The following is a 288358-nucleotide window of genomic DNA, read 5'->3' as shown; positions in this document are numbered from 1 at the left end:
CAACATGGAAAGCCAAATTTAAGTAGCAAACAAACAACCAGTTACAATTTCAACTGCAGAAACACATAACTCTTTATACACAGTCACTGCAAGAGCCTTGAGAAAGCAAAACAAACAAAACCCTCATACAACACAAGCCCAAAGATACTCCACAAAGTTGCAACATACACCTCTAAATCCACTCAAAACACAAACATGTATAAATTGGCCTATACCCAAATTAAACAATTAGAATGGGAGGCAAAGACAGGAATATCAAACATTTTTAGCAGCAGAACAGATATAACCTCACAATGGCCCTTAAAAAACATCCAAACCTATTTAACAAGTTTTCTTAAACTAGCATCCCCAAAACAAAACACAGACATTATAACCAGCAATAACCCAAACATTAACTCTGTTTCCATTGGACCCACTGAAATCACTCATTCTGTAGAACAGAGACTGCCTCTGTCAAAGAGGAAGTCAATTAACAGCAGATTTTTCCCAAAAGCAGCTTTACTGCAGCTGAACCCACAAGTGACCCAACAGGTAGCCCAAAATCAATAAAACAATGGCCTTTCCTTAAAACAGAGGTGATGCATTTACATACACTACCAGAAAACCATATAAACACAGCCTCACTATGTACAAAAACCCTTTCACTAATCTATTGATCTCTCAAACCTAAAAAAAAAAACCCAAAACAAAAAAAAACACACCACACACTGAGAAACATGCTATAAATACACAAAAAAGGGGGGGAAGAGAGAAGAGATATGGATCTAGTCCCTATGTGTGTAAATCTACATTAACATTTCTTTAAAACAGGGATAATCACAAAGAAGCAATAAATGATACAACAGAACCAAAAGAAACACATAAACAGTAACCAATACAAAACCAAAACTCCATGAGTCAAACACAATAAAGGGTTTAAGAATGCATGTGTAAGGAGAGAATGAAACTGTGGCCACCAGAGTATGAATGAGAAAGTTGAGTGGAGATATGTATGTGTGTGTGTGAAAGCAAATACACTTTATAGTAAGACATCTTAAACACTACTTCAAACAATACCACCTCAAACACAACATCTACAACCCAACACATTTCCCTTTTAAATAAAGATGATGCCATTACACAAAGTCACCCTCAGATAAAAGGTTATCCACACCTGGAAACCCTGGGAAATTTGAGATTGATTGAATATTGCATGAACCAATAAAGTTGTAAACTGTTCAATAAAGGCCTTGTGACGATAGGCTCTGTTTTTTATAATTAGTTGAAGTAAGATTGGTTATAATAAGAATGTTAAAAATGTATTGCTTCTCAACTTGTTAATAAAAAGAGGGGGGAGATGTGGCAGGAAGAATGTAACAAGGAACCATGGAAGTTGTAGTCTTCTGGGTTCTTACATATGCTCTGACAATACTTGATTGTCAGTGGTTGGAAGGTCATGTGACATGTTTAAGCGTTGTATTTAAACCTAAGCAGTTTGAAATAAACTGTAATTCTACTCTGGCACTCGTTTGTGTCTGAGTGGGGTTCGTGCCTTAATCAACACCCCAATCTAATATTAGTATTATTCCTTAAGAAGTAGGATGTTGTTCTTTTCCTGAATAGTTTAACTTTGCAATTTTTCAAGTCTTCCAAAGACTTAAAAAAGACTATAATCTGTGCTAAAACAATTGTAGATATTGTTTAACAGTAAGTAAGCTAAAAAGGAGAAAAAAAATGTATTAACATTATGAGACTATTATGACTGCATGTTGCAGACTAATGCTAATAATATCTGAGTTGACTCCTTTAATTCTGACAAAGGATCAGCAAGCCCTCTAAGTTCTTTTTCAGTCAAGACTGAGCCTCATCTATCAATTTCCTGCCCTCTCATTAAATTTCCTTTTCTCACTAAAACAAAGTCTCATCTGCCAAGAACTTCATATTCTTTTTTCACCTCAAGTGCTGAACTCTGTTCCTCTGAAATGTTAGCATTGACCAATAATTTCTATTTATCTGTACATTTTCTGGTAACCACCAGATCTGTCATCTCTAATACCTATAGTACAGATGGAAGTTGAAAAGACAGAAGAAAAGGGTTAGAGCAAATGAACTTAAAAGTATTCTGAGATGAGTACACTATAGACAATGTAATGGTGATGAAGGATGCTCAAAGATAGAAGGGAACAATTACCTGGATGAGGTGATTAGAAGAAAAAGAAACATGTAATTGAGCATTATTAACCTTTAAATTCTACCTAAAGATTGATTTTTATTCTTCAGTCCATTATAAAGAACTCTCCTCTTGGTTCAGAACCAAAAACAGCATATAATTGCAGTGCTGTGCCAGGCCTGCACTCTGGGATATGCTATGCAGTGGATGCATCTCTGTGTTTATGCTTTAATCATTACTGATAGGAAAAAAATATGCAGTGTATGCACTTTTACCAAGATCTTTAAAATCTCAGTGCTGTGAGAGCTCTGAGATACAAAGATACCATCACAAGTACCCTTTGAATCAAACTGTTAGATTCCTAATTACTTAAAGTAGCCCTTTTGTTGGTGTACATCTATGAGTAAAAGTTACCAGCATATTCCCATCCCCACTCCATGGTGATTACCACAGTGGGACTCTTCCCTCCTTTGGAATCAGAGTGTGGGCTCAGCCAGAAAATACCAATGTAGGCTCGAGTGCAGTTCTCTCTCATATTGCACTGAAAAATTCTGAGATGTCTGTAAAGAATCAGGGAGAAACAATGCTCAGGACCTCTCCACCCACCCTGTTTCTGTCCCAAACTCTGTACACAGGCAGCAAACTACACATACAGATGCTCAAGGCCCTGCTCCAAAAATCTTAGAACTTATAACAAATTCAGAAACCAGAAGGTAAAACCACCGTGCACAAGAGAGAGCACTCCCACGTACACAGCACTGCATCAGACAGAAACCCCTAAGTGCAGAACTATGAAAACCAGGTTTTCCTGCCTTGTCACAGACCTCTAGGTGGAGCTGCCTCTTTTGTTTTCAAACCACGTGAGAGCCACTGAAGTATTGCCATGAGGCAAGGCAACAGGAATATAAAGCTTAGGCATTTGCAATGGGAGAATGGGATGGGAGCATCATTTTGCATACACGTTGTGCTGTCATTACATATTGTAAGCTTTTCCATAATTCTTTGAGAAACCAGCTGTGTTGCCAATGCCCTTGTATTGCTTGCAGAAGTCACTCCTTCCAGAAGAGAATTTTTTGAGAGTGAAGAAACAGTCAGATTGGACCAGAGAGTGCTGAGATCTGAATGTAAAGAACATGGCTGGTCCCCAGCTGAGCAGATCAGCCAGATGAATTTATCTTAGTGGTGTAGCACTGACACACAGGAGCCTGAGAGCTGAGCTCAGTGCTGGACTAGGTCCTTATGAAGAGGGAAAAACTGCAAAAATTTGGACACTATAGAAGTCCTTTGTTTCCCATGATGTGGGGCTTCATTTCAGGAAGACCTACCCCTTCCATGGACAGAGGCAGCAATTTTACCAATAGGGCTGGCCAGGCTGAAGAAAACTGACAGCATGAGTGTCTTGCTCAGCCTGCATGATCCTGTAAGCCTGGAGAAGAAGCCTTGAGGCCATTGTACCACCCTGACCACACTTCAAATCCTGTTTTCAGTTTTGGGCCCCTCATTACAGGAAAGATGTTGAGGTGCTGGATCGTGTCCAGAGACTGGCAGCAGAGCTGGGAAACGGGCTGGAGCAGAAGTCTGATGAGGAGTGGCTGAGGGAGCTGGGGATGCTCAGTTTGGGGAAAAAGAGGCTAAACAGGGGGCCTTATGACTCTCTATAATTACCTGAAAGAAGGATGTAGGCAGGTGGGTGTTGGTCTCTTCCCCCAGGTAACAAGCAATAGGATGAGAGGAAATGGCCTCATATTGCACCAGAGAAGATCTAGATTGGGTATTAGGAAAATTTCTTCACCGAAAAGGTGGTCGAGCCTCCCAAAACAGTCTGACTGGAGAAGCAGTGGAATAACTGTCCCTAGAAGTGTTCAAAAAACTCTTAGATGTGGTGCTTAGGAACGTGGTTTAGTGGTGAGCTTGGGAGTGCTGGGATAATGGTTGGACTTGATGATGTTTTCCAGCCTACCTGATTCTCTGCCAGCACTATGGACAGGAGGAAATATGAACAGTGTTGTGTCCCTGTTTGTACTGCACCTTTCCCAGCAGCCCCGAGAACCTCAAAGCCCTGATTTTTGAAGGATTAAGGCAGCACATATCTCCCTTTAAACATGACACCTAAACCCACCAGCATCCTGTCTCCCTTGCACAGGGTAAAGTGCACAGGTGGACAGGGGCCAGACTCAGCATTTCATTTCCCCTGATTTCTCATTGACCTTAAAAAAGCCCCCAGGAAGACAGAGCATCCCTGTTTTTCACTGCTGCCAGTGCCTGTTCCTCTAGAGGGTACCCTCAGCCTGCAGGGAGCTCTACTGAGTGCTGCTCCTAATGAAACCTGAAGGCCAGGCCCAGGAAAGTAAAAATAAAACTTTACAGAAAAGCATGCTGTAATTTTATGATGCGCTTTAATTTGATTCTGGTTAGTTAGGGCAGCCCCCTGGGCAGGCTGGGACTGCACTGAGCAGCACACGGCTGTGCTTTCAACTAACAGCTCCAGCCTCTTCCAGGGATGTAAATGTTAAAGCCTCCTGTGCAATCAAAGCTGAAAATTACTCTGGGGTGTAAATGAAAAAAAACCAGGAGGCCTGCAAAGGACCACATTTAAAACACGTATTTAATCTTATTAAAAATATAAGAGCAAAAATGTTCAGATATCTAAAATTATTTGCACTGTAGTGGTGCCTTAGAGGAATTAAATAAGCACAGGACTACACTGTGCTAGGAACTGGATGAACATCTAGTAAGAAGCACACAGCTTGTCCCACAGAACTTGCAATCGAAACAGGCAATGCATAAGGGAAGAAGGAAAACAGGCCAAAGAGGGAAAAAGTGGTGGCCTGAGACCACCCTGCAGATGGAACAGAGCCAGGAGTAGGACCTAGCTCACCCAGTTCCTCTACCAGGGTCCTCCTCCTTGGCTCACACTGTCCCAGATGCTCTATGCTCACAGCATGCCCTGGTTTCCCTGTGGTTCGGATTTTTCTCGGCTAGGATACAAACATGGATGCACAGCTCCTCTGAAAGCCAGGTCCCCCACAGTCCTGCTTCAGCTAAACTAAAGCAGGTCATGGGAAATACCTACCACGAGTAAACATTAAGCTAAACTGTGAGCCAGGGAAAAGAACCAAATATTAGGAAATGCTACCTATTTTCTGTTGATGGAAAATACACCCAGCCCTTCAAGGTCTGCCTCTTCCAGTACCTCCCGTATCTCTGGAGACTGGTGGTTAAGCCTGCACCTGCCATGTTCTAAGGGAAACTCAGAAGGACTTTGTAAGCAGTTTGGCTCACATGCTAGCAGTCAGTTTTCCATCCAGATAAGGGATATCATCCTGGAATTCATATGACTCCATCTCACTTCTCTGGGAAGTGATAACTCTTGGCTACAGCGAGCAAACTCCTTGTTCCCATATTGCACCATATGGGTGCAAGACCTGGCTTTTGCTTTCTAATAAACTGGGATCTTTCAACAGCCTCAATCCAATGAAAATGGTGCTTTATGTGAATATCTGGAGTCGCTGCAGGGGTGTCACTGGTGTAATGGGATCAAATGAGGAAGGAAAGGTTAAGCTGTGTAACAGACTGAGGTCCCTCAGCAAACACAGTAGAAGAATCATTAACTAGTAGGGCAGAAGAGAACTATTGAACAAAATGGATTGAAACATTCCAGGGACACAATCCTCTGATGGGAAAGGTGCTGATTTCCACCCAGCTCCCAGAGGGAAAGCTGGCTCAGCCCAGGATGGGATTTTGGTCAGTGTCAGAGGAGGGTAAACAGACAAAGCATTCTCATAGGATGTGGCACACAAAGCTGCAAACCCCAAGTTTTCAAAAGGACACAAACTTGGTCTCCACCACCTCTAGGGATTGCCCTCACCACAGTGCTCTTTACTGTGTTGGTACCAGCTCTCTTACACAGTATTTTTGTATACTCGAAGGAGAAAAAAATTCCCCTGAGTTAATAGCAGAAAAAAACTCTCTTCAGAGGGCTGAAAAATTATTTATTTCCCCATACTGATTACTCAGCATTTACTTTACATGTGTGAAACTGTTCCTGATGTCTAGCAAGTTGGATGGAAATGATCTCTGTGAGCTGGACTTGATTTGAAAGCAAAGAAAACCTGTTTGCAGGTACTTCCATCTGTCCTTACTGCAGAAATTGTTTAATCCCCTTTGACATTTCTGGGGAACTTCCCTGTCTGAAAAAGGAATAGAAGGGGCTGTCCTGTGACATTATATGTGGCTGTTATAATACTTGTCCAGATAGAGTTGATGGTTAACTTTTCATTCAAACCTTTTTTGTCATTATTATTATTATATTATTATTATTGAGGGGGATGAGGGGAAGGGGAAATAAACCATGACAGATTTCTCACATAAAATTATATCATGTAGTTTTGACTCATATGAACATTTCTGATCTATGTGTCTATACAGCCCTGCCCATAAAACATTTTAGGAGCCTTGTGCACAAGATGTGTTCTGATAGAGGTCGATTACACATGAACAAATAGTGCAATGAATACATACACGCTCCCCAAACCCCCTGTGGGCTGGTAGATATCAAAACCAGAACCTGAAATTCCCTTCTGGGAGCCTTACATTACATGCTTGGAGCTTTCTCCCTGCATTCAATCACCTGATTTACAAAATGAATAGCAGATGAAGGGCTGTCATTTCCCTGCTAATTGTGACAGTGGCTGCACCCCTGTGGCAATCAATGTTCTTTTAATGGAAAACACCATGTATTTCAACTGGATTGCTTAGCTATAGTTTGGCATTCTGTTTATGGCAGAGAATTATTTGTTATTGAATCCTTAGTGGTCCATAGCATCAACTTCATTCTAATTACCAAGGCAGCCAAGTCTTATTTTTCTCCATTTACAGATATTTGTAGGACCATGACGAGAAAGCAAGCCACAAGTGACTCAGCCAGTAAACAGTGCAGTTTGCTGACTAGTGTTTGTTTTATAACCTTTGGCACATCTTGATATGTACATAATAATAGTTCTTAACCCATAAATAATATTTTAAAGAGGTCACACTATAGTTATTTAAGTTCAGGGGTTTATTTCCCAGAACACTAAGTAGCTGTGAATGAATTATGTTTAGTCTGATCTGCCACAGAAGGGTCATAAACTTATAAGTTGTAGCAAACCATGGAATATTACTCCTGTATGTCAGGCAAACTGTAAATGTAAAAGAATAATACTTGATAAGGGGGAAAGTCTTTTTATTTTGTTAAAGTAATATACGTTCCTAGGGAAAGACTGTAAAATTTCGTGTTAACTTAAGTGACAATTTGGGCAATCTCTCCACATACAGCTTGTGAATTTTGCTTGTTACAGGGGACTCTCTCTGCGTGTCTGAGGGGCTACAAAATCCACTCTGAGCAGGGAATCTTTTTCTTTCTTGGCTCCCTTTGGCTTACAGTATCCCAGAATCCACAAGGGGTGAGGAGAGAAACTTTTATGCTTTTGCATAGGGGTCATTAAATGTTGCTGACAGTCTGTTCCACTGCAACAGTCATGGACAAGGAGAAGGCTATAACCTCATTTCTTGAGTATGATGAACACCTAAGGGATAGGGAGGGAAGAGAACTAAGCTGCTGATATCAGATAGGAACTTTGATCATTTTGGAGTCTGCTTGAGGTCACCTGACAATTGAGGGAATAACAGCAGTGGCAGAGAATTGAAAAATGAAGAAGCCAAAGGGATTGTAGATTCTGGGAAAGATGCTGTGTGCAGGAAACAGGACATGGAAGCGTGCTTTAATCCAGAAGGATGTTGACTTCAAGACCAGCTGAGATAAAGAAATCCAACCAGTGAGGAGTGGAAAAGGCTTCCAAGTGCTAAAGAGAAAACATAGGTAGTAAGAGTGAGAAAGAGCCATACCTGCAGGAACTTTGCCTGGATCCCAAAGAGCACACAAAAACGAGGAAAGCAGGGAAGTGCATCTGAGTCCATATGTTTTTTGGTGTTGATTATAGTAATAACTTCAAAGCAATAACTGATTTTAGATCCTGCTGCAAAACCTAAGTTTCTGTGTGTTTCTCCAAAGCAGTGAACTGCATGGGTATAGCCCACAGAAAGGGCAGTTTTATGCAAAGAAGAAATAAAACACTGGTCCTGAGGCTGCTCAGCTGCTGTACGTGTAACCCCTATTTCAGGGAAGAGGTAAGATCCTGTGCTGAGGTTAAGACCAGGGCAGAGCCCCCACTGACAGGGTGTAGGAGAGCCAGCTCACTGCATATGGACCCACATTCCTGGCCCCAACAGCAGCTGGGACACCCTAGTCCATGTCACACTTCCCTTCCCTTCCCAGGCCTTCTCTGGGGAGATACAGCACTGTGCTGTCCCACCTCTTTGTTACCAGATGAAGTGGAGAAAGCTGGGGGCTCTTAAAATTCTGAAAAGTTCCACAGGTGACCTTTAAGAGATGCTGTACTGAGGCGGTGACACTTCCCAAAACAGAAACAAAGTATGAAACAAGAGGATCAATAATGAAGATCAGATCATTCTGGTTCTCCGAAATTTTCTGACTCCACCAACTACTTTGCTCCCACTGTCTTCAGGGGACCCTGCTGTGAAATTCTAGCTGGCCTGGAGACTTTTAGGAGAAGGAGATAAACAAGAATAAAGCAAAAAGTCACCAGCTGCATTTTTTTAAGTTTGCACTCCTAGTGCTGGATGCCTAAATCCAGGATTACCTCTGTTGTGAGAGGGCTGTGGCAGGGTGAGGCAGGACCCGGTTCACCACCCAGCTGAGCCCTCTGTTATTTGTGAGCTGTGTTAATGTCCTGGCTCTCCTTCTCTACAAAATCAGTCCTGCCTAAATGAATAGTTGCATACCGGTAGGGGAGATTTTTTAAAGAAAAAATATGACACTAAATTGTTGAGTCCCCATTGAAATCAGCAGGAGATGCATGCCTAACTTGTCCATTTGCCTTGGAAAACTCTAATAAATATTATTTTGAAATTCATTAAGTAAAAAGAAAATAAAATCTGGGTGATTTTTCTTGACTTTAAGAAATTAAAGAACAAATTATTTCTTCTGTGTGTAACCTTTGAGAGAACACATAAAAACAACCCTTTTAAACATTATAAAAACACTCAAGTTTCCTGACTGTACTGCAAGTATTCCAATTCATAGGTGCTCTTACAGTGATGAATTCAAATTGAATTGTAATTTCTGGGGATGGGGATTTAAACCAAAGGGTGAAAGCTGTGGCTGTGTCTCATGCTTGGATCAACCTGTGTCTAATATTACATGAACTCCAGCAGAGGCTTCTCCTCTTCTTGGAGTATTCAGTATGACTGTTTCTCATGTATTTCCCGTTTCTATTAATACAGCAGGAGCTGTGCTGCAGCCTTTCTCTCGGGGAGGGGGGCATTCATTTACATCTTTCATAGAATCATCACAGAATGGCTTGGATCAGAAGGGACCTTAAAGATCATCTTGATCCAATCCACAGGAAGGGCACCTTTCACTGGATGACGTTACTCAAACCCTGTCCAACCTGGCCTTGAACAATTCCAGGGATGGGGCATCTACAGCTTCTCTGGGCAACCTGTGCCAGGGCCTCACCACCCTCACAGTAAAGAATTTCTTCCTAACATCCAATCTAAATCACTCCTTGTTTAGTTTAAAAGAGTTTCCCCTTATCCTGTCACTACCTGCCTGTGTAAAAAGTCGCTCTCCCTCTATTCTTATAAGGTAGCTGTAAGTACCGAAAATGGTTTCCATTTTACACAGACATCTGATTCCATAAACCTGTAAGACTCTTCTGTGAATCCTTCCTTTGAATCTTCTTCCTGTTAGTCTGATTTGATTGTAATTCCCTAAAACATTCACAATTTTTCTTGGGTGAATAGAAGCCAAAAGTACAGGTGTGGAAAAATGCGATGCAGTACGCAATTTTGTTCATTTCCTTATACAAAACCATAAGGATGATTCCAGCTATGTTTTATCCTTGACTTTATTTATTGCAAAATTTCAATTCAAAATAATGGGAAAATAAAATAAATTGACTAACCATAGCATCTCCTATGCCCAGAGAGGTTCAAGGAACAGAGATCTTGGGCTCCCTGGTGATCCAAAAAAGTGACGTGTCAACAGGCTCCTGGCTGTTCTCTGTAGCCAGGCATTTCAGACATACTACCATGAGGTCATGTCGTATTTTTAATTATCTGTATTTTAATTGAAGCAGTTGAGATTACAGCAAATAACATCACTGTTATATAAAGCACAATAATTGCTCTGTCCTTTACTTGCCGCCCTCAGCTGCCAGACAACCGTGGGATGTAAAATGGTTCATAGATATTTTCTAGGTAGTGAAATCTCAGAAAACAACACAGTATAAAGACTACTAGTTTTCCAGGCCACTTTATACACACTTGCCATTGCTGGACTGGACAGAAGACACACAGAGATATTCCTGTATTATTAGGGTTTATATGGTGAATAGGACTATGATTTTAACCCATGAAGGTCTTGTGCCCAATGTCTGAGTGCAAAACATTCCGGTAAAGAATTTATTTATTTATAAAATAAGGTGTTTTAAAACCTGACACAATTGTCTGACCAGAACAAAACAAAACATCAGCTTATTAATTACTCAATACATGATATTTATTCATATTATTATGTTTAAATAAACAGATGATGCCCTCAAGGATGCTATTGCACCAAACAGTGTACAAGTAAAGGAATAAAAGTTGTTGTCTTCTCCCAAGAGGTCCCATGCCCATGTTCTGTTACACATATGCAAGTTCAGCATCTGGGCCTGCAGGTATATTTGAGACCATCAGTTCCTTGCTGCTTACACCTACCTGTTATAAAAACAACCATGCTGTGTGTTCACAGGAGATTTCACTTTAAGCAGCACTTTTCCAGGCCTGCACTTTCTGGTCAACTAAAAATCTAAACCAGTGTCACTGGAATTTCTGAGGGAAGCTTAATCAAGCAAACAAACTCAATTGGTTGGTTGCCTAAGTAAGGATGGAAGTATCCTTTTGAAAATCCTAACCCTGCAATTTTGGGCACCTCAGAAATAAAAAAATTAGAGTTCTTTTGTCGATATCACTAAATACAATATATGATAATTCATTTAATACTCTGTATTTATCTTTCCTAGACATGAGTCATTTCCTAGCACCACAAAACATCACTCAAGCACCATTCTTTGCTCCCTATAATTTACAGTGTAGTCAGCCTTGACTAATCATCCTAATTATGGCTGGTACTAAGGACTGAAGCACCTCTCCTCCCCCCTTCCCAAATACACACATACAAGATTAGCAATACTTCGAACAGATGATATTTTCTTCACAGCTTTTAAAAATGATATTTCTAAATTACTATGAGACCATTATTTATTAATTACAAGAGTACCTAAAAGTCCCAATTACCATTTTTCCACCAGGACACAGACAGAGACATGCAAAAGCCCCATAGATGAAAGACCCAGAGACAAAACCAAGTTACAGCAATTTAAATTACCACAGGTCAGCAAAACTATTTACTGAGCATGTGGATACCCTTAATCTGCTGCAGTAAGGCATAAAATGCATTAACTCAAACCTCTCTTACTGAGATGTGAGTGAATGTATTTTACTTTGCTTTGGTTTCATAGTCTCAGTGAAGAACTATTCCAGAGTTTAAGAGACATTTGGACAGTGGTCTCAGACACATGGTGTGATTTTTGGTGTTGTCTTGTGTGGGGTGTGGAGTTGTACTCAAAGATGTTTGTGGGTCCCTTTCAAATCAAGGAAGGGATTATCTGATGATCTATGATTATCTGTGGTGTTAAACCAGTGAAATTCATAGGGACACCTGAGCCCCACGGCATTCCCCAAATCGCCCAGCCAAGGGTTCCATCATCCCATGCAGACCATGGGTGTATGGGGTACCACAAAGCACAAGGCCAAACACATGTGCCTCCTACTGCCCTCTGCAAAAAAGGGCAGATTAATAGATAATTAACCTGTATTGGCTTGTCTTGTGGTACTTATAAAATGTGTTTTGCATTATGTTTTTGTAACAGTTGGCTAGCAAGACTTGACCTGCAAGGGTTAGGATGAATACCTGCACAGCTGGAGCCTTCAGTGGCCAATCCCAGTCCTGCTCTCATCATTTCCCCCTTTTATAAATGTAAATATTGGAGGTCTTGTTTAAACCTTCAGAACCTAAACATGTCATCACTATTAATAACATATGTTATAAGACACCACATGCTGGCAAAATAACCTGCAGTAAATGACACCAAAAATATTGAAAAGCTTAGCATAAAATTGAAACTCGTTAATGGTACACTGTGCAGTTTGGCATACAACTAGGGGCAAGAATTCCACACAATGGGACTGTGTGAGTGCTAACAGCAGGCTCCCACAAGATAAAATAAACTTGTTTTATGGACATGAGGAATTGATTTTTAATGAGATTCTGCTTGGCTGTAACATCATCCTGGGAGGGTGAGCTGGCTTTGTCCTTACCTCTGGTGCAAAATCATAGTTTGTAGAATAAAGATGCATTTAAATTAGGCCTATGGATTTCCACCTTCATCTTATTAAGTGAAAAGTAGGTGTTATCTCAAGTCTTGTTGTTAAAATGCCTACAAAGAAGATCTCCTCTTCCCCGCATTACCTATCTGTACATTCTGGGATCAGGGAGGTCAGCCCACAGGCAGAACACACACTCTTCGAGTTCTTTCAGGGATAAACTATCTTGCATGCTTATTTCCTGAGGGCAGAAGATTAGTAATAAAAGGGATAAATCTGTCTCTTTAGAGAAGCTGAGTAAAGGAATTTGAATTTATCTCTTCATGTCCAGCTCTCAAGTGCCTGTTAAGAAAATATTAAAATATAAAGAGGTTATCAAACTTGGGGTGTGATGTCAAATCACTGACACAGTCAGTCATTCTAAGAAAGGACTGTCCCTTTGCTGTCTATTCACATTTGATTATCTTTCTTATCCGTTCCATCAGGTAAAACCAATACTAAACGTTCTCTTTGAACCACAGAAACAAAACCATCGTCAAACAGTTGGGAAGTACCTTGTAACTAGGCAGCACTTGGGGAAAAACCAAATACAAAAGCAAGAACAACTATCAAACGTCTTCAGCTTTAAACTCAAAACATTTTCTTTGCAAAGAAATCACATTTTTGCTTCCCAAATCGATGTCACTTGGCCCCGAACAAGCTGAGCTGCACTGTGTTGTTGCTTTTCTTTCCTCTCTGCTGTTATGGTTTGCACTGTTTGTGTGCAATCATTGGCTTTTAATTGCCTTCTATTGCCTGTTTCATTTGTCAATAAATAGAAAGTGCAGACCTATCACCAAAGGCCTTACATCTGTTTCTCATACATCTTAGCCACCCATGGTGCCTTAAGCTAAAGCTGTCCCCTACTGCTAACCAGGCTACCAGTTTATTAGGGTTTTTTGCCTGCCCTTTTAAAAAGATGAAAGTCCCTAAAAGCTTTTTTTTGTGCAAGTGATGGTTGAAGTTAATGAAGTAAGCATCTGTTAGGTGAGAGAAGGTCACCCTGGGGTTGGGCACCTCCCAGTGGTGGGACCGGCATTCACCCAGCGATTAGTATGTGATGACAACACCTTAAAGATAATTAGTTGACAATGAGTTGAGAGCCTGTTAACCCCTTTAACACCTTATAGTTTATGATTATAATGAAACACTTTGGGACAAAACAAAATAGATCTAGTATTCCTTGAGTGATTTACCATTTTTTCGGTGTCTCACTTACCATTTTTTGTGACCTTCTGCCGAAGAACCAAACAGCTGCCAGCAGCACGTTTCTCTATCTTCATCAACCAGGGATGAAATGTGGCACCAGATTTCTGTCTGCTTTTTCCACTAGCTGTGAGCTTAAAGGCATTTTGGCCTGGGGTAGGAGCCATTGCTGGGGTAGATCCATGAGAACAGACAGATGTGAATTAATGACATTTCTCATGTGGCTGAAAAGTCAAGCTAAATATTTTTTGAGATGTCTTTTCACACTAATGTGGACTTACCCCTGCAATATTAATGGAAACCACTAGATTTGGCTCATCTGAGTATTACAGCTGGGCTCACTCAGGCTTCCCCCAGAAGCAAGAGAGAGCAGAGCAAGAGAGAGGCTTTTATAAAATAATCTGTAAGAAAGGCTGGATGAGGACACATCTCCATTTGAGTGAAGCAATCAGGAAACAGCATTGATCATGGGTGTTGGGAGACAACGAGGAGGAAGCAAATGGAGAACAACTGGCAGTCTGTTGTGATTTATATACACTGGCATTTCCCATCTTCATTCAGTCACTCAACGTGTTTAATCATGACATGAGAGCTCAAATGAATTATGACTGGCAGTAGCTCAAGAAATTTAGCAATAGCAAAGTAAAACAAATTTGTGCACAGCATTCAAGAAAAGCCTGTCTTGAGATTAAGAATAAAATTCCATTTCATTTAAAGAGATACGTATCTTGCACTTTCTACATATCCTTTGCACTCTCTAGTTCACTGTGGTAAAGGTAGTTTTGGTGAGAAAATTTTATGGGAACGTGTCCAGCACAGTTGGGTTTTTTTGACACAGACCCTGAACAAGGACTAGTCTTGCCTTCATGAGGCTTAGCACAGGACTTCTATTGATTTCAGCAGAAACAGGCTTTATGTTTGGTAAGTGCCCAAATACATGTCTATCTAAGCTATGCTGTAAACTTTCTGCCATGTGTCCACCATTAACAGTCACCAGGGTCCTGGGATGCACAATAGATCCACACAATTCTCATTTTTCCTGTGCCTCCCATTTCAGTCCTTTAAAGTGCTTTAAAAACATCAGTAAATTAAGTTCCACTGTGGCAAACTCTCCCTAGAGAGACTTTTATTCCCAGGTGACAGGCAAGGCAAGGCTTGCAAAGGATCCCCATAGGAGTTACAACCCAGACCTCCTGGCTCCCAGCCTTGTGCTGTACTGCTAATTAAATACATCTAGATTAATGCAGAAAATGTAGAGTTTTGTTATGCTTTTTAGGTTTAAAGGCAATATATGGATTCAGCACTGTATCAAATGTCCATAAACTCAAAAATAAAGTATTTTCAGCGACTTCTAAGTCCCTCATTAAGTAGCTTGTACTACTAGGTAGCACTGAGCTTAAGGAAAACTTATTATCATTTATCTTAATAGAATTTTAGGAATAAAAATACTGTCCTTTTTCAGAAGTCAAGATTATTATCCAAAACTGATCCATCTGTCTGATGTTATGACCATTCGTTCTTCTAGCAGTGTAAAGAACTCATAATAATTCCATCTGAAACACAGCCAGTAATTTGCTATTGTAGGTAGATGGGTCATAAAAATCAGAATTTCTGGAACATAATTGATTGCTTGAGTCTTGATTATTAAATGTGATTCAGGATTAATTCATCAATTCACTCCATAATACAACAGAAAAATATGCTAAAAATGCCATACAAAATCAGATTCTCTTTTCTCATGTGTATTACTCTCATATTGCTCTTTAGATTAACTGATCCCTCTTCCTGCAACCCTAAATGTGTGTTTAGTCACAATATTAAGTAAAGAATTATTTGTCTGGCTATGAATTTCAAAAAATATGGCTCATAATTAATGATGGAATTAAAAGAGCAAGTTTATGGGCTGAAACATCAGTACACCAGAGTATAAAAAGCCTCCACTGGCTTCAACAGAGCTACAGAAATTTATGCCAGCTGAGGATCTGTCCTCATCTTTACAAAATCTTTTTTTACCAGTTATTTCCTTTATCCATTTTAAACTACATTAGCTCTGGGGAGCCCATCTAAAATATCTGTTTGTAATGGGATTCTGTGTCGAGTTGCACAGTCCTGTTGGATTCAGCTCTTACCTGCCTTTCTTGTTATCTCATCAAAAATTATGAAAGCTCATCCTGATTTCAGCACACATGAGTTCAGAAAACACTCAGTTTGCACAGGTGTTTTGGAAAGTGGTGCTTTGCAAGAGACTTAAGAATAGTTAGACATGGAATAAGTGGAATTGTCAAGGACATCAAGGAACAGCGCTCTCTTTTTGTACATTTCACAATTTCTTTCAAAGATGTTTACAGCACTGTTGCCACCACCCTGCTCTGTTGTGGGCTGCTGCCTCCTCAGGGCAGGGGTCAGTCCAGCTCACTTTCCAGCTGGGTTTGCATTATTCCAGCAAAATGGGAACAGCTGGTTTGGTTTTGTTGATCATAAAGTATTTTCTTAAGAATTTTCAAGCCGTATAGTAAGGTCTCCGGGCATGTTCTCCTTTCAATGAGAACAATTTGTCAATATACAAGGATTTGTGTATTGGGTATTTCACCCCAACCTTCTAATCTCAAAAATAGGGGAAACCAAATAATATAGGTCCTGCAGATTAGGTATTTCGATGGAGCAACAGTATGTTTCACGTCTTATAACAAGGAAGGCACGAGCTGGACCTTTTGACAGACTCTGTTATTACTGCTTAGTTCCACAGTGCTGTTCTACAGAGGTGTGACCACAGACAAAATGCAAAGCCTTGCAGTGGCTGATCCTATGGGCAGGTTCTGTGACAGCATTCTTACTAACCAGCAAAGCTCTCCAGGCTGGAGAGAAGCAGGAACAGAATGGACATGCACGTCCTGTTCAATCACGAAACCCACCCGATCGCCTGCTCAGCAAAATGCTTGAGCAAAAGTCTTCCACTGGAGAGGTTACCAGCACTAAGCCATTTGAAAAAAAAAGAAGATCTCTGATGAGCAGCACTGCAGATGGAGAAACTTTCCATTGGTATAGAACTAAATAAATATTCCTCTCTCAATGTCAGCAAAATGCCTCCGCCAGCACAGCCAAGAAAAAGAAGGAAACCAGCGTGGGAGCCAGCACACAACCTTGTTTGGGGCTGCTTGAGGCAGGAATGGAGTCTGACATGTTGCCATTTTCCATGTACTGGCCATCACAGAAAAGTAGAAGTGACAGAAATAAACTTTGTGGGACTTCAAAAAGATGAACAAGATTTTCCAGACCCCCTATGATTCTACAGTGTTAAAAGATTTTCTGAATCAACCAGCAAATTTGCTGCCAAGCCCTTTTCCTGAAGTTGACAGAGATCCTACCTACAGAGCATGACAAGACCTAAATCCACTAAACCCAGGCAAATGTTGAGACTGTGTGAGTGTCTTTTCAGTAGCAGAGACTAGGAAAATGTTAGGATAATTATCAGTTTGCTTTGTCACCTTTATGTTTAGAGAAGTTCACAGGAGTTGCAAGCCTCCTATGTTAACTTTTTGCTTTCAGAAAATGCTAGAGACTTAAGCAAGCTTCCTTCTAGAAGGGCAAACAAATGTCTCCAAAGTTCACTTGCCCTTAGGTTTGTTTAATGGCAGCCTATGTCTGTCCCATCTCATTTTCTGTGTTTTCTGTGGCCTGTTTTTCAGGCCAGCAATGTCACTGCAGCCTCCTTAGTGCTGCTGCTGGTCTGCCCATGAATGCCAGCTTTGAGAGATTTCCCTGTTTATACAGCAGCTGGTACCTGCTCTGAAGGCCCTTCCAGTATCCACAGGCACACTCAGTAGCAAGTAACACCAATCCTGTCCTTGTCTCTGAACCAAGTTGCCTAATTTATTCTAAATTATAAAGGTAGGTGACTTAAGACCCATAATAAAGAGGCATCAAACCTTAACACTCCTCTTTTCATATGAAGGTTTTCATGGATAAAGACTCTACTTCTGCCCAGGTCAGACTTTTCATAGTTTGAATTTAAGGGCAGGAAGGGATTTAGGCAGCGTGTTTCTTCATGTGGGACCTTGGCCATGTGACAGGCCTGTCCAAGGGCCACCTGGCATGGGAGACTGGGAAGTATGAGATTAATCTCTCACCAGGCCTTTTAGGGAGGGATAGATGACTTCATTTACTAGAGGGGAAGACAATGAGATTAGAAGGAGCAAAGAACGTGTGAAAGGGGTGAGGAAATTTAAAAAAGTAAACACACAAGAAGTGTTTTGTTTTGTTTTTTTTAATCTGTATTTTAAATTTCTCTCAGAAGCCGATGTAGATTTGTACCATTAGTAATTAACAAAGTTAGAAAACTTTAATCCTCAACTGTCTGTGTTCCAGCTACTGCAAACATGACCTCTGAGACCAGAGAACACAGAATCTTGGAGCTCTGCAGAGGATATTTGTACAAGCTGGAGTGTCTCTGAGGCTTCGTGGAGGTTCAAGAGGATGATAAAGTCAATTTTTGCAAGAGAGAATGGAGAAAAGGCACCTTAGAAAGGATGCCACGTAGAAGAGGACTGGGGCATGTCATGTCAAATCCATACCAAGGGAAGATTAAGGATAAGCAGGCCTTGTGTGGTGGGGCTCACACGTAGGAGCCCGTTGCATGTCCAGCTGGTGAAACTCTACCAGGGCCATGTGACACACAATGTTCAGTTTTTGTTAACGTCTGTGTGGTCTAATTTTCTATTACTGTCAGCAAGTTATTTCTAGGAGTGCCAGGTTATTTTGTCCATAAACATTGTCCCCATCACACATTTCTAATTTTAACCCTATTTGTCTCCAGTTGATTTACATTTGGCCAGAAGCAAATTACCTATTGGAAGCATTTATTGAAAATTAATTAGGTGGCTAAAATACCTCCAGCAGATTCTGTTAACAGTGTCTGTTCCTTGTGGCTCTCCAGAATTCAGTATATTCCAGTTAAAACACCTAGCAATTAAAAAAAAAAATCATAAAATAAATGATATAATTAGTTCCAGAATGGAACTTGGTCTCTTTGAAATCAGATGCTTTCTTCTAAGGCTGCAGTGCCATACAATAGCAAGGGGTTTATAGTGCCAGGAGATTTTTGATAGAGGAGGGAGTAAGCACTTACAATAGGTAAGTCACTACATGAAGCAAAATGAAGGTTGTCCCTGAGTTTAAAATCAGCCAGCCAGGCAGGACAACTGTGCAAATACCAAAGTGGGGAACAGGAGGGAAGACAAGATGTATGAAGTGAGATTAAAATGAAAAATACAAGATTAAATCAGGGGTGATCACAGCACCCAAGAACATGGAAAAACACACTGAATCTCTCTAAAGAAAAGCCAGGATGTTAACATGATTTACTGCAAATAGTTCCACAACATTAAAATGAGTTTTTATTTTCTGTGTGTGCTGCTTCAAAGAACAACTCTGTGGGCTCATAAAAATGCAGAGAACAAATAGGGGCCTCTAAGACCAATTTATATGCCATGCCCACTGTGCACTGAGACACATATAATCTGTAAAATGTCAGCTTCAAAGTTCCACAGAGATTGGTGTTAACCCTGACCCCCGACCTTGCCGACTCTAGCTGGGCCCTCATGCTCTCTTAACCAGCTGTTTTAGATAAATGTGCTCCATTTTTAAAGAGATTGTCTCAGAGTTTTACGTGAATAGTAGTAATATTATTAACTCTCGCTGAAAAAACCACCTTAACCGAGAGTCTTTACAGATGGGCCAATCAAAGTCTTACCCCATGCAGAGGGTGGTGGGTTAATAAATATGTCATTGGACTGAAAATATTTAAACAACACCGAGAGAAAAGAGCAAGGCATACGACAAAAGGAAAGCATATTAGTACTGTTTCCTGTCAAAATACACAGAGGAAGCACTTTACTTTGACCATTTTCCTCATAAAGAGACACGGTAGGCCAAAACAAACAAAGCTAAGGAATCTGGCTTATCCCACTGTTGGATGCCGTGGACTATCAACTTAAATGAAGTAAGGTTGAGTGACCAAAGCCAGGTTCTCCTTGACAAGACTGTTAATTGAACATATCAGCAGAGGTAATCACACAAACTGTGGCCCCGTCGATCTCAATGCTTCTATTTCATAAGGCCTCGTATATGTTTTCCATATTTTGCTTTATGTATCACTCCAAAGGTAGGTGGGGGATTAGTCCCTCATGGTCTGTCGGAAGTCCAAAAGTATGATGTAGCCTGCTGGTTTGGCAAACCACAGACAAGTCTAAATCATCCTCTTGGAAGGAAGATGTCAAAGTTCAAGGGCACACAGTATATTTCAGACAACAAAGAAGCAGTTGGTGTCCACTCATAATAAATAAAAATAAGTTGGGGTCAGAATTACAAGTCAACTGACTCCCCATTCACTGAACATCGGCCAAAGACAACTGGAGTCACAGGGAAAGCTCACAATGATTTTGCAAGGTTTTGACTCAGACCCACTGTGAACCCAGCCCTGCTCTTCATGTGTCGATGGGATGAGCATTTCCATGGGACTTGGGTCTGGCTCTTCAGCACTGTATTCAGGAACCACCCTTTTTTTTTTTTTTGCTGGTGGTGTGTTCAAAAACTTTCTGAATAGACAAAAGAATAAAATGTAATTCCTTAGAAACCACAACAAACACAGAAATACAGCACGTAGGTTAAAATAAATAGAAAATTTAGAAATATTCCTGTTCTCTAAAAAATAAAGTATTTCAATTCAAACCACTGTTTAAAATACTGCAGCCAAATTTTTTCTACACTGTCTACTTTCAGGGACCACAGCACAAACCAATTTTATCACTATGCTTCAAAACTCTCATTATAGTCTTTCTGGGTTAGCAGACAACCATAACAACAAGAAATCAAACACACAACTGTCAGATCACGGAAAGTTAGACCTGAAAGCCCAAGTTTGGTTCTTCCCCTCATAAAAGAAAACCTCCTTATCGTTACAAGTTATTTGGTTGTCATTGTAATACAAACAAGAATCTTATTCACTCCCATTCACAGTATCCTGCTTGCAAAATTGACTCAGTTCTGAGCAACAAAAAGAGACTGACAAGAAAGAGGAGTTTGAAGAACAACTCAATCTTTCAAGCTTTGGCATATTTAAACATTTGCTTTCTCAGCTGTCTTGACCTTAAAGTTTGAAATTTTCCAAATTCTTTGACAATGCCAATAAATTAGGTCTGAAAGTTATTTTCCACATTATTGGATTCATGTTTTCTAAACAGAGCGTAACCTCCCACTAACACATGCACTGTTGTGAGAAGTTGACAGAGGCACAACAAATTAAAAGGGAGAGAAACAAACAGAAGCTTTAGTAGATATAATAAATACAAACAAAAATACAAATAAGTACAAGCAATAAAGATAACAAATACAAAGCTAAAATTAATGTGCATTATTGCATTTATATAATACATAATTTAATATTTCATGTCACATAAAAATCTAAACCACTTTCCGACAGAAGAAACCACAGAAAGTATGAGGGCAGGACATACAGAAATCCTTTCCATAAGACTGATCTGTGGCTGCTTTGCTTTCATCATCCCTCCTTAACACATAAACAGGCTCCCTACAAAATCTCTTTGGTTTTGAAATGTAATCTCCTTAAATAGCACGGGAGAGAACATGAGTTTAAATTACAGGCAAAACAAGTTTGTGAAGGTAAACATTTTGTTTTCTAAATACCCAAAATAGGTTGATAGTTTTGAGTTCTATGGGCTTTGGGAGGTTTGCCTTTCCCCACACGACATATTCCCTTCCTGTTCCCTTTTGTGTCCACAGAAATTCTGTTGACTAACAGAGAAGCAAAAAAGTGCATGAACACATGAACAATCTAAATAAGAAACATGTTTCTCCACGCTTGTTTATGGTAAAAATCCAATTACAGTTCCTCAGGATGTCTGAACCTTATGACAATCCCTCAGGAATTACAGGTCTTTCAAGGAATAAGATGATGTTCATCCATTTAAACTGACTCATTGTTTTAAACCCAAATATTGTTTCTACTAGAACCATGAACCCATCTTTGCTTCTCGTTTGGATGCTCTGAACTGTAGGCAGAGATACAATGGGATTTGCATCACAGAGCAGCAGTAACCCTCTTTGTAACTCCTCCTCTGGTTTGTAAATCTAACCTTTCATTTCTTTCTACATCACCTCTGTACTTCTCACATCCAGGGCTTTGTCTTCCCCTCTGCCACTTGGCACAGCTTCCTTGGTGGTAGCACTCCCATGTGCTGGTTCTCTTTAAAAGCTCTCTGTGGGGAAAGAAAGCTTCCCTTGCTCATCCTTAATCTGGTCTATCTTGTGTTAGTAGAAACATCACAGCCCTGTGGCGAAGGTACTGGTCTCATATTTGGCAAACTCAGCCTCACATTGTTTCTCTACCAAGGACCTCCTGTATGGCCTCGAGCGAACCACAAAAGGCTAAATCATGAAGCATCTTTTGGAGCTCAACTCACAAACACAGACCTTCAGCACCCTGGATGCAGGGCCATCTCTATATTAGCACCCTCACAGTCTCTGGTTGCAGGACATGTACCACCACTCCAACACTGAGCACACATACAGGAAACATTTACCAGATCCCACACAGAACAAAACATCAAGGAGAGAGATGTGTGGAGAGCTGTTGCTTTTATATCTACAGTATAGAGGAGGTGGGAATTTTCCCCACACATGTGCTAAGCTTCAACATTTTTTTCCTGCCCGATTCAAGCCTCACACCTTCCTAGAGATTTTCCTAATTCCTGTGCTATAGGATATTCAGAGGTAGGAAATTTTTAGTCTCTCCTGTTTGTACAAAATAATTAAATGCTTATAAAAGCAACTGCTTTTGCCTGAGTGATGGTGTTAACCACCAAGCTAGAATAATTCACCCTCCGACCCTTCACACATCGAAGTGTTTAGAAAAATTACTCCTTGGAATATTACAGAGCTGCAGTTTTCAACAGTTTTCAATTCACAAGCCTCCTATTTTTTTTTTCCAAAAGAGGTATGTATCCTTGTATAGGGAATTTAAACCCACTGACAATAGGCTTGCTTCTGTTAGCTGTTTTTCATGGACCTCTTGGAGCATTCTGCAGACTCCCAGAGGTACATAGACCACAGGCTGAAAAACACTGTTGCAAAGGGAAAAAAAGAGCACAAGTTTAATAACATTATCTCATTCTCCAGAGACCTTAAGACTGCTGCCTTCCTAATGCATGTTCTGCAGATCTTGGGCTCTGAGGAGATGGAATATGAGACACAATCTAGATGTTCACCTGCCAAGGGAGGAAAATCCTTTCCCTTCCCAATGAGACACAAGTATTGGCACAGGAGGTCACTAAAACCGAGTGTTTGCTGCTGTGGTGATGTGGGTTCTAAAAAGACAGATGTGTGTGAAACAAGATCCTTCATTCCATGAGACCCCACTGTACTATAAGAAAGTCATATGGGAACGCTGACACAAGTGGAGACTGTTCAGTTTTGAATTGCAAAAGACATGGTTTGCTCCCCTTTGCCCTCCCTGCAAAAAAAAAAAAAAGGAAGGGAAAGAGACGTGTCCCTACCTGGTGTTGATGGAAAGCACATTTCAGCTAATCTAGAGGCATTTCTGAGCTACAGCTTATGGTAATAATGTCACAGCTACAATACCTGATTGTTAGAATCCCCCTAAGATACTCATGAAGAGTAGAGCTCAGCCCGAGCGTGGTGAAAGAAATGCAATCAGTAAAGTTGCAGACTTTCAGACACTTTATTTCTGTAAGGACTTAGAATGGATTTTGCACTTAAAAGTCTGGTTTGTAACCACTTAATGCTTCCTTTAATCACTGGAGGGAATGAACTACATCACTTCCAGGTCTAGTTCATCTGAATTACTTCAGATGCCTTCTGTGAGATAAATCCTACACTCCATGTGCCTCTCCCTTCATGGACTACAAAGAAATGCAGAATATTAGCACGGAGCAGAGAACTACTCTGCAGGCACTTCCACCAGGACAAATGAAACCCACCCCTCATGTTTAACTAGCTCTGATTCAAACTTTTGGGTGGAATAGCAAAAATGCAATGTCTTCATCAAAGAAAACATCCAATTCTGTAATCAGCATTGCAGACACAGTTTTACTTTCCCCACAGATGAATCGCCAAAATAGGAGCTGCAGGCCAAGTACCTCAACCAAGGTCCTTTAGGTCACAATGCACAGATGGACTCTGATGGGCTGTGGCAGTTTTGGCAACTGGGAGAGAAAAATCCAGCTACTACTTATCTGGAGCTGGAACAAACTCCTGTATTCTGGGCTTGCATATGAAGGGGATTAGGATGAAAATGCTGAAGAACTCAAAGCCAGATGGCTGAGGAGCAGAGACTGAGCTTGTTCAAAATGAAAGCCTCCTGGAAGCAAGCAGGGAACTGAAGCAGCAAAAGAGTCTAGTGATTTTGTTATAATCAAAGAAAATCCTGCTTCAAATCAATTACTTAAGTATTTTGCCTCAGTCAAAAAAAAAGGCATTTTAATGAATTCCAGTGTATTTCTGCAGCACATAGACTACAGAAGAGTAAATAAGATAATAATTAAATTTTCAGTAAAAGGATAAAGCAGGAATACATGGAATAATGTAGGTAATGGTTGTCATTGCCATTGCTTTGGTTATGGCAGGTGTTTGCCACTAAGCAGAACAGTGGTCAGTTGTCAGATGATCACCAACCACGGCACTGTCATCTGAAAACCAAGAACTTTCCAGTAGTTAAAAAACAGGTCTCAAAAGCTCCATTTCAACAATAACTTGTTTTTTTCAGTAGTCCAAGCCCAGGCTACATAACAGATTTTTTTAGGCCATAAGGAGTCATTGTAATAATCAAATTAGATCTCCTGCATTACACAAGCACAGAACTTTTCCCTGACACTCCCACAGCCAGAACAATGACAAGTCATATAGATGTTGTATGGAATTTCAGTTTATGATATTTTGCCATTTTAAAAAATGAAAAGGGCACAAAAATCTAATGAAAAGCAAGCTGGACATATAGTAAAGCTGTTCAGCATTCATAGAAACACTACCTCCTCCATGGCACAGCATCCAATACCGACTTAAAGACTCCAAGCAACCCTAGGCAATGCTTTTGGTGTGATTATCTCCTCAGGGCTATTATATTCTTGCCATGACTTCCCCACTGCTATTTTTTACATGGTAATTTGAAATTTTTCTTAAAATTCTCATGCCTGGATCTGTATTTGGGAGATTGACATAGTTGCAAAATCTCTCTGCTCTGTCTTCCCCTTTCATAATTCTTGCAAAAAGAAGTACTTCTCTGTGTAAGTCAGAGCTGCTGGAAAAGCAAATTTTCATATTTTGGCCATCGGTTTCATATTTATTCTTCCTCTGCTAAGTATGAAACCCACCACTTTTTTTTTTTTTAATAGATAATTTTAGTTTTATTTTCTTAAGAAAGAAGAGTTGAGCTCTCATGGTGTCTGTGGCTGTAGTTTGGTGTGCATTTAAAGCAGGTGCTGCGAATGTAAAGACAAAATACTTGCATGCCCTCACCCCACTCCTCCTGGCCACCCACTTCTGCCTGCACAGGATGGGTTCATGCAGCCTTGCAGCAAAGCAGAGGAGGGAATGGTGCTGGCTGAAAAAAAGACAAACCATGATAACCCAAACCTAATACCCAGATCCAATCCTTCATACATTTTTAACTGTGATAAGTTCACCACCCAGCTGTGCCAAGAACAAACACCCAGAGGAACAACAGACAGCCTGCAGGGAGCAGAGAGGGAGAGGAGTGCTGAGTTTTCCAGTGGACAGCTTAAAGGGTCACCAAAGTACTCCATGTGTGCGTGTGTGTTCATCAGTCTTTGCTGTTGTCTCCCTGTATAGCTCTTAAATCTGTCTGGTCACCTCCACCAAACCTTACAGCAGGGCTGAGGACTCAAATACATCAAGTTCCTACTTCTCACTCCTGAGAAAAGGGGAGAGATCAAAGTCAGAGACTCCTCAGAGGAGAAAAACCACAGTGTGAGCTCAGCTCTTATCAGCCATCAGAGAATCCACATGTCCAGCCACTTTCAGAGACACTGGTGTTATTAGTCACCAAAGCATCCACACTGGAGGGACACAGGAAGCCTGGGTTCACAAGTTCCACTGCTCACTGAGCAACTTGTTTGATTTACTAGCTTTTATTCGACTGGTTTGGAGTCTCCAAAGAATCTGCAGTGCTGACTGTACAAGAACAGCTCTCTTTGGTGCTGGCAAGTGATTAGAAGGAAAAGAACCAGAACAGCCTTTAAAACAATCAAGGCAGCTTTTTGATCCAGGACCCTTAAAAAAAAAAAAAAAAGACTTATACTCAGTTTCAGCCTGTGGGAGGAGAAACACTTTCCAATCTGCCACACACACTCACCCTGTCACCTATCCCAGGTTTGGTCATAGGGGGCTTGGAAAAATGTTAATCCCCTTTTCAGTGTTAGGCTGCGTTTCACCACTGTGTAACTTTTCAAATTCATAGCAAAGTGTCCTAGGGCTCGACAGACACTTTGCAAGGAGCTTCTGATGCTGAGTGAAAGTAGTGGCAAGAGTTTATTACCCTTCACAACCATCCTGTGCATGAGTGGGAGCAAAGGAAACTCTCTTTGAGGAGGATTGGAGCTCACATAAAAATTTCACCTGCCCCTTTCTGTAAACACACACACGGAGTCTGACTTAAGAAAAGAGGGAAGAGGAAGGACTTTCTCCAAAAAATAGGAGAATACTTACTTTTTAGTGCTACTACTACAAGCCACAATTCCATTCAGCCTAATATTTCTTAGACCTGTCCCATTTTGTCCTGCAGAGGTCGGTCTTGCCTGCAACACACTGCAAACAGCAGGTCTGTTCCTCTCTCCTAAAACTGTTCAGGGATTAGGAGAATTATAATTTGGGAAGGTTTTGTCTGTCTCTCCCTGTGCGCCCCCCCCCCCCCCCCAAAAAAAACCCCAACCTTCCTTAAAGTTTCTCTCTAAAACAGAGATGCATCGTTTTTACAAGAGTTTATGTTCTGAAAAAATACAAGTGATGATGATCTGATGATCCTCCCAAATTATATCACCTATCCCAAGAAATGCAAAAAGCAAAGGATAAATCTTATTTAAAAAGAAAACCCCTCTGGTAACTGGAGAATAACCTAGCTTTGTTATAAATATGAATGAATTAAGGCTTTTTATTTTATTTTTCAGCCCAGCATTTGCACTTACACTAACCAAGGTCTCTGGGCATAAGATGTGAAATAGAGCAAGCCCCTAATGTAATCAGCTTTTCTTTCCCCCCCTTTTTTTTTTTTTTTCAAATTTGTAACACATTTTGCCCAAGTTGAGATATAGCCTTGCTCCTGAAGTGGTACCAGAACACAATCTTAGAGGCTACAACATACTTTAAATGCCCCTCCAACTCCACAATTCTCAAATGTATGACTGCAGACATCTTCTGACATTGCGAGCCTTGGGTCACCCTTCAGGAGGAGGAAAAAGAAATCTCAGCTCCATAGCAATGAAACACCGAGAGATTTTGCTTATTTACCCTAAACAACATCTGATGCATCGTGTGAAAAGCTCCTTGCATCTGCACTGCGAGGGGGGTTCTTATCTCCTCTGTGCCATGAAACATGAGCTGAGAGGCAGCTCCCTGCTAAGCTGGTTTCGAAGGCGATTTCACTTGCATTTTCCAAACCAGTTCAACTTTCCCACCGTCTCAGGACCAATCCCCAGCTAGAAGTATTTAGTGTGGCAGCTGCTTCCTGAGGCATTTGGCCTCCTGAATGCATTCCTTGGGGACCAGGAAAAGGATTTGGAGGAAGCCGGAGGTAGTTCACTTTTCAGCATTTTGTGGTCAGCCTCCTTTCCTCGTCTGCAGCCCTGTCAGGAGGGATCCTCAGATTAGAAGGAAAGAGAAATCCCTGTCAACTTCAGTAACCGGGAAAGAAGCAGAGGCTCAGATCAGAGATGAACCTTCAGCTCGCATTTGTGTGAGGGCAAATTAAGCCGGGGAATTTAAGACAGCAATTGCTGTCAGAGAGAGGACAACACCTTTGATTTTTAGCAGGAAGATTAAGAATTCATTAGTAGGAATGAAGGCAAAAGTTCACCTGAGGAAACGAGGGGTTTGCCTGGAAGGCAGCAGGGTCCTTTATTTAGACTTTTTCCTGCCTTGTGCATTCCTATCTATTGCTTCATATCATCATGTGCTGCTTTGGATGAGCAGTTAATAGCAGCTGGCCTGATTTAAACAACAGCTTGAGATTACCTTTAAACCAAGCAACAGAAATCTGTGCTACTGTAGATGTCGATGCAGACGACCTGACTCCTACCTATGCCTAGTAACAGGCAGGATTTCCTTATAATCTCTCAATACTTTCCAGGTGAAATCACTGAATCCCTGCTGGGGATTACATATAGGATGAATCACAGAGAAGTAGATTTTTGTCCATAGTTGTTATGTCTCATTATTCTTGTCTGGCAAATGTATACTCTCACCTTTATTTGTCACCTTTCCTGCTCTTACACTTGTAAATGCTCCCCACAAGTTAAAAATATTTCTGAAGTGACTAGTCAAATATATAAAACAGACGCACAATTGCATCTTGGGATGAATTAATTCTGTCTGTGTGTGAGCAAGAGTATAAATGTGTGGGTAGATCAGGGAATATATCGGATGAAGCACAGCAGCTGATTTTTAAATCTCCAGACCTTGATCACTGTTTCTTTGTGTCTGATTTTCTTCCCTCTTAGGTAGAGAGGGAATCATCAAGGACATTTTAAGAGGTAATCCCATGTCAAGTATTACATTTAAATTTGAATCAGACTTAAGATAAGGCCAAAATGTATCCAACACTTCCAATTTCTTTTTTATTTTCTGTTATTTGGAGTATAACATAAAAACAGCCAAATTGGCAGGAATTTTCCTCCAAACTAGCAAGGTAAGGAGCCAGCTCTGTAGGCCTTCTTACAGAGCAGTTCCTGTAACCTTCCCTGTCAGCAGGCAGTGCAAATACTGACTGGGGTTGGTGGGTGTAAATTAGGCTACCACGGCGGATGTTACATGGGGAGATGCAGGTTCCCTCGGTGTACTTTGAACAACTGTTCTTTGTCTGAGAGTTTGACAACCTGGCCCTATGTCTCAAGTGTCAGGGCTACAGTGAGTTTTATGGCAAGGCTCAGATCTTCTCAATTACATATATCATCCTGCACTGAGAGAGACAGTGGACATGGCTCCTTTGAGAAGGCAAGCAACACTTTTAACTAAACCCTCACCCCTGAAAACCTGCATTATGTATTCCCATCCTCCACAGGCAGTGCTTTGTGTTAGAAATACTAACTCAGTGACCAACAAAGCTGTAATTAATGGCAAAGGGTATGGCTGGTGAAGAAGGTTCTGCATAGCCATATTACCATCTAGGAATTTAGATGAGACATTTGGATCACTGAATATAGTTTGAGCTACCACATACAAACCTGTCATCAGTGTTTCCAAAAATTAAAAGTCACATGCTCAGGACAAGAGCCTCTGGATGTTTGACCATGGAGCATGAGGTGCTTCCACTTCACCTGCTTCATTACCTTCAGCAGGACAAGTGTTGAAATAAGTGATGTGCACAGGATTGGTTTGGCTCTCAAGAGAACTGGATCCATTTACCTGATACCTTCTTGCATAGCCTTGTCCATGGAAAGCCCAGATCCATCAGATGCAGTTAGTCAGTCCATTTAAGTCAATGGGAATTGTCACTGAACCTTGTTGAGACGTTTCAGGTTTTCAGTTTTAGGTGACTCAGTTTTCAGCCTGCAAAATTCCCTGTCTGTTTATTAACTCTTTCCTGGGAAGACTGTGAGGACGGATGCATGTTTGGACATAATTTATGTATGCATGATTTTTTTGCATATAACACTGATGAGGACAGGACAGACAAACATCTAGAAAAGTAAAAGTAATGTGCTGAACAGGCAAGATCTGGTCCTCTTGGTTTGTACTGTTTCTTCTGCATTCTGCGTTAGAAAGGAGATGTGACATGGCTGAATGTAGTTTATTTTCTCACATGCTTGTTATATAGTTGTGTGTAAATATCCAGGCTCATGCAATCTAAAATAATCCATTTAATGCCCTTGTAAAAATTCAGCTCTTCTACTTTTCTAAGGAGCCTGCTAAAAGAAACAGCTACAGAGTCAATCTCAGGTATAATAGATTTTTCTTTAGGCTTCAACAATAAAATAGTTGGTGGTCTCTAATGCTACTGCCTTTAAAACATTCCTGGGTTTTACTAGGATAACCCATAAGTCTGGAAAGTCCCACCCTAAGAGCAGCAGCAGCTTTTGTTCAGAAAAATACAAGTTTCTTCTTGTACGATGCTGGACTCAAGGGTGTCTGAACCATGAATGGGTGGCTAAGGGCATAATAGGCCACAGGTTTCAGACTTTTACGAGGAGGGGGGGCAAAGGCAGTCCTACATTGTGGTGCTAATGTATACCACTACCTGAAACATGAAAGGACTTCATCCAGCTCCTGTTAAACATGGGCAGGTCGACAGGTATAGCGTAGTTGAAGCTCTACTGACTTCCAGGGAGCTGTGATGATTTACTTTCCCAGATCTGGCCATATATCTACACACCATATGTTGTCTGTAAGCAATCATAGAGTGCACAAATTTCTTTAGCAAACTTTTCTATGAAACCATACGAAAATGAAAATACCTGTGCAGAGCTAAAAGACGATTTCTGAAATACACAGTCACTTGTCCCACTGCAAATGACCACGTTGCTCCTTTTCTTTCTAAAATGCCTGGAAAATAATGCTATGGGTCACTGTTTCTATGAAACTGCATTTCTTCTTGGTTTATTATTGCTGACTGACTTCATGAGCTAACTTTTCAGAGGAGCACATGTGAATTTATTTACATACGTGCCAATTATATTAATAGAAGTTGCAATGACTCATCACTGCACGTTGCTAAAAATCCTCCCTCATCTCATCTTCACAGAGAGATTTCTGCTCCATGTGAATTGCCTCAGCTTACCTTGCTAGAAGTTCACACATCCTTATTCTCTTGGGAAGAAAAGTTTGCTTTTCTTTCTGGGCTGGCAGATACTCAGCCTGCCATCCCAATGACCAGGCTGCAGCACCTTGACTTTGTTTCAAGGATCACTGTTAAACTATAATCCTGTTTGGGATTCAAATCCCAGCTATCTTCCTGGCAAAGAACACCTGCTCACTCTTCTCCCCCTGGGTCCTTGTTCAGTGATGCTTTAAAACCCCACATGTATACAAGCAATAAGAACATTGAATTCAAATTTACATTTTACATTACAGCAAAAGACTCCTTTGCTGTATCAGAACATTTGTATAAGATCCAGTTTATCTCATAATGCTGGAGGTAGCTGGACTTTTTTATACTCCATATAGATCATATTTATTAATTAATAGTTTTTCTCTATCCTCATTTTGCTCTCTCACATAGCTCTCACATCTTTGTTTTTTCCCAATATTCCCACCTCCCTCTTTCTCAATCCCACTTAAATTTTCTCCCTGATCTTTCTTCTCAGGGACTCACTTTTACAAAATACATACCCTGCCACTATCAAACTGAACCAGATCAGTTTACAGTGTTTGCATGCAGGCAAAATTAGGCAAAATGCTCAGTCTAATATTGAACACCCTCAGGTAAGAGGGCAGCATGACTCAGAACTTATGTAGGGCTTTAAAAAACTGCTCTGCAGTGACCCAGCACAGTTTCCAAAAGGGGCTTTTGAAATTCCCACTGCGAAGCTTTAAACTCCTGATCTAAAGTTCAGAAACAATTCCTAAATAATCCTGTGTTTCTTAAAAAGTGATGCTGGTGGTTTATAGTCCAGAAAGGAGGTTCCTGTCCATGAAGACCAAGAATTCACAGTTTAGAGGGTCAGTCTGTCCCAGTGAGACAAAAATAGAATAGCTGAGGTGTTTTGCATAAAACTGTTTTGACAGTTGTATTTTAGATATGCAGACGTGTGGACAGCTATTTCAGTGCCCTCTTTTAGTTCAGTATGTTCAGGTAAGCTTAGAGGTTTACCTGAACTCACTCTCAAGTGAGTTTTGGCAAGAACATCTTGATTAGAGCTCATAAATGCTAACTGTATGGTACAACATAATCAAGTTGTTGATGGCACTGCTTTTAGCAGAACACTTGAGACAATTTTACTTTCTTGTAGAAGTGAATCAAAGAAAAAAAGCACTCCCTGCCCTAAAGAACTTTTAGTCATGTCAGACCAAAGTAATGATCGTTTCCACTTCTGTAGTGATGAAAAGGGGCAGATAAGAGTGTGAATTTTTAGCCCAAAATTGAAGGAAATAAAGGGTGTAAGTGTTGCAACCCAGGACCCTAATGGAGCACAGCCATGGAGCCTGAGAGAGCATAAGCAGATTCCCCCAAGAACTCAGGGATCACATCACAGAGCTGAGCTCCCTGAGCTGAACCCAAGTCCCAGGGCAAAGCTTTATCCATCCTTCCACTTTAGGCAGTTTTACCCAGGTAGCCTCAGAGGTCCAGATTCTGCCCTGGGGTACGTGTTGGCCTCATTAACTTACTCTAAATAAGAGCTGCAAGAAGAACTTAGCCCACAGCAACCAAGATTTATGGACTGAAAATGCCACATACTTTGCTTTTTATTCAGGGAGGAAAAAAAGCTTGAAACAAGTTGAGCAAAGCAAATGGATCAAGACTGCATATTTTTCATTCTGAAAACAAGAAAATATATACACATGAACATAAAAAACACAGGTGCCCAAGCACTACAGTTGCCTCCTAAATCTGCTATAAAGCACCAACAGCTATGTTATACCTGTCTCCAGACAGATACATAAATTAATGGTCTGGGGTATTTTAGCAGGAAAAAGTCATCTTAAATAAACTTTTTTTTTTTTTCATCTTTTTCCCTAAGGCCTGGTGGCCCTTTTACTTGAATTAAGTGTGTATAGGTGCCATGCTCTTTGAACATAAAACTGCACAGCAGTTTATTCTCAACAGGGAAAGGAAAAGCTTTGGTTATGCTGCTTTCCTAATATTTTTTGCAGTTTATGGAAAACTCCCATAAACAGAGTACAACACAGTAAGCTTTCTCTTCTAATATGCTGTCTAGACTGCTTAAAATATGAGTTCTTGCCTACCGTGTATCATGGCTTAAACTTTTGACCTCATTTCTTTTCCCTTCGACCACTTCATAGGTTTTGACCCTTTACAAGTATTTAATACCCAAATGGCATGTCACCAGAGCTGCTGGGGCTATTAGAACTCTTAAAACCTCTCCTTTATTGTGCAGTTGAGAAAACTGACTGCAGTCCAACACAGAAAGTTAGAAAATATCTTCCCCCTTCATACAGCCCTCAACATACAGCATCTTCCCAGGCTGGGCAATGTTGATCCATGCTAGAAGTGACAGCAGGCTCTTCTGTAACACCATCACATACGTGCTAGAAGGGGCACAGGGTTCATCATGGAACCACACAAACACTGGGGCATTGTTAATGCATGCCTTTGATTTCTGTTTATGGCCCCCAAGTTGAGTGATCTGTCTTGTTGGCACCAACCTGACTATTTTTAAATGATGTAGCAGCTGGCTCAACACATACTTCAAAGATTTATGTTTGTGTCACAGAGCCCTCTCACTGAAAGGGAAACTCTGGAGTAGCTTCTACTCACTCCATGCACAGAGAGAGTTAACATACTTTATCCCAGGCCACCACAGCATGGATTTCAACTAAGAAAAAGCAGTGAGTTATAGAAGGGAAGGCAAATACAGAACAACAAAGGCAGTAGTGAAACATCTGAGGATTTCAACAAACCTTGAAGTTCTGGAAGTACAACTCTTAACTTCGGAGTTCTCACGCTGCAGAGTCAGGTAAACTCCTGATGGGCATCAAGTGCAGGAAACCAGCCCTTCCTATGAAATGAAATACAGAAATGGAGTTAATTCCTGCACTTCCAGAAGGACGTGGGTAGACACTCACCCACATGGACTTTGATGTGCTCATGTTTCAGTAACAGAGCAAAAGAGCCACTCTGGAGGTCACTGTGCTGACTATTATAACAAGGTATCAGTTTATGAGGGATATCTATAAACACCCATGCCTGATGCAGAACCACAGAACATTTCAGATAAGCTCTCACATGCTGGCACTAGCAATTACCAAAGACACTGTTTTGTACAGAGGCACTTACTTGGCCTACAATGCCTCTCCATTACAAATAGTCTGAGTGAAATCCTGTGGTTAGCAGTCATTCCAGAAGTGGCTGATCATCCTTGCCTTCACAGAGGTCCAGAAATCCAAAGATCCAGAAGGGAATATTTTTTACTACTGACTAGAAAAATATATGCAATTCCTGGCAGCATTTTCCTGGCTAACCCGAGGTGGACACTCTCACGAACTGAAGACCTGAAAATGCATCAGTGGTGTCCCTGTACAAACAGGGGAAGCCAACCCAGTACAATCTCTATATTTAGGCCTCTTGTGATGGGACAGGCACTTACTGAACAAGCTTGAGATGTGAATCCCATCATAACAGACCCGTGTTGATGGTGGGGAGTTGATGGTGTCCTACTGTTGTTAACAGTCACAAATCACCCTGAGTTTATTGCAGCTCTGACGCTACAAGGGAGGGCCTCCCTGCCCCAAAAACCTGAGAGAAGAGAAATAACAACCCCAGTTGACTTGTGTCTGGGTTAGCTGTGATTCCACTGTGTCTATTAAAAGCAATTTTTAACATAAGGTGACAAAACTGAGGTATCTTTATACGGAGAGTAAAAAACCCTACCCCTTCCTCCGTCCCTACACAGCTGAACTTGTAATGCTGACTTCAAGAAAGCTGCACAGACCATGATGCAAATCCCTGAGCCCAAGAGACTTTAGCCAAGACTGAAGTGAGATGTGCAGTCTCACATCTAACTTCTCAATCCTCCCCCCAGGAGAAGGCAACAGACTCTCTCCATCCAGTTTGCCTCTGTACGGATGGAGAGGGAGCTGGACAGGCCATCCTGAATTCAGAAGTTCCTTCTGTTGTGGAGGTAGCACTATAAATTCCTCTAATTTTGCTCCTTCAACTGCTCTCTAAGCTGTTTCCTGTGCTGTCTGGTTCACTGTCCTAGAACAAATGACTTTTAAAAGAGATATTTTGTTAAAATGTCCAAAATCAACCGGTGCTCAAATGCTTGGATTATGGAAAAATTTTAACAGTATAAAAAATTAAACCACAGGGAAGATACATTATAGGGGATTTTTCCTCCCTCTCTCAGTCTTATTGTGAGGTTGTTATTGGACCCGTTTGGACTTTGTGGTGAATTCCTCACCCAAGTCATCTCCAGGATTTCTCAGGTACCTTTACTGGTGATCACAGATCAGCATTACTGGGCAGTGTGCACCTGAAGGGCACTCAGACCCACCAGCATTCCCTTCCAGGTTCTTCCCCTGCTCCAAAAGCATGTTAGGTTTCTGTTAGCAGGACTGAGATTCCTCTATACATTATCTGAGCCTTCAGTCTGCCTGTCAGCCACAGCTCTCTCTCCTTCCTTAGTGACTAATTATTCTTGTCCACATCTGTTCAGGTCTCACTGTTTCAATGCCTAACCTTTAGCATCTAATCTTTGACAATATGAGAGAAAAAATCTTTAGTTTCTTCCCTTCCCTGGCCACAGTTCATGCCAGGCTTCCCCTGTGGCAGAAAGGGAAATCCAGCTCCTCTCCTTTCTCATGGAACATGTTTACCAGGCACTTTATACCCTTTTTTTTTTCCTTTTACAATTTAGGAGGTCCCACATCTGAGCAGCCAAAGTAGCCAGCAGTTCAGGCAGCTTTCCTCCTCTCTGCCTAAACAGGAATTTAGTTCCTTCTCAACAGCCTATGGGTCAGAAGCACACTTAGCCCAGTACCCTTCCTCTGGGCTGGCCACTTTTGAGGCTGGAGCAGGCTCCTCTCTGGCTTCAGAGCAAGAGAGTAATTCCATAAAACACATTTTAAATATGTGTATGTGTATATATATATATGCACACACACACACACGCATTTATCATCCATATGTCTGTGTCTCAGCTTTACTCAGGCTTAAGCAAAAATCCTTCCAGTCTGTATTAGGCACTGTAGCTGTCACCCGTGTGATATCTCAGTGCCTCACTGCCTCTAATGTTTTTTAGGTAATATTAGGAAATATTAGCCAAAAGCCTTTGAGAACAACAGGAATCTTTCTGTCAACTCCTTGTGTTTCAGATCAGGACCCAAATTCTTGGCCTAAGCCAAAAGCTGCACATTGTCCTCTCTCTTTTCACTCTGATTTTCCCATGTCTCCCACAATTCCCTGCCTTTCTTGCAACATCTGGTAGAGTTTTTTATGCATCTATATCTATGGGCTGAATTAAACACATGACTTTTAAATTGCTTAAAATACTTCGACATCTCCCAACCTACTCCTAAATCCTACAGATGGGTCAAATTATCTGCTAAGATCTGCCATTGGGTCTCACTCCAGTGTTTTCTTGTCCCTAAGTGTGCAAGACAATTACGTGAAATGGAAAAAAACCCTTAAATTATAATTAAATTATAATTAAAGCTTAAATTTGTGGTGCTGAGCCAAGGAGGTAAGTTTGGCTAAACATTTTGTCAGCACGTGGCAAACCAAATGTAATTGAGGAGTTGATATTCTCTGTACGTCTCCTTGGTATTCTTGTGTGCATTTTCACTCGTATATCTCAAGAGCCAACACCGTAGTGGTACAGATTTCAGGCTTGTACTGAATATGTGCACACCATAATATTGATACATTTATAATGGTCTTCATATGGAAAAATTCTAGCAAGTTCAAGTGATTCACTGAGATTTTGTTTAGGTATTCTTGTCTGAACCAGAAACTCTCCAGAGGGTCATTTGCTTGTTTGATAGATCAGAGAAGAACACATTTTTATACAAGTGTTTTAATACAGGAAATATGAGTCTAGTCAGCATCTTTCCAAATTCATGTGTCTGAGTGGTTTTTGATGCGAAATGCTGCTTAATGTCTTTTAAAGTACTATTTAAACAACTTCACATGAGCAACTACCAATCAATATGTCGCATATTTTCTAACACTGAAAGACCAGTGCTAAATAAATGTTTTTCAGAATCACATATAATGAATAACCCAAAAAGAAAGTGGAAGAGGAAGAAAACAACAACAAGGCATTATTTAGAATATGCATTACCTCAAAAATGTAAATGGTCACCTCTAGTTTAGCTCTCTAATGGAAAAGAAATAACATGAAATTGGGCAATTACAGACCTTTTCCTGAGGTATGACTCAGCCTGCTGCATTTTGTGAGGGCTGGCAGGAATGGCACTGGAAGGACTGAGAAGTGTCCACTCAGGCCAGAAGTGACTGATTTATGACAAAAAGAAGGGTGTAGCCAGAGAGTAACTTCTAACAAATGCATCTGAAAATGAGCTGTAAAGAAATGATGGATTGATAGAAAAGAGCAGGGCCCCCAGGAAGTGCTGAGGTTTGAAAGCTTCCATTTAACTCTGGTTTAATTTTGAATTGAGTGGAACCAGCAGAGGGAGAGGAGGCTTTTCACAGAAACCATATTTTTATATTGTAATCCACAGAGCAATTCAGACAAAGAGTCCCAAGCATCTCAACAGAGGAAATCGAAGACAAAGCTGCTTGCCAAACATCACAAACCACACTTGCAGGTCTTTCCTTTCAGAAAAATAAAGTCTAGGCCTTTTGAGCATGGCTTATCAGGAGGATTTCTGAACAAGCATCCATCTGTGGGGTGGGAGGTGTGGTCTATAATGCATTAAGCCACACGAATGGGAGTAGTCATTCTATGTGTTGGATGTTGATTCTTTTGTGCACCAAAAATGCTGATCAAAGTCTAGAGAAAATGATGGATGGACACTTTGACAGCTCTGACTGTTCTGCTCATCAAAAAGAAACAAACAGAAGACTGAAAAGTGATTTAATAGCAGTATATAAGTCTCTCCACCAAAATGACAGGTACCAATGGTTCTCTAACCCTTTTCAGGGTGAGAGAAAATGGCCTCAACTTGTGCCAGGGGAGGTTCAGGTTGAATATTAGGAAAAATTTCTTCACAGACAGGGTCGTCAGGCACTGGAACAGGCTTCCTAGGGAAATAATGGAGTTACCATCCCTGGAAGTGTTAAAAAAACCTGTGAATATGGCACTTGAGGACATGGTTTAGTGGTGAACATGATGGTGGGTGCTGGGTTGATGACTGGACTTGATCTCAGAGGTCATTTCCACGCTTAACAATCTTATGATTATGTGAAAAGGAATGGTGTCACAAAAACCCATAGGCAAAACAGAGTTTTAACTCTTGAAAGGAAATATTGAACAGATAATTGCAGGGACTCATCACCAAGGACAGCGAGAGGCTTTCTGCCACTTTATGTGCCTTTCTGGAAAAGAAATTCCAGCCAAACCCAATGTAGCCTTGTGCCAAACTCAAATTACTGGTCTCAGAAGACAGCTACCCTCAGTAAGTGGATTACTCTTTGCTAAACTAGACTACATAATCTAATGCTGCACTCTGACCCTAAATTATCTCAGTCTCGAAGTCTTTATCTTCCCACTTCAGTGACTGTGGATGCAAACAGTAACGTTAAATTAACATGCCTATTTGAGATTTATATTAGCATATTATTTCTGGGTTGGAAATGCCTCAATCTGGTTTAAAGGAGCACTTGAGTACACATTAAAGTTCCACTGAACCCACCAGGACCCACTCACATGCCCTAATGTGCATTCCTGAAGCACACTGCAGAAAATAAAGATATCCATGTAAAGTGAAATACATTAGCACTTGATAACACAGCATCCCTGTTTTTCCCTTTTCAAGTGTTCTTAATGTGTACACTTGTCACTTTAAAACGTCTCTCTTTCCAAGTACAGGTAGTTCCAAAATGAGGAAAATATGGCACAATGGCATTGCTGTTCATTGTGGTACATGTGGGACCAGTTGTGCTGCCTTTTATTGCAATTGCTCAGCATTTGACATTGCAATGTCCTAAATTTGATTGCTTATATTTTATGCAGATGCAACTGCAGAGATTTCTCACATATTTCAGAAGTCTCAGGTTGAATATTCGGGCCTTTTTAGAAGATTTGTTTACTCGAAACAAAGGAGTCGTCTCTTTCGAAAAAATAGGATTGGGAGAAACATCCTGATTCTTCTCTGTTAAACCAATTCTAGTGTCTTTTCAGTGAATGGCTGTTGTGCTTCTTACCTTCCGATTGGAGAACTCAAGAGCTGGTAAGTTGTTGGAAAGTGTTCAACCCACCAGCAAAGGTAGAGAGCAGCCTGATTCAAAAGCAGAGGGGATGAAACTGCTGTGGGCAAGGGCAGAGGAAACGAGATGCATGGGTTAATTTCTGGAAAAGGATATACTGGAGTAATTATCCTGTAAAGAACAATAGGGTCAGATTAAGATTGCACAACTACCCTGGTTTGGGCGGTTTCAGAGTTTTGTGGACCCCATTTTGCATCTATGATGTTGTTCCTCCACTTTGTTTTTATATGAGATGCCTCGGCACGACCAGTATGTATTAATGAACTGTCCTGAAGTGGTGACAATCTGCTGTTCTGCACATAAAGCTCTCCCTCCTCGGCAGACAAGCAGCAGAACTTACTTCCCTGACTATTCTTCCCTCTTGTTTTACTTTACTTTTTTTCCTCTCCAGCAATCTTGATGGTCCTCGTTCCCACCCGCCTGTACCTTTGTGACTTCCTCCCATTTTTCTTGACATCTTTGGTCTGTGTCCTTGTACCTTCCATGTGTATTTTACAACCATTCTTACACAGTTTGCAAGTGAGAGTAATCCCTTTCCAGATCCATTCTTCAGGCTCCCCGGTGCCTTTTCTCATTTCACTTGTCCTTTTCCTTTGTTATTGTCTAGATTTTTCTAATTGTTCACTTTGTTCTAATTTTTTCTGGGTTTTTCTTTTCTCTGGCAGTATTTTCTCTATGTCCTATCCACTGATTCCCTACCCTATTAGTCTCTTCTAAATTCTCATCCGTCCTCTTCTGAAACCACTAAAGTTCTTGCATCCATAACATCCTTTGGTAGGGATCCCACAGCTCTGTTACCATTGTGTGAAGAAAAACTTCCTGTTGTTTTTACCCTGGCTTTTACTAGCTCTGTGCCATGGCCACTAGTTTTTGTACTGCAAAAATCACAGAATGGTTTGGGTTGGAAGGGACTTCTAAGACCATAAGTTCCAACTCCACTGCCATGGGCAGGGACACCTTCTCTAGACCAGGTTGCTCCAAGCCCCGTCCAACCTGGCCTTGAACACTTCCAGGGAAAAGACAGTGAACAGTTGGTCCCTGGTGCTCCAGAGGTCTGTCATACCCCTACTCCTAATCTGTCCCTTTTCCAGATTCAATAATTTCTCATATGGAAATAATTCCAAGCCTTTGATCATCCTTTTTACCCTTTTTGAACCTTTTCTAGCTTACTATATCCTTTTTTTCAGGTGAGGGGGCAGAATAACACATGTTACTTGAGGTGTGGATGAACCATGGCTATAGAGAGTGATGAAATACTTTTTATTTTGCTTTCTATTCCTTTCCTAACTGTTCCTAACATTCAATTTACTTCCTTTTTTCTGGTGGCTTCTGAGCCCTGAGCTGATGTTTTCATTCAAAGTTCACTTTTTTAGTCATAAGAGTCAGCTCAGAGCCCATCATTTTATAATTAATCCAGGGTTGTTTTTCTCCACATGCATCACTTTCTGTTTATATACACCGAATTTCATCTGTCATTTTATTGCCCCGTCACTCAGCCTCATAAGGACCTTCTGCAACCCTTCACCCCTCACAATCCCCACTGTTAAAAGCCAACAGGAAGCCTGTGGCTCCTTTTGCTCAGGGAAGATTAGCAGGGTCCGAACAACGCAGGGAGACTCATCCTTGGAGGAAGTCAGCTGGATCAGCTGCCCTTAGACTTCCCTCAGGACAAACTGGGCACTCTCAGGGGATGCTGGGCAAGAGCCTTCAGGCGAACAAGAAGATTCCCTAGCACACCTCCATGGAATTCTCTGCGGCCTTCTCCTAAAGGGGGCCTGAAAGCATGGGGATATGAGGGTGGGGAGGAGCAAGGCAGGCTTACCCTGCACAGCTGCACATGGTGCTGGGGAGTTAGACTGGCTATGGTACAGCCACACGTCTGCTAATGTCAGCTCATAAAAGACAAAAAAAAAAAAGAAATCGCCTTTGGTTTAAAGTTTGCCCCCTCTGTGCCCCCCCTTTTTTTTCCCCCTCTCTGCTTCAAAAGAAAGACAGGTTTGAGTCTGACTCTGAAGCACCCTCTGCTACAGTATGTGCCATTTACTTTAGTAAGGCTGATTAAGTCATGCATTTACAAGTAGACCTTCCATCAGAGCTAATTTAAAGCAGATGTTCTGGGTTCCACAGCCAGGGAGGCATCAATCTGAGAATTGCAAGGGTCTCTGTAAGAGCACTGTTTTTACTGCACTTTATAGAGCACTGGGAGGAGGTTAATTGGTGTAAAAGTTTAATTTCAAATAAGGATCCCCTTTTAAAGTTGCATATATGCATATACTTTTTATGGAGCGTTATATTACAAAGTCAAAGTGGGGGAGAAAAATCATCCAAAAATATTTCAGGATCAAAGACACCCAACCTGTCAAATGCTAAGATATTTTTATGAGGAAATAGGACTCACATTTTCTCCAGAAGACGCAGAGAGAAGTAAGGAGTGGAAAAATATTTAACTAGATTCCATGGTATATTAGAAGAAGGAGAAGAAAAAACACCCATGCCAATATGCTGGTTTCAGAACCTTCTGGCTTGGCTTCCACTGCTGAAAATATTGGCAAGAAAACGCTTTGCGCTGGGAATATTTATTAGAAAAGCAATAGATTTGTACAGTTTAACAATAGAGGGAGGATTCAGAATCGTCCATTTGCTCCATGTTCTAACTTTCAACCACTTTTGTTTTTTATTTGCGAGCCAGAATAACTATACTTATCCCTTGAAATGATCGTCAGCACTGGCTTAGCATAATTGTATTATTTGATTAATTGTATTGCCTGTGGAGGGGTTAGGGCCTGTTTCTTACACTGAAAACTGCACAGACTATTCCCAAATGGAAGACCAGTCTTCTGATGAAGGTTAAGTCATTTAGATTTACACTTTATACTTATTAGAAGTTATCAGATTTTTGCCTTTAATAAAGGCAACAAAAGAGAATGGATTTACCTTGAACTCCAGTCTAGTTGTGTAGGTAATACAGCCTAGGCCAGTATTCAGCTCTAGAAAGGTTCTCTCTCCCTCCCTCCTTCCTGAGAAAGAATCTCACTAAATTTTGCTGCTCTTCCTGCCTTGTGCTACAGGAGCATCTACGAGCCTTGGCCAAATTTGCTTAGCACTTTCCAAACCATGGCCTTGACAAAGCACCTTAGAGTCTACCAGGAGAAGACAGATAAAGACAGGCCTATGAACCCTTCCTGCAAAGGAGAAACAAGTGATTTATTCCAGGCTGTAGGTAAACTGTGCCTGGAGACCTCATACACGCTTCTTGCATCCCAGTCTAGAACCGCAGTCACAGCAGGTTCAGGTTTTGTTCCTGACAAAGATTTCTAATCAAACAACAGCAAAACACAAGAGCAAAGCTCTTATTTGTTACTTCTTCTTTCCCGCCTGTTTGATGTACAGAGCCATTCCAGACTTGCATGACTGAGGGACATTTTGGGGGAGTTTAGTGGGGGGGGTCATTTCAGGCTTTCTGGGCTGCGACCCGCAGGCTGAGTCAGACAAGTCCTGTACACTGAGGGTAAGGCACACAGCCCTGGCCCTGTCTCGTGACCCTCTTCTCCTCCTTGGCAAGGACCATATCTCAGGCATCTGCAGTGTTGTGCTACAGCAAGACATCACCGTGGAGGTGATGTTTGAATCTGCTACATGAGATCCACATCACATCACCCAAAATTCCCACTGAGTTCCTCACCCCTGCCCGTCTCTCCACAGGTGGCACTGCCTGTTGATACAGGGAGGGCACTGTCTGAGCTCTGTGCAACCCAGGAACAAGGGATGTGTGGCACCTGGAAAGGCAAATGGAGGAGTTTACTTTGGTGGATTCCCACCAGGAGCTGGGGGTGCAGACATGCAGGATATTTCCCAGACAGCAGAACAGTGCAGGTGATGTAACCACACCAGTTAATGGGCACTTCTATCACTGGCAATGAGCTGAAGGGGTTTGGCAGGACTGTATTCCCCACATTAAGGGTAGCTGTGTAGAAGAACTCAATCCTCAGAGCTTTTATGACTGGGAAGAGCACACCAAGCCCGTCATTAAATACGTTCTTTCGAAGGGCAACTCAAAAAGGTATTGACATGATGAGTGAAGTTCCTGTGCAGGGTTTGCACCTACTCTTTATAGTCTAGTTTGGTGGAACACAGAGACCTGAGTGGGCTCTGTGCCCAAGGAAGAATATAATCCTTCAGGGGATATGGAACTAGCAATCTCATAATGTATTGCAGCTAAAACAGGCAGAGCACACTGGGCCAAATGCATCAGGACTGGAAATCCCGCAATTTGAGAAGGCTGCAACACACATGAATTAGACTCAATGCATTTTGAATTTAGAATAGATGCCAAGTAGTAACAGTTCCCATGTGAAAACTGCAAACATATCTCTTTGAGACCAGCATTTTCCAGTGGAGTGCATGAACTTCAGGATTTTTTTTTTCCTTTCCAGGTGAATTATGCAAAAATAAATGAAAAGCAAGAAAACTTGATAAGTGCTACAAGAAAGCCCATTCTACAAAATCATCAATCTCCATCTTGTCTGGCTCCCTTTTTCAACACCTTCTTCCTCATTAATCTCATTTTCAAAGTTCTGAAACAAATTGCTGCCAGGCCTGATTTTTTTGCCAAGCACAGTTTTTTACACTACAGTCATTTGGAACAGGTATTGCAGTTTTGTGAAAATACAGGGAGACTGCCCAAAAAGCAATTACTACCCACTTTATACAAAACAGCAGTGGCTTCAAGTTCCTTACTTTTGTTTTGTCTTCAAAATTCACCTCTGAAAAGATGGTTTCCAAATTCCATGCAGCAATTTTTTCAGTCGCCCAAATGCAAAATGTGAGGTCTTCCAGTTAGCAAATACTGAATCCTGGAGTCAGCTCTTCCAAAGGATCTTCTGGAGCACATCAGAGTCCTCCTGACTTAAAAGGCCCTTTTGCTTTAGCCTTTATTGACATCAGTAGGTCCCTAGTTACTTGGTATCCCTGCACATTTTAAGCCCCAAACTTGCAGTTCTCCAAAAATCTCTTCTCCCAGACAAAATATGAATACTTACAATACCTTTGAGAGACGTGGCAGTTGTATCTAAATCCAAAACTTCAGATCCCCAAGCTCCTGTTCATAAACTTTACATCCTGCAACTGTGTGGGATCAACTGTGTGGAAATGATTCAAAGCAGAGCCAGGAGAGGTTTAGACTGAATATTGGGGAGCATTTCTTTACCAAGAGAGTAGTCAGACACTGGAACAGACTTCCCAGAGAAGTGGTTCATGCCCCAAATCTGTCAGTGTTTAAGGGGCATTTGGACAAAGCCTTAACAATGTGCTTTAACTTTTGGTCAGCCTTGAAATGGGCAGACAGTTGGACCAGACAATCATTGTAGGTACCTTTCAACTGAAATTATTCTATTCTATTCTATTCTATTCTATTCTATTCTATTCTATTCTATTCTATTCTATTCTATTCTATCTTTCAAATATTAATATATTGTTGCTAAAGACCAAAGCATATTGTTTCTCTATTAAGGTATCTTTGATATGGAGTTATCCTGCAGAGGGTGTAGAGGAGGGTGAGCCAGTACTATGACTTTCCCAAGGGCATGGAAAACTAAAGATTGGTGTAAGCCAGATGTTCTCTTATTTATGCTGCAGTGAAGGCTCCAAGTTGCCAAGAGCTGGTCAAATCTGCCCAGATGGAAGATTTCTCCATCAGAGGTGAAAGATGATGTCCTGAGACAGTTTTCAGTCATGATATTCACTGCTCATTAGGGACAACTTGCATTTTATACTAATTTTCAGCTGCTCAAATGTCCACAGGGGACTGAAAACATCTGAACTGCTCATGTCTAAGCCAAAACTTGAATATCTGAACACCAGAGCCAGGCCGACCCTGTAGGTCTAACATGATCATTTCCATCAGCTACATCTTTTTCCTCTCTTTGTGTACCTATTACTTGTCTCTAACATCAGTGGGGAACTGCTTGCCTGGAAACATCAGCATGAGTAGGACTTCACAGACAGTGAGATGACTCAACCCACTCAATTTTGGTAGTGAAACATGCTAAATAATCAGAAATGCCACCATGCTACAGATGTATGCTTTCATCATTATTTTTCCTTCCTCCATTTCTAAACACACAGATCACTTTGATGTTCATAAAAACAGGAGACAAAATGCAAGACTCTGTCCTTGGATGCGTCTCCATGGATCCTGGGGTCTGGCTGCTGGTGCCAAATGGACTCTGTGCACAGCACCCCTTCTAGCTCTGCCAACACATTTCATGCTCCCCACTAATTTATGATGTCACTAGGAGTGAAACTCATCTCAGTATCTTACTTTTATGGTGGTAACTGTGTTGTGAAGCTGAAATAAAAGCAGCAGTACCCTGGCTTCTCAGCTGGTATCAAAAGGAGAGTTGCAGCAGTTTGTGCCAGCTGAGGATGTGGTTCAAGCTGTTTGTGGAGTTTGTTTTTCTTTTTCTCCTGCAAGCTGTTTGCCGTAATCTCAAGGACATTAGAAAAATGTTAACATCAGCCAGTTGGGGGCAGGAGGGAAAAATCCCTGAAAATTTAATATAGTTGCAGAGCACTTCTTGTTTTTTCCATTAGCTGATATTCTCAGGTTACCAGAAAGGAATTCATTGTACTTCTCCACATTCAGTACTATTGAAACAAGAGATTGAAAGATTTAAGAATAAATGGCCAGGCTGAAAACTAGCAGTGCTTGTGCTGGAGTTACCAATCCAGGGCTGATTAGCCATGTATTTCCCGATCCTCGGCAATAAGATTAGGAAGTGCAGGAAATTCATTGTCTTGAGCTTGCCACTGCTGTCTTACTCCAACAGCCATCTATCACACAAAGGACTGACAAGCTCAAACTGTCCATGTCAATCTGCAGCTGCCTTTAATCACATACAGATTTATGAGACGCCCCCTCCACCCCCTGTGGAGGTCTAGAAGCTGTGCTTTGTTTTGCCTTGACATACATTTTTCCATTTAAGATGAAGAAGTATGAGTCCTATTAGGCTGCACTGCAGCTAAGAAGCAGAAGGGGTAAAGCTCTGTCTGAAATGGAGGAAATGATGATGTAATTTTGAACCGTTAAGGACTGAAGGGATTATAAGATTTGGAGCAGGATTTGGAAAGTCTCTGGTGTTACGTACAGTAGGGTTATATCACCTGCCTCCCCATCTGGATGGAGAAGACCTTTTTCCTATTTCCTGGTTCAAGTGTTGTTGTTGTAGCTGTGCTGTTCATGAAGCACCGTGGCATTTAATACTCCATCATCATTTCCATCATAAACCCTCCTTTCCCTTGAGGGACTATAACGTCACAGTAAATATTTGCTGGAGGGTAAAGCTTACCCCTGAAGTCTGGTCTCAAGCCTAAGAGCAGCAGGGGCATGAGGCAGGATCAGGCTTGGAAGCTTTCCACCTTCTAGTAACATTACACTTACCTCATTTTCTAAAATGAACATTTCTAGCCATTATCAACAACCCTGGACCAAAGGCTGATGCTCCTTTTCCATGGGTTCAGACAGCTTGATGTCCAGTCTGTGCAAGGATTTATAACCTGGCTGGTGTGGTGGTGGGACACATGTCCTGGGTGATCCTGGCCAGGCACGCCTGCACGAGGGGGTCTGCAACACCTCAGCAGGCTCAGCAGTTCCTGGCTCACCTCGATTTGTTTGGTGCTCTCTGATGCACTGAGCAGGAGCTGTACACAGAGGGAAGAGGCTGGGTTTCCTCAGGATCCCCTTGGCCATTCTGCTCTTGCAAAAGAGGTCCAAGAGAACAGGGATGAAGTCATCACCAACTGCCCTGTTGCTCTCTGTCACTGAGGTCCTGTGGAGAGTCCTTTCAGTGCTGTCTTCCAGCAGTTCAGTGGTTTTTTGGGGATCTCACTGGCTGTTTCCACTAAGAGAAGAAATTAACTTCATTTTTTTTACCCCCATAATCAAAACTCTTTATGAACTCAAATCCTCTTTGTGAATCAAATCTAGTTTCTCTGAGCAGAGCAGGAATCAAATAACATATGGGGGCAACACCTGGTCTTATTGCAATCAACTGCTCACCCATATTCTCTGTGTTATTCTCTCTAAGCACATCTCTGGCAGCAGCTCAGGTCCCTTGGTTTCTTCTCTCTTTGCTGCCTTGCCCACTCTTGCTGCTCCTCTTATGTCCAAACTCATGATTACAACCAGAAGTGTAAACTGTCAGAAAAGCTTTTGTTAGGTTTATCATGAAATTTGATTAGTCAGTTACAGATATGTCCATATCAAGTACAAGACAAGGATTTCAAGGAAGAATAACTTAGCAAATGTCAAGAAATAAGTTACTTCTTAACCTCTAAGAGCAGAAGTGGTATTTTGACAAGTGTTCTTGCCAGGCTTTAAAGGATAATCAAACTCCCTGAATGCTCTAAACACATGGAAAATAAGTGTACATGCAAAGAAGTGGGCATATTCCCTAGTAAAAACCTGATTAAGAAAGTGCACTGCAAATATATTTTCAAAGCCTGTTCTGTAATTACTCTGCTATATGGAAACACAGCATGAAGTTGTGGTCTACTCCCATTAGTTTTAATCACAAAGCAAGCAAATAAAATCAGCTATTCAGGCATGCTGAAATAACATTAAGGCCCTGATAAATTTGCAAGTGCAATTGCAGTTGCAAATGAGAAGATATTTAAAATTCAAAGAGCATCAGTCCAATTCAAGAGGCTTCCAAAGATCTGCTTTCTAATCTGTCTCCAAAGTCAGAAAAATTAGAGTGTTATATGCTCTGATAACAACTTTCACTAGCTCCTTATCTGAATAGAAATAGCACAGGGACTGTCTCACTCAGGCAACTGTAAATCAAAACTGAAATGACAGTTTTAGTGGAACCTCTGGGATTTATATCAGCTGAAGACCTGGCCATGCCATTATGACATACAAGCTGGCCATAAAGACAGCGGTAAATGAATCTTAAAAATGTTAAAAGAGATCCAGTTTATGTTCAAAAGGGGTCAGTGATTTACAGGATTCATATTCCTGCATTATTTTTATTATTATTTTATGATAAGGTTCATCCGGGGTCAGTTGAGACTCCAGAGCTCTCTGTAGCTGAGCTGTGCCTTTTGCAGTGGCTAATACAGGACTGAATACTGAGAAAGGGAAGACATTTCTATCTATCCCATACCTGGGCATGCATTTAAGCTGGAGACTGGAGGACTGATCCATAGGGAACAGGACATGGCACTGTGCAGCAGCCAGGCAGGTCTGGGGATAATTTCTCTAAAGCACAGCAGACTTCAAGGTTCCCAACAGGAGCATTTTGAGGTTACCCAAAAAGAAGTGTTTTCAGCAGCATAAAACACTCTTGGCAGGTACATCCTGCTCGGTTCCTGAGATCCTACTCTGTGGTAACAGAGAACAATCCTATGTAAGTTAGAGGGCAGCTTGTGGATGTTGTCCCACATTTCTGCTTGGGTTAGTATGAATCTGGTGATCATCTTAATTAAAACAAGGATTGAGTGACACAAGTACACACATGGATATGGTATTCTTTTTTGGAAAGGCCAGAAAACCATAATTGCCCAGAAGAAAAATATTGAGCCGAGTCCAAAAGTCCCCTTCACTCAAAAATATTCCACAAAGACAAAGAGAGTGTCTGTCGAGGGATCACAATCTGTATCCCTTAGCAAAGCTGAAATAATGTGGCAAAGCAGTTAGGGAACAAATATACAACCAAACCAGTGTTGCTCACCAGTGGCCAAGACCCAGAGAAAATACAGTTTTGACTCATTTTCTCTTCTCTTTTTCTCTGTGTGCCATCTTCAGAACAATTACAGGTAGCCATCCAGCAGAAGATATCAATGCTCAGGCTCAGTTCTTTTTGTAGACCTCTCGTGTTCACTACAGGTACCAGAAGGAATGGTGGGAAAGTATCTCAAGATAATTTTGATACTTTGAGAAGTATCTCAAGACACCTTATAATAAGTGATGCTTTCACAATTATAAACAGCAATTGACTGGTAGGCTGAAAACTAGGCTGAAAACTACACTGTGGTTTCCCAAAATTTGTTTTCAATCCACAGGAGTCACCTGGGTAGGTGTACTGCACCATCAGTTAGTCCTTACACCTAGAAAGATTTTGGTCCCCCGTCCCTGAGCACTGATGGACACATGGACTTTTGCCATCAACCTGAAGGGAAACTCCCCTTCAAATCCAAATGCATGAAATCAAATCTGTAAGTTCTGGTCAGTATTGCCACTGCTGGCTTTCACAGAGTTGTTTAAAAGGGTTTTTTCCCATTGTTTTTCCAAGGACCTGCCCAAAAATGTTTCCATCCAAACCACCATCACGCAAGACTCCAGCAGAGGAAAGAAGAACAATAGCACACAAGGTTCCAAGTTCAATAGCAATTTCAAAGATTTCAGCTGTCACAGTTAATTAGTGGCAGTTTCTCCCAGGCCTCCTTTCCTTAACCCCTGAAGGACAAGGCTTGGAAAACTGCTGGTTGAGAGGGCAAGAGAGGTCAAAAGACTCGGTTTGTAATGACCACAAATTATTAAGAAAACAAAAATAAAAAATGAAGAGTGTTATGAATTGAAAATTTCAGATAAAGTGAGATTTAATTTCTATTTCCACTTTTGCTAAAGAAAGAGACATGAGCCTGAAGGGTGGGGTCAGAGTCTGGATTTTGGGCACAGTTATTTTAGAAAGCTGAATACAGTCCAACTGTTGTTCTAGGGCAAGCACTTCCCAACTTTAGGGCATTTTAAAAAAAAATCTGTATCCACAGATCCAACATCTGTGGCTTGAGCTTGTTTCTAAACATTTCCTTTTCTTGCAAAAAAGAAAAAGCATCATATGATGCCACTGCAGAAAAACCCTGGAGCTCTGCTTCCTTACAGAAAAATACTTTGGCATACCTTCCCTGCCAAAAGGGGTGGCTAGATAAAAGTTGGAAAGCCAGAAAAATGGGGAAATTTTGATGTTCCCGAACACTGATGGACAAATCACTTCTAAATGACACACCAAAGCATCTCCCAGCTCATCTGTGTGAAGATCTGACATCCTGAGCCAGCACCTCCTTGCAGACCATGTCAGAGGAAGCGTCTGGGTGCAGCTCCTTCCCTTGCAGCTCAGGGAAGCAATTCTTCCCAGCATTTGTGAACACACACCATGAGAACTGTTGGCCTCTGGTGCCCACCACCTCTGGAGTGATAAGGCCCAGCCCTCAGCAGGGCTCACAACAAGGGGCAATCCCCATCATGTGGACTCACACAGGTTGAGCATCCCCTGAGCCAGCCCAGGCCTCACCACAGAGCCCTTGGTTGGATCAGGTGGTCATGGGCATGGCCTTTGTTTCAGGTTTTATCACACAGTGCATGTGTAAGGATTAAAATTTGTCCCCTGACACAGCCAAGAGGGCTGTGAGAGCTTCCCTAGGTCAGAGCTCAGGAGAGGGTCCAAATGGAAGCCAATGTGACACAGGATTTCAACCTACAACATGAAGAAGCCCATCATTTCAGGGGAGGTTAGCACCCTGCTGCTGTGTACAGCCCTCTGAGCTGGTTGTTCCAAAGGATTAAACCTTTGGGACACAGGGAGCATGTTCTGCCACACTTTCCTACACCTCACCGGGGTCTTGTGGCCACCAGTGCCCCACCTTTGCTAACCCCATACAACAAAGCCCTCTGCTCTCTCTGCCTCCATTTCAATGCATTCATGTCCCAGGAGTGTGAATGGTGTCACAGCTGGGAACAGATCAAAATTAGGGGTTGTCCTGCAGGACACAGCAGAAATCAAGGGTCTATTCAGAATATCTGCACTTTGATGTTACCTGAGATACATCGTTTGTAATTGCTGGTGGTATTCCTAAGCATTCTGTCCAGCTTGGAAACACCAACAGCTGAAGGGTGAGTAAATCCTCCAGCACAATTCCGGAGAAAAAAAAGAGGAAAAAAAAAGAGGCCCTCACATTCAGGGAGAATGCTTGTCACAGTCCCTCCGTGACAGCTCAGCATTTGAAATGAATGAGGGAGGAAGCTGACAGCAAGTGGAGATCTTCAGGCTCATTACCTTGAATAATTCGCCTGCAGGTGCCGTGCAGGTGGTCTGAGCCCTTAGGCACTGACCTAGGAAAAGCCATGGGAAACCTGCATCCAACCCCATTCCCGTCTCAGCTGCAGCTCTGGGATGCTGAAAAAAAAAAATCTAGATACCACATTTTAATTCGCAGTTATCAGTTTAGAGTTGTTTTGAAACAGGAGGAAAATGTCTGATGCCATGGAAAAAGCGTAACTCTGATCATTTTAGCTCCTTGTCGCTTCGAAGTAAGCGGAAAACTTCCTTGCAGGCTAGAAGAGCATTCGGCAGCTAAACCAAGTAGGCTTTTAAAAACCAAACCAAAACACACATTCTTTCCTGAGGCTGGCCAGGCAGCCAGTGGGAGTCACACCCTCCTGAACAACTGCCCTCTGATGTTTTAAGATATTCTGGGGTTTTAGTTAGTTAGTGACAAACTCTCATGCAATGTGCTCCAATTCTTCTTCTCCAGACCACTGACTTGAGGGCTATTGTGACTGCATTAAGGTTTACAGCTCTTTAACAGCTCTTTAAGTGCAATTCTTAAGATGTATGAACCTTGAGAGTCACAGTGGAGTGGTTTTTAAGGTGAAGCAGTAATTTATACTAATGAGTGCTGGACTATTGTATTATCAGTAAAATCTGATTTCTGGGAACAAATAAAAAAGCTACCCTGCTATTCTGTGCTTTGACATTCAGGAATATGCTATTAAATAAGGTAACTGGTTTATACTACATGCTCTACTGGTTTCTAAAATCAGATACAGGTCTGTGATCAGCTTTAAGTTTTAGCACGCGTTTCTCAATGTTGCATGTGCAGTGCTTGGGGTTTATTCTAAAAAACAAGTATAATCCTTCCCACACCCTGGGAACATGTTGATCAAGACTCAGTATAGGCTGATCCCATATGAGGCTTCCCTCACATGCTCGGGGCCAAAGTTCTGGGTGGGGGTGCAAAAATACTTCCTGGGGAGTTCTCATTCAGTTTGCAGAAGATTCCCTTAAGCCAGGCATGGATTGAGGACATGAATTACCCTCTGTGAACTTTAGGGTAAAGAAATTTAAAGTATTCTGAGACCACTTCAAAATTAACTTTTTTACACAGAAGTTGTCCTCTGGTATCAAAAGGTGGAATGCAGCAAAGAGGTACAGAAAAGGATCAAAAGAAATGACTGTTCAAAGAAAGAGAGAGCAGGAATATTGAAACCAAAGGAATTCCAGGCTGTTTGGCATATCTGAAATTCATGTTCCTGCTTTACAACTGCAAAACTGTTGTACCATAAAAAACCTCATTGTTTTAGCACCCTTTTTGTGATGTAAGGGGCACCTTGTGCACACAAGAGGAGATGGATTTTTAAGTTCTTTGAAGAGGAGCTGAAAGCAAATGGGTTTTCTTTCGGTGCAGTTACAGGACAATTCTGTAGCATATAATTCTTTTTATAATAAACATGTGGAGAGCTGTAAGTGCCAGTGTAGGTACACGTGGGTGTCCTGCCACCTCCCTCGACCCGGATGGTTTCAGGGTGTTTCCACGAGGAGGATACATATGCTGAGCTGTACTCAGATGCCACTTCACTGCCATTCTGTTTATTTTTAGGAAATGCAAACTGATCCCCGTGTGCCAGGCCATGATGAGATCAAACAGCAGGAGGCTGCTTCTTTGCTCACCACCACGCTGCCCCAAACCTTTTGTTCTTTGTTCTTTTTCAGGATGTGCCTTATGTTTGCTTTATCCCTCGCTGTTCTTGCTGAGTCTGCTCTATCAAATAGCACCAGCCTCTTTAATATAGAAAATAAAACTGTCCTGGGAATGTCTCAATATCCCTCTAGCCTCATAACTTGCGTTTTAACCATTTGCCCTGTGTTCTGCTCTGGGCTTTTTTGTCTGCCATGAAATAAAGAAGCTGGAGAAGGGAAGACACCAGTGACACCACCACCGACCTGAGACCAAACACACTCTTTGGGAGGCTGTTTTCCAGGGGAACAGCATGCTCTTCCCATCTTCTCCTTCCTCTTTCTGGGTTCACATCAAGCAGAGAAAAGGACCATGAACAGGCTACAAATGGCACAACCATAATCAGGAGCCACTACTTTTTGTCATGATATTTTCATACCACAAGCTTGGTCTGAGCTTTCTCCTGTACAAACCTCCTGGGGGATTTTTAATCTTCCTGCTTATTTTTGCTCCATCTGTCTTTTCAAGAGTCCCTGAGGAATATTTATTCTTTCTTTGGAATCTGCTGTCTCTTTCATAAACTCTAACTTCTCCTATAAAAACATATCCAGGAGAGAACCCCTTCCAGTTTCCAATTTAATTTTATTCTTGGGCATTTTTTACCCAGTTGTTTCCATGCTGTGGTTATGCCTTAACTTGAGTAGCTCTCTTCCAACCCCTGGTGTTCTCCCCCACAATGTGTGAAAGGTAAATTATTTCTTTTCAGGGCTCCTCACATTTCTTTTTGTTTCAGATGGTCTGCCTTGAGCTTATCACAAACCACTTATAAATGGTTTATGAGTTCCCCTTCAAAGACTTTGGCATATGTCAGGATATTGGCAAGGTACAACACACTGGACAAATGACAAGTACCACACAGAGCCTCTTTAGTAGTCGATGGTGCATTTTCAAGCTGAAAGCCATCCCTTTAAATGAGTACAAGCCTTGTCTTGCTCTAAGGGCAGGGCTCTTACCTTCCTGCCTTTTGTATCCACCACTGTTTTTCTGGATCTAATAAGAAAAGCCCCTACAGTGTTCTGAAAACCACCTCTTTATGCAAGTAACAGCCATCTTTTAAAATGATTGAATTTAACTTTCCAGCATTCACTTGGAAATTGGTGCTTCTGTCTTACTTCATAGTAAGAACTGGGTGCAGGTCAGGGCTTGACTGACCATCATCCAAGGCGTCCCTGCCTGTGGCTGGGGTGTTGGAACCAGATGACCTTTAAGGTCCCTTCCAACCCAAACTATTCTATGACTGCAGGTTTAATTATGCTTAGTTAATTCATTTTCTCGATAGTCCATAAAGCTTCTCCTGCTGTTCCTAGTAAGTGGAGGAGTGGCTGCCCAATGAGCCTTTTTCTGCCAGTATCTGGATCACTTTTAACACCTGTACCTCTCTGAGATCTGGAAAACAGATCCTGATTCCTTTTCAGAAATTGCCTTACACTGTTGTTTTCCACCATTTAGAGGTGCTGCCCTGTGTCAGCAGAAGTCCAAGGGCGATTTTGAGAACTTACTTGTTTTTATTTCAGCTCTTTGCCCCACCAAACACACACACACCTCTGAAAGCCATGTTTTCCAGTCTTTCCCTTTTTTATAACCTCCTGCTATCTATCAGAAATGCTCAGCTGATGAGCAGGAATCCATATTGATCCACAGAAGTGCATACTCCCTCAACTTTCATGCAGGTCTCAACCATGTTGCACTTTTTCTCTCTTGGAAACCTATCACAGGAGGAAATTGTGATTGTTTCTGTCCCTGGGGGCAAAAGGAGTCACGCGAGGAAAATGAGGTGCAAGTACCTCTGCCCCCCAGCCCTGAGCCAATTCCTGTGAACACCTTTCCTCACTCAGATCTCCTGAAATTCAGAGTGCTCAGTAATGCCCTTGCTACTTTGACTAATCAGTCTTTGGGGTCACATCCCAGAGATTCAGGTTCTAATCCCTGTTTAAGGCCTTTTTGGAGAGATCCCTCCATCACCAACACCAAAGACTCACGTTGAATCCCTTGTTCTCTACCTGTTTTCACATGCCTATGTCCACTGCCTGTTCATGATCCCAACCCTTCCCAGAGTACCTCATCTCCTGCTCTGTGATTGCCAGGACCTAGACCTCCATGAGCTGAATCTTTACCTTCGTGCCACCTCCTCTAGCCCACGCTGGGGGAGAAGCTTGTACTGGGCACTTCTGGAATTCTGTTCTGGATATCTTGTGTGGTTAAAGGATTTTTTTCTGCATCCAGGCTGTTGTTTTTTTTTTAACTGCAAAGTGAAAGACTATAAGAGAACTATTTTTCCTCCTTTATTTACCAGTTCAATTTTTCTTGTTTTACAGGGATTGAACAATGCTTCCAGCCACTGGCCACCGAGTATCTCCTCTCAGCAGCACTGGTGCTCTACTTGCATATTCACATACTTGTACTACTGCTCTACTACTACTGTTATACTTGCATATTCCTCTGGAAAAGCCACTGCTGCTTCTAATGGACAGGGTGCAAAAACCAAGCATGTTCTGTAAACCCTTTCCACAGTCTCTTGGAGTGGCTTTTTTTCTTTTGCTGATACTGAATGTCAAAGCCCACTTGTGAATTTATAAGTAGATCTATTGTCAATTCATCCTGGAAAATCTCACTGTGCCAGGAACACACATTTCCTCCACTTCTCTTTTTTTTCCCCCCTAATCTGGCAGTAAATCTTGCAGCAGCATCAAAGCTGGGCTACTAAGGTCCATGGTTACAAACTCATCTCTGTTCATCCTTCCCAGTCAGCCTTTTAGATTGTTATGTTGAGCTAAGCAGAAAGATGAACCTTCCCCTTCCAGTGCAATTTTGCATTATTTGGGAAAAAAAAAAACCCTCTCTCATTCACACTTCTCTGAGTTACTGATGGGTACAGAAAAGTGCTATGTCTTTGTTTAGCCAAATTTTCTAGCTGGCCCAGTTCCCACATCAAGAAGACTGACTTCACTGTCCTCTGTGACCCATCTGTCACCTTAGTCAGGAAATCTTTCAGCTCCCAAAAGCAATTGCAGAATCAGGAATTAATTTGCTGCATCATCATCTTCTTCATCATCAAACACTATATAACTGAAGGAATATGAGAAAAGAGATCAGTCTTTTTTTAGACTGCATTTTTAGGCTTTTGCAGATTACATCAATCTATTTTTAGACTAAATAACTCATCTCTTCACTCACCTTCTGGTGGCCAGTCCTGACAGCAGGAGGACTGTTGGAAGAGATGGATGTAGTCTATGTTGAGAAGTCAGGGTACAGGGCAGTCTCTTGTCCTCCACCTACTCTTCGTGCCAAACTTATGCATGGGAAAAAGGTATAATGGGAAAAGTATATCTGGCTGTAGCGGGGGGGGAGAGGACCAGCAACCACCACATTTCCTTCAACATAAAGTAAAAAATGTGGCAGAGAGGTGAGCTTAAATTGTCCAGAAGGTCCACAGTGCTTCACGGGATGTATTAGTTCCCATTAATGCAGCATGATCTAAGATGAGGTTGAGTTTTGATTCAAAGTTTGAGTTTGTTTCGTGGAAAGAGAAGAACCCAACAAAACCCACTATGAAGATGTCAGTGATGCATATATATTTGTTGTATGATGTAAAATGTCTGAGCAGATGAAGCAGTGGATTTACTGGGCTTTACCATAGAAAATGCCATGCTGAGAAAGCAGGGACTGGACATGCAAGCCAAGCAAATCCACATGAGCAGCTCTGTACACATGTTTAGGTGAAGGTCCTTTATCATTAGGGCAATCCCTGGAGGGCACAGGTGGCTTGGTTTGTATCTTGTCACCTCTTCAGATGAAGGAATGGATCTTGGGTAGGTTTAGGGAACAGTTCTGTGTTAAGCAAATACCACATAACTTTTAGTCAAATGTAGGCTGTTTAACCCAGAAAGGAGGAAAAAAATTATATTTATCCTAGAATGTTTTGGGTTGGAAGGGTCTTTAAAGATCATAAAGTTCCAACACCCTGCCATGGGCAGGGACACCTTCCACTAGACCAGGTTGCTCAAAGCCCCATCCAACCTGGCCTTGAACATTCCCAGGGATGGGGCATCCACAGCTTCTCTGGGCAACCTGAGCCAGTGCCTCACCACCCTCACAGTAAAGAATTTCTTTCTAATATCCAATCTAACCCTGCTCTCTTTCAGTTTGAAGCCATTTCCCCTTGTTCTGTCCCTGCAGGCCCTTTTCTAAAGTCCCTCTCCAGCTCTCTTGTAGGGCCACTTCAGATACTGAAAGGCCTCAATAAGGTGAAGTAGATGTTGTAGAGGTGAAGAGGCTGGACTTCAGCCTCTCTGTTCATACAGAACTGAGGATTTTCTGGGTTAGAGCCAGTTTTTCCCATGGAGCACATTGCTTGAAAGTCTTTTAAATCTTTTCCTCCTTTGGGACACAACCCAAGCGCTGCTTACCTGAACTTGTCCACTTTGCTCTTTTTTTTTTTGGGAAACCTGACAAGGAACATATGACCCTGTAGAAGCACCGTGAGGTGTTGGGGCTCTCCCCATTCCTGCCACAGATGGCCTTTTACATACCACAAAAAACCCACAAAATCGGTGCAGAGGCAGATGAGCACTTTAGAATTAAGACCCCTTAAATAATTTTCCTGGCTCCATTTTGCAAGATCTGAGTCATCCTGGCTCAAGCTGGGAGGAATCAGTGTTCAAACCTGCAGAGATACTATCTGCCTTTGAAATACTTTGGAAAACTCACAGCCTTATTTGGAAAAGTGAAATCCGTCCTGATGCGCAAGACCTGGATTTACTGGGAGGAGAGAAGGGTCCTGAACACCTTGCACCCTACAGACTAACTCCTGCCATGCCTATGTGGCACTGTCTGGTGCTGCTGGTGCCTCAGACACTTCATATCTGATTCCAGACACCCCACAATGTCCCAGACCACTTCCCCAAGGGCTAAAACTCTCTTGCCCCTATTAAGGCAGGACCACGTGTTACATGGTCCTACATCAGTGACACCTGCAGGGATGCACAGCCCTTCTCCAGGCCTTCCCACTGGGACCAGGGCCACAGTGCTGGGCTCAGGCTGTGGGAGGGAGTCAGGAAATACAGATGTGGCAGCAGGAAAGCCAGCATGGGCAGCCAGGGTTGGGAGGTGGGAGCTGGATGTGCCCAGAAGTGCCACTGGTGTGCGAGTAATGGTTCTGCATCCAGAAGAACTGATAACATGTCACTCACATCCACAAAGTTACCAGTAACACAAGACCTGGGCAGCTCCTCAAAGATGAGCAGAGCTTTGGAAATCAAAGTTATTTTTAATTTCTGAGCATTTCCATCCTACTCACTGGGGGTCTTTGACTGCATTCTGCAAGAAGAATAAGGAAACCAGAAGTGGTGGAAAAGTGGCAGAACAAATCATCTTCCTCAGTTTGGCACAATTTTTTTACTGCTAGAAAATGGCTACAACCCCCTTAAAATGTGAGTTCTCTTCATTATAGAAATAGGGGGGTTTTTTCCTTTAAAAGCCAACAGAATGTGGACAATGAACAATTTCACATTTAGAAGCCAACTTTTCATCAGGGTTTATCCTTTTGATTTGGAAACTGGCTCATTTAAGCTGGAAAATTCTTTGAAATGTTGCAATAAAAGAGGCTCTATTTTTGCATTAGCAAAAATATGCACACACAGAAACCCAAGCGATACAAAAGCAAGCAAACAAAGAAGTGTCCAGCCCATAAGCTCTAAATTGCTTAAAATTTCTCATTGCATGTACAAAGGCCAGATAGATCCTTGCCATCTCTAATAATAATGCCTGCTGCCACCCAGCAGCACAACATTCCCACTAGGCAGTATATTTTTCCCTACGAAACATAACTTAGTGAATGTGGCTTCAGCTGCCTAAATGTCATCTCAGTCTGTTGCAATCTGCTGTAAACTTTCAAGATACGAGTCATATGTCATAAACTCACAACGGTCTCTGGATTTCCTTTAGGACTGAAATGTTCCTGGGCAAAAACAATTCACTAAGGAAGAAATTCTATCCTCTGTTTTTTAATGATTCCCTAGAAGTAGCTTCTCGCTGATTTTCCCCCTGTTTCTTGCCTACTTCTGTGCATGTCATTTTACTTTATAAATCAGATCCATCCCACTTCCAGTGGACAGAAATGGGAGTATCTTCATAGAATCACAGGATACTCTGAGTTGGAAGGGACCCACAGGGATTATTGAAGTCCAGCTCCTGAATCTTGCTTTTCTGTGTTGCAAAGTAGTGCAGCAATTGAACATTCTGTTTGAGGAAAGAAGAAAAAGAAAGGAAAATAAAAAGGAGAATCCAAATCCTGGATAAGCTTCTGGCCTTCTGGCCAAAGCAGCTCTGATTTTCCATCTCATTTGCAACTGAGACATGCAAGGCACAGGTTAGTATGGGGAGCAGCAGCCTCCAACAACAGAAGCCCTATTTCAGGCAATCTTCTTCCCAAAGTTTCTTCGTGTGACTCAATTTATGAGCTTTTTAGACCAAATACAGAAAAACTAGGTATTAGGAGGATACATTTAGACTGAATCAAAGTTTGAGGCAAGAGTAGTTTTTTTTAATATCCCATATATATTTGCTGGAAGGTATTTATAGAGCATGACTGTATGAACTCTGATCTACAGTCAAGAAGTGGGATGAGTTACATGAATCCAATGCTGCGAGTTCAACATAATTTCTTTTCAACACCATGGTCAAATTGTCTAGATTTTCACACCTGTAAAATGAGGATAATACTTATCCCTTTTATGGGCCATAATGTTATAAACATTGGTTTAATTATTTGGAGAAACACTAACTTTATGCTGTAAAATAACTTCACCTGTGTGAGCTGTGTTACACAGGAGGAGCTGAAATCTAACCCAGAAAAGTGAGGGAGAAAGGAAGCATAATTTCCTGTTGGTATGATGTTCTCTGACTAAGAATATAAAACTGAGGGACCTTAGGAGGAAAGGTTTTTGCAGCCTAGTTTTCCCCTTTTCACCAGGCTGTGCCCATGCAATGCCACAGCCCTCAGCAAAGACATTCCTCCTTTACCCAGGGAGCGAGGAGAACCCAGTCCTTTCAACTAAAATCGACTTTCCTTAGATTCCAGAGCAGCTATGGTGCTGTGTGCCAGCCACTCTCTCTTATCCTACATGCCAGTGCTGTGACCAATTGTCCCCTCTGGTTGCAGAATAAATTAGAGCAGCCACCATGGTAGAGCTGAGGAAGCAATGGAAAAACCAGCCAGCCAGGAAGTTTTTTCTTCTTGATTTCTGTGAAGTTCTTCACATTTGGCAAGCTTTGTAAACTCACTAGTGGGAACTGAAAAGGAAAAACCATCACGTACCATTTTTCTGTGGCTTGCAAAAGTGAAATAAATCAAGAGATAAAACAGCAAGACATCTGTGATACAAGATTTGGTTCATGAATGTTTAAAGCATTTAATCTCCATCCTTCTGGCTCCCAATCCTGGTTGCTGGAACTCTATTATTTTACCTATTTTATAAGGTATAATCACTTATATCTCAAGAACTTTCTGGCTGTGTTCCATATTCCCCTTTGCATGACTTGGATAAATCTCCAGAACGCTGTCCATCTGTCCCTCTTTCTGCCTTCTGGTTTATCATCTGGAAATCTTTCACAAGACACCAGTGAAGCCCCCGTTGTCACCAGTGGGACCAGCTGTGCTGCCTTGGTACCTCCACCCCTTTGCTGCTTCACCAGAGCTAGACCAGGTGTCTCTGAGCCACAGTCACTGCTCAGGCAGATGGGGACCCCCAAACTCCCCCATCCAAGGGGCAGATACGAGCTGAGCTTCCCATCACCACCATGGTCCTGTCCCTCCATCCACTGTGCCATAGGACATTCCCTTTTCTACCTCTTCACGTGGAATGATGACAAGTCTCATAGCTTAGGTTAACATGGGAGTCCTGAGGAGCCCCCACAGTCCCAGTGTGAAGCTGGGACTCCACCAACAACCCCTGGCCCTGGAGTCTGCACAGAGGAGACAGGGAAAGGGTGAAAGAGGGGTCAGCAAACAGCCCAGCAGGTGTTTTTAGATTGATGGAAGACCTGAAAATAGACCTTGCAGCCTCACTTTATTCAGTGAGGCTCTTTATTATGCCCTCCTCTGTCTCCAAATCTTGCTCATCCCAGGCATCTACAGGGACCCCCATCCCAGTAGGTCTCTGTTGTGCCTGTTGTTGGATCTTGGCTACAGCTGCTTAATTCTCATTAAAAAGCCAAGTTTCTTTTAGTCTCCTTCCAAAACAAGGAGCTTAAGACTTACAACAGCATCTCCTAGGAACTTTGAGCTCTCCTTTGGGGAGATATTTCTTTCTAGCGAAGGGAAAATTTCCCAATAACTCTCTTCTGCTGCCAGGCACCAAGACAAGGCAGCGCCGTGCCGCTCCCTCATCATTTCCTAAGGGACTCACACATCCCAGACTGTGCCTGCTGCTTGTATTTTCCCATCCCAAGCCTGTCTTCTTGAATTCATTCAAAGGTGTAAGGAAAAAAACCCTCTTGGGACAGTGTGTCCCACACTGCACCCACCGCTGTAAACCCCCGGCTGCCCTACTACTGGTTCTTATCAGCCATCACACCTTAAAGTACAGAAGGTGTGTCTAATATTAGCCAGGAAACGTCGTGGAGAAGACCTGGACTTTTTCAGCTAATCAGTATTAATAACTTCCTATGTTTGAAGACAGCCCATAGGAAATGCAGCCTGACTCATCTACCCTGTAATTAGATGAACTCCTCGAAAAAGTGCAGGTGGCTGCGCCGCAAACGCACATTAGCCAAGGTGCAGAATATGCTCCTGACCAAAGGGCAGATAACAGCAGCAATAATTTCCTCCACTGATATAATGTAAAAAAGCAGTATTTCTGACAGATTTGGCATGTGGCTGAGGTTGGAAAGTCAAGCAGTCGTTTTCTTTCTCTCTCTTACCTCACTCCAGGGAAATCTGTAATATGCGCAAAGCCTTGATTTATTTTTTGCACTCTGGCATATTACTGGAAAATAATTATGAAATAAAACTTAATGAAAAACAAAAGATATTTAGGCCTATTTTTTATATAAGTTATACCTAAACTGTGATTCTTACCAAAGATATTTGTTTCCTGTGTTTTTTCTCCTGCCAAGTTCAGCCATATATCACTTTTATGTATCTGAAGGCCATGGTGTAATGCAATATGAAGCTATGAATGGGATAAAGTTACATATTCTCCATTGATTTTCCATTGTATCCATTATCTTTAATGCTGGAATGCAGGTTAGTGCAAGTGCCGGAAGCCTCTGCACCTCGGCTGGCTGCTGGCTCATGAAATCCATCCCCAGGGGGCAGATAAAATCAGCTGCAAGTTGCAGAGAGGAGACAGGAGTTCCCCAAAGTGTCCAGCTTACCGGGGGAAGTGGGTAGGAAAGAGAAAGGGAGAAGGTAGACTCAGGGAGGGGGACATGAGAGGGGCTGGGAGGAAACCATAAAAGAGCTGGAAGTGAAGGCAGAGGAAGGAGAAGAGGGAGAGAAAGAGAGAAGGTCAGATCTGCCACATCAGTGAAAAATTGCTTTCTGCATGCTTAATGAAAGAGGAAGAGAAAGCTTTGTAGTCCATGATGCTGCTGCAAAGCCCCCCAGGCACCACCAGCATCTCTGCCCAGCAGAACAGCAGAGCGACAGCCAAGGGGGCTCAAATGCCATTGCTTCCCAATCCCAGTTCCTGCAGAAAGCAAGCTGAGAGCTCACTGCCATTGCTGCTTAGCCCCGTGGGTCCACATGGGTAAGGAGGGTGTTTCCAGGCACCACTGGAGCTGGCCACCATGGCAGATCAAACCAAAAGCTGAGTATCAGCCCTGGGATGTGAGGAAGATGAGTGGGACAGAAGGATGCAGCTGGATGGGGAAAGCAGGATGCTCGGGGAGGGTTGTCGCCCAGATGGGCCCAATTGCACTGGGACTAGATGTTAACACTAACTCTCTAACAAGCTTCTCAAATCACATTTTTTTAAGGCCATGTGTTAACAGAAAACAACTGTTCAAATTTAGCAAGTTCCAGCAGCACTTTCACCCTTGTTCCTTCTGGGCCACAGGAGTATGAAACGCCACCGCCACTTCATTTTTCATTCCTCTCACAAAGGGGTAGAGCTGTTAGTCATGCAAGTGGTTGCCTTGGACAATCCCATGCAAGCAATCCCAGCAGGATTTCCCCATGTGTGACTAACTGCTCCTCCTGGGAGGCCAGAGATTCCCACTGGGAAGGTAAAGGACCCCACATTTTAGGGGCGGAGCTGTCTGTAATCTTAACTCCACAGCCACCACTGCTGCCCCCACGATGTATTTTTAAGATCAAAATCCTTCTGCAGGACAGGTGACCTGCTCATCTCCCTCCAGCCTTTACTACTCTGGCTACTCCTGTTGACATCTGTGACAAATTTGTGATCGATGAAACCGAGCTGTGACCAACACAAAAAATCTTTAATAAAATCCTGCCAGGTTAACGGGCAGGCATTCCTTGGGAATGTTGCTCACCAAGAGCCAGCTCTGCATGACTTCATGGAATGACATTTCTGGAAGGAACATCTCATCCCAGCTTACCTTGAAGCACATCAGCCACGGACAAGACACCTTGTGTCACCTACAACCTTGGGGACAGAGCTTAGGGGCCTTCATGCAACTTTTCCTTCAGTCATTTGGCCTGGTGGTAGAGAAGGGGCTCAATCTGACAGAGAGCAAAATCTTTCCAGCTGGTTAAAGAGAAAACTGGTCCCTTGTTTTGGTCTTTTCACAGGGGGATAGCCCAAGCCAGGCTCTGTCCCGCCGGCCCCCCTGGCTGTATGTGTGTGTACGTGCATGTGCAGCACAGCAGGACCCCTTTTCTCATTTAAACAGCCAATTAAAGCCTACTTGGGCACTTAGCACATGACATCAACTTGCAGTACTTAAGCTGCCTAGCACAGTGTGAATTTAATTTGATAAAGGGGCAGCTAATAAAGATCTTGGAAGGCTGGTTAAAGTTCATTAAGTCTTTCCTTTCAAGGTACACTTCCCTCCAGTGCAAAGGCTTGTGTCTACTTTTTTTTTCTTTTTTAAAGCTGTGTTATATCCTGCCACCAGAAAAAGGTGCTTGTGTCACATCCCGACAGGGTATATTTAAAGTCTCACTGTCAAAGTCATGGCAGGCCTTGGTTCTTTGCCCAGGAATGTGCAGAAAGAAAAATAAAAGCCTTTTTCCCTGACTGCGGGGCGAGGAGTGCAGCGTGTGTTAGTGCAGGCAGGCTCCTGGGAGGGGAATGGGCTTCTGTCACACTGAGCTGCATTCATCCTCCTTCTCCTGAGCCATCCGTAATTCCAGATGGATTTCATAAACAGATGAGGAGGCTCCTCTGAGTTCACTGGTTTAATGAAGCCCGTATGGCTGACTCATGTAATAAGTATTTAATCATGTTGATGAAAATCATTTTAAAAACTTCCACCACACACAGTGCCTGTTCCCCACTCAGCCATGGAGCTGATAACACAACAGCACAGCCCAGGAACCTCTGTTTTCCAGAGCCTCTCCAGGTGCCTGCCTTGACTTTCATCACAGACTTACAGTTGCATGCACTGTGCAGTGCCACCTTCTAACAAGGACCCGTTCACCTTTGAAAATACTCTTCAAATCACCCACTGAAGTGCCACAAAAAGAATTTTTTTTTAAAGCCCCACATTTCTCATGCAGCTGTTTCAGAGGTCACTCAAGGGTTAACACTTTGGTGTTTATATCTTCTCATTAGTTTCTGTTTGTGCTCACAAATGCCCATGACTTAAAAATTTGCTGTGCTTAAGTGGTCTCCACTTGTAAACAGAGAAATGCCACAAAACATTGCAAATAGTGAGTCATCCTGGGTGGAAATTATTGCTCTTGTCAGCAGAAGTCATTATCAGTGACAAGAAGGACATGGGCCTCCATCATTCCCAGAGCATGGACCTAAATGAACACATGTAAGACCATCCACCCTGTGGCACGTGGTAGTCCACACAGTTTCAGTACATTTCAGGCTAGCTCCCAAAAGTCACTCCTCCTCTTCTCCAAAGAAAACCTGGAGTTGATGGTCCCTTCCAGAGCAGGCTCCATGCAGAGGGTGGGGGTGACACTCCCTGGGGGCCTTACACTTGTTCTCATGTGCTATTGTCACCCAAATAGTCCCATGTGGACTAGGAGACTCAATGTCAAGATTTGAACTTATTCCTTTGGGGAACAAGGTCCACAAATCAGTACTTGGAGGGTACGGAAGGGCTGGAAAAGTCAGTGAGGCCTGGGGGCAGGAGAGGCCACCTTGCGTGGGCTGTAGCACTGAGAAAGTTCAAGGTGCTCCGCCAGGCACTGAGTTTTTTCCCATGGAAGGCTGAAGAAATAAACATTAAGTTCAGGGCTGTATTCATTGTCGTGTTTGCCCTTACCTGTACAACTTTAAATCAGTGTCCAGCAGGTCCAGTCACTTCTTCTGAGACCTCTGGGAAAAGGAAGATGATGGATCCCATAGTGTCCTGCACAGGCTCCCAGCAACAGACAGAGAGAAGTATCCCTTGTTTTATCAACATGAAATTTTGTGGATCAGTCCAAATTTGTTGAATTAGATTTAATATTAAGTGTTGTGGGCAAGGCCATTTGAATACCTTTGATCTGTAAGATAATATTTTCCAAACTCTAGAAATGTTGAAAGCCGAAGGTGTGTTGGCAGTATGTTATCAGTTTCAAGGTTTCTTGTATCCTGACAAGGAAAAGGCTTATTTTATGACATGAGACCAGACAAAAATTCCACTTTGTGTCATTTACAGTTAATTTACTTTTATAAGCAATTTATTTTTCAAATCACTGAAACACAGCACAGTGTTCATGGCTTCAGAAACGGGGTTTGTTTTGATTTCCTTACTTCACTTTACAATAGCCATTTTTCACTTCTAAACATGCAGATATGTTGAAAAGATACCAGTACAGACTGAACAGAAAGCTGACTGTGATCCTGTTTCATCCACTTATAAAGAGTGTGCCCAGGAATTACCCCATGCTTTCTGATTGAGATGCCCTTCATGCACAGTAGCTGCTGCTATAGGTAGTTATGTTTTGGTGTTTAAGTCTTCAAGACTGGGAAGTTTTGAAGACTGGGAAATCTTCTGGTTAACTTCTTTGACTCATACTGCTCTAGCACCGAGATTTACACAGCTCCAAGTAAAGGGAGTGTTACGGTCCTTAGAGGCTTGATAACAAAATCCAGAGTTCACTTTACACAAACGCTTCATCCTCCTGTTTGTGAGCTTATGAATTTTGGAGCAGCAGGATCAGATTCTGCAAATGCAGGAATTCTGTACTCCTTCTAGTATCTCACTTCAGAGCACCTAATGAAGATGTCACCGTGACTTTTCAGGGGAGCACCTTAAACATAAAAACACTGGAACAGTGGAAAGGTCTCAATTTCCTTGGTTATGACTTCCAACTCCGGAGCTAAAGGACACCAAAGAGAGAGCTTAATGCCTATAAATCATGCAGTGTGAACTGATTCATGACTCAGACGAGGTGCCCAGGCCCCTAAAGAGTCAGGAGAACAACCCTTTAAAATACAGTTTGATACTATTGCTGGAAACTTTAACCCACTGGCTTCACACTCAGGAGGGTTTAAGCTGCAAATGGCAGGAGAGGATTTATGTGTTCCTTTAAAAAAAAAAATACGTCAGGGTAGGAAAACTTGACCCGACGGTTTTGAGACGTGCCTGCCATAAATAACCAGTTGATTGGCTGGCCTGTGAAGCCATTAGCAGGCGTGAGGTGCCTGTTGGGATTCAGACACCGCATAAAACGCTGGAGGTGCCAGCAAAATGGACACGGCAATTGGCTACGCAGTCGTCTTCCAGCAGAACTGCCCAGGAGGGCCCACGGAAAATGGAGCGGCTTTTATCCCACTCACTGGGCACTGAATCTCTGGAAGGGGATAGTGAGTGGGATCCAGTCTGTCGTGGGCACAGGGGGAGGAGAAGAGAGATAAAATGACCACGTTGTGCTTGGGCAGTAAATCATCTGAAAGAGCAGGAGTGTTTCAAATGAAGTTGGAGATCCTGCCCTGACAGGTTGCAGACGATGAATCTTTTCTGCTGTAAATCACCACAGCTGCCAAGTGGCACTGGTAGGTCTGAGCTAACGGGGCTTTCCACCCCCTGAAAAGTGGCAGCAGCAGTTACAGGAGAAGGGAATTTGATGACTCAGATCACAGGCTGTCAGGAGAGAGCGCCAGAGGTTGTTTTGGTTGGACTCAGTGATCCTTATGGGTCCCTTCCAACTCAGCATACTCTGTGGTTCTGTGATACTCTTTCAGAAGGGGTAATTTTTACCTTTTCCGTCCCAAAAACGCATGTGATGCTGCCATCTTCACTGACCCTGCTGCAGCCACACTTTCTGGACTTGGGTTGATCTTTTTGCACTGTCCCACCCCGATGGAAAGGGAAAAGGTAAGAGCAGTTGATGTCCCCTGGAGCAGTGCCTGACAGGTCTTCCATTCTGGAGAGGAACTGGTTGTAGGAAGCAGAGCAGACATGATGCTGGTCTACTCCAGACACTCATTTACACCTTTCTTAGACACCTGCACATTGCAAATGAGAGGAATCTGGTTGTAAATGGCCACATAAACAGCAGGGTAATGATGAACCAGAGTCAGTTCCTCAGGGAGGCTGCAGCTTTGGGCGTTACCCTCAAACAAGGAAAGACAGGACCTTGTTCCTGTATCAAACATGAGATGAGAAGTGATGAAAAAAGTGGGAAAAAAGAAATCAGTTAAATATTTCCTATCTTTGGAGTACGGAGAGAAGGGGGGATCACAGCTCAGATGGGGTGTCTCTGCTATCAGGATGAAAAGAGAAGAGAAAATCAAGGGAGAGGGATTTTGTATGTGGAAAACACAGAGGAAATGCTGACAAATACTTTGAATTTATTCTTTTTTTTTTTTTTTTGGTTGTTCCTCTTTTGAACTGAAATCCACCTTAGGCAAGGGATTGAAGGAAAAAACTGTTGGGATCTTGCTTCTGTTTTGCAGGCAGTAGCTCCTTAGACTTCATGGGTTTGTCATATAAATTAGGAAGATAAGAATGATCATCTTTAATAAGAACAGGAGCTCAGCATCTCACCTCTGACAGTAGTCAGTAATAAATGCTTTGGAAATGAGTATCAGAAAGGGAAGAGCAGTTGTCCCACACCCAGCAAGCTCCCAGCCCACAGTAGTTTAGAGTCTTCAGAAGACAGATGCTGTATTCATATGGCTTCTGCAGTGAACAGGTGCTGCTTGGGCTGTTTTCCATGAGTTTGGTTAATCCTATCCTTGGAAAGCTTTAGCCCCCACACCACCACTAGCAAGGTGTTCTGCAGTGCCATGAAGCCTGGTAGAAAAGAGAGTAGAGGGGCAGACACTGATCTCTTCTCCCTGGTGACCCGTGTCAGGACCTGAGGGAATGGCCTGAAGTCGTGTCAGGGGTGGTTTAGGTTGGATGTTAGGAAAAGGTTCTTCACCCAGAGGGTGGTTGGGCACTGGAACGGGCTGCCCAGGACAGTGGTCACAGCACCAAGGCTGCCAGAGTTGAAGAAGTGTTTGGACAATGCTCTCAGGCACATGGTGGGATTCTTGGGGATGGTGCTGTGCAGGGCCAGGAGTTGGACTTGATTATCCTTGTGGGTCCCTTCCAACTCAGGATATTCTATGATTTTATGATAATTTCTTTTGCTTCCTTTAACCTTGCTGTCTGGCAAGTGCTTTAGGCACCATCTAGTCCTGGTTTTATGGGATAAAGTGGATAATGGCTCCACGTTCACTTCATAAGTGCTGATGGCTCAGCCCATATCCCCTCCTTGCTCACTTCTTTCCAAGTGTCTTACCCTCTTTGAACTGCCCATTTTTTGGAAACCTAACACAACACTTTGGACAAATATTTTGCTACAGGAGAGAAAGTACTTGCTTTTGGAAGTGTCATTTTAATACACACAGCACAAATATTTATAAATACATACCTGAACACAGACAGGGCACTTGTCAAAACACATTCAAAGGATACCTAGGTTCTTTCATGTATTACATACTCAGAGTGAAAATAACCAGCTATATTTAACCCAGATCCAAGCCCAGACTAAATTATTTCAAAGGTCAATTAAAGAACAGAAAATATCACTTGCTAAGAGACAAAAAGCTCCCATTCATCTGCAGTTCCAAGAACTTTCACGGAACTAAAGCACAGGATGAGAAATCGTAATTAGGTACCATTTCATATAAAAATCATTGACAACTCCAAGTTCTGTACCTGCCAAGACCTGAATTCAGATGACTGCATTTGGCCTACAGCAGTTGATGGAAACTCCATCACTCACCACGCTGATGTAGTTGTTTGGAAACCAACGGCCCCTGGCAGGGAAAACACATTTCAGCTTCTGTTGAATGACTGCACATGTGAGGAGCAGGAGATGAGACAGACCAATAGCCAGTCCTCAAATTTGGATTATGTTTTGGCTGGTGCTTAAAGTTCAGGTCTGAGGCCAAGTGGAGGCTAGAATTCAGCCTGTAATGTAATCCTGAAATCACATGGGCTCTTCTCCTCAGGTATTGGACTTGGTGGCAGCGACCTGGGGGTATTTTCTCCCTTGAGGTTGTGAGTCCGTCGGTTTGGCTGTGCTCACTGCATTCCTGTTCTTTGGCCCTGTGTGAGACAGTTCTGGAAAACTCTTATTTGACCACAACTGGAAAAGAAAGAGAGAAAAAAACACCCCCAGCCAAAACCCACAGATCAAATTTGTAGGACGAGTTCGAACCGCAGAGCTCAGTCTTTCACCCTGACAGTCTGCATGATCTCAGCACAGAGATCCCACAAACAGCAGAGGGAAGTGCCTGGGGAGCTGAGCTCCTGCTTCCATCACCCAGCCCGAGCCAGCAGGCGATAGCAGTCTGACCAGGAGAGCAATGAACGCAGCAAGCCAAATCCCTGAAGGAACTATGGGATTTATTCACTTTGGCTGCTTGGAAAAGCTGTTTCCAGAACTTTACTCAACACCTTCCTTCAACCTCAGAACACCTCCTTGGGTAAACATAAACACCTTCCAGGCCTGGGCCTTACACAGAACGAGATCACTCCACACAGGGATGATATTTAGCGCAGGTCACGGTTTAAAACGCCATCAGAAATATCTGTAAGGTCATTCATGTTTCAGCTTTGCCACCAGCCCCGAGGTGAGGACACCCCAGCATGGATCTGTGATGCATACCAGAACATTCGTGCAAGAAGAAGGAACAATGGCCCAGCTCCATTTCTTGTGTAGTCTGCAACTTCCTAGCGCGTCTGACACGCTGGGAACCCACGCGCAACACGGTGATGGAAAACTTGGAGACCAAATGGAAGTGAAGAAAAGCCCTTGGTGTAATTTTACAGCGTGTGAAAGACTTAAAGCAAGAAACACAGCCAGATGCCACAAGGAAAGTACTTTCAATTAGTTCTGCTTTGTGTTATACCTACTGATGAAAAATAAAAACAAATTCATTCTGTCAACAGCTCTATCTATAGCATAATCCTTAAATGAACTCATCCGTCAAACCGGTCTCCTCTGGCAAAACATATTACAATCCCTGTTTCTCAGCTGTGGGAATCAATCATCTCTTTCCCAAACCCATTGGTCAACATCTAAAGAACCCAATATATTTTTATTGCGCTGAACAAGCCAGTCACAGGGCACTAACCTCACCACACCACCTATGTACCAAGGCCTCATGTATTAGCAGATTCGGTGATTCCAGAGGAGCTATTTCCCCGTAGAGGTTACATGGTAAATATGCCTGATCTGGAATAAATGCAAACCTCAGCCTTCTTGCCCCAGCAGCGTATGTGGGACGTGCTGCTGCTCACAGCTGGGCAAAGCAAGAGCACCGAGGAACAAACCAGATTTTTTCTGGGTGGACAGTTCAGGGAGTGATGTTTGAACCAGGAGACACAGAGACACAGGCTTGCACTTTTCAGCCAAAGCTGATGGCTCTGTTGAAGCTGTGACAGAACCACCCCACCGAAGTGCTGGCAGCATTCAGAAGCATTTGCAGTATTTCCGAGTGGCGAATGTTCCCCATCCTCCATGCAGGAGGACCTTGAAGGGGGGTGATCTCTTCCCAGTGCTCTGAAGCTTGCTACTGCTCAAGAGCATTCTCTCCTTCCAGCAAAGGGACCTTGTGAGAGGGAGACCTACTCTCACTGTGCTGTGAGAGTAGGTGTCAGTGGAATTGTACAGTTACAGCCATACTCCATCTTGGATGCACAAAGGGATGTAGGTGTGGGGGTTCCCAAGGGTTTTGGTGCCCAACCTCCCATGGGAGGCCAAGAGGCAGAATTGGCCAAGCTGAGATGATACAGCAGAGCAACTTTTTACATGGGCAGATAGTGACAGGACAAGGGGGAATGGTTTTAAAATAAAAGAGGTGAGATTTAGAATATTGGGAAGGAACTCTTCCCTGTGGAACACCGGCACAGGTTGCCCAGAGAAGCTGTGGATGCCCCATCTCTGTGAGAGTTCCAGGCCAGGTTGGATGGGGCTCTGAGCAAACTAGTCTAGTGGAAGGTGTCCCTGCCCATGGCAGGGGGTTGGAACAAGGTGATCTTTAATGCCCCTTCCAACCCAAACAATTCCAAGATATGAGGTGTGCTCTGCATGAGCCACATCAGGATAGAATGGTCAGAGAACAACCTTAGCTACAGCTACTAAAGGCTGAAATGTGCCTCAAAGTCATCCTTGAAATCCCATTTCCCAGCAAGACTCACTAGTGTTGTGAACAGACACGGTGCTTTTGGCCTCAGAATATTGGTTGATAGAAAAAAATCCATTAAAAGTGAAATGCAACCCCGGGTGTTTCTTGCAGATATATTGGCTTAGAAAGGTGAACTGCAGCAGTGGTTTTACCTGAGGCAACCTTATGAAAGCTTATTACTTAGCTATATTTTAACTAATGAAGTGGCAACTTTCATGAAATTTACTGGGAATCCCTCAAAATAATTTATGACACAGACACCAGTGCAGACATCTAAGGAATTTTGAGCAAAGCATATCAAGGACACCCCGGTCTTAATGTCCCAGCAACAGTACCAGCTACTCTTAGCATTGCAGGAGCAGTAATATCTGACTGATAATGTACTGCTTCAAGATAAACTTCCAGTCATCTCCCATGGATTTCAGTTCCCTGGGATATTTGAGGAATTTTTGCTTCTGGGTGTTAAAAGTTTTGATGCAAGTCTTGGCAAGAGGCCAAACCTTTCAGAAAGCTCTGGGTAACATTTCCCTGAATTCTTGGGTGCAAGCAAAATGGCAGACCCCACCACCAAACTGATATCACCAAGGTGTGTTATTGATGAGCTTGGATCAACAGGAAAACTGCACAGTGAAATAATTCAGGAAACACTGCAGGAAGGTGACTAAGTAATGAGGCTTAAAAAAAAAAAAAGAAAAAAAAAGAGAGAGAGAGAAAAAAAGAACATTTTACCCACATTTTTAACAATACCAGAGTTTATGGAAAGGCTACCAGCAGCTTGGAGAAGAGCAAGGTACGTCCAGTGTGGCAACCCACCTCTCTGGGGATAGAGACTGACCATGGCCAAACTCAAGAGAACTGTGTGCCCAATTTACCAGGTGCTACGTCTCCATTGCAGGGGAACACTGAAGTGTCCCTTTGGTGCATATAAATATCAATAAATTTCACTGCAGGAAGCAGAAAAGGCAACAGGACCCATCGCTTGGTGTGGATTTTGACAGCTCAGATGTATCTGCCCAGGCCTTCCGGACCCGGCCGGTCTCGGTGCTGGGCCTGGCAGCCTGAGGAGGAAGAAGGGAGGAATTTGAGCTGGAACCAAAGCCAGGCTTCCCTTAGGAACAAAGCCACAGCTCCTGGACATGTGTGCACAGGGGGAATCTTGGGGCAGACAGGTGCCTGGCCCATGTCCGTGCACAGGGACTGACAGGGATTTTGTCAGCAAAATGTCTCCTGTACCAATACTCTTGGGAGGAAACAAGAGTTGCCAGCAGAGCTGGCCAGAAAACAAAGCAAATGAGGCATGTATCACTGGAGAGTCAAATAATCCCTGTGCAGCAAACAAAGTCAAGCTCGAGGAATGAAACCTCCCGGCTGGCAGGCGGTGGCTGCTGAGGGCACACGTGCTGTGGGATCAGCCTCTGGAAAGTCATCTGCTGTTCATCTACCCTAAACCAACCCTCCCAAATCCCCTGGCATCACCATGGGGAAGCAGCCTTGGTATCTTTCCTTTATTGGAGGATACACACACACACACACACACACACACACACACACACACACACACACAGAGCTCCCTACAAGCAGCAGGACGGTGTGTTTAGCCCTGCCCAGGAGCTCACTCCCTTCCTTATGGAAGGACCTGCTGTAATTCCCTGCTCTGCACAGTCGGCTGAGGCCACCTGCTTCTCTTTTTCTCACTGGCTCATTGTTCGAAAGCTCATTTGTAAAAGGAGCTGAAAGACCTCACCAAATCCAAGTATCCAAGACCTTGATCCAGCCCCAAGCTCTGCTCCTGAGCTGGCGCTGAGCACCATGAGGTTTTTCACAGCAATGTATTGAGCATGCCTTGGCTGTGCTCTTGCGTGTCCCAGATATGTTTTACAATCACGGGAAGTAAAAGGATTTTTTCTTTTAAAAGATTAAATTCTGGCTGCTAGCATGGCCTCGGAGCCCTACAGCCTTTATATGATGATCAGGCATTGCTAATTCTTTAGTTCTTACTGCGGTGGTCAAAACTGGCAACATGGCACAGTTCTGCTGCTTACTCTGGGACTCCAGAGTCAGATTTTGGCACAGACCAATAAAAAAATAACAACTAAAACCATATCAGTGTCCAGCAGATACTTGAATTCTGAAGGAGATAGTCTGTTCTGTTCAAGGAAAGGTGACAAATACCCTAAATGTTTTCAGAAAGAAAAAAACAATTATTGAGACAAGGCAAGCACAGGAACTAACATCAAATCCAGACCCTGTTGGGATGAGCTGCCCCCCAACCCCAGGTGTTCTCTCCTGCTCTCCTCTAAACCCATTGACAGAGGGGCTGGGGGGCTCTTCCTGGTAAGAGACCACACTGTAGAACCCTTGCCCTCACTGTCAGTACATTTGTGTTCCCAAACCCTACATCATTCTGTCCTTGGGGAGCTGCCCTGAACACTTGTGCCCTTCACATCCCTGGGATGGCGATCACCAGCACTGAGACAAGCTATAAATATTCCTCCCAAGCTTCCCCCATCACTCAATCCTGTGGCACCCCGGCAGTGGCCACAGCCCTTGTGGAGCAGCCCACAGTGCCAGGCAGTGTGGGAGCACCACCTGCTTCCCTGTCCCAGCGGGATGCCCACGGATGCTCCAAGTCCCAGGGGTGACAGGGCATCCCGCAGGCTCTCCCAGAGGCACCGGCAGATTAGCAGCTCTATTTTTCAAGCTAATCCTCTCCCACCCCCTCCAACTTCATTCAACCTACAAGAATTTGAGAGAACTTGGCAGGCCAGGCAGGATCTATATATAAAACCCGGTGGCCATTTCGTCAAACAAACCCCGATGAGCAAATGGCCTCTGTACCTGGAATGCGGGTTCATGGAAGTGACAGGTCAGCAAAGCAGCTGCCTCTTTCCTCCCAGCACAATGGGGATACCAGAGATGCCATCAGCACGAGTTTTTTCCTACCCTGCTGTGCGCTAAAAAAAAATTATTCTAGGAACATTATGGAGCAGGGGGGTAAAAATAGACATGCAGGTTCAGCAAATGGCCCTCTCCGCTCCATGTGATTCCACCTTTTTTTGCTGAGAATAGAAAGAAAAACAGTTGTGCCACCCTGTTAAACTCTGCTAGCTCAGCAGCTCCTGACAATGACACTTGCTGCTTTCCAAGCATGTTTTAGAAATCCTTCTGGCAAACTGGTTGTTTGTGTGGTGTCAATTAAACCAGAAAAGATGAGCCTTTAACCAGACCAGCGTGGGTGGGACAGGTCAAAAAACTTGTTGCAATGGCCTCAGGTGAAGCTCAGTTTTGCTTATCACTACTGGCAGCAGCAAAGCTTAACCACGTGGTAAAGAAAGTTGGAAGTAAGGTTTGCTTTGTTCCAGGATCTCCTGCCTGGAAAGCCATCTCTGAGCCCCACACATGTCCCTGTACCAAGGCTGGGTGGGAGGCAGCTCCCACTGAAGTTTTTTTGTCTTGGTGAAGCTCAGAAGAGACCAAACCAGCTGGAGCTGCTGGGATTCATCACAAAGCTCTGTGACTGCTCTGCCCATGCAACCTGCCCATCACAGAGGGCTGAGAAGTGACAGTGGTTAAATAATCCCAGCATTAATGCTGGTGGGGTCATTTCAGTGGTGTGGCCTGGGAGGTCCCAGGCTGGCACTGGGAACATCCCCCACCCACTGAGCCACCCTCTGTGGCTTTTTTGGACCCTGTTTATGTCCAGCTCAGAAGGGGCTGGGTGACAGGCTTTGACCTCAGGCTCTCCTCTGGTTTCCTTGAAGGAGGAGGATGAGGATCCAAGATGGGTCACCACAATGGGACCATCGTGGGGGGTGAGGGCAAGCCAGGCAACCATCACAGGGAGGCACAGGCAGTGAGACACAGAGGGTGACAGAGCAGAGGGGCCGTGTCCCCCTCCCAACCCCACAGACCCCCCTGCACAGCAGGGATGGTGCCACATGCTTTTAAATGGACAGTCAGGTCAGCAAAACACCACAATTTCAAGAGACAACCCAACAAATCCTTCCTCACCTTGCTTCTTCCTCCCCTCCACTTTCCTCCTTCCCTGGGGGACAGAAGGGCTGGGGAATTTCTGTGCCGTGGTTCCTCTGCCGCTGGAGCAACCTACAACAGTTCTGTGGCTGCTCCAGAACCAGCCTGGTTGTGTCAGAGCCCAGCCTGGGCAGAAGGAGGCCCTCTTTAGGGGCTGGATCCTGAAGATACCAGCATCATTGAAAAGCTCTGGCATTTGGGCTCCTAAACACTTTCTGGGCCACGGGACGCCACCAGAAAAGGAGCCTGACCCTCAGGTGCCCATGTCACCTGCTTGTGCCCCTTATCATCACTCAAAGCCCCTGGGCTGGCACAGGACAACAAAGAGCTTTTAAATTCACCGAATCCCAGTGTTTTCCCAGGCAATGTCCATTGGACTCTCTTTTTTCAACCTTTTCAGTCAAGCACATTCCCTCTGTGGCACAGAAAGGGACTTCAATCCTCAGCTTCCCGAGAGGTCACTTAACAGCGAGCTGGAGGGACTGGAGGGACAACAAGGAATTTTAAGAGAAGGCAAATTAAGCACTTTATAAGTCACTTCCAAATAGATTTATGTGGCCAAGGCTGCTCAGCTACCCTTTCACAGTGGAAAGGTCCCTTAAGAAAACACCTTCAAAGGACCGCTCCAACTCTCCTTGAAGCCAGGAGAGGCAAATCATGCAAGTTAAAGCTTGGGCTAAAACGTGCTCAAAAACCTCAAACCCCTCAAAATCACCATTGCTTCCACAGTCTCCTGAATCCCAGATGCTGGAGCCTAATGCTGAGCTATCAAAGCATGAACGTACGTGGAGTTTCTTTATTCCCAGCATCACATTCTTTAAAGGAGTCCATTTCTCAGCATTAATGTTCATTTCAAAGCAAGGAATTTCACTCGGCCTCTCCTGGGACCCCTAAAGCCCCGGTGTTTGTATTCCACCCCTGCAGCAGGAGCAAGGGGTGGCAGGGAAGTGCTAAAGCCAAATGTTTCCCCCTTTGCAGGATGCTGGAGAATGTGCGGCGACACCTCCGCTCAAAGGGAACGGCCTTGTTTAGACAAGCCGTGGCAAAAACAAAGTGCTGGCCCTGGTGGAACAGCTTCAGGGGCTGGAAGAGTGTTGAATATTGACTTTCAGAACTTGAGGGGGGGTAAATCTGTCCGTGGTTTCCATGTAGTTCCAGCCTGAGGCTTTGCATCCCCCTGGAAAAATGTCATTCCTTGGCTTCTGACCCACCAAACTGAACTGTCGGATTAAGGAACGGAAAGGCAGATATCTTTGGCTAACACTTGGCAGCCAGGCCAAGACAATGTCTCTCCACCATCATTTGAGTAATCTCCCCTTGGAAAAGGACCAGACGAATGTTCCCGTTGCTCAGATGATTCCAGAAGAAACGGCTTGTAAACAGCAACAGAAACTGTGCCAGCAAATACCAAAAGGAAAACTGTACCATTTCAACTACAATTTTGGATCTGGCTCCAGTTGCAACACTCTGAGGAGCATTAAAAATTACCATGTCCATGCAGCTCCTGTCTCCCCACAGCTGCCAAGGAGCATCACAGACCTCACAGGGTCTTGTTGTGGGATGCTGTCCCTCAAGACATGGGCCTTCCTCCCTAATCCCATCTGGGATCACTTGTGCACGAGGTCTGGTTGCCCCGGTTGTGTAACAGCTGAGGCTGCTCTTGCTCATCCCCAGCTGGAGCCCTTTTTGATCCTTGGGAAGGGATGTGTCATGATAACAGCTGGTAACCCCAAAGTGCCAGAGGAATGGCTGTGTTTGCACTTCACTGGTCTCTGTGCCCACCAAATCCGAAGCAGCCCACTTTCCTGTGACAGGGTTAATTAATAAGTATCAAGTGATGCAAGAAAAGGGCTTTCAGCTCTTCACTCCACCTCTCCTTTCCACTAATGCCTGGCAAGCCGTTGCCTGTGAGCAGGACCTCACTGTGCTGCACTGCTCCTGAGAAGAGAACACATTCCAGAGAGGCAAAAGGATCAGCATTCTGCAGATGCAGCAATTTTAGGGCATCAACACCACGTACTGTCATCGAGATCCATGTGCATGGTGACCCTGTACTCAAACATGTCAACAACATCAAGAGGGCACAGACCTTCCATCTGCACCCCTCACCCACATGTGATTTCACCTATAGCTCCCTGCACCTCTGAACTTCAAGCACTGAAGGACTTGGTCTGCACCTGGTCAGTGAGCAACAGTACAAATGCCCCTGCACCCCTACCCAAAGCTCAAGGGTGAGGAGCCTCCTAGACCACCAATCAAAACAGACCAAGAGGAGAAGGTCAGTGTTATTCCAGAACTTTGCCCCGGTGCCAAACACACACCAGTCAGCAGGGAGCCTCCTTGGCACAGCTTCTGCCCAGGCTCTCTCTGTGCCCACATCTGGTACCCACCCACCAACATGCAGCTGGTTCTGCCTCACTGCTCAGGCTCTTCCAAAGCTTCACCCCAAAGGATCAAATACTGATTTTTATATTTGGAGAAAGACAAGTGGATTGTACAAGTGTGGATAAAACCCATCTGTTCACTCATCTATCCCTTTAACAAGGATGGAAGTTGTTCATCGAAGTCCCGAAGCAGAACACGTGCCAGGAGCCATCCCAGTACCAGACCTGTAGGATGCTATAAAACACACAGGCTCCTTAAACCCTTCCTACAGGAGATTCACAGCCATGAGCTGCACAAACCCAGCTGGGGAAATGCTGTGCTAAAGCCCCACTTCCGCCCAACGTGGTGGAACAGCAGAGTGTGACCGGAGGTGACAATAAAGCCTGAGATTTTCATGGCCCTCGACTCCAGCCTGACAGGTTCTGCCCCATCACAACCACATCCCAAATCTTCTCTCCATCCCTGAGTGTAAATCCCACTATCAAGTGGAGCTACCTGGGAGGCCGGGGAGAACGGGCTCCCAGGAACACCGTCTCACTTCTGTCTGTGGAGCGGCGAGACGGGCTCCCGAAAGGCAACAGACTGGAACAACCGCCCTGAGCTTCCAGGGCTCATTAACTCTCCTTGGCCAGATCCCTGATTTGCTACATGATGCATGGAGCAAGAATTTCCACCCTCAAGTCTCCAGAAAAGTAGTTCAGCATCCCGGGGCTGATCAGCCACCGCACCGGCCTCCCCGTCCATCGCAGATACCCAGCGCCTTCGATTACATCATGCCTGAAACCTGGAATGTAGCTCAGATGGTGAAGGCATTAATGGCAGCAATGTAAGGACTCAACAGTGCAAACCTTCCCAAGATGAACTGTCCTGACCTTCTCTGGGCTGACAATAAAAGTGTGACATCATGTGTAAACGAGTTTTAAATTCAAACCAGGTGCCGAGGGCTGCCTGGCGTCGGCGTCACTGCCGTGTGAGCAGTGCTGCTGCAGGCAGGAGAAAGGCTGAGCACAGACAGGACACACTTGACAACAACCCAGGTCTGGGCAGCTCGTGCAAACACAGGACAGAATTAGTTGGTGCTCTTTGGTGCCAGTTCCAGCTGGGGCAAACACCGTTAAGTACAACACAGAGCTGCTGGTATTCATTTCCATGTGTGTGAGCGGTCCTACAGCTCTGGAATCAAGCCAGCAGCACAATAATGAGGGGTTTTTTCCATGTTTCCTTATATTCAGGACTCCCTCAGACCTTGCAAAGTGCTCAGAGCTGTACTCACGGGACACAGCTATTGGAGAGCTCTGTGGTTTACAGCCAAAAAGCGCATCCATCCTTCAGAGCCCTTCTTGGCCAGCCATCATTCCTCTTGCTGCTATTCCCTAATGGAATGGTCTGTCCTCCCTGCCTGATTCTCACCTTGCTGAACAAAAATGCCCTTCCTCAAGGGCTCTCCATGAGCCGTTTTTCACCCTACTCTGCATTGCCAGACCAGCTGGTCACCCTCCTTCCACATCCGAGGCAGTGCCGGCACAGCACGGCCACAGCCTCTGGATCACTTTTGCTGCCTCGTGTTTATAGCAGGGAGCAGATCAGGAGAGGCAGGTTTGCTGCCCATGAACCAACACCTGGGAGGACAAAACCTGCAGTTCTCGCTGGACAAGCTATTTTTTTGCATCCATTTCAACCAGGAACGATTTTTAAGAAGGATGCCCTTCCCTGGTGAAAGCGATGCTACATCCCGAGCACCACCGTGGAGACAACGCTTGGTTGCGTCACCAAACGGGCACGTCACACACAAAGCACAGATGCCAATCATTAGTTACACAAGTACTGTTCTTTATTTTCTGTTTGGCTTTTCTGGGGACACGCCTTGGCTGTCCTGCAGCGAACCTGAGGCAAGGAGAACTCAAAAAGGAAAATCTGTTGTGCCACACAGAGGTTTGGCGTGAGCTGGGCAATTTTTACACACAGATCATTACATGAATTTCTTTCGAGAATTCCATTTCCACATGAAGCGTGCCTGGATGATCACAACTGAAATGCAAATACCAAAACCACCAGAACAAACTGCAGAAATTAGGCAGTGCTTTTATAACACTGAAAATTCTCTCCCACTGGCAGTAGCAGTAAACATATCCAAAGGTTTCTCTGAAGGCAGAGAAAATACAGTGATTGCTTTCAACATGAAAGTCAATTGTAAACCAACTATCTCAGGTAAAGTGTTAAAATAAATCTAACTGGGAAAGGAGTTCTACAACAATCAATGTTACTCGAGCTCCTGGACTGATGTGAACTTCAGTCTTTAATCAGAAGAGCACATTAGGAAGCCCACTACAGAAATATAAATTTCCATCTCCTTAAGTAGGGACATTTGGAAACAAGTCGACTAATCTCGAAGTATTTTAAGTGATCCACTGATAAATATGTCTATCTCTGTTTTTTATAGTAATATCAGTGTAACCTGATGCTAATGAAAGTGCTTCATATTCTTCACAAATAATCCTCAAAATTAATTTCAGGAATTCATTTTAAATGAGCTGGGCCATACTGGCAAAATATCCACAGAGGTCACTAACCCTGGTCTAAAGAGAAGAGGACAGGACAGTTTGACTGTGTCTCAATTTTCACTATACAATTTCAAACAAACTCCTGCCACAGAAATCAATATATTAAGATCCAAACTGCTAAGAAATATGGGAATAAAAGATGAGCATTTGCCACAATGCAAAGCCCAGTTTCAAGGGCTGTTGTTTGTCAGTCTCCTTCCTGCCATGTTGGTTACAAAAGACACTCTCCACACCCAGCTTGCCACAGCCCAGCTGAAATCTGAGCAGCCTTCAAATGGAGAAGGGATGGAAACAGGAGAAACAGAGAAAATAAATCAAAGGCAACCAATGAATTTTCATCTCTTACATTGTTCTTCCTGCTCAGCTGGGGAAAGGGAATCTTGCCAAGGGAGTTCACAAATGCTGCGGGTCCCTTTCATCCATTCCTGTCCAGTCTTCAGAAAAGGTTAGAAAATGCCAATGACATGTAATAAAGCAGAATCACTGAAATTTATAAATCTGGAAATTTGGAAGCAAAAAAAAATCCAGACACAAGAATAAAGAAGAAAATATTTCTCAGCATTTGAGTGAGCAGAGAGTTCCAGACTGGAGGCCTGTTTTCCTCAAAAAAATTCATGCAAGTACTCAGTTGTAGCAAAACACACACACAGGGCACAGAATGGCCATGGGAGATGTGGAAGATGAAAATAGTGCTCTTACTCTGCTTTTTCATTGTGGACAATGCTCATACCTACTCCTACATTTGGCAACAGAAGTTCCTTTTCTTTCTGCCCCTCTCCCTCCCTCCATATTTTAAGCATTATAGAAACTTAGAAGTAGCAGCATTTCTAACTCTTTTTTCAGATGAAGGGTAACAGACATCCTGTAACCCCCTGTGCTATCCTTTCTGCACCACGGCCAAAATGTAATAATAGAGCTCAGCAGAGCTGTGAATTGCTTCCATTCATCCTCACCAAGTATTAACTTCATACACTGGCATTCATCATTCCAAAGTCTACCTACCAGGACAGTCAGTGGATAGCCAGGCTAGTTAGGATAATACCCAGGGATTAAAAACAATACTGTAGTGATTTCTGCAGCCTGACGGGAATCCACTGTAAAATTAACACTGCATTTCAGGTATTTTCTCAGTCACATTTTTAAGAGGATGCACACAAACCCAACTGCCTGGGGGCAACAGAGCATGGCCAAGACTCAGTTTTTTCAGGGGGACGAGGAAAGAGCAAAAGGTTAGTAAAGCTTTGCCAACTTCCTGTCCCCTCACAGATCATCTAAGTATTCAGAGTTAAGCCTTGCTGGTTAGTTTAAAATAAAGTGACTGTAGTGATGTCCTACAGGTACACTCTACAGTATCTACAAGAGCAGATAATAAATGAGAAAGAATTTCCATAAAAATTTTAATAAATACACTACCTAAATTCTAGTGTCTGACAAAAATCCCTGAGTTCATTCTCATCAATGTAAGGTCTTCTGTTTTCCTATGAAGTTTTGGTTCAGTCACACAGAAAATCACTTGCTGATGTACAGCTGTCATTGCTTGCTGAAGGCACACTTTTGTAAGGTACATATTTAGCTTTTTACAGTACTGCCAGAGATTCCCTGAGTGTCTGAATCCCTGTAGTGCAATGAAGCCCATGAGACACAGCTATGAGAGGGCAGCTACACCTGGTTATCAAGAGTTAAACAAGTCAGGAGAACTACAACAATAAAGTGAAATTAATTTTTTTTGGCAGATAACATGTCACACCTCTCAGTCATGTTGGTTTTCTGCTGGTTAAACAAGCTGACAGGAGCCACTGCCAGTGCCACAGAACGAGTTGGAAACTCCTGGCCAAGAAGGGACATGCTGTTTCTGGTACTGCCAAACTAGATGGCTCACCTGGAATCATAAAACCTCTGCTAGAAACTTTATTATAAAAATAACTGCAGTATATTTTCCAGGGATTCTTTTCTTTGGTAACCTACCAAAACTTCTGAGTTAGTTCCCAGGCCTCACCACACATGTCTGTTTCTATATTAAACCCCTAAGTAGAAGGATATTTCCAAGCAAAAAGGATTCCTGAGGCAGTACCAAGCTGCACCACCCGGGTGCTTTCAGGCCATCCATCAAAAATGAAAAGTATCTTATGGATCCCAAGAAAGTCAAGTGATCTGTTGGCATGAGAAATCCTGGTTTTCAGGCTCAGGAATAGAGAAGGTGATTCCAACTCTACTCTTTGTTGTTCCTCCCTATTAGACAGGTGAGGATCAAGCACATTTAATCAGGCTTTGCTTCCTTGGGGCAGGAAGGCCCTGAAGAAATTAGGCCACTTTAGAGCCATGAGATGCCACCTGACAGAAACAAATGTTAAAAACCTTACCAGGATACCAGCCACTGCTCCCATTCTACCAACAGGAGGACCTTTTTTGGGGGCACTCAATACTGTATTCAACAAAGCCCAGCTGGTGTTGAAAATTGCATTCACGTTGCATTTAGGGGGAAAAAAAGGAATTATAAAGGACTACATGGAAGTTTATAGAGATCTGAGGTAAAGTCCCACAAATGTAAAATTTCCCTTTGTCTTCAACAGAGACAGATTTTCACCTTTCAAGCCCAAACCTTCTCTGACACACAACAGGACATAAAACATGGAAACACTCTAGTTCAAACCTGTAACACTTGTGAAAATGGGAATAAGAGAGAAAAAGAAGAAAGTCTTTTACTGGGAGAAATACTGAGGTATACTGAGTAGTATTCAAAAGCAGATACTAATTGAAAAATGTCTATTACTAACTGAAAAATGAAAATACTTCCTAATGCTACTAAAAGCTATTATGCTTGATGGGCAAAGCCTGCTAATTTAACAATTGTAACAGAATGATTTAAGTGTGCTGACACACAAAAACTATATTTCAAAAAGCAATTAACAAATATTATCATGACGTGCCCATTAAACTGGGCTAAGGCAGGTGGTTTCTGGATCCATCTTAGGATAAATTAAGGTAAACACTCAGAATCAGAAAGTTCTTACTATGAACTGGCTGAAATATTGGAAATTATTCAAGCAATGGAAGTCTTGCACAGTTTAGGATAACGTGCACTATCCCAACTGGAAGTATCATGATATGCACATAATGACTGATATAACATCTGTTCACCTCGTTGTCTTTAAAGGGGGAGTTATTCCAAAGTTCTACTTTTGTTCAGTATCTGCCCCATAACCATTTTTGCACCGCAGAAATTCTCAAGAGACCTTTTCACCTGTCATTGTTACATCATTAAAAACCAGTCTTTCAGAACGGCAAAAACTAATTAATTGTCCAGCAACTGAAGAGAGTGATTGCAGATTAAAGCAGGACCATCACAAATGTAGTTGAAAAGAGCATTATTTCTTCCACAGGCAGCTTTGGTTAGTGTTTCTTTAGGATGTCCAGCCTTCACTGCAGTAGTGTTGCCACGTCTCTGGTTCTTGCTGTGCTCCTGAAGCTCAGTTCAGACAGTGTCAATAGGCTGCTACTGATCAATCCAATTGTAAATTATCAGAACTAAACTCAGAAGGCCAACACAAATGCCAAAAATAACCAAGGCACACGCCTGTGAAGGAAGGGAAGCAAAAATTAATGTTTTGCTGGAGGAAGCATTTTATATGTTCAAGGTTTATGATCAATGATGATGAAAACCTGTAAGAACAGGTATAAATGGCATCTTTTAAAATAATCTTTATTATTTCAAATTACTCAGTCTTCAAACACAAGGTATCTGCTTAGGGGGACACTAAACTAAGCCTGGAGCAGTCTGGTTTGCCTGCTCACTCTATCCATCTGCACAAAACAAAAATTATTTTGCCCTTTGCAACTCTGAAGGAGTTAAGAAACTGCATTTGTATTTTACTCAAAATGCAATTAAAATTACAATGGATTCTCTACATTTTTTTAATAGCCAGATGATAATAAAATTACCATTCAAGAGATAAGGCCCCAAACTTGCTGGAACTACTCCTGACTTTAAATGGTCAGAGGGCATCATTATTAGAATTTCTTTCAGATTCCCTGTTTTGTCAATAGAAGAGCAGCCCTGTGATTTGTAAGAATGGCAGAAAGACTATACATAAACAGTTTGTCAGCATTTTGGTAACTGGCATGAAGTTGCTCTGCTGAGCAGTGGTTAAAATGAAGACAAGCAGTTACAGTGCAAAAAGCAGGCCTACTGCACAAATCCCAAACAGAACTTAACCTACTATTACCAAAAGAGAAACCACAAAGAGGAGAAAAAAAAAAAAGGAAGACAAAAAAAAAAAAAAAGATGCTTGCATAGAAAAGAAGCATAAAAACTGTTTCACATAAATGCAGTTTGGCTTTGTCCCAGCTGCCCAGACAACATCAGAGTAACATGTAAAAACTGAGGAGAAATTGGATTAGAAGTCAACATCTGAAAACTATAGGGAAAGGCACTTGCTCAGATCAATGGGCCAGCACATGGACACACTGCTTGTCAGAAATCCCTGGTGAAGAAGGAGTTTCAGAAAAACCAGAGCTACTACAAAGGATAAAACAAAATGCTCACAGATTTTGCGAGCTGCAACAAGAACTTTGTCCCTTGGATCGTGTGCTCTAGAGTGTATTAAGATGCATTTAAAATGAGCCTATTTAAATGTTATTGGTGCACAGGAGGGAAAAAAAAAAGCATACCCCAAGTTTCTGTGGTGATATGAAGTCCTCTCTGCTAAGTTTAAGATAAAATAGTCCAGGATATACAAAAAGCAAACACGTTGATGTGGTTGAACCTTTAAAAAAACAGAAAGTAAGAATTTCCTTAGAGAAGACTGAAGTGCATTACGGAATCATATACTGAATTTTTTTCAAGTTGAAATAAAAGCCAAGGAAACCAACCACCACGAGAACTTACCAACTACTCCAAACACATTCTTAATGTCTGGCACGTACATTGCAAACAAAACAACAATTGTATTCAGTGTTAAAGTGACAAGGATATGGCAAATCCACGACACGGGAAGATGAGAGAAAAATACCATCAACAGAGCTTTCCTTGCCTACACAACACAAAGAGAAACATTGTGTGGGTAAACATATAAATAAAAACATATACATACATTTTAATCTTACTTCACTTTCATTACATTAGGAATTATCCCATCCCAGATGTGAAAGAATATTTTAGGAGTCAAAATGCCAAAAATTTAGTAATAGTTTAATGCTTTCTGCAGCATAGAGTTTAATTTATTACTTTATTAAAGCAAGATCTATCACATGGATATTAGTCCTAAGGAATTACTCCTTTTTTGGAGGGACAAAAGAAGGCCTGGGTGATAGTGCTTTGTCTCTCTGAACATCCTTGGTAGTAAATGTCAGTATGTTGCCAACTGATACATAATCTATACAATATTTCTACACACGTAGTTTCTTTTAGTCATAACTGAATGAATTGTCAGTTCTACCATGGTATTGATAAATTAAAGTAGGGTGTTTTTTTGTGAAATAGGTCAATGTGTGTTTTTAATTTACAATTAAATTGAGTTTCAAGTATAAGTGTGTTTGTGGGGGGGGGGGTGCGTGGGTAGAAAGGAAAAACCAAGTCAGCAAAACTCAATTTAAGGGGGGAAAAAAAATCAAACTAAATAAACTTTAGAAGTTCTGAATTCTCTAAATTAAAAACAATGCTGTGGGCTAGTTTTAATCTGAAATCTGTCTCAAGAGCACAAATTAGCTTAGTGGTTAGTTGTTATTTTGGAGCTTTCATGGAACATATGCAAATATGTGGTCTTTGATCAATCACTTGACAAGTGAATAAGATACACAAGACTAGATGTGACTCAAATATTGCACTCTGCAAAGCATTAGCATTCCCAGTGCTCACTGCCAGCTCCAGAACACTCAGGAGTACTTACTGGGAAATGGATTAGAGGGACTGTCAAGAGCACAGCAAACAGGATGGCTACTTTAACAGTCATGATGACCACATCATGGGGCAGGTACCTGGAGTAACCTCGTAGCAATTCAGAGTCCACTTTGTCTGGAAACAAGAAAAATTAATTGCTTTATTAATCATTTTAGGACTAAGATAATTTACATAGCATATTAAGCTGGATCCATCTGTCTGTGACTAACATAGTGAGAAGGGGGATTCAGATACACAACACTCTGGCATCAGTGATACAGTAAAAGTACATAATCTTCAGAAAAATGAAAAAACTTCAGGAGGCAAGTCCAGGCAGAGCCTCTGCTGAAGCCAAAGCTGCCTAAAAAGAGCATAAAAATGTAAAGGAGACAGCATAAAAAAGAAAGATGATGCAACATGAACCCAAGTGTACAGTCAAACTTGTTGTGTGTCTCTGAAACGGTCAACATCAGAGTCTTCTGGCTGAACTAGAAGCCAGAAACAAATTAAATTTTGCTAAATTGACTGAATTGCATTTCCTTTTTTCCACAAGAAATGCAAGGTAAAATTTCAAGCTGCAATTCTAATTTAAAGGAAGGAAGAAACTCTGCTGGTGTTTGTGCCTTTACTGGCTGTGGGTAGCAATATATTGCTGGATGGCACAGAGAAGGAAAAACAACCTCAGTGGGCCAAAAAGGGATGAATCAGTGATGAATTCCTCACCTTTAACCACTGCCCTTTTAAGGTGAAAATTTTCCCTAACTTAACAGCAGAAGTCATAGAGCCATGAAAGCAGTCTGCTACCCTGACTTTTTTTTTTTGGTTTTGGCATTCCTGCTTGCTTTGGACTTCAGAATGGACCAAAATTTCCAAAGTCCAGTCACCCTGTGAGGTTTCAGATTCACAGAAAACAGAAGAAGCCATGTGAACCACAGAAAGAGGAAACATGTCTCATTTCAAAGAGGGAACTCTTCTTTTGTTTTCAATTTAAAATAAAATGTTTTACATTTTCTCAGGCTGGTGTTTCAGGACCAGGGAACAGATTCTCTCTATTTAAAGAAGTAAGTTAGTTAAAAAAGGCAACCAAAAAGTGAAAAGGAGAAGAAGTATGCAAGGGGAAACAAACAAACAAAACAACCCTGTTACAGACATCCACTGTTGATTCCAGCACTTCAGGCTCTCGAGTCTAAGAATTACTAAAAGAAATCAGGCTTCAGAAAACTAAAAATGTTCCCAGTGCAACAGAATAAAAGGTTACAGTCAAGACAGGGTCTTGTCCCAATCATGACAGTGAAGGTAACAAGAACTGGGATGGTTTCCAGGACTGTTCTTTTTTCCCATTTTTTTCCTCCCCTTCTTATTGAGATTTCACCTGGAGACAGATGGTTATCCTGCACTGCTGCTGAACCCCCCCGAGTTGCACTCATAATTTTCCAACAAACCACATGGAATCACTCAGGAAACAGTAATAGTGGCTGATACACTATTAGGGGCTTTAAGACTCCCCATATAATTATTCAAAGGTTTCTGAGTATCAAGGGAATATTTTCAGACATACACCTACACCTGTGGGATAAAGGTACAAAATTCCCTCAAAATCTGGAATTATTAGCTGCTGAAAGCCAATATTCTTGGTGCTTTTTCAGACACAATCCCATCCCTATGATCAAGAAATATAAAACACTCTGAAAGGAGAGGAAATCCTAATCAGAACACTTTTGTCTTACTGCTTTACTGTCTCCTATAGGAATTTTTATTCATTCCAATCAATAAAGATTAGCATGTGATCATCTCATAAAAAGGGTCAGCTTTCAGAAGACATCAGAAGAATCCTCACAGATGACTGTGACGCATTTATGTGACAGAATTCGTATGAAACTACTCCAGAATCAGCAGGTTGGAGCAAAGCACACAACTCAAATTTACACCAGGACACCACTGTGATGTTATGTGAACAGGACACAAACATTGCTATATAAAACAGACACTCACCCACTTGTGCCAAGGTTGGGATGGACCTTTAGAAAAAGGCCACTGTGTAGGTAAGGGGTCTGAAATCTCTCTGTGCACTCGGGAAATTTGGCCAAGAGTGTCACACAGACAAAGTCATCTATGTTCAAACTCAACTAAGAAACTGTAACAGAAGCATTTCTAAGTCCAAATGCAGAGTTATTACACTGGTACTGAAGCACACTGTCACCTAAACTCTACAGCAAATGAAAGGTGTCTGTAGAGTTTGGTAGGGCAAGTGTCATACCCCACCCACTCTTCTGATTGGTAATAAGAAGGTACATTTACTTCATCAAGCACTATGTCGACAACATCTCTAAGAAATGGGCACTTCTTGGTGCAGTTCATGTACCAAACAGACACATTTCTGGCTCAGGAACATGTAACACGAATTACTGACAACCAGAAGTATGTGCTGAAAAACCCAGCTCATAGTTTGTCCTTTTAAATTTTTAAAATCCTTCCCCAGTCTTTTGTCATTGCTCTTCACTGCATCCAAGTCACAGAAGTAGATGGGAAATCCTGTGATTCAGGCCTTCTCTGTCATTTTTTTTTTCTGGAGTTCTCTAGTTTGTCTTTACATTACACTTAGAAACTAAGTTATCACGAAGAAGGCACTTTTTGCAATCCTTTCAAATAAGGATTTCCATGGGGAAAACATGCTGCAGACCTCCATGCCTTCTCAGCACTAGGGCTGGCTTGCTGTGGGTCAAATTCCTCTCAGAAAAGGCAAGAGCCTCGATGCTACTTAGAGACTACAAATCACAGGGTCAGTAAGTGATAACTTGGTAGAAGGTAAAGCCTTGGAACAGACCTTTCAAACCTGTGGGACAAGCAGATTATTATCGGATCTCAAAATTTCTTACAGACCATGATAAATCTGTTCCCAGCTTTTAACTGGGAATTATGCAATTATACAATCCAAGATACAGTGGCAATCAGTTTGACTGCAGTGTTAGAGAGCATCAACAGACCAGGAGCTCCACTTTAGGGGCCAATATCTTGTCTGTGTATCATTTTAGGGCATAAGGCCTGGGAAGTTTAGCTATAGAAGTCAGTGAGACTGTAATACTTTGCAGTGTTGGGCATATTATTAACTCTTGACAGGAACGAGATTTCTGAGGATCCAAGTGCATCAATACCTGCAGCATTCCAGGCAGGAGACATTTATCAGTAACTTTCATCCTAAAGAATACTTGAAGAACACACTTACCATAAAATGTCAGGTACCCAAACAGAGCAGATATAAAGTAAATTAGGAAACTCAGACCAATTCCTGTGACAGTTACATTCTGCATTCTACTTTTGGATGGACTAAAATGGAAAAAAAAAAAAAAAAGGGATATCAGTGTTGCTCTTGATCTGTATTGAGGACAATTAAACACAGCACCATCTACAGAGCACCTTGACTTTCACAAGAAGTATTGTCTTAATTTATGGCCACTGAGTATTTGCTAAGTTCCGTGCTGTCACTAATATTTAGGGGGGTTAAAAGTATTTTCAGACTGGTAATTAAAGGGCACTTTTCAAGCAGACAACTAACACTGTACCCATCTTGTAGGGAATTTAGACATCCCAGTGTATCTTTTAAATCAAAATTTGATTTATCCAGGATGACATCTATTCAGAGCAAGGAACAGAATCTGAGTCAAAAAACCCCACTGCATCAGATATGGCTAAATACAGATTCAGTTACAGCAACAAAAATTTACTATTAAGGTACCTTAACAAATGACCTTTCCTGTCCTCGAGATTGTCCAGACCAGGACAATAAACTGACACTGATGAACCATATTTGCTACTTTACTCTCCTGTAAAAGTCAGTACAGACTAAAACTGTACATTTCCCAAAAACATGAAAGCTAGTTAGTTAGCATTGTTTGATGGCACTGACTTGAAAATAAAAATTATTGAAGATTAATTTAGAGAAAATATTACAAAAATGCTATAATTATATTTTAGTATTTCAAGTGTTTTCATACATTACCTTTGGAGCTCACAGTAGATGGGTAAGACTGAGGTATGGCAGAGAAAAGAGAAGGCCATGGTTGGTATTGCATAAGCACTCTAAAATAGAAGAAAAACATCTTGTAAGTTGTTTGTTATGACTGTTGGTTGGAAAAATATCTGGATGAACTCAGAATTCAGTTCAAGTGTTGGAAGTCAGAGGAAATCTTTCCACATTAATGGTTTCAGATAAATCTCCACAACACAAAAATCCCACAAAATTGGACCTTTTCAAGTCATATCACTTCAAGTGGTCATAGCTCACTATTTTATCACCAGGAGAAGTCATGCTGTCTATAGGCCAAAACCTGCAAGATTCTTTTTTGGCTGTACTGAAGCCAACTGCTTATGTAGAAAGAGTAGGATCTGCCCCAGAGTCATTCAATAAATTCAATAAATTCAATAAATTCTGTAAGAAGATTTCTAAATTCTAATATCCACAGCTACCTGTCAAACTGCTGATTCCTTCATCCCGACTTCATTGTTTTATCACTCCCTGACAAAAATTTGGATGCAGCATGAAATATAAATATTAACAGGAAATATAACATGCTTTGGCATCTGAAGGTTTAAGAGAGTTATGTAATTAAAGCTGCAACCATGCAATTAGTGGTTTATTACTCCAAAAACTTGTAATAAAAGAGATGAATCATCCAGTATGGCTTGCTGCAATTGCCAAGTGGAACAAACTGAACTACAGCACTCTTGTGCTGACATAATCAGGCCCATACTGGTAAGGATATGCCACTTTCTACTGATAAAGCCAATTTTAAAAAAGAACTAGAGGTGAGTTCCAAGATTCTTCAAAGCACAGAAGGCCAGACAAAAGGCCAGAATCTCACAGTAGATGTTTCTGGTCAAAGCACCATTTCTGCTTTGATCTACAGATAACATTTGTCTCATGAGTGCATTGCCCAAGGTTGTGGGGTTTTTTTGGTTTGTTTTTTTTTTTGTTTGTTTGTTTGTTTTTTTGGTTTTGGGGGTTTTTTGTGTGTTTTGGGGGTTTTTTGTTTGTTTTGTTTTTTTTTTTAATTTTCCCCTTCCCTTTTTCTTGGGAGGGTGGATTTTGTTTTTTTCAGATAAATGCAACCACGTCCTTCCTAAATCCCACTACAGGGCTATCCCAGGTTTAATCTTACCTGTTTCCCTTCCTCTTCACCCCACAGCAACTAGGGTTCTACGTGACACTTCCTCTCCTGCAAGCCTTGATGGGTGGTGACATGATTTAAATGCCACATTAATTAACAAATACCAGAGCTGGCACCCAATGAGATGTACAAAATTGCATGAGTCCTGAAGAATTAGCTTCAGGTATGGAAAAACTAAGGTTAGGTCCAGGTAGTGTCAAGAAACCTGTTCTGCCTTGCCAGGAACTGAGAGAGTACCTACAGCCAAGTATCACTGACTTCCAGCTGAGGGCACATCAAGCTGGCTTGATATGATTGCATCATGACCACTGCTGCATCTGTTAGACTTTATTCTTTGGTCATACTTGAAAAATATTTTCATAAATGTTAACTTGGACAGTCAGCCTTCATATATAAAAAAAGTGAGACTGGATAACACTTGGCAGCAGGTATAGGAAATACTTCAGCAGCCTATAACTGGTTTTACAGAAGGACAGCTTACCCTGGATAAGGCTTAAACCCCAATTTTTTAAAAACCACCACCCCCCTTTAAGTTTGTGTATTGTTAATAGAGATTACCTCTTTTGAAAGATGAAAGAGCTTTGCTTTACAATCCCCAGTAGAATTTGAAACCTGTAAAACATAAACACACAAAAAAAGGCATAATGAAAGAATAAGCCCAAGCCACAGACATGAAACTTTTCAGTTTCTGTGATGATTAATAAAAGAAGGAATTTAAATTGCAAGCCATTCTGAAAGTGTTAATGTAAAAAAAGCATTACAGTTTACTAGTAAAATTAGAACTTCAAAACAGAGGGCACTTTACCTGTAAAGCCTCTATGGCACTGCTCAGAGGTAGAGGACAAGGGATTGACCATTTTTTAATCATAACCTGCAAAGACAGCAGACATTTGATGTGTGAATGACAACCTAAAAATCAAGTTTTCAATTTAGATACACGTAGCTAAAATATCAGCCTGTTGGAACACACAGCAGGGAGCCACACCCACAGTAAATTACCAGGCCTGCCTGGCAGACAGGCCACCAGAAGGGAATTCTGACAGAAAAGCTTGTCAGTGCCATTCCATCCAGCTGCTCACTCTGCACAGCTGGCAGCCTTATGGTGTGGGGATCTGGAGGTGGGGCACTGCAATGGGCTCTGACATGAGCTGAAATACAACCAGCACAACCCATCCACTCTCCCTGGGCTCCACACCAAGGGCCTCCCGGACGGAGTAGCTGCTGTGCTGGCGATCCCAGGCTCGAGCCCTAAGTAGACGAGCCCTAAACAGAGATAGAGCAGAGCCCTAGGGCTAATCTTAAAAGGCAGAAACATATGGTTTGGACTAGAAAGCAAAGGAAAAACAATAAATGCAATTATTGTCCCAGAATGTCATTGGGCCTTTAGCTACACCCTGCTGGTTTAGGGACTGCCAAGTAACAGGGCTGAAAATCAAAGGGAAATTAAAATAAGAAATGCTACCTCCTTTTTCAGGAGCCCAGTTTAAAATGATAGTTGCATTGCTCTCCTCAACCCTAATTAATTTCCTATTGTAGTTGCCTGGCTTTAGAGGTTATAATTCTTTTGAAGCCTAGAGCAAATAATTAAAAACTTAATTAAAGACTCGGATTCACGAGAAGAATAACATGGAAGGGAGCGCCTCTCCTGGCTCAGAGAACCACATTTTGCTTGCTGCCAAGTGGTGTTTCCCAGAGGATTAGATGCTCTCCCTCTTGTCACCAGTGCCAGGAGAAGCAAACAAATGTTACCTCCGGACAAAATGTGGGGAAAGGGAACTGCGAGTGCATTGTGGCAATAACACAGGTCTGGGACTGCACAAGGAGAACAACTGACTCAAGGTATGGAGCTCAGTGGCAGCCTGAAAACGTTGTGAAAATGGATTATCAAGGGAAATCCTCCAGTCATGTTTCCTACAGTAAACTGGCACTGCTTTATGCCATTTACTGATTGTCTGAAGTGCCTCCCTCTGTGCCGTGGGAACGGCACCCTCACCTGAGGGAGGGTGTGAGAGGGGACAGGGACGTGCTGGGGGTACACCAAGAAATTCAACTGAAGAGCGAGAAGGGGAGAAGGATGAAAAGGCCAAACACTAAAATATAACTTGGGCCTCTCTGGTTTTTAAAGGCATCCAGATAGGGGAAATGCAGGAGAAGGCTCCAAAGTAGTTGGCTTTGTGGGAATGTCATCTAAAGCTGGGATAGGCTTCCTGAGCAGTGAAAAGGGCCATGGAGCTGAAGGGCAAGGTTTGGGGAAAGTAAAATGTGCCTGGCAGTGGTGAGGGCAAGGTTTCCTGCCAGCTAAAGAGCAAAGTTATATATAAACATTGCAGAGGGAGGACAAGCCAAGCCGAACCTAAAAGGCTGAACGAAGTTTTTCTAAAATAAATGTAATACAGATTAAGAAATGGAAACTAAAAAAAAAAGGACAAAATAAAATGCATTAGGTGTGTTTAAAATTTATATTTACATTTGCCCACCTGCTTAATTATTCAAATCTGTTTGGGTTTCCAACTGTAGTCTAATGAGGTCCCCCCAACAGGAAGAAATTTTTAAGCTGGCAGCACAGCCCAATTAACTTGAGTAGTCACACAGGCAGCACAACCTTCCTCTGGAACTTTAAGCCTATTTCACATAAACATTCTTTTGAGTATAACAAACATTTGGTTTTAAGTAAAAAAAAATAAAAAATAAAGAGAAAGTCTAGTGGAAATAAGGTATTTTAAATCCACACCAAAAACACTGCTAAAAAATCAAGTTAGAGGCTCAAAGTGTTCTAATATTCTCAGTGATGTTGCCTTTTCATATCCTGCAGAGGGAAAACAGGAACCTCTTTACTCCAGCAGTACTGACAGCACTCAGCAAAGAGTGCATAACATCATTCATTACATATGGCAGGTTCCTAATCTGCATCACATTTTGTTCTGGGAACATAAACAAGAGATGTAGAAAAATACCATCAGTAATCATTAACACCTCTGTTGAACAAGCTACCAATAATGCTGTCTACACACACACACACAAAATGTGTCTTTACTCTTCACCAGTATTCAACACAGCAAGAAGGGAGGCAGTAAAAAAGAAGTTTACCAATCATAATTTCTTTTCACTAAGGACTGAAGTCAGGGAAGTATTCAACAATCAGAAATGAACGTGCTCAGGACCTCACAGAATCTGGCTTTGATTAATATGTATTTGTTTATCTCCCAGATCAGCTCATCTCAGGGTTTGCAAATTTTCCCTAGTGAGGACTAGGACCAGTATGTTGGCTTTAAAGGAAAAGACACTGAAGATACTGAAGCTACTAAAGCACAGAGGGGAAATTTGTGAGCTGCCTAAGCCCCAGAGCAGAGCACAGAACAAAGAAGTCTCCAGCCCTTTGCTCAGTGCACTCACTGACCAGACTGACCAAGACCTCTCTTTTCTGCAGGCTGCAGTAAAAATGTGGCTTCCTGGCAAAAAGCTGAACAGATGGTGTGCACTTGAAAAGGCACAGAATTACTGTATATGCAAAATATAATTATATCACTTCCATATGACTAACACAGTTTTCTTCTGGAACAAATTAAAACATATCTGCCACACAGAAATTAACAGTGTGCAAACTAAAACACCATTTCAACAGCACATATCACCCACTTCAAAGCAATTAGATATGAAAACTAAACCACATTTAATGCCTTGGACTTTCAGTGCCTAAAGAAGTAGGAGAGATTATTCTGTGAAGAGTATTGGTTTTCTTTAAATATCTGTAACGGTTTTTAAAAATTTTGACCTCAATTAGATTTACTGTGGCTGCTCCTTTGTCATTTAACAACAAAGAGTAAGCACACAAACTGAACCATTTCCTAAGAAATCCAGTAGTCTGTGCTCCTTCATTAGTACTTTCTACCCATCTTTTTGATGGACAATCAAAAGTAAAATCTAGTTTAAATCATTCCAGCTTGACATGGCTGCACACAAGCCTTCCTTACACATTTGCTTTTTCAGGGGCCAAAATTGCTTTCAAATGCAGCCACCCATTACAACAGCTTTCCTCACACTCCCATCGAAATCCAGGAACTGAACTGGTTTTAAAACCCTTGCAATTAGCTTCAGTCAAAGGCCTATGTCAGCACTACAGTTAGTGCTTTTTCTACCCTTTTTTTTCTTTTTTTTTTTTCTCTTAAAGATAAATTTTAGGAGAGAGGTCAAAAGTTAAAGTAATTTATAAATATTACAAATTAATTTCCATTAGCTCTGGAGGGGCTGTGGCTGCTCCTCAATGTTCATCTTAAGAAGAATACTTCCCAAGGTCCTACAAACACTGCAGCTCTCCAGGGATACCCCAGGGAGATGTTTTGACAGCTTTGAAGTTTGGTTTTATCACATGGTTTAGTTCCTAATGGATTGCCTTGGTCTCCTGGATGGCATGTTTGTTCAACTTGCCTTCAACTCTGTTTATCCCTTTGTAAAACAGGTATTAAATGCAAGTCAATGCAAGCCAGAATGACAGGGGAGAGGGGGAACATTTTGCCAGGCTCCCAAAAAAGATTCCAAGAGATGACAGAGTGAGAGCTGCTCGGTTCTACGACATATTACACATGTGCATTAGCACACTTTTTCCCTGTAAAAAGAAAAATAGTGCAACTTAAAGGCACATTTTCCCTCTTAGATCTGCCTAGCAGGTCTCACTTTTGATATTTGGAAACATCTACCTCACAGGGGCCTTGAGAGGGTGAACATCAGGGTCAAAAGCCCCCATATGGCTCAGAGAAAAGAACTTTTCCTTTCAGCTGGAAAGAAGAATAAGGTCATTGACGTATTAATGAATCTTGTAAACTGCCTTAATGAAGTTCTAGTTTTCTTTGCCTTTTTTTGAACTCTGTCACTCCATTATACATGTAAATTTAATTTATTTGGAGTATATTAAATTTTCTTCTCCACTAGTTGCAGTAAGTAATAGTTAGAAGCTAAGAAAACAGAATTCCATTCCTCCGCTAGTAGGGAAACAAAAATATATGTGCCAGCTCCCTTTGCTGCACTGTCAGCAAAACAAAAATATTGTTACATTTACCAGCCCAAAATATAATTATTTTAAATCTTTTCACATGTTTGGAAGTTCATACACATTTCTAAGCCTCAGCAAAACAAATGTAATCTGTCTAAGCAAGCACATACTGAACTTAAGGAAAATTCTAAATTTCACATAAAAAGTTATGGGGGGAGGGGAAGACAATTAATTTCAAAACAGTGTTATGAAAACATTCAAACAATAAGGAAAAAAAAAAGAGATAAGCTGTGCAGAGATTTTTGACTTACCACAAGAGTAAAGTACACCGTAAAGAAAAATGATAAACTACTTGTGTAGCCAAGAAAGCCTGTAAAATAACAGTAAAAATAAAAGAGAATTTATAAGGAAAGTGATCCTAATGTACAGCTAAAGCTTTACATTTTAGGCATGTTTTCTATTACAGTGCTTGGTATCTGGGGCTTAGGACTCAGAATAACAACATTCCAACTGCCTGTCACAGATCATTTATGTAGTTTTGTAGGGCAGAATTAGAACTGGCTTACCACTAATGGCATGCTGTAAGTAAATGCAGCTCTTTAATGTTCTGCTGTAAAGATTTTATTTTAGTATTGCAGACAAAATACTACTGCAACCCAAGTAATAGGTTAACTAGGCAGGGCTGGAAGGCAGAACACACTACTACCACTTAAGCAGCCACCAGCACCACCAGCCCCGTGCAAGTTTAAATAAATAAATAACCCATTAAGGTTTTAAAGTCTTCAATGGTAATTGCTACTAAAGTAGAACAATATTCGCTTCTCTCCTTTAATTACTCACCAATTTTAGGAAGAAGGGCAAGAGGAAAAACAATGCAGACTGAAGTAATGAGCAGCAGCAGCCTCCCATCGAGGTACCAAGACCTGTTGGAAAATCTATTTAGGACTGATACAAAGCTCAAGAGTCCTATAAAATATGTTCTCATTTAGAACTGTGATCTTAGACAAAATAACCACTAGGACAAGAAAAAGAAATCATTTCCGGTCTCACAAACAATTTACATGAATTTGTATTCCTGGTTTCTATGCTGAGATATAAAACAGAGCTCCCAGACAATGAGGGGGCAGAGCATCATCCCAAACTAACCAGCACTGCAATGTTCCACAGGCAAGTGTCTGCATGGATCAGGGGTCTGATGTGTGTCAAGTTATTTCTCAGCAGCACAATATGCAAATCCCTGCCCTGATTCACAGCAGTGATCAGAGGGAAGGGGATTTCATACTCTACGGATTTTCAACAGAAGTACTTGCAGAGCACAACACTACATGTATTTTAAATTGGATTACAGTGAGGTGTGTATTTACACTGCTGGAAGAAACAGCAACATCAATTCCCACTCACTGCTGAGCTTCCCTTCCAGTTTATTACTTCTCCATGACCTTAGTTCCTTACCATTTCCAAGAGGTGTGAGACACAAATCTCAGCTATCCAACCGATTTGTTTGGAAACACAGTTACACTTTCTGAAGGTATCAACTTTCTCTTGTACCCAAGTTTCATTACAGCTATCACTGTAGTATTAGAGCAACAGAAGAAAACAACAAGGTAATAAACTTTCAGTTGCTTGGAAATTATGTTTCCTGTCCAGAGGTGGTATAAGAAAGTACAGCAGTGAAGAGGATGTTCTTCAATTCTGCACAAAGTGATCACTCATTCTTTGTATACATCCACACAAAAATTAAAGGACAAAAGAGACTGAAATTATGACAATGAAATCTGCTATAATATTGAACCATAAAACTATACATAATAAAAAAGCCCTGTAGAGGCACGTGAAGTCCTCGTGCATTTAAAATCTGTTCGAAGTATCAAAAAATCCCACCTCCAAACTGAGGAGAGCACAGATGGATAAGCTGTTAAGAAACAGAAACATCTTGAGAGTGGCTCCCCTGACTTGGCAATAACCATATCCTGTACTGATAAACATCTTGCACATCAGCCTCCAACTTTACTACCTATAAACACCCTGACCTTTGACCTTCCAGTTTATTTAGTCCAGGATATGGTTAGCACCTAATAAACAGGCAGCACCTCAAGTTATCATAGGGAAAGCACCATAACACCTGCCTTAAAGAAGAATTATCCTACAGGTATATTAACTGCTGTTGTACATTGTGGGTAGCCACTTGTGTTATAGAAGTGAACAGAGAGATTTCAAGGCTGAGGGTATCTTCACCAAATCGAAACCAAAATGACCATTAGGTGACAATGTCTATATTAAAAATTAGTTAAAATACATCACTCTCCAAAAAGTGTATCATTAGCCTAAGTCTCCTACTGCTACAGTGAAGAAGCAGCTTTGCCAAGATTAGCTCCCTGCTGTAGTATTTATTTTTCACGTTGTCATTTGGCATTCACATATTTTTACATTTTTTCTTTCTTTTTTTCCTTTCTTTTCAGTATGGTGGATGTTCAGATCAGGAGGAACAGCATCATGGCAGCAGACATAAGTATAATGCACTATGTGTGCATGTGGGACCTCTGTTTCAGTCTCCTCACAGCTGCTGTCAAGGTTCACCAGTTCAGCAGGACAGAGAGGAAATTATTTTGGTTACTTTACTGTGCGTGAAGGGGGGAAGAGAGAGAAGAATGGCAATGAGTTGATGGGAGGGAGAAAACACAATTTTGTAAACTCCTTAATTTTGGAATACCAATTCTTATACCGAAAAATGCCTCAAAAAAACTGAACAGGGGACAATTTCCTGGTTATCAAAAAATACACCCATTTTCTCCTCAAAGTACTGTTGTAAAAATACACTTATTTTCCAAAGGCAGAATAAATGTTTTGATATTGCCTCTAAAATCAATTTGATCTGCAAATTTAATCTCGTATGATAAAAGCATTCCAAATATGAAATACAGAATATAAATCCTCGACTCTACTGAAAATGCTTTGGCATGCAGATGTTTCTCCTCCCTCCTCCATATTTTAACTGAAAGCAGACATTTATAAATCGCTTTAATTTCATTCCTGAATTCAGCAGAACAAGATATTCACATGTTCTAAATTAGGATCTTACTCTCAGTCCATATCAATTATATAACACACAAGCAAGACAACTTAATTGCATCAATCACATCCTCTGACAGGGTCATTAAATGCTAGCAGAGGGCTCACAAATTACAACTTTTTAACACAACCCTCATTTGAAACTATGCTCATGTCATCAAAACTACGTGGAATTCTTGTTGTGCACACAGAAACATCTCCACCTGCAATCAACAAGTGTTCATATTGTGTGGGTTTGTTTTTAAAAAGGCACGAGGATGTGTTGGGCTGGCTCTGAGCCTTTCAAACACACACACACACCTGCCAACCTTTACCTATGAAAACAATTTAATGCACAAAACATTCTTTAAATGGTTTTCCCAAATGTACAGCTCAGGAGGGTTTATGCATACAGAACACTTTCACAGGTAGTTTAGCTGACACTTTTGATACATTCTAAGTACAGTTAAAGATAAATGCTGCACCAAATGGAAGTGTATCAGATGCTGTAATGACTTAAAAACAGAACAGTCGTGCAACCACATCTGGAAACAAGTTATCCAGGTAAAGAAGTTGATTTAAACTAGTCAATATTTATGCCCTTTGCATAAATAAGTTGTTGCTTAGGCTTGATATTTGATTACCTATTTTTGTTGAAACATTGCCTACAATTTAAAATGTCTGCTGGAAAAAACGTACACTTAACATCTGTGGGGAAATCCACAGAAACAAAAGATTGTGATCCACCATGGCCAGTAATATGGCAAAAGAAATAAAATATAGATGTGAGCATACAGAGAAGGTCAGCTGTGTGCATGTAGCTGGAACACTGCTTGACCACTGCACTTGAAAACTTTGCTTGGACAAGTATTAGGGGAGGGAAATCGTGTCAAATAAATATTGATCAGTGGAAGAACTCCCGTTAACAGAGGCAGGAACTGGATGAGACCTGGGCTGCCAATCACCACTGGAGCCGTGGTTAGGATTCCTATGGTCAATCTCAGCTCTTTCCAAATGCAAAGCTGAACTTCATTGCCACCTCAAACTGTAATTTCAGCGAAGGAAGAAGCGTGGGTGTTGGCAGTGCTGACAGTGCACTGAGGATTACACAGCCCAGGTGATCTGTAATAACCACTTCAGCACTGTAACCTGCCTGTGCCTTCACCAGTGTTCCCATCCAGAAGATCTGAGGTGCATTATCACACGGCCACCTCAATAAAGCAGTTTTTCATGCTGCCTTTTCCAGACAAAAAAAATCCTTTGAGCAACACGTGGGACCTCCGGGTTCTACCCACTACGAGTTTTCTTAAGCTGTTTGTTTTAAAGTGTGTCTTTGCTGGGAAAAGTCACTTTGCATGAACAGAGCTGACATAAAATTAAAACCAGTAGTAAGAGATTTAAAGATACTAAATTTGGAGACTGGAACACACATTCAGCACATACAGCAGCAGCTCAAGGGCAGCGTGTATGGAGAGTGGGGTTAATGTATGATCTTGAAGAAGGTTATAACACCCAACTGAAAAGCTGATGACTACCACAGCTGGAAGAGATACATTAGCAGTCTAAAAATTACATCCACACATAAAATATAATACTTTAAAAAAAAAAAGAAAAAAGAAAACCAACAGAAACCTTACCAAAACTGTAAGGGCCAAAAGGGCAGAAAGACAGAAAGCAAGATTACAACCACAGTTCGTTTCTCAAATTCATTATAAAATTTCTAAGTTGTAAGTGAAAAATTATAAAATTAACTAAGGTACCTTTTAACAAATTGATTTCACTTAAAATTCACCCACAACATTCAGGAATAATACAAGCATCGCACAGCCTTGAGACAATTTCAGCACATTTCAATCCAGAGAAAGTTCTGAGCTCAAAACATCTGAAAATAGCAATTTGGAAAAACAGCTGTAACCCCGTCCAAGATACACTGTTATGAATGACAGTGGACTGGAACAGCAGCACTGGAAGAACTCAAACAAGGTATTTCAGTGCTGAAGCTGCAGTGTTTGCCTTAGCACAGGCACAGATTCCTTGCGACGGTTCTGATGGAAACGTGAGGGACACACTCCTTACACACAGCTTTACAGCTCAACTGCAAAGAATCATTTCTTTACTGGGAGCCAAGTCAAGGAATTATAAACCAAGTCTGGAAACCTGGCATTTTTCCCATGACAAGTCCAATTACTAGAGCAAGACAACAAAATATTTAAATATAAATGCCTGCCGTTTTTTGTCCTGTGGTTTTGAAATATGTGAAGTGATAACATGACAGCAGTTTAAATGTTTCTCCTCCTTTCCATCCTGCTTCCCCTTTTAAATTTTTACAGAAGGGAGATTCTTGTAGATGGAGTTTTGCCACTGACTTTAAGGTCGTCTGATGGGAAATGGCTATGAGGAAAGAATCCCACTCTGTGTGCAGTAGAACACTTGCACTTGCCAAATACATTTTATATTCCAACAACCACTGTAAATAACTATTTTATTTTTTTTTTCAGATCAGAGGAAGTGTCAGCACCCACCTCCTTCAGCAGTCCTGATCTGCTTTTTCCTTCAGGACAAATACGGAGTGCACGACATGAAGCATTTTTCCTTACCCGCTCTCGGCTCCACTCAAGAATCCTGCAACAGCCCCAGGAAGCTCGGACTTCACAATTAACAGATAAGATGACATGGCTGCAAAGAGAAGCAGGACAGATTTAGCAGAGGAATACAATACCAACATCTCTGGCTGTGACAGCCAGCACGGCTGAACCGGCGTGGTTCAGGCTGGAACATCCCGGCTCTGCATTAGACACCACGGCACCAGAACCAGAATTTATTCTCACACACTTCCTTTAAAAATAGCTGCAAGTCCCCGAGTGTTGCACTGATGTCAGCTAATGCCTCCAAAGAGGCTGCTACAATGTGAGTCTTGGAATCCAAAGGACTAAAAGGCAAGATGATATAATACACAGGTCTGACCTTTTACCTGGCAATACAGACCTACGGGTGAGAGACGGACGACGAGGCTGCAGGACGACTCCTTCTTCTTCACAAGACATTATTAATGATGAGAGTAAAAAATATTTATTTCTATCAGCACAATAGGCTTCTTTAATGACTCTGGTTTTCGTGTTGTTCTACTGCTGTTGTACTAAATAATTATATGACAGAAATTTATATAAAAGAATAGGACTTCAAAGGGATTTTTATATACTGCAAAGTTTGGTCCTCAGAGCTAAGAGGGTTATCAGTGACAGACCCCTGATTCTCACGCTAAACCCACCAGCCAGAAGATCCCAGCAACAACATCAAGTGCAAAATATACAGGAACTGCCAATCAGAAGAGAAATTACTAGGTACTCCTACAAAAGCGTTGACTTGAAATTAAGTGCTTATAATTCTATTCAGCAGAAAGCAATGATACAAACACATAAATCCAAAAACTCCTTCACTGTGTCAGTTTTCTCCTTTACTACATAAAATGATCAAAGGCATAAATGGGAGGGTTATTAAATTACAACTTACACTAATCTGACACCTTCACACACTGTTCATGTCACTTTTTCATGTAAGCAGCAAGTGTTTAAATGAATTAAAAACTAGCAGAAAATTACTCAGAAAAATCAGCTTTACAAAGAGCTTCAACAAATATCAAAGCCTACATGAAACTAATTTCCATCCTTCAGCATCCAGTAATTTTAGTAACTTGCCAATAAAAGTTTAGTTGCATTTAATTCTTGACAAAAATTCTTCTGTTGTGTTCAAATTTTACTGTTCTGTACTCAGTAATTCTGTAGAATTTTACCATGCCATATTTATTAATGCTTTAAAATTAAAACATACATCTTGGAAAGGTAAATCAGCAAACTTCCATAAGCTGATATTTGGTTTGGGGTTTTTTTTAAGGAATGTTTTGAACCTTAAAAGAAAAGAAGTGTGGACTCAGACACTGGTGTCCTACAGCAGTTACTGTTACATTTTGAAGAAAGGTAATGTGGTCTCTATAAAGAAAGCAAATTCCATTAATACAAAGTGACATCTACCTACCACAAGGTTAAATTAAAACCAATTTGGTACATCACTATTTAAGGAAATATTCACTTCTTCATAATTAAAAGCACTTTTTTTTTCAATATTCAAGTGCATTTCCCTGTTGACACATAGCTGTTGATTGTGCCTGGTGAGCTATTTATCTGCTGTCCTGATTTATTCTCCTGTTTGCACACAACAGAATGTAGATCTAACCACAGAGAAGGCTGCAGCATGCATATTTCTAAATCACCAGAATTTGTAAGTAAATCAACACAGTTTCTCACACTAAGCTGCAGGCAGATGCAGATTTCACCCTAAATTTAAAAAAAAAATTAAGAGGGAGAGGAAAACTTTGTTAAATTGTAATTCAACTTTATTTATCCATTAGCCCTCTTTCTTGTATGACACAATACTTTATACACAAGCAAGTCAGAATTTGCACGTATTTATGTCCTTCAGGAAGATTTCAAAACCGGTTCTTTTGCAGTCCCCGCTGCAGAAAGCTTTGAATTAATTTCCAGATCAGATTTCCTCCTAATATGCAATCTGTCACTCTGCCCTTGCATTCCTATTAGCCTCTGGCTAATCATTTGATCACTTATCCTTTGTTGTGCACTTACTCTTTGTTTTTAGGAGGAGTCCTATTTCACTGAATTCCACTCCTAAGGAGGGAGCCAATCCTGCACCAAGAAACTTGCATTCTCCTTCCTTTCTCTGGGCATGTGGGAAACAATCTCCCATAGCAGGATTTTCTCCCCCCTCTTTATATTTTCTTATTTGTTCTACAAGATGAATAATTAATAATAAATAATTTTATTTCTATCCTGAAGCTTAAATAAGACCTGAATCTCATACATAAACCTGAGCAGGATGCCCACAGTAAATACAGTTTAAAAAGCCAAATCCTGCTTTTAGTTCACTTACAAACACAATTTTAATTCTCCTCAGAGAAGCAGCTCCTTGTAGCTTTACTCAGTGCCAAGTGAGACGCTAACCACTGTGTAACTCTGAGACACACTACAAAAGTGAGCAAAGAACATGGTTTGTTTGATGTTTTAAAGCTGAAACTAAACCAAGAAAAAAACCTAAAATAATACAACAGAATTTTGTCTGTCGTGTTCTATGCACTTTATTCCTTGAGTAGGAATAAATAAAGTAGGAATTCCTACTCTGGGAATAAAGTGCATAGAACATGACAGACAAAAAGTCCTGCATCCTTTGCTCCAAATAACAAATTGTACTTCACTTCCCTGACACCCACCACGAGCGAAGCCACGTCAAGTTACATTGTGCAAGTTAAATGTCAGCTCTGCTTGGCAGCCCTGATGTGGAACGGAAGGAAGAGATTACACAGCCACGAGACCGAACTGTGACACAAGTGAGCACAACAAAACCCCACCGTGGGCTCTGATTTATTCCACTCTGAAACACTGACATGAGGCATCTATTTTGGGACTGAACGAGACAGGTTTCCTGCAGAACAAACTGTGTGCAAGGGCACAGTCTGAGGCTCCAGCAATATGCAGATGCAGGAAGTCCTGAACTACAACTACGTGAGCAACCTTCGTGCAGTCACTTCCTAATTTTCAGGTCCCAAATTTGCACCTATTATGCTATTTTTAGATAATTTTCAGTAGGCACCAGGAGCTACTCGATGGAGAACTAAGCAGTTCTGAACATCTCAACAGGCCATAAACCAGTATTCAGCAGAAATCAAGATTATATTCATAGTTTATTATTCAACAGGCTCCTTGAAAGCAGCAAGAAACTACACTCTTAAAATACGTATCACTTCATAGTGTTCTGAAAACTTGGTATTAGCTCTCTGACAGAAAAAAGATGTTTGATAAATACAAAATATATTTGCTTTACACTTCCATTATTATAGCCTGCAGTGCCACCATGAGCTGTGACTCTCTAAAATATACATACCATGCATATATAACTCAGAATGCCCTTGCTGTGTTACAACATTGTTCAGCACTGAAGATATGTGCCCCTACCTGAAAAAACATTAGGTGCTGGAGAAAAGGGAAGCCAAGGTTATGTTTTTAAAACTGTCCCCAACCTAACTCTTCTGAGGTAGCCCAATCTTAAAATCAAATATGTGGATGGCTTTTTGGTTACTAGGAAAAAAAAAAAAAGTGTAACTTTTTCTTACTGTCCTATCCAAAACGAGACCAAATGCTGAAGTCCATAGCAATTACACCAGAGAATATATATATTAAATTTATTTGTGATAAATCCCTTCAAATCATTTAACTAAACAGGCTGACCAACTTTTCTGATCAGTTTTCCCTCATCTACTACTGATAATATTAGAGCTCTATAAAGATGTTAAGCACTGTGGAAAAATGGAAGCAAGCTCCCTTCCAGCCTTCCCACAAGAGAAGACAGAAGGCTGGGAAAAAACGAGACTGGATCAATAAAAACATGCAGGCTCCACAGTTCCTACTTCCAAAAATATTTGGGAGTCAAAAGTAGACAGAGCAACCTTGATTTTCAGCTGAGGGAATACCAGGTAAAACAGGGACTCCTCATAAATATCTATAAATAAAGGAGATAAATGAAAACGCTTTTAACTCTCACCCTCCAAAGAGTTCAGACAGGAAGATACCAAGTTTTCCCAAAATACTGAAAAAGATTAGAGGCTGAACAGCAGAAATAGCAGAATAAACACTCCCAGTCCCTGCACAGTCCAGCCCATCCAAGCTGGATCCTTCATATCAACTGCACGTGACAAATCCCTTTGGGCTCGTGCCTCCCTCTGCTGATACAGGGGTTGTTCAAAATTGAATCTGTCCTAATCCAAACAATGTGGCAAAGTTAAAAAGGAAAGCAGGGAAGGAGCTCAGGAAAGAAAGTGAAACTAGGGAGTATTTTGGGCAAGCTTCCATTCTTCCTGTTAAAGAATAAGAATGGAATAGGAAGTACTTCAGTGCTGCACTGAGTTTCTTATACGTATAATTCAAATTGTGGAAACATCAGGACTGATGGATGGATGCCACTGCAAAACATCAACCACTTCAGCCCTCACACCTTATGGCCTTAAAAGTCTGCCCTTTGTGTTCATTTTGCACTGAATCCCCCACATATTCAATTTTAAGAAGCCTCCCAACACCTTGATGGATTGTTTGTAATATTTCCTCTTAGTGGAAACTTAAAAAAAAAAATCTTGGGGTAAATTGTCTGCTTTAAAATACATATGTAGAACAGAGTGTGTGAAAGATGTTTGTTAACATGGAGATATTCCGAGAAGTGAAAAACATTGTCAACTTCCTTGCCAGTCTTCAGATTATGGACGCTCATCCCAATGAATTTCTGCTCCCCTGCTTCCTTTTCCTTCCACCTTTATCTTTTACCCTAATTTTTTTGGAACTTACCTATGGCAAGCTTAAAAAACAAAAAGTCCTTCTTATTCTATAGGGAACACTTGGGCAGCAGATTTATTTTGGTAAAACTTCATTAGTTTAATTACATGTGTACATTTATGTTAAAAAAAAAAAAGGAAAAGTTTCCTACATAGTTCATCACATATTCCATTCTGAAGTACAGCTGCAGGTTGGGATTTTGTTGGGGTTTTGTGTTGTTGTTGTTTTTTGGTTTTTTTTGTGTGTGTGTGTTTGGTTTTTTGGGGTTTTTTTTAAGTTTTTTTTCTTTTTCATTACTTAAAGCAGGCTTAATATTCTTTACAGTGTCAAAACTTCCAAGAACTATTCACTGCAACAGGAAAACACGGGAGCATGGGTTATCAATTGTTAAATTAGTACAGGAGCTGACAAACCTGCCCTTAATTAAGGCAGCTCTGCACTGGAAATCCTCACTTTGAATCAGTCAGGATAATTAGGCTTTCAGGTCAAAAGCAAACCGCGCTGTGAAAACAAACATTTGAGTTTGTTTGAAAACAGAATTAGATTTCCCATACTTTAAGGAAGCTCAGTAATTTCTTAAGGTATTAAGGATGCAGGTCTCAGCATGTAACAAGCTGTATTTTTTTTTCTTCCATAATTTGCACCATTCATTTATTTTCAAAGTTAGTTGAGTATTGTTTTCTCTGCTTACAAAAAGAAGGTTATTCTCACCCACCCCCTCATTCTGAAAAAAAAATTTGCTCTGTTTAAATTTGAAACAAATTTTGTAAATACTTTTAGAACTAAATTGCAGAATGAATGAACTCTGGGGAAAAAAAAAAAGGAAAAAACACAAAAGAAAATAATTTGCAATAGGAAATCGCCCAATTAACTTGATAAAACAAGGTCTTTAGTCTCTGCAAGCAGTGACTCACAGAAAGCACACATATATAAATTTGCATGGGGAGGAGGTAAGTTAAATATTTCATTGTTTACCCCGCAGAAAAACAAAGGGAAGGGGATGTGGAATAGAGCAGGAGAAGGCTGGAGGTTCCCGAGGCGCCGGGCTGCCGGCAGCTCTCCCGGGAAGGCGGCCCAGGGCGTGTGGGGCCGGGCCAGGCCAGCAGATGGTGGTGCTGCTGTTTTTAAGGATCTGCCTTTCCCCGTGGTTACGCCTCTCGATTCACTTCGGGACGCTTGAAAAATACGAACCACCCGAATGTAAATACATATTTAGGGTGTATTGCACTCACAGCGGGGTCTCTCTGTATTGTCTGTCACCCTGACTGTATTAAGAGGCCATAAAATGCAGCTACAGAACAGCATCGCCCATTGGAACTAATCCTGCAGCTCCCAGTTCCTGCCCACAGCGCTCAGGCAGCGCCGAGGATACAACAGCGCTCCAGGGACACGGAACAACCTTTTCTGCCTCATCACTTTTTCTTAGAAAGAAGAGAAACGTGTACCTACCGAGGACACGTGAAGTGCAGAATATGGAAGCAAAATCGGCAAGCACCAGTTGCAGAAATTATAGTGAATTAAACTGTATTTATGCTAGAATGCAAATAATTCTTTGTAAAATTAAGACAGCTGTCTGGAAAGCTTAGTTCCAAAGAATGACTACCTGGGCACAAGCCAAGGCAGGTGAGTTACTCACACTGACCCCCAGCACCCTGTGTATCTCAGCCTATCTGAAGCAATGGAAAAGAAATAAAACCCGTTGCAGAAACTCCTCACGTGGACCCACCCAAGCTACACGTCTGCACTGCAGGTTCTACTGGAGCACTTAATCCCGCTGCTAATAAATTTTAAATCATTAGACTCCTGCTCTCAGCAGTTTGGGCTGATGTCTGTGTGTATCCCAGCCAGCAGGCCCCATCTCCAGCAGCGGTGACCTTGAGCTGGTGGCAGCCCACAGCCCTGGGAAGCACGCTGGAAAACTCCGCATGCTTCCTGCTAGACCTCGGTGCTGGAGATTTGTTAGTGTTGGCAACGGGCTGCTCTTGTGCAATACTTCATTGTGTTTGCCTCCATTTTTCCACCAGCCTTGCTAAAATCAGCCCTTCTCTGTCTTTACTGCAAGATTCCTGAAGATTTTCTCTCGGGCACGTGGCCTCCTTTTCAGTCACATCCAGAGAGGATAATTCTAGAAGGAGAAACTACTGTCTGCCTTCCTCACCTTAGGAAAGCACCTAGGAAGCTCACAGAGCTTTCCTGGCAGGAGAGGGGGAAGGGCTTTGGCCCCCTGTGCCTCATCCCTCGCTTCCTAGAAACACAAAGCTATGAAAACAATAGCAGGGACTCCGTCCAACTCCAGTTGCTCCTGGGAAGGATGACACGGAGAGCCAGCAGAGCCGTGGAACTCAGTGTTTTCGATAGCAGCCTCCCTCCCTCCCCGTGTGCCTCCAGGGCTGCAACTTCCCCTCTCCTCTCTTCGAGGGCACCTGACAGGATCTGGAACCCTTCAAGATCCTCTTCTGCACAGCAGGCAAGAAATGGACATTGGGAAAATCACGCCAGGGAAAGATGTGGGTGGCAGGGAAGGGTCGGGAGGAGCGGATGGACAAACTGACAGCCCGGCAGGTGCAATGTGATGGTCCCCTCCCTCAGGTCCACTTTGCACCCCCACACACAACTAACCAGCCCTTTCCAGAACAGGGCAGTTCACATGTAACCAATCACTAGTTATTTACATTAAAGGGCTGCTGGATTGGGCCAAAATGCTGACAAACAGAGCAACATAAAAATTAGTAGCACTGGCCCTCCCATTCAACCTTTTGGCTTCCCTTTATTAACAATACCTACATTGCAAGAACAAGAACATACTGATTATGAGGAAAGCAAGGCAAATCTTCTCCAAGTTTAATCACTCTAAGCTGTACATATTCTATAAAGTCTTTAAGACACAGCACTAAAATTACCTTAATTTACATTTGGATATTGCATTATCCTGATGCATCCTTAGTTAATCCTTGGTACTTAAATGGATTTTGGTATTTAATTTGTGTTACTTGAATCAACATTACAAAGTGTTCCAAGGGATGATTAAAAATCTGCAGGAAAAATTGAACACTCTTGTTAGAGAGACATGTTAAAATTCCAAGCAGTGCACTTGAAGTAATTTTTTTTAACTTTTTAAATTCCAAATTTGACCAACCAGTGCTTTCCTGCAGCTGTACAAAATTTTTTATTTTTTTTTTAAGTTAGATATCCTGCCAGTAGAAAAAAAATCAATTCCCCTATCTACACAAATCCCTAAGTGCATGCAATTAGAACGTCACATTCAAATTTGCACATTAAGCTTTCTTTTTAAAAAAAAAAGCAAAGATGACAAATTGGAAAGCATAACTATTAAAATGAATACTAAAACGCTCTCTCCACCACAAATTAATGTAAATCATTTCTGCACTTAGATTATTTTTAGAAGGGATTAGACAAAACTGTAAAAAAAGCCCAGAGCAGATGCAGATAGTGACAGTAACCCTGGCAGAGTTGCTTATTTTAGCCCCAAGGCATCTTTCATTATCTTATGCTCTCCCATCATTTGTGAAATAAGACACTGTATGATGCAACGTGCCCAGGTCTGATGATGGAAGAGGTAACAGAAAACAATTTTATTTTTAGCCTTACTCTGACATCAAAGATGTTGACAGAGTCTGGATGTCTGCCCAACAGGCACCGTGCTGCTGGTCCCTTCACACAGAAAAACAAAGAGAAGGGAACATCTACCAAAAGGCACTGTGGGCAGAGCCCAAGTTTTAGACTTAATCCCAGCATGGATCCCATTCAAGGACAAACTATACTCCACAGTTTCACCACTCCCGTTTAAAATCTGCAGAAGGACCAGAAAGACAAGAAAAATTCCTTTCTTTCCATGCAGTCCTTCAAGAGTCAAGGCCCTGAGAAGTGAATTATTCGACCTTCCTTATTCTTTTTCAGCAGCCTGTCAGCCTGCAGTGCAGTCACCCTCAAAGCTGGTTCCTGACACAGGGCTGGCCTGGGCTGCAGCATCACAGGGCACTGCCAAAGGTGGTTGTTAAGGAGAGAAATAAGGCAGCTGGAGATCTGCTCCCAGACAGAGCTCTGCTAAAGAGAAGCCGTGACAGCTCCTTGCAGCGACAGAACAACACATCTGCTGGGTAGGAGAAGGTGCCAGAGGCCCAACTTGCCACCCAGGCTTCCACAGATCACCCACCCTCACAGCCTGGGGCACGTTTAGCACTACCAACACCAACAGACTCAAGGCAGGAAAGTCAGCTTTCTCTCTTCAGTGCATTTGAAAACAAGCCACCCTTGCAAGTGAACGTACTGGATACAGAAGCCATCTCAATGAAACCTGTTGCCCTTGGAACCAGAACCACCAAACCAGAATTTTTGAAACCTTCCATCAAAATGAGGTCACTCAAAATATTTGATAGAAGCATTTCAACTTGCAAACCCCTACTTTTTAATTAGTTTGATAGAAACCCATTGGTTGGCAAATCAGGCCCAACTTGCAGGCACAGAAAGCCACTGCAGAAGTTGGAATAAGGAGTTACTGAGCTGAATTTTATTAAAAATGACACAGAGAAGGTTATGAACTGCAATGAGAAAGAAATGAGAGTCATATTTCCTTTGACCACAGAGTCTTGTACATGATCCCAGAATCTCCAGAACCTGCACTGTGTATCCCTCCTCTAGTGCTGTATTTAGAGATCCACTCAAACGGGAAAGGAAATTAAAAGATTTGTTCATTGCTACAGAACATCCTCTAAAACCTGTATGAATAAGTAGTCCTTAATCTTGGAATTAATATGGTCACTCCTGCCTAAAATTAATGCTTGGATTTTTACAGCCATTTCAAATGGGCAGCTTTTATTATTGGAACTTTTAGCATACAGAAATGTTCTGAGTTTATCGTGAAAGCAGTTACTTGGTCTAGTTCTAGATGTCTACACAGTGACAAAACCCAGCAATCACTGCATTGTCTGGACTTGACAGGTAATCCTACAGGAAAGAACAGCACTGGAATGCTGTTTCCTTCTTTTGATGTACGTGAACACGTGTATCTTCTTGGTGGTAGGGGACAGAGGAGGGAGCTTTCTCATGATTCCCTCATTTAAAAGAAAATATCCAAAACATTTAGAGCCAAAAAAATCTAAAATTGTTCTGTTAAACACTGTCTACTTTCAGACAAATAATTTCTAAGGGCAATACTACCTAGTGACCGTCAGATATGCAAGCATCCCTGAGTAAGAGTTTAAATACAAAACCAGGTAGTGTAATTTTATTAAGCCACGCACCAAGGAAGACAAAATAAGTGTAAGAGGACAGCCCAGCATATGTCAGCATATCAGCCCACATGAACTAAGTTGGGAAGATAAACAACTCCTCCAAATAACAAGGTATTGAACTAACAGGGGAAAAAAAGGCTCCCATTAATGCAGAACATATGAAACATCAGAGCTAAGTAAACATTCAGTTGTTACACAAATCACTAAAATGCATAGGCAGGTTCCAACAGCAAAACCCAAAACACATGATCTGATAAAGTGCAGCTACCAGAAACAAATGTGCAGAACAGTGGAGCAGAGATGCTGCTTCCTCAGCCCCTTCCAACCAGCAGTGGCAGCTCTAATGGATGTGCTCCACATCCTGGGATGCAGCAACAGGCACACAACCCAACCCCTGTAACTGCCCCCATCTACCCCATGACTACAGCCCCTCTGCTTAGCAAGATCACATAAGCCTTTCCTTTAAGTTTTCTGTCCTCTTAAGAGCACTTTAATTTAATTATTGCCTTTGGTGTCTGTGGAGCTGTGCAGCCTGTAAGGTTATACTCCACACAGTTCATGTGCAGCATCTGAAGTTTCTTACCTCCAATATTCTGGATAATTATTGTAGTTGCAACCAGGACCTATAAAAAAAGAATTGATTTCTTTAGAAAGGGTAAGGGTAACTAAAATCGTATGTCCCCGGCAGCCATAAAACACATGTGTATCATCTTAACCAGACCAGATGTGGCAGCGATAACTAGTCCTGAGAGGAAGGGCATCTTCTCCTTGGTGAAGAGTTTAACACATGGAAACCAACACAAGCTAAAAATGAACACGAAAGCAAAAAAAGTCCTCCCTGAAAATCAGGCATTTTTATTCGGAGATGACAAAACAAGAATACTAACACAGATCTGCAGAAGATCAGGGGTTTAAATCACTGAAAACATGTAAGTGCATCCTAACTTATATCAGGTGAATACAAATGAAAGTGATCATTTAGCTCTGAAAAGACAGACAGTAGAGATTTGTCCAAGTTCAAGTGCACTTCCTCACTCCAAAAACTTGAGTGTTTTTAACCATCAGGGATGTCATTGTTCTTTAGAACTTGTAAACCAGACAGACTTTTCTTTAGCGTTTGTGATTGTTCATACGGGGCTGATATGGGAGCAAAAATGATCACAGGCTACTAAAATACTTGTCTGAATCCAAAAGAAAATTAACTTCTAACTGAAAAAAAGCTTAAAAGCGGCTATGAAGTTTTCCCACTGTTTTCTTCTCAGTTCAGTTCTAAAATCCCACGATCATCTGGTGCAGTTTTTTTTTTTACACACTGCTCTTCTTGATTTAGGAGCAGAACACTCCTAAATGAGTGCTACCATTAAGTCAACTTGAAAAAAAAATTAAGCCTGAGTAATGAAAAGACAAACAAATTTGTACTTTTGAATAAAATCTGAAAACAAAGTTGCCGTTTTTTTCAACTGATCAACTAGAAAATCATTTCAGACTTTAAAGGAATTCAAAGTCAGTTCAAAAGTCACCAAGGGAAGGAAAAAAACCCTAAAGTATGGTATCTTGCAGTTTGCCATACATGGAAACAAATACTTCACCCCTTTGGAAAGGGAGACTCAGCAATCTTCCAATGGCAGAAAATTTCCATCCTCACAAATCTCAGAAAAAATATGTTTGAAAGAAAATCACCATAAGGTTGAGTAATTGCTCTACTTCAAGAGTAATTAATCAGCCAGTAATTAGTCAGAGTAATTAGTCAGCCTAAGCTGTCAGTTCAAGCAAGATCCTACAGTGGTCTGACTGCATCATTCCCCCATGAGGGAGAAAAAAGCAAAAGAAAAAAAGTCTGTGCCTGACTGAAGTGAGAATTGTTCAGAGACAGATTAGAATTCAGAATGGTTGTGGTGAAACCAGAAAAGCCTAAAAATCAACCAGATCAGTTAAAAGCAAGGCATTCAGGAAGATCTCAAAAATATGATTTAGAGTTATTAGACTGCAAATAGAGAAAATAGTCTGAGATAACACAATCAGAAATAGCAAAGCCTGTTTTGCAGGCAAGTTTTAAGAAAGTTGTATAAATATCAAAGATGTTTCAAGATGGAAAGATAAGTGTTTGGGAAAAGTGTTCATCAGGAAAACTGGGTGCACTTTGGTTAATTATTTTAGGTAAACAGCTTCCCACACTAAAAATATTCCAGTGCTCTCTATGAACACTGAAAATAAAAGATAACTTTTAGCACAAATTATTTAAACTGAGAATTATGAATAAGTATACTCGGGAGAATTAAAAAAAATTACTAACATTGGCTATATAGTGAAGCTGTGAAATGTCTTCATTTAAGCTTTTAAATAACAGATTAGACAAACATCTGCCAAGACTGGTTTATGTATGTTCACCCTGGGTTCAGGGAAAAGGCAAACTAAGTCACATTTATTTTGTCTTTAAGATCTAAATTTCTGTGAGCTTCACAAGCAATGGCTTATGGTTAATGTGTGCAGAACAGCTCCAGTAAAAAATAACTGCATTTCATAGCTTGCTAATATCAAGGGTTATTATCTCTGGAGGTTGATCACTTCAGAACTTTGATCAATAAATATTGATCCTCAGACTACACTCATATCTGCTTATTCATGCTAATGGAAGTCTCACAAACACCTGATATCTCAGCTTTAATTCTCGGTTACATTAAGACATGAAAAAATCAGACTCCAGCCTGATGAGCAGAACTAATTAAAAAAAAATTTACATTGTTTCAGTAAAATATTAAAATCATACTTCTGTGTGGTAAAACCTGCTTTTAGTTACTGAAACACAGAGCATAGAATTCATAATAATAAGTGTGCAGTACTCACAGGCAATATTTCCTGTGCACCCAGTATTACTGGATAACATTGTCTGTTAGGAAAAACGGATCCAGTACACACCTAAAAAAACACAGCTAACATTTTGATTACTCTTATACCAGAAATGGTTAGTTTACTGGTGTTTTTGTTGGGTTTTTTGATTGTTTATTTGTTGGGTTTTGTTAGTTTTTTAATCCTAAAACAAGAAGTAAGAAACATTCACGTGAAGAGCTAATTAAATAAAACAAAAAAAATACCACGCAGGAAACGTACTCTTAGTTGTTCCTGTTGTGGAGATTGCATGAAAGACAATCCCTTACCTTGGATCCCTGTGAAATGCTGGAACACCAACAGTGGATCACTCACCTGTCCCTCAGCAGTTTCCAGCCAAGGCACGAGGTGACTGTAACAAACCTGAGCCCGAGTGCTGAGCCCGCCGGACAACAACGCCAGGGAGCACATTTGTGCTCACAGCTAAAAAGCTGGCATTTTAAGGAGGGTCTATTTTACATTTAACTGAAGTTTGGGCTTCCACAGTCCAGAAACATGTACTGAAACCTAGTGAAAAGCTTCAGGCTGTAACAGAATTTCCAGCACACTGAGGCATCAGTAATTATACAGCCTATTTCATCTGTGCCTTTTTACGACGCAAGGGACAGTTGCATATCAGAAGCATGAGACCAAGAAGGAAAAGAGAGGTAAAAATAAATACTCACCTTTCCAGCTGATCCAAAGGCAAACAGGCCAAGGTCTTCATAAGATGTGGCAGCTGTTAGTAAGGAAAAAAAAAAAAAAGCTAAAATATTTCTAACTTCAAAATCGCTTGGAAGCTCTATCTTTGCCTTCTTCCCCCTTTTTAAATGAATGTAATTCAGGTCAAAAGAGCATTCTATAGCATTTTTTATTTACAAAATAGCTTTTATATATGCCTGTACCCCTGCTATAAAATACAGCTCTGTGCTGAAACATTCAGAGACTCAACAGAAAATCAATTTAATATTTAAAGTGCTAATATTTAAAAAATAAGTCATACATTAATGACAAATTGCCTTCTTCCAAAGACTTTTTCCATAGGTGAAGAATTATGAAATTAGCCTCAAGAATTAGACATAAGATATTTCTATATTTTGTTTCTTAAAAGAGCACACTTTTTTTTCTAAATAAAGATGATAACAGAGGATAAATTTTCATCTTTCTACAAATACAAACATCACCATCTCCCCAGCTTTTAAAAGTCAGGCACTATTTGTTTTTAAGAGAGCTGAAGGTAAACACCTTCCTTAGTTGAAATCTATTATTAAAAAAAAAAAAACTAAACCAAAACAACAGCAAAGCAAAACCCAGAACAAAACAAAAATCCTGCACCCAACTTACATAATGACATTAAACCAGCCTGTGGTTTCTTGTATAATTTTGTTGGGTTTTAGCTGAAGCTCACTTCTAATATTGCTGGTAACTCAAAGCAATCCCTTCTCAGAGAGAAGGAAATCATATTAAAGCCTTTCATTGTTACTCTGTATTTTGTTATTAGAAACTCAAGTGATATCAAAAGGATGAAAGTTCCCTGAGAAAAACCACTCACTTTCTCGGGATATAATGAAATGGCCCCACAAGTTTTAACCCTTCAGAGGGCAAAAATTCCCCTCAAACCCATGTAATTTTACTGTCACAACGCTTGGTTTCTCTTCCTTGGTTCTGTTTGGTAAAATACTGCTCCTGCTCCTGTCACATCTTAATTTAGGGCCCAGCCCTGCAACCTGAGCTGCTGGGGCAGCCCTTCACACCTGAGTGAAGCCCCACTGCAGCAAATGACACGGGACATGGGAGACACAGAGATCAGATGACAGGACTGGAGCCTCAGACTCCCAACTGCCCAAGATGAGGTGGTTTTATTTCACTGAAGTCCTGCACGCATGCTCCAGGGGTGGAAAACAAAACAAAAATATACAATCGAAACCTAACAAAACTTCATTCATTTTCTCACTTGATTTTCTCAGTTTCACATGCTGCTCTACTACTGACACCAACACACTCCAAAAAAGTAAATGAAATAACAGATTAATTTTAAATAAAATTAAATGAGTCAGCTCTCAGCATAAACCTGGATTATCTCTTAAACCTCCGGTCACAGGAATATGAGTTATACACAAATATAATTAAACAAGAAATAGGTCTTACTAAATTTTATCCTGCATTTTTCTTCTTTTTATTAATAAAGTTGTTGATCACAAGAGAAAAAAAAAAAAGGGCATTTTAGGCAGCCAACTTCGATGGCATCAAAAAATAAAAATCAGCAAAATGTTAAACACATTTAAGAGTGAGTTGTTTGTACCACATGGCAACAAATACACAGCACACATGTATGAGGAGTTCTCAGCAAAAAGAACTGGCAGTTTTCCACACAATTCCAAAATAGCAATATGAAACCTTAGAATAATTTCTGTTTCTGCACTCAGGTTAGTTCTGTGAACACTGGGAACCCCTAACACTTAATTGCGTTACTTTTGAGACTTCAAGAATATATATGGATCAAAATATTAAGCACAATTTATATAAATAAGCTCTGCCTGACTGGTTTAATTTTTATCATGTCATTAACACTCGGTGGAAATTATCCCTTTAAACGTGAAGTGAAATAGGCAAATATAGCAGCAGCAATATTTGTGATTCACTCAGAAAACAAAGAAAGAAAAAAAAAAGCCACAAAACTTCAAAGTACATCCCATTTAAACTCCCAATTCCTCTGCTTTACAGAGCAAGCTTAGCCTTTATCAGCCCAAAACAACACAGGTCGTACTGAATTAACAGAAGGAGAAAACAGTGACTAAACTAATCCCAACACAACACTTGACACTTGGGAATATTTTTTTTTTGTTAAGCCTTTTGGTCTACACAAATCACTGGATTTTGCAAAGGTCCAGACCAACATAAAGAAGCGTCTTCAGTTATTCAGTTATTTTTAAACTGCAATTAAAATGCTAGTAAATCCTGGTCCCTGTTTAAAATGGAATTCGTTTTTAGAGCTTCCTTTTCAGAAGGTATTTTGTAAGTCAGCTCTTTCCTAATGAACGGTTTACAAACACTTTCAAAGGTTTTTCTTCAGCCCCCTTTAAGTTTTTCTAGCTTGTTTTTTTAATATAAAAATACTAAAATTTCTTTCTGATTTGTTGCCACAGACTAAGCTTGATACTATAACACTGTTCACAAATGAATGTGGATTTTTTTAAAGAAAAGCATTTAATTACCTACTTTGGAATCAAACATGTAGTTTGTCAAGGTACAACGGGTCATATTTCCCACTTTTTAAAGACAATGTTCAAAGGAAAAACTCAGAACTCTATCTAACATTTAATTACTTCAATAACTGACAGTAATTATAGGGAATATAATCTCGGATCTTATTTAAAAAAAAAATAAAATAAAATACAAAAGGTCATAAATCCAGCAAACTTATCCAGACATAGTACTGGTGCTGGTCCTACCTGTCAGCATTGGGTGATAATTAATAATTAACTGTAAAGTGCTTGTTTCAGACAAGAAATACTTCATCCTGTCACTTCAGTGGTGCTCCTTGCTTTCAGCTGTCTGCATCTTAAAATGTTTTCTTGAGGTGGACTGTTGCTTTGGACAACATTCTCACATATTAAGTGTCTAGGTTCATATCCAAACTCTTCTTACTTCAGACAAATTAAATCCTTAGTTTTCCCCTCTCACCATAATTTAGGTGCAAGCAACTCTATAATTATTACTATATTATTATTATTATTTAATTATTATTTTACCATTTACAACCTAATATCATTTAGTGCCTATGTAATACAGAATTTTTCAGCCTGAAAGAAGGGGCAAAAAAAGGCCATACAAAATTACCTCAAATCCACCCTTTTTTTTGCTTCTCATGTACATTTCTAACTACTTGTTTCAGGTTCTGATTCCTTTCTAATAAGCAGAGCTCCAGGAGGAGAAAAGCATTACCAAAGACTTAATCCCAAATAATTAAGCAGCCAAAAGTATCAACCATAAAAGCAACCCTACCTCTGAGGAGTGTTTTTTAAGGATGTGTGAAGAAGATCAGTGGACAGGTGAGGACGGGAGCAGCAGATCTAAGAAGAATCAGGAAGCAATCATCTGAGAGACCAAAGGCAGCTAAAGAAAACAAAGCCAAGGAGGAAAGAAGCGGGAGCTTTCTCCCACCACCTCTGAAAAGAGAGGAAAACAGATGAGAGGGAAACAATAACCAGGTGACTGGAAAAGACAGAGACTTCCTGCTGTAACGTGATCTTTGTGTACGAGAACTCAGGGAAGCAGTCGTTTCAGTTACAGCTAAAGGAAGCAAGAATTAAAACATCAGCAGATTTGTTTGCACTTGAGCATTCCCAAAGCAGGGCAGTTCCCAAGGACTGGAACGTGACTTCCCATTCAGCACAAAAAAATGCCATAAAAACCTGCATCTATAACACACCACGACAGTTATGGTGCTCCAACCTGATCACAAAAACTGAAAGGTATCCATTCCAAACCAGGAACAAAATACACACATTACAAGCAGAAGAATTAAAGGCTGCTATTTCATTGCTCCTAAGCCTACACTGAAAACAGCAGCACACACTGATGTCACATGGTCTGGCCAGCACCAAAATAATTTCGCTGCAGAAATACAGGATCTGTGTATCAGGAAAGATAAGAGAGGCTTTTTGAAAAAACAATTAAAACTGAAAATCTAGAAACCAGTCAGTTTGGCAGCGACAGCTCACAAGAAATCTCAAACTCAGATTTTTAAATGGCGAATAATAATCATTAAAATAGTTAAATAAATCAAGACCAGTGAGCCAGGCACAGCTACCTGTTAACGTGCTGTTAATTGCAATCATTACTCATCAATATCACATATTCTGTGATAGAGCTGAGGGAATACTTCGGAGCTCACTGTTAGATAAATCCTTTTCACTTACCAGTCTGAGTGCACATACTGAGCAGAAGAAACACAGAGTAAGAAGCAAGGCTGGCAACAGTCAGCAGCAAGACACTAAAAATCACAAAACAGTCACAATTAAAGCACTTTTACAGCACAATGCACTTTCTAGCTCTAAGAATGCTACTTTTGCAAGAATTAAGCTACCACAAGACAAGATTTCCTCATTTTGTGGCTGGTATCTGCTGACTATGGTTCATGGGGTCCTTGACATTCCCAATACTTGTGAAGTTCCCTGCTCCTTATATTGTTCACTAAAAATAACACACACTATACAGGGCAAAGGCCTGACATAGGGATTACAAAAAGGACATAAACATAGGAGTTCGTGTGTGTGCATACACACAGACAAACACACAGCTTCCAGTGAAGTGGAACCAACACTCAGAAAATGGTAAAAGTGACAACTGTGGTGACTTTGGCCCCATTATCCATAGGTCAGCAGGTACAACAATTGAGTGCAAACAAAAGCACAAGCTGATTCACAATTTTCAGACACATATCCATCCTGCTCCAGAAGGCCCATTGCTGGAACTACAGGAGATAACAGCTTTGAAAGGAAACTGCCAATCTATCAGGAGTAATGGCCAAGAAATTGCCACCATGTGGCAATTTAATGCAACGTCTGGGCAGGGCTTATGTCAGGCCTGATCTGAATGACTAAACCAAAGAGGGAAGATCTTATTCAACAATTCTGAATAGCACATGCTATTTTATTTCTTCCTCAGATTTGCACAGGAGCCTTAGTAATCAAGTTCTGTTCCACTTAAAACTACAAGCTGAGTTTAAAAACGAGGATATGTAAAAACTGAAAACTTACCTAAAGCCCATGATCCCTGTGTTGGCCATAGCATAGGATAAGCCAAGTATCCCACTGCCCATGATTGCATTCATTAGGTTGAACACCGAGAAAGCAAATGAGGAACCACGACTTGAAGAACTCTGTGAAAAGGTCCAGAAAAAGAAGTACAATTAGTGCTAGAGGTGTTTTGGTCTCTCACAGGAGGCAATTTAAGGGAGGGGGCCACAGTCAGCTTTTCCTTCCTTAATCTAAATCAAGAAAACCTCATTTCTCACTCTTAAGACCATGCAAACCCTTGCTGCGCACACAACAACAACACGATGTTGCCCCGCAGGCATCCCAAATGCCCACAACCTTTGAGTACAGTGATAGCAGAGCGCAAAAGATTTATGGCCCGGAGGAGGCTCTCCCTGCGCGGGCACATGGCAGCGCTTCCAAGCGCTCGGCACTCACAGAACCAAAGGGACCCGGAGCAGAACCAAAGGGACCAAGAGCGGCGGCTCAGCCCCCCCTTCCCCAGGTGTCAGCCCGGAGCCGCCCCGCACAGCCCCGTCCCGCCCGCCCGACCTTTGAGCCCGCGCTCCCCGAGCTCCCCCTCACACCGCACCCAGCGCGGCCGCGCAGCCCCCTCGGGGCTCTCCCTCCCCGCCGCCCCTCACACGCACGCTGCGCGCCGCCGGCGGCGGCGGCAGCAGCGGGGCGGACTCCCCGTCCTCCTCCTCATCCTCCTCGTCCTCCTGGTCCTGCAGGCGGGCGGACAGGTACCACCCGCGGGCGGGCAGGGGCCGGGCGCTGCGGGACCCCCAGGGCGGCGGCGCCATCGCCCCCCGCGTACCCGGCGCTCTGAGGGGCGCGCCAGGGGCGGGGCCAGTTTTGGGGGGCGTGACCATTTAAGGGGGCGTGGTCGCAGCGGCGGCCCCGTCCGCCCTATTTGGGGCGCGCGGGGGGCGTGGTCACGTGGGAGGGGCGCGGCCAATGCTCTGGCCCCGCCCTCCCCCGGCGCGGCGGCGATGACGCGCGCGCGCGGCGCGCGGGGCCCGGCATGAGGTGAGGGCAGGGGGTGGGGAGGAGGAGAAAGGAGGGGGAGAAGTTTCCCTGAGGGAAGAGCGGGATAAACCGGGATCGCGGCGGTGAGGGAGAGGCTGGTCTGCCCACCCGGGAAGGTGGTGCAGTGGCCTCCAGCCAGAATACAGCGCGGGGGCGGGGAGTTTATTTTGTAGGCTTATCTAGAAGCGACGGGGTGAGAGGACTTGGCCTTAAGCTGCGCCAGGGGAGATTCAGGTTGGACATCGGGAGGAATTGCTTCACAGAAGGGCTGATGAGGCATCGGAATGGGCTGTCCGGGGAGGTAGTGAGTCTCGGTCCCTGGAGGTGTTCAAGGAGAGACTGGACGTGGCGCTCGGTGCCGCGGTCTGGTTGACACGGTGCTGTTGGGGCACAGGTTGGACTCGGTGATCCCAGAGGTCTCTTCCAACCACAGTCGATTCTGTGATCCTGAAGTACTGATTCGATAGTTTCCGTCTAGGAAGAAGGCAAATGCCCCAGGAGGAGAAACACAGGGATGCTCAGGCCTCTGGATGAGGGATTTCTCCTGTGCAGCAGACGTGAGGAACGCAGTGTTTAATTTCTGAGTCAACAGGCGAAGGAGGCGTGCTTTGCCAAAAGCCCGGCTTAGGGAAATGGGCTGGTTGGGAGATGCAGGGAGGATGGGAGCAGGACCAGCTTTGCCGGGGTTTGGGCACAGCAGCTTTGGGAAGGAGAGACTGCACAGCCTGGAACCCTGGAGGAGGGCAGTGGCTGAGGGAGGCAGGAGAACCAGTTTCCTTTCAGAGCTGGTTTGCATCTTTCCTATCCACCCCTGATCTCAAAACAGGCTTCCCAAGAGGTCAGGAGAGATGCCAGCCTTGAGCACTGCCTAAACCATTGGTTCCTGCCTTGGAGCAGCAGACACAGTCAGAAAACTCTTTTGGACTATCTCTAGTGGAGGAAACCATTTAGAGGAGGGTAAAGCCGCTTTCAAAAGTTCCCCATCCCATGGATGAACTGTAGTATGGGGCTCAGTCACTGGAAGAGCCATGACTAATGCTCCCCTGGACCTTATAGGGAATACTGGATTTAATTAATGATCTTCCTGGCATGCAGCCCATGGAGCAAAGACACTGTGGAGTGTGTAACACCTTACACTGGGGTCTGGGAGGCAGAAATCACCAAAGAGTGATCATGACCACTAATGCTAAAAACTGTTTTCTAGCAACCACTGCTTGGTGATGAATTTTATCAGACACAGAATGGATCCAACAGTAGGATCGAGACAGTAGAAATCTTTCCATGTGGCTTACTGGGATTAATATCACATTTATTAGAACAAGGAGAGGTCATTGTTTTTTTGGCAGGAGGAGATTATCTTGCTGCTTGAAGTTAGTTGGTGTTTAAGCCTAAAAACACATTTGCAAAATAACAGACATTTGCAGTATATATTTTATAATAAAGAGCTTTACTAAACTATTGTGGATTGTTTGGTACAGATGGAAATTCTGGTTTAAGAGAACAGCAAATCCATGTGATTTGCAGCCTTTTTAATGGAATGATTACATAATGTCTATAAAATGAATAATTTCTCTTCTAGGACTTTGTGGAGATTTGGATACTCTGCCAGACTACTGAAAACTAATCATTTTAGGACAGCTGCATCAAATACATCATTTCCAGCAGTTTGGATGCTGTTGGCACAATATTCTGGCAGAATACCTGGGCCCTTTGTAGTAGTTAGAAAAAACGCTTTCTCCACAATGCCTGAAACTGTGGAGGATAAAGCTAATCCAGAACTGTATTCACCACATCCCGGAGTGCGTGGGATGACCCTGCTCAACAGAGAGGCTTTCAAAAGGACAGTTGTTGTTCCAGCTCTTAAAGTCAAGAAAGAAATTGTAAATAGTTTGCTGAAGTCCCTAAAACAATCGGTCCTGCAGCGTCCCGGTCTGAAGCGAGTGGTTGAGGATCCAGAAGATGAGGACAGTAGACTTGTTATCCTGGATCCTCATAAAATACCAGGATTCTCACTGGGAGAATCAGAGCAGCAGGTGCTGAGAGAGCTCAGTGTTGATCCTGAGGTGTCCAGGTATAACCTGGAGCTGACCTACGAGAACTTCAGGTCGGAGGAGATCCTGCGAGCGGTGCTTCCTGAGGGTCAGGAGGTCACCTCTGGGTTTAGCCGTGTTGGCCACATAGCACATCTGAATCTCAGGGATCACCAGCTGCCCTACAGACATTTGATTGGTAGGTAAAACTGCTCCTCTCAAAAAGGTAATTTGTATATTTTGTATATTTCCCAAAAGATATTTTATGAAGTGTCACTTGCACAAAGAAAACTTTCGATTGCTTTTTATTTTGGCTTTAAGTAGCCTTGTGCTGATGCTGTAGCTGTGCCCAGAGGGCACAGTTCTCTCCTCTCTCTGCACTGAGCACTGGCTCAGGGTGAAGTGTGTGCCTTAAAAAGGTGTCACAGCTGCAACCCTGAGTCAAGAGAGGGAGGTTGTTCCAACACACACTTACTTTTGTTATTTTTAACTGTTAACAGCAGGTTTGTTGTGGCTGTTGTAGAACATTAAAAGGTTGTGGTCCTGTAACCAGAGTACCTTTTGCCCTTTCTTTCAGGCCAGGTTATAATTGACAAGAATCCAGGAATCACCTGTGCAGTGAATAAAACCAATATTATTGACAGCACATACAGGAATTTTGAAATGGAAGTGCTCGCTGGAGAGAAGAACCTGGTAACCAAGGTATAGGCCTTTTCCCCCTGGTATTTTAATTTTAATATGCTAAAACCCAAGGGCATCTTCTGGAAAGAGATGATGCAGGGATGCTGTTGAGACCACTCCTTTGCACAGTGCCCTTCCTGACACCTGTCTGAGCATCAAGGTTGGCTGTTACTTCTGCATTCCTTTGTCCTGGTCTGCCAAGGGCAAACTCAGCCATAGGGATCATGAAGACACGTATTCTTTCAAGTACACAGCCTAGATTTAATGCTGTGTAAAAGCAGCTGCAGTAAAGGTTTCTTACAGAGATACTAATGACAAACTTGTACTGGGGGATGTTTCTCAAAGCCAAAATATTCAGTGGATTTGGTCTAAGAAAATGCAGATTTTTAGTGTCACCAAGCCTTGTACAGTGGCTGATATAGAACCTAAGAGTTTGTTTTCAATCTGATTGGCTTTGCAACTCAGGCAACATTTTGCCTTTGCCTTTTTCCTTTTCTGACAGCAGCAAGACAAACCTCCTCTCTCCTCTGTCCTGACATTTATCAGGTGCAATCACTGTGTGACTGCCACGCATCCTTCGCGTAGGGTTTCTTGTCTGTAGCTGGAAACTTGGCCACGGCTCCCACAAAAATATTTTCCCTATCTGTGAGCAGTTTTGTACTTTCAGAAGAGAAGACATTAGATTACCAAATAAAAAGGCTGAATATCTTGGTAGAACATCCTGTACACGCACAGAGAAGGCAATTGAATTGTCAAGGCAGCAGCGAGGATCAAATATTGTGCAGATGGTGTTACCGTACACCTGGCACACCGTGGAGCTGCACCCAGCACTGCAGATACACTTCAGGATGTTTCTTGCTGGCAAAGCAAACGATGGGCTGATTTGGATCTGAAGTTGCTGTACTTTGGAGTCACACAATTCCAGTGTGGTGGTGCAAAGAGAGTATTATCTTGCATCCCATTCTCATCTGAATAAATACTGTTTCTTTTCAGGTCTGTTCTTAAGATAGTGGTCATTCCAAAGTTTGGGTTTGGATCAGTTTCCAGACTCTGTCACCTTGAGAGATGAAATACAGTATTTTTCAAGCTGCAGAACTGGCTCCCAGTGGCTTTGACTTTGGCTGAGGATTCCTGTTCTTGTGCCGTATCATTCTCAGACGCTTATTTACTGTGTGGGCTCCTCTAAGGAGGGTTTGAGGCATCTTCCCAAAGTCTGCTTTCAATAAAGGAGTTGTCAGTCAGCCACAAAGCTGTTGAAAAGCCTCATTTTTTCTTATGGCCATTTTAAGTTGCTGCTTTGTTTCCACCTGGTGATTGAGACAGGCGTGAGCCAGTCATCGGGATTGACAGTGGGGGACATTCCTCATGGCAGTTTCTGATGAGCTGGATCTGGTTTTACAAGGTTCCTGTGTCCTACCAGTGGGACAAATGTTGATGTACCCGTTACCTTTCGACAAGGCACCTTGGTTTTTAGCTCTCTGAATTACTGATAATGCTTAAACCTGCCAGGCAATTAAACACAGAAAATGTTTTCGACTTTCAGGTCAAAGAAAACAATATTGTGTATGAATTGGACTTTTCCAAAGTGTACTGGAACCCACGCCTTTCCACGGAACACGGCCGTATCGTGGAGCTGTTGAAGCCTGGGGATGTCCTTTTCGATGTCTTTGCTGGGATCGGACCTTTTGCCATTCCAGCAGCAAAGAAGAAGTGCCGCGTGTTCGCCAACGACCTCAATCCCGAGTCCTACAACTGGCTCCTGCACAACTGCAGGCTAAACAAAGTAGACACCAAAGTGAAAGCGTTCAACATGGATGGCAGGGAATTCCTCCGGGGGCCGGTACGGGAGGAGCTGAGCAAAGAGCTCCCACTCATGAAGGAAGAGCAGAAAAACGCTTTCCACATAGTCATGAACTTGCCAGCACTGGCTGTTGAATTCCTGGATGTTTTCAGGCATCTCTTAGTTGGGGAGCCGTGCAGTGCTGCTGCCCTTCCCACTGTGCACTGCTACGGGTTCTCCAAGCACGAGGACCCAGCCAAGGACATTCAGGAGCGAGCGGAGGCGTCGCTGGGAACCTCCCTGGACGGGCGCTGTTCTACGTACCTGGTCAGGAACGTGGCGCCCAACAAGGAGATGCTGTGCATCAGCTTCCAGGTCCCAGCAGATGTGCTGTACAAGAGGCCCTGCCCTGATGAAGGTAAGGAACAACCCTCCCACGTGGCACTGGGATTTCAGGCTCCACCTTTTGCTGCCTTGGGCTGTTCCCACCCTGTGGGCCACTCTGGCCCGTGCGACAGCGACACTGGATTTGGGATGAGCGCGGAGGTGGCCGGCAGGGCCGAGTGCCTGCATGTGTGCAGCAGCTGCAGGGCTTCCTATGCTCCTGGAAACAGCAGCCTGCTCCTCTGATCCCAGCATGAGCCTCCCCAGAAACACGGGGGACTGGATAGGATCACCCCACAGGCCATAAAGCAGACCTTTATGCCTTGGGTTGTGTACTGGGGGAGGATGGGGACTCAGAGATCCTTGTGGGCCCTTCCAACGCAGGATATTCAGTGAGTCTGTGATCTAATGCCAAACACAGTTTTCTGTTAGCTCAGGACTTAAGAGCTGGAGCTGCATTTTCGCCCAGAAAATGCACTTCCAAGGGACTGGTCCCAGCTCTGACCTTCTCCCTCATGCTCACATGGACTCAGTGTAGGGCTGGAGCCACCACATCAGCAGAGTCAGGTTCTGTGCAATTTAACTGAGACAGGTAGAGAGCTTCAGTGCTGAATTTGGTTACTTTGTGTTTTGGGGGTTTTTTATACTTGGTCATTTGTTTCTTGCAGTACTTATAGAAACTGGTTGGTTTTCGTGCTCTTGGGCTTTGCAGCGCGTGACAAGGCTGCAGTTACATGAACTTAAGGAAAGGAGGGTTTTTTAAAGCTTTAATGCCGTGAAACTTATTTTTATGCTTTTGTTGGGTAGCACTGGGTAGGTCAAAATCTATTTCCATACAGGTTTTTTGAAAGTCCTTTCTGGCATTTAGTAAAGATCCCCCATTACCGCTGTAACAGTTTTCGTTTGTGACTGTTAATCCTGATTTTAACTCTCATCTCTTCCTGTTAAATCCCTTAAGTGTTCCAGGGCTTGTGGTTTAGCTCGGTCTGTTTACTGCACATTAAATAACTTACTTTTTCTAACCTTTTCCCAGCAAAACCAGCCTCAAAACGTCTGTGTACCAGCCAAGGTTTTTCTGAAGAGAAGTTACTGAGCTGAAGACTGGAGTTGTGGTGACTACCTTAGTTTGTGTAAAGGGTATTTAGGGTGCCTCTGGTTTACCTGTTGAGTTATTCACAGCATACCTGTGTTACCCATCGAGATGCACAGTGCATGTTGCAGCTTTCCTTTGGGAGCCCTGCTTCCTGCATTTACCTTTTTTTTTTTTAATTGTGGGATCGATAAGCAGATTGAAACTGTTGTTACTACAAAAAATTAAAACTTTGCTCTTTTGTAATAAATGTGCTTTAGTACTTCTCTGCTCTCTATTGTTTCACGCCCTGTGCTGATTCAGTGACACAGCCTGGGGTGGTTTTCTGCTGTGGCATTTTGATAATGTGCAGTTTGTGGGGAGAACAGAGTTTTATATTTTGCCGGTTCTAGGAAAGTGACTTATATAACCCCTGCCTTGGATTCTCTCTGACAAACATTTTGCTGTTTCAGAATATTGGATTACGGTGAGCAGATGCACAAGCAGCCCTTGTGTAAGGAAGATAACCCTTCAGAAACTTAACCTGAGATACAGACAGGGCCAAATAGCCACATATCCTGTGGGTTTGAGTAAAAAATGCTTTTGAACACTGAGATTTAGTTAGGGATTAGTTGACTCCTGACTTTGAGTTTGCCCACTGTTAGAGCAGGAAAGACTCTAATGCCTTTTGCACGTTTGCAGAATAAGTACATGTTTGTATTGAAGTGCCAGACTGAAACCAGCACCTGGAAAACAGTCCTCTCTTCCTGAAACTGTGTCCTCCCGTGGCTTTTGTGCCTCTGCCCTCTCCCAGCTCTCCCCCACCTCCGACTGCTTCCCTGCTGCAGTCCTGGGATGATCTCTGACTGGCTGCTTGTATTCTGCAGGGATTTGAAAAGCCTCTGCCTTTGATTTCCTTTTCTTACCCGTCCAAACTATTGTTGGGCAACATGAACCACAAACAGTTTACTTGGCCGGGGAACTCAGCTCGCCCTCTCAGTGTCAGATATTTCCCCTCAGTCCCCGCTCCCAGCTCACGCCCAGCAACTCCCTTACCAGATGCCCATCCCACTCCTGGCTCTGCTGCTGTGGCTCCATCCCCGAGCCTGCAGCCTGCAGGATGTTTGGTTCTCACCCAAGCACCGCTAAGGGCCGTGGGTTTGTTTTGCTCATGGCTCAGTGTGACAGCCTTTCTCTCCCTTGGCTCCACAGCCCGCGTTGGAGCACATTTATCAATCCAGAGGGAGAAGGCTGTCATGACTCACCCGTGCTGTCCTGAGTGCTGCCATGCAGATTCCTCCCTGGACCGCACTGCAGCCTGAGCCTTCCCCCTCTGGCCTTTGTGGTCTCAGCAGCTCCAGCTTGTGTGTCCTCCCAGGCACTGCTGCGCTGGGCTCTCACCCCCAGCCTGTGCTGCTGCTCTGCTGCTTTCCAGCTGCTGCCCTCTGCCTTTCCTATAAACATCTGACAGTGGCTCCTGTTCCCTGGAGTTCCCTCCACAACCGCTGCTGGAGTGACAAGGCCCTCGACCATTCTGGAAGGATGCAGTGAGCCTGTGAGCTCTGCTGCCACGCCTGACACAGACTGCAGGTCCCTGTGACTCTGCGTTGCTTCAGAGCCCAAATTCAGGGCTTCTTGGCACTACTGCACCAGCAGAGACCCGGCTTTGGTCACCACTTCTGGGTGGAGCAAGGCAAGTGCCTAACTGATTTCCAGCACGTGACTGAAACGTCCCAGGGCAGGGAAGGATTTGAGTCGGTAAAGGTTTTGTTCCCTTAAGGATTGAATGCCAGTGTTATTCCAGCAACATAACTTTGGTTTAGATGCAAGTCAGCAGATGATAGGTGGCTGTACTCATAACCAGGAGGTTTTCCAGATTCCTGTGCAGTTGCCACTTGTGTGTACAACCCTTCCACACGAAACACCAAATGAGGCAAGTTAATGAGTGTATTTAAATGATACATAATTAATATGTATATGCAATTCTGCTTTTGCTAGGGCATGAACTGAGCCTTTACAAACTGAATACAAACAGACCATTGGTGAGGTGCATCCTTACCAGTCTGGGTCAGCCTGGAAAAGGACAGACTCTCCTTAGTTGCTGCTACCCCCTCCCAGGGTCCCAGAGCTGAATCTCAAGAAGACTGCTGCCATCTTGTACCTGGCAACAGGATGTCAGGCACCTGTGACAGAAGGAAAAAAACTCCCAGGGACTGGAAAAACGGTGGGCATGTCAGCCCTCTCAGAGAGAGAGGAGAAGAGAGGAGAATCCCAGGTGGGAAGCAGTGCTCGTCTCAGGGATGGATTCCAACACAGGTGGCCTCTTGGCACTGCACCCCCAGTCCTACAGCACCCAGGCACAGGCTCTGTGTCCAAGGCCAGGCCCCCTGCCCCTTGCAGGGAGGTGCTCCACAGGCTGTGATCTTTTCACCTCTGCCTTGCACATAACATTCCCTGTCAGCAGCTGTTCTGCCACAACCGGCAGGATTTCAGGGAAAGGGCAAGGGAAATTTTGCCACCTCCGTCTACTTTCCTTAATAAAGAAAGCACCAAGTCTGGAATAGAGCTTGTTCTTCTCTTTATTACAGCATAGAAAAAACACATCCATTTAGTGCACCCCTCAGAGCAGGATTCAACAGCTATTAATGGATGGCCCATGAAACGTGGTCCAAGCTCCCTGTCCTGAGCAGTTTCCCATCTCCTGCAGTTTATACCCACTCATGGCAAAGTCCAGTTCTCCCATGGGAAGCCCAGCTCTGCTGCCATTAGTCAACATTCCACTACAAGGAGAGGGGAAGGAATACATGAAAGCAGCAAATCAAGTGGCAAGGGTTATCCCAAAAGCCAGGCAAAGGGATGTTCCCGCCAAAAGAAGCTCCTGAGTGCACGACAGAAAACTTGCAAATGGAGCTAAACAGGAGAAAACAAACAAACAAAACCAAAACAAATAAACCCCCCAAAAAATAACCCCACAATTTTAACTGCTTCAATGACTCAGTCTTGTTTCTCAGACTGCTTCTAGAGGAACTCAGAAGAAAGACTTTCAGCTAAATATTGGTTTTCCAGGCAAAGGTAAGAACCAAGTGTCACCCAGAAGGAGTTGTGTCAGCATAGTTACAGGGTTTCTCATCTCATCCAGCTGGCAGGAGGAAAAACCCACTTGTCTAAACTTGGGGAAACTAGTTTTATGGGAAGAAAACGTAGGCTTGAATATTGACACTAAATGTTATAATCAAAATGGCATTTAAATGCTTGTGCAAATAAAACCCTGCAATAAGAGTAAAACCACAAACTTTAATAAAAAAGTCTGGCTTTATTTAAAAAAAAAATTTACAAGTGTATTTCTTTAAGCCTCAAACATACACAGCTGAGTTATTCACATCTCCCATTAGATGTGGCTTATTGCTTCAGCCTCCCTCAGCAAAGTGCCACATGACTAACGAGTTTCCCCCTCCACAAAAATGTATCTCACCATTTTACAAAGCTCTCGTGCAGACGGGCTTTGTTTTCTTCCCTTCAACACTCGAACACAGCTGGTTTTGCACAGAAAAGTGCACAAGAAAGCCATGGCAGCACGGCCATCACAGAGGGCAGCGATTCTGCCCCAACCTTTGCTGGCTTGATCAGCTTCTTGCCCTGTTGGCTGTCCCTTGGTGTCAGGCCAGTGGTCCCTGGCTAACTGGGGTGCCAGAAGAGCCCACTGAAAGCATCCTGCAGGGCTCGGTGACAAGCCAGGGAAGACGTGTATCCCCCGGCGAGATCCTGCGGAGAGGCGGCTCGTACGTGGGTGAGGTACCTGCAGCAGAGAGCAGCGTCATTTTAGAGCAGGAATGAACACATCAAACACCTGTGTAGTGCACGGTATGGGGAGGTGGAGGCTGCTTCTGGGAGAAAGCAAAGAGATGGGGCTGCCCACTGCCAGCCACCCATGAACACAGCAGGATAAAGCTTCCGTGAGTTAAAACCAGGACGCACCTTCAGCCAGGCTGCCCCAGCCAACACACTTGGACAGCTCAGTGCCACAGGGCTAAGGACATTCACAGGTTTGTGTTCTCTGCTTGCTCTGGGGGAGGGTTCATTTCCACCCTTCTGTAGTTCTTTCTAAGACAAGGACAACTCATAAGCTCTCGGTGCTCCCATGGGAACAGGAGGGCTTCAGTTCTGTCAGTTAATGCTGGTTCCTCTGACAACCTCAGGGCTGAGCTTTGTGCTCTCAGGCCTATCTGTGTCTGGAGCCTGCTGACACCTGGGGATCAGATCGTCAACATTTTGGCTAAAGAAGCCTCTAAACTTCCCCATGAATTAAGCATCACCATCCATTTGCAGAGCCATCTAATGCTCCCCCAGACCTGCCAGCCTGACGACTTGACATGGAAACACTGCCTGTGCTGGCACACCAACACACTCTTGGCTCCCCTTGGCTCCTTCCAAGGGCTCCAACCCAGCCACACACGCCAAGAGCTCCCATTAAAGGTGTCTGCTCAGGGGGGCCTGGATGGCCTTTTTCCACGGTGTAACCCTACGTGAGACAGGTACAAGACCAGATTCTCTACTAGTTTTGCACCAAAACCCCATCATATACACAGAGGGATCCACAGCCCAGCACGACAATCACCTCAAACCCTGACCCCCAGATACACCACCAGGAACAAGAAGTGCCTCTCCCAGTGGCCATCTGAGCTGCCCCACTTCAGCCGGCTGTTTTGATTCCTCACTTGGTACATGTTGCTCCTGGGAAGGTTGAGTCATTCCACCTCTGGCTTGGCAATTCAAGCATAAACTTGCAAAATGCACACAGCCTTTTATAATGTTATCCCGAGAAACCTAAAACAGCTGCACTTTTGGCAGGAAAATACAGGACCACCAGTAAAATATCCAAAACAGTTGCATCTTTTAATTTATGACTGTACACTGTTTCCATAAAGAGTATATAAAACAGGTCAGATTTTATAGGTAAGACATAATAAACAGTCATACCCATTGATGCCATAAATTTGCAGAAAAAGAGGTTACTGAGAAATGATTAAATACAGTTTTAAAAACTGTATTTCTTGCACCTAATAACTGCAAGGCACAGACATGAGCAAAGTTTCTAAGTGATTCTTGATGAGATGCTGAAGCTGAGACACCTAATTTGTCTCCTGTGGCTGAGCTGAGCTCTGCTGCTTTAGACCAGCTCGTGATGGAGCCCAACCCTCGCTGCTGGACATTGGTTCCCATTAGGCAGGAGGGCACAAACCCTTTTAATAGTGCTCAGTCCAAAGGGAATCTACAAACACAGCAGCAAACCTGGTCCCATCTCTTAACTTTCAAGGGGAAAGCTCCTGGTTTGTGGCAGAACACATTTTATGGTTTTAATTTTATTTTTTTTTTAACATTCTTGTTACTTGTTCCTTAATATTTCAGGAGGAAGATCTCATCCTTCCCAAAGGACTTTTACAACTGCTGTGGGAAAGAGGAGCTCCTTTCCCCAGCCAGGAACAATGGATACTGACAACAACAAATAATTTCCTTCGAAACACTAGTGTGAAACTACCTCCACCCTCCAAACTGGAGAGTCTTACAAAAATCAATTTCCATCTTGGATTCCACTTCTATCATATTTACTTCATTACACAAACTTCATTTTCCCCTCATGCATGAAACATGGGATTATTTTACATTTCAATATTAACAAAGGTTGGTTGTGTCTTTCTCATCTTTTCTTACTTACCTATCACTGAAAGGAGAAAAGCAGAGTCTATTGTTTCCCTTTTTCTAGGACATCTGAAACTGGAGCATTAGTTTCATAAGACAACCTGATTTACAGCCATTACAGCATTTGTAGTTAATTGGTGGGTGATCTCTGAAGCAACACAAAATCATTGCCAAAAAGGCTCAGATTGACTTTCACTGCACAACCTGCATTAATTCTCCTTACTCCTGTGAAATGAGCACGACCCGCTGCTGGCTGTCAAGTGAGGTCTTTATTTTCTTGTTAAGTATCTGAACTTACTGCTCTTGACCCATTTAATTACTGTGGTACACCAGGCAATTGCAAAGAATCTGCCACGCTGAAGCCACACAATGAGAAGCGAATGTTTCGCCGGCTTTTCCACACCGATCCCCATCTGTGCTGCCCCAATCCAGCCATCCCCTCCACAGGAGAATCTCTCTGAACTGGATTCCTGGGGTTTCTGGCAGAGGTCAGCACATCTTTTCATGTGCACCTTTACAACAGCAGCAGGAAGAAGCGCTTGCCAAGTTTTATTTCCAAAAAGCCAAGCTCCGTTAGGTCTTGGGACCTGGAGGTAATTGCTCTCACTAGTTAGCAAATTCCAGCACACTGGGTCTGTTTTTCATAGGTTTATTTTAAGTACCTGTAAATCTTATAAGCAGAAACCAGGAAAATGAGGTTTGCTTTTTCTGGTGCACGGTTTTTTAATGTAACTTGTTTTTACGGAGGGCAGACTAAACTCTGAAGTTAAAAAAAAGGTCTGCACTATTATTTTTGAGCAGGGCTAAAGGGCTGTGTGTTCCCTGCCCCACAGTTTCACACTTCCCATTCCCTGTAATGCTGAATCTTCGCTTCAGGCTCTGCCCAAACAAGCCCCCTTTCCTTACTGCAGCCTTTGGATGTTGATCTTCCCCATTAACCTTTCACATCAGTTAAAACACGTCGTATTTTGTTCTTCATGAGCCTTCGGGGGGCTCATTCCTGACCTTCAGTTTCTCATCACTGTGGAGTGGAGGGAGGGGGGGCAGAAAAATAAGCCTCCTGTTTTTAAGGAAAGAGGTGCAATTCACACTCGGTGTGAAGGCTCAGAATCAAGCTGGTCATTCCTGGGAGCAGGTTTTCTCTGTGTTTTCTCTTTTCCAAAAGCTGTGTCACCATCACTTCATTGGGAAGGACTGGGACAGCTGGAGAACTATGTAGTGGTGCTCAGCATGGCAGGGGATGTAATTCCCTGTGCCTTTCCAGCCTGGCCCAGGCAGCCTCAGCACCCCTTGGTGCTGCTGCTTTCAAGAGCCAGAGAATCCAAGGGCAGCTCAGTAACACGTGAGACCACTGGCAAACGTCCCCCCACTGCTCAACAGGGTGGTCTTGTTTCAGAGAAGCTCAGGAAGGACTTCAGAAACCATCAGAGAGGATGGAGAAAGGACACGATCAAACCCGGCTAAAAAAACAACCAACCAAAACCCAAACAAACTTAAAAACCCCCCACCTAAACAAACAAACAAAAAGAACCAAGATGCCAAAAACTGCCCATAGCACTTCCCTTCACCCACCCAACTGAAAGTATCAGTGCTAGGAATTATTTCACACCATCTGCCCCGTCTACAGAAGGTAAATACACTCCCACTGGCATTTCTGCAGATGCACCGCTGGAGGTACATGTGGAATAACTTGTATTTGGCACACAGATTTTTTTTTTTCATCTATTAGGTATTTTATGGGGGTGAAGAAAAGAAAAATCATTCACAAGTTGTTTGACAGGGGGAAAAAAAAAAAAAGATAATGTAATTCTATTCCACAGAATAGATTTACTGCTCATCTGATTATCTGCAGTATCCAAGACAGAAAGTAAAGGGGCAGACATTAGATCTGGGAAATTTTCCAGATTTGTCATTTAAATAATAAATAGTGGTTGCAGGAAAGCGAGCAAAATACTCCAGTCTGGAGAACTGTGTGAAGCATTAGCAAGGCAGTAGCATAGGCTGCTGCATTCCTCAACCTTTCTGGAGACACTCTTTTCATTAGATTTACCAAGGCCCTGGGATGAGCTATCACTGCATTACTCAGAGCAAGCCTGGAGAGACTGGGTCTCATCAGACAACAGAGGCACAAAGAAACTGGATTGTGTCTGGCCTGGTTTTTGTTCAGGAATGTGCAGTCTGGGTTACTCTATAGTCCCTGAGCAGGTACAAACTGAGCTCCTCTGCTCAGCTCTGTTTTTGTTTGAACCAGTCAGGCTCTACCACAGTCAGTCCATGCAGCCAAACAGGATTTGTTTATAAAATGAGCTGAGTTCGTTGCTGTTCTCCGTTAAATAGCCCCGGGAAATTCATTTGGGAACAGGCCTTTGCTGGGTGTTATTCAAATATGGTGTGGTTCTCCCCGTCTTGGACACTGCAATGTCTAAGGCAGGGCAAAAACACAAGACACAAAGCTGGTACTCAAAGAAATCCAGAACAGCAATTCATCCTTCCATGGAGTAGCTACAAGCTTGATCCCAGGTCCTCAAAAATAAAAAAAAAATAGTCTTCAATGTATTTTAGCAGACACTATTTGGGCACTATTATTGAATTTAGATCTTAACAAACCCATTAGCTATTACTGGTGTCAGAAATTTCTGCTGAACACCAGCCAACACAGCCTGTTCCAACTTGGAATGCAACTTTAACACAGCCATAAACTCAGCAAGGGCTCCTCCTGAGTCCAGCTCAATCCCTCTTTGCACCGTGCCCGAGGTCACAGTGCCAGCCCTGATGGCACTGAGGCACCTGCCCTCAGCCACTCCTCTCCTCCACCCTCCAGACAACAAGAATAAAATGGGAAAAAAAATCTATTTAATAGCTGCAATCACGGGGGGGTGTGTGGTGGGGGGTGGTGTTCTATTATTTGTTTTGGGTTTTTTTCCCCAGTGCCTCTGAGTATTCAATTGCAGCAACCAGTGTGAATGTCTAAACAATGCTAAGCATGATGAGGTCCAAATACAACAGACCCCAAGGCAGAGAGAAAAAGAATATATTTTTACCCAGATTATGGCACCTTATAGACCCAACACAACCCATAATGCAGGGGTAAGGAAAAGTCACTCTAAATACCACAATACAGTTTTGGCTGCTGAAAAATCCTACCAAGGACAAGTGAGCCACCACAGACACCCCTGCAGCCCCAGCAATCCCACCTGCAGACAGCAGTGGTGTGCAGACAGCTTGGTAAACCAGTCTGTTTTGTTATTATTACTAACACTGCTTAGCTGTGCTAGTTTCTGAGGGCTTAAAGAGCAGAAAATGCTCACCAGGGTGTCAGATGAGTGCCAGACCCTTTTCCATTTGCCACAAACCTGCTCAGCCTATTTCACTTCCCCATGCCCCAAGAACCTCCTGCAGAACCATCTTAATTTCAGTTTCCAACACGGAAAAGTTAGTGCCTTCATCTTGCAATAAACTCTTAAACAGCAGATGCCTTCTGACTCTAATGGATCTCTATTTGCTTTAGTTATGGATTACAAAAACCTCCTAATTGAGAGTTTGAATTCATGGCTCCTAGAACTCTTATTTCTCTCTTTTAGGTCGTCTAAGGGAAGAATTCTTTTCTACCAGAAATAAAATTTCCCAGTAGAAAAGCCAGGAACCCCCCCAACCCACCAAATCAATACAAGAAATGCAGGACCTCTAGTGATTCTTTTTAGCCTCCTCCATCTGCTTTTTCTAAATAGCAATTTGTTTCAAATGCTGTCAGACTATGTCAGGGAAGGAGTGTGTGGTGAAACAAAGTACTTCAAAATTAAAACACACCTCAGTTAAGATGGAACAGCATAGAGCTCTGCTACTAGACACTGAAAGAGGAAAAAAAAAAGCCTAGAAAAGTAATATTAGCCATGAAACAGCTGTCACTGATAAAGCCAGTTCTGACTCCAAGGGTGAAAATCAGTGATGAGTTATTCCTCCCTCTTTTTGCTCATAAGAAAGGGCAAACATTTCTGATCCTGGGAGCCCAAAGCCACACGTGTCCTGCTGCAACAGTGACCCAGAAGCAGCTCTGGGCTCAGTGTTCCTGCTCCAAAAGGAGCAGCTTTGCTCCTTCCCAGTCTTTCCACAGCTACTGCAGTGACCAGTAAAAGAATTTTCAGACTGTTTAACGTCAAAGCCAAGGCACTTTTACGTGATGTTTTACATTAACTGTTTTCTTTTTTAATGGTGAAAGTCATACATAACCTGTAAGATGTATCTAACGACCCATCTCAGAGTTTATTACAAATTACCTGTGGCACTGGTGAGTGAGGTTGTGAACCCTGGAGTAGAAAAACCTTTAAATGCAAAGACACAAAGTCCTCGGTGGGGGAACAGAACAGAATCAGATTTTCCCATACTACTTTCCTTGAAAACTTCCTCTTTTTGTGATGAAATCCAGACTCCAGAGACCAAACATTTCCACTGAAAAGCTACTGGGGGATGGAACAGAGGGAAATTTCCTTGTGACAGCTACCTCAAAATACATCTTCAGTACTCCTAAGTGAATGTGTCATAAAAAAACCCAACTCCTCTACTGGTAAAAAAAGAAGTTTAAAGGAAGAAAAGTTTTAGAGAGCACCTGGTTCTCCAGCATTTTCCTAGCACTCCACTGCAATTCCACTGCTGCTCCAGTTTTTAAACAGACATGAGACCAGACTCAGGTACTCACATGTATTTAACACACAAACATGGGCTTTTGGAGTAACTGAGAAGCCAGTGCTATTGCCTAGAGGTAAGATGAAAAAGCACGGAGGAACTGAGATCAAAGGACAAGGAGAAATGCCTTCTGCCCCACAGAAACTGTCTGATACAATTTTAAAAGAAGTGGATGTTTTAAAGTGTAAAGACAGGAAACTAACGATGAAAAAGGTTTTATAGAATAAAGGAAGCTTTGTACTCCTCTGACCTGATCTGCATTTTGCACATTTTCTCTGCTGCAGGCTGGATGCAGCCCTGGGACAGGATCTCCAGGCACTGCCATAACAATGAGTTTTGGACAACTCCAGTCCCACTGCAGGGTCTTGCCCAAGCAGGCACCACCTTGATACAACTATTTCTTGTGGGTAAGACTATAAACTCCAAGTACTATGGACTACAGAACTTGAGACTATCAACTTAAAGCATTGTAGACTATACGGACTACAGATTTTGAAATAAGACATAAATCCCATAAATGGTGCAAGTTCACCTATTCCCATCCTCAAAAGGAACTGCAAATCCAGTTGTACATGGAGATGTTAGAAATGTTAACAAGTTATGTAAACCACCTCTTTTTACTGAGGAATTATGCAAGCTAGAGATGTACATTAGACAAAAATTCCTGTGTGTAAATCCAGTGCATGTTTGAGAAACACATTTGGCCCCTCACGTGAGCCCAGCATTCACAGTAGGTGTCTGCATATTCTTTTTGATAATAATAAAATGCTACATTTACTCAGGTTCTCTTAGCATTTGACCAGGCAGCACCACTTCAGATGAGGTGTTACAGTTCCAGCCTCAGGAAATGTAAATACCAGTGCAAGAGAGCAGCCACTGCTGTCTTTGCAGCACTTGACGATCTGAGCTAATGCGGGAAATCTTGAACACAGTTTCAAAAGTTAAAGGGGTGACAGAGATCATCTTGTTTTGTTGGTTTGTTTTTTTTTAGTTAAAAACAGCCCTGAAGCTGCTAGAATACACCATAACCCCACCAGGCAAGCTTCAGAGAGAGGAGGCACATCCTCAGCTGTCTAAGGCAAGATGGGTTATAGTTTTCTGTGCTGTTGCAGGGCAGATTCAAAGCAACGATTATCTGAAAGTTCTCCTCACTTTAGCAGGCGACTGCCTGCTTTAAAATAAAAACAGGAAATGGAAAGCAGAACCTGCAGATACATGAATCCTTTGCAAGCAAAGGAAAACTAGAGGCTACACAATTTCTTTTTATTCACGTGCTTCAACCCTGTAAAGAATATTTTATACAAGTTCTGCACAGACTTTTCTTTCTTCAATTGACGGGGTGCTTCCCTGTGTCCCAGTAAAATACTTAGTTGCTTTAATGGCTCCACACATGTCAGAAAAGAGCCATCAGTCTGTGAAGACTGTTTCTTGTTGCTCATCACATATCTCTGCCCCACACATTCCTCCCGACCTTCCCAGCTCCAAAGTATGCAAAAACCACTGCGATTCGGCCGAACTCGTTTTTTCTTTTCCTTTAAGCTGAAAGGATTTCTGCTTCAACTCTTTCCCAAAGAGCTGCTTGAACTCATTACCCCCCCGCCCGTAGCTGGCAACAAGAGGTTAATGTTTATTTCTAGAAGCCTCGCTCACAGGAAGCCTTCCTCCAGCGCAAGTGATTTCCGTAACTCCAGAGGGGTTGGGAGCGCCCTTGGATGAGCGGGGGCACCTGGTGCCCCATTTGTCATCTTCCTGAGGTCACCCGCCAGCTGTCTGTCCTCTCAACACCCGGGCTCACCACGGCGGCGAAGGCATTCTCCCGCGCTCGGGTTTCCAGGTCTGAACTTCCAGATACAGTAAATCAATCAGCCATCACAGAAAGGGCTCAAACAACTGCAAGTTAAGCGTTTTAACACCCTTGAGCAGCCTCGCTGCGCAACAAGGACACTGCAGTCCCCGCTGGAATCCGGCAGGGAACTCGCCCTGCAGGACTAGTATGGATTACACTCGGGAGCACTGCAGAACTGCAGCTACATTTAGGCTATGACTAAATCAGCCTCCACTCGTACTTGACCCCGAGAAGAATGTCATTGAACACAAGGGCCTTTTCTCAGCTATGATTTTGTATTTTTTTTTTCTTTTCAATGGCTAAAAAGACCATTAAGCCACCACTCTGTAACTGCAAAGCAGCCCTCTTCGTAACATGTTGTGGAAAAGTTTTGGCAGGGATTGATCCCCAAATTCCTTATTTTTCCCCCTGCCTTCCAGTTCTTCAGGTTTAGGACACAGGTCACCAGAAGAACATGGATATGTTTAAAGAATTATTATTACTCTGAGGAAATTAACCATTGTTTCCTATCTTACTACCTGAGACAGGATTATTTTCTTTTAGGCTTATCTCTTTTTTTTAAGGATAGGGCAAGTTCAGTCTTAAAGACACCACTGTGCCTTTCCCCGGGGCTCAGGGAACACTTCTCTGTGCTTGACTCTGGGAATACAGCATCACTTCTGCAGGCAAAAAGAGAGAACACAACTTTTATTCTGAAAGACAGTTCTTTTGGACACACGAATTTATTTCAGGATAAAAATTCCCTACTGTTCCTCACACTGCCTTTTTCTTCGTCTTCCGCACACCCCACCGCGTGCCACAAATCCCCCAGCGCAGGGCAACCACTCCATATTGATGAACTGGGGCTTTGAGAGAGCTACATGAAAGAGATTCCTCCAGGACCAGCTTCCATGTAAATTATGCAGCTGCGAAGCAAACAGAGCACTTTCTGAACAGAGCACTCAGTCAGGAACACCTACAGACAGAGGATGGAGATGCAGAGACATTTCCCCACCACCACCACCACCTTTTCAGTACATTTTGCTTGATGCACAGTTCTGTGGCAACAGACCACAGGCACGGTCATGGTTGTATTATAGAATCACAGAATGGTTTGGGTTGGAAGGGACATTAAAGACCATCTTGTTCCAACCACCTTGCCATGGGCAGGGATGCCACCCACTAGCTCAGGACCACAACTGCAGAGTCCAGGACGGCTGCCAGCTGAGAGGAGATATTTCTGCCCCAGGAGCTCTGGTAAGAACCTTAACTTTAGGCCCAAGTCTGGAAAATGGACAGTTTTAGAGGTTCTTGCACTAGAGGACTGTGCTTTAGTCCCAGCAGGGGAGGACACAGCCCCGGAGTGACTCATGTATCAGGCACAGCCACAGGCTTTGCCCCCAAATCACTGCTGATGGATAAAACATCATCCCAACACAGAAAAATCTGGTTACAACCTCAGCTTGAAAATATGGTCTCCGCAGGTCAGACGGTCTGTTCTGTTTTCACTGTGAGACAGCATCCTCTGTTCTGACTGGGTAGCAATGAATTCATGTCATATGGTAATTCCAGCTTAATATGACTCAAACAAAATAGCACAAGATGCACAAGAAATTTTAGAGCATTGATACTGATCAGATAAGTAAAGCTGCCAAACCCAATAATTATCTCAAATGAATACCCACAAGTACAGAGCAAATCTACTCTGTGCTCACAATTGTTCATTTTAGACAAGAAGAACCCAAAGCTATTTTCTTTAGGCAGTATGTGAAAAGTACAATTGCTGAAAGCAAAGAGACTGCAGTTTGGATGGTGGTATTTAAGGATGAGACTGCTCAGGTCAAAAGAAGGTGAGAACAGGTCGCCTGGTATTGCAGCTGCTTAGTGCTCTAATGCATCAGACCCTCCGCTGCCACCACAGGTTCTGATTGCTGCTGATCAGGTCAGCATTTAAGGCTGATGCTGAGGATCAAGTTTACAGCTCTCAGCCATGCTGGCATCTGCTCCTCAGGAAGGCCTGGAAGAGGTGGGAGGGAGAAAGGAGAGGAGGGCAGGAGCTCGGAGTGAGGCTTCTCCTCAAAGCCACGGCTGGGCGAAGGATTAGAAGCATCTGCCCCAGCCCTGTGCAGCCTTTGGGCTGAGCTCTCACACACCGACCTGCAAAGGAGCCACTCAGCCCTACTCTGTGTCACAGGGCACTCAGACAGCTCACAAAGGTGGGGGGATGAGGAGGGGGAAAGAGTTGCTCTGTTGTCCTGAAAATATTTTTTTACAGGGGAATGAAGGGAAAAAACCCACCCCTTCAATCCTAGGCAGTTTCCTCCTATCTGTCAGCATATGGTAGGAGCTATTACTATTTGGCTTAAATCTAAAGCATCATTATGCCTATTTTTCTATTTTAACAGTTTGACAATTCTATTGTGAAATCTGGGTGTAATTCTCTGGATTTTATTGTCCTTCTCCATTGTGCCCTGGTGGAATTTGTAGGGGGGAAATGGCAGTGATGATAGGAGAACTTCATTTTACTCTCCTAAAAAGACAAAGAGTTAAGTGTCTAAATGGACTTGTTCTTTAATTTATATAATTTCTGTTGAATTAATTTTTATTCTCTTCTGCTTTCAATCTAACCCAATATCCTGAACCAGCAGCAGCACAGATACCAAAGCAGGAGTGTGCTGAGTTAGGCAGAGTCCTTTAGTTTCATCTGAGGGAGAAAAGTGCTAACAGAGTTGTTATGGAGCAGTGACTTCCACAATTGCTGAAATTCTCCACAGATTATTTGTTAACAACTCGACCTAACTTGAAAAATGCACCCTCAAACGCTGTCTCTAAAGAAGTTGTGCCTACTGATTGAACTGATTCTGCAACCCTCTGGTCAGAAAATGCCTTTTAAGAATTCACAGAGCGTGCCCAGCAATTGAGGGGATTGCTAATAAATAATGACATTTAATAAATTATCTGGTGATTCCCTGATGAGGAGAGCTCCCAGTAACACTAGGTGGCAGAAGGCTCTGTCACATTGAAGACACCTGCAGACATATACTGAGACCTAGACTTGAGCTTGATTTTAGAAAAGCTAAGGGGAAAACAGTTAAAACAGCTCCAAAATCCCATTTTCCATCCACTCTTCCAGTTTTAATTCTGCCCTAGTATCCTTAGTCCACATTGTTTCACCATTTAAAAGATCACTGGCTATCCCTGAATGTGAATATACCTTCTAGATCTGAACCCTGAATTGCCTCTTATTCAATTCAGGTGAAATTCTGTATGTGACAGGTGATTCTATTGAGCTTTTATTCAAGTAAAAGAGGAATTTGCAGTTGAAAGAAATAAATGACCGTTGGGGAGAGTACACAATAAAAACATACGCTGTGAGTTACCCTGAAACATTCTTGAAACCCAGCCTAGAGTGCTACAGCAAACACACTCCTGCAGCTAAAAGAAAAACAACAACCTACAAGCAAACTCATTCAAAACTGCTCAAGATTTACCGTGGAGAAGGTCTGCTAAAAATGGCATCTGCTCCTTCATGGAGATGCATTTTCAGGAGGTACTTTTGTAATTACATGTAAAATTCTTCAGTATCAGCTGGTTGCTTCTAGTTTTACATATTTAACCCTTTAAAAAACATTTATGCTCCATTTTCCTTTATTCTGGCCATTTTCTTTTCAACTACTCTAAGTTTTTCTCTCATCCAGTATAACTCAAATGTATAAGGAAATAAAGAGGTGTCCTTGCCTGTGGTGGGGGTGGGGGACAGGACTAGATGACTTTCAAGGTTCATTCCAAACCCTGACCATCCTATGATTTCCAGCAAAAGACAGGTGAAGAACTATCACACTCAAAGGCAGTATAAGAAGAACAATCTGCTGCATGGGCTGTAACAGAAAAAGAAACAGAAAAGAAAGCAAAAGCAACGCAAGGAGGAAGCCGTAAACATGGAGGGAAAGTGGAAGACAAGCAATGTCTGGATGTTGCAAAACAAAAGGCGGTGGGAGGAGAATGACACTCTATTTCCTTAGTCATGTAAGTCTGAGTTGACAGCAAAGATTTCTTCTAGGAGCCCATGGCTGCACTGCTTTTGCACTTGCTAACCAGTAACACCCCAAATTTACAGCACTTGAGGGGTGGGTTCCCCGAGTGAAGCTGCTGCTCAGTGCACTGAGGTGGGCTCTTCTGCACCTCTAGCCATAGAGGCTCTTTGTGTTTAAATACAGTACATATATTTTATCATTCCCAGTTGTCAGCAGTGGAAATTGTCATCTAAGCAGGAAAAGATGCTGTTGAAGAAACAGGAGGGGTTGGCTAGAAAGTAAAAATTATTTTGGCCATGACAGCTCATCTCACTGCCCGTTTTGAGGGTATGGGATCACGCCACCCATTGCAAATTGCTGCCTGAGAGGCAGAAAAATCAATAGTAGGTAGGAAGGCCGACTTGCCAAGGCCACAGCCACTGCCAGTGGATTATTAATGCATCTGTCTGCATTCTTTAATGTTTCCTAAGAAGCAACTATGTTAACTGAAAAGGTGTGACGTGTCACCAGCCCTTCTCTTCTCTCCTCTTCATTTTCTCTCTATATTAAAACCTTGGCTACCAAAGAAAACAATCACATTTCACCTCATCTTTTCCCAGCTTTTCTGAGGTTCAGTTCCTGCTCTAGAGCAATATATACAGTCTAAGTACTACCCCTGACAAGCTGTTTGACAGCCCTAAGCTGCACATCTATTTTACCCCCAGAGCTTTGGAGTTGGTAGGGCTTAGATGGGAAATGGAGGCCAATTAAAATAAACACAGACAATATCAATGAATTCTTCAGAAAGGCACACGACAAGCAAAATGAAACACTACTGGCTTTTGCCCACAGTCAGAATTCAGCCCATCTCACAGGCTGAATGCTCTGGCTGAGGTCCAGAAAGACACTTAAGCACATGTCTTATTTTAAGCATGTGAGCAGCCTCATTGATTTTTCACTCAGGCCAGTAAGAATATTCAATGCGCTTAAAGTTAAGCACATTGTTAAGTGCCTCCCTGGAACAAGGCCAGGCTATTTAGCCCTTGCAAGAGTTACTCTACAGAATATTTACCATTATTTTAACTTCTCAAGACTATCTCTGAGATAAAGTTTTATGGTGTATGGAAATATTTCATTCATACGAGCAGTGACTGTTTTACAGCAACCTTCAGGGACCAAGTATCCTTCCTCTTCCCACATCTTCTAAAGCAGTAACTGGAAGGGTTATCAAGACACATAAGCAAACACACCAATAAAGAAAATCAGTTTTGAAAGGGAAGCCAGCAGTCTTACTGATCTGGAGAGCAAAACAAGCCCCATAGTGAAAAGCTGACAGATATATTACTTTTCAGTGAAAACCAATAAAGTCATTTGCCAATATCCCATTCCAATACCAAGTCCTGTGCAGGGACTTTGAAAAGCAAGCTAATTGTAAGCTGAAATTAATTATCACAATAAGTACACATTCAATTTCATTTTTCCTTCTTGCCTTTACACGGAGTTAAAAACAAAACTCAAGGAAAGGCCGGTTAGTGCTTCCTCAAGATGATCTCACCACATCAGAGCACTTTAGAGATCAAAGGCACAACAAACACACTATTGCTTTTTGCTACAAAGAATCAGTGCCATTTGCTCTGCTACAGATAATTGGATTATTATCTGGTTGGCATTATCCAAGTTCAGTATCATACCCTGAACAAGAGCTGGAGAAAGATGTTTTAAGCTAAGGAAAGCTGCACTGGGTCAGACTCAGGCTTCCCCCACCACAGCCATCCCTCTCCAGGAGCAGAAAAGGAGTGCTTGGAAGCCCGACCATTCCACTGGGACCAGAGGGACACTGTGACAATTCGCTCCTCTTTTATGAGCAGATGTGGCTTTTTCTTTCAGTACTTGTTTCTTTTAGAAAATTTGAAACTCAGTGGTGAAAGTACAGATCTGACAGCAAGATATATGAACAGAAAGCCAGTTTAACACTAGGTCACCTCAAGTCTGGGGGTGACTCACAGCTGTACCACTCATCATGTCTTACACCAATGCAGCTCCACTGATTTCATGTTACCAATCCCACACCTGATGGCAATTCATGCCTCAGCATCACACACAACACTTTAGAAACTGGAGGACCACCCTCATGGGCAACCTCTGAGACCTCTGCAAAAAGAAACTAAGAAGACAAAGGCAGCCTGAATACTTTCTAATGGATTCTAGTTTAGAAGTCCTCAACTTGAAAGAAATAATATCTTTTTTAATATCTAGAGTTACTTCACACATCTTGTTCCTAGATTATTTGATGGCATTTTCTCACCTTGCCATGCAGAGTCTGAGCAGACAGACACAAAGATGGTTAACACCAAGAAAATTTTGAGGCTGGAAGGCACACAGGGAGACAAGGTATTATTATTATCACACACAGAATATTCTGAGTTGGAGGGGACCCACAAGGATCATCAAGTCCAACTTTTAAGGGAACGGCCCATTGTGCTCAGCCTCCCTGTGCAGCAGGGTCAGCTCAAACAGGTCATTCAGGGCTGTGGCCAGTCAAGTTTTGGCATTTCCAAGAAGGAACACTTCACAAACTCTCTAGTCAACTTGTTCCAGCTTTTGACCTCCCTTGCAGTAAATGCATTCTAATGGAATTCCCTGTGTTTCAATTAGTGTCTGCAGCATCTTGCCCTCTCACTGGGAATCACTGAGAAGAGTCTGGCTCTGTCCCTTTCGACTCCATGCCTGCCATCAGGTATTTACTCACATTGACAAGATCCTTCCAAACCTTCCCTTCTCTAGATTAAACAGTTCCAGCTCCCTCAGTCTCACTTTACATGACAGATACTCCTACCCCTCCTATCCTTACTCACACCAGTGTGTCCATGTCTCTTGCACCAGGGAGCCTAGGACAGGACCCAGCATTCTGGATGTGTCCCTCACTGGTGCTGAGCAGAGGGGAGAGAACACCACATCCCTCAACCTGCTGGTAACACTCTGCCTAATGCAGCTCTGGAGACTGGTGGCCTTTCTTTCCCACTAGGACACACTGCTGGCTCGTGGCCACCATGGTGTGCTCCAGGTCATTCTCCATGGAGCTGTTTTCCATCAGGTCGGCCCCCAGCCTGTACTGGCACATGGGGTTGTTCCTCCCCAGGTGCAGGACTCTGCATTTCTCTTTGCTGAACTCACAAGCGTCCCCCTGAAGGGCAGCACAACCATCTGGTGCACGAGCTGCTCCTCTGGACTTTGTATCTCCTGCAAACGTGCTGAGGGTGCACTCCTTCCCACAGTCAGCTGGGAAAGAAGAGAACAGGGAGCACTGGTCCCAGTATTGACCCCTGGGGTGTATCACTGTGTCCTGCTCTGCTTTGAAACCCAAAAATTAACAGGTGTGTTAACAACACTGGATTGCATTGATTTAACCAGTTCCCATTTGTAAATTGAGAGAGCACAATATTTTAGTATATGCAAGAATCAAGTGGTTTTGAACAGTACTTGCTGGCTCAACTCATCCTTAAAAGTGAATTTCCTTTAAGAAAACTTCAAAAATAATTTATGACTTGAGAGGAAAAGAGAGACTTTTCTTTTTGAGCTGCTTTAGTATGTAACTAACCCAAATGGCGGATTTTCTTAAGGAATCGTTTCTGCGGACAAAATTACCCCTTCACTTGAAGAATCAAGAGCAACAAGAAAGCTGTATTCCAGAACTGGGATTACAGCCAGTTTATGATGGATAAACATTGAATGCTTATGGCATAATTATAATGTCACAGCATTTGCTGCCAGAATTAGAAAAAAATATTCTTAAAATTATGCCCTAAATAGAATGGTGTTTAGTTTAGCTAAACTGAAAGCACACTCCAAGAAATGTGAAAAAACAAACTTACCATGACTCCAGATCTCAATTATGCATACTAAGGGCTTGTTTTAATAAAAGTACATTTAGTAGCTGAATAAAGTTTCTCAAAAAATAATTTAAAAGATAATTAATTCCCAATGTCCAAAAGAGCGTCACATGCAATTTCATCACTGACTCATGTAAACTAACCTCAGATTTAACCAAATGCAACTGTGATCAATATTTTGTCAATCTGAAACTATCTGGGGTTTAAGGCAACAAAACCAGATGCAAGGATGAGTAAAAAGTTGGAACCCACAAACAGAATGGAGTTCTTGGCTACTGAAAGGTCTGGAACAGTTATACTGACAGGGAGAAGCCATAAGAATGAAAAATTTTGATAGTACTGCCACGCTGAGCAGGAAGAGAGTCAAGTGCAGAAGAAATGAACATGACAGTTTGTTTCTGCTGCATTTTACTTATTTTTTTTCTCTTTTATAAATGGCATCCTCCACTCCTAGGCAGACTGTTCTCCACACCTCTAAATTGGTGTACAGTCTCTAGCATGATGGACTCACAATTATGTTCCTAGGCATTTTCCTAAGGCAAAAACCAGCAATAAACAACCAAAGAGACCAACCACATGAAATATAAACACTGTCAGATTTACCAATGTAAGCTCTTGAAAAGGTTGTAAGAGTTACTGAACAGTGAGACACAAAAAGGTTGGTTATACATAGTAGAGCTGGGCCACAAAAGAACATTGGAAACAGATTCTACCCTCACTGTGAAAAAAACCTGAATACAGGGTTGTTCTTTTTTACCCCCCCAAAAATGCTGATCACCTTGCAGCCTTAATTAGGGGCGACCATCCTCAGTCCTGGTTACCTAAAGGGCTCAGCCAGTGAGAAGCAAACCCATCCAGTGGACAGAAACCTCATGTTTGTCAGCCAGGCAGGACTTCCCAGCCTGTAAAAATCACCTCCTGCAGCAGTTTTATCTTTATGCTGCTGCAGCATGTGACTACCTGTAACACTCACTGGAGAGAGGGAATGCTGTCTGGTTACCCAGTCTCACTGGAGATGAAGTTCCATGTATCTCAGAGACACAGACCCCTTTAATTGCAGCACAGGCATCCTGCTTTGTGTGTTTGTGTAACATGTGCACGCACAAACACGTGTGCACAACCTGCCCACCACTGCTCTGACACCCATCCCAACCTCAGGAGGAGGTGATAGGGAATAAAAAGCTGCCTACATCGATCACTTTTTATTATTTATTTTACTTATCATCTCTTGGCAATAACACTTATCGTGAGTTGCAGTGGAAAAACCCACAAACTAAAAAAAAAAGAACAGGGCTGAGGGAGGAGAAGGTGTCAGAGTGGAGAAAATGGAGTTCCACTCCTCAAAACAATAACCCCTACCATGACAGCCTCGCTGGCTCCTTCTCCACTGACAGGAAATTTCTGTAAAAGAATCATGTGGTGCTGGAACACAGAACTGCAGAGGTTTATATATGAGACAGGCTATAGCCTTGACCAGGGATTAACGAACAGAGTCAAAAGCCCAGTCCTCTCCTCTGCCTTCCAAATACTAAAAACTTAGAATGTGACAGAAACCTGTTGACTTTGACAGAGTTTAAATTATACCAATCTGAAGCCAAAGAAGCAGAACACCTAACACTGGCAGAAAAATAAGTCTGAGGCTTCATTGCTTCACAGTCTCCTGAAAGTTTTCATCTTCACAAAACCAGGCAGAAAATCCTAGAGTACCACAGAAGGGCAGTGGATTTATGAGGTCTGAGAATCCTAAAACAAAGAGGCAGTTGAGCTAGTTGATTTTATTATTTTATCCTTGAAAGCTTAAATAATAAAAAAAAAGGTAAAAATAAAAATAAAGCACAGCAAGCACCTACTAGAAAAGCACAGTGTCAGTATTGTCCTTCAGGCATGTTTCCCTCCCCACCTCTGGAAAGTTGTCTGGCATTTGAAATAATTGAGAGGAAGAATTTTCTCCCCTGGCAAAGTCAATTAACTTCACCATATTTGTATCATCTGTCAGAGTTGACTCTGCTCTCTTCTTCATGTCTGACACAAGCTTCTACACCTACTTGACAGATCAAACAGGCTTTAAAGAAATTATTGTGCTTTAAAGGGAAGTTCTGTGGTTACATCAAGTCAGAAGCTGCAAGACAAAAGGTGAGTGATTATTCTATTAGTACCTGATACGCTCCCCTTGAATATTAAAATGCAGTGTAACTTTGTACTGAAGTTTAACCTCTTCTATGCAATTTGCTGTTTCATTATGAAACTCCTTTAGTCTTCAATCATCATAAACATCTGTAGAAAATTAAAGTAGGTCTTTTTCTTGCTCTGTGTTCTTGAACTGCTTAATTTCTCAAATTATTAAGATATAAGAGCTCCTTGCTATAACAAGAGATTTAAGAAACAGTGTGGGCCACTGCTTTAACATACAGCCATAAACAGGTATATGCACGTTTATGCACTGAATGTTATAACCAAGTGTTTTATCTTATTTTAAGACTACATAAAATATTAGTGGTTTATGCAACACCGTACACAGTGACGTCACCAGATTACATGTCATGCCACTCTTTGGCCTCATAAACCAAGTGCCAGATCTCATCACATTTTGTGGTCACTACAACTGAGGCCCAAACCCATTTCCCATTAGCCCCAGTTTAACATTTGCTGTACACCAGTGTATAAACCTCCTGATTAAAGGCAGCAGAGAAAGATAACACTCACAATGTGCTTATTAATGCAGCTCTCCAGTTAAAACATAAATGAACCTATAGCAGCATGGTGGGTAATGCAGTTGTTGAAAAAACTTTGCTGTCGAAATGCATCTCCTTGTAATCCACTGTTTAAAGCAACTAGACCAGTACTGCAGCTCTCCCAGATGGCAGCCAGGAACTGGGAGCACTCACTGGATTCATAACTGGGAAACAACATCAGGGTCTCTGCGTACCCTTTGCAGATCTGAAGTCCATGAGCAGCACTGAAGGGCAAATCACAGAAGGAAAAGTCACTTTTATTTGGGCATGGCCCTATTCTGTAGTAAAAAGCTGTGTTCTACTCACCAAAGGCACTCAGACATTCTGACAACAAAGGGGGTTTGGCCCAATAAAATCTCCTTGCTAAGAGAATAAAGCCAATAGTTTCTATTGAGTTGGTGGAGCGTGGGGCATCACGTCTGACAGGCAGCTGATGGGATTGAAGGGAAGAGAGCACAGCCCTGTATTGATCCCTCAGCAGCAGGGTGAGCACTCCTGTAAGTTCACTTTAAAGCAGCCCCACACAAGTATTGCATTATCTGCCACACGAGTGCTACGGAGGTTTTCAAAGGCTTAAATTATATCAAAGGCTTATATTATGGCACATAAATCTACTGAGGGCTAATGGGATGCCCTCTGTGACTGGGAACTTCTTCTACTACAAAGGCTTTATCAGCTGGAGCCACAGAAGAGCAAAAATCACAGGAGGAGCAGAGCTGGCTCTTCCCAGACCACCTGCACTGCTCCAGCACAGGCTGGAGCCCACGGGAGTCCAAACTGCCCTAAAAGCCAACTCAAAGGTAGCCCCCACACTTTACCACGAGTTTTACACAATTTTCCTGTAACTCTTTGTGGAGGTTAAAGCTGCAGCAATGTAAATTCCCTGCTTTTTGTGTAAAAAGCATTCAATTTCTTCAAGAAAAAAAAAGTTGGTACTATTTCCATGGGAATCTTATGGGTCTTCTTTCTGAGTTAGCTATCCTTCTGCATCAGAATTATTATCCCTTAATCTCACTGCAGTACAAAAGCTCTCACTGTATGCTCTGTCCATTTAATGCACTGCAGCTGAATATATTCTATGCTGATCTGTGGATTAGTTTAACCAATACTGATCTTAAGTGTCTTTACTCCAAGAACTAAAACTTCTTCACCCCAAGAACTAACACATCTGCTGCCAGTGAGACACCCCAATAAAAAGCTTAAGCTTGCCTTTAGGTTTACAACAAAAGCAGGGAGTATTTTTTTTTCTTAAAGTACCACATGCAAATTAGTTTCATAGGTGATGCACCAAAAAATATTTAAGCACAATTCACACTGATAGATCTCCAGAAATAAGTGTAAATGGGGATTCATCATCCAAAGAGGTATTTTCCCCACAGGGATCTCATTTTATCCCGGTGCTACTCAACAACTTTCATCTATGATATGAAAGAAAATATAAAAGTCACTCTTTATAAAATATACATCTGTCAAAAAATCTGAGGGGGCTGGGAAAACAGATAAATGATTCAGGCTAATCTGCAGCACTTACTCACATGGACGTTTTCCAACCAAAGACAGCTCAGTTGCAAAGGACATGCAGTGAGGAGCAAAGAATGGGACACACAGACACAGCACCACAAATTAATACTGAAAACAACAAAGTTAATGGTGGCCAACTCACAAAACCTGAGTTCTGGTTACTTCTGGAGGTAAGGAGGTGAGTACAGACACAAGGTAATATCAAGCAGGGCAATGGGGGGGACCAAAAAAAAAAAAGGATTTACATGTGGACTGAAGCCAAACTCCAAAGGTGTTCTGGTGCTTAACTGCCTTTAGGGATTACAGTCTATCTGATGTAACAAAGGCTACAGAGGAATCTTTGACAGGATGAGATCTGATTCATCCCTGCACAGTCAGTCTCTTCCTCTGCAGCTCTGCACCTTTCCAAGCAGCACATGCTGCCCCACTCGCTGATATGTCCCCTTACACCAACACCTTTCCTTCTCTACTCTGATTATCCTAAGCTAGTTTGTGTTTTCAATCAATTCTGAGCCTACAGTTCATGAAAACTAGCCAAACAGATTCTTCTATTAGTTGCTCCACAAAATGTTCCCTTTATCTATTCAGAGCTCACCCTGGTTTTCTGCAGTAAGTTCTCTGAGTGCTACTTTCTCTCTTCTGGGGCAAAAAACCTTCAGCTGCGCTTTGCTGAAACAATCCCTGCCTTGACATGCCTACAAAACACCTAATAACACAACAGCAATAACAACAAGGAGTTATCACACTGTAAATGGAAAATGCTCCATAACAATCTCTGCATGCACACATATGCACACACAAACATATAAACCAATAAAATAATTCCAGTAGAAACAACAGCTTGCCTGGGTTTCCTGCATGATCAGCACAGATCATGCCCTCAAAGCAGCTGTTCTTGATGCCCTAACTCCTAATCTCTACTTGGAAGAATTAACAGTACCACTGTAGGATCTTCATCAGGAAGTTTCTTCTTCATCTTTGCCAGGAAGCAGAGAGTTTTGGGGAGCTCTTGTCCTCCCCTACATTTACCCTCACCACGTGGCAGACATTCTTCTGGGAGCATCCAAGCTTTTTACATGAGTAAAAGCAAAATTTTTGGAAACAGCTCATCAAGAGAGAATGTAAGCAATGAGTTTATGCATGGGCTGGAGAAAAGGGGGAGAAAAAGAAGGTGAAGGGAATCCAGGAACACACAATGCTTATTTAGATGTCACTTTCCTATTACTTCAAGAAATTCTGCTAAATTTAGCATGTCTTCTGAATATTTTTTATTTTTATTTTTTTACGTCAGAAGTATTTTAAAGCCTCTCCTTTATTTGCATTTCTTGCTTTTCATATTGTTTTTGCTTTCTTAAGGAAAGTGGCAGCTGAAATGGTGTTCTAAAAACAAGTCACAAACATTTAGCAGTGTTGCCATTTCAAACACCAGGCTCAGCTGAAACTGCCGTGTGGTAAGATGATGCTGTTTCAGCTGCTGGAGCCCTCAAAGGACAAAAAAAAAATGCTGAATAAAACCAAAATATAAGTCATGAGTCAACAAAAACTCTGGGATTTGTTGCAAATAACATCCTTCAAAGCAGCCCAAAATAGAGGATGCACTACTCTTTGCAAACAACAGCAGCCTGTATTATCACCTCCACCCAGCCAGTCCAGCTCATGTGGTTCTCTCTGCTGGAAGTAACAAGTATTTCCCAGAATCTAATGCTGATATTTCAAACCAGATATTCCCATTTTCAGATAATGAAACAAAGCACCAGTGGGGGAAAGGAGAAAAAAAAAAAAGGAAAAAAGGAGAGGTTCAAAAGGAGCTTAGATGTAAAACTACCATAGATTTCAGCAATTTAACCTTACTATGGAAACATGACATGTACACGTGAGTGAGGAAGGCATGAAATGGACCTACACATGAGCACTGAAATATCCTGTATTTGCTAGCCCCACTCACAAAGTATTTTTCTAAGAGGATAAAAATAGCATTAAAAGAAAATACATTGATTTTCTGTTCCTTTCTGATCTCGAATTCCCAGGGCAGAGAGCCTGTAAAACCTACTGCTGCAGTACATATAGGCAGCTGATCTGAGCAGAGAGCTCCAGGCAGGTTCTCAGCATTTGCCTCCAAATACAGGAAAATCAACTAGCAGCCAACAGCTCCCAGAAAAGCCAAACACCTACAACCTTGAGGATGAACAGCCTGCAGCGCCAGCACATGGCCTCACTGCCCACTCTGTCCTACAGGTAGCTACATTCCTGAGCTCCATCTGCAAACATCCCTGAGCCATGTGAGCACACTGCTCAAATATATGGAAGTGCCTGGGAGCACACACAGTTCATCCACTGTGTTGCAAAAGAAAGTAGTATCCTCCCAGGCTGCCCAAGGGTAGGAACATTAAAGGCACTTCTGTAAGGCCTGATCCTGTTCCCACTGAAGCCACTACAAATCCCTCTGCCAGGGCTGAGAGCAGAACTGCACCTATCTTCAGCTCTTATTTTTAAACCTACAACCCTCAGCACCCAACCAAGCTCAACGGGAATTTTTCAAAACAGTGGTTTGACACAAGAGCCAAAAACAAGTCAGGGAACATGTGAACTTCTTACAGCCCTTGGGAGAAGCCAGGGAAGGAGTCTGGAGGTGTTAACTGAGAGAACTGTGAAAATGCTGAGGAGGGCAGTTGCACTAAGTTATCACTGCTGTCATCTCCATGGTCTGATACTCCACTATTGATGGCTCAGATGTTTGTAGAACTGGATGATACCAGTTTTGTATGTTCCTCTGCTAGTCCATGCTTTTCCAAGCACATTTAAGACCTGGATAAATTGATCAAATACAGCAGATCTAAAAAAATCTGTAGATCACAGAATCGTACAATCAACCACTTCTGGGTGAGCAAAAAAGAGAGAGAAGTAATAAATACAAAATACAAAACTAGCAACTTCAGTGACTGCTCTTAGACAGAAGCCAAAAGATCAAGAAGATCCTACAGCATGGACTGCTCAAGGCAAGGGACTGCTCAGCCCTAGCAGAGTCCTGAAGGTGAACTCCTCATTGTACTCACACCTTCACAACAATATTTGCCTCTCTTCTGGCTAGAAAAAGAGCAGGATGTACCTACATCATGGAATGAGGAAAAAAATAAAAAAGGAAGATAAGGTTTCCATATTTCAGATTATATGGAGACTCTGTATCTGTGGGACTTTTCATTCCAAAGTTAACTGTGTGCTGAAGAGAGTCTGGAACAGCAGAGCCTTTGTGCTTCCAAGTTTTGAGGTGGCCTCAGAGTGCAGATCTGCTCTTCTCTCTTGTTTCTGGAATACTTTTTGACAATTAGCAGAATCAATGACCACAGAGCAAGAAGTCTGCCCAATCCATCAAGGCCCAAATGTGAAAAGAGGAGGACGAGAGAGAGAACCTTCTAATGACAGGAAGGGGAGAAGAGGTGTAGATATTTTTTGGCTGCATTCAGGAGCATTTCCTCATGAATTCTGGAAGAGGGTCAGAAAATAAAGATAGCAGCCAGCACTCACCTCCTGCATCCTTTTAAGGGAGAACTAGACAAATGCAGCAGTAGCAAATAAAGGAAACCATAAGTAACTTTCTCTGTGCAAGGCAGACACTACTCCAGTACACACAGCTGGCACAAACCCAAGGTATAAAGTCTGCTTGGTAAAATTCTCAATACATATTAAAAACTCAAGTATGCTGATCTCTGCATTTTTTCCCCAAAGTTGGTGGGAAAATTAAAGCATGGGTTGATGCTGCTGAGAACAGAGGAGTCAGTGAGATTCCCATGTTTAGGGAAAAGAACAAAGAGATGGAGAAACTATTATCTTGAATCTCAATTAGTGTCAATAGACTCTGGAGAGAAGAAAACCTGCACTGGAACCAAGACCACAGCACCTTTTCCATCCTTCCAGAAAGGCTCACCCAGCTTCTAGACATGAGAGAGCAGAGGTGCTTGGAATCTTGTCTAGTGGAATAATGCCAGCAAAACATGGGACCTCTTCTTTCTACAGGTTTCATTCTTTTCTCATCACAAGCATATTTGTTGTTCCTATCGAGTCTACAAGGACAGAGGAGAAGGAAAGAAAAGAGAGTACTTCACAGAAGGTAATCCTCATGTTCTGTGGTTATTTATTTATTTGTCTATTATTTTTATATGTGTATATATTCCTTTGCAGAGGAATAGTGGAGACCAAGAGCACAACCACCACCTGATATCAGCAGGAAGTCAAGAGCATGGAAAATGTGCTCACCTTAGGTGAAACACCACCAGGTCAGCAGCTGACTGGATCCCTAAGCAAAAAAAAAACCCCTATCCCTGCAACAAATCAGGATTGATGGGTCATTAAAACAGTGACTAAATTACTTTTTGTGTAGAAATATTTAAAATACAGAATAACACAACCACTTCCAGTACAAAAGTAACCAAGCATGTAGCAAGTGTATTACATCAACTTCAATAATAAATCTAACCTGCTAATATTTTCAACACTATATTTGTTCTCGCACACTTTCGAATTACTCCAGCACTATTTTAAACAAATCCTTTCACTGAAGAAAACATCAATATATCAAAACTGTTTTTTAAACTAATGAGTTTCCCTTTTTGCAAAGCAATTACTCTAAGTACTGAAAAGGTTTCCGTGGCACCCTCCACTTCCAACTGACAAATATCAGCAATAGCTGGATATAAAACAAACAAACTGAAAACCCCAAATCAGCAGCGTTTGACTTGAGGAAAAACATTAAATGTTTTCAAGCAGAAGCACTGAAAAACTTATTCCTACTGAAAGAAAAAAGTATGTATGCACACCTGCTGCTCTATCAATCTAAGCAGGAAACCATTTTGCTGCTGCATCATAAGTAGAAGAAAAGTGCTTATTAAAACATTAATCACAGTCCATTATATTCTGACTCCGAGCCAGAAGTTCCCATTACATCACTGAAAATATCTATTAACCAAAACCTGATTCTGACAAGTTACAGAAGTGTAGTGTTTAGGATTTAGTAATGTAAAAGTCAGTTTTAGAAGAACAGTTACACAATTGATTTTGCAGTGGCAAGCAACTATAATTAATTGTTTTTGTGACATTTATTACTGCAATGGGGTTGATTTAACTGGTGTTTCTACTGTAAAATTATTAAAAAATTATTTCAAACTTCATCTACTTTTATTAAACACATTTATTGTGAAGGCATTTAATACCTAGGACTGGCTAAACAATTTTAAAATGTGCTGGATATACCAGTACATGTAAAACTGTATTGTCTTGTGTAAATATGGGCCTTGTTTAGAACCACGTCTCACAGGAAATTATGCCAAATGAAAACCATCTCCCCTTCTCCTCTCCCACTGAAAAGGATTTATGTTTTTACATTTAATACCAGTTAAAGAAACAAAACCACGGTGGCGTTACCTTCAAGCCTGAGCAATAGTTCAGCTGTGCAGTTCAATTATGCTCAAACCCCTGTTTTGTTATTAGAAATGTGGCCTAACTCAAATGCTTCAATTTGGAAGAGGGAGAAGTGAACAACTCAATTCTTTCTGGAAGCCTGGCACTACGTGGCTTGTTAACCAAGAACAGTTTTCAGCTAACTATCAGCAAGCCAAAGCCATGAAAATCAGTTCCTAGATGTGTGCATATATAATTTCCAGCCAACCATTTTAATTGTAGGTACTTTCCTCAACCCCCTGGTAGGCAGCACCACTAAAAAAAGAATTTAAAAAACAGCTATAGAGCATGATAGGAAACACATATTACTTTTTTTTGCGATTCCACCAAGTCCAACTGCAATCAGGGAACAGATGCACAAACTGCTGGACTGGAAGGAGCTAAAAACTCCAATTCTTATTGGTGTGCAATACTCAGATTTTTTTTTTTTTTAATAGGAAACTAGGAAAAATAAAGAAGAGAACACACATGTGATGGGATAACATCAAATCTTAAGAAAGGTTCTCCGGTTCCACTTTTTCGAAAAGTTCCTCCAGTGTGATATAATCTGAGGGACCACAGGGTCATTATCAAAATAAGAAAAGAGAGACTACCAGCTCTTTAAAATCTCATCATCCACCCAGATCAGTTACGTACACAGGATCAAATTTATCAGTAGAATTACTGACTTTGGCCATTGGCATGCTCCTCTGGGAAGAGATCCCTCACTCCCACCACTTCTTCAGAGGAGCTTTAAACATAATTGACTCCTGCAACAGAGTTATCTGAAGGGGGTTAAAGAATTACTAGCAACTGCTTGAAAAGCTGCAGAAAACTTCAAGAAAGAAACTCCTGCACTTCCCTCTGACATTTCAGAACTTGTAATTCACCTTTGCAGCCACTGATATCTGAACAATTTTCATTCAGGAGGCTGCTCTACAACTACATTTACCAGTGTCAGAGTCAAGATTTTACTCCTCACAACTAAGGTGTTCCTGCCTCTGTAGTCCAACACTGAGTTTAAAGAAAGCATTTGGGGCTCTGTCCCAGGAAGAACTACAAAAGTTGGAGGACACTGAGGGCCCTGCTGTTGCTGAAGTGAGAGATAAGCAGGAAAGATCACTCCTGCATGTGCAAAACGTATTGTTTTTCCTTGTGGCAACTACACAATTCCCAATGCAATTATCCATCTGGCTGAGGAGTCAGAGAAAGACTTGAAAAGGGCAACATGATGGAGCGCAGGAGAAGTGAGAAGGAAAAAAGTAAAGAAAAAGAAAATACTGAGCACAAAAACTACTGACCTCAAATTTACCACAAACTTTCAGAGAAGCAACAGAAGATCTAAAATTTACCTTCTACAAAAACACACTTTTTCTAAGCAGATGGAGGACAGTCTGTGGACATAAAAAGTCACAGGAGAACCAGACATCAATAGCAATATCAATGCAGGAGATGAAGGGAAGGATGAAATCAAAGAAGGGCTTTCAATAACAGATAAGAACTGTCACAGACAATCAGATACTTTTAAATGGCTGGTGGTAACAAGGGTTTAATTTGGTGAGACACAAAGAGTGCAGAAAATAGGGCACTTGGCCCACACAATTGCTGGATGCCTCCTGCCACATTATAACCCATCAGCAGGCACCTTTGCATGAGTGGGCACCATTCATGTGCCCACTCAACAGCACTGCCCCTACACCTGCAGAGACAACTCAGGGCGGGCTTGCTTCCTACCAATTCACAATAATAAAGCCAATATTACCATCCTGATCTTCTGAAACAATTTTAAATATTTACTGATTCATCCTCTAGTACAGTTTGCAGACAAATCCCCATTCCTTACTTTAAGGCTCTGAAAGATTTTTTCCTCTTCACATTATTAGTATTTTAATAAATGTATGATTTAGTATTCAGCAAGGCCACACTACAGAGAGACTATTCTAGAATAAATGGTATAATTACATTTCCTACAGCGACCTTGTAATCTCTCGAGTATTTATTCTAGACTAAACAGCCTTACTCAGCTGCCCTGTGTCTGATTGCCGATGAAAGAAGCTTGTTTGACAACTGCTTCGAGCAGAAACATATTTTTTCCATGATTGCATGAAAAAGTAAAAAAACATTACCAGAGCAGCATTCTGAGCACAGAGACTCGTGTTAGATCGATGAGTTAATTTGGAAGCCAAACGCCAACAAAAACAATCACTATGGACATTCTGCTGTCATGGCCAGCTTTTGAGGCTAATTTAGTGGTACATATACAACTACAGCCAACTTTACATATAAGAAACTACATGGTGTATTCAGGCTTCCTTCTTTGTTTCTTTATATATTTTCCATATTCTCTGCTTTTATAACCCCCCCGAGACCTTTTACAGTTACAGAACCCACACCATACCCACAGGTGGGCGGGCAGGAAGCAAAACTCTCCGTTTCATAAGCAGGCCACTTTTAATATATTCAATTGCTAATGACCTTGACAGAAGAGCTCCATGCAAAACACCATATTCTACGGGGTGTCGTTTGAAATGTTCACGGACGTTTCTGCCAGAAAGCTGATTTCTTAAACAGTAAGATTTCAGACTTACTAAAGGCTGCGCTCCTCGATTTCCATTCGGCTGGAAAAATTGGTGCTAATCTACCTCCCCCATATTGAATTTGCATCCTTAGAAATCTTAGGATTTCTAAGATGAGACTTGTAGGATTTCTGTGGTGCTCTAAAGCAATATCAGACAGTTTCTCCATCGAACCAAATTAGGATGGTTTACACACAGTTGTTGCCTTGGTCCATCCTCTCTTGAAAGAGACAGCACACTATTCCAAGAAAGCTTATCCACACAGTACTGGTACTGTCATTCACAGGCTTTTATTCAAATATTCATAATAAAATGAACAAAAAAAGGCTGTATGCAAATGTATCTGTGTCTTTAAGGCAATAATCACTCCTTACTGGCCAATTCTCATTCGTTGGGTGCCTGATTCAAAATTCACTGCAGCTGAGAGAGATCTCTCTACTGAGGATCAGGCCCTGCAACAGGAGACTCTGGGAAATTCAGACCATATGCCTTGGTAGCCAAGAGAATTCCTGCAAAGAGTGCAGTCCTCTACTTGCCCTCCAAAGCAAGACAAGCTCTCCTTGCTCTCACTCAATCTTTTGACTCTGACTACTGAGCTTATTGAGAAACTAGATTCCATTAAAAGGAGCAGAATGAATTCAGTGTTCAAAATCAATGGGCCAAAGCAGATCAAATCAGCCCTTCGTTTGCGGCTTTTCCCCTTTTCCAAGATTCAAGAAATATCTGCATACCCCAGTGACAGAGCAGATGTGAAAAATCACCTGCTATGACTTTTAAAGCCCAGCGCTCCTGTCACCCATTCCAAATCAATTCTCAGTTATTTCACTGCCTTGAACCCGACACAGACACTGACAGGATTTTAGCAAAAACTAATCCAGCCAAAGACCAGCTCAGCTATGCTTTAAGAATAGTTTGGAGAGCATCCTTCTATTGCCTCACTTCAAAAAAAAAAAAAAAACCACAATGATTGACAGCAAAGAAGTTACACGAGTCATTTCTACATTAAGTGCCAGAACTCTACATGTGTTTTAAATTACACGACAACACTGTACAACAAAGAAATATGCAGAAATTTTCCACTTGAAGTGAAGGTTAAAAATTAAACACTAACAAAGCTCTAGCAGATATGAAATCCAACCTCACCTTAATGCAAAATTTAAAATGACTGAGCTGTCCTGCACAAGGAAAAGAGGAATTAATCAATCCAGTTGTTCAAAATAAAAAGAACGGTGGGTTAAAACATGGTCATTATATGTACAGATTTTCACAGCACTCCCACTCTGCTTCAGTACTTACCCTCATCTCTTAAAATGACATTTTGCTTAGATTTAACTTTTAATTTTTCAAAATATATTACCTATCCTCATTACTTCAGTGGTCACTCTTGAACTTCATTTTCTTCATCTTATTTAAACAAACTGCAGTGCTCCTAATAATGTGGTTATACGTGAAAACAAGTCAACAGATCAATGGAAATTCACATTTTTCCCTAGAGAAAAGACGATATTTTTGGAGCAAACCTGATTTTTATATACACATGTATATATTCAGGTTATATGTCTCCAAAGTTAAGTAGGCAAACACAATTTTATTTTAAGCAGCCCAAGCTTGACTTGATTACAAGGTCTGCACAGAAGTTCTGCCTTAACATAAAGAATTCAAGCGCAATGCAAATAGAAATTTTTAATCTTACTTGTAAACTTCCTCTATTTTATGAGAACACTGAGGATAGGACTGGCACTGTGTTATGAGCATGATCCACTTTGGATTACAAGAGGCAGTTTCTAAACTTCGAGACATGAAGTTCGTGTATCTTTACCCAAAATGTTAATCACATAAGCAGATTTTTGATTTACAGTCAGTTTTTAAGTAGCTTGTGTACGGCTCTTCTCAGCTGTAAATAGTTGGGGTGAGAACGCTGTGTGGCCGCTCCTGCTTGACATACATACTTACAATTACTGCCAGGAATGTCTTTACATTTTTCAAGACCTCAAACAAACATCATTTTGATCCTCAGGGTTTCTTTTTCTGTTTTGTGTTTTTTTTTTTCTTTAAAATCAAAACTACATATCAAACACACAGTTTTAAAATAACACAATAATTTCCATCCCGAGTTATTCTTTCGCTACTTGGCATGTCAGCTTGTTATATTTTTCATTTCTTTTGTTTTGCAGTAAGAAAAATGCAGACCTCCAACCACACATATTCAGCCTACTCAGCTAAAACATTAGAAAGAAAGAAAAAGAGACAGGCCTTTTTTGCCCCTCTAAGAAAACCTCCAAGTAAAGAAAGGGCAGTGAGTGCCTGAGCATCCAGGTGCTCCTCATGTTCTCTCTCCCAGCCACCTATCTCCACACCCTGAAAGCCATGGTAGGTCACACAGCCTTGCAATGACTTTGGCAATTGAACAGATCTGGACCAATTCAAGAGACAAGGCTCTCAAAACATGACTCCCATCAGCAGGTTGCCTTCAACTCCACACAGAAGCCAACAATTTCCCAACACGTGTCTCTAAACACTTCAGTAACTCAGAGCAGTGACCAAGTCACACAGACCCAGGGCTATTAGAGCCCTGGAAGGACAGGCAGCTGCAGAGCCTGCACCCAGGATGGGAATGTTATAGTGATCCAAGACCACACTTTTCTCCAAGGGCAGCACCACAGGTTTGGGAGATGCTCTCACACGTGTCTTCTCCCCTTCTCCAAGTCACGTTTCCTTTTGACAGCTGAGACAGGCATGAGCTGGTCCTCACAGCCTGAACAACCAAAGTGACCTTTACCAGGGGACTGAAGGACACAAAACCCTACACATTAAACCAATCATTTGTGTTGGAGGGGGGGGAAAAAAAAAATCTATTTCTTCATTATTCTCAGACTTCCAAGACACTAACAAAAAATGCATCACGAGTATGTTAACGCTATTCTGCAGTACTTAACAAAATAAAAGAAAATTTACATGTCCAGGGGAAACTGAAAACAAATTTCTAAAAACAATTTGAACATAAATTTCCTCTTTTGCAAAATATGCAAAGTCCACACAGAGGAGTAGTGGGAGGATGCAGAATCAAGTTTATTGGTCTGCTCACAAAGTTCTTTGGAAAGTCTAATAAGCAAATAACACAAGTCATCTTAAAAAGCAATTTTTTTTAAAATAATGAAAGATCCCTAACAAATGTTCTAAGTGACCCCTTAAGGATTAACCCTTTTTCTTGCTCTTTGCTAGACCTCCTTGCCAGCTGTCCTACATTACAGCAGTTTACTAAGAAATAAACTCAACACTGATACTGAAAACTTAAAGCAAGTCTTGCAAAAGGTAAGAGGTTAAGACGTGAATATTCAAAAAGCCCATTCTACTGAGCGTTTTGAAGAGAATAAATTGTACCTTAACAAAGAAAGAAGTCAATAAATTATGCTACCAGAAGAGAATTCGAAGTCTCCAGGTTGGCAGTGTCTTTGCAATAATTCTGGCTCCAGAAACTCAGATAACAGCCTGCACATTTGAGGGAACTATTTAGCAGCAATAAATAGCCAGACTGCAAAATTATTAATAGGAAAATGAAAAGAGGGAGAAACTAAAAAAACTCCTAAAATTAAACACATTTAGAATCATAGAATGGTTTGGGTTGGAAGGGACCTTAAAGACCATCTTGTTCCAACCCCCTGCCACGGGTAGGGATGCCACCCACTAGGCCAGGTGCCTCAAAGCCCCGTCTGGCCTTTTATGAGTGTAAATGAACAGGAAACTAAAAATCTTTAGCAGGAGTGGATATCATTGTGCCCAGCTCTTCTGCCTCACCCAGGCAGCTGTATGCAGCTGCCTGAAAACCCCCAAAGCAGGGACAGAGGCACATTAGTTAAGCATTCATCATCAACAGGAAATGCGCATGAGTTCACATAAACACAGAAACACAAATACATAAACCAACAGCCTTGCACAGTTTAAGGTATTTCAGACACCCCATGGAATAGGGTTGGAGCTGTACCGGCTGGGAACCCACAGCTTCGATGTATTTGTTTTGGAATGGCAAACAGCCTCAGGACTCAGCAGAGCTCTTCTGGTGGGCACCACCAACCAACCAACCCACCCACGAGCCGCCCCTTGCTGCCGCAGCCACCCGGCACCCCTGTGCTCTTAACTCCTTCATCTCCTCCAGAGCCAAGCCCAGCAACCCTGGCTGTTCGTGCTCCCACGAGTAGAATGACACATTCCAAAGTGTTCCCAAGAAAAGACTGTGGTGCTGTTTGCAAACTCTACTCTGGATACACTCGCGCACGGATGCTGCGACGCAACCGCAGGATTTAAAGGATTCTCTTTTGCAACCTGTTGTGCTGCCTCTGAACCACTGTCACAGGCAATGAAACGGGATGCACACGGATCACACAGGGTTCCTGGTGGATTTGGACACCAGCACTCACCTTACACAGGCAAAAGGACAGGGAGTGGGAATCCTCCCTGCACAAGTCCTCTTTTTTCGTTTGTGATGGGGCTGAGGGCTGGGAGGGCCTCAGAGCTCCCCTCGCACTGGAGGTCCCTCACAGCTGTGCTCCATCCAAACAGGTGGTGAAGGCTGAACCAGGCTCTGCCCAAGTTTAAACTGCTAATTAATATTTGGTCTCGGAAGCTTGGTATCAGAAAATAAAAAATTACAGCCATCAGGAGGACATAAAAACAGTAAAAACAGAGACACCCTCAATTCCAGACAGCCTTGAGTTCTCTAAAGCACCATTAGGTTGCTTATTTACTTAGAAAAGTCTATCTACCTCTGTCACTTTCTGGATGAGATACAATTTCTCCCATGCCAGTGAACTAGATGGGATTCCTGTTTGGATTTCAGTGGTCTCCAAAACTGCACACTAAATTGTCTCAACTTTGCTTAGTACTCTGTGGCTTCAGTTTTCCCATATTGCACAGTCAAATGTAAACTGTTATCTTTTAAACTCTTTCTTGCCTTGCCAGTCTGCACATTTGTTCTGCCATGTAGTTTTTTCAGGCACTGAAAGTGCTGTTGACCTTGAAAGTTAGGCCACGATGAGTTGGGTGACCGTATCCCAGTAGCTACACATTTTCAGCTGGCATTTCAGCTACAAACACATCTCTAGAGAGCACACTTTTGGACTTCCTATCCTCCATTAGCCAGGCACAGCAGGCTTCCAAACCCCCTTCCAAACATGGCTGCACACCGTGATGCCTCCAGGCTGCTGCTGGACCAGCCCTGCATTATATTTTTTGACATAAGTTAAGCTCTGTGCTTCATTTCTCACAAACGCAGTTTGACTGTAGACAGCAGCCGACAAGTAAATCTACCCCTTTCCATGGCAAACAGCCCAACTTTAATATTTTTACTGGCTTACAGCTGGGTAAATTAAGCCCCAGATTTTTATTTATTTATTTTTTAATACCGTGCAACTGAAAATGAACAGCTACTTCACCACGACTGCCAAGGACAACCTTAAAAACACTAATGCAATCCAGTCCAGCTCTCAATAGATCTATAAAGGCTAGAGGACCAAAAATTTCAGCTTATCCACCCAAACAAAATGTTGGTTGGGCAGGAAGTCTAATATTTCATTAAGAAGCTTTAAAAAAAAAAAAGAAAGAAAGGAAAGAAAAAAATCCCTGGCAATCTGAAGATGGTAACAGTCCCAGCTATAATGCCATGAAATGGGAATTAAAATGTGTTACTTACCCCAGCCTTCCCAGCATTTCAAGCTCTGGAACTTGTGGTCCATATGTCTCCACTTGCAGGGGCTGATACTCATACAAAGTTTCCTCTAGCTTTTGGATAGGAGCTAGTGAAATATGCTGACCCTGTTAAAAGGAAAAAAAAGAAAGAGATTGCTGTATACCAAGTCAAGGTTTTGTTTTGACTTTATTTAAATGCAATGCTAGAACAAGTTGATACCATTAACCTGGTCCAGATAAAGACCATCCCATTGAGAACATTTTGTCCACTATATCACTTAGTTCTTCATGATTTAAATTTTTTACTGGGAGCTACAGATTGGAAGTGATGTTTCATTAGCTATAGCTGTTTGGACAAGGTAGGAGGAAGGGGGCAAGTTTTATTGAAGGTGAGTTTACCATTAGAGAGCACAGCTGCTTCCAGTGTCACTAGTAAAATTATTATTAGGTTAAAATTTTGTTTATCAGAAGTACTATCAAACAAATGTCTCTGAGAAAACCACTTAATTCTGTAATCAATGATTTCCTGAAAGCCCTCATTAGAAAGGGAAGCCGCTTTCCTTTCTCTCTGCAGGCTTTGCAAGCTCCCATATATAATGGCTCTCAAGGTAGACTTTTACAGAGCAATACAATTAATTCATTCAGCAAATTCCCATTTGTTTCGTAGCTAAAAATACAGAAACACACAAACACTAAACTTTCATTCCAGATGGCACTTTTGCAAGCCCTTCAGACCACTGAGAAATAGTGAGATTTCCACCTCCCACCTCCCCCTCTCCAAGTCCCTATCACTCCAAGCTCTCACAAAACAGGAGACTTGTGGCTGGAAAGGAGGGGTCAGGAGGATATGAGATAGAGCCAAAGTTAACAGATGTTGCTGCGTGACATTCTACACTGATTTGTTGATCTTTCACACAGTTTCAATTTTCTACTGTATTCTATGGTGCTCACAAAAATTAGCAGCAGCAGCAAAAAGACAGAGCACTATGAGGTCTCCCAAAACAGCCTGGCTTTCCCTGTAGAAACTGAGCTTCCCATCTGCAAAATGCAAGAATTTAGCAAAGTAGTAGTATTGTTTTTGTAGACATTTTGTCTGCAACAGGAGATGGGAAGCTTTCCATGGTGTAATGCCATGTATAACCCTGGCTCCTGCTGGTGATCACTTACTGAGCTGAGCTTCCCTGGGGCCACTCATGTGAGCATCTACTCCCTCAAGTGGAAACTACAGGCTCCCAGTGTGGGACAGTGGGTTAAAATTAACTAAAGACAGGGGGGAAAAAAAGGTCGGTAGAAGGGGAATGCTGTTAATTAAATTTGTGGTTGAGGACAGTGACCTTTCTGAATTTGGAGCAGAGATATTTTTGTTTAGAGAGTTGCAGAAAATAGCTAAGAAAATTGAAGACGCAAGTCCTTGAGAAATGCTGTCATGGATCTAAGCTGATCTCTATGGAAATATCAGCAGCTCAGGTTTTCCACTGAAATGGCTCTACATGTGTGATGAGAACAGACAGTTTTAGCCTTTTTCTGCAGTGCCTGGGGACCTGGAGAGGCCTCTGCCAGCACCATTGTGGTGACTGTCCTGGAGGTGAAACGTGGTGAAGGAAGTTCTCCACTGAGCCACAGATCACTCCAACTCTCATGGTCAGCACACTTATTTCTGTGCCACAAACTATTGCTGCAACATTAAAAGCAGGCTGCCACACATTTAAAAAAAAAAAAAGGTTGGAAAAGAAAGGTTAAAAACTCAGCTCTATTCCACTTTATGACATCTTAAGACACAAATGTGGGGTCTTCTATATTGCTAGAAGTTGTCAATTTACAATCTATTCAAGTTCATGAAAATATTGTACTTTGTAACTACATCCATTGTAAGAGATTAATGCTTAAATAAGACTTTTAGATTTCCATTTTTAGCAATATCTTTGACTCTAACCAAACCAGAGGTAAAGACATTTTACATGTGTACAGCCTCATCTGGCGAGTGAAAAGTCTCACTCCTTCCAAACCCAAATTTTGTTCAAGCCATAGAAAAGAAAATTCAGTTTCGGGTAACCCTGGTAAATATTTTGGGAAACTCCTTGTGTGTGGGAAAAGGGAGCAGCTCAGATTGCAGGAGCCACATCTCTGGAGGGCACCACCAGAACAGCTGCTCACTGTTAGTGGAGTTGCCACTGGTGCATTCCCAACACTTTTAACAAGAGCAACTTCAGCTGACATTGGCCAAGAGACAGGGGAAGGCTCCTGACATGTGGACTGGGCTCATCACTGGCCTCTCTTTCCACCACCATTTATGCTGCTACAGATGCCCACCCCTGGGAACTGCTAGGAGGACAGGATGAATGTTTTCCATTTGTCTTCCTCTCTTTGTGGGGTTCCCAAGGTCAGAAGGGATCACAGTGGTCATGAACTCCCAGATGACCAACCAGTAACTGAGGGAGCTCCTCTGACCAGTGGGGAGGGTGACTGGTCAGCACACCAGTGGTATGGGGGACACCAGGGTATGGGTAGTGGGGAAGCCACTGAGCCATGCCAGAACCTCTCTGTGAGGTGGGGAATTGCATCACCAACACACTGTGGTGGCCTCGAGAGCAGCAGAACATCAGAAGAGGAACTGTCCACCCTCGGGCTGGTCTGACCTCATGCCCAGCACAGGCCAGGACATTTTGTGTTCCTGTACAAAGCTCAAGGACTGGCAGTTCAGCCAAAACACCTCCTTCTGAAAGGTGTCCCATCTAGGCTGGATCTCCCTCACAGATCATAAAGGTTCAGGCACATCCCCCAGGTAAGTTGTTGCAATAGTTAATTATCTTCACCATTAAATATTGGCAAGTGATTTTTTGTTCATCGGTTTCCAAGCAGTGACTCTCTCCTACGTCTTTCTCACCCACATCCTGGGCCAAGGTGCAAGTGTTAGGAACCAGGATGTACTTTTGCATGGCAAAACAACTGTAGTGCTTTGTGTCCAGCCAGCAGATCTGCACCTCAAGGAGATTATGCAGCTGTATGAGACAGCTCATTTGTTTTCATTTCCCAAAATCACAACTTTAGCTGATGGGCTTTGGCAACATGGATTACATTCCACTTAGCAATGGGTAAAAAAACCCCACGACCAGCTGTTGTTCCTGCCCTATAGCTGTCTGGCCTTTAGGCTCCTGAGCTCAGGGGCTTCCAGCTTGTTCAGCCCTGCACAGGTTAGTGTGGTCCCAAGCAGTGGGTATGGCACAGAGCAGTGCAAAAGGCTGGGATGCAAACTAAAAGCATTGCCTTCCCTATTTCCACTGATGTTGGGACAAGACAATCCACAAAAAAAAAACCCTGTTGAGGTTAAAAGGCTCAATTTGACCACTGTTAGCTAAAAGATGTTTTACCAGCAGCACCCCAGTTTTGTCTCTCTGTCCCAAGTGGTCCCTAACAGCTTCATAACACACTGGTATAATAGGGATACTGCTGTGTAACTTTAAAGACAATAACTGTTATTTAGGACTTACACAGCACTTTTACAGATCCAAAACCCATTTCAAATCTGTGAGGTAAGACTTTTAAATTCCCTGTATTCCACCTAGACAGTCGGCCTTACCTCTTTCCAGCATTAAGAGGCATTTATCAGCATGCTAAAACCAAAATGAAAGCAGTGGGGCCAAGATCCTACTTCTGCATTGCTTTCTCCTGACAAACCTAAAATCTGATGTTGTGGTCATGGGTAAGTATTTCTAATTCCCCTTGGATGCTGTAATGTTTGTGTAAAAGAAGCTGACAGTATCCAAACGGAGATAGAAAAGGCTTCCAAGAACAGAGACAACACATTTTCCTGCCTCCTCTCCCTCCCACCCCTATCTTCACGACATACGGGTGTTTTCTCTGGGATTATTTTAGGCACTGGAGCTGCCTATTACATATTGGAATGTATGGAACCACAAAACATGCTGCTAATTAGAAGGAAGGCATTTGCTTATCCTTAGGACTTTGTTTATGTAAAAGCCTGCACAGCAATGGATTTGTGAGCAACTGACTTCCCATTCATGTACTGTGTGGTTTCAGAGGAGAGAAATACAGGATTAAATTGGGAGAGGGGGGGTTAAATAATGTCTTTGCATTAGAAATAAAACTGACCCACTGTTTTACTTTTCATTATCCAAATATACTGTTTGAGACATCTCTCAGTTGAAATAATAAGAAACAACAGCCGTGGCCAATTTTGGTTTCAGACTGTGATACAACATGGCATTAATAAAAGAAAAGTCATGGATTATACATGGAGAAGAGCTGCCCTGGCAGTGACAAGGAGCTTATTTTAAACAAAAACAATGCTCTTTTAGGAAGAATCATGGCTACTAGAACATCAAAATTATAGAGTATCAGTGCACCTTTCACACAGGCTTGGGAGACTCTTGGCAAATGTCAGGTATATCAGTATTTGCCTGCTGGCAGAAGAGGTTATTTTAGCTAACAGAGTCCAGAAATATCTGCTCAAGGTGCAGCGTTCACAATTCTTCCCATCCTGTCCTCTCTCCCTTTCCCTGCCTTCCTTCACCTCCTTCCCTCTGCAGCAAAAAGAAACAACTGACAGTCTCCTCAGAAATCTTTCAAGTGCTGAGGAGGAGAAAGGAGACTGACACCAAAAATGCACTAGTAGGGGAAAGAGGAGGAACAGCTATGCCACAAAAACATCCCCAGGCAAGAGACAGAAGCCAGAGACTGGGGTCAGTAAAACTTGTCCAGACAAGGCATGTTTCTGTACTAGCAGCAGCTGGATGAGTTGTTGCAGCCAATCTTTTTGCTTTTTTAATTTCTCTCTGCTTAGGACCTTACTCAGCTCTGCTATCACCACATTTCCAGAGCACAGCACACGTCAGATAACAGAAATAGCAGTATTCGTGCTATGTCTCATTAAGTCAGTTTGCAGCAATGTTATTTTTATTTAACCCTTTTCACTGTCAGGTCACCTTCCCCAGCCTGGTGTAAGGAGCATAAAAGGAACCAAGGTCTGTGGGATGCCAGGGCATGACACTGCTAAAACATCCCCTTGATTGTACGTGGCACAACAGAGAAGTTAACAAAGGCCCTTTTTGACACACCATCATCTGAGTCTATAATTATCCAAATGCTTTCAAGAGAACATTAAAACAAAAATACAAATTCCTTGAATTTTTCAGTATAAGGAGTCTTAGGAAACTATTTTACTGTTAAGCTCGTAACAGAATTCAGGTTTTGGAAAGGTTTCATGTTAGCACTATTTCTTACAGATATTAATGCAAATATCTTTGGCAATGTGGTCTGAGCCAAAAGTTGGGTTGTTGTGGGGTTTTTTTTCCCCCTCCAGTTTCCAGCCTCCCAATTCACTATTGAAAAATATTTGTTAGCAATGCTAATGTGGCTTTCTGATTCTGATTAACTACTTTGACTACAGTAATACTCAGGAAAAGGAGAATGAAACTGATAGATTTGGAGGGCTCAGTTAATATTATTTTAACCTTTACCCTCTCTGTCTTCCACAGCCTTTTTAAATAAACACAAGGAATGTCAAACTAAAATGTATAATTCCATTCTTTAGCCTAAAATTCCTAAGCCAGTGAGGCTTTTCCAAAGACGTGAATTTCTGAAATCAACTTCTCTTTCTTCTGCTCTTGAAAAATCAACAATAAATCTAATTTCTTTACTTGATTATGAGAAGTGGTATTGAGATATCCCAGCAGCAAAACTGAAAGAGAACAAATGATCTGACAGAAAGCAACAGAATCAACATTAGATTTCCTGTTGATCACAAAAACAAAATCTGATCACATATGGCAGGACTAGAGATACAAGACTGTCACCCTCCCTTCTCCCTGAGGTAGGTGATTTCAGATGCCTAATAAATCTGACTAAACTACTAAATTTAGACTTTTATTTTCCCCCTCCACAGTAACTTAATTTGATTTTCAAATGGCAAAACAGATTTAAAAGATGTGCTTTCTTTAGGAATGGCAGAACTAAACCAGGAGATCAACAGCACTGAAGAAGCTATTAACAAAGACAGTCAGATATACGTGATTTGTTATACAGAAACAGGTACCTGGGTGATTAACCACAGAGTGACATGGGTTAAATCACACCATCAGTTCTACTTGCCTCCAAAATTTTCCTTTACAACTTTCTGACATAAGTAATTACCTGACCAGACTTATCTTCAAGCTCCTGCCAAAAAGCCCCATTTCTGTAATCTCTCAGAATAAAGCCCGTGTCCATCTAACATGCCCAAATACAATTCTGCTGGGTCTGTGCCAGCAGCAGATTTAGTGCCTGCTCCCTTCACAGAAAAGCCTGGTGCCCTTTCCTCATGCCCATGGATTGCAGCCCCTGCTTGGGACTGTCCTCTCCAGCACTGCCTGCTGAAGCCCAGGCAGGATTCAGGGGATAGTCGGGATGTTTGCTGCAACGAGTCACTCGCTTGTTTTCAGCGGAGACTCCAGAGCTCCTGCAGGAAACTGCCAAGCTTTCCTCAAAATCTCCAGCACTGTTCAAAGGACAGCCCACTACAGAAGACAGAATCATTTTTGGAAATAAAGAATTAAAACACAACAGCATTTTCATGTCACTAGTAAGCCCACAGGTCACCCTCTGAGTTTTCAGCACTGGTTTCTCAATCTGGCTCCCAGTTCTGTCTCAGCTCCTAAGCACTCACTTCTGTGCAACCCAGTGTATGCAGCTCAGCTGCTTCTGCTCCTTTTGCTCTGGTCCCAGGACCTTTACCCTGCACACAAGACCTGTTTGGCCACTTTCAGCTACACTGCAGAGTCATGCCACTGGCTACTGTGTGGTATCCCGATGCCCTGGGAATGCCAATTGCATTTACAAACCTCGCTATCAGCTCACACATTCTTTTTCCTACCACGGCTTTCACCAACACAGCCCTTCTCAGGGTACAACTGCAGGCTCTTCCCATTTTTCAGATAAATGTTTCACTGCAGGTGACTCCCAGTCCCTGCTCTGTTCACTTTGTTATGTCAATCCTCAGTGTGCCATGTTGGTAATACAACATTAGGCAGAATTAAGCAAACTTTTGTTGCGTCTCTGCCATCAGACGTCTGGAGCCCTGCTCATTTTGATTTGGCTATCAACAGAGCACAGTATCAACTATCAACAGTAGCCAGGCTAATTACAGGATTTAGGGCTTTAACACAACACTGTTTTAAATACACACATTAAGGGCCTAATTTTTCAAGGGACCTGAAGTAGAAATCAATTTGGCAAATGCCACTTTGTACATCACGAGGAATAACACTGAGAGAGGGACAGACAGGGCAGGGGAGGTCAGAGCACAGCCCATCACTCGCTGACCAGTGACACCTGTTTGAGTCTCCCCACAGGTGAATCTCCTGGTGTTCCTATTTTGTTGCAGTAAAGCTGTGTGTCATGCTGATATAATCCCTCTATTGTGCAAGATAATTATTTAGGATTTCCTGGAGAACAGTGGAACCTGCGAAAATCAGCTGCTGTATTAGAACAGCAGCTCATGAAGAGCCATACATCACTGCACTATGTGCTCTTTCCTGGGATTCTCTAAAGCAGCTTCCCCCCATCCGAACAGCCACAGCTCCACAATATTGTTTTTGAGGAATGCAAAGTCTGATAGATGATTTAAAATGAAAGACTGCTTAAAATAACAAAACCAAACAGAAAGTTGACCTCGGCCTGCAGAAGATGAGAAACTCTGTGTGTGAAAGTAAGATACATATTCCCTGTTTTACTGAGCATCCAGCCTAGACCCAGATAAACGTTGATAAACATGCAGAACATCATATTCAGCATGGCTTATGTCTGCCTGATAAAGGGAAGAAATAAAGGGAGATTCCTTGAATAGTTAGATTTTAAGGAGGGACTGCTAAGGGTTGATAATTGTCTGGCAAAAGAAAGCAAGGAAGTTTTTATAGCAACAGGAACAAAAAAAGGAATAAAATATGAAGAAAAGGACAATAAAGGCAGATGAAAGGAAAAGCACGAATAAAATAGAAAAACAGGAAGAGTGAATTATTAGAAACAGGCAAAAAGATAAAAAGGAGGAATTTAGAAAAACTGAAGTCTAAAGTTAAAAAACTAAGAAAGTGTCAGATGTTAGCAGTACGAGACATTTTCATATTTGTGGATTGTATTTACTAAAAAATTTTAAATGAAAACTGAAACCTGCTGGTAACGTATTTGAAAATTGCTACTTAAAGTGGAAGTACTATTCCTAGCATTTTTCCTCATTTGCATGCAGAGTGCCCAAGTAAATATGAACCAATTATTCTGGGACAGGAAGGGACATACTGCAAACGTAACACACACTTCACAGCACTGCTTTGAAAACACGTAGTAATTTTCCCAAACTAAACAAAAAACTTCCCCGGGGCAGAAGCAACTGCATTTTAATATGCACAAAACACACTCCTTTGTCCTTCCAGAGAGGATTAGTTTCTTTCCATGCAAGTTTCCCTCTATGTTTTAAGTGGATGTATCAAAATGATGCTTCAGTCTGAACCACAGACACAGGACAGCTTTTCATGTTGTCTGTACTTACTTTCAATGGTATCTGAATTTTACCAGTCCCCTGGACAGGGTTCACCAAACTCCACAGGAGCCTATTTGTAAACCTTGTCTGATCCTGAGAGTGATGCAGAAAGTCCCTCCATGAGCTACCACGGTCTACTGCATTGCTCTGGTTTCAGTGGCTACAGCCTCGTTACTCCTTGAAGCACAATAACCAGAAATATCTAAGGCACCCTTAACACAAAGGAAAAGGAAAGGTTCCTGCCATGAAAAATCTACAGTCTCAGACAAAACAGAAGCTGGCAGCAAAAGCACCGATAAAATCATATGGCAACTTCACTTAGTCCCAGAAAAATCCTATTTATCTGTTTGTAAAATAAAAAGATGCCTCATCTGTTTTATCTTGTTAACTGGCTCCTTTGTGAACCCTTTTGCTAAAACACTTGTTTTCAAATAAAAAAAATGGCAAGTGTTGCAACAGACTCTGAAAGAGGAGACTGCCCTGAAAGCAACTGCAGCACAAACACCGCATTTCGAGCAAGTTAGAGAGGCTGCCTGAGTATTTCCTGCCATGGGCTTACAACAGAGAGTTTTGCCTTAAAAACAACACTTCCATTGTGGAAAGGAAGATTCCTGTATGCTCTGACATAAGTACTGGATGGACCCACACCAGCAGAATGCTCTGACATTTAATAATACCCAACACAAGGAAGGGAATTGCTCAAACACAGCATGATGGAGATCAGGGCTTGCACTGACATCCCATGCCATGGCTACTGGCTGCTGCTTGGGAAACAACACAAACAAGCTGGAATCCCAGAGAAAGGAAGCCCTGAGAAGAAGTATTAAGAACATTTGTTAATCAAAGGACTAAACATATAGGAAGTTTTTCATTTCTCTTTCATATATTATATCCGTTCAGTAAAATATGTACCAGGCTCTCCACAGATGATGCAAATGTCTTACCCCGGCTCACGGAAGCTGCTGCTCTGAGAAAAAAAACCAAAATGAGCTGATCATTTGAATTCCCTTAAAACTCTTAATACTGGACCAAATAAAGCACAGTAGAACTTATTACACAGTTTAACAAGCCATGTCTAACATCTCTGTGCACTTAAAAACTCTAATTTAATTAACTTTACCTGTAAGCTTAGGGGGGAGGGGTGAGTGAGGGGGGAAAAAAAGAAAATAAAATACAAACTCCTTTTCTCCTCAACTCTGAAAATAGTTCAGCGTCCAAATCCCTATACAAGAAGTAATAAAAATAGTTCAGTTTCTGGTAGCAATAACAAAAACGAGGGCAAGATTAATTCTTACACTTTTATGGCAAACAATCTAAAGCAGATGTTTGAGAATAAAAGCGAGATGTCAAAGTAGTTAAAAAGTGCTTTCCAAACCCAAACACAACAAGACAACTTACAGCTTTATGTGCTTATATAAAACTCTAAATCATCTCAGTCAGCTTCCACCCTTAGCCCTTCACTGGTATATGAGGCTTCACAATTTCCAAAAATGTTTTATTCAGAGCTAAACCACCACAGATCGGTGTCTCCTGAACAAAAGCACATGAGAGTGAGCTTTGCTGATGAGAGATCAGCTCCTGAATCTTGGGCCTTATGAACAGAAATAGGTTTCCATGGTTTGAATATCCAGAATCTCTGGAATAAAGTCCCTGTCTTTAAGAGACACGGCACACTTTAAAGGTATTTAGAAATAGTTCAGACTGTATTTACATTTCCGCTACAATACTGCAGTTTTAAGACAGAGATCAAACTTCACATTTTAAGGTCAAAATCCCCATAAGCATTCCTCAGAATCAGACTTCAAATGGATATTTGAAGTTATGCACACTGTCTTGTTTGCGAGTTCAAAGAATTGCTGATCATAAAGCAAACTTGAAGATATCAAATCTTCTAAGTACAAATTTCACAAAAGACACTGTGTGCATACAGGTGAGTTGAGTCCTTCCACGTTTAATATGGCAAAAGCCTGTGGAAGGTAACTGTAAGCACATCCTTTCCAATGAAACTCCTCTTTATTGTGAACACGAGAGACACTGTGTTAACTTAAAACAGCGTCCCCTTAGATGTGCTTTCCAAAAGGCCTCAGGCGGGACGAGACTGATTTAAATAAAGAAAATTAGGCAAGTTTTTGCACTCGAGCTTCCCACACAACTAGGATTTGCCAAGCCTTTTGAGTCTAATCAGAACTACAATCACCAGCTTTACAAAGAGACTGACTCAGCGCGCGCGCACTTCCAGACTCACCAGCAAGGGCTGATTTTTTGGCTGACCACAGCAAACTGCCTCCTGAGCCGGTCAGCCCAAGAGTCCATCTACCTGGAAGCCATCCATCCAGCAACACTGGGCTACTGTGCATCTGCATCACTGTTTCACTTCATCACATGAAACACAAACCCATCGCTACAGGCATCGCAGTAACTGATACCGCACCGCTCAACTCAATGGGAGCAAATCAGAAACTCTATAGAGTACATATGAATAATAATAGGCTTTTTTGTTTCCTTTCCCAAGTGCTGACAGTTTGGAGGGGTATTTTTCCCACCACCACCACTGCTGGACTAGAACCACATTAATTTCAGCGTGCCAAGGCAAGCTGTTTGAGAAGCTTTCACGGCACATTTGGCTTAATAATCCAGGGTGGGGTTTTGGGGTTTTGTTTTGAATTGTCCAGGATTTGACAAGAAAATGAAAATGAAGGTTAAGATGTATAACTCTTAGGAAAATTATATTTTCAGCAAAAGATGGCAAGGCCACATCTAAAAGCTTTAACGAAAAATTCAAATCACCCTTTAAATCACCAGCAGCCTAAATAACTTCGCCCTGGCTCTGGATGTAAACTTTTATCAATTGGTAGTATACTGAGAAAACCACGTTTTCTCCTTCAGTTTCACATTAATCTTGGGTCACAGTTAAAACACAACCCTGCATCAACTTTTTTCTCCCCCCATTCCCTATTCATAGCCATTGCTGTGTTGGCTGAAACATTTATGGCCAGGACTGAGGAGCATTGACCAAGAGACCTACAAGGAACAAAAGCCTGCCAAGAGCCCAAAAGCAGCTCACCTTACAAAATCATCTAATCCCCAGCTCAGCTACTCCAGCAGCTCTACCAGCCATTCCAGGGCATTAGCAAAAGTAGTGATTGTTTGCTACCAAGTCAACGAAATTCAGAATTTGTTTAACCTTTCCTGTCTCAGATTTAGACCAGTATAAGAGGCAGCCCTCAAGTGCTACCAAGAGCATTCTATAATTCATACAATAGTTGAGTCACAGCAAACCAGCAGCCTGGCCAGGATAATGCACTGCTGAATGTACCTATATTTGCTTCTGCAAAGGGCTACAGTTTCCTTTTAACTATTCATAATGCTCTGCAACGTACTTGGATGTGTATACTGTACATACACATAGCAGATTTATTTGAGAAAATAACCACATCTCAGTAATTAGCTGATTGCAGTGCCTAAATGCTGCAGTTTTTAATGAGATGCTTTTTATGTGCATGGAGGTTTCTATTCTGTGTGTACACACAGATACACCCAGACACAAATAAACAAGGGCATGAGCTAAACAGTTTTAAACCAATACTGTCATAGAATGTTTGCACAACCCTGTAATTCCCCAATCATGTGCACATCTACACACAGGATTTATTTAGAGGCACGTCAAGCTAACAAATTTATTTGCTATCAGAAAATTTTATCATACACTTACCTGGGGCTTAGACCCAGATTCAGCAACAATGATTCAGCTTAGAAAACTACACAGCTCTGAGCAAACAAAGAGCCTCCCAAAGTCAAAGGAGCCGTGGCATTCCGATTACTTTGTCTGGATCGTGGCCTACAAGTCCAGTCCAACAAAGCCAAGCAAGCCTAAACCTGATGGCGTAAACTGAGCCCATCCGCTTCGCTGCAATTACCTGTGGCAATAAACACCACGGTCTAGGAAGCAGAGGCTTGCAGAAACAGGCCTCCAGAGAAACAACCAGCACCCTGAGGACTCCAGGCTCCGCTCCTCGTCCTTCCGTGGACTGTTCCAAGGAAGCCGAGCGGCTCACAACCAGGTATTGGACACCAATGTGTGCCGTGGCCTGGGCCACAGATCCACCAGGAGACCTGGATGGGCCCTGGGGAGTGAACTGCAATGAGGGCAAAGTCACAGAACTGAGGGTTAAGCCAACAGGAGTACATGCTTCCTTCATTTTAAAGCATATGTTTAACGGTTTCCTGGGTTAAAGCCAGGATGATCCATATCTTAGGAGATCAAGCACCTCCACCAGTCTTAGATCAAAAATTTATATGGCCGTGTCAGTGATACCATCAGCCTACAAGGACACATTTTAGCTCAGGATACAGGTAGTCTGATGGATTTTACCAGTCTAGTCAAGATGCACAAGCCATTTCCAAAGCAAAAACCCACTGGTTTTGGAGTGTTTTCTTACCAATTTAAATGGTAAGAAGGCCATCCCTCTCTACCTGAAGGTGGACATTAGGAGACTAATAAAACATTATTAAATAGATTTTAAGAAGTATATTGGGCTTCCAAGTAATGTCTCAAGAATAGTTATTTATTATATAAATCATCTTAATTTTATTATCTGGGCCCCAATCCCATGGTCTAAACAAACTGAAAAAGCAGTCTCACTAGACTCTATACATAATAGGGTCCATTACTCATACCAAACTGACTAAGCATCTTAGAAAGCCAATTTACAGAGAAAGTTTCCAAATTTCTCTAATCATGTATTTAAAAACTTAACAGAAAGACAGCAAGCAATTATAAATCATGTAGACATACTCAGAAATTTGTATCATTTTAAAAAGCAGACCAGAGTTCTAAGGAACAGCTTACTGCAACAGCCACTGAATTGATCACATTCCCTTCAGCATCTTTTTTGAATAATACCCATCTTAGCATTTGACATTTGTCTTCCTAGTAAAAAAAATTGCAAAATGCACTGCAGACAGACCACAATCCCCTGTAAACTGATGTTCAGGGACATCACTTTATCGATGGGGCGCACCTCAGCTTATCAAAACAACCCAAGAAAACCTGCTTCCTTTTCAAGTGCACATCAGATTTCCCTGATCTGTGCATTTACCAAACTGCATAAACACAGAATTGGTGGTTTGATGCAATCAGCACAGTGCCATTTAAAGCACAGCACATCACAGCACCCTTTAAGTCTTTTTGGAAATACCTCTGGCTGTTGAGCAGCACCAGCTTTCCACCAGTTGCTGCCCCACATGCTATTGCCAATCAGCTGCATTTGCTGTAGCGCATTCCAAAGTTTACTAATTAATCTCTGCACTAAACCTCACCGATGGCCGGTTGCCATTTGAAATGATCATCATCTTTTATTTAAAGACATAGAGACCCTGTGGTCAAACTCGGACCTTATTAGTAAAAAAAAGAAAAAAAAAAAAAAAAAAAGATGTGCCAAATTTCAGGTAATTAAATCCAGTATCAACTAGGGTTTTTTTAAAACTGGACAGAGGTAATTAGTAACAGTTTGAGGGCATTTATATCAGACACAGTCAGTTATTTCAATGTTAATTGTCAGGAATAGGGTGCACTCTTGCTTTTTGAGTTTGGAGCTACATTCAGCAGAGAGTATGAGATGCAAACTACTGGAAAAGAGAACATTTATTTCTTGCAAAACAGCCTGGATGCTTTGAAGTCGTGTGTTTTAACGATTCCAGCTCATTGCTACATTTCAGATGAGGTTTTAAACACGGATTTCAGGCAGCCCAACCTCTCACACCATTGTTCCAGGCTGCTCCCATTCAGCCCTGAGTACTGGCTCCCTGACCTTCACAATGACCTCTACAAAAGCAGTTGTGCATTTTACTGTGGTGTAAATCCTCACAGACAAGTCGAACCTGTTCTTTTTGGCATCCAGCCCTTTAGATGAATACTCTGCAGAGATTTATTATGAAAGGGGAATGAAGGGGCATTATTGCACAACAGTCATCCCTCACATACAGCTAAGTTCCATCTCTTACAACTTCTGAAGACTTTTAAATAAACAGATCATCTTAATTGCACAAATTCTTCTTGTTTCTCACCAATTTTCTGCAATTAAAATTTGCTGTTGTTTACAAAAAGGTAGACATGCCCAGAAAAAGGCATGTGTGCAAAGGTGTTTTCTATTATTATTAATAAGTAATATTCATATTTCCTGCTACTATACACAAGGGATTAGTGTTTCCTAAGCACACCATTCACTTACTACACTGAAGTATTATTCCACATTGTAGCAACACACATTGCCCTAAAAGGGTCCATTAATTATTTTTGTAATGCCATGAAGCTGCTGCAGGATATTAGATTGTCTCCATAAGAAATACACTCCTACGGTAAAATGATGAATGACGAAGTTTGCAGGTTTTTAATTAAATTTCAGAGCAGTAAGAATTCACAGAGTTGTTTTCCATGGCTTTAACTTAATACTTTGTGTGACCTTATGCAAATAATTAAAACAAAATTCAAGATTCCATTAATCAAACAAAATAAAGGCATAAAAAACTGTGAAAAGAGAAGATTTTATAAATTCAATGAATCTGTCTAAGTGGTCAGAGTAGTAACCCTGTCACTCACATCATCAACGTGCTTTCAGGTTTTCCAAATGATCCTTCAGCAAAACGTGCTCTCCTAGGGAAGGTGGGGAAACCAACATAAAAAAACCACCCAACCAAAGCTGCATTGATACTTCAATCCAAAAATCGTGTTCAAACTAGCTTTAGTCACTTGGTATTAACTACAACAGAAGCATTTTGACTGAAGCACATATTCCCTGATCTAAATCTCTGAATTCCCCTCAAAAGCTCCCTTCCCCCAACATCAGCTGTCACAGACAATTGACAATGCACACACACACATACCTCCCACTGCCAAAATAAGGACCTGCTGTGTGTGTCTCTCCCTGTCACCCACAGGCGATGTCAGGTAGGGGTTCTCTCTCCCCTTCCTAAAAGCCTCAGATGGCCATTCCTCAACTCTCCTGCTCCTCCTTTTGTGCCAGCAAAACCAAAGACAACAGAATGCACAACAGCAAAAACCTCCCCATGCAAAAGAATAAGAAAATACACTCTCTTCCCACCTCTTCCAGCTCCAGACTGCACTTTCACAGCTCCAGAGCTGCAGGCAGAGGTTTTCCCAAACAGAATATGCAGCAGTGGTTTTTACCCTCTAAATTCAGTTCCCACCTGCAGGTCCAACTCTGCCACCTCCAGCACAGCCCACTCCTTCATTTCTTAGCCTGAGGCTACCAGTGAGGCAGAACAGAGATGGGCTAAAGATAATAAAAGGTGAACCAGCATGGTCATACAGTGCTGTACTTAACAACAAAGATAAAGTATCCCCACTTCTAAAGGGAGGCTTCTTCCTACAGAAGCAATTCAACACTTTGAAAAGCTGCAGTTGCTACATAGTTTGCCTCTTCATAAATACACTAAATAAGAATTAAAGAGCAGCTACACTTATACTTCGGTCTTCATGACAAACAGAATAATCCTGATACCACCAATATTTTATTCAGGGTCCTTTTTAAAAAAAAATCCAAAGGTTTTTCAAACAGGTGATAGAGAGACTTAATGCCAAAGTTATACCTGGCAACTCAGCTACAGTTTAAGTTGGTTACACAAAGTCTAAAAGCAACTAATGGCTAAATGGGTACAACACTCTTCAAGAGTATTTCTTTAAATAGTATTACTTTCTTTAAAAGTATTACTTTAAAAGTAATTTATTTAAAGTATTAAAATTATTTAAATTTAAATATTAAAGTATTTATTTATTATTTATATTTAAATATTAAAGTATTAATATTATTTAAAGTATTTTAATTTCTTTAAAAGTATTACTTTAAAAGTGACACATCTGTTTAATTTTTGTATTTCAAATTCACTTAACTGACCAGACACAAAATAGGTTGAAAAGTAGCACAAAGCAAATGCTGTACATAACACTATCAATGAAACTGAACTGATGCAAAATCAAGCTTTAGTGTAAACTGCACCTTAAGGGAACTGTACTGTTTTGGGCTTTTTACCCCATGTTCCAAACAGATTTTAGAAGTGCCTGATATGAGATAAATTCTTGGCCTATCGCTAACTAGGCTTCAGATTCTACCTAAATTACCACGGGAATTCGATGTGGCATCATCCCATGAAGGGGCAGATTAAGGTGCCTCAGTGACACTGAACAGGTGAGGACAAAGGAAGGTTGAAGCTCCCATTGCAATCCCCTCTACATCCTCCCATCAGCTCTCAAGCCAAGCCCTCTTCCTCTCCCCCCCCCAAGAAAAGGAAACCCTTATCATGTTTTCTTGTAAACAAGGACGATGGGGAATCCTCAGCATGCAGGATAGTGCCACCCTTCTGGAAAGGCAGAAAATTCTTCAAATATTTACTAATTGATTATTCAAACGTTGCTGGTCTGAACCCAAAAGGCCTGTCACGGGGAAGCATTACAAGCTGGCCATCTTTACATACACTCTGGGATATATGTGATGTATGTGGCTTTTTTTTTTTAATGCTAGCCATGTACACGTGTCCACAGGTACCCAAGCACAGGCAGCCCCAAGTCCTGGTGCCAAGGAGTGCTCAAGGATGGTGAGGATCAGGTGCCTACACGGATCCCCTTTGGATCTGTCAGCACATCTACGCAGCCCAGCCCAGCAGCTCCTGGTTCCTGGAGCACTGCCTCCAACTGCAGACAATCATGTTTCTGTGATTCTCTCTCTATGCTTTGGAGAAGAGAGCAATGCTCTATTTATTTCTGCCTCTCTTTCAAGAGATGAAACAGGAGAATGGACCTCAGACTTAAAAATACATGCTGCTTTCCTCCTCTGCACAGCCCTCACTTTTAACTTGTTCCTCCCTCCAAACTTACCTTTCCACCATCTTCCTTGAGAGGTACATCTGTCTCCTGCAGGATCTACCTCACTGGCCCAGAATAATACAAGAACCATTATTCTTACACAAAATCATCGTTTTGTTTTCTATGAATCACGGCAAATGTTGCAAGTTCCAGTCTCCTGGCCCCCATCCAGCTAATTTAGATAGATGGTTCCACATGTGCTCTCTGTCCTTCCATTTCCTGCCCATACTGCTGCACACATTTGTCTAAGTGAGTCAAAGCAGGTTTCTCTGTAGTTACAATATTCTTTAGTACTTTATATTCTAGAAAAGAAGTCTGCATAAAACACAGCCTATTACCATGCTATTATCGACTTGGCAAGAGGCAGAGGATTTTACTGCTCTGCCACATGTACCACTGAACTGTAACACATCTCACAAACTACGCCTGAGCCTCACACTTTCCCAAAATACAAGAGTTACCGGTGTAGCAACTATTTTCAGATGCAGCAAAACAACAAACTAAACGAGTCAATTGTCCACTTTAATATATGCTCTTATTGGGGGTTTTCTCCTTTAAAATAAAAGCCTCAACAAACCCAAAACATTTAAGAGGAACAAAGATAAGCCAAACTTTCAAAGACCAAGGTGCTTCTTCACAAGGATAATTTCTCTTTCATTATTAGCCAATGCTGTCAATATTCCTTTCCAGAGACACCTTGACTGACACTCTGAGTTCACACTAGGTATATATGGGGACATTTACTTTTTGATGTACAATGCTGACTGCCTAAAACAAGATTCCTTTCTCCCACCCTCTGCACCTGAACAAACATTTTTAAGGAAAACCACTTTTGAAGTCTCCTTAGTACAGAACGTTGTCTCTTTGATCCAAATATATTTTGCTGCAAGTACCCTAGCACGATATGGGTGCACCTTGGATGGTAATAATGACTATTTAAAACTAGGGCTCACAACAGCTCATTTGAAATACAGCTTCACTGTTAAATGTATTTTTAATTCACAAATGTGCTGTTTTAAAGCTCAAAAGTCAACTCCACTGAGACCCTGTAGCAAACATTCATTTATTTGCTGTGTTCACTTGGGCAGGAGTTGAGGTGCAGAAATGTGGTACATGCACATGCAGCACAGCCTCAACCTACACACTGATGATTTTTTCTTTGTAGGAAATTAATATACTAGTAAGGCTGATGTACCTTGGAACAGAGATTAACACAAAACAGAAGATGCTGTGGGGAAACACAAGCCCTGAATCCTACACCCCTGCCTACAACCAGAATACTTGGTTAACCAGGTGTGGAGATGGCACATTTGAAACCCCTGCAGTCCTCAAAGACCAGACTTCTTACAGAGGAACTGAGCCAGACAGATGAGTACCAGAACCAAATCCTTCTGTCCTAGAGCTCCCCTATAATTCCCAATCTCATGCAGAAATCCCTCAGCCCTTCTCCCTAGACTCTCATCCCATGCACTCCCACCTGTCCTAAGTCTCCCCACTCAGAGTGATGGCACCATGTCTCCCCATGTTCCCCCCATCCCTCTGATCAGCTGCCCGTGCTTCCCCATCCCCCCAGCCCTGATCCCATGCTCTACCATGGCACCACTGCTGCTGCTGCCAGCACTTGGTACTGATTTCCCTGCCACGTTCTTCCAACCACTACCTCCTGCTACGACCACCCCTCTGTCCTTCTCTTGGCTCTCCTTGCATGACCCTTGAAGTCTGGCAAGAATTTCAGAAAAGCCAGATGTAGGCTGTGCTTACCCAAAATTTGTCTGAAGGTGGCCCTGAGAATAAGCATGGACACAACACAGGCATTTGGGAGATCTTTCATCTGTGCTGCGAGAACAACGTCCTCCACGCTGGAAAACAGACTCCCTTCATTGAGAAATGGAATAACCAGGAATAAAACCAGTCTGTGAGATAAGTCTGCACACACATGCCTGTCTTGCTCTCAAAGCAAGACAAACAGACACAGCCCAACTGGCCACTGCCTCAGAGGAATCTGTGAAGATGTTATCCCAGCTCTGCCATTCCAGGTCACCAGCACTCCTCCAGGTAAACAACGGAGAAGACGAAGGAATGACACAGAACTGCTTTGATCAGCAGCAACAGAAGAAAGGATTAGAAGAAAACATGTAATGTTCTCACAAATGCAGGCAAATGCTAGGAATAAAAGAATCATGGCAAAAAGGTCACACACTTTTCTATGCACATATACAAATTTACTACTTTAGCTTCCCTAAATGGATTCAAATCCTTCATTGAACTTATAACAATTCTTTAAATGTTCTTAATGCTCTCTTTAAAAGAATTTTCCTCTCTAAAAAGTCATCAGCTGATGAATGTCATTTCACATCTAGTCTGTAGAGTGGAGACAGTCTACCAAACATTTGCAGAAGAAATTTATGTTTTTATTGTTAAATGACAATTAAGGCACCTGAACTACTTTTTTTAATATCTAAATTCTAAAATATTTAGTTATGTGAAGTCCTCTTTAAAGAGTCATCTTCAGATAGTCATCTTCAAGTACATAATAACCTCCTACAAAAAAGCAAAGAACAACCTGCTCTTGGCACCTACCTAGGCAGAAAATGAACTTGCATCAGGTCAAGGAAACACACAGTTACTGAATTTCCCCCAAAATGTAAAAGCAAGGGCAGTAAGTGCTACCAGAGGCTGCCTGGGAGGCTGCAAAGCCTCCATCTCTCTGGAGGTCTTTAAGAACAGGTCAGACCAGTACCTGGCATGAAGTACCCCTGGCTCTGCCTCACAGTGGGGGGAAGGATCCCACGACCTCTCAAGACACCCTCCCAGAACTATGATTATACAATTTCACAAGTATCCATTGTAATTTTGGCACCAATGCTTCTCACTTTATTCATTTTGCTTCCGTGACTTAAAATTCCACACTCGCAGAGGAACTTTCCGCTCCCATTTTTTAATATCATCTCTACCAAGACACAGGAGACTCCTTATACTCACACTTTTGGACAAGTTATTTCTTTCTGTTTCACCCCAGCACTTCTTTCTGGTATGTTTACTTTTAAACAGTGCATCGAGCAGAGCCATTTAACAACTTTTTGCATCAAAAGTGTGGTTCAACAACTTTGCACCGCTCATTTAGCACGAACTCTTAAGATTTAACATTTATGATGCTTGCAACTCTTGGCCAAAGTATAGCATCAAAAGAGCATGTATGCACTGAATTGTATCTTGTTAAAAAGAACAGCAGCACTGAAAAAAGTTATATTGGAACAATCTATAAATGTGTTTACATTATATGAATGATTTGCTGTTCCTTCACAAGGCATGTAGGAAGTCAGCACTTCTCAAATGTGTAAAGTATTTCCATGTGCTTAAAGCATGATCTTTCCAAAACAAACAATGATTGAGAAATTTTTTATTATTCTTTATTTCCCTGCCAGCTGTTTTGTTGGACTCTCCTCTCAGCCACCTTCTTTCTTTCAGTCAGATCTCTCCTTACTGCTCATAGTAACACCTACTCAAGCAATGGTATATTCAGAGCTATAAGACTCAGAAATAGGAGGATCTCAGGCTGATTTAAATGGCATTTTCCTTAGAACACTCTACAAAGTGTCTTTGTGCTATTGTAGCTAGTGGCAGGTCTGGCTGTTGCTTGGGATGGAATTTGGGAGTCCTACATCAGGGCCTGAAGCCCAGTTCCTGATGCTCTATCCCAGTGCCTGCTCCCACACAAGCAAAGGAAGCAGTTGACAACCTGGCTGAACCCCTCCAGCAGCCTTCTCCCTACAAGCCTTTTCATGGGACCAAAACACGCTGCATGAACAGAGATGCACCTCTGCAAACAGATGTAAAGAGCTGGGCAAGCAAGTAAGCTTTTGGGGAACTCCATAAACCAAACAGATCACTTTAAAACCCAAAAAAACAACCAAAAAAACCTCGAAAAACCCCAAACCCCAAGAACAGTTCAATTCCAAAAAGTAACAGCTAAAGCTTAGACCTGCTCCACTGCTGGCTACAGCCACCCTAACAAGTACATCAGTTGTGCTGTTCACTCCTGTACAATTAACACTGTTGGCACTATTTCATTTACTAAATTCCAATCATTACAGCTGTGCAAACTTATGGGCCTGATTTGTATTTATACTAATATGTGTATATAAACATGTGCTGCTTTAGCCACGTAAAGGAGCCTTAAAGCAAATGAACAAATATTTATTTTAACAGAGCAGTATAAGAGAGACCAACCATAAAACAGAATCAGGTCAAGAAGTTCTGATTATGTCTGTCCACCAAACAGCTTAATTTCTGCTATGGCATCTTTCCTAAGGCATTCCAAACAGAAATCCTGCAGAGAGATATGGGGAGACATAGAACTGCATTTTCAAAATCCAGCCTCCTGTTCCAAGGCCCTCACTGTGTAAATGAGGTGAGGGGAATAACAAACACTATCATTTACTTTCGTCCTTTTTTCTCCAGAAATACTTCTTACCTACATTAGGAAAAAAAAAATCATTAAGTCAACATAATGTGCTGAATGTTTACGTACTTTGATATAACAGTAATTATTTAGTAAGGCCAGAACCCAATTAATGTTTTGGATTTCAGTCCGTGGGCTGGAGTGCAAAGGAAGCGTTCCGATGACAGATCACTTAAATAAAGTTTATCTGGCATACACTTCAAAACCAGAGTTCAAAAACTTAAAGCACAATTCTGCATGTATGTGTTTGACTCTTAACAAAACATCTTTCTTTAAACAGAGGGCTAGGGACTTAGTATGACAAATGTATTTACTATTGCTAATCATTCTCCAACGTGCCACTCGGAAGTTGCAATCATATTGTATATACAAGCCTATGAGATTTAAGTGAGCAGTATGGGGATCACAGGGCTGTGGATCATTTTTTAAATCCAGCGTGTTAGTCCTAACCTGAATTATATCATCCAGCATTTTTGGTGTCCCTCAGTTCATCTGTTTGAATTCTCTACCCACGTATTGTCAAAGACAGTGGAGATCCAGCAGCCACAGTTTCTTTTTCCTTTTTTCTTTTCAGAAATAGTATCCTTCTCAGCAGATCAATGCAGTGCTCATTGTTAAAAACAAGGCATTGTTATTGATGACAACAATCCAAAGCTAAAGCAATACACAATATATACTTTTATGAGGAATCAGGAAATGGTGCTTAGCAACTGCAGAATCCCACTTGTCACGGGGCAAGAATGCACAACCCCAAGAATCTCCACTCCAGGGAAGCTGTCTGGCAGGAATGCTCGTTCCCTGAGCACCTTCATTCAGAGACCTGCTGGAACACACTGTAACTGCCCTCTGCCTGGGACATCTGGCTTTCCTCTGCAAAGGAACTCAGCTTCATGGCACTGACAGCCAGCCCAGAGTGTCAGAGCACTGAGCTGGGACACAGTCACCACACACAGGCACCAAGACTGCGAGGGCAACGCAGCAGCCTCGTGGTACAGACCCACCTAATGCTCAGTGCCACTGGAAATTTTACCTTTACATGCATGCTCTCTAAACAAATACATCTATTCCGAAAAGATCAATACACCCAAACACACTAGCTCCTCTTGAAAGTAAGTGTTGTGATTTTGCTGTGATTCTAAACTACCAAGAGCTGTGAAAAGGAAAATATTCCACCCAGCTGTAAAAGAGAAATGTGTGCAGTGTGAGCCAAACGAAGATTAAAAACAAAACACCAATTAAACTCAAAATGGCATAGATCTCAAAGAAATCAATTCCATCTGAAGAGTTCCAGTCTGAAGACAGACCAGCTGAGCTAACAGTGGAGGGCTTGATTGACTGATTTATTTTTTTAACTTGAGGCAAAAACTAAAAGCACTTAAAAAAAAAAAAATGAAACAAACCACCACAACCCACACACCAAAACACACTACACGAAAACCGACAAACCAACCAACCAAACCAGAGCAGCAAGAGTTAGCAAAGCAAGGCTGAAAGGCTGAAACAGTCCCTAGACACACAGACAGGGTGGCAAAGCCCCCGTGGGAGCTGCAGAAAAGTTGTAGTCTAAACCACAGTGTGACACGCACCTCACTTACCTCAGAGTACCTGGCATATGTCTAAGCAACTTTGAAGGAGCACAACTGATTAAAAAGATATTTTGACAGACTTTTTTTGCATTTGGAACAGGATTTTGGATAATTGCTCCACGAGCTATAAAAGAAACAGACTGAAAAACAGGAGCAGCCGCTCAGGAGTTGTTTGCACAGGAAGCAATATTGCAGGAAAAGGCAATAATAAAGAACAGTTAATTTGACCTGAGCTGATGAGGTCAATGTTTTAAAAGAAATAGCTCCACATAACATAAAATAAGAATATTATTTCCCATCAGAATAATACTGCAAGTGTAACGCTGCATGAAATCTATTCCCTGACACTTGTTATGTGCAGCTTAGTGGTAACACGCATTCCTGAGGTGTCCTAGACATCCTGTGTCTGACACAAATCCATTCCTCTGAAACACTGATTCTGTGACTGCTCCCTCCTGCAAGCTCTGGCTGCCCTAGACTGCACACTGCTCTCCCCAGCATTCAGCTGCTAATAAGCCAAAACTACAAGAACTGGAATAAATCTGGGCAACGTTCAGACCCACAAAGTTATATTTAACATCGTTGCTGTGATTTGGGCAAGGGAAGCAGTAGCTGGAGCAGATATTTCACTCTTAATTTGCTGCCATTCAGGGGTGCTGTTGACAGGAGATGGAGCCCGGCTCAGCGGAAGAGCCACGGGGTTAGGAATTCAGTAGGGCTGGATCCTATTCCTTCTTCCTCCGCTGCTCTGCCGTTTAATCCTGGGCGAGAACATCCCCTCCGGGCATGTGGTTCCCCTCCCTCCCTGACACATCTATTTACACTGCAGATTCAGAGGGGCAGAGACCATCTTGGTAATGACGAAGCATGTACAGCACTCTTCACTAATATTTCTATTAATAAATATTCCCACTGCTATTAAGTAATAAAACAAAAATGATGGCAGAAAATGAAAGGTCAATGATGCGTTACATTAATTCTGAGGCATCCAGGGACAAAATGCAAAAAGGCAAACTCTCCCAAGTGGTAGCAGGCAAGAGGACACCTATGTTGTTTTCTTGAGTGTTTTGGCAATCCAATTAGAGGTAATTGGGTTTTTAACTACATGAGATTACTTCAGAAATACCATCACTAGAGGCGAAGTGTCCTGGGAGGCTGGGGGAAGGGAGAACAGGAACATTATACAACTGGAAGGAACAGAAAAGGGACAGCCTGAAACATGCTGGAGAGAGCATAAGCCTAAGGCACTCATTTTTTACAAATATGGAACTGGCTGGGCCACAGACTCAAAAGGTTCCATGTTCCCACACTAGTGAATTAAAGAGGAGCTAAATACGTCCACAATTCTATGCGTTTTTAACCACAACAGCAACGTAAAGCACAGATCTACAAGCACCAAAAGGTTCCTACAGTAAATGCCAGAGACATAAGAAGAAAACTGAATTCCTGTAACAAAATTAATTCCTGTTGCACTTGCAAACTGCCATTTTGTGTGTAATACATATGAGCACCTCTTTTACACCTCAAAATGAGCTTCACATTAAAGCTACCTCCCAACCAGAAATGGTCACTCCATTCACCAAGAAACAGAGGAACGATTCTCTTGCCAGACTTAGATTTGTTTTGCACCCCTGATAAGCCCTAGAAACATCATTCATTCCTAACAACCTTTGCTCTTTTTGACAGCTACTAAAATCTGAAGTACCAGAATTGACAGGAAATAGCATTTTTAGCACTACTGCAATGATTGCTACTTTTGTGGCTTTACACAGATTTGAGATTAAATAAGACTGTTTTAAATATTCAGATATGCTTAAAGTGTATTTCTTAATATGATGACCATGATAAGGAGAAAGCTCCAAAGCACTTCCATCCCCCCACTCACAGGGGTAAATCAAACTGATTGATTTGGAAGGTAAACTTGGTGCACAGAAGATAAAATTTACTGAAAAAGTTAAACAGCAGACTAGAGAGACAAACCCTGCTTCCACTTGAAAGGAGAAAAAAAAGAAGGAATTAAACAAAAGGAAAAGTGAAGGAGACCCTGTCCCCATGAACTAATTGTCTGTCTCGTGCTATAGGGGATGCTCTTGCTTAGCTTACAAGTGAAAGACATTCCCTCCTCCCCCTGCAAGCAGAGGAACTCACAGCACTAATATGACACCTTAAATGAGCCAACTTCCTTGAGCATTGCCCAGGAGACTAGAATGGACATGCCTCCTAATTCAGACACCGAGAAACATGTCCAATTAGCAGCCAGGCAGAAGAGCATCTCTGATCAAGGCCTTCCCAGGAAAAACACTCATGTTCAAGCCAGAAAAAAAACCAAACCCGTGGATTGCCACAACTGGCACACTTTTATAGCCTTTGTGTAAACACCAGCTTTGGATTAGCCAGCATCTCAGCTAGCTCTATCTGGATTCCTTTCTTTGGAAACAAAATTAAGGAAAACACCCACCAGAAAAGGTCAGTGACCAAACTACAAGGAAAAACTAAAAGCACGGGAGAAGAATGTACACAGTGATTCATTAAATGTGCGCTGCTGAAACTCTGACAGTGAGACAAGGCTTTTCCCAGAAATATACCGAATGAGCAGAACTGCTGAGCCAAACAGAGCACTAAGCTCTGCCAGGAGAGGTTTAGGTTGGATATTAGGAAGAAATTTTTTACAGACATTGGAATGGGCTGCCCAGGGAGGTGGTGGAGTCACCGTCCCTGGATGTTTTTTAGATAAGACTGGATGTGGCATCAGTGCCATGGTCTGGTAACCACGGCGGTGGTGGATCAAGGGTTGGACTTGATGATCTCAGAGGTCTTTTGCAACCCAGTAGATTTTATGATTCTATGATTAATTAGAACTATATTTCTTAAGAAATTCCCAGTACTCCCCTAGAGCTGCCCCTACCAATACAGGTAGTGTGAACCCCAATGGCTTAGAGAGGAGCAAACCCAAAGCAACTATAAAGAGCACAAAAAAAGCTCCACCTACTCCACGTGTACACCTACACAAAACTAATGAACTGAGCATCTCGGGTTCTTAGAAAAATACTCAGTTTGGAAAATACACTTATCAATAAGGTGAGTATCCAGGTGTGGATTCACCTCACACTGTCACCAGAATACACCATCAGGGATCATCAACCCCACCAAATCACGGGCAGTATTGCTTGTTACAAAACTAACTCTGCTCTGCACCCAGTAACTTGCGTTTGACTACAATAACTTTCCAAGACACACCCCAATCCTAATCTGAAAACATCAAGAATCAGAGATTTCGTTGCATTCCAGACTCAGCTTTAACAGTGAGGCCAATTAACCGGTGGAGCATTGTGAACTTTAGGTCTTACTCGTTCCTTCAGTTCCTATTTAGATCCAGTTTGTTTAACTGAGGTGACTGGATCTCGCTGCATTTAGGGCTGCACTGCTCAGATTTGGCATGTTCTGTGTGAAGGAGGTACTTACTGTAAATTGAGTCATACCTTAACCTTCTTCCAAACCAGAGGCAGATCACAGTAGAAAGCAGATCTTTCTGCCTTTGAATGGACTTTTGTCCATTTTGTGTTCTGATTTTTGCACTCAAAATGAAGTCAGTAGAACTCTCCAATCCGTGGCTCTTCCCAACACTGCACTCAGAAGGACAAGTCCTTTCCTATTTATTGCTGGGTTATTCACATACCCAAGGTCCACCCAGCACATGCTGTGACGAAGGGTCAAACTGCTTTACTTGCTTAGCTAAACTTCCAAATCCTCTTCACAATGCCTGTTATTTACCCTCCTATTTATAATTTTGTATTTAGCCATATTAGAACACATTCATTCAAATGAGGCCAGTTTGTCAAAGCAGCCCCTTAAACTGCCAATCTGCATATCATCCACAGCAATTCAACATCTGCTTCCAAGCACTGAGCTGTGTCCTAGCAGAACACCCACAGAACATTCTCATGCTGGGGAACCAACTACTTTAAAAATTACAATTAAGCCACTTAATATATTTATTGTCCAGAATCTCAATATTATTATTATTATTGTGTAATATAATCTCTATATACTTCTAAAAATTAAGTGTGATGTAATACCTAAATCAAGCCTCCTGTACAGAAAATATGCACACATTCACCTTTCTCAACAAAACCTCTAATTTTATCAGTGTAAAACTTTTGTTTGATGCAATCCATTTTCCATAAATAGCGGTCACCAACTTCAAATACTCCTATCCTTAACTTTATTGCTAAAAACATTAGTAGAAATAAATACAGTTAAATTGTTCGTTTTTAATTTAGGACTAAGCTCAATCAGGGTGAGGCATTTTTTTGTTTTCTGGGATTGAACAAATTAAATTATCTATTCACATTGGTATAGTAACAATTAGTTATCTGATGTATCCTCTATTATTCCAAATGCTAAGATTTAAATGTCGTGCTGCTAGAGATCTCTTCATCCAAGTCTTTAACCATTCCCAGATAAAGTGTACTTAGGGCTGCAGATCTCAAAATGTCCACTACCATATACAGCATTTAATATTAATTTATAAATGCATTAGAAAATACTTCCACTGTCCTGATCATGTAACATAAGGTTATCTTCCTTTTCCCAGGAGAAAGGCCACAGCAAGAAGAAGTACAGGCACTCAATTGGAGTATTTTTAAACAGAACAACAAACATTTTCTATCCACTGGCTTTCCTACACAAACAGAAAATATCTCACAAACCATATCAATCTCCCCCAGATTCTTAGACTTTAAAAGAAATTGGAAGAAGATCAATTTATAGAACAGGAAAACAAGAAAACAATCTACACAGCTTTGCAAAAGCTGGCACCACTTTTGGAAAAATGAGCTGCAAATGCTTCTACACTGCGAATACTTTGGCAGATAATGAACACAGTATAAATACTCCTGGCAAAAATAAATTGACTGCTGATAGGAAACTAATTTGATGCAAAGGTTTTTGCTTTGCTGCCTTGGGTATTGAGAAGGGTGGAGAGTGCTGGTTATTTTTAAGACATCGTTTACCATTATCAAAGTCTAAAATATGCAGGGATTTAAAAGAATACAAAACAGAAGACCAGTAAGGTGCAGAAAAGATCAGTAACTCATGCTCCCACCTCCAACTTTACATTTACACACAGAGGCTGACATGTATGTGCACCAAGTGGTGGTACAGAACAGGAATGCTGACAGTACTTCAGCTGCCACCAGAGTAGTGACACATTTGCAAGAGTATTTGTTGCTTTCTAGAGCCAAATAACAATGAAAATAATGTCCTTAACCTTGGCATAATTATCTAGATTGTCACCTTCATACTCACAGATTGCTCCAGTGCTTAAGTAAATCTGAAAAGAGTGAAGCCTATTCTTGAACTTCCAAAATTTCAACTTCCAGAATTGGTACAGAAACAAGAAAAACAATTCAAAGACACCACGATTTTGCAGGGAGAGAGGTATAGCTTGTTTTTTGACAACTATGCAATGAAAATGTTTCATATATTTGTGATGAGTGGGTCGTCTCAGTATTCCAATAATGAAATTCTTCGATTAATTCCTAATTACTTATTTAATTGGAAGAGAACAGGGTATTTAACATAATATGCAACTCAGGTTTAAATAACCTCTGAATTTCTTATGAGGAAACCCTTGGTCTTTTGAAAGGGCGTTAAAAGAAGAAACAAGCAAGTCTTACCATTTTGATGCCAGTGGAAAACGTGACTGGTTTGACAGGTTTGGGTTTTTCCAGTTGCATTTCTAGCTGAGTAGATCTGTCCTTATGCTGAGCTAAAAGCAGTGAAGCAGGAAGATCAGAGCTCTCCTGTAAACATACGAGGAACAAATCTGAATGCTAAACCAAAACAAATATTAATCAACACTACATAATCTTCAAAACTGCAAGCTGTGTCTGCAAGGCCATCACTAGGAGAGCAGGGTAATGCCAAGAATCCTTTAAGAAACAGTTTGCAGAAAAAGATCATTTTCAGTAATAAGAAAAAGCTGCAGCAACCCCATAAATCAGAGCAACCTGCAAACAACCATTTTTATAGAATCCACATTAAAGACAATATAACAGGCTCCTTATTCCAAGTGGCCAATGCAACTATATTTATTAAAATTAAAAAAAAAATTAGAACTTAATCAGAGAAGGAATAATACCAAGTAGTATAACTTGGATCAGATGTTTATCTAAGACACATTCTTTCTACCAATGAACTCAGACCAGTTTGAAATTGTTTCCCATTAGATTTCACCTGAGGCCGTTTGGAAATGATCCTTGCTCTGCTCTGCACAATGGCACTATTGTAAGTGCAACCAACAGCATATTTATTTTCTCCTTCAGCAACTTATTTTTAGGGAAGCCAGCCAATTTTTTTTTTTTTAAAAAATATATATAAAGTAGTAAAATGAATAGTTAAGCAAATGAACTACTTAAACTCTCAGGACAAAATGATTATTAACATACATATATGTAACTGCATTCCTGAGAGGGTCAGGAAATTATTGGCTAAGTAATTTTCTAAGAGGCTAATGCAACTATCCACACACACAGAGAAATCCTTGAGAATTCCTGGCTAGAACTGCCATAAAGTTGAGAGCAGGGAAGAAGTTCAGATGGATTCTTCCTGAGCTGCTCTAGTGCAGTATTTTATTCCTAAGGCCCTCAAATATCACATACACTTCTGTTTCAAAAACCAAGTAAACACTGAACTATGAAACCATATTTGTTACTCACAAAACTTCATTAACTGGACTGTGATTTTTTTTACTTAGTTCAAGGCAAGAAGTTGGATGTTTTTAATGCCATGACATGTTTTGCTGTTTTCATGGTATCCAAGAAAAATCTTCTGAAGTGATCACGAAGAACAGTCACATTATACACTGACTTTTCACATCACTTACCGGTCCTTTTTCCTCTCTATTTTTTGTTACACTCCCTTTATCTAACAAGCAGATTGCAAGTTAAAAGTAGAAAAACCTCACATGGCAAAATCTGCTCCAGAATTACAAATAGAACAACTAACACACATGATCCTACTCACATTTCTGTGATTAACTGGGAGGAGGAGAGGGCAGATGCTAAAAACCTAAACTGCAGTAAGTGACAGTAAGAGACATCTAATTTCTTTAGAACTTGAAGAAAACTTGGACCACGAATGCAACAGTTTACAGTCTGCTTCTTCCAAGAGTTGTACATCTCTAAACACCACACAGCAGCATATGCTGCCAGCTGCCAGAGGTTAAGGATGCTGAATTCTTTTAATCATCAGATCTAACATGTTGGGGGAGAAGGGAAGAGTGGGAAGAGATCTCTGGTTCATTTTGTCCTCTCGTATTCCTCAAACACTCACTGCATTTCTAACAAAATAAGTCAAGGAAGCCAATTTCGCACCAGCTTCTCGAGAGTTCTCACAATGCCCAGTAACCAGATTACACAACTGTGGGAAACCCACACCGTGCCAGCAAGGCACCACATCCTGATTGTTTGTCCTTCTGAGTGCACACAGAGCCCTTCTGTTAACTATTAACACACGTGAAAGTTCCAATGCTGTGAGCGTTTACCCACAGCAGCAATTTTCTGTATGGGAAAACAAACTGCTGGTTGTAGGCAACAACGGCTGAAAGATCGGTCTCAAAACCCACAAGGTTCTGGTAAAAGTGTGGATATGATGTCTTTAAGGCACCTTGCTCTTTGCTTGGCTCCAAGTTATGCCACAGCCCAGGGAAAACCTGCCTCTGCCATGTGCTGCAATCTCATTTTGCTTGTGGCTGGGAAGTGTCCTCTTGAAGAAGAGAGTGCAAGTCCCACAACACACAAGACATCTAAGAGCAGATGGAGAATCCTCTCTATATATGTGAGAGTGTTTATACAGCAAATAAAGAAAATGCCTTCAATCTTCCAATAACATATAAAATGCATTTGAGACTACAAGTCTAAATTACGACAAGGAGCTGTGCTTTTAAAGTGAGAGGTTTTATTGTAAAAGACGTCACTTAAAGTGAAGATACTACAGCATCTAATTTAGTACTGGAGAGCAAAACAAGTACAGGACCAAACTGCTCTTCCAGTGGCCTGCAAAACTTGAGCCTCCACAATGCCTTGGTCACCTCTCCACCAAGTGACACCAGCTTTCCCCTCCCTGTTCCCAGCCAAGGATGGGTTCATGGAGCCTTGGCCCCAGGTCCAGTCCTTTCTGCAAGAGCTGCTGCACTCCCCAGGCTGACCAAAAACCAGAGCCTGCTGCACAACACTTTAAATGCCAAACACTTCTGTGCCTTTTTCCCTGCCTCTGGACTACCTAAATTACAGGCTCTTTGAAAGTGGCACAACATTCTCAAGCACTTTTGCAAACAACTGAGACCTTTACTCCATACAAAACCACCACAAATAACACATATGGACCACCAAGATGATTAGAGGGAAGGAGCACCTCTCCTATGAGAAAAGGCTGAGAGAATGGGGATAGTTCAGCCTGGAAAAGAGAAGGCTTTGTGGTGACCTAATTGCAGCCTTACAGTACCTGAAGGGAGCCTACAAGAAAGATGAAGACTATTTACAAGGGCCCAGAGTGACAAGACAGGGGAAATGGCTTTAAACTGAGAGAAAGTAGGTTTAGATTAGATATTGGAATAAATTCTTTACTGTGAGGGTGGTAAAACACTGGCACAGGTTGCCCACAGAAGCTGTGGATGCCCCATCCCTGTAAGTGTTCAAGGTCAGGTTGGATGGAGCTCTGAGCAATCTGGGATAGTGGAATGTTCCCTGCCCATGGCAGGGGGGGTTGGAACGAGATGGTCTTCAAGGACCCTTCCAATACAAGCACTTCTATGATTCTATGAGATTCACAGCTTCTTAGGATTTCAGCACCAAAGGAAGAAGAGGAAAGACCCAGTAACTCAACCTGCACCACACACAAAAAATTTGTCTTAAATTTTCTCTTGCTGTCCAGTGGCAAGGACAATCCCGGAAAAAAATTCCCAAGACCCAGGAGATCTGGGTTGTAGGTTGCCCAGACCAGGAGATCTATCCAAAAGAGAAGATTCAAAACCAACAGGTGAAATGTCAACTTCCCACCTTCCTCTGCACTCACAATCCTGCTCAGTCAGTGCTTTTGCCACTGGTATCTCTGTAGCCAGAAATTAATCTTTGTTGGTTTAGCAAAGAACCAGCGACCTTAGATACAAGATTATTTTTTTACACCTGATTCTTTACACTATTAATGCTTATGCTTGGCTTTTGCTGCATTTCTTAATTAAGTTTTACTCATGATCAGCTTCATTTTCAGATTTGCAGCACAGCATTAGAGGGACTTCAGAGACCATAGGAAATGTTTATTTGTTTAACAACCACTGGTTTTCCAGAGACTTTATAAGTCATTATACAAACACTTCAGTGCTGGTTTTATAAAGCTTTAGTATTACAAAACAAGTTTTGGCTCAAATTTAAGTTGACAGTGCCCCTTCAGAAACAGACACACAACTTGAAACTGCTCAGTTTCCTTTCTCAGCCTTTAAAAATCACCTTTATGTTGTTTTTAGAATATTAAGATATGTTTTAATAGCAATACATATGCAATCACAGTTAAAACTACCTATTTTAGTCATGTTTTAAGGATTATTTATAACCATTCTTTCTGAAAGCCATCTGGTGAAGGTTTCCAGTAAAACCTACTACTGTGTTAAAAAAAATAATAATAAAATAACCAAACACACATCACCACTGGTTTCTAGTTAGTTAAGAGTGTGTTTTAGAACAGGATTTAAGTAAGTCAGAAACCAGTTCAGAACCACATTCTGAGAAATTAAATTCAAATTCATAGTGGAGTTTTTATTAATTGATCCACTATTCCTAATTGTGTGAACTGTAAGCCCATTTACCTTTAAAGTGAAAATAGATTGCTGGATGTAAAGTTACAGACTTTGGGAATTTTCAAAGAACCTTTCTGCTCATCTCTGGTTTTGTCTAACAAAAATGAAACACCAGCTCCTTTCAGGAAAACCAATGACAGGTTGCCAGAACCCCTGGCTTGGAAAAAGGCAACTCTTCAAGAGGCCCTAAAACTTCTAAATTACAGTTCTATCCTCTCTCCTCATGTCACTGCCTTCTGCACTGGCTCAGAGAGGAACTCTTGTTTTTTCAGGAAAAGTAGAAAAGCATCTGTATCTTCAGTATAAACTGAGAATACAAAGCAGGAATTAACACTTTATTAGTGTGAGATGCATTGAAACAAGACAGAAATTCTGATTTATCTGATTTAAACATACCAAACAGCTTTAAACCACACTGAGTAGCTGAACACGTGTGTGTATGGATACATACTTCTTTTTTCTGCATTCCTTCAAGGAAATGTGTTACTACACACAGAGACTGTCCTCACAGGTGTTAGAGGACATGATTCTCTATGTGTGCACACATACTTGCACTGAAAATACTGCTTAAATAACACATTATTGAGCTTCTCTATGGTCACACTTCATTGCATTTTAGATGTAGAATCAGTAGTATTAACAGAGTTTAGTATTACAGAGTACTAACAGAGTTTCCAGGAGTAGCTTGAGTTTTTCTCCATTTGTCTGTACACCCCTCAAATGAACTCAAGCTTCGTTCACTTCAAAAGGAGCAACTCATACATGAGAAGTTGGAGTAAGAGAACACGACACACTCAAGGCAAGAATCTTTTCCTTTTATTAGTTTTTGAATACGAAGAGACCACTTATCATTTAGGTGCCCTGACCCATAAAGGGCTGACCAATGCTCAAATAACTCCTGAGGTTACTGCCCTCTGCTCTCCATCTCCATTGCAGAGGTGGCTGAGCTCATAAAGTAGCTCCTAATGACCATTTTGCTTCAACACACCAGACTATCAACCAGTATTCAGAACTGCTTAACAAGTCAACAGTGGGAGAGTCCAACTGAGCTTACAAATCCCAGATGCATTGTTCATCCAGCCCTTAGCTTAACAAAACCAGAGTTGTTTCCAACATTGAAATGAATAACACAAAACATGTAAGACAGAGAAACAGGGGCAGTTGGTTAACGGTGGGGAATTAACACGTGATAGAGATGAATGTCAGTGTACTGCTACTGAGCATCCAAAGCCTCTGGTTTTGTTACTCACCAGATCATCCAGGAGTGCCTGTTTATTCTTCCTTTTTATCATCTGCTGTAGCTGTTCTTCCTTCTGTATGAACAGTCTCCTTTGTTCGCTTTCCTGTCGCTCTACCTCCAGAGCCTCCTCCAGCTCTTCCTGCTCCCGTGTCTGAAAGGGAAATCAGAAATGGGCTCACAGCAAGTCCAGAGTTCCATTGCCTGCCAAAGGACCCAGGGCAGGCCACACAAGAGGAAGGCAGCCAAATTGTACCTTTTAAAGTAAAATTTTAGGTAGAATTTTAAGATGATTACGGCTGATTATTCTACCTCCTCTTATTGTCCAGTGTGGAGTTAGATTTTTAACTTACTGCTCTCTGCAGTTTGGATCCAACTCTTTAAAAGTTAGAGAATGACAACGGCATTTCCTTATATCTTCACCCTAAAAAGAACCCTTCTGTATTCCCACACATCTTACAACCCAAGTGATATAAGTAGGGTGACCAAAAATATAATCCCACAATACTGTTCCTGATCGTCCCCTCCATCAGTTGCATCTTCTGTGCAAAGCACACTCTGTGCTTATCAGTGGTGCAGAAGAAAAATAAGAAATTACACATAGGTGAATACTAATAGAGAAGCCTGTAAGTTAAAACATTTAAGCATGAACTGTAAAAAATGTCACAGTCTCAGAAAACTAGGAATTTTTCCTATAACCTGGATTGCAGCCATGTGACATGAGACAAAACAAAAGATTATTGGTAAAAAATTACTAGTTTTTGTTACAGATCTGTTTCTTGACAAGTCTTTTTTTAACCTGTAAACTATTAAGTTATTTGTATTTGAAAATCACAGTGAAATTAAAAACCAGAAGAGGGCTTAGTGACAGGGGAAAACAAAAAGGATTTTATAAAGAAGAGGGAATCAAAAGAACATCAGTTTTGTTGCAAGAAGGTAAAAACATATAGGAAACATTTTCCAAAACTTCCCATCCAAAAAGACTAAAGCAAAGGGAGATGCAGTAAAAACACCAAGATAATTAAAATTTTATAAAACTTAAATGGACGATTTATTGATGGAACCAGTTTCAGGAAAAGATCATTGCAGCCAAGAGCTCAGTAAAGTTTGTTCCAATCATAAAGTTCTCTCATAAAGCACAGCAATCTGATATTGGCCACAATATGCTGAAAAACATCCCTTTACCAGGTAGATCAAGCCAAGGGTCCCAGCAAGGCCCAGTATCTCCTGGATGCAAGAGCTGACAGATCTCATCACCTGCCACCAAGCCAACAGGAGCTGCTTCCATTCCATTATGAGCAGTGACACTGGTAAAATGCTGGTCACCAACCAGTGACCATCTGGAACTGGGTTCTCTTTGCATTGAATGGAAGGAAAAAACCAAAGCAAGAAAATCCCCAAGTTGCAAACTGAGGTGGTTTCTGAGAATTAAGGGATTTAGTTTGTTCGGTCAAAAGAACTGAAGAGCTCAGGGATGTCTTTAAGACATTCCAAGGCTCTTCCACGTTTATGTTTAAAGACTGCCTGGGATTTGCACTGAAACAGAAGAAAACTTGTAGGGAAGTGGTGACAGACCCAGACTGAAGAATCAGCCCAGAAAAATTATGGTCAGAAATAAGTAAACTGATATACAAATCTAAACCAGACTACACTACAGGAAAATGGAAGAATTATCATATGTCAGATCAAATTCTTTCTGAAAGGAAGACCAAGCAGAACAGTAAAACAGAAGAGAGACAAGTTCAATAGGCAGCAAGGGTTGTGTCCAGCCTAAAGATAATCTAAACACAGTCCTGATATCTGAAGAAAAAGGTGACAGTGAAGCCTGGAGTAAACTCAAGAAGACAAGTGGAAGAAGTAAATAAAAAGTGTAATAATGTTCCATCACATTCAGGAAAGGACAATCAAGAAAACATGCACATTCACATCACAGAACTTAGACAAAACTATTTCAAGACTGCACAAAGCAGCAAGTGAAATTAAATATCTAGTCACAAAGTAGGAAGTAACAGGTTACCCTGTGACTGGAGAACTGCAGGTATTTAAGGAAGAAGGCATGTTTGGAAAAGCTGTAGTTCATTCCAAGTGCAAGGCTTTTTAAAAATAACTAGTGCACATAAATATCTCTATATAAAAATCAATTTATAATGACAAGAACTTAGATAGTTCTCCACATTTTTCTTTTCCTAACCTGTCTACTTAAAGTTTCCTTGCATGGTCCTGCATCAAACTTACACATCTAATAGACGGGTTAGTACAAAAGTAGCAAAGTCATTAGGAACTGGCTACAAAGATGACAAATATGGCCTGTACTGACAGGAGAACAAACAGTTATTCAAATCCTGAGGTGACCTATTCAGTAACTTAATATTTTGGTTAATATTTCATAAGAATGACAAGCTCACAAAGACAAAAGTAGCAAAAGTGAGATCAAAATAACTTAAAAGGCCACAGATTTGGGGACATTAATTTGCGAGTTAGAAACCAAAGAGATGCACTGCTTGACAACTACTGACTGTGAACCTTCCTCATGACAGTGCTACAAGAGCACAGTTTTAGGATCATGTCAATGTATTTCCAACAGAGGTGGAAAACAGGCGTTTCTTTACAAGAGGCATTAAGATCTCAGCTGCAATACTGCACTCAACTCTGGTCCCTTCTGCTTACCAAACACAAATTCAAACTGGAACAGGTAAAGGGTAAGAAAAACACCATGAGAGACAGAAAATATCTATATTCCTCAGAAGCGAGCTATTACAATGGACAGAAAAATTTACATCAGCCCAAGAATGAAGGGACAATGACTGGCCAGGAGAGGTTTAGGAAAAAAATATTTGGACACCTTTTACCAGGTATGGAGCTAAGACATTCCAAAACCTGCCAAGAAGAGCTAGAGAGGGAAAGCAACCCTTCAGCTTTTGGGAGAGGGTTAAATTTATGGGCAACATCATGCAGTTTTTGTAATAGCTGCTGTGTCAAGTCTATTATTATATTTCAATTGTCGAAAAAGAAACGTTGAATGTTTCAAACGATGAAAAAGAAATAAAAGAGAAACGTCTCCAGATCTCCAGTGAGTCTGGATTCACACAGGTTTGCCCAGCTGCCACCAGCCAGCCTCCAGCACAGCAGAACTGTACAGTACAGAACACAGGAGGCCCTGGGGGGCTTGGTGGGCACAGGGTGTTATGGTGCTGCTTGACAGGGTCACACAGCTCCCGCACGGGCTGTCTGAGAGTCACCTCCACGAGGGGAAGGTGGGCTGCAGGCAAAGCACACTGCTAACAGAGTGACCCTCGAGGCTGCAGCTACATTGTAAAATAAGATGTGAAGCCAAAGCTTTGGCAGGTCTCTTCAAGCTCTGAAGCATAGGATATTGCACAGTGTCAGAGACAGGATAACAGATCAGAGATGGACCCCTAGGGAAATTTCCTTGCCTTTAAAAGGAAGAGGTTCAAACAAACATTTTTCAGATTCCAATCTCCTCCTGTGAAATCCTAGAGCTAAAGAAATCACTCAGAGTTTTGCCACAGACTTCAGGGGAGTGAGGATTTCACCCCTACTGATTTGAAAGCAAATCCTTAGTGCAACTGTAATACAAACACAGAACCTTGTTATGTCACACTCTGGGCAGACATTTTTGCTTCAAGAACCGATAACAGTGTGTATTTTTATACTGAAAAAATATTTAGCAGATTAAACTTGTCTTACAGGAATAAATGCCTGCAAGTTTATTTTAAAGAGCCAAAAGATATCTGAGCCATATTTTAATGAATGAATCTTCAACGAACCATGTGTTTTGCATACAGATCATATATACAATATTCCTGACGTTACTGTTATCAGCTCTTGAACAAGAGTTCTAATGTTTGTTTCAACATCTTTCATTCTGAATTTTGCATAAACCAGACCTGTGCTTTCCCTCAGTTTTATAACCCTCTCCTGGGAGCTTCCTAATGTCTGCGTCTGGATTCCTTTTTTCCGTCGGATGAGAAAGGAACGATTGTCCCGGTATAGGAATGAACTTCATCTCTCCTGGATATTGTCCAACGACACTGCCAGCACACATGCAGTGGTGATGTATTAGACACAGGCTTTACTGCCTTTCCCTCCTTTCAAGCTCTTCCCAAAGTGAAGCATAACTACATTTCAGCTATCAAACTAAATATTGAAATAGAAATCTGCATAGTGCTTTTAGCTTTGTTTTTAAGACACCACAGAAAGTACTTCACAAATCCTTTAATTCTTCAACTAATGAATAAAAATTGCAGAGGAGAAAAGTTAACTAACCAGTTTTAACTTATTCTTCTGAATGACTTCTTTGTTATCCTTTTGGTACAGCTCCATTTTCTTTTTGGTGTTCTCCAAGTCCACATTGTTGGTCAAGTTAAACACTACATAAAGAGAGAAAGCAAAAGTATTTAGGTCAGCATGCATGACTATGACAAAGAAATACTACTCTTATGTTCTCTATCCCTTCTAGCACCAGATATAAACATTGCAGCAGCAGAATTTACTTAAATGTGCTCAGTATAGACGGACACAATCTGCTAAGTCACTGCAAACTTCAAGAGAAGCCAGCAGAGTTCCTTCAGGTTTACGCATTTGTAGGAGAATAAAATCTGAGTCTTGCATCCTCTTTTGTGATACTGATCATGTTATTCAATAACATTGACCTTTTCAAGTAGCAGTTACAGCTAAGAACACAGTGATTCCTGTAAAATTAAATTACACCAAACACATACATATTAAGACAAAGTTAGAAATTAAGTCATTCTATTTCATAAAATTATCTAATGCACAAAGACTAGTCAGAGATTGTTTGAATTTTCAGGTATACACAAAAAATTCACATTGCTTGATAACTTAAAAGGCACCAATGTACAATTATCTTTCTTAGGAGGAATCTACAGATGCTTCCAGATTAATAGGTTAACTGACATTCTTTTGATGTCTCCCAATGGTGACAGAGTATATCTCATGTCATCATGAGCAAGGGGGGTTGGCCAGCAAGTTCCACAGTTTAGCACAACATTCCCAATTATCTACACATGGCACAGAAGATATCTCAAGAAATTGAACAGTGTCTATAATCTACAGTTTGAAAGATGCAGATGGTTTGGATGATTAGTAATTTGATACAATTCCTGAGCCTTTCACCTCTAGGTCACTGGTTCAGTTGAGGGTCAAGTGAATTCCAACTGAGAGCCGCTATCACTGGGAAGTTGCTTGGTGATCACCATCCAGAGTGGATGCTGGGCTCATGCCCATGGCCTTAGAGCTACTGAACACTCACAACACACAGCACTCAAAGCCTCCAAGAGCTTTGTCAAGAGCGGCGAAGAACTTTGCAGTGCTGTTGATAAATCCTTCACAAGCAAACAACCGCGTAGTGACTGCGCTCAGTCAGACCCTGAGCAAGGGAAGGAGGTTCTTGTGAACACACCAGCACAGGACTTGGAAGATTTTAGTCCAGTTCTCTCTTCCTAGGCTTTCAGGCAACCAGGGCCAAATGATCCCTGGGCACTTGCACCACTGCCAAGTCATTTGTACCAGTAAGGCTGCTAGAGAGGAACAGAAGGAAGCAGCATGAAGTCTGTTGTTACTCATCAGGATAGCTCACATCTCAGTTTGGGAAAGATTATATCCCTTCTTTCATCCTCTCCACAGTTAACATGGTAGAAATGTGCATTAGGAGGGTTCTAGGCAAACCAAACCATGAACAGCCTCGACTGGCAAACCAGCTGAGAGCAGCAAAGGAAACATCAAGAATTCAAAGGCAGGGAATAAATGGGGACGGGGGAAAAAGCAAGGAAATGCTCCAGTTGTAGGATACAGCTCAGTTCTACAAACCCAGCTGTACAGCCAAAAGGGGTACTCCTGCTCCTAGGTGCCTCCTCCCAGGCACAGGCTTCACTCTTTCCCCTGCTCTGACTCCAGAACACCCCTGGATGCTTTGCAGTGTCAACAGAAACAAAGGGGTCAGGCAAGAGCCAAAGATGGTACCACAGAAGTAATAAAAGTGTACAGATGGGAATAGGAATATTCTCTTTCCAGAAGTATTGGAGCACCACATCATTTTACAGTTATCAAAAGTATTTCCATTTGCCCTAACAGCAACAAAAAGGACTCAGTAAGATACAGCTGAAGGAATTCCTAACCTTAAGCAAAAAAATCCCTAAAACACTGTATCTATTTCCCCTCTCTTTTCCAAATAATAAACAGTATCAAGAGGACTGACATTTCAATTCAGCCTGGCTCATAAATCAGCTAAACTCCCCCAACCTCACCCCAGCATCTTCACTTCAGAAGGAAGATCTGAGATGGAGGCTGAGTTTGTGGTTCAAGAATTTCAGAATCAACACCTGAGTTCAATTTTTGAACTTTGCTACTGTTGCAGATCACTAAGCCTCTATACTAGAGGTCTCCCACTGGCAAGAACCAGGAAAAGGAGAATAAAGCTTCCTTTCTCCTATATATCACCTGCTGTATCTCCATACTATAGCTAAATGCAGCACTTATCCCTGTGGTCTTGATCTCATCTCAAGTGGAACCTCTGGGCACTGCCATAACCCAAACAAGCCATTCAAAGTCCAGCTCCTTGGTTTTTGGAAGCAAGTTACCCATTCCAAATGTTTGAGGGGTTTTTTTTATCTCCAAAAGGCATAACATTTTCCTATTTCATATCATGACAAACATACACTTTCAGGTTGTAGCAACCTCTCCTTAGTAAAACACATTACTTCAGTCTAAATTTTTTGTATTTTAATGGAGATTTGGCCTCCAAATTTCCAGCCTACAGTTCCCAACTGACAAGCACTTTTAATATTTGAGTATTAGGGCAGAGAAGAATTGTCATGTGAAAATGCTGGCACACAATCAGCCCAGGGCTCAGCAATGACAGCAGTTGCATGGGAATGTCAGCACTTCCTACAACTTAAATCCACACACCAGCTCTCTAAACTCTTCAATGACGACACAAGAAAGAAATAGCATATGAGACATGCTGTGCTAGCAGGATGCCCAGATGCCACCTTCAGGTGCAAGAGGAGGAGCAAGATGAGATGTCAAATTGCCTTTAGGCTCCTGAACATCTTGAGTATTTCTCTAAAAATAAATCCAGCAATAAGTTGATGATCCCTGTTTTGCAACTATTGCTGCTTGAAACATTCAGGCTTTGGTTTTTTACCCCTTTCTCAGTTATCTTTAATAGGTTCAACCAGTCACAATTCGGTCTGTAAAACCAAAAGCTTAAGACTTAAAACTCATACAAGGAGAGCAGGTAAGTTTTAAACATGTGCAAATGCCTACTTACAAAAGTGAGTGCATTTTCCAGTATTTATTGAGTATTTTGGTACCTGATAGGAAGTAACATTTCCATGTAAGGAATCTATTTCTTCATCAATGTTTGAGAAATCTTCAGCAGCCACCTGTACAGCCACCTTAAAAGCCCATTGCTCTGCTCACAGCAAGGTGAAAGACTTTATTTCCCCTTCTGTTTTTCTGCTGTGGTTGGAACCAAACCACAGATACAACTCTCCCAACAGTCAGATCTGCTCATACCCTCTCTGCTCAGTCCATCTGATTCTGCTCTGTCACTCAAGGATATTGTAGGACATCAGCAATCAGAAAGATTCAAACTTCCAGCATCCTCAAAAGGCCAGAGAAGATTTGTCCCAGTGAACATTGATGTACAGCGACTGATGAGGAACATTATCTTGGTCCTAAGCATCTGCTCCTCAACACTAGCTTGCCCACATTTCAAGAGTGAAAATACTGAAGAGGTACATTTTGTTGAAACAGTTGTAAAAAAGAGTGTAAAAAACCAATTTTTGAAACAGTGTAAAAAAGTGTAAAAAAAAAAAGTAGAACAGTGAAAAGTGTAGCAGTGTAACCTGGATGTCTCTGCATCAACATCAGTGTCAACAGCTGCCCTTTGATACAGGACAAAAGCATCTTCCCTCCTACAATAAGTACTCAGCAGCAAAGCAAACTCTGCCCTTTGACACTGCGTGGTTACCAGAGGCCAACCAGCCACCAAAACATCTTTCAACATATTTTCTAATAAATTTTTCATGAGCTTCAAATGTCTTTTCATCAATATTCACAGAATACAAGTTCTTGCCATTGTACCCTTGCAATTACAGCTGACAAGTCTATTTTGCAAGGGGCACTAGGCTACAAGAAAATAATTAAGAGATTATTTCTTTCTTTCTCTTGTCACCTCTTCCCTCAACGAGTTCCTTGACATCTAAAAACCAACAAATATCAAACCAAAGAACACAGTTGGTAATACTTGACATCTTACCTTTTAAATAGCTAGGACTAAGCAGCACTTTTTTATTTGGTCTGCTTTGAGTTTTGCCAGAAACTTATTTTAAATATAATTCTTCCTTTTTTCAAAAGCCCAACAACAACAACAACAACAACACAAAAAAAAAAAAAATATAAAACTAGAAGAACCAGAAAGGGTTAAAAATCCCTAACTCGTAAGCCACACCTACCCTGAAAAAATATTGGTGTAGATCTGAATATGAGTGGCAAAGCAGATGGCTGGTTTGAAAAGGTTTCAAAGAGAAGACAGACTTATTTTTGTCCATGTTGAAATATAGCATAAGCCGATATAAGAGGCCTGAAACCCTTCAGGGAAAAGAAACAGAAGCTGTTTTGTATGCAACAATTATTTATCTACTTATCCATCTCACATTGGTTGGTTTATAAAATGACTTGCCTTGAGACATCTGTTGAAGTGTAACAGGAAGACTATTGTGTTTTTCTGAAACATTTCATTCTATTTAGGTAAAACTCCCAACTTCTGAAATTCAGCCTCTACAGAGAGACTTTCACTGCTTTTCAAAATAACAACATTCATTATGGAATTCTACAATAAATGGAAAAATATTTTCCTAGCTATAAAAAAAGAAAATGAGAAACATTTTAATTATATGGCACAATCATTTGTCCAGAGACGTAGCAGTATGAATGAATATGACTCCACTACAGGACTCTAAGCCCATCAAAATCTCCATTTTAATCTCAGACTAAACATTATTAGCATTAGTTTGATATAAACAATATTCCTCCCATCCCACTACAAAAAACTCCTTAATAATCAGCTTCATAAAACCCCAGCTAGAGGTTGGGAATGGTAGAAGAGCAACTGCTTTGGGCAGAGGGAGACACAACCACACAGCCACACCCTCAGTCTGCCCAAGGAGTCCCAGGCTACTTTGGCACCTTCTCTTGGTGCTTTTGATGCCTGGTCCCTGTACTTTCAAGAGGGGTAGGAGAGGGGTGAGGTGGAAAACAGATGAAATAGATCATAACAGGTCCCTTCCAAACCACCAGTTCTGTGATTATAACAAAATAATTATCAAAAACAAAAGAAAACCCACAGATAAGCCAGAAAAGTCTAGTTAGGTATTAATAATTATTTCTGTTCATCCTCAGTTGTCTTCTACTGGGTCAATAATTTTCCAGAAAATTACCTTAGCATAGTCATAAATGATTGAATTCACTCAGCCCCATCAGTCTAAGAGAGACCATTTTGTCTGGAGCAGTGTGAAATCTTTGCTCAGATGAAATGACTGAAATGGTTCTTTGATAAAGCCACCCAGTTTCCAGTTGGGAAATTGCCTCTGTCAGGACCAGCAACACCATCCTCGAGAACACACACACACAGAAGGAAAAAAACAAACCACAAAACAATAAACAACACAACCCACAAGTGATCACAGATACCAAAACCCTTCCTATCCGAGGATCACTCGGGAGATAAATGTTCTGAGTAAGACAAGTCTTGAGGCAGCCGGTATTGCACAAAGTCTTGGGGGAGTAAGGAGATACAGGAATCCGAAGGACACAAATACAGCAGCCTCCTTCCAAGCTGAACTTACTGAATGTTTTTAAAAAGCAATAATTACTGCTAACAATTGTGTTGTGGGAATGCCTGCGGGCCTCACTCAGGTACCAGGAGAAGGGTGCCAGGCACATGCTGGGAGGCAGGTCCTGCTGGGAGAGCTTACACACAGGGTTTAAAAAAAACTGGGCACAGATATACTCTGGGGAAGAAGAAAACCTTTGGGGAAAGAAGAAAACCTTATAGAAATAACAAGCAAAGTTTGCATTATGTCCAGAAACTGCAACTTGTAGCATTACTCTAAGGTTTAACTTTGTCACTCTCATCATATGGGCACAGACCTGACTCATTCAGATGGATGTTGTCCACACCTTTCCCAAAGGCAGGTTTTAACCCTTTCACTTTATTTTTATTCCTAGTGTTAATGACAACAAACTGTGTTTACAGTGTTCTCAAATTGTCCAACTGATTTTTCTTCTGGCGAAAACTTGCTTTAAAATGTGGTTTTTATTTAAAGCCTTGTAACAACACATTTTAGCCCAAAGCATTATTTAGTGGCTACATTCTAAACCACTTCAAAAATGTGTTTTTTATAACAGAAATCTTAAAAGGTGACTACCCCAATGTTTGTTTGACCTTCCCACACACACGCTTCTGCTGTACCACCCAACTTTTCTATTTAAATAGGAAAAGTCTGTAAGTATAACACGGTTGATAAAAAAGGGGGAAAATGTGTTTCCAGTGAGGTCGTGTATCACATCAATGGAATAAGACAGTGCAATTGCTGCAAATATTTGGAAAAACTATCTGAATTGTGCCAGGGTCATATGAAGGTTACAAGTGATGCTTACACCTTGCCTCTGCTAAGCAATTATTTTATTTGAACTCCCACAACAACTCAAGAAACAAAACTTCCCAGTAAAGAGAAAACAAGGTAAAGCCACACTTTGACCCTCCTGCAGAAAAACTGAAAGTTTGGGGCAGGGGGAAAGAGGGGAAATCCAGTTCTCTGCCTCCCTACATTCCCAACCTGGCAGCTTGAACAACCACCACCAGCTACTCTCAACCTGCTGTACGTTGGCTCCACGAGGCAAAACTGCCCTGCACAACCAAATCCTTTCCTTCCCTTCTTGCAGCCCAGTCTCTCATGTGCACAAACCAGCAGGGAATTCACACACACACAAAAATGAAATAACTACTCTCTGCAGTATAATGTGAAGTGACCATACAGAGTCAAAGATACCCCCTTAACACATTATTCAGTCATGCCATTCTCCACATGCATTGGAAGAATCCACCAGACAACTTCCAGGTGCAGAAATCTGCCCAGGAGCACAGCAGGGAAGGGCTTGGGAGAGCAATATGTGTGCAGTGTGCTTTGTCACCAGGGAGAGAGAATAGGGCTTGAACTCTTGCCTAAAGTAGTGTTGTTGAGTCAAACTTGTCCTCTGGGATCTGTCTGGAGTTAGTAGATCACAAATGAACCCTTTGAAAGTGAAAACTAAGAGCCTTCTGACTGCACCCCTTTTTTCCTCTCATCACCCTGGCTGCTACATGAAGGAACTAAGAGGTAATCAGACTTCCTATTCCTTTAGTATTTTAGGTGTCCCTCTCAGGCAACTAACTCCAATTCCTAATGACTCTATCAAGCTTCTTCATTATGCATTTGCAGGGTCAACACAGTTATTGGCAAACTCACTCTTTTTCACAAGGTTACCAAGACCAGCTGGATTCCTGCTGCTTCTAAACCAAGTTCCCAGTGCAGACTTTGGAACCATTTGAAATGTAACCACCTAATCCCAAGAGCTGAAGAGTCATAACGTCCTGCACAAATTCATGAGATTCAGGCAATTTCAGGCAAGACTTCAAATCCCTTGCTGCAGATGCTGGAAACTGCAACAGCAGTAAGTGGGGCAACTGCATTTAATGCTACATAAATAAGAAGCTCTTTTCCCTTCCATAAGCACACAGATTCTTCCAGGATCCTCTGGCCAAGATGCAACCATTCTTTCTGCTCATTCCCTCCTTCCCCCATACCATTCAAAAAAATATACAAACAGAACTACACCCACATCATCTCCTCCAGATATTTGGACCCGTGTAAGTGTGGCTGGTGTTTCCCAGCCACACGATTTGGCTCTCCAGCCTCGGCCTTCTGATGCCAACAAAAACACGATACATTACTCACGGCAGTAAGTGTATTGGATACATTTCTACAAAACACCACAGTGCAAAGAGGAGCAAGGGCTCCTTTGAGAAACTGAAGGGGAGTGGCATCTCCATGTTTTCCTTCAAATCACATTCACTGCCCTTCCTGCATGCTCTAAGTCACCTCTTCTTCCTCCAGGTCAAAAAAAAAAGAAAAGCCTCAGAAGCTCATAAAAATCAAGAAACAAACCATTTAGGAGTCACTCCTTTGAACACATCCTTGTTTTTCTAAGCAAAATCCATCAGTCCACCATAAATCACAAGTCACCCTAACTAAGAAGAAAATAAACTCTGTTGATAACATTGTCCCTTCCCCAAAGGGCAAAGTTCTGCTTCAGCTAATCCAAAGAGAAAGAAGTCAACGTCTGTTCCTAAACCTCCTCCTTCTGCACAGCAACATAAAATGCTACCACAGTGGTATGTAAGGTCATCAGCTTCAAAGCAGCTTCAACTACTGTACTTGCAGAAGCAGAAATGATGAAAGACACCATATGGCTTCTGTCATGGTAGATAAAGCTAATGGAAGCATATAATGAAAATTTCAATTTCTCCTCTCTTTGTTTAATCTTTGCCAGTGTAGCACTGACAGTACCCTGCAAGCCTTTCTTTTCCAGCTATAAAGCACTGCTTCCTCTTTGGATTGTGTTCTTCCTCTGGTAGATAAAAAGTTTTACTCAACGATGCCCTACAGTTCAGCAAATATGATTAAAAGTGTGCAGAAAAAAGTAATTAGATAAAAATGTGATACTATGATAAATCCTATTACAGAAACTCAACTTAGACATTCTCATAGGCAGCTGAGTCAGAATAAAAAAGCCTATGGTCTCATGAGCACAGCACATCAAAAATGCAAGCATTAAGACTTACCAATTTCTTCTATTTCTTCCAGGAAATCATTATATTCATCTAAACTGGGAAAGTCTTCCTCTCTTTTATTGTATCTTTGAGAGAAGAGAAACAAGTATTTATACAACACACAAAGATGCAATTTCCATTCAACAAGGCTCTTGCTGCAAGCTGATTAAGTATTGATCTAGTTTTATCAACTATGTACTTTGTGGCTCCCAAACTGACCAACATACAGAGTCTTTCATGGGAAACAGAAGTGCTTGTTCCAAAGGAAAGGAGCCAGCCTGGAATAAATCAGTGCTATCTTTGCCTACTGTTTGCCAACTCCTTTTCCAGGGTTACAGGTAAACACGAGCAGAGAGGCCAAGACAGAGTCATTCCCAGTCAACCTCTTAACAAAGGCAGAGACAACAGTAACACCCACAGGAAAAAAAAAGAGGAAAAATAAGCTTTTCTAGAAGTATCGGAACAGGGAGTTTGGCTTTGTGCCAACAACAGAAAGCACATGTCAGCAGCAAACTGAAAATGCTATGCAATTATCTCATTTCATATCAATAGACCATTCCAGGACTCATATTCACCTCTTCATAGCTGGAAAAAGTAAAAAGATGAAGAGACAGCTGGCTAGAACATGGACAGCCTCTGAAAGTCAAGATGTGCAGGTTTTCTTCCCAAGAAAATACAAAGCTGAGATTCTGCCTGCTCCATGGACCACAACACCCAGGAGTATAAAAATCTAATCCCAAGCACTCAGGCAAAATTCCAATTTGGAGGCATTTTTCCTGCCTCCCAAAAAATAATCCAGTAAAACAAAGTGGGCCAAGCATTTTCCAGTGTTTTCTCTTCTAACTAAACTTCATTCCATGTTTAGTCAACTCAGTTGACTTCGTTCCAGTTTGACTTCTGTTAACTTTAGCAGACTTTAAAATCCAACAGCAAAATTATTATTGCTTTCCACATCAGCATCTTGGTATTCAGCAACACAGTTTCTCCACATCATCACCATGATTTATTTAGTATTGTACTAAATCGCAAATAAAAGGCTGCCAAGCTTACAATTTACCTGCACTTTCGTTTTTGCACACACAACTCTCTCTGGGTTTGTTACATTTCACCAGACCCTCTTCTATCAAACACCAACTGGCTCCCTTATTTTCGTTATAAAATGCTGTTTCTTGGCCACAAGGAGGGAGATGCAATTTCAGACCTCATCTATCTCAATTCCAAGAGCTTTCAAATCTGCATGACAGGTTAGTAACACCAGGCTTGTAGGGAACCATTTCCATTAACAATTGCTGTGTGAAGTTTAAAAACAATGTGAACTCTATTTTGTCCATTTTGATTTTTAAGGGAACCAGCCTTCAACTCTGAGAACAGGTCCCCAGGGAACAAAACAATCAAGGTCCTGTTTCTTGCCCTACTCCCATGTTGACCCCCTCAAAGGGAAAGCAGCTGTACTCCTCAACATCTAATCATCTCCATTTAGGAGGCAAGTCTTTGCCAAAGGAGGCCACATAGAAACACTCGTTTTCTAATGCTAAGCAGGAATCCCTCAAGGCTTAACTGAGAATTAAGTCCTCAGTCGTTGCATAAAATCAGATTCTTTGAAATCCCTCCATGATAAATGGAGTCAAGTTTTATTGTTTGTCACTTTAAAAAAAAAAATCTCCTCTGTACTACTGGAAAAGTCGATTTCTTAAAATTGTGATCCATGAAACACTTCCACCTTCTGTTCTTTAAACTGGTGACACTCACATTTTCAGCACTTTCTTCCGAATTTCCACTTCCTTGTCGACAGCAGGATCCTCGAAGAGCTGCACCCTGAAGTTACTCTTCCTCAGGGGGGTGTCACACTCGTGGCAGTTCCCAGCCCCTCTCACAAACAGCAGCTCCACGCAGCTCTCACACCTGCAGGGGAAAGGAAGGGGTGTGAGGGCAGACAGGTGTTCAACAAGGACTGACACACAGGACTGCCCCCCTTGTTTGCTGTTTGCACCCTACATCTCCCCCGGATTTCACCCCCAAGTGCAGCAGGAGGCCAGGGCTCTGCTCCACCGCTGAACGGAAACAATCTCGGCAGCACAAACACATTTATTCTCCCTGCCCAAACAACTCGGTCCCTTTGCTGGGACCCAAAGTTAATCCAAACAACGACGGGGTCTGTGTTGAGGGGAAGTTTGTTTACTGACACCATCAAACCCGTTTTGAACGGGCCATGCTGCAACATCCTCACTGGCTCTAAGCACCACCTTGCTGCACAAAAAGCCCTGATTATTTCCTGGTGTCACAGTGCAAGGGACAATTCAGTACAAGCACAGACACAAACCCTGCCCACAGCCTTCCAAGCATCTACCAGTCCTACCATAGAAGAACTGCTATAACAAACCTCAGCTAAACTTCAGGCAGGCAAAGCCAAAAGGACCAAAAAACCATTTCAGGCAGCAACCCAGCATTATGCAGCTTTCCTGTGCCTTCTGGTAATACTTTTAAAATTGCACATAAAATAAACTTTACACAGAGGCTGTACAGAAGTAAAGCAAAAATACCTTTCTGCTTTTATTTCTTTTGTCTTAACGAAGATTTCCTATTTTAATGTGACGCCTGCTGACCAGTCAGTTGGCATTTAATAAAGGAAGAACAAACGACAAAAAGGCCAATTTTAAAAAAATTACTTGGGTAGTAATAGTGTGCAAATATCTAGCAGAGGACAACACCTGCTGCAGTCATTTCCTACTGCTGGGGAGGCAAAGGAGTGCCTATTTATAGCTTTGCTATATTGAAGCCAAAACAGTTGTACATTAAGGGCTAAGTTGTGTTGCACCTTCATAAACCCAGCACAAAAGCTAAACAAGTCAAGAGAAACAACACTGACACAGTTGCGAAGGATCTTAAACAAAACTTTCACTCTGCTGACCTACCCCCAGCTAAACTGGTTCCAGTCCTTGCAAAGGCAGAGTCGAGGAGAGCCAACCAGTTTTACCCAGCTTCTGTTTTCAAGATTAGAAAGTGCAAAACAAACACAATTGTATCTCAGAATCAAAAAAAAAAAAAAAGAGGATTTTTTTTGTTGTTGTTAACACAAGGAGAACTTTCATTTTCAGCTTTGAAATGCATCTTGCACAGCAGCTGCCAATGTCAAAGAGCAGACCTTGAATTTAGTTGGGCATTTTCCTGCTCCAGAATTCCTTTAGTTAGAAAATGAAGTGTATTTATAAACACGAGTTATCTGGGAAAGGAAAGATCAAACTTTTTTAGCACACTAGGCCTGAAATTCACACGTTTCTGGGACACAGGCTCAAGAAAATAATGAAAAATTAGTATAATGAATATAAAGAAAACAATTTAGGTTCCCACTACAGAAGAAGCACTACTAAAGCAGGCAAGGCAGGGAAAGGGTTTTCTCCTTCCTCCCCCAACCTGTCCATGCATGCAAGGGCCCAACATAAGGACAGTTTCACTGTCCCCTTCATTTTGGCAGCTCGTGCTATTTATGTGTCTCTCTCAGTGCAGCAGCCACTGCACAGAAAAACCCTGTCTCTTCTTTCCTAAGTTATAGAAAAAGGAGTGTAAAGCTACAGAACTCAGCAGGTGCATCCAAGTGCAGGTGTCTGTATTGGTTTTTTGTCAAGGTATTGCCTAAGGACCAACAGAACAGGGGCTCCATGTGCAGGATATTATACACTGACAGTAGCACCTGAAATTACTTCACTCCCCCCTTCTCTAAATCAATATTTCAAGTTTACACAGGACTTGACTATGGAGAAAAATCCCTTCTTGGAAAAGCACTTCGTACAAGGGCTTCGATGCCTTCCCAAACTGAAACCACTGTTTCTAGGGCTGGAAAATAGCTTTCCATACATGAAAAGATGAGTCAACACCTCACTATGGGAATCCCACATCAGGTGATCACATTCCCGCTCACTCACGCACATCCACCCTTATATTTATCTGTAGATAATTCCTTCTCAACTCAAAGGGGGCTATGTGGGACAAGTCGAGGGCAGACCTGGACTCTGTCCACATCCTGCCTGCTCTCCATCTCCGGAGAGGTTTGATACACAGTTAGATCCCAAGCTTCCTTCCGGGCTCGTTCATTCTTGCCCCCACAAACCACAACCACTCTGCCAGCGACGGTGACGTTTGGTCCCACATTCCCATCTGATCCTTGAGGAAGGAAAAAAGCCATTTCCCAAATCCCACTCAGAGTTCCTTCTGGTTTCACTGCAGGCGGCAAAAGGCAGAGCACAGGCCAACATCAGGAAGGCAGACTTCTATAAAGACAGGTTTAATGAATTATTTCTTGTCTTGAAATAAAGATTTCAAAATGTGACTTGAAAAAAATTTACCTTGCACTGTAAAATTTAAAAATATAGCATGATTTTTTTTTTTGTCTGTGGTTTATTTATTTATTCAAGATATGTAGCAATTTCTGTGACTTCACCAAAGGTACCCAACTCAAACAAGTCAGACATCCTGGGCAGCAGAGGGACAGCCCAACACCACAACTGGTATTACAGAGCTGCTCATGGCACACAGACCATAGAATTTGGGAGGTCCTTCCATTTCTTTGCAAGTCCAACTCTTCCTGATAGGTCTTAGTGTAAAGACAGTTGACTGTGGAAGCAGGACATCATCCAGCGCATCTTTCATTACCCAACACATGCTTTCCCCAAATGAGCAAAGCACTAAAACACTTAATTCACCTTCAAATCAGGGCCAAAACAGATGGCCATAAGTTTTTTCAAATTAGAAGCCTTAAATTGGCAATTTTTTGTGTGCATGACAAATGTTCATGCTTAAAAATCAGGTCTATATATATTGGTTCAATACTGAGTATGCCTGAAGACAAGAGCTTCACATGAGACCTAAAACACTCAATGTGTGATACTGCTGATTCTCCTCTTCACACCAAGGTTTCACAGCCCCTGCAATCTGTATTCTATTTCACACACTAAGACATTTCATTACCTTTTGGATTTGAGTTTGCATCCTGAAGAATTGGTAATCAGGATGAAGATACCAGTAGAAAACGTCCAAGAAGTTACACACGCACAGAGACAGGGAAGCTACTTTTACAATTAGTAATGCCATCAACAGAAGCCATCACAGCACCTCCAGGAACAATAAAGTCAGTATGCTCATTCTCATTTCCATGGACACTGGCTTGATCTGTCTTGTTCTTCTCTTTCATCTCATGAAATATTAAACAAAAGGCTGGGTCTCTAAGCAGTCTAGAACAACACCACATTTTTGAGGAAAGCAAACAGTACAGTATCTAGATGGTTTGGCACCATCTGTGCACAAACAGCACTACATGCCCTCATGTCAATGTTCATGGACTTCAGGACCAGGATTGTACTAAAAATGCTTTTGGTAAACAAGCAGAGGTTCCTCTCCAGAAAACTGTTAAGATATTTATCAACTAAATTACACTTACTGGAACTAAGTGTTTGTTTTGGACAGAGTGTCTTCAAAGGTTACAAGATTTGTGCCCAATCCTGCATTCCCCACACATTCCCTTCGTGAAGGGATGATGGTAGATAAGGAATCAAGCCTCTGGGACGGTGAGCAGATTAAAATGGCTCACAAAATTAGCATAGCTCGATAGTGCTGCTCACTTTTCTAGCTTGGCTGGCAAGGGAGCAAGCAAAACAGAAGAGAGGAAGAGCTATTTTCACAAGTAGCAGAGTACAATATATTCTCTTATAAAACTGCAGATTCTGCTGAGCATTACAAAAATTTGCAGGGCTTTAGATATGCAGCCATTAATCATTTCAGGGGAAAAAAAAATCTTTCTGGTTTTTGCTGTTGACTAGGGATATTACAGAATGAGTTACTACCCTTCTTTACAAAGCCTGTTTTTAGTAGATACACTCATTAAACAGTATCAAATATTTAGAATCTCTAAGCCCCTCTTTCTTCAGCTTTTATAACCAAGATGTTTCTGTTAAGTAACTCACAAAACAAATAATCCTCTCCACTATGGAAAAACCAGTTTAGATTAAAAAATAATAATAGTCTTCAATACATAGCCAAGACCTGAACCACAGACAAGTGGAGTGGAAAGAATCAGCAAAAACGATGTGTTTTCACTTGTTCCTCAATTCTGATGTCAGAGGGAAATCTACTTACAGAAATGGAATGACTTGATTTATGGCAAGGGAACATTAAAAACCAACAGAAAACACACACATGAGAAAGCTTACAGAATGACATCTCGATTTTTTAAATCAAAGATGCTTCTAGAAACATCCCCAGGCTTTTTGCTTAGCTTGGGTTAGACAATTTCATGTTCTCCTACAGAGATACTTGAACTGAGACAAGAACGGCCCCCTTTGGAGGGAGCAGCTGCCAAACCTGTTTATTTCTCAACCTTCAGTACATTTAACAAATCCTCATAACCCACAGTGGTTCCTGCTACGTAGCCAAGAGCTCATCAACTATCTGCAGTTGGCCAGTGTAGGTTTATTTTCTGGGCTGATGGACTAAGAGGCACAGCCTAGAAGGCAGGTTCTTCCCAGAGTCTGTGGCAATGATGATGTCTGTGATTCAAAAAATCCAGAAGAAATGAGCAAAAGCAATTATCTCCCATGTTACAGCTTAGGGATCAAAAGCAGAGGGAAGAGAAAGAAGAGTGACTGCAATGAAATCAAGCACTTCCAAGAGCATCAGAATAAAGGAGCTTATGAGATCAGGAGCTCCCACATGAATAGGGAGTTAGGGACAAAAGTCTTTTCCCTTTCACACCTCAGCTTCAGCAATTCATAAATCCTTATTCAAGCACTTGCAGAAACTGCTGGCTCTGTGTTTTGGGCCATCTCTTCTCTGACTGCCAAATACAAGAGGGAGTTAGGAGGTAATACCAATTACTCTTTCCCTGGTCCCTGTTCAGATTCTGTGAAATCCCACCCATGGGGATTTTGCTGTTCTCACCTTGTAAGGAGACACCTCCAGAATGCTCTCAAAACCTTACCTGGCCAAAAAACCCACAATTGGTCTTGTCTTCAATTAATAAACCAACAGGTCTCACAAGCAGCCCATGAGCTACATAGAGACTACAGCTCATTATGGCAACAAGACACATCTCAGCTTTCCGGCAGAAATCAAAACTATCAATCAGTAGATATGAATTTTTGGGTTTTAAACACTGTTGATAAGCTACCTGCAGCTGTCTGCAGCTCCCTTCTCTTCAGCCCACAGTCACACTGCAACACGAAATCTCACAGATTACTTCACTAACATTTCATTTTTTTTCAGAAATATCAAGAGCTGATCTGAACCCCCTCCTTTAAGCAACAAAGCAAAACCAAACAGAGACTCCAATACTCTCCCTATATCTGTGTTATATCAATTCCCAGCATCATCTGCCACGCTGCTAAACACACAATCCTCCTTTTAGACTATTTATATCTTTTGGGAAAAGGATGCACGCACACACTTCTGTTTCATTTTTGTTCTGTCAGACAAGTTCTGCTCCGTATTGCAGAAAGGAGGAGGTTAAACGAGCCCAGACATCTCAAAAATGTAGGACACAGCCACAGTTAACCCTATTTTCCAAACACTCATGTACATACACTGCTATACAGACCCGTTCATCTCAGTTGCACTCACCAGAAAGAAAGCAGACCAGGTAGTGGTTGAACTACAGCCTTGACTGACTGGCATTTTAAGGAAAAAAAAATACATACTGATTCAATTAATAATAAACAGAAACATTTCCACCACCCATTGTGTTTCAACATCTCACTACAAAACCATTTCAAGTGGCTTGGACCTGACAAAAGAGTTTGCAGCAAGCTGAAACTTAACTCACATTTATCCAGTACAGATGAGCCTTTTGTTTTAATTCCAAAAAAAAAAAATTTAAACCTTTTATGGTATTAACTCTGGACAGTATAGAGAAAACATTTCTATAGGTATTTAAACAGAAGTACTTATTTATGAGATACTACTGCCTAGTCAATTAAGGACACAATCATAAAAACATGTCTTACAGCACCATTATGTCACTTTGGTCAAACAACAGGCCAGTACTTGACACTTCAAGAGCAGCTGTGTGGCATTGAGAAATAAGTGCTTTCACAATGATTAGGCACACCAAAACCGACCCAGAATTTACCCAATGTACCAGAACAACTACTCCAAATCCATTATGTTCTACTGGGCAAACACATGCACTAAAATAATAATTCAACTGTGTCAATAACCCTTCTATTATGCTTTATTCTCCTTGAATGAGAACTCTGCAAGTTCTCAGCAAACACCAAATTGGGTAGCTCTGAGGATCAGCAGCTGCCCACAGCACACCTGACCTTAAGGCACAATTACGAAATTTCCCGTCTGTCTAAGTTGCAGAAACTGCACTTTTTGAGACATGATCCAGCTCAACGTTGCCCATTGTCTCAAGACAAACATACTTATGGTTAACAAGTTTGAGATCCCACACAGAACTCCATCAAAGACACGTTGCTCCCTTCTCCTTCTGTATCCATGTGTTACCCCGTGAGAAAGCCCTGCACCAGGGCTGACAGGGCTGACTGCTGAAGTGCTCTAAGCATTCACTGACTCAGTTGTACCAAACACCTGCACACACAAGAAATCACACTGGGAAAAAAAATAAAACAGGGACAACAGAAAATAAACGCTCTGGGGACCCAAAATAGTCACGAAAAGAGTTTTACTTGATCCAAAACAAGGCTTTCACCTTCTGTCCTGTACTCTCAATGTATTTAGAGCGGGAACAGCATGTGGGAACAAGACAAGGAAATGCAGCTATATGGTAAAAGGGGAAAAACACTAAAAGGTATTTGTGGCATGATGGGATATCATGACCACATTACTGAGGGCTTGTCACAAGACACTCCCATATTTCATTCCTAATCTCAGAAAGTAAGAAGATAAAGTTGATAAGACACATCTGTAAGAGAACCAGGCATATGACCAAGGTTTTCCATAAAAACAACAGTGGTTTGGGGTCCCTATGGGACACATGTAAAGGTTTAAAACTCTCAAAAATCAAAATCTTGACCTGTCTCTTGCAAACATACCTGTTGAATGATCTGCATATGTTGGCTCATCTCTCGTGGCTTTTGGGAGGAACCAAGCCAAATTCCTGCCAAGAGCAGAGGCTTGTGTTTCACTGAAAGCATAAAAAGTACACAGTCCAGTTTCCTTAAGCTATTCAAACACAGACACAGTGTGGGTGTATTGTACACACAATTAAAAACGACTGAAAGAAACAGCCTATTGGGGCAGTAAGTGCATTGTCCATGTCCTGGACAGCTCTGAACCCCCTGTCAGTGCTAAAAAAGTCAAGTGATGTCCTCTCTATCACTGAACTTGCTCAGCTTGAAAAGACTGAAAGAACAAGTTTGCCATGACAAAGTGGGAGCTCCCGCATAAATCTTGGCTTATGATACAATAAAATCAACTGGTTTTACCTAATTTGTCAGAAATGGGTGATGGAACTCAAAGGTTAAGACACCAGCTCCCATTCTGAGGAGCAGCAAAAGTCCCAACAACCTTGAGTTTATATATGCAGCCCAGGAACACCAAAACTCTATCCCTACGTGTTACGTCAGCACCAATGCCAGAGAAGCTGCTGTAACCTGTCTTTGCACTGCTGTGCACTGTCCTTGCCCTGCTGTCCTCTCCAGCAGGCCAGAACAGCTTTTGTGCAGCCACATGGTTATTCTTTGGGTTACTTTTTGGGTTATTTTTCAGCCACACAAGCTTTCCCTTTGGGTTCACCACACAGGCAGGTCACAGTCTGAACAAGATCCTTGAACTAAGATCCAAGGGAAAGCCACTGGGTGGGAGGGCATAAAAATCTGCTTGTTCCTCTTCCCAATCTGAGTCAACAGCATCCTATGCTGTTTATTAACATTTCTCCTTCCCTTCCCTCTTACAAAGCTTTTGTGACATACTGAGCTAGTTTAGCTTGATCCAAAAGTATAAGGAGAAAGAATACAACCCATGAAGTGTTGATCATTATTCCAGGGTAACCTACAAGTTGCTTGATCAATATACCTCTAAAAAGGTGAGTGGAAGCCCAGTTAGAACACAACGAATGCAACAACACCTGGGATAGTAGACAGAGGATTAGTAGTATTTTTCAGGATTGCTAAAAATAAGAGAATCAAAAGAACAGGACAAATTATTTCAGAATACTTTAAACAAAGCACACAAGATTATTTTACAGTCAAGTCCTTCCACAATAGAAACAGAAGGCAACACAACTGAATGAAAATTCAAGCACTTGAAACAAGTCACAAAGTCACTGTGGGAGCTCATCATTTAAAGAGCACTACACAGAGGAAGAGACACCTCTATACCAATTAAATAGCACCTCGTGGTCCCTCTGCCATGAGGTGCAGTCATGAAAAGGGAACCCAAGGACACATCAGAAAAGCTGCTGTTGTCAGAAGGAGTTACCAGCAGGATGTGAGATTTCACCTGAAGTGATGTTTGCAGTTCTGGTCACTCACTCTCAAAACAGATGAGCTCATCCTATAAATGCACAAAAGGGCAACTAGATGATCACAAGATTTGGAAGACTGGCTTTTCAAGAGAAACAGCAGAAAAAGCTATTTAAACTAACACAAGTCCAACCAATAAAGTAAAAATTCATACTGGAAACTGTATTTCTCATCAGTCACCGTAGTGGGAGTCTGGAATCATAACCAACAGAAGTAACAGAACAAAAATTAGTTTAAAAAAAAAATTTACAATAATTAGTTTTTAAAAGTTCTCTAAGCTCCCAGGGAGGATCTGATGACCTGATTGTCTTCAGCAGGTAACTAGATTTGATAACAAAGAAGGTGCCTGCAGCGTTAGCCATCGTTGGTCCTGGTTACCTGCTCTAATGACTGAAACCCCGAGACAACGAGAGCTTAGGAAGAAAAATAAAGAAGGAGAAAAAAAAGCTACTATTACATGCATCTTTGATTACTGAAAAAGAAATTTTAAAGGATGACAAGCACAGCACAGATGTTCTAGCATCTGCTCCTTCTGCTCATAACAGAAACCACTCTGCCATCAGTCTAAAGCAGTCTCCACAAACTACACAGATTCATAATCTTTTATCAAACCCCAATTAATTTATCTTATCTGGCACACACCATAAAACATATAGGTCTGAGATCCAAATTTGATTCACTTGGATCCATTTTTTTCACGTTGTGGAAAAAGAAAGTAAGATCACACCATTCTGGTTGTCTCTAATAGCTGAAACAACAGCACAGAAGAAAACTACAGAATAAACATCCTCAGCTTGTCTTGTTTCAGATAAAACACGCAATTTAATATGGAGATGTATTCTACCAGCATGTAAAAAGTCTTTTCTGCAGCAAAGGGCGGTGATCATGACTCAACAAATCATCATTCCCGCCTCTTCATCAGTCCAACACAGCCTTAGGGAACAAACTGCTGCCTTTTCAATGAGACAGACCAAAAGCACCAGTAGCCTTTGAATAATAAGGACTCAGTAGCATTTTTGTTGTTGAGAGCACACTGGTTTCCCAGACTAATGTAGGTAATTTTACATCATATCCCAATTCCCAGCTGGAATTTCAATTGATTGGGGCATTATTTATTTCCTGCCCTAAAGCACCATTTAGAGTGACTTGCTAAATCTCTGTTGCCTTTACTATTACAATTTGAATAGCTGAATGTCAGAGAAGGAAAAATGATCTCTATGGAGTCCTTAAATACCTTACAGAGCAGAGCCTAAATTATTCTGAACCTTAAGTTGTAGAAAATCTCATCAGAAGAAAGAAAAACAAAGAAAAGACGCAACTTAATAACATTTTGTTGCCATCTTTCACCCAAATACAGACTTAATCCTCCAAGAAATAAGCCTAGGCAAGTATATGTTAAAAAGAAATGCTCTGACAAATCTACTTGTTTTTTTAACCTGAAAAAGTTAAAGGAGGTGTAAAGAACAAACCCAAAGCCAAGTAAAGCATCCCCTGTTGAAATGGATGGCTCGTTTAGGAGTGGCTGTGCTAACCTGTGCCTGAAGCTCATGTGTGTCCTATCACTTCCCAGAGCCAGCACTTTTGATCCATTAATGTTCTTTAGCAGCACAGGCACCTTCTCAGGCTCTGTGCCTGCATTCTCTGAAACTGTAGCACTAACAAATCCAGGAGCTAAAAATTCCTCCAGTTACAGTTGTAGTTTCAGTTTCTGTACCCAACAGATTTTTACCTCATTTTCTTTAAACGCTTCTTTATCTCACCAATCTTAATAACTGCAAAGAAGATATTCATTACAAAAGCCCAACAGTAGCAATTGAAACAGCTCTCCCACCTCCCTGGTCTCATTTGGGAATCTCCTACTTCCTACCAATTTTTAAGGGTCATTCCTCACTTCATTTTCACATAATCCCTAAACAACCATTATCACATCTTTTCTCAGCAGGAGATAAAATATAGACTGTGCTTCATAAACAGTGGAGACCTTAAGATTACATTCTTGGTGGGACACAGCACGATAAATATTTCAGGGATGTCTTGAAATATCCTACAATCTCCAACACGTGGCCAGTGAAACAAATCTCAAAAAATAAGTATGTTTTGACTTATTAAAAAAAAATAGAAGTAAAAACACACCAAAACCTCCCTCCCCCATCCCACACTGGCCACTGAGCAGGTCAGATTGCAATTTCCTTTTCAAGGGTGGCAGAGATCCTGACCTACTAAAAGCCTTGTAGGGAACATTTTTTTTTGCATTGTAAATTTAATCATTTCAAAAAATGCTCTTTCCTCAAGCATTTCCTTAAAAATAAACAGCAGTTGCTATTTCAGTACCTTAAACTAGTTGGTGAAAGTCACACAATCTTTTGGAAGCTAAATTATAAGGTTATATTCAATGCAACTACTTTTAGGTATTAAACAAAAAATAAGGAGGATGTGTCAGACCTTCATTAGCTACGCTGGCATCTCAGTCATTTCCTACAGACAGTAGGGAATAAAAACCCAGCCCTATTCCAGGGAAGCTGGAAGCAGCTTCACAGGTTATCAAACACAAAGGAGTAAGTGAGCAAACACATTACTCACCATACCCGAGGTGTAACACAAACCCTTCTCTCAAAGTTCCAGCACATTTTGAAGAACTTTATCATGATGAAATTTGTGACGTGTATTCATTCTTTTAGTATTTGTTAGCAGGAGAGGCAGTGAGGAGAATCAGTTGCAGAGGGAGCAGGAAGCAAGAAAACTTGTATTAAGGGAGGATCAAAAGCAAAAACAAAAAATTACATTTTAACAAAATACATTATATTCTTGTAAGTATTTATATCAGCACACGTTCTGCCACAAACCACACAAAGCAGAACACACCAGTGCAGTTACTCAGCAGTGGATGCACATTCTGGGACAAGAGGCAGGATGACACACAGCTGCCTCCCCACACTGGTGAGCTGATCAGGACCCAACTGTTGTCAAATGATTTGAAGTCAGATAAATATCCACAAATCTGTGCATCATTATGTGAAGCTCCTCCCGTGTATAAACGCCAAACCCGGAGCACAGATTTGCTGTTTGCTTGTTATTTGTGTGTGGAAATAGCTGGGAAGAAGGATTTTTTGGATGCCTGTTTTAGCACAAACCCCACCTGCCACCATCTGTGGGACTGGTCTAATTTACTCGTTATGCAGAATATTTTTGTTCATTCCTGTATCTGCATAATGATAACTACAAAAAGTTCTCCATTTCCATCCACTACTTCAGCAGCCAACCAAAATCCACCGTTATCCATGGTTAGAGGCACCATAGCCCACTAGTCCCACTGATCAAGTAAAAAGCCACTGAAAACAAGTAAGGAAATGGAAATCCGGCCCCAGACAATATTTGAGCTGATGTGTTTCACCCAAACATCAGCTGAGGAACACTCAACAATGCTCCAGGTTCTCCCATAAACACCACACTGCTCCATAATTACAGGGAATCTGTGCAGGTACTGAAAAGCAGCATTTGTTTAGGCTCACAACTGTATTAAGGCCATGTGTAAAGAACATTGTTCCTAGCCTGAGAAACAGCGAACAGCATTCTCCTTCTCCATATAAATCACACACAGTAAATGCTTGATATTATCTAGTGCCACTAAAGCAGTCAAATTAAAACAAATCAGGAGCATACACCCTCCAGCACACAACTCTGGGAAGATCAAAAGCCTTTGAACACAGAATTTCATGCTTTTCACATGCTCCTAGTCTAATCCAAATGATAAGCTTATACACAGTAATGAAAAGGATTTTTTCACAACCGCTCACTCAAAATATAAAAACCAACACATCTATTTTCCACATGACTTTCTGATTCTGCAGATCCTCCCATAAAGCAACGGGCACTAGCAAATTCCATGATGACCAGATGGGAGACCCAGTGAAGAAACCCAAAAAAAAGCAAAGGATAAGCCTTTCAGAAAGCAATGACCCCTCCAGTTCCTGACATTTCGGAGATGCCCGCTAACACTGACCACCTTTAACCTTCTTGGCCAAAGTAACCTGCATGTGTGCAAAATACATCATTCTCTCTACACAAAAATGAATCTCTAAGGAGATCCCAGACTAAAATATTCTCATCATTTTATGGAATTATGTATTCCAATGAATTATTGGGCTCAATCCTGCAAGCTTAATGCACAAGCTGTCCTTGATGGCCAACAGGGGATAACCTGGGCAAACAAGGCTCCTTCCATCCAGGCTTTTCAGAACAGTTGTGTGACATTTCAAGGCCAGGTCGGGTGGGGCTTGGAACAACCTGGTCCATGAGAAGGTATCCCTGCCCACAGCATGGGTGTTGGACTGAGATTATCTTTAAGGTCCCTTCCAACCCAAACCATTCTATGATTCCACGTTGATATGAAATCTGTGCTTTTCTGGCTTGAAAGCTCAGTGCTGTGGCACACATTTGGGGAGGTGATTCCTTTCATGCTGAGGACCACAACTGTAACACTGTCACACAGACAATTTCACCTCCCCACCAACACCTAAGATTAGCAAGCAGTCTACTTCATATAAATCTACTCCTGCTATTTATAATATCAATTTTTTAAAGTTCTCTAAAGCTCTCAGACTCCCACGAACTTCAAGCACTTCCTTAATTTTCCAACTCTTACCTGAAGTGCAATCCAAGCTGCTTCCACCCCCTCAAATCACATGCAACATTTTGGACAGACATCTAAGGTGTTTACCAGTGTTTTCTCCAAGAAACATTAGGATGCTATAGAGAAGTTGATCACCTTGCCTACTTACACAAAGGACATAAGCCAAGTTTACTGATCAAAAATAAAACAAAGGCAGGTAAAGATAAAGAAAAGATAGGTCTTTTGCAGATCCTGAAGTCTGTACCCTGGCTATTGCACTCAACAATTAAACCCTGAAAAGAATGCAGTTACAGACCCAGGCTGTGGTTCATGACTCATGGTACCATTGTGCAACACAAGTATCTGAAAACCAACTGCAGCTCATCTGAAAAAGCCATTTACAGCCCACCAGCCTACCCAGGGCACAAAACACCATACTGGGGTGTTTTCCTTGGAAAACCCTGTAAAACGAGTTTGGTGACACCCACTGCAGCACGACCTGAATCCAATGTACAAAGTCAACCAGTTTAACAAAATTCCCCAGTAAAAAACATGCTATGGTTGGTGATCCTAGGGATGTACATAAGATTCTCCCTTCTTTCTCCTTCTTTTAAGACACCTTTCCATATCTCTTTATGCTTAGTGCTGTATCTCCACCACAACATGCTGAGTCTTCAAAACCATTTTGTATTAAAAAATAGAATACATGACTCAGATGGTTTTAAGACATATATGCTTACTCAGTATTCCACCCAAAAATATCACCTTAACAGCAATATATATTATAGGTTCCAGAACTGACAAGTACTTGTTTGCAAAACTTTCCAGTGATAGAACTGAGGCATCTGTGAAATACTGGGTTTTCTGCAGAAATCAGCATTATTAAACACTGGAAGGGAATTTCATTGCTGTTATGTAAATTTAACACAACAGAATACCAAGATGATCAATTTTCACCTTTTATCTGAAAGTGCTTTCATGGAACAAAGAAAGATGCTCTCCCCCACAAAGGGATATTTTCTGCTGGTCATTCCCTCTTATCTGGTTGCTGAAGACCTTGACAACACTCTCACTTCTCAGGGCAGCTGCCCTTAACCACATAGACACAATGACACCCAACTCCTATCCAGGCTCTACAGGTGGAAGTAAATCTCAGTCAAATTCTCACAGGCTTAAAATTATAAACTGCTAAAACTGTGGGAATGTGTATAGTGGAGGTAGCTTAAACATAATACATTTTAATTGCATGAAGATGTGAATGCACTAATAAGATAATGGTATGTTTTGGTTCTGCAGCAATTGTCACTTTGGGCACAGTGTCAGACAGTTCAAACTGTCACCAGCACCTGCCTCGTACCCCCACCTACACAGCAGTGAACAGTGAAAGACAAACCCAAGTGATTTCTGCTCAGCAGCTTTCAGCAAAACCAGATTCAAGTGAAGCTCAATGGTCCATTAAATGGCCATGCCAAAAGAGGTTCTTTGGTTTTGACAATATACAATTAAGTCACTTTTCCCATCCCCAACATACCAGTTTAACAGGCATGTTAGCACTCAGTACTTCAGCATAAGTAAGCTAAAAATGTGTGGCTAAACAACAGCTCCCAGCTTGTACATTCTCAGACATAACATGTCAAAATGTGAATATATTCAGGTCTTTTTTACTATTTAAAAAAAAAAAAAAAAAAGTGGCCTAATCCTTAAGCCAGTTACTACTGGGAGAGCTGAAGTGGTTTCACGGTCCTTTGGAAACTGAGGTCTCAAGGAAGGAGTGGAAACAATATTTGGTGGGCTTCAAGGGGGTCTTGGATTCAGCTCCATATACTTATTTGAACAGTCCCACAGGTATCACCAGTAAATAAAAACTCTGTTCATTACTGTTTGCAAGACCAGGCCTCTCAAGACAACGGCCTACTGAAAGCAAACAGAAAAACCTCAGAACACAGAAAGGAGAAAAGAAGAAAGACAGATACAGACTTGAGAAAACACTTACTACATGTGCTGGATAATTCCCATGTAACTGGAGGTTTTGCTTTCCCTAGCAACGCAGTGTGGATCCAGGACTGCCCAACATTCCCCTCTCCAAGCAGCCCTAGCAGTGAGGCTACACACCAAATATTGTGGAAAACTCATCAGGAACTCCTTTTCACTTGTTCTTTTCTACAAACAAATACTCTCCAATCTTTGTTCAGAAACAAAGGCTATAAAGACTAATAGATTATTAAAGGGAAACCTGAATACTCTTTCAGAAAAGTGAGAGCCTAAACTTGACATAAAACTCGGCACAACAGACCACAACCCTGCTCTGTTTCACTCCCAATACCAGCAACGATCTTTCCACCACTAAAAACAAGAGGTATTTCTTCATGCTCTTCAGCAATGACTTGTCAACCATCAAATTCACATGAGGCAGAAAAGCAAGGACAAAACTGCATTGCCCAAAGGACTGGTCCAAGACATGGAGTCTTTCGCTCCCTGTTCTGGAGGCAAAAGTGCACAAATTTGGGCAAAGTACCAAAAATACAGACACACTCGCTGCTGGTTGTCCTCCCTGAAGATCACCTTGCTGTAAAGGTCACAGAGCAGAAATGCTTCCTCTGTGTTTCACAGGCTGCTGATGCCACCTGGGGAAAATGCGTCAAGCCAGTCACTCCCAGAGCATTACAGAAAACCGGTTACAGGACAAAAGCCTTCCTCAGCTTTGAGGAGTGTTTACAAATGTGATGAATGCCAGTGTGTCCTAGCATGCCAGCTTGAAAATAAGTCAAGCACCTGGCCCTCAGCACAAAAGGCTGACTCACCTGTACAGCATCTAGTACACTTTGAAAAGACCCCGAGTTTAGCGCTTGCGGGGACACAAAGTACTTTCAGGAGGCTGATGGGAGCGTGACTTTTCCTGTCCTTCTCTCCACCTGCACCATAAAGTTGTGGGATGGCTTCCCAAGCCAGGGGACAAAGATGACTTGCATTGTGATCCCTCTGATAGTGCACAGACACCCCCTGACACCAGCTCACCTGTTCTGCTCCACGGGGGGGAAAGGGGAAGAAAAACAGCACAGAGATTAAAAGCCACAAATACTTAAATCTATGCTCCATGAATCTCTAACTCCGGTGTTATTCCCCATCCCATCCTGCAGCTCCACTGAAAACTAACCCACAGAAGTGAGCAAGCACTTCAGCAGGATACACTCTGTATCAACTAACTCAGGAAGAAACTGTGCTTTTCTTATTGCCACTGTATCTTCACCTTCCCTGCTCAAATCCACCTACTTTTTAGACTACAGCTCATTCAAGGATTTTTCCTCTCCCTGCAGAGTCCCCTAAGTTGGGACTCATGAAAGGTCTTCTGGCTGCTACCAATGTAAACAATGCTAAAAAATAAATCAAAAAAAATAGAAAAAGCAGATTGGTAGTAACAGTTGCGATGCAAAGATCAAACGCGCTTCACTGTCATTCCTGTTACCTTTCAAAACAACTATTGCTTTGTATTATCTTCACTTTCATTTATGTAGAGAAGAAAAATAAGCCAAACAAAAACCATCACTCTTATCAAGGACCATACTGAGCACCCTCCTGAGTAATCTCTTGTACCAGCTTTTCATTCACACTGGTGACAATTTCAGAAATCCACTGTAAACCAAATCCCCCTGCCCAAGCTTTGAAAGGACCATGAGAAGACCTGAATGAGATGAGATCTGAAAACTCTCCCCACTCCAAGAAGAAAGTTGTCTCCTCCCCAGCACAGCTCTTTCCAAATTGCAACACTTTCAGTAATCCACAAATGATCCTTTTATTTTCAGGAACAAACTTTACATAACATGAAGAGGCAGTTCCTTGGGATTTGTTTAAGCTAAATCCAAATCCAAGCTATAAGTGTTTGAGCAAAAGGCAAATAGAGCCTCTGCAAGCTCAGGTTGTAAACTAAAACAAACATCTTGACTCCCACAGCATGTACTGGGGAGGTTGTGTGGGATCACCTGAGATCAAAGTTTTTTCTGCATGGGTGACACACACCTACCCCTTTCTGTAGAAATGTTACCAGGACAGCGCTGTCCTGGCACAGCACTGAAGTTATCAACAAAGACACATACAGGTATCTAATATAGATTTATGTATTTATTTTTACTGGCATCAAATATGGCTACTACAAATGCAAAGGAATGCATGGCTAGTCCTACAGCAGCTTATCCTACTTTTAGATCTGGGCTGCCAGAGATTCCCACCCCATATTCAAGCCCTGCACCTCTAGAGCAGCACACCTGCCCAGGAGTAGCACGAGGAGCTAATTAGCTGATAACTAAAACGCTAAAAATTGATCACCTTCCTGAACTGGTTCACCATTCAGTGCCAGGAAAAAGTGTTGAAACAGAAGGAGAGGACAGGCATGTGACACAGGGAACACCTGGATTTCAATCAGCTGGAGTAACCGTGGAGACTCAGGTGAAAGTCAAAACACACCTGCAGCCACTAATTTTTATTCTGTCTCTTAACCACACCACTTCTCTTTTGTTGCCTTTATACATAAAAGGCACAACCAGTGACGTCTGATCATGTACAAAGCATAAAAATATTCTACACCAGCATGGCCAGTCACAAAGCTCATTTGTGCTAGAAGCAGAGTGTGGGAAGAGTCACAACGTTTTGAGCACAAGCAACAATACCACCGAAAGGGCACGACCACAGATGCTTGGCAAAGCACAACCCTTCTGCTCTAATTCAGCTTAAAAATGCACAGACAAAACCTGCACGTGAAGCCACAGGGCTGCCAAAGTGTCCCAGAAATCACACAGAGGGGCAGCTGCACCAGGTTTCGCCTGGTGGTAAAAAAACCTTGTTGCTGCTGTGTATCCTCATCTCCTCCCTGTCCCTGCACTGGTATCACAGCCTCCTGCCCCTCAGGTGTGCCCACATAACACAACTGTGTGTGAGGATGGATAACAAAGCAAACAGAATAACTAATCAAAGTGAGGGAGAAAAAAGCATGTCACTTATAACCCCACTCCTTTTGAAACCCTCTTCATACCCAGCTTCCTTTCCCCAGGACCAGGACTTCAGTTTTCAGTCTTGCTCAGTAGCACTGGGATGATCCAGTGAATTACCTGCCCAGACACCAGGCTGTACAAATCACCAGTTGTCTACGAGCTAAATGTTGTAACACAAAATTTAAGGCCTTAAGCAACCTGGTCTAGTGGGAGATGTACCTGCACATGGCAGGGGCGGGTGAGATTAGATGATCTTTATAGCCCATTCCAACCCCTTAACATTCCATGAATCCATGATAAAATAAAACTCCTAAAAACTCCAAAACTACACTGCAGAGCAAAGCTAGAGCATAATTACCTGAACTAATGCAAATACCCTTTCCTGGAACGCTCAGCATCTATTTACAGGATTGGCACAATCTAAGTTCAACATTTTTCATTATGAGGCTCTCAAAAGGCAGGTTTTGTTTGCTGTGGAAGCATGTTGTGTGTTTGAGGGTGAAAGGTGGATGGAAAAGAAGCTCTACATTCCCCTTATAGTGCATTTAAAAATGTAGAGATCCTTGCAAAAGCATGATCATTTTTCTCATCAGTAAGTGAAGTATATCACAAGAGAAATACATAGGCATAAAAAGTTTTATATCCAGAGTGCTACAGAAAAGGAAGAAATCAATGATCCTCTTATTCATTACATATGCTTGATACATCCAAATAATAACTGATTAAAATATTCTCTGATTATGGCCTAAAACAGGTCCTGCAAGATAAAAAATACCATTCTACATCAATAACAGTACCCTACCGTATATACAGAGGAATCACACTAAGACTGAACAAGGAATCCTTATGTTAGTATTTTCTAATTTCCGGGTGCTAAACTCCAAAACAAAGCTTGGAATGTAGCTTTCATATGCAATTCATACATTCCTCAACAGATTCCAGGTAAAAACACTTAAATTATGCTTATTGAATCTGAAAAAAAAAATAAATCTGCAGATATTAGGAAAAGAAAATAAACAGAGTTTTATTAACGTAGTCACTCCAAACTTGCACCAAAAAAAATGCTCTCACCATGAAATGAAATTTGACCAGTACATTTATTGCAATCCTTAGTCAAAAGAGGTCAGTGATAAGACTGGCAAGTAAAAGATCTGATATCACTCAGGGAAAGATGAGGAACAGAAATTTCAGACCTTTGAACTGGCAATATTTAAAAGGGGGGGGCCAACACAAACCTACACCTCTCCCTCGTCTCATTCACCTTCAGCTTCTACTGTAAATAGTCCAAACCAAATCTGAAAAGTGACTGCATTAGGACAAACTCCAAGTCTCCTGCTATCAACTTATCTTAAATAAACTGTTTGTCTCTGTTAAGTAAACTATTTAACAGAAAATTGACTGTCAGAAAAACTGATGTACATTTTTTAGCAGTGAAAATAAATCATACGGGTTTGATCCCAAAAATAATCATCACAGGGAGAGTCTTTCTATTTCTATGGGTTACTGGCACGAGTGGGGCTACACTGGCACTCAAGCCCCTGATGAACTGAGCCAGCCTTTTGAAACAACAGTCTTGTTAGCAGAGCTCTTTTAATCCATTCCTCTGTTGTACTGCTCTGCATCCCAAATGGCCAGGAAACAAGAATTATAATTAGAAAATTGAATTTTTTTAATTAGCCAACATAAATTCAGTAAATACAGAAATCAGTCCACAGTGGAAGTGTCTGTCACTGATACAGAGCTGACACAGCCCAGGATGAGATCCCTACAACAGAGCTGCACAGCAAACGTTCACTTTGCTACTTCAGGAGGTGTCGGATTCACTCGCCCACACCAGACCTCCTCTAGTAAGCAAAGGGACTCTGCAAGCATTAAAAATCAGGCAGAGAAGAATTCAGAAGGTAAAAAAGCAGTGTTCTTGCAGGGACATGCAGCAGGGAGCGGGAACCCTCCGGAGCAGGGATGACGAGCCGGGGTGCCGCAGGGACCGCAGGATGCACTGCTGTTCCCACAGCTTCCTTCCCCTGGCCAAGGGCTCACACAGCAGCAGGGCAGAGTTGACTGAGGGGACAAAAGGCAGCTCCTCCCTGCCCCATCCTTGCTGGCTGTGCTCTCAGGGCCTCCACCCAAGCCTGTGCCATGTGGAGTGCCCCATGCTGGCAGTGCCAAGGAACCTGCTCCAGAGCTGCCCCTCCCAGGAGGTGCCAGTCCGACACCTTCTCCTGCTCTGCTCCAAGAGGAGACCACCAAGGTCAAGTGTTAAGTCCTGCTAAAGATTGAATAAAATTGTGGGGCTGCTTCACACACCTGAAACAGTTAAAAATAGCCATATAATATGTTCAGCATATTGTTTTCCTTGGCAAAGCTGGTAAAATGTGCATAAGAAGTTGGATTAAAAAAACATGTGGGAAAACATCCTGATCAGCTCTGCCAGCGTAACGCTCCAACTAAATTAAAGCAAGAAAATAAGAACTGTCAAAAGCAATCAGGATACATGTGCCATGCAAATGCAGCTTTCTCCTGGTACTAAATTAAAATTTCTTTTCAAAAACCTGAATAGATGAAACAGAAAATTGCATACTGCCATGAAAGGGGGTGGAGTGAATACCATTCTGCACATTACCCTTTGTATAATAACAAAGGCAATACTATGTGTAGTAGAGAATGTTTCTGCTTATTAAATTTTATGTTGCTATATTCAATGGCATCACATTATATGCGGCCTTTTTTCTGCAATTAACCTCCAAAACACAAATTAAATATTTATGGATAAGTGTCAATTATGATTATGAGAAACAATAAAAGGACCGTAAATTAAATAAAGCAGAGAGAACAATAAAGTTTTTTCACATGATCAAAACAATGTTTCAGTGTTAATGTTTTCTTTTTCTAATTGAAAATGTAAATGTACTCATAGGTGCTGTTATCGCATAAAATTTGGTAAACAATACCATCTTTTCAGCATTATGATTCACTCCCAGTAAGGAAAAGCCAAACAAGCCTGGTTGTTTCTTCCAGCCGAGCCCAGCAGTGCAATATTATTGGATACTTCACAGAAATCTTCAGTTTGAGGCTGTCCAGAGTGCAGTAGGACATTTTCACAGTTATTCCTAGACTATTTCCATCTTCTGTAATTAATTATCCACAATTGTATATTTTTCCAGTATTACCAGCTCCCCCACACATCCAAAATATTTTCCCACTATTGTATTTTTTAACTAAGCAACTAACCTTAGGCTTGTTAAAAAAAAACCAAAAAAACAAAAAACACACAAACCAAAAAAAAACCAAAAAAACTCCACATAAATACTCAAATATGACACCAGGACAACCACCTCGTTGCTTTAAGGTCATTGCTTCTGTCTCCTGAGGTTGATTTTATTACAAAAATAATAAAGTTCTGAAACAAAACATTTTTACCAAACTACTAAAAGCAGTCAGAAGTCACCAGTGACGACTTTAGGAATTGTAAATGACGTGGGACACTCTGTTCACAAACAAATCAGATTTATGATTATATACAGTTGTTCCTGCTACCTGAAATTAGAATTAGAAGCTCATTAAATATGAATATGTTTCAGAGAATGCAGAGGCACAGCATTATATTGATGAAAGCTTCATTAAATTTTCAATGATAGAGCTGCTTCTATATTTGTGAGGGAAGGACACAGAGCAAGTAAGTTGGGGCAATTCTCCTTCAAGCAACTTTGCATCTTTCTACTTTCCCTAAAAAACAAATGAATTTTAAAACAAAATGTTGGACTAATTAGGTGTAAGAGAAAGGGATTGTGATCCATTATATTCAAGGAATGATTACTTTCAGATCAGCATTTGTCTTGTATATGTTTGTCAATTATACAACTGATGTTCCAGAAGAGAGGAATCGGGGGAGAAAAATGAGGTTTGAACGATCAAGCTCATATAAAACACAGACTCTGTACGGGTTCTGAACTCAATGGCACAGTCATCTGTTTAAAATATTCACTTAAAAAGACATCATGAGCATTGGTAATGAAGCCTTACCAAGCAAACAGTAAGAGATAACGTTTTGTGCGAGCAGGAATGTAAAACTATCTATCAAAGTCATGCAGTAATGCAGCCTTAATTTTACTGCAGAGACTGAAGCCAGGAAATAGACCTGTGACAGGAAAACTAGACACAAGCCCACTATTCAACTACATTTCTAATATTATCTTTAAGTCAGACAATTAAAACCCCCATATGTGGAACGCCCATCACCAGGCTACATGAAAGAACGCAGAATCAAAAACACAAAAGTGAAAATTCAAGCGGTCTGATCCCTCTTGTGGTCGTGCACTACAATATAAATTTATTATATCTCCACATCACATCAGCCAGTTTCCTTTGGAAAAAAAAGGCTTATGCAACCAGGCTGCTACTCAGCTCCTCCCCTCGATATCCATTACCTTATGTCAACTAAGTCAGGCAGCAGGGTAGAGGCCTCAATGTCATGTTATTCCTCTAACAACCTGCACAATATACAGGGCGAGCATTACATGTTTTCCTTAGAGCTAATGGGCATGAACTGCCAGGAACTGGGATGTGGGGTTGCTCTTCCCAGCTTGTTAGGACTCCCACCTCTTTCAGCCCTCTGGATAGGCAAGGCTCAGCTAACACACGTGCAGGCAATGCTGGTTTATCCTCAGACCTTGTTTATTCTGCCCTGTTCAAATCCTGCTTCGACACGTTCACTGTTCCCCCCCCCTCTAGTTTTCTTTGGCATGCAGAGTCAGCATTAAATAACTGACCTTCTCAAAACCACCATGAGGTAGCATTATCCCCACATTACCAGATAAGGAAATTAAGCCACTACAATTAATGCCTGAAGCATGCCCAAATTTCACATTCCTGATTTAAGAGTGATTAGCATTAGTGCTCCATAGGATTTCCTCTGCTCAAAGCCCAGCCTGCACTTCCACAGGGGTGTCCCACCAGCACAGCAGAGCCCCTGCGAAATGCTGGGCTCCAGGAACTTGGCCAACCCACCCCAGGGCTCTGTAAAGAAACCCAAACACCCAGGTGCTGCTCCAGCCCAGGGACAGAACACAAGATCCAAGTGCCAACCTCCTTCTGCACCCTTCCTTCTTCCCCTGGCCGAGAGCTTTGCATCCAGGCACAGACTCCTTGCTCAGCTAATTTCCATTTAGGCACCTGCACCTCTTCACCACAATGTTCAAGCACACACACTCATTATCCTCACCTCTCATCTTCCCATGGCCACCATGCCTTCATCCTCCTAGAACCTCACATCTTCCTACACAGTTCTTTAGCTCCAGTTTTTCCTCAGTTTTCCCAGATAGTTCTAAACCTTTCTCTAGCCCAGCCATCACTCCTTGTCTCAACTTCTCATGTAGTCATGTTCCTTTCTCCAAACAAGTCTCCCTCATGATCTTTGCTGCTTCTTTATTGCCACACGGTAAGACTGGGAGTCACCCTCCCCTTCCAACTCCCCTGCAGCATTTCAAAGTTTCCCTAGAGCCATAAGATGTTTTCCAGTCACACATTCCCTGCAAAAGACAAGGCTCCTTTCCAAAATCTGTCAGCTGGCAGCAAAGGTTCCCACACAGATCCCATGCAATTCGAGTTCTTCAGTCTCATCCTAAGAAACAAACCTCCAAGGGGCTGTTTTCACTCGTACATCATGGAGGTACTGCCCATGTAGAGACAGCTCCTGTATTACCTTTCTCCAAAACCAGGCAGATAGAATAGAAATCTAGGGTTTGTTCAGCAAAATTGTAGGCCAGCCTTTGCTGCAAGAGTAGAAACAAAAAGGCTCAAACAAATACAGCTATTCTAGACTGAGCTCAAAAGACAAGTATCTCTCCAGCTCCTGAATTCCTCCAAGCCTGCTCAGCTGATGATGTTCACAACAACATCCCATCACCCTGGCATTGCCCTCAGTCCTGTTAACCTCCCTGTCCCCCTTTATACAATACAACCACATCCCAAAGCTATAGATAAGTTCATTTTTTTTTCCTAGAACAAGGGATCTTGGGGATTTAAGGGCAGCCTCTCATCTCCAGTTCACAGCACATCAGTCACAGGTTTATCAAACTGCACCACTGCCACCAATGGTCCTTCCTGACGCCGTTCAGGGTGTGTAAGGACTATTTTTTCAGTCTTTTAAAACCCACAGACAGCTACTCCCAGAAGGATCTGAACTCCTCTGTTTACTCAAGGCTATTCATATGCTCATACCAAAGATTATCTAGTCACTAGCTGTACCTACCAAGATTGTTCAGCCCCTAATCCCCACAAAGACATCACGTTTTTTTTTTTACAAGAAAACACATGACACCCTGCATGTAAGGATGACAAAGACATTAAACATTAGTCTGCCTCCACTTGTCTGGGACCAGAGATCCTCCTCCTTCACCCTGGCTCTTGTGATACGTTTAACCCCAGTGCCAAACTTTCCTGCCCAGTTAGACCCAACACTTCCCATTCTGGCTCAGCAGTCTGAAGGTGTCAGCATTAGCCAAACCACTCCCTTGCCTTTTGCTGTCTAGGAACATCAGTCCTCCTTTGCCACCCTGGCAGAGAGGCTGTGACAGCCTGGCCACACTGCTTGGCACTTATAAAAACCAGAGAGTGCAACGTTCTTGGGAACTTTCACCTCAAGATCACTTCTTAAAAAAACCCAACAAAAAACCTGTTTCTCACTTTGCCCATCCCACTCAGCAGAACCACTTCTCTGTAACACTAAAGAAGTTGTCGTGTTCACGTTAAGCCCAGGATTCTGCAAATTCTTAGACTCAGAAACTAACCTTAGTGCCAGTCATTGAGGCAGAACTGTGTGGACACAGCAAAAATAATTACCTGCACGTTTCTCAGTTCAAAGCCAAAATATTTATCAGACCAGATGATTTCCTCATTGTTCCTTTGTGGCAGAGCCATCTTGTTCTCACTTATCTCACTTGCCAAGTTACCCACATTCCACACAAAACACCCTGCAAGAGTTTCCTAACACATTCTCTCCCCCTTCATGTGTTATATTCAAAACAAAAAAAACCTTAGAATATCATTTTCAGACCATCAAAAAAATGTTCTTAGGTAAATTTTGTCACATATAGCAGCAGTTTCTGGTAAGTTCTCAGATCTGGTCCTGTCCAAATTAATTCCTGCAAAATATTTTTTATAAAAAGGAAAACCAAGCCAATGCCATTACAAAATTCAGTTCACTGTTAGGAGTACTACCTGTAACTTTTTTTACAGTGAGAGTGGCATTTCTGTGAGGAAATATCCACTGTTTCCTGCACATTATTAAACCACAGAGAGAACCAGCAATATGAAACTTAGGCGTCTCCAACACAAGCTCAGCCTGCTGCCCGTGTTAGTATCAGGGATTTTTTTTTGTATTTCCTAATCATAGGTGAACAGTGAAACACTCAATTCAATTTCCAAAATGTTGACCCGGCTTTTCTTCAAATTTCACCTTCGGTTTCCGGGGGGAAGAACAACCAGCCAAAGCCCCAAACAAAGAACATGCACACAAATGCAACTTCTGAGTACCCCAAAGGGGCACTTTCGGATCTGCCCGGCTGTGAATTTACAGTTACCAAGACACGTTTCCTAAAATTACTCAGGAATATATTTACTTAGTTTCACAAATAGTAAACCTATGCATATGGCTTGCTAACATTTGGCAGCTAATGCAGCCACACAGGAGCAAGTCAGATGTCCTTCTTCCTCACAAACCCACAGAATTATTGGTTTCAATTAAAATGCAGTAGATGCAATTAAAAGAAAGAGAAAAGAAAAACCTGCCTAATATGAAATTGTTTAAGAGGTCGTTGTGTTTGGCTTCTTTTGGAGAAGCCCTTGTTTTCACCACAGAGATTTACACACACCTGTGTTGGGCCATTACCATGCCAGGCATTTACAATATTCAACCTCAGCAGGGTAAACATTTACCCAGCCCAAAAAGGGCCCAGTATGGTAGAAGACTCTTCAAGCTGGGGACCCAAACACATTTTCATGACCATAGAATCATAGAATGGTTTGGATTGGAAGGGACCTTAAAGACCTGTTGCTCCAAGCCCTGTCCAATCCAGCCTTGAACACTTCCAGGGATGGGGCAGCCACAACTTCTCTGGGCAACCTGTGCCAGGGCCTCACCACCCTCACAGGGAAGAATTTTTTTCTAATATCCAATATATACATACTCTCTTTCAATTTGAAGCCATTGCCCCCATCCTGTCACTACACACCCTTATAAACAGTCTTCAATCCCAGGCTGCAGATTTAACCAGACTGAATTTTCAGAACCAAGGAAAAAAAGAATTTATTTTTCCATTTACTGACTGGAGAGCCAGGATATAAACAACAGCTTTCTTCTTGCTGAGATCACATCACAGAGTGGAACCACAACTTAAAATTTCCAAAAAGTACTTACAGGGAATGAAGAGTAGAGCTCTGTGAGCTTTGCTGAGCAGACAAGAAGTATTAGCAAGCAGACATGGCAATTGATAGCTCAGCAGAGAAAAGAGAAGATTTTCTAAGTATGTCAGTTTTAAAACAAAAGAATTAAACTGAAGCATTAACACCACTTCCTCAGAAGTATTAAGACCATGATTCAGAGCCAAATGTAAAAGCAAATATTCACTGTCAAAACTGGGTGGCAGAAGGAAATAACCTCTTTGGTATTTCAGCAATGATTTAATCACCTCCCATGACTAACTTGGAGAGACTTTGGAAGACTAACGGGATGGAACAGGATCCAAAGAGCATTGAATCCCAATTAATAAAAACAGGAATAACTCCAAAAAGACTAAGAAGAAAGATGACCTAGATTTTTGTTCCCTAAGAAGTCAGGAAAAAGATTTCTTTCTGAGGGAATACAGTCCACTTTACAAAAAAAAAAAAAGTCATTTTGTTTCTTCCTTTGAGGAAGTAGATAGGCTACAATTGTGCAACTATTTCAACCACCAACTAGTTAACTTCCTATAGTAGACCTGACAAATGCAAATAAAAACCTCCTCAGTGCAACTCTCAAGCCACCCAGAAGAAATGAAGAGAATTCTCTCAGAGATGGAAATCACTGCGATTGAAATGCATTACATAGTTGTCATTACTTATCTCCCAAAAGCAAAGTAGGCATTTTTTGGACCACACCACTTTCCTGCTCTGGTTGAGATTTTTAGCTGTATGTAGTCCCAGTCTGCTTTAGACCACCAAGACCACTTTATGTTTTTCACACCAGCAGGGATCCAGCAATCTAATTTGAGGTGTGATATGGTAACAGCAGCAAGAAAACAAGCCTAAGAGACAAAACAGAGCACTTGCTCTCCCAGATAAGCCAGCTTTTTAAGCTGCACAAAGGCTAAATTAACACTGTGCCATAGGAAGGTCCTTTGTTCTACCCTACTCCCACCTTTCCTGTGGATGCACATTCCTATAAATGACCTTGCACCACCTCTGATGTCTGACTAACCATTCACAAGCCACTACAACTCACTAGTCCTGTATAAACATCACCACATCAACTGACCAAACAGCTTCTCATCTTCTGCCAGGTCAGCAAACCAGATCAGCTCCTGCAAGGGTCCACTAAGTACCAGAGTCTGGTGGCTCTTTTCCTTGTGCCTGCTGCCCATTCACAAGTCCTGAATCCACATCTCCACGGTTGAACCAGCACACCCTACTGTTTGCACTCCAAAGCCCACACACCACTTTTTTTGGCCTAAAAATCATATACATAACAGCCAACCTTTACATTACAAATGACAGCCCGGAATCATTGTCCTTGCATATCTTGCATTCAAGGTATTTTCTTAAGGAAAAAAAGCTTGCCAAATAAAATTCAAATACGTATTTAAGCCCCCCTGATTCCCACGTGCTCAAGTTAAAAGTTACAGCTCTGACGGATCCTCAGTGCCTACCTCCAGTTGGACTTCTTCACTTAAACTCACTTGGCTGAAATACAGTTTTATGTTATTTTTCCAAAATCTCCAGGGCTTCCCCCCCATCCTAGCAGAAAGGCATTTTCTTGAACCACACTGCAGAGAAGAATGCAGCAGGAAGCCAAGCCATCCTTTCACTTGGAAGGAGTTTAAACGAGAAGATTCCAAACTTCTTTTCAGATGACTCCAGCCCCACGCACTGGCATGAGACCCCACTCCCCTGAATTCACCAGGGATGTTCCTACTTCCAACTCCCGGGGAATTTGACAGCCACAGAACTCCAAAAAGCTCCTAACATTAAAATAAATACGCAAATAATGAAAACTCTGTTTCTTGGTTTCAGCAGCCGTTGGCACCGCAATTAGAGTTCTCCAAGGATGCACTTACCCCCTAATGAATCCCTGGAACAGTCATAACAGGGTGCAGGGCAGATTATGAAATCCCCACAACACAACTTGGTGAATTGATGTCTCCCCTGAGCAACACAAAGCTGGGCCTAGAGACAGCGAGTGTTTTTACGCTGTCTCAGTTTTGAAGCTTTATTAACAAATTAAATGAGAAATAAATACATCTCCCTCTGGGAACAGGAGGGAAAAAATGACATTTTAATAAGGAGCCCAGACACCTTTCCACACGGTTCTTGTGAACAAGAAAGAGAGCAGAGAAACTGATAGTAGAGCAAGTTCATTAACTACCATCTAAGACTGTGGCAGCACATGAACAAATCCCAAAACACCACAAGCAGCAGCTGAAATCAAGCCTCTCAGTTTTCTGCAAAGGCTGCTCTGGTCCCTGTGCCCATCTCCCAGAGATGTCAAGAAAAGACACTTTGCTGAGACAGCACAACAGCTGGCATGACACTGGGGAAGGAAAAGTGTTCCTTTATTTTTGCTGCTCTGCGGACATCCACATGTCCTCCCTTTGCAAGCCAGGGTGGGTCACAAGTAGTTGGAGCAACAGGACTGACTCTTAAGAAAGTGCTTCACACACCAGTTTCCCTCCTCCCTGTAGCAGGCAGTGGGATAACAATGGTGACCCAGCACCCCAAATTAACCACCTTTTTTATCTAAGATTTTTGTGTGTCATTGTTGGAGACCATATGGTCCAAGTTTACAGCCAAGAATAAATCTCTTCACCCTCTCCTGTTTGCAGCAGCAACCTTAACATTCTTGTAATGCAGGTTTTGATGGATGCATTTCCTTTCCTCTCCATGAAAGTAAATCAGTGGGATACACTTAACCTCCCTCCTAAAACTCAACACAGGCCATGAAATCCAAGCGGGCAGAGTAAAAGATAATTCATGGTCTCAAGTGAAGCCAGGTGGATCACAGCTCCATTGGCAAGCACGCACCCAGCATCTGCATGCTCAGAAAAGACATTAGAAATCGTCTGAACAATCAAAAATTGTCAGGCATGCACAAAGGATTTGGAATATAATTCTTGAGTGAACTTCTAAAAGGCAAAGCCATCAGTGCACCTTAGAAACCAATGCATTGTAGAACTCGAATCAAGTATTGCTCCATAATTTGACACACTTTCCCCTGCACAAAAGCATCTTTAAAGCCAAGTGTCTCATGCCTTGAACCTCTGTTATACTTAAGAAAATAAACTTAAAAAGACATTCATTATTCTTCAACTAAGCATTTCCCTACTAAGTCCCATCCTAAAACAACTTTTAACTGCTAATTTATCATCCTCCCTCCCAGTGACAGGGAAGATTTATAGTGGAAAAAGGCTTATTTAACATTACTCTGATGCCAAAAACACATGGTATTACACTTTTGGCGATACTGGTCAAGAAGCAACAACCAAGGAAAACAAACTGCTAAGAAATAACCCCCCCAAAAAACCCATTCCCATAACTGTAAGCCTTGGCATCGTTCCATTGGAATAAACTCCAATGGAATTCCAACTTGAAGGTTGTTTACAGCCGGAGGCCAAATGTCCCATTTCATCCTCTTGCAGCCACCTGCCTATCCCTTATCGGCACCACAGCTCTGCTGTGCTTATCAGCACAGTGATCCTGCTCTGCCACGAGCAGACACATTCCAGAGCCCCACTGACCACGGGGGAACTGAACATGGCAAACATGTGGCATTAGGAGAAAGCCACTGTGAGTTCTTCTAAGGTAGGGTCAAGCCCACTGACACGGGAAGGTACGTGAAGGACGAGGGAGGAGAAATGCTCCCTGCATATGGTACTGCTGAAATCCAGAAGGAACACACTGGCAGAGCCAAAGTCGGAGTAAAAGAGAGGTGGGAGGCCAACAGGGTCTCTCTCTGCCTCAGATGAGAGAGACTTAAATTAATGAAGTGGGGAAGAGGAGAAGAATGAACAGCCAAACCTCCAAAGCACAGGACTTCATAGCAAGAGGAACCTTCACTGCAGGCATCTGTCAAAAAAAGAAGGAAAAAACAGGACACACGTTGCCCAATGAGTTCTCAGATACTTTGAGATTTTTTTTTTTTTATATAGGAGGTAAGAAGAAAAGAAAAAAAAGAGGAGGAAAAAAATAAGCCATGATAAAAACAAGAGTTCTTCTAGTTTCATTCTATCAAAGGGGAGGAACTGACTAAGAACATGAAAGTGGAAACAACCCGGCTAACAGAAGGCATAAGAAGGCAACTCTCACAATTCTTGAAAAGGGAAAACGGGGAGCCACAAAATAAAGAAAATAAACTCATGGTAAAATGCTAAAACCACAAGCTATCAGTAACCCAGGAGAAAAAATATGAAGTTTACTGACAAATCATCTCAGCTAAATACAGGCTCTTCAATAATTTGAAATTCAAGGTATTTTGCACAAGGGCAAAGCAAAGCACTGAAGGTCACCTCATTAAGTGAACAGCACAGTTAACAGAATAGGAAAGGTTAAAGCTTTAGGAAAGAAACTACCAGGAGGCAACACGAAAATATTCCTTCAGAATGCCTGCAGCGAAAGAAAGAGCAGTTGAAGCAGGAGCACATTAACCCGGTATTCAGCGGGAAGGAAAATCTCTAACAGATGATGCCAAAGCACTTGGGGCATTTTCTGCATCAATCTCCACTCAGTAAGACGGATTAGCTGGCTAATGTAACTCATATCACAGCAGAAGGAGCAAAAGCACGAGCCAGAACTGGGAAATGCATTACAGCAACTGCTCCAAACCTCCCGAGCCAGCAAAGCCGAGACTCTGAATTTTCCATGCAGATTTATCGGGAGACTTCAAACAGAAAGCACAGTAAAGGCAATATGCAATTGCAGGCAACTTAATGAGCCTCCATAAACCCAGGGATGTGTAGTCCATAAACCTGTGGGCTATTTCCAGGGGTTATATTAAGAGTACTTCAAGGTTTTCAGTTCTGGTAGGTGCAATATTTACCCTTTGAAAACGGACAAAGGCAGATCATCTCTGCTCTCTGCATTAAGTGCCAACAACCTAGAGAAGGACAAAAGCACCTGCCTCTAAAGAGCAGGAAACCAAACACACAGGGAAACACAAACCAGAGTCAGGCTCACCACCAGTCCCTGGGAAGATGTTGAAATAATCAGACAAATTACCTCTTTCAGATAATGAAACAGATAAGATTCAACGCACAATTTCTTAGGAAAAAATCACATCAAAGGAATATAATTCTATCCAATGACACGGTAACAAAGTAGGTAGCAAAACAGCAATTACAGGCAAAATAGTTTTGGTTTAACAGGATTTTTGACACTCTTAAACTGACAGCCATACAACTGAAACAAACACAGAACACACTGGAGTACTGGGAGATGATTAGAACCCCACACCCAGAGATAAGCTGTCATTATTTCAGTCAGAGAGAAAATTTATAGCAAGCCCATTCACATGACTCTAATCTTTTCTCATTCTCCACTGTTACAGAAAGTAACCAGTGGAAGAGGGTTATTCAGCAAGGAACTCACTGCAGGCAACTCCATATTTTGCTCTGCCTTGGTTTGATTTCTTTCCTTTACAAGAAAGATCTCCCTGACAACATTTTGTCCACAAAGTACACATTGGAAAATATCGGGGCAGTAACAGAGGACAATCTGGGACAGTTTCAAAAGCCTGGAGGGAGGGACTCAGAATCTAAAGTCACTTGAATCAAGTGCAGAAGTCACCTGAAGTAACATGTTGTTTAACAGAGCAAAAACCATAATAAGTTGCAGAACACAACATGGAAGGCAAAGTTAAATTCTGTTCTGCCCATGGACATGCTGGGTGGCAAAGGGCTAAAGAATCTGGGCTTATCCTGATAATAAATCAAACATGTCACTGCAAAAAAACAAAGACTCATCATCCTGCCTGTACGAAATGCATGTGAAATCATGTGAATCGTGTGAAAAGCACATTAAATAATTTTGACTCTGGCTGATGCACTAAGGACTCAGAGGGAACAGCAGGTCCAGTTCCAGCAAAATGCAAACCAAGTGGAAAAGGTCTCAAGAAAAACAGTGGGAACAGCCCACAGATGTATTAAAAAATAATTTCTAAAAAAAATCACTCTAGAGAGGAGACTGAAGGAATGGGATTTCTTCAGAGTGGAAAACACCAAAGAGAAAGCCCCCAAAACATGCAATGCATCCCTACAGAAGAGGTGCAATCAAGAGCTCACAAGGTATACTTCATGTTAGAACTCTTAAATGTTTAAGTTATAGCAAGTAAATGTAGACTGGAAATTAGAAGTATTTTCAATGGTAAGAATAGCAAACTATCAGAATGGATTGCCTAAGGAAAAATCTCCACCAGAAACTTACTTTAGCTCATTTGCTTTGAGAACTAGTTAAACATTCCTTCCTTGTGCCTGAAACACAGTGAATTTATGGGAGAACGAATGTCAGTTACCTCCCTTTTTTCCCCCTTCCTTCATTCACAGGTGGATCATCTGAGCTTCCAGGTTCTGGATTAGTTATTGTGAGAATTTATTAACCATTGCTAAGAAACAACTACCAGCATGAAGGCTTTGTAATGTTGTATGGAAACAGTAATAAAACCACAACCTTAAAGGAGCTATTGGAAGGAAAATGCAGAGGGAAAATGACACACTTGAACCAGATCAAGATGGAGAGTCCTTAATTACAACAAAACCAAAGATTCTACTCTGTAACAGAGGTGCAAACAACAAGAGGTGGGGGAAGCAGAGGCAGAACTCATGCAGAAACAAGAAGCAAGACAAGGACATCAATGCCAAACACGGTGTCAGCAGCTGCACCCACCAAAGCACAAAACACCATTTTCTCAAGTAAAGCTCAGCTACAAAAAAAAAAAAAAACCCAAACAAAACAAACAAGAAAACAACAACAACAAAACACAGGGAACCAAAGCAGGAAAGGAAACTGAGACGTGCTGTCCTCTGCTGGATGAGGCTCTGGATGAGCCTGAAAGCAGAAGATCATGAAGACCACAAGTCCCATGATCTTCACTGAACACCAGATTGAGGGATCATTTTAAATCTGCTCTGTTTTGCCTAAATTTGGCTGATGCCTGTTGAGCTTCAGCTAATGCTGCACTTGGACACAGAGAGCACCCATCACCAAAGGGACACTCCTGATGCCACCTCTCCTGCACCACCACCACCAGGAGATCCACACCTTCATGGTAACACAAGTGCTTGTGTGGCCACAGGGAACAGGATCAGGGAACAGAATGGAAGGTAACACTTTTTCTACTTTTTCCTAAGACAGTAAGATAAATCCTTTCTTTCAATTCAGTTCCTTCATTCACAGTATCAAGTTCACTTCCAAAACAGTATCAAGTCAAGTAAAAGCTTTCAGGCTGGGTCTTTTGAATGTTATTCACATGTAGCTTAAAAAAATATAAAAATACATCACAGGAAAGATGAAAAGACACAAAAACTCCAAACAAAATTAATAAGAAAAAAAACGAGAAAGGGTTGCTATTGCAGTATGAGCCTTCTATCATGGACATACAGAAAGAATGTAGAGTACAGCCTTTTAAACTTCCACATTAAGGATGATCTCCAGGTCTGAAAGTGAATGAGTTCAGACTATCTGCAACTTAAATCAGGTAGAGCCAGTGCTGGGAATTATCTAAGGGTTGAGCTTTGGGGGAAAAGGGAAAAAAAAAGGCATAATTCTTCTTGGGGGGAAAAAAAAAAAAATGAGTGAACACGACCATCTGCACTGGTTCACTGGAGGGCTTTCAAAACTTCAGCAAAGCAGTCTTCATTCAGGAGAATTAACACATTAAAAGGATACAACAAAACACCTTTTTTATGATTCTTACGTTTCTCAACTATTCGAGCACAGCGTTAAATACAAATAAGAAATGTTTAAGTCGATGAGAAATTTATTTTCCCCTGCGTTACCGGCCTCGCACCCCGAAGCCCCGCAGCCCCGAGGGACAGGAGCCTGTCCCAGCCACATGCCGGGTCTCGTGGGCTCCTGCCCGTTTCCCCCTAGGAATTTCGCTGCACAGAGGAAAGACCCGCACCGGACCCAGCCCGGCCTGACACGGAGGCCGGGGGAGGAACCGGTGGCACGAGGGGCCCGGGGCCGCCCCGGAGACACCGCTCGGGGCCAGCGGGGCCGGAGCCGCCCCCACCCCCGGCCCGGCCGGGGCAGCGACCCCTCCCCCGGGGCCCGCCGCCTGATGCCCCCGCGGCCCGGCCGCACTCACAGCGTGTGCCCGCAGACGTTCACCATGAGCTTGAGCGAGGGGTTGCGGTACTTGGTGGTCTTGCAGCGCGGGCAGCCCAAGTCGTCCATGGCCGCCCCAGCCCCGCTCCCTCCGCCCGCCGCGCCTTCCGCCTTCCGGTGCCGCCGACAAACCGCCCCGGCGCCGCCCGCCGCCGCCCCGCGCGTTCCGCGCCGCTCCGCGGCCCCGCCGGGCTGAGCGGGTGCGAGCGGGCCGGGAGCGCCCGCCCGGCCGGGGGGCTGGAGCTGTGGCTGTGCCGGCCCCAGAGAGCCGGCTGTAATGAGGGAGAAGGCGGCACTCGCCTACGAGTAACCAACAGGAATCGCTGAGAGTCAACTGGGTTGGAAAAGACCCCCGAGATCCTCGAGTCCAACCTGTGCCCCCCCACCACCGTGTCAACCAGACCATGGCACCGAGTGCCACGTCCAGTCTCTCCTTAAACACCTCCAGGGGCTGTGGCTCCACCACCTCCCTAGGCAGCCCGTTTCAATGTCTAATCGCCCTTTTTGTGAAGAAATTCCTCCTGATGTCCACCCTAAGTCTCCCCTGGCACAGCCTAACGATGTGTATCATCTTCTTATCCTGTCACTTGTTACCTGGGAGAAGAGACCTACTCCTAGATATCTACAGTCTCCTTTCAGGTTGTTGTGGAGAGCCATAAGGTCACCCCTGAGCCTACTCTTCTCCGGGTTAAGCGCCCCCCCCCAGCCGCTCCACATCCCACTTGCGGTCCAGCCCCTTCCCCAACTCCATTGCTCCTTCTCTGAACACGCTCCAGCACCTCAATGACTTTATTGAAGCGAGGGAGCCCAGAACCGGACACAGCGGGGTCCCTTCACCCCGCAACCCGTCCCAACCGAGATGCCTCACCCCGGGGCAACCACAGCACCGGAGAAAGTTCACCGCCTGCCCCGTCCAGGGCGAGCCGCAGGTGCCGGGACCCGCCGCCCGCCCGCGGGGGCTCCAGGTGGAGCCGTGAGGGGGGAGCGGCACGGGGCGCGCGCCCGTTTGATTGACGGTTGCCATGGAGACCGGCGTGGCTCCGCCCCTCCCGGCGCAGCGCGGCCCAATAGGCGGGCGCGGCCCGGCCAGCGGTGGGCGGGGCCACATAGTCTTGCGGCGGGTGCGGGAGCCGCGGCGGGGGGAGCGGCGGGAGCGCGGCCGGGACACAGCGCCGGTCCCGGATGGTCACTGCGGGGCCGCGGGGAAACCTGATCGGCTGCAGCGGGAGGAGGAGAGACAGATAGGGAAAGGGGGGAGAGGAGGAGAGAAGGGGACGCCGCGGGGGGGGGGGGAGGGAAGAAGGAAGAGGGGGAAAAAAAAAAAAGAAACGAAAAAGGAGGAAAAAAAAAATAAAAGGAAAACTAAACCGAAACATGTCTTCTGCCTCCCCCGCCACGGACGACATCGTGATCGCGGTGGAGATCAAGGAGGAAAATGTGATGGAAATGCTCTCGGAAGCCCCCGAGGCGCCCGCGCCGCCGCCCCCTCCCGCCGCTGCCCCGTTCCCCATGGAGCACGCAGGCTCCGCCGCCGCCGGCGAGGAGGGAGCCGCGGAACAGGTACTGCTCCACACTGAACTCCTGGCCAGGAACCACCACGCTGCCTCCTCTCCCTCCTCTTCATCTTCCTCCTCCTCCTCCTCCTCCTCCTCCTCGCAGACCCCTCTGGCTTTCTCCCCGGACCACGTCGCCTGCGTGTGCGAGGCGCTGCAGCAAGGTGGGAACCTGGACCGCCTGGCCAGGTTCCTGTGGTCTTTGCCCCCGAGCGATCTGCTACGTGGCAACGAGAGCCTGATGAAAGCCCGGGCGCTGGTGGCTTTCCACCAGGGCATCTACGCCGAGCTCTACAGCATCCTGGAGAGCCACAACTTCGACTCCTCCAACCACCCGCTGCTGCAGGAGCTCTGGTACAAGGCTCGCTACACCGAGGCGGAGCGAGCCCGGGGCAGACCTTTGGGGGCGGTGGACAAGTACAGGCTCCGGAGGAAATACCCCCTGCCCAGGACCATCTGGGACGGCGAGGAGACGGTCTACTGTTTCAAGGAGAAGTCCCGCAACGCGCTGAAGGAGCTCTACAAGCAGAACCGATACCCCTCGCCCGCCGAGAAGCGCAACCTGGCCAAGATCACCGGGCTGTCCCTCACCCAGGTCAGCAACTGGTTCAAGAATCGCAGGCAGCGGGACCGCAACCCTTCCGAGACCCAGTCCAAAAGGTGAGGGAAAACTTTTTCCTCCCCGCCCCCCTCTCCCGCCTGCCTTTCCCTCTCCCGGCTCTTTCTTCCCTTGCAAACATGGCGCTTACCTTCGGTGCGCCTCGTCCTCCCCTCCTTCCTCCTCCCCGCTCCCTCGCTCCCAACACACCCACCCGGCCCGGCCGTGCGAGGCGGCGCGGGGAAAACTTCCCGGACCCGCTGCCCCGCGCTCCCGGGGCAGCTCCCGGCCCGGGGGAGCCGCCGGGCTGGCTCCCGGGAGGACACGGGACGGGGGGTGTTTGCGTGTGTGTGTCCCCCCCCGGCTCCTTGTTTTTATTCAATTGTCGCGCCTGACAGAGTTAATCATTGACGGCCGGAGGACGCGCGGGGTCCCGGCGCTCCCTCTGTTTTGAAACCTGACTCGGGAGCGGGCCGGGCTCGGGTTTCAGCGGGGGAGCGGGGCCGGTTCCCGGGGCTCCCGGGCGGGAGAGCGGCCCCGGCCCGGCCCCGCTCCGCCCGCGACTCGGGCTCGGCTCCCCCCGCCCCGCCGCGGGGGCGCGGGCAGGTGGAGGTGACCTTCCCCCTTCTCCCCCCGCCTTCCCCCCCGGGAAGGGACGGGAAAGGGGGGAGAAAGCGCGGGGAGAAGGGAGGAGGAAGGGAGCGGGGAGGGAAAGGAGGGAAAGCGGCCGGCGGAGGGGGCCCCAAGGCATTTCTCAACCAAGGGCGCGATTGTGCCGCCGCGGCCCCTCTCCGCGGGACACATCAAAGGGCGAGGGGGGAGGGAGCGGGCGGGGGGGGAGCGACCGAAAAATGCAGCCGAGGGCGGACCAGTCAGCGAAAAAACCCCGACGCAGCCCCGGAGGCACAAAGGCCGCCCCCCAGCCCTCCGTCCCTCCCCCGGCCGCCGGGCACGGCCGGAGGTGCCTCCGGGGGCAGCGCGGGCCGGGGTCCCCCCCTTCCCCCGGGCCGGGGGCGGCGGGCAGAGCCTTCCCGGCCTTCCCTCACCTCCCAGCGCTTTGCCAAATGGCCGCGGCCGACTCTCACACGTGTGGACACCCCGCGCCGGGCAGCCCCCTCTGGCCGCCGGGATGGAGGAATTTATTTACAACTCCATAACCCAAGTCTGTAAAGTTTCTCCTCGGCGAGTGTTTGGCTTGATGTGTTCTTTTCCAAGAAACCTCCTTCCTCCCCCCCCATTTGGCTTGAATATTCGTTTAAAGTGCCTTGTAAAGGCAAAATACAGAAAAAAAAAACGTTCGTAGAAACTCTCGCAAACTGTGTTAAAGCCTTGGTGCAGAGATCCTGGCACGCCGTGGTAATGCAATGTCATGTCTCCATCTTTTCCCGTAGCGAGTCAGATGGCAACCCTAGCACAGAAGATGAATCCAGTAAGGGACAGGAGGATTTATCTCCCCATCCACTCTCCAGCTCATCCGATGGCGTTACCAGCCTCAGCCTTCCCGGCCACATGGAGCCCGTCTACATGCAGCAGCTTGGAAACACTAAAATAGCCTTGAGCTCGTCTGGTGTCTTGCTGAATGGAAACCTCGTGCCTGCCAGTACCTCTCCTGTCTTCCTCAATGGTAGCTCTTTTCTTCAGGGACCCAACGGTGTCATACTCAATGGACTCAGCGTGGGCACTTCGCAGACAGTTACCTTAAATTCGCCCAAAACTGCGTCGAGCATTGTGAGCAACGGGGTGTCCATTACTGACATAATATCATCGTCATCAGAAGATGTTAAAGACTTCAAACTCCTTCAGGCTTCTGTCCCCAACGCCACAGCAGCCACATTCAGCCCTAGCAACATCCCAGTCTCTTTCCCAGGATTGATACCGAGCTCAGAGGTGAAAAGGGAAGGCGTAGAAACTGCTGCTTCCCAAGATGGAGGCTCTGTAGTTACTTTTACTGCTCCTGTCCAAATAAACCAGTATGGCATTGTCCAGATCCCCAATTCAGGAACAAATGGCCAGCTGCTGAACGGAAGCATTGGTTTTTCTTCTCTGCAGCTGCCTCCTGTTTCTGTGGCAGCTTCACAAGGTAAAAGTTTTGTCTCTTGCAGTAAGAGGTATGAGGAAAAAGTTGGAATGAGGCACACTTGGCATTTAGAGAAGCTGTGGTCCTTTTTCTCCGAGGTACCTGGGTTGTATCTCTGCCATGGCCACACACAGAACATCAAATAACATCAAATAATACCTTTTGCTTCCCTTTATAGTGGGTTATGCTCGTGGGCAGACTGTTAGATGAGGCTGAGCTCTGCTAAGACCAGGGAAGGAGGTCTGGTAATTTACGCCGCTTTCATCTCATGCTGTTCACAGAAGTCTGTGATACCAATCTTCACAAATATCTGTAAATTTTGCACGTTTCAGTAGTCAAAATATTCCCCATTTGCCTCTGAATTTTTCCAATGAGAAGGTTCATAAAAATGAAAATTGCGGCAGCTGGAAATTGTTACCGCTGGTGCTCTTGTGGTGGTTGTTTTGGTTTTTTGTTTTTTTAACCAAAGCATGTCATAAAAATACATATTAAATTACTGTAGACACAACAAGACCAAGCAGTTACACTTGTACATTTTCTGTTCCGTAATTAAGAAAGATTAAACTTGAGGGAAGGAATTGAAGTAAGCAATAGCTCGTAGATGTAAAATGTGAGGGTATTTGGATAAAGCTACCCTCAGTCCAAGGGAAATATGTCATCACAGGTTCACGTGCCAAGTGTGCAGGCTCCTCCCCGAGTTTGCTTTAGAGTTTGTCTTAACATACCATAGACTGAACATTGCAGCCAGCCAGGAAGAATCCCAGGGAGCACAAACCTAGTTCTGTATCCTTGTTTTGAAGCAGGTCAGTTAAAATGCGCAACTGAACCCCTTTGTTACTTACTAGACACTGTATGTTTGGTTATGAAAATGATTAAATTGGAATGAATCTCTTTAGTTTCGGGAGCTGTGAATCCTATACGGAAAATCAAATTGTGCTCATGTGCTTCTTTGAATTAAATGTGTATAGGGAGTGAATTATTCTTGCTGGAGCACGGAGAGGAACACTGGAGCTGTACAAACACATTTTAAATGGGTGCACAATTATAAGCTCCTAAAATGTGGCACTCACAGGCACTGGAAGTTGTTGGTACATAGTTTAACCAAGATTAAAGAGAGAAGACATTTAGTCTGAATGCCACCTGTAATTACAAAAGCCACTTAATCCACATGCTCCAAGGCATAAACTGACAGCCAGCAACGGTGAGAAAGAAAGTTCTGTCCCCTAAGTAGTGTGGGAGTATTGTGCTTGAAAGTCCTCAGATTCATGAGGACTTTAACAATCAGCATTGTTAAAAGTGCTGATTCCCACTGGAGAGTGGTCCACCATATGTCTGGCGCAGAGAAAAGTTTTGGTTTTTTATAACATGAGATGGATGGATAGCTGGCTGCCTATTCCAAGTGAAGCATGCTGCAGGCTATTTTAAGTAAGCCACAGTAAATAATACAGATAGGTAACTTCAAATTGCCTCACTTTATTCTCTGGTTTACACATATGCATAACACCTTCCAAAAAATCATCATTGATAAACGGGAATTGACAGGGAGATAAAATATTCCCCATGTGAGAAATTCATCTTTGCTGCACTTCTGAAAACTTCAGGTGCATCCAACTGTAGCCTTCTATAATTAAACTGCTTTTGAGAAAGAGAGGTGTTTGGAGTGGGACCCAGTCCCAAGAGCCAGTATTTCTTATTTTAGGAGGTATCATAATGACAACTTACATGCTATGTCCAGTAAAAACAACTTCAGGTCATCTCTGGCCGCCTCTCCTTGCTTTGGCTCACTGCAGCATCACGCGAGCAGTGCTGTGGCTTTCAGCAAGGGGAGGCAGTGCTAGGTGACTCTACACAGTGGATGTGGCAGGGTTAGGATTTTAGAAATATGTGATAAAGCAAGGTGAAAGGCAATAGATCCGACTGCTTGACAGACTACCCCATTAAACTGATAGAAATTACCGGTTTTTCGTGTTTTCTGGGCAGGCTGACTCTGGGCAGGTTCTGCCCAGCAGGAGTGGATTTCATGTGACGTGCCTCCAGTTCCCACACACAAGCTGTAGTCTGTCACTGAACTATCTTTAATAGCTTTTCATGCTTCTATTCTTAGAAATGGAGTGGTGGCAACTAGTGAAGGCCAAAGCACGTTCATTTTAGTCACATGGCTGGAGACTGTTTGCCCCTAACAAGAGTCTGAAAGATACCTCATATACCAGAACCCTTTTTTTTTGTTTTTCTTTCTAGAAGCTGTTTTTGTTAACAGCTTTTATTTCTTTATACCAACCTCTTTTTCACCTGTTAAAAAATTGCTGTTCAGTGTTGTGTGAGATATTAGCATACATGTGTACTGCAAACATAAAAAAGAGCAGAACTTCTTACAGAAATGCCTGCACAACTCTCTGCCAGCTGTAATCTCTGTTTTCCTTTCTTTTGCTTCCCTTTCCCTAGGTAATGTTTCAGTAAATCCCAGCACATCTGATGGAGGAACTTTTACAACTGACTCTTCAACAGTGCAGCAAGGAAAGGTTTTCTTCAGCCCCCTCGCTCCGAGTGCAGTGGTTTATACAGTTCCCAATTCAGGCCAGGCAGTAGGCTCTGTCAAGCAAGAAGGACTGGAAAGAAGCCTGGTGTTTTCTCAGTTGATGCCAGTCAGTCAGAACACACAATTAAATGTAAACATGTCTTCTGAAAATATATCCAGCGGAGGACTCCAGTCCCTGGCCTCCTCGTTAGTGAATGTAACGCCCTCCCATAATTTTTCCCTCACGCCACCAACTCTTTTAAATGCTGCAGAACTGAACTCTGGTATCTCGGAGGGCCAGTCCATGTCATCACCCGTGACCAGTACCTCTACAGTGATATCTATCAGCAACACTAACTATGCAACCCTTCAGAACTGTTCCCTCATTACCAGTCAAGATCTGTTGTCCATTTCCACTGCACAGCCCGTGCTTGGAGAAATAGTTTCTACGAGCGGAGACCGTGTCAGCCACCCCTCTGCACAAGTACACCAGGATTTTGGCAGGGAGCACAGGTTAGTCCTGCAAGCCGTACCTGACGTCAAAGAGAATTTCTTACCTAATTCTGAGAGCAAGTCAACTGGCAATTTAATGATGCTGGATTCCAAATCCAAGTATGTTATGAGTAACATGGTTGACACAGTTTGTGAAGAACTGGAAACGGACAAAAAAGAACTTGCCAAACTGCAGACAGTTCAGATAGATGAAGATATGCAAGACTTGTAACTTTTTTTTTTCCCCTTTGCTTTCTGTTTTAATAGATAAGTCTCCTGTTGAGGCCCTAACAAGCACCGAGTGGGGTGTTTGGTGTTTTTTTTTTTTTGTTGTTGTTGTTTGTTTGGTTTTTTTTTTTTTTTCATTTAAAGAAACCAGAAGAACATTTGAATGGTCTGAATTGATGTACAGAGGAATTTCCAGCAATGGAATTAGGTTGCCACACTTGGTTTGCATGCAGTATTCTCTTTTAAGCAGATTAAAGGAGAAGGGAAATGCCAGGGCAAGTACTGAGTGAATGGGTACAGGTTTGGCTACCAGATGCTACCCTGAAAATTTAACTAGACTCTCCATAGTACAACATACTCTGAACAGTAAGTATACACTCCTAACTTCAGATAGAAAAATCTCGCTCCAAAACCGTAGGAACAATGCAGTCACTTTTGCTGTTTACTTCCAGTCCATGGGCATTGAGAAATTTTCAAGGAACTCTAGACGATACCTCTCCGGCTACTTTGATGTTGTTTGAGGTTAAGAAACGAAACAAAGTCGCGAATAATATTGTTACTGGTGTGTTTGCTTTTTATCCAGCAGACTTGCGTTCAAACCAAAAATCTCACGTCAATCATGTACAGGTTTCTAAATGCTGCGGCGAGCGTTTTGTCAGTGCACCAGAAAAAGCATCATCTGAAACTCTAATTATGCAACTCAGAAGCTTTCTCTCCAGTATGAATGTAAATATTGTTTCAGTTCTTATAAAGGAGACTTTTTTTTTTTTTTAATTAGTACAATGGATTTTATTTATGGTTTATGTTCCCTTTCACTTTAGACACAATGCATTGAAAAGGAAAACGTTTTCTGGCTGTTTAATTTATTTTTATTGTTTGAGCAGGAAGTAAGCGTAGTTATTTCTGACAAGGTTTTACTTTTTTGTAGTTTTTTTTTCAAGCAATAGACTGTAAAAGTAAAATGTTAATCACACTGAAACTAGAAAATGAATTCCCAGTCTCACAAACCCAGGAGGTCACTGTCTCTACCCCCTCTGTCTTTGTGTTCAGGGGCTTTTTGTTTGTTTTGTTAGTAATTTGCGAATTAGTTGAACCTTTTTGTGTATTTTTTACAGAATTCCACGTGCCTTTCTTCCTAGTGGCCTTATCTTTGTTACTAAAGCACAGTGGCAGGAGGCATAAAAACACTGATTTGCAAATATCCGTCCTCAGGGCCAAATCCTGATGCCTTACTTCTGCAAGTAGACCCTCTGACTTGGGTACTTGCACGAGTAAGAAGAGAAATTTTAAGTCTTCTGGACATCGTGGGTGACATTTACTGGCGGTGCAGAGAGCCAAAGGTGGGTCCTTCCTCACCAGGGCAGGAGGAGTCTGGAGAGGGATCATGGGCACAGCTGTTGTGCTGAGGGAAAGGTCTTGGCTGCAGCCTCGGGCAGATGAGCAGGAAGGGTTGGATGGGCAGGCCAGGGAGGGGAACCCAATGTTTACACGGGCCCATTGGCCAAATAGCCCGTGTGGGAGGAATTCGGCTGCTGGTTGAGCAAGCAGGTCTCCATCCAGGAGTGTTCTTGTGTGTGTATTTATAGATCTTTCCAGGATGAGCAGCCTGAGGGCTGATGGTGGGAACTGCAGCTCTGAAGGGCTCCTGGCAGCAGCCATGGTCCCTGCCTGGCTGGGGATGGGTCTCCACACCTTTCTCCCCAAGGACAGCAGAAGCAGGTGGGCTCTGGGCAGGTGGAACAGATCTTACCTTTCCTCCAGAGGAGTTTTTTTTGTAGCATGGGAAAGCACGTCCTTAAGCTTTAAAGTAATAAGAAGAATGCAGATGTACAAAAATGACATGCTGTTAATCCTTGCGGTCTTGTTTTGTTATTTTTTACTCTAATGTGAATATATACAGTAACTAAAGCATGTGTTTATCCTCATCAGGGGCCTGGTCTGAAGCCTTTGGAAGGCAAGGGGAAATCTTTTCATAAGCTTCTGTGGGGTCCAAATGAGGCTCAGGACAAAACAAGGTCACTCGTAAAGGACAAAAAAATGGAAAGGAAGGATGATTGAGGTAGCACATCCCAGTCTGTTTGTCTTGGCTGTAACTGGTTCTGTGGAAAGCCTTTGAGGAACGAAGGTTCTTCGTGCACCGTGCGTGTGGCATCAGTGCCCTCGCTGCAGTTTTGCACTATATTGAATACAGCGTGTTTTCCAGGGTTTTCTGTGGAACCTTGAGGCTGAGCCCTGTTGGTGATCACTGGAGTCCGTGCTGCAAGCAGGAGTCCCTAGGGCTGGAGGGAAAAGGGCAGGGAAAGGGAAGAGCAAGTGTGCAAGGGGTGCACTTTGCAGCTGTACGGACTCGCTGGTTCTCTGCAGACAGAAGCAGCCCATTAGCAGTTGGCTGTCCCCATGTGCTCCCAAACAAACAGGGTGCTTGAGGCAAGGGCTTTAGAGCAGAGATTATCACAAGCAGAACATGGAGCTGTATGTTCCCCTGGCACAACTTTCCCTGACGTTGAGGGGAGCTCCGCGTGAGCAGGGAATCGGATAGGCCGGAGTTCTCCTGTCTGCTCTGCTTGTTTATCTGCTTGCTGGGCCCCAGCATGAGCAATCTGCTTCCCACCTCGTCTTCACCCATAAAACCAAGATGGTGATGACAGTAACAGTAATAGTAGCTGTAAATGCTTTGCATGAAATTGTTCGACCATTTGGAAAATTAGAAATACCCTGTATCATTGTCATTTTAATGAAGAATGTGCTTGGCTCTGAAGGAGTTCACTGAGGATTAATGTTTGGTTTGTGAAGCTCAGACTATATTTGGAGGCAAGCTAGGGAATATTTCAGAGCACCTGTTGGTGAGATCAGGTCTTATAACTGAAAAGACTGTGGTGTTACATTAGTACCTGTTACTCTTTTTTTTTTCCTCCTTTGCATTCATTGTGTTACTGAGGCTCTGAATTCCATGGCTTTGCAGCACAGTTGACATGAAAACTGTGTATGTTGTTACAGTGGCATGTATCTTGGAGTGTCTGGTACTTCTAATAGGAGACTTCCCACTCTTCAGTGGGAGTGGAGGATGTACATAAAAGCAGTGGTTTGGGACAAAGTAAGATTAATCTATTCTAGTCTTCCAGATATCAAGTAACTTATTATTATCTTTTACTCTTTCTTTTTCACATTGAAAATAAGTGTCATTCCCTCCAGATAACGTAGTTATAGCCTCATGTTTTCTGCAGGTACATATGCACAATATAAAGACTCATTGCACGGTACAATGTTTTTAAAATAGAAATTTAAATAAGTAGTTTTACTCCTTATCAAGGTTAAGGTTTTATTATGTGGCCCTCAAGCAAGCAGGGTAACTGCTCTAAATAGACAATAATCAAAGCCCCGAAAAGTGTCCAGGGACGGATCCTTGGCTGCTGTAAATAAGGCATTGCTCCACTGATTCCCAAACCCAGGATTTAACGTGGTGTTTAGGGGGTATGGATGCTGGTCTCCCACACATGTGAAGGCAGTGGAGTGTCCAAGCCCCACAGACAGCCCTTATTATCACATTCTGTTGTTTAAATGGAAGGTATGTCTACCTGGCATACACATTCCTTCTCCTCCCTCCCTCTCTCTCTGTTATGGATGAGAATAAACGATCATTTCAACCTCACATATGTTTGTAACTTGTAAGTCCACTGGTAATCTTACAGGAAACATTGCCAAATTCTACTACTTTTTTGGTCCCAGACTCAGCTTTAAAAACTACGCTTAGAGTTTAAGCAAATTCTTACAAAGCACGATGTTAAAAACCCCTCTGTTCTTTACTGCTTTTTATTAAAGCTGCCTCTTTTCCACCCAGAGTTTTGAGGAAAACTTGTTAAATTGAATGCTCTGTCTGGACTATTTGCAGCATTATTCCTGTAGTCTTACCTACAAGGACATTTCAGCAATGTAAATATCACGGACATCTAATGGCCAGGTCCTCAGCTGGGCTAAACTAGCACATTTCCATTAATGTCCTCTCATGCCAGCTGGGAATATGGTCCATTCATTTCACTGGTGTTAGGTCAGGGACGAATTTGGCCCCGTAGATGGTGGCAGCACGAACCAGAGCACAAGGCTGACACTTTGGTAAAACCAAACAGTCACAGTCTATCAAAGCATATACCTCTTCCCATTTACTGCTTTTCCCTATCTGTGGATTCAGGAAGACACATTCAGAAAGCAACTTTACCCAGAAGTAAGGCTGGAACTGTCTTTATTGTTATTACCATCAATCTGATGTTGATGATAATAATGGACAGGTTCTGACTTCAAATCCTGAAAAATCACCTCAATAAGTATTTTCAGTTTAATTAAGCAGGGCAGAATTTGGCCCTATGTGCACAGGAGCTTTTCACACACAGAGATTTCCAGTGCCTGTGCACTTTCCTTAGCAAAGGCAGATGAACAAGAGGGTGCATCTCTCCAGTTTCATATGAAATGTGTGTGCAGGACTCTGGGGGGCATGAATTGCCTAGTGCTTGTGGTCAAGAAGTATGTCAAATCATCAAAAGAATAGTAACTTTATAATTCTGGAAACAAAAATTGTGTTATTTTACAAGCAAGGATACCTGAAGTCTTCCTGTATCTCCTAGCAGTTATTACCTTGAAGGATATTTTATACCTTAGTTGTATGTTTCATATAATTTAAAACTTGCTTCTTAAATTTCTGAACTCAAGGAGATGGGGGGGGGAGAGTGAATCTTCTGACTTTCAGGATTCACATTCAGAGGATGTTTGTTCTTTTTGCTGCATGTACTGTTTGTCCAGAACACTAACCAGTTACTTCTCCGATATGGGTTTATTGTGCCTTACAACAAATACGAAACTTAAGCGGAATGTACGTGTTAGAGGAGGGAATAATCAAGGAGACTTTACTGCACTGTTAGGTGATGCTGCCCCAGAGTGTATCATCAGACATATCTGTGCTTAATTACCCAACCAAAGAGATCTAAAGTATGTATGTTTGTTGTACTGTAATAGGGGTTTGTGCCTGGACAATTAAGTGTTTTATTTGTATTCTGAGATGATGTGAACTTATTTTTCTAAACACTATACTGAATAAACTTTATATTTATACACATCTTGTGTAAATATTTCTGTGTGGATAGCATGTGAGGGCTTTGAATTTTGAGTTAGAAAAGCGATCTAAAGTAGAAAGTTGGCTTTTAATGACTCATCATGAAGGTGATGGCAACTAGGAGCACCTGTGCTTGCCACAGATTTGATCTAAACCCTACTTAAGCTAGAATGAGACTTTCTGTTAACTTGAGGGGGTTTTGTCAGACCCTAACTTTGCTTCTAAAATACTAAATTAAAACCCGTAAATCTTACATCTCATATTGAACCTAGCTATTAAATCTGTGTCTCAAACCAAATTTATACCATAATTAATTAGATACTATTAAAATATATTCCCACCTGCTAGTTAGGACTAGTCAGTATTTAGATACTATTAAAATATATTTCCACCTGCTAGTTAGGACTAGTCAGTATTTACTTGTGGCTGCCATTCTGACATTGGCATGCATTCTATGTCAGGGCCTTTTTTTGGGGTAGGTAAATTCCTATTTGCTAAATTTGTGATGGTTGAAATTTTTCTTTAAAAAAAATGTTTCCCATAGTGTCAGACTTGGGTTTGGCAGCCTTTTGAGAACAGCTTGAAATGTTATGTTCCCTTGATATTAAAGGATTTAAACACATTACCATATTACTTTAGATCTGTGTTCCAAGTACCAGGATTGCCTAGTCAAGATTTTGATGCCAAAATGAACGACGGTAGGTTCAAATAGACTAATCTGTACAGGTGAAACAGTTTCACTTGCTGAAGCTCTATATTCATTAGAGGCAATTAACAGCCTGCACATGCCTCTTAAGTTCTGTTTAGGCCACAGGAAGCAAGGTGAGGTCTGAGAGATTATTTTTTTTTATTAGCTCCAGTGAAAATGTAATACCCATTATGTTATTAGTCACTAAGACATTACCTTTCCCTACTGTTATTCACCGTTCCTCCACCTTTCCCATTCATCACAGCCGTGTCCCACTCGCTCCATGCAGCTCCAGTGATGGTGGCAGGGCACAGGGAGTCACTTCCCAATCCCAGGAACATGTCCCCTCTCTGCTTGAGGCTGATCTGACTCTCACTCTGCAGCTGCCAAAGCAAATCCAGTTATCCAGGGGGAGCAGCCCTAAGGTAGAGAGAGCCAATTGTTGCCCAATTCCTGTTTCCTCCCCAGAAGCAGCGTGCTTGGCTCAGTCCTGTTGGTAGCACTTCCCTGTGCCATGCTTTGGTTTTTGCCTGAGCAGTAGGTCTGTGGTAATATTTTCCTGCCCTGCAGATACCAAGTTCCTAACTGATCCCTGGGCAGCAGCTCTGTCCCAGCTTTGCTTGGAGCAGGAGCTGAGGAGCTAAAGCCATCCTTCAACCTGGCTGGGAGCAGCTTCTCTGGTTTCTGCCTCGTGATGCAGCCCGGGGGGAGGACCACCAGGACCACCACTGCTGGCTTTGCTCCAGCTGGGGGGAATCCCCTCTGGGAAGGCTTTTCTGGCTGTGCAGCCCTCATGCTCTCGACCAGACGAAGTGCAGGGGTTGCAGAGCAAGAGAAGCGGAAAGTCTCAGCGTATGCAAATGTCAGAATTCTCCCTGAGCAGCCACCCATGCGGTATGCAGGATGAATCATGTCCTAACTGAGCGCATTCCTGCTACTTTGGAGGGCTTTGCAGATGTGTTCCAGGTCACCCTGGGCGAGAAAACCACACACAGCCACGGTTCCTTCTTCCCTGGCAGTCTGTGCAGGGGGGACAGCACCTTTGGGAGGGTGGGCAGCTGGATCCCGGAGCCCCCGCCTTTCACACGGGGCCTGGGGATGCTGGAGGGAGGATGGGGGGCTGCCAAGGCGGTAGCTGGGATAGAGCTGATAGTGGGAAGTCTCAGGGAGATGAGCGGTTGCTCTTGATCTAGCAGGGAGACAAGCTGGGAAGGGAGACAATGTTGGAAGACAGCACTTATTATCCCCTATTTCTGGCTTGATCAGAAGGAAATTTCGCTGCTCCAAGAGGCAGAGGTTGGGTCAGTAAAACAGGATTTTAATATAAATACTCAAGGCTTGGAAAGCAGAGGTCTCCTCACAGGGCTGCATCCCCTGTTGTGGTGATCTCTGGCTGCAGAAATCTCTGGGCTGAAGTCTTGGTCCAGTATATAGATACAGATCACATTTTTAATATAAAAATACATTTTAGAAGGAAAATGATTCCCAGAAATGGGAATTCATCTGCCAAACAATGTGCACATAACCGACTTTACGCTTAGAGGTGCCAGAAAGTTCAGGAATGAGACCAACAATAAAAAACCAACACACGTGTGAAAAATCTACTGCATTAAAGCCAGATTCAATAAAAATAGCACCTAGTTTATGTGCTACAGAAGCTGGCACACGCCTCCAAAAGCTGAAGGAAAGAGATAAAATGCTCAGAAGTTGCATGCAGTCCAGAGGAACAGAGCAGCCCTGGAGCAGAGCTGATGGTTACTCAATAACTCATGTACGATATTCTCCTGTGTAAGTACTTCAATTCTTCATCCTGCTACTTCTCGGGCAGAAAGACACAGTCTGTAGTACTTGGGGCTGATCAATAAGCTTCACTGTTGGAGCCAAAGTGCTTTGTGATAGATCTTACATTACCCAAAAGGACTCCCAGAACGTTACACATCATTTTCTTTCTCAGTCTGCAAGCTGACAGCCCATGATTTCGGTGTTGGTGGTATCCCTTACACTGCCTGCAGCTGTAAAACGCAGCCCCTCCCCTGAGGCACTTACAGTACACAGAAATCAAAGCTATCCAGGCTGGAATGGGAGAGGGGAGGAGGGCAGTGAGGGGAGGTGATGCGATGAGCTCAGGGCGATGCAGGCAGTGGGTGGCAGAGCCAGGTTGCAAAGCCAGGTCTCTGACTCCCCCTGTTGCTTTGCCCACTGGCTCACGCTGCCTCCATGGGAGCCCAATCCCACTTGGATGTCCCCTGAAAGCAGCAGAAGGACTTGCTGCTGACACCAAAGCTGAGTTTACTTCTTTTATTTATTTGCTGTGTTTACAGCCACCTCCTGGTGCCGACCGATAGCCCCGTCGATAACTAGGCTGGCCCTGGACCAGCAGCCCTGAGCCTGCAAGCACTCAGGCTCCAGAGAAACTGCTCCTACACACACAGGCCCTGAAGGACTGACTCCCAGCCACCCACTTCCACATCAAGGCAATCTGAGAAATGTTCCACTCATCTCCCACCAAGTCCAAGGAGCCAAGAGGGGAGGAATGCTCAGGAGAGTAGGGAAGGGTTAGTTCAGAGCTTGAGCTGTGCATGTCCTAAACCAGTAGTTTCCTAAAATAATAAATCAAGTGAGAATTTACAGCTTACCCATGTCCTAGGAAAATGCTGGGGATTTTGCTGCTTACTGCTGCTTAAGCAAACCAAGGCAGGCAGGATCAGAAGGCAGATCTGGAACACAACACTCTGTACCAACCCAAGCACATTTACAATGCACATAAAAATATAAAGGTTACCTGTGTTAAAAAACATTATCTGTTTGCTGTATGCATGCAGGTAGAAGTGAGCACTGACCAGACTAAGTCTAAAAGAAAATTCTTTATTTTGAGGTTCACTATGAATTTGTGTAAGAGGAGCAACCTCTGCTCCCTCTTGCAGGCAACATATAATATAGCCAGGTCCCAAAACTCCATGAGGGAACTGGGCTGAGGGTCAACACCCCCAGACAGGTGCAGATTCCTGACCTGCTGCTGCTAAACGTGTTGTCCCCTCGCTTGGAGCCTGTGGCAGAAGAGCAGCAGAGGCAGCAGGGGCTGAGTGCCCCATTAGTGCTGGCCTTGAAGGAGAGGAAGGCTCGAACAGTATCAGTAAAAGAAAAAGCTGAAACCTCTAAGGTTATGATATCATCTGCATGTGGAGGGATTTAGGCACATAACACCCCTTGGTGAGGAGTCAAATTAGTTCCTGAAGGCTGCTATAGCCCTTCTCCTCCTCTTCCCTATAAACGTAGTGGTGTTCTCCCCAGAGCTTCAAAATATTGAGGTGGTTTTACTTCTTACACCACCTGCAGGGCTTGGTGTCCCTGAGATTTGTGACCAGGCCAGAAAAGTAAGACACACTTTTACATGTCTGCCCACGAGGACAAGGGCTGGATGCAAGACCACAGCAGGTCCATCCTCCCAGTCAGCAAGCATTGAGGTGCTTCAGCTGAGTCCCCTCAGTGTCTTCCCCGCAGAACCTTTTGTTTAGGACCTCTCAGGACGCCACAGATAAATTCTGAAGGGAGTGTTTAGGGGCTGCTCTCATTTGCCATCTTCCCCTCAGCCCCCAGACCTCTGTCATATGAGGGTGGTGGAACCCAGGACTTCCAAAAACACCAGTACCTGGAAGCAGGCTGCTGACAGCAGCCTATTTCGAGGTATTGTTTTATCAGGAAGAGCCTGGAAGTGCTCCCAGAGCATGGGGAATGCTGTGCATACCAGGCAGGGCCGCCTTGTACTGGCCAGCAGCGCTGCAGGATGCCTGATCCCAGATCAGACCACGCCAGCCAGTCCTCCATGGCTCCACAACAATTTACTGGCCCAGGAGAGGGGTGCCAGGGGGACATTTGGCACCTCCTGCTACATATGGCAGGTCTCAGTGAATCCCTTCTGGCCTCAGCTTCTAGGAATAGCTTCCTATAGCTACTGTGGGAGGGTTTTTGTGCAAACCAAAGGCAGAGTTAACCTGAGCCTCAAGTCAGGAAAGCTACATCCCATTCCTTCGGAAAAGTCCGTCCCAACTTGACCAGTTGCTCTTGGTTTATCTTTGTTAACCAGTAATGGCAGCAAGTATTGCTCAAGTATACATGGTAGGAAGTGCTCCTGTTCCTTCCAGATCTCCCTGCAAAGTTCTGAATTTTCACAGTTTGGGTTACAAAAGCAAGACTTGTTCAGGTGAATGACATTCACAGCAATCAAGGATTAGTCATTTGCTGATGGACTGAGGACCAGCCCCTCAGATTAAAGTACAGGGTAGAGCCTATTCCTGTTCATTTCTTAGCTATTCTCAAATCTGAGGATCTTTTTAGAAACCAAAATAAATTAAATATCCCTGTGAAAGTAAGCTTCTGCTATTAACAACAACACTGGAAGGCAATTGCAGAGCCATATCTAAGCCCAAAACTAGACAACACTCCCGCTTGGGTTTGACCAGAGCCAAGTCCAGTGGAAGCAGGGCCTCCTGCCCTGCAAGCTCTACTTCCATTATAGGCACCACAGCCAGTGTTTCAGGATCCAGGTCTCCACCCTGTGAAACTTGTGCAGGATCGCCAGCTTATCTGTATTTAATAAGCACACCCTCTTCCAGCATCCGAGATGTTCCTGAAAACACTGACTAACACCATGCTGAGTAGAAACCCTTGATCAAGAGATCATGGTATTTTGACCTGGAACCACAAGATAATCACTGTTTCAGAACAATTTCCCACCCATCCCACGGGGACTTTTCCCAGATCGCATTTCCTCAGTTCATCGGGGCATGGAACAGCATCAAAAGGCTGACGGATGCCAAGTTGTGTCACTTCTAATGGCTCTTCCCTTTCCAAACGGCATATCATGTCATCAAAGGCAACTAGGCTGGCACGACATAATTTGAGAATCTCACTTTATAGCTGGTAGAAACCGAATCCCAACAAGTCTGTCAGTGATGATATATTCCAGGTAACACAGGATTGAAATCTCCTGGCCCCAAGTCTCGGTCTTATACTTAAGCAATGCTCTGATTTGCCAGCTTTCACAATTTATGAGCTTTGCAATGTTCAGTAGCTGGTGAGAGAGCGGAATTAGGCAGGGGGGTTACGGCCACAGCTTCCTGATCAACTTCATTCTTAAGTTCCTTGTTTCAAAAAATACAAATAATTGCGGAGGTGTTGAAGGTCTCCAAACCAGAATGCATACAAATCTAGGTATATCACATTTATCTATCTAACTGTATATAAACATTTTATCTCAAAGCTGGTGTTGCATCTTGCTTTCCAAGCCTTTGGGTCTGACAGCACTGTGTGCAACAAGGCACTTCAGGAGGATAAACCAGGGTATCAAAAAGGTGCCATTTTAGAAATAAAATTAATAAACGGTCTATGAATTCAGGAGAATGTTTGTCAAAGATGCCTTTGGATCCAAATTTCCCTTAAACTTAAAATTAGATTTCTGAGTTAATTTACTAGACTGTTGTGGTCTAATCAGTAAAGCCAATAGCTGATTTTTTAAAAACCTAGGTATAACTCAAGATGAAGAAACATTTCACTGACCTAAACACAAGCCCCAGAAAATAACATACAAATACATTTCTTAAAATCAGCACCTGTACAAGCAGTTCTGTTTTCCAGGAACTCAAGCAAATTCATTCCACATCCGTGTATGACACAGGCAGGATTTTCAGATCATCCCCTGCCTGGCAGCTCCCATCGAGACTGGCAGCACAAGCCATCCCATGCCAGGTTACTCAAGGCCACAGCTCAACACCAAACCTAAATACTTGTCTGCATACAAACTGCATATCCATGTATCCATGATTATCACAAGCAAATGGCTCCTGGGTGTAACAAATGGTTTTCAGCTGAGTTATCACCCATTGCAAAGACCAGGCAAACCTCAAGGGCTGTGGAAAAGGAGCCAGAAAAGGGAGAGAAACCTTCCTGATGTGCCTGATATTAACTACCATCCTCAGCCCTGGTCCAGGAAAACTCTGAAATGTTCATTCTCCCAGGTCAACCGAATCAACTTTGAGACTTTTTATTTGCTGCAACATAACAAGATGCTGCAAGAAGAGAAATCACTGGACTGCTCAGCTCACTCTCAGTTCTAAAGCTTTGGCCTAAAACAAAAATTTAAAAGGGTAATGGTGTTCTTCCTTCGGTCCTGACTATAATGGCCATTGAAATGTTCCAAATACTTGTATTTTTGCAAAATAACAGGGAGCACAAAGAGAAAGATGGGTTACACTTCATTTTTCAAGCCCTACTCAGAGACAGCTTGAATATTAGCTTGAATATTAGCCCAGTATTAGCTGATGTTAACCTTTGGGAACCAAATAAACATCTGGATTTCCATCTCCCCCTCAGTACAACAACAGTAACAGCACTTCCCTCCTTCATGGCAAGAGGCACAGCCAGGCTGAGATTCACCCATCTGGGATGGCACAGTCAAAATACTGAGGCTAGACCCCACTGATGAAACAGAAAATACGTATTAAAAAATATATTTAAATATATTATATAGTATATTTTCATATATAACATAAATTATGTATTACATATTATATATAATATATAATTTTTATATATATATAATATATATAAAATGCATTGTTAGGATACTATTAAACTTATCCCTTACACAGTGTTCAGAACTGGCCTGAGTGCTTGTTCTGAGAGACCACAGCTTGGTCTCTCCCTAAGCTGTGCTAATGCCTCCCACCTCCCTATTCCTGCCCACCATCCACCTCCTGTGCACCAGAAGGAGTGTGAGCAGGGCACAGCAAGAGCACTCTGCCCTTCACCTTTGAGGAGGCCTTTTCCCTCCCATTTCAATAACATTTGGCCAATTCTTCTCCTCTTCAGTCCACATACAGAGAAGGGAAAGTCATTTATCACAGAATCATAGATTGGTTTGAGTTGGAAGGGGTCTTTAAAGGTCATCTCATTCCAATCCCCCTGCCATGAGCAGGGACACCTTCCACGAGACCAGGTTGCTCAGAGCCCCATCCAACCTGGCCTTGAACATTTCCAGGGATGGGACATCCACAGCTTCTGTGGGCAACCTGTTCCACCTCACCACCCTCACAGTAAAGAATTCCTTCCTTATATCTAATCTAAACCTACTCTCTTTCAGTTTGAAGCCATTTCCCCTTGTCCTATCACTCCAGGCCCTTGGGAAAGGTCCTTCTCCAGCTCTCTTGTGGCTCCTTTAGGTACTGGAAGGAGCTCTACGATTTCCATGGAGCCTTCTCTTCTCCAGGCTTAACAGCCCCAACTCTCAGCCTTTCCCCACAGAAGAGGTGCTCCAGCTTTCTGAGATCTTTGTGGCTTCCTTTGGACTTGCTCCAGCAGCTTCACATCCTTCTTATGTTGGGCACTCCAGAGCTGGACTCAGAACTCCAGGTGGAGTTTCTCCAGAGCAGAGTAGAGGGGGAGAATCCCCTCCCTGGACCTGCTGCCCGCTCTGCCTTTGATGCAGCCCAGGACACGGTTGGTTTATGAGCCTTTCTTCTTCACACCTCTCCTCCCTTTTCGTTTCAGTCAAGTCAGGAGGACAGCTCTGCACCAGTGGTGATGGAGCCAAGGCTGGACACTGCTTTACCTCCTGGTAGTGCATTTTAAGAGCCATTCCTTAGACAGACTGCAGTGCTGCTCCTTTCATTGTCTGTCTCCCAAATCCACCAGCACATCTCGGCACTCCTTGTCACCTCCTGGGCTCACAGTGACCCACCAAATGGAGCTGCCACAACTTTCCTGAGCAGCCAGCGAATAGATCACACTCTCAAATCACTGCCTGGAAAGTCTGCATGGTATGTGGCTTAATTTTCTTTTCCATAATGTGAAATCCAATCTGAAATGCACAGATTAGTTTACTAATCTGTGTAAATCCTATTAATAGCACTTGCGCTGCTGCGCTCCCATTCACATTCTAACAAATCTGTTTGGACTGGCTTGGTTTTCCCTCATCTCCTGCAAGACCTTCACACCTGGTTGTGGTCACGTCTTCACAGAATAGCTGGCCACAGATGGAAACTTGAGCTTTACGCTCATCTCTCATGTTTTAATTCGTGTCCCATGGTCCATCACGTTCTGGATCAAAGCATTAGTGCTGTAAATCAACATGGTGCCATCGAAGCTAAAGAGATTGTACGAAGGATTGCACAGCTTCAGTGGGGAAGGGCACAGCCCCTCCTTTGCCCCAGCATCACTGGCTTCTGCCCCTGCTCCCACTGCTCCATGCCCCACAGAGCTCCCACTGGCACCACAGTGACTCCATCCTGCCCTGGGCACCTTGCCTGAAACGAGGCCCAAACACCAGCAAAGGACCTGCTTGAGGGAAGGAGGCAATGGACAGTCTCTGGAGACACTGGATGTGTTCACACCAGCCCCAAGCACATCCCCTTCTCACCTGTGGGTTTCAGGTGGCACACCCAGCACCAGGGCTTGTGACTGTCAGAAAGAGCATCCTTGCTGGCAGCTGGGTGAGCTGCAATAATCCCCCTGTGCTTCTCAAAGAGAAGGCACCCTCTGTTCTGCTATAGAATGAGCCATTCTCTATTTGAAACCACAATATTTACTTTACCCATAGTGGACTCCAGTGGCTCCCTACTTTGCAGTTGTGGTGAGAGGGGTCAGCACGAGGAATGGCAGAGGAGGTGTGCGGGGCTTGCATTCCTGGCTCCAGCTTCCTAATCAAGCTGTGCATTAATTAGCTAATCCATCTCCACACTGTTGTCCCCTGCACTTCATTTCACCACCATCCCAGAGTCCTTGTAACTGAGCACCTTCCATCATGGCCATAGCCTCAGGCCATCCCACAGCACACCAGCTCCATGCTGAGCCAGGACCATGCTGTTCCCTTGGTGTAAAGAGTCCTCCATGACTTTGGACCTGGCTGGAATTTGCCAAAACCAGCCCTTGGGAAGGACTCTGAGCTGTTGTCACTCCCAACCTGTGCCCTTGCAGCCTTCCAGCACCTGCTGGTGCATCCCCTACCACGTGCCAGGCAGGAGTGGATGGATGTGGGAGAAGAAACCCTGCCAGGCAAAAAGCTCCACAGACTTACCAGCTGGGAAGTTTTAACAGAGAACAGGAGAACATGAGAACTCTCAGATGACAAAGGGAAAAGATCTTCTCTAGATCGTGGAAAGGGAAGGGTTTGAGTTAAAACTCCATTTACACAAGTCCACAGTAGGACAAACCCACTCCTCATCTCCCTGCCAAGGGATCCCTGCTCCTTGCACAAGTCTGTTGTCTGTGTGATTCTCGTCATCCAGCTCTTCACAATTCCCAAGGCCAAGCAAGGCTCTGGAGTGCTTTCACTAACCTCAATAAAAAGGCTGGACCTGCAGTGGCAAGTCAGTTACAGCACAGCCCTGGATACGTTTCCAATGGTTTTTCAACCAGAGGGTTAAAAGAATTATTAGCACAAAGGATTTGTGGCTCTTCTCTTTTCTTCCCCATAGCTGAACTGCATCTACTCCCCATCCAAAAGCATGTGGATTTTATCTCATCACTGTAGAAACTTTTCAAGGTCAATACAGCTTCCCTCTCACCTAGTTTTCCCTAAAATGGTTTTAATATTTTTTTATTATCTGAATAATTCCTGGTGGTTTACATGAATACTAACTCAGGAATTGTTTGTAATTCCTCAGCATCATGGAAGAAATGTTTTAAAAGCATTACCCGCACTCAAGAAATTCTCCCCAAATTCTCTTCTACAAAAGGTTCTTACTTGTTACCTTTGTTAAAGCTTGCCTGTGAAGCAGCCATTTGTTTATAGACCTTTAATCTCTTGGTAAAGGTGCCTGCTGTGAGATATTAAAATGCCACAGAGAAAGAAAAAACCCAAACATGAAAAAATAGAGGAATTTTTGGAGAGAGCCTACTGGCCAAATACAATATGTGGCCAGACAGAATCAGAAGCACTGGCTGCAGTACAAACCCAAGAGGCTTCAGACAAACCGCCTCAGCCACAATGGTAATGGTTCACCAGCAAAAGGAATGTAGAAAACAAAATGGGGGGAAGATCCCCTCCCCCTTCCTCCTCTGCCTTACCCCCAAAAGACTATCTGACATGGCTGATACTTCCAGTGCATGCAAATGTGCCACCTGGGAAAGGCAAACAGGGACTTGCTTGCTGGCTGGGAATTTTGACTACAGTGTCATGCCTGCCCAACCCTGTGCAGGCAGACCTCAGGAAAAGTGATGCTTAAAATACTAAAGGTGAGATGAGAGCAGGGGAACAGCCCATCTCAACCCTTTGTACATTCACTGAGCTCCTTTGTAAAACTGCCATGATTTCTATCACCTTTGCTGCAGAGCATCAGGTACTGATGGCTGCAGACCTTGTTCCAGCATCCAGCTCGTGTGTGCTCACAGCCAGCCTGTGCCCATCCTTCCTGTGCCCGTTTTGTCCTTCCCCTTAAATAGCTCTTTCCCCTTGGACACAATTATAGGGGACAGTCACACTCCCTTCTCTCACCTCTGCCTTTACTGCACAGCCTAACCAAGCTGTGCTGGAGGTTGGCTTGCAAAGAGCTCCTTGAGCTCCTTGTCCCGATGTCAAAACCTGTGTCACATGCCGTGATCAGCTGAGACACAGCACACTCTAGAAGAGCCCTGCTGGTTTCGTACACCCAAGGAGCTCACAAGTCACCTTCTCCTCCCTGTTGCAAACAGTCCTTGAATGAACACAGGAGAGCTCAGTTCACCATCTGCCAGGAGGGTTCGTCCGAAAGGTGAACTTAACTCACAGCTGCTTTTCAAACCCTGCCCAAGGATGGACTCAGGAGCTCCAGCTGCTCGTTCTCAGGCAGTATCAGGACTTTCTGCCCCTGCCTGTCCCCAGGAGGGGGCTGCTGCCTCGCTGTGGTCTTGGCAGAAGTAATGGTGTGTCCCCTCCACGGTCATCTCAGAGTGCAACCTACTGCCCTAATGTCCTCTGCAGCAGCAGGTGGCTTCAGGTGGAACATCAAGTGGTTTCTCATGCTTTAGCTGTGGGAGAGCAGATCTTTGGGAAAGATAAGATGGACAGGACCTCACGAAGGCTAGGAGTGGGGCTAAAAGCCTGGATTGTGGAGAACTTTTCAGCCTGGCTCATCCTAGATTTGGCTTCAGAAATTCAGGGTTCAATTTCTGCTGCAAAGTTTGGTGTTGATTCCTCGAACTCAACTGCAGCATCTCCTGCTTCCACTCAGCACTCGCCAGGGTGTCAAGGGAATATCTGCCATCACCTGTTGTAAATGTGCTCTGGCAGCAGTGAGAGAGGAATTGCTGTACAATTTTGTCTACAACAGCCCTGCAAACTTCTTTTACACCTACTTGGAGCGTAAGTTTTCTATCATGGAGCAGCCTCTCCTCCATCTCCAATGCTGAGCTGCACAGGACCCTGCCTTTAGGGAAGCCTCCATGTGTCGCCGTGGAAAAACTCCCTTTCAAATGAATTTTAATAGAAGTGTTTGTATTTAATATTGGCTCCTGTGTAAAGGATCAAAGTCCTGGCCCTTGGTATCTCTCCACCCTCCATGAACACACACAAGTAAGCTGCCAACACTCCTCAAAGCTGCATCCTGCAGCTCCTTGGTCCCGCTGAGGTCTGCGTGCTTGGGAAGAAGATATAGGTGTGCCAGCAGTGGCCATGACCATGATGACTTTAAAGCAGAGGAATGCTTTGGAAAGTGAATGCCTTTCATAAAAATCTCCCCAAATATTTCATTCTGTCCTCATGCTCAGCCAAACCGCTTCTCCAAGTACCCATCTATTACAACTAATAATAAAGGTAAGTTTCTACTATCATGACCTTACCTCGCTAAGTGTAACCCCATGTGCGTTCACAGATGTGCTTTGGGAGCTCTTCCATGAGTGGAATTGCTGGAAATCTCCCAGAATTGAAATGACTTCACTTGATATTTAAAGAGATGAGAAAAAAGGGAGCAGAGAGAAATACAGTCAGTAGATTAGACGCTGTCATCTGATCCACTCAAGGTACAAAGGACATTAAACAGAACTGAAACTCAAATTTAATGAGGCTGAGAGACACAAACTTGTGTGTAATTAGCTTGCAAGATTCACTGCCACAAAGTATCATGGAGGCCAAGAGCCTGTCACCAAAAGTGTGGAAATATATACATTTATACACACACACATGTAAAAGTGTATCTATATATGTATACACCTTCACACACACACGTGAGCATACATATGTGTACAACTGTGTTCTCTCAGGGCTGAAAAGGACTTGACAACACCATTCAGTCTTTTCCCCAGATCCAAGACAAGATCAAATAGACGTCGGTATTTTCTGACAGATGTTTGTCTAGACCTGTTTTTAACAGAGAATCTCCCACCTCCTGGGGCAATTTATTCCAATGCTTCCTTTTCTTCCTCAGCTTTCTCCACACACACACACATATATTTGTCTCAGAAGGTGAGCAGAGCAGCCTCTGATGACTTGCACATCAAAAGGCTTGTTAACTCATTTCTCATGGCAAGATCTTTCTTGCGAATGACGTACGAGCCCACAAGATCCCATCGTGACCTGAGGTGACAGGCTGAGCTTGGGGGACCAGCAGATGGGTTAAGGAGGGGCAAATGGGAAAGGAGGGGGAAATTCAGTCCTTTCTTTGTTAACCCATCAGATTTGTCTGCTGATAAAAGAGGGACCAACTTTGTATACTCCATTTTTAGGCTCGAACAATAAGCTCCTCTGTTTTTTGATAAAATAAATACATTTTTGGCTTCCTCAGCAGCCACCTCAGAGGAGATGCTGTCCTGTCAAACTTAAGTAAGGCAAAGGAGGGGATGAGGAATGAGGCTGCGCAGCTGGAATATGTAAATGGCAGGATGGAGAGTAGCACTTTCCCAGCCACGCTGGATATCTATTACCTCCACTTTTGGACTGACAATGCACCAAATGTTTCATTGCCTGGGGCCTTACAAAGCTGACCAGCTTTTTTAGCTGAAAGCACTAATGTAGAAAGGCAATTGGGAATTAATTATTTAATGTGGTTCTTGTTGGTAGAAAGCTTCCACCCCTCCTGCGTCTCAGCTACCATTATACATATGTTGCTTTTCTTCAGACTACAGTGATTAGGCAGCAGCAGAAAATGACCGCTAAATCCTGTTCCCACTTGCAGTGAACTCCATTTAAATCGACAGATTTGCATTCAATAACCGAGGGCAGAGTTTAACCCCGTGCTGGGAGAGCATCATTTGTGACAAAAACCATAAACAGATCTGTTTCCATTTCTGAAAATAAGCCATCTCGTACCTCTGCTCCCAAGCTCCCTCTTTGACAGGCAGCAGAAGAGTACTTCTGTTTAAAAATTAAAATCCATGCGAGTAGCCCTATTAGGAAATCAGACTGAGCTCCCTTTAATGTGGCTGTTTGGATGCCTCACTGGAGCAGGCAGAAAGGTGTATCCCGAATCCACACCGCATGTTGGTTCAGCTCCAGCTTCTCCCGGATTCTCAAGATAAGCATCTATTTCATTTAGAGCCTTTTTAGTTATGACCTGTGAAGAAGCAAATGTCCTTTTGAAGATCTCCCTGCAACAGCTGCATGCCAGAGAGTCCCGGCCAAGTTACTTGAAGAGCTTAAGGATCAGGCCCCAAGTATTTAAAAAATAAAGTGCAAAATAAGGTTCTGCAGCAGGGCTGAGAAGGGGCATGAACTTACCTGTCAGCCATCAGACGTGAGAAACTGGTAACTTCTTCCCTGCAGTCATCACCTCTGGAATCATTCCGGAGGATGCTCCAACATGAGCCCACTAAAATTCAACGTAGTGAATTAAACCAGGAATTAATTTATTGCAATGTGTCATATTTTTCCAAACACAAAATATACTGGGTTAGCTTTTTTTTTTTTTTTTGGCTCTTCAGATGAAAGAAATACGGCTGTACAGATGTGCTTTTCTGAGATCCAGTGGCATGAAACCTGAAATGCCCCAGCAAGTTTCAGGAGCGAGAAGTTTTAATCACCATGGAAGCACAACACTTTTGAAGGTCTATGAAATTAAACACCCAGGTCTGAAGAAAGGGTAAACTTATCCGTCTGGGCAGATCTATTGATAAACAGAGACAACTCATTTTCTTCTGGAAAGCTGCGTTCTATGTTGTTTGAAAAAATAATCAGTTGTTCAAGACAGGTTTGTGCGGGGAAGGGAAAGGACAAAAAAAAAAAAAAAAGCAGTGCTGGGAGAGACTTTCCGGAAGGGAAAAGGAAAGGCAGTGTGAAAGTATTCCCGTCAGTTAAGTGATTCCCTGCAAATTCAGGAGGTGGAAGAGATGATGAGCTGAGCATCTCTCAGGGCCAGACAGAGCAAGGCTGGCGACGACAGAGGCATATGGAGACCCACCCAGGGCGCAGACAGAGCGGAGGACCCCCAGACCTCGGCTTACGCAAGGTGACCTTTCCCCTCTCTAAAATTTCAAAGCTGGCGTTGCCGGCACTGAACAGACTGTGTGCCATATGTAACATGACCTCAGCTCTGCTCTGCCAAGCCACTGATGGCATCACTAATGAGAGGTGAAAGGTCCCCTCCTCGCAGCTCACTCGGAAACCCACCGAGGCGGCGGGTGCAGGACGGGCCCCCCAACCCTGTAGCCCTGCAGGCAGACACCCACTGTCCCCCTGACCCCATATCCCTGCAGGCAGGGGCCTGCTGCCCCCCAACTCCATATCCCCCTGGGCAGGTGCCCACTGATCCACCACAGGCAAACACGCTCATACAAGGGGTTGATGGTGCCTCTTCCCTTGGCCCAGCTGAAACTGGCACAGTCCCCCAGCAATGGAAATATTTGTTCAGTACCCAAATGCAAAGCAGGGAGGCAAAGAGAGCCCTGGATGTAAATCCTGTCCTTGGTCCAGCTGCCACCCTTCCAGCCACCTTGCTCTGAGCATGGATCATGACTGGGCATTGACTGGGCGGGGAGAAGGATTTGGGCTTGAGGATGATGTGAAAGGAGGGGGTCCTTGAGCTACCCTCCTTAAGCCAGGAAGGACCTGAAATTTAACTTATTTTCTTTTCCAGCATTTTGCACTAAACCTGTTGCAGTGTCTTGCACAAAAAAAAAAAAAAACCAAAAACACTGCATTTCCCCCCACGCCCTTTTTTTCCCCTTTCTTTTTTTAATAAGGGGGTTTAGGTTCTTTTTGCAGTTTTCCCGATGTCCAGCGCCCCCCTGCCCCAGCCATCACCTAAAAAAGGGACAGATGGGACCCGCCCACACTCCACTCCTGAGCACCCGTCTTCCTGCCCCGGACACACGTGGGGATGGTCCATGTGCTCCTGGGTGGGTGTCACGGGTGTGGGGTTCACGCGTGTGTGGGGGTGTGTACCCGTGGGTGGACACCTGGACAGGGCTGTGGGAGCGTTCACATGGCTCGGTGTGTGCTCACACGGGTGCCTGCCCACAGGTGAGGGCAGGCAGGGATGTCTGTGCCACATGAGGAGCTGTACACACAGGAGGGTGTGCATTCGGGGGGGGAGTGTCCGCACACGTGGGTGGGGGAGTGCACACGGGTGGATTTTGGGGTGTCAGCACCCCGGGGAGGGGCACAGGTGTGTGTGTGCACGTCGGTGGTGAGCACACATGGGTATTTTGGGCGCTGGGGCGCTGCCCGTGAGATGTCTGGGTGCTCAAGGGTGGGTGTTACAGCGCGGGCTTGGCGTGGGTGGCCCTGCACCCCCATTCCAGCCCCGGGACCCCGGCGGGACGGGGCTGCAGCAGCCCCGCCTGGAGCGGAGAACGCGCCCGCAGTTTTTTTCGCTTTCGCAAATGACTCATTCCTGGCAGATGTGGCACCGCTGAGGTGCAGTGAGGACCCATCCACGCACTCCGTACTTATATTCCACACACCCCCCCCCGCGACCGTGCTCCTGCCTCCCCACAGAGGGCGAAACCCCGCGGGGAAGGGGCTGGTTTTACCCCTCACTGATTTTCTGCCGGGGATTCATTTTTACATCGCATCCGGCGCTGAGAAATTAAATTATTCGTTTCAAATACTTATACCGCACACCCCCCCCCTTCCAGCACACCCTCCTCTCACAGGGGGACAGACGAAGGTGCCCACACGTGTCGGGTTGCGCTGGGACACATCCTACTGCCGGCCGCGGAGTGGCTGCGGAGGGGCAGCAGGGACGTGTTTTTCTTCCACGGAGGAGGCACATCTCGGGGGAACATCCTGCCGGTTGCGGGGAAGCAGCGCTCGAACCCGCGGCAGCCCCGCGCCTGGTTTGGCCGCAGCCGAATTCCAGCTGCATTATCTTACTTAAAAAAAAAAATAATATATATATATATATAAAAAAAAATAAAGCTGCAGAAGTTGCAACTACCATTGTCTCGGGTACCGGCAGATGCCATTACGCCGAGAAACGAGAGGAAAACAACGTCGCGACAACGCGAACCGCCGCGCTGATACCGCGCGGGTCCCTGCGCGCCCGCGGGAGGCTCCCAGCCCCCCCTGGAGTGGGAATCCCACCTCCCGCCGTGGGACTGCCACCCCCGTGGTGGGGGTGCAGACCCGCCCGGTAGCGCTGAGGGGCTTTGGGGAGGTGTGAGCGGCTGGGATGCAGCGGGTGGGGGTCTCCCCCTCTGCGTGGGGGGACTGCCACTGACGGGGGGAGCCGCGCACTCCGGGGGCGGGTGGGCACTCGGGGGTCGTGTCGCGGACACGGACACGCGGGGGAGATGCAGCCCAGCCAGTGCCGGCTGGAAGACGAGCCGGCAGGCTTCCGTGCTGAAAAGGAGTTAAACCCCGCCGTTGTCCTTTGATTTAGGAAATGGCTCATCCAATTCAGTTCCAGATTATTCAGGGGCAGGCTGCCTCGCTCGCTCCCTCTCTCCCCACACCAGCCCAAACATCTTGAAGTAATCAGCAGCTGAGAACGGAGACGTCCCCCTGGCATCTCAGGTTAAAGAAGGAGGTCCAGGAAAATGTGGTAGAGCCATTACAAGAAACCTGAGATGCATTCATCAGAGACTCCAATTGCCATCGCATTAGGATTGATTAGAGACCAGCAGTACCGTAATGACCCGGAAAGCGGGGCATACGGGGATTATTAATATCAGACTTCTCAAGAAAAAAAAAAAAAAAAAAAAAAAGGAGAGAGGGGGAAAAAAGAGGAAAAGAGAGAAGGAGGAGGAGGGGAAATGAGGGAAAATTTAAAAAACAAAAGCGCATCGCGGGGCTCCTGCTCGGATGCAGACTTACCTGAGAGCACAGGCACCGGCTAGCTTCAAGGACGAGAATTTATCTAACTTCTAGGAAAGAAAAAGCAAACAAATATGGGGGAAAACCCCACCTCTGGGCACCCTGAAATCGCCCGCCTCCGTGTACGGCTCGCACAGAGACTCCCAACTCCGCGGCCTCGGGGCCGGGCTGGCCGCGGTTTGGGGGTCCCAGCCGGGGGCTCCCCCACCCAGGCCAAAGGACGCCGGTCCCCGGGCTGGTGACAGCAAGGACAAGTTAAGGAGCCACCAGAGAGGGGCAAAGAGACCTCGATGGCTCGTCTCCTTCTCAGTTCCCTGCGCCAAAACAAATCAGCCCCTCCTGGTCTCGGTTTAAATGTAGCTCACTGGATAATTAACTCCATCTTTCCAGCCCTGCTTTAACTGTTTATTTAGTGTCACCCCGTATTACCATCACTAGCACTTTCCTCTGAACAGGAGAAGCTGGAGGGTTTCACCTCCCAAAAGGAAGTTTTTCGTAGCTTAAAAGAATCAGCGTCCAGGAGGTACATTAGCAAAGAGAATAGGGGGGACGGGGACTGGGGGTCCTATGGGAAAAGCAGGAGAAAATAAGGGTGGAGGGGGGACAAGGACAGAAAGACGTATCGGCCCTCGGAGAGAAAAAAAAAAACAACGCGTGATCACCTCTAATCCTTTGAAAAATGTCCCGGTAAGTGCGCGAAGAAAGAGCCCTTTGTGCCCTGGGGATCGGCCACGCCGGGAAGGCCTTATCCTTATCCTCATCCTGCCCCACCATCCCGGCCCGGCCCTGCCCTCCTCCGGCAGCCCCGGCCGGGCCTGACCCCGCCGGGTGCGGGGGGACCCCCGCGCCGGGCACCCCCGGGGCGCAGGGCCCGGGGGGCCCGGGCAGGGACGCGGCCCCCGCCCCGCGGACACCGGCTTTGTTTTTACAGGTGTCGGGAGGGCAATTTACTAACAAGTAATTAAAGGTCGCACCGGTTTGCAGCCGCGCCGGGCCAGAGGCTCCTGCGAGAGAAGAGCGGTGCATATGGAGAGGGGTTTGTCCTTCCTCATTAAAAAATAGAATAATAAAGGGGGGGGGGGGGGAGAGAGGGAGAGAAAGAAAATACAAATCCTTTATTGTTGGTGAATAAGCCGGGAAGCTGGCTGTCTCCCTGCGCCTCGCATTCGGCAGGGAAGGCGGCGCGGATCCGGTATCACGTTGCAGATCCTCACTCGAGATAACGAAATGCGATCTATTTTTCAGAACAGCAAGTGGATGGGAAAGGAGCCTCTACAACACAAACCTCATTGACTTAATGGGTCGGTTTTGGATTTCGCCTTCGAAAGGTTCGGCAAGCGGCAGCGTTGTGTTTCTGCCCCGCCGGCTCCCAGCCTTCAGCCCCGGTTCCTCATCCCGACGAGACGCGGCTCCAAAAAAAAAAAAAAAGAAACATTGCTGGTTTTATTTTGCTGCTCTATTTGTTTCCTTCAGACCCTCACACTTAAAGAAAAAAAATAAAATTTATTTTTGCTTGGGGAAGAGCTTTATTTCTAAGTTCGTGGGTACAGGGGGGATGTATTCGGGTTATTTTTTCCTGATTTGTTTTGGCTTTCTGTCGAAATCGAGGAAAACCCGCAGAGCGTTGCATGGGCTGCATCTTCATCCCCGCTTCGCGCTGTATAACGCCACATCGAATAAACAAGGGAAGAGATGAATTTCCCGCACAAACAGAGCCGATGGGTGCCCGGGCAAGGGGGGCGAGGAGCGGAGGGCCCCTCGTCCGACCGCCGCCTCTCCGCGGGCGCGGAGCGGGCAGGCCCCGACGGCGGGGGACAGCTCTGGGGGGCTCTGCCCGAGCGGGGAGCGGGGTGATGCTGCCGGGGTGATGCTGCCGTGCTGCTCCTGCTCTGCCGGGAAAGGAAGGACCGAGAGCGGCCGGCGGCAGCTCCGCGCCGTTGTGTTGTTCGGTAGCTTTATGCTCGTTTGCATCTGCCTTGTTTATATTTTTATTTTTGGTTTTGAGCGGCTGGAAACTGCTTTTTCTCTGGGTGGTTTTCAAGGGTTAAATGGGATGGGGTGTTCTGGGAATACATGTACCTCTTTCCGCGATTTAAAATGAAAGGTTCCCAATTTTTCAAAAAACCAACCCCGGGCCACAACGAACATTGATGCTGAGCGGTTCTCGCTTGCAGTAACTCCCAGGTAGACCCCGGCGGGTCAGTCCCCTCCTTGTGTGAATTTTGATGAGGAGGAAAAATAAAGTCCCGCTCGGGAATCGCGAGGATGCCTCGGCTCAGCCCTCGCCCTTCCCTATCAGCAGTTCCGCCGGCCACATTAGGATAATTTGCTTATTCCCAGTAAGAGCGATGCTTGTTTTGGTCGGCCTTTTAAAGGAGGGAGGGGGGGGAAGAAAAAAAAAAGAAAGAAAAAAATAAGAGAAGAAATGCGAGGGCAAGAAAAAGCCGCTCCCGTTAAAATGGCCAGGGGCTTTCTCAGCCCCGAGTTGCGTTTTCTCCTTCTCATCCAGAAGTTACAAACCCTCAGATCCGTGCTCTTCCCGAAGTGAGCACCTTATTAAAGAGAAGAAAATAAAGTAAAAAATTATTAACAATAGACAGGAGCGATGGAGGAGCCCACCCCCAGGCTGGGCAGGGCGCTGCTCCTCCAGGACGCGGCCGCGGGCGAGCCCATGCCTTATAATTCTGCGCACTTGCTCCAGACTTTAGGGTATTAGTTGATTTTAGAGCCGGGTTTAAGGCTTCGTTCCGGTCCCCACACAGCTGCCTTGTCAATAAGGATCTGTTCCAAGCAGACATTCCTTCTGGGAGGACATTGCAGCTCTTTAAGACTTCATCTGCAACATCATAAGTACTAAAATAAAATGGCAAGGGAAAATTACCAGACACATGGTCATGGGATATGGAAGAGCCCTGACTCCAGCGGACATAGTACAGTCGCTGTACAGACTGGGTGGCAAGGGCTTAATTTAAACAGCCCCGAGACGCGAAGTACGTGGGAAAAACAACAATCTGGATTTAGGAAAATATCGGGACCGGCCTTTCCCATGTCGTATCGCGGGCAGAGGCTGCGGGCAGGGAGCGGGCAGCGGGAGAGCCGCCGGCCCCGGCTCCGAGCCCTGCGGCTCCCCGGCTGTGAACGGGCTCCTCTTCACTTGGAGCATTAAACTCAAATAAATCCGACTTGGAAGGTCAAATAAATCCGACTGTCTTTAGTGAGGACAAACAAGTTTGAAAGAGCCCCGCGATGGCTCTTGGCACCCACGGAGCGAACTCATTCTTGAATCCAAAGCGTTCTGGAGTGTGCTGAAAATACGGGTTTCGACTTATCTAATCAAAGATAAATACAGCCATAAAGGCACCCCCTGCCCCCCGCGCCCTGCCCTTATCTCACCGCATTGTCCTCACCTCCCTGCTGACAATAGATTATCTTTGCTTAGGGAGCCTAATTGTTTTCTAATTTTTCAAATAATTGCTTTTGAGTGAGGTGTGCAAATGAGGATTAGGCTAATTAAAGCGCCGCCGGTGGGTGCAGCGCCGCTGCCCGCCGCCCGCACGGGGCTGCCCCGACCCGTCGGGACCCCCCCGAGGGGAACTGGGCAAAGCTGGGGGCAGGAAGGGGCGCACGGGTCCCCGCGTGTTATTTAGCCATTCACCAAACCATTATTTATTCATCCTCAGCACTAAGGTAATTAAATACGGGCTGGCTTGGCAGGGGACGGCCAGCGGCCGGGGGGGCGGAGCGGGGGGGGGGGGGGGACGGGACAGGAGTTTTGGGGCAGAAAAAAAAAAAGACGGAAGAAAGAAAGAAAGCAAGCGAAAAAGAAAGACAAGAAGAGCCCGGCGGGAGCGGCTTCCCCGGGGATGCGCCCGGGGGCGCGGGCGGCGGGGCCGCACCCGCGCAGAGGCGGTGGCGGGACGCGCAGCCGCGGCCGGGGCCGTGTCCGGGGCCGTGTCCCCGCCGCCAGGCCCCGCCCGCCCGTGCCGAGGCTCTGCCCGCCGGGCCGGGCTGGGCTGGGCTGGGCTGTCCGGGCTGGGCCGGGCCGGGCCGGGGGTGCCCAATCAGCGCGGCGCGGGGGCTCGGGCGCTTTAAGCGCGGCGGCGGCGGAGCGGGGACAAAGTCCCCCCGGCGGCGCGACGAGCATCCCCGCTCAGCCTGACACACCGCCCCCGGCTGCCGCAGCGCCTCCCCGCTCTGGGGCCGCCACCGGGACCGGCACCGGGATCGGGATCAGCACCGGGACCGGGCCCGGCGGGCGCCTCCCCCGCGCCCCTCCGCCGCCGCGCTCCCGCGGAGTGCCCTCCTCCTCTTCCTCCTCTTCCTCCTCCTCCTCGTCCTCCTGCGGCCGCCGCCGCGCTCGGCCATGTCGATGCTGCCGTCGTTTGGCTTCACGCAGGAGCAGGTCGCCTGCGTCTGCGAGGTGCTGCAGCAAGGGGGGAACCTGGAGAGGCTGGGCCGGTTCCTCTGGTCGCTGCCGGCCTGCGACCACCTGCACAAGAACGAGAGCGTCCTCAAGGCCAAGGCGGTGGTGGCCTTCCACCGCGGCAACTTCCGCGAGCTCTACAAGATCCTGGAGAGCCACCAGTTCTCCCCCCACAACCACCCCAAGCTGCAGCAGCTCTGGCTGAAGGCGCACTACGTGGAAGCCGAGAAGCTGCGGGGCAGACCCTTGGGCGCCGTCGGCAAATACCGCGTCCGCCGAAAATTCCCTCTGCCCCGCACCATCTGGGACGGCGAGGAAACCAGTTACTGCTTCAAGGAGAAATCCCGGGGCGTGCTGCGGGAATGGTACGCCCACAACCCCTACCCGTCCCCCCGGGAGAAGCGGGAGTTGGCGGAAGCCACCGGTCTCACCACCACCCAGGTCAGCAACTGGTTCAAGAACAGGAGGCAACGGGACCGAGCGGCGGAGGCGAAGGAAAGGTACGTGCCACCCCCTCATCCACTCCATCTCCCCCTCTTCTCCCTGCTCCACCCTGCGGGGGTCGGTTGGGAACCCCGGGAGCGCGGCGACTACCCGGCGGTGGATGGGATGGGAGCGACGAAAACACACGGTTCCCTCCAAATCCCATTTTTTAAAATCGTAAACCGTGTTGCGTCTCTCCTTCTGTGGAAACCCGAGTGGGCTTTCCACTCGAGATCAACCCGACCCCACCTGCCCGGGGGGAACAAACGAGGCTTTCACCGTCCTCTCCAGGCCGCTCCGCCGCCTTTGTTTGCCGCCTGCTGCCCCGAGCAAACCGGGAGCGATGCCGTCCCGGAGCCTCCGGGGAAGCGGTCGGGATGCCGGGTCGGGCATTGCTGGGGATCGGTCAGGGTAGCACCGAAGCCCGGAGGAGGAGAGAGATGCAGCTCCGGGATGGAGAGGTGGGGGGAATCGGAGGGAGGCCGGGATGGGGACACGCTGGCCCGGCCGAGCCGCCACCCCGTACCGAGGCCACCCCGGGAGGCGCCGGGGTGGCCTCGGAGTGAGGCGGCAGCTTGGCCCGGAGAAACAGAGCGCCACGGAGGGCATCGCCTTCAGCAACCTCCCCATCGAGCCTCCAAGAGAAAATCTCGCACCCTGCTCGTCTCCCGGCCGCACTTTCATTTTTGATTAAAAAGAAAGAAAAATCTCCTCTCAAAAAAAAATCCCTCCCTCCATTTTTTTCTTCCTCACCTAAATTACCGGGCTGTGCGGTGTGCGCTTATTTATAGAAGGGGTAAAAGAAATGGGGATGATCCGTTATGAAAATATTAGGATTTTTTTTCCCCCGCTGGAGAAGCATCTGCTCCCACGCTGGAATTAAATACGAAGGATTTACGGGGGACATTAGCACAATGCCCATCCCCGCTGTCTCCTGCCCGCCCTGACATCCCCGTTGTGGGATTTTTTTTTTTCTTACCTTTCTGCAGGGAGAACACGGAAAACAACAACGCGGCCACCAACAAACCGAACCAACTCTCGCCTCTGGATGGGAGCAAACCCCTCATGTCCAGCTCCGAGGAAGAGTTTTCTCCTCCCCAAAGCCCGGATCAGAACTCGGTCCTGCTCTTGCAGGGGAACCTCAGCCACGCCAGGAGCTCCGGCTATTCCCTGAGTGGTTTAGCCACATCCCAGACCCCTCACAGCCTCCAAGGCCACCAGCTCCAGGACTCGCTGCTGGGACCCCTCACATCCAGCCTGGTGGATCTGGGATCCTAAAGGCCCTCGGTGAACGGCCGGAGGATCAGGAGAGGAGGTTCTGCTCGGGGACAGAGGCTCTGGGTTGTACATAGAGGACAGCACCCGGTTTTACAGCTCACCCGCTGATTCTTAACGGGACTCTCGGCTCTTTTCACACAACCCCACATCGGCTCCTGCTCCAGTTCCCCCCTCCCCCAGCCTCTCCCACAATCACCACGATTTTTTTATTATTATTATTTTTTTTTCCACGTAGCCAAACGCAAAGAGCGGCAATAACCCTCGTCAGCCCTTCGAGTTCAAACAAGTTGATCCCAACGGGAATTACAAAAAAAAAAAAAAAGAAAAGAAAAAAGAGGAAAAAAAAAAAAAGGAAAATAAAAAAACTAACCCCAGCTGGATCCGATTCCACCCAAACAAATCCCAGTGCGCGGTGGGGCAGGGGCGACCAGCACATCCCTGCTGCTGCCCGGCCGGATCCCCCGAGGAGCTGAGATGGGGGGACAGAGGGAGCGAACCGCTGTACTGAGCCCTGTGTCGGAGTGGGAGGAGGAAGGGGAAGTTACGTTTACATTTTTCGTATTTAGCTTCACCAGAAAGATTTCGATGTAGTTTAAATTAAAAAAAAAAAAAAAAAAGAAAGAAAAAAAGAAAAAAAAAAAAGAAAAAAAAAAGGAGTGAAAAAAAATCAAAAGCTTCAGTATTAGAATTTTACCAAGTGCCTGTGTCTGAGTGCGGCCGTGCGATGCAGTTACTGAGTGGGCTCTTGTGGGCCCACGTCCCTCAGCTTCCTCCTCCGTGGTGGTGAAATGCAACAATGTGGCTAAAAATTAGGAGAATTATAGTAATAATAAAAGTCGACGGCCGTTTCCTCCTAAAAGAGTATCCCCCGGGCTGCTCCACCAGCTCCCCGTTGCCTTCTCCCGTCTGTCCCCGCTCGCCGCCTCCCTCCTCCGGCTTGCAGAGAGCCCGCGGATGACGCTGCCTGTCTCGAGTATTTGTTACCAAAAATCGCATGTGCTTTCAGGTTTATTTTCTATTGTACCTAAACAGTCTAAATTAAACAACGCTGATGGCAGAACATCCAGGCTGCGCTTTTCTTTGCAGGGTTTCTTTGCTCGTGCCCCTCTGCCCACCCTTACGCTCCTCCCCACGGGCTGCAGCGGAGGTGCTTCGGGGCTGCGGGGAAGCCGGTGCCGTCCTAACCGAGGAAGGACTGGGAGAGGGGGCCCGCCCTGCCTGGAATAATCCCGTGGGAGCCGCGCTCCCGGCCGGGAGGGAGCGGCTGTCCCCCGCCGCCCGCCCCGTCGGGGCCTCGCTGATGCCGGTCCCCCCTGTTAGCGTTTTGCATCATTAAGTGCGTGTTTATTTAAGTCACTGCCGTGTTTGTGCTCGGGGTCTTGGGCCATGGAGAAATGTCACCCTCTGCAGGAGGGTCTTGCCCGGCCGGAGCGCTCCGCGCGTCTCCCGCTCAATCCCCAGTGGATCCGCCGGCCTTGGCACAAGGACACGCTTCAGAGCC

General features: G+C 43.1%; 5 protein-coding genes and 1 long non-coding RNA gene across 12 annotated transcripts; 3 read left to right on the top strand and 3 right to left on the bottom strand.

Moving 5' to 3' along the window:
- Positions 1 to 79993: 79993 nt before the first annotated feature.
- On the bottom strand, positions 79994 to 121896 carry SLC38A6 (solute carrier family 38 member 6). 2 transcript variants are annotated; one of them, XM_051769907.1, is made up of 16 exons: positions 121729 to 121896; positions 121088 to 121209; positions 120248 to 120321; positions 116012 to 116064; positions 113044 to 113083; positions 102418 to 102496; positions 97613 to 97695; positions 97084 to 97142; positions 92591 to 92656; positions 92344 to 92397; positions 90618 to 90697; positions 89844 to 89944; positions 86631 to 86755; positions 85631 to 85775; positions 85414 to 85508; positions 79994 to 84319 (listed from the first exon to the last, which is right to left on the bottom strand). In XM_051769907.1, the coding sequence occupies exons 1-16, from the start codon at positions 121888 to 121890 to the stop codon at positions 84239 to 84241; spliced, it is 1419 nt and encodes a 472-aa protein (XP_051625867.1). In that variant the 5' UTR covers positions 121891 to 121896; the 3' UTR covers positions 79994 to 84238. The 2 variants fall into 2 exon arrangements, with proteins under 2 accessions (XP_051625867.1, XP_051625869.1); XM_051769909.1 differs by having other exon boundaries at positions 121735 to 121896.
- TRMT5 (tRNA methyltransferase 5) lies at positions 121686 to 128331 on the top strand. 5 transcript variants are annotated; one of them, XM_051769899.1, is made up of 5 exons: positions 121686 to 121830; positions 123696 to 124345; positions 124724 to 124848; positions 126371 to 127025; positions 128025 to 128331. In XM_051769899.1, exons 2-5 carry the CDS (start codon positions 123787 to 123789, stop codon positions 128087 to 128089), a joined length of 1404 nt encoding a protein of 467 aa, XP_051625859.1. In that variant the 5' UTR covers positions 121686 to 121830; positions 123696 to 123786; the 3' UTR covers positions 128090 to 128331. The 5 variants fall into 5 exon arrangements, with proteins under 5 accessions (XP_051625859.1, XP_051625857.1, XP_051625862.1 ...); XM_051769897.1 differs by lacking the exon at positions 121686 to 121830 and adding an exon at positions 122021 to 122116; XM_051769902.1 differs by lacking the exon at positions 121686 to 121830 and adding an exon at positions 122193 to 122350.
- Positions 128332 to 130621: 2290 nt separating this feature from the next.
- Positions 130622 to 250318, bottom strand: MNAT1 (MNAT1 component of CDK activating kinase). 2 transcript variants are annotated; one of them, XM_051769930.1, is made up of 8 exons: positions 250181 to 250318; positions 215318 to 215470; positions 213581 to 213654; positions 204937 to 205040; positions 200663 to 200803; positions 195238 to 195363; positions 166111 to 166232; positions 130622 to 131856 (listed from the first exon to the last, which is right to left on the bottom strand). In XM_051769930.1, the coding sequence occupies exons 1-8, from the start codon at positions 250267 to 250269 to the stop codon at positions 131736 to 131738; spliced, it is 930 nt and encodes a 309-aa protein (XP_051625890.1). In that variant the 5' UTR covers positions 250270 to 250318; the 3' UTR covers positions 130622 to 131735. The 2 variants fall into 2 exon arrangements, with proteins under 2 accessions (XP_051625890.1, XP_051625891.1); XM_051769931.1 differs by lacking the exon at positions 130622 to 131856 and adding an exon at positions 158123 to 159242.
- A 1164-nt stretch (positions 250319 to 251482) lies between these two features.
- LOC127461804 (homeobox protein SIX4-like) lies at positions 251483 to 262765 on the top strand. The gene is made up of 3 exons (XM_051769871.1): positions 251483 to 252413; positions 253743 to 254431; positions 256871 to 262765. The coding sequence occupies exons 1-3, from the start codon at positions 251575 to 251577 to the stop codon at positions 257665 to 257667; spliced, it is 2325 nt and encodes a 774-aa protein (XP_051625831.1). The 5' UTR covers positions 251483 to 251574; the 3' UTR covers positions 257668 to 262765.
- A 12690-nt stretch (positions 262766 to 275455) lies between these two features.
- LOC127461827 (uncharacterized) lies at positions 275456 to 280981 on the bottom strand. Its single transcript, XR_007900204.1, has 3 exons — positions 280674 to 280981; positions 277137 to 277227; positions 275456 to 276972 (listed from the first exon to the last, which is right to left on the bottom strand). It is a non-coding gene; the product is annotated as an uncharacterized LOC127461827 (long non-coding RNA).
- A 3759-nt stretch (positions 280982 to 284740) lies between these two features.
- SIX1 (SIX homeobox 1) lies at positions 284741 to 287917 on the top strand. Its single transcript, XM_051769932.1, has 2 exons — positions 284741 to 285596; positions 286569 to 287917. Exons 1-2 carry the CDS (start codon positions 285037 to 285039, stop codon positions 286855 to 286857), a joined length of 849 nt encoding a protein of 282 aa, XP_051625892.1. The 5' UTR covers positions 284741 to 285036; the 3' UTR covers positions 286858 to 287917.
- Positions 287918 to 288358: the final 441 nt, after the last annotated feature.

Source organism: Manacus candei, unplaced genomic scaffold (assembly GCF_025592945.1).
Source record: "Manacus candei isolate 608988 ecotype Guabito, Panama unplaced genomic scaffold, ASM2559294v1 h1tg000113l, whole genome shotgun sequence".
NCBI lineage: Eukaryota > Metazoa > Chordata > Aves > Passeriformes > Pipridae > Manacus > Manacus candei.
Note: the sequence above shows the minus strand (reverse complement) of the source record. Positions and strands in the feature narration are given on the sequence as shown.

Excerpts from the sequence above, each read along its gene's own strand:
- SLC38A6 (XM_051769907.1), bottom strand. The coding sequence starts at position 121,890 with ATGGCGCCGCCGCCCTGGGGGTCCCGCAGCGCCCGGCCCCTGCCCGCC. Across the intron at positions 90,698-92,343 it reads TCTTTCATCTTTCAAAAGAG|AGTGCTTATGCAATACCAAC; the intron begins GTAATCTCTATT and ends CTTCTATTTTAG. Across the intron at positions 89,945-90,617 it reads ATCTACTGTGAGCTCCAAAG|TCCATCCAAAAGTAGAATGC; the intron begins GTAATGTATGAA and ends TTTCCATTTTAG.
- TRMT5 (XM_051769897.1), top strand. Across the intron at positions 124,849-126,370 it reads AGAAGAACCTGGTAACCAAG|GTCAAAGAAAACAATATTGT; the intron begins GTATAGGCCTTT and ends TTCGACTTTCAG. Across the intron at positions 127,026-128,024 it reads GAGGCCCTGCCCTGATGAAG|CAAAACCAGCCTCAAAACGT; the intron begins GTAAGGAACAAC and ends ACCTTTTCCCAG.
- MNAT1 (XM_051769930.1), bottom strand. The coding sequence starts at position 250,269 with ATGGACGACTTGGGCTGCCCGCGCTGCAAGACCACCAAGTACCGCAAC. Across the intron at positions 213,655-215,317 it reads CGGAAGAAAGTGCTGAAAAT|ATACAATAAAAGAGAGGAAG; the intron begins GTGAGTGTCACC and ends CTTCTCTCAAAG. Across the intron at positions 205,041-213,580 it reads GGAAGAAATAGAAGAAATTG|TGTTTAACTTGACCAACAAT; the intron begins GTAAGTCTTAAT and ends CTCTTTATGTAG.
- LOC127461804 (XM_051769871.1), top strand. The coding sequence starts at position 251,575 with ATGTCTTCTGCCTCCCCCGCCACGGACGACATCGTGATCGCGGTGGAG. Across the intron at positions 252,414-253,742 it reads TCCGAGACCCAGTCCAAAAG|CGAGTCAGATGGCAACCCTA; the intron begins GTGAGGGAAAAC and ends CTTTTCCCGTAG. Across the intron at positions 254,432-256,870 it reads TTCTGTGGCAGCTTCACAAG|GTAATGTTTCAGTAAATCCC; the intron begins GTAAAAGTTTTG and ends CCCTTTCCCTAG.
- SIX1 (XM_051769932.1), top strand. The coding sequence starts at position 285,037 with ATGTCGATGCTGCCGTCGTTTGGCTTCACGCAGGAGCAGGTCGCCTGC. Across the intron at positions 285,597-286,568 it reads GCGGCGGAGGCGAAGGAAAG|GGAGAACACGGAAAACAACA; the intron begins GTACGTGCCACC and ends ACCTTTCTGCAG.